At 39.6% G+C, this 270,873-nt stretch overlaps 3 protein-coding genes across 14 annotated transcripts; all 3 read right to left on the bottom strand.

The window, feature by feature from the left end:
- Nucleotides 1-4,522: 4,522 nt before the first annotated feature.
- On the bottom strand, nt 4,523-123,077 carry MARCHF8 (membrane associated ring-CH-type finger 8). 2 transcript variants are annotated; one of them, XM_082673016.1, is made up of 8 exons: nt 122,952-123,077; nt 66,460-66,639; nt 28,131-28,181; nt 13,527-13,609; nt 12,450-13,295; nt 10,848-11,028; nt 8,728-8,875; nt 4,523-8,312 (listed from the first exon to the last, which is right to left on the bottom strand). In XM_082673016.1, the coding sequence occupies exons 2-8, from the start codon at nt 66,559-66,561 to the stop codon at nt 8,008-8,010; spliced, it is 1,716 nt and encodes a 571-aa protein (XP_082529142.1). In that variant the 5' UTR covers nt 66,562-66,639; nt 122,952-123,077; the 3' UTR covers nt 4,523-8,007. The 2 variants fall into 2 exon arrangements, with proteins under 2 accessions (XP_082529142.1, XP_082529143.1); XM_082673017.1 differs by lacking the exons at nt 12,450-13,295; nt 122,952-123,077 and adding an exon at nt 121,799-121,871.
- Nucleotides 123,078-134,015: 10,938 nt separating this feature from the next.
- ZFAND4 (zinc finger AN1-type containing 4) lies at nt 134,016-206,096 on the bottom strand. The gene is made up of 10 exons (XM_082673239.1): nt 206,021-206,096; nt 191,865-192,165; nt 167,124-167,199; nt 166,131-166,198; nt 161,744-161,930; nt 153,428-153,575; nt 141,973-143,148; nt 141,402-141,456; nt 136,025-136,142; nt 134,016-134,905 (listed from the first exon to the last, which is right to left on the bottom strand). The coding sequence occupies exons 2-10, from the start codon at nt 192,124-192,126 to the stop codon at nt 134,770-134,772; spliced, it is 2,226 nt and encodes a 741-aa protein (XP_082529365.1). The 5' UTR covers nt 192,127-192,165; nt 206,021-206,096; the 3' UTR covers nt 134,016-134,769.
- Nucleotides 206,097-208,965: 2,869 nt separating this feature from the next.
- LOC309834468 (WASH complex subunit 2-like) lies at nt 208,966-265,415 on the bottom strand. Of its 11 annotated transcripts, none has more exons than XM_082673307.1 (31): nt 265,324-265,415; nt 265,116-265,238; nt 264,170-264,334; nt 257,796-257,858; nt 255,855-256,028; nt 253,060-253,153; nt 251,597-251,658; nt 250,322-250,369; nt 248,193-248,303; nt 247,550-247,637; nt 246,843-246,914; nt 245,991-246,109; nt 245,460-245,520; nt 243,692-243,751; nt 243,122-243,295; nt 240,356-240,483; nt 239,232-239,318; nt 235,640-235,741; nt 233,957-234,088; nt 230,659-230,825; nt 225,788-225,890; nt 220,974-221,129; nt 219,079-219,261; nt 217,097-217,225; nt 216,888-216,968; nt 216,220-216,339; nt 215,176-215,238; nt 214,610-214,822; nt 212,372-212,989; nt 211,375-211,552; nt 208,966-209,653 (listed from the first exon to the last, which is right to left on the bottom strand). In XM_082673307.1, exons 1-31 carry the CDS (start codon nt 265,324-265,326, stop codon nt 209,514-209,516), a joined length of 4,017 nt encoding a protein of 1,338 aa, XP_082529433.1. In that variant the 5' UTR covers nt 265,327-265,415; the 3' UTR covers nt 208,966-209,513. The 11 variants fall into 11 exon arrangements, with proteins under 11 accessions (XP_082529433.1, XP_082529439.1, XP_082529436.1 ...); XM_082673313.1 differs by having other exon boundaries at nt 216,220-216,288; XM_082673310.1 differs by having other exon boundaries at nt 245,460-245,517.
- Nucleotides 265,416-270,873: the final 5,458 nt, after the last annotated feature.

Genomic DNA, 270,873 nt, shown 5'->3' with positions numbered 1-270,873 from the left:
CCCACGTGGTCTCACACTTGGAACTAGAGCCCCTGGAGGATAGGGGACCCGCCGTATTTATTTCTGTGCCCTAATGGTGGCCTAGGGCTGGCATAAGTCACCGCCGTGCTGCTCCCATACTTTCCTCCCAGCTGGGCACCTACCCTACAGATTCCAGGCATCGTCTTGGGGGCTGGGGGCTGTTTTCTCCTATGGCAGAGAAAGCAACATGCCTTTTTAAAAAATGCATTTTCTTTCCTCAGGCCCAAGAAGCAGAGCCAGCCCTGAGCTTGGGGATGACAGTCCTCTGTCTCCTCCTACACACACACCCAGCCCCAGCCCCCAGCCCTTGGCTTCAGAATTGGGTCAGTGGAATCCACAGGGTTTCAGGAAAGTGTACACCTGATGTGCTAGGCCAGCCACCCTAGGCCATCTGGTCGGCTCTATTTTAGCCCAGGGGTCATCCTCCCCCCACCAGCCTGACACCCCAAGTAGTGAGGAGCAGTGTGTCCGTAGGATCCCTGGGTCCGAAGTACCCTCTTACCTCCATGTGCACTGGTACAGCCTGGGGCAAGGAACATTGGGTGGACTTTTTTTTTTAAGTTTATTGAAGTAGAGTTGATTTACAATGTTCTGTGAACTTCTGTTGTATAGCAAAATGATTCAGTTATACATACATATATATATATATATATATATACACACAAATTTTTTCATATTCTTTTCCATTATGGTTTATTATAGGATATTGAGTATAGCTCCCTGTGCTCTACAGCCGGACCTTGCTGTTTATCCATTCCATATATAATGGTTTGCATCTGCTAATCCCAAACTCGCAATCCATCCCTCTCCCGCCCCCCACCCTTGGCAACCACAAGTCCATTCTCTACGTCTCTGAGTCTGTTTCTGTTTCATAGATAAGTTCGTGTCATTTTTTAGATTCCATATAAAAGTGACATCATGTGGTATTTGTCTTTCTGACTTACTTCACTTAGTGTGATAATCTCTAAGTCCACCATGTTGCTGCAAATGGCAAGATTTCATTCTTTTTTATGGCTGAGTAATATTGCATTATATACACACACACACACACACACCATTTATGCTGTGAACATAGGGATGCATGTATGTATCTTTTCACATTAGAGGGCGTTTTCTTGGTTTTTTGTTTTTATTTATTTTTGGCTGCATTGGGTCTTCGTTGCTGTGCGTGGGCTTTCTCTAGTTGCAGCGAGCGGGGGCTACTCTTTGTTGTGGCGCACGGGCTTCACATTGCGGTGGCTTCTCTTGTTGCAGAGCACGGGCTCTAGGCACACGGGCTTCAGCAGTTGTGTGGTTCGCGGGCTCTAGAGCGCAGGCTCAGTAGTTGTGGCGCACAGGCTTAGCTGCTCCGCGGCATGTGGGATCTTCCTGGACCAGGGCTCAAACCTGTGTCCCCTGCATTGGCAGGCGGATTCTTATCCACTGCATCACCAGGGAAGCCCCACATTAGAGTTTTATCTGGGTACACGCCCAGGAGTGGGATTACTCGATCATATGGCAACTCTGTTTTTAGTTTTCTGAGGAAATTCCACACTGTTTTCCATAGTGGCTGCACCAATTTACATTCCTGGGTGGACCCTTCAAAAAGGGAAATGTGGGGACTCATGAGCACTGCCTTGACTTCTAAAGCTCGCCTTGAAGGGGCTTGGTGGGGAGCGTCAGCCCCAGTCCACATGTGAGGAAACTGAAGCTCAGCGAAGAGAAGGAACCCTTGAGAGGCCACCAGCTGGAGGAGAGCTGGGCCCACCAGGGCCTTGCACGTCATCTGCTGTGATGCCTCTGGGTGATCTCGCACCAGAGTACCTTTCATCTCCAACATTTTAAGAATTTACAAGTGCTTCTGAAGCAGTGAAGCCTTTGCCAGCAGGCCTCTGGGGGGCAGGACTCCAACAGGCAGAAGTCGGCCAGGCAGATGCTAATTCAACCCAGCGGGCAGCCCTGCTCCCAGGAGCTTCACGTCTGCCCTCGCTTCCTCCATCATAAATGGTGGGATGAGCCCAGAGAGTCCAACTCTGTCTCTTGGGCCTGGGCCTCCACAGGGTGGAATCAGATGGGGTGGGGGAATTGGAAATTGGCTGCATTTCTTCCCAGACACCCCAGAAACTGGCTGAGATCTGGAGGGTGGGGTGGGAGGAGAGCCCTGAGTCAGAGGGGTCTCCGTGACTCAGAGCAATGCCCTCCCTGGGCCTCAGTTTCCCTGCTATACATGGGGGTCAGACTGGAGTACCTGTTCTTAGTGTTGGGTGAGGGACGTTCCTGTGGAGGGGAAGCACAGACCACTTTGAAAATCGGATAAAAGCTATGGGCATCCCCCCAGGAGTGTGACACAGGCACTTATACAATCCTCAGGGAACCACACACCTCCTATGGCTGAGCAAAGAGTCCCGGGACCAGGGTTCCCAGGTGACTGGATTTTATGGGACAGAAAAGTTCTGCAAGAAAAATCTGGAGGGACATTTGTGTTACCAAGTTTTTGTTGGTATGAACCAACCAATCCATAAAAAGCACCCCTGCCAAGTGCTACCAGCGACTCTTATCACTGCTTCATAATAGGGCATTTTAACAACAGAAGCGCAGGAGAATAAGGATAACAAGGCTACTCTTTCTCACAACCACCTGTGTTGCCTTTTCCCATCTCCCCCTGGTCCCCCTGCAGACTGTGCCACAGCAGTGCCGGGAAGCACGGCCGGGCTAGCTCCCCTCTGCCGAGCGCCTGGCACTGTGTGTCTCCAGTGAAAGGGTGGAAGCTGGACAAGGGGAACAAAGTGGAGCCCAGCTTGGCTCCTTGGACCCCTGGACCTCCAGACGCCTACCTAATGCGGAGGGGACGCTGAGATCGTGCCCGCAGAGCCTGGACTGCGCTCCTCTCACTTCAGCTCCGGGGGAGGCAGCCTGGCGAGGCAGGGCCGATGAGGCTTCTCTGACGGCCCAGAGGCTGGGCCTGCCAGCCCAGAGGAACTGGCTCATCCCTGTCCCTCTCTCCCCCCTGAATTACCCTTCTCAGCTCTTTCCTGACCCAACGTGCAGTGGGACTCCTGCTCTCTGTTGCACTTCTGAGGCTGGGAGAAAAGACAGGCCCTAGAGAGGGTCGTCTATGCCGCTCACACCATGTAGGCTGTGCAACAACTCTAGGGGGCGCTGATCACACGGGCCAAGTGTTGGCAAACTTTTTCTGTAAAGGGGCATGTAAATATTGTAGGCTTTGCAGGCCATACGATCTGCCATTGTAGCAGGAAATAAGCTGAATACAGTGTCAATGAAGGGCAAGGCTGTACGTCTACAAGTACATTTATGAAACAGGAGGCTGGTCTGCGAGCAGTGGTGGGCCACCCCCCCCCCCCCCGACCTAGAGGATTCAAACCGCCCCTAGCGGTTTGTGCCATCAGCGGCCCCAACCCGTCATTTTTTGGCTGGTGTCAAAGGGAAGAGAGGCCTGGGGGTGGCACTGTTTCAAGCCCGCCGGCAACAGGACCTTACTGGGCGTCTCTTCAGCCAAACGCAAACTCATCGGGTCCCCAAAGCGTAGAGGCTCCTCATGGGCAGTCCCCACTTCGCATTCTTACAGAAGGTTCCTCTTTCAGCTCCATGCTCCTCGCCACTCCCTCCAACTGAACGCTTGAGCTCAAGGGAGCTCTCGGGGGAGGGCTGGGGCACACGCTGGCCTCTGTCCCTCCCGCGAGCCCACACCCGAGCAGATGCACCTCTTCCTCTAAGGGCCTCAACAGCTCCACTCAGTTCTGGAGACCTCTTCTCCCAAGTCAGGCAAGGAGGACACTTGGCAAGGCACCCTCCTGCTTCTTAGCTCCCCAGTCTCCCTGCACTCGTGGACGGACTCTCCCGGCTCACCAAGGGCAGTATGCTGGGGCGACCTTGGCCTCCCTCCTTTCACCTGGTGTACAAAGGTGAAGCCAGGTGCCCGTCCTCGGCACTCCCAGACCCGGGAGTGGTTTGCAGTCCCGAGACTGGAGGATCAACGGCACTGTCATTACTCAGGGAAGCCCCGCCAGGAGCCAGGAGATGCAGCCAGGCTAAGCTATCGACAGCAGCCCCGTCGGCCCTGCCCCGTTCCCTCACTCAGCTGGGCTGTGCTTCAGTATATGTTTCAGCAGATAAGGCCAGTTAAGCAATGTACCATTCCAATGGTCGTGCTGCCGTACACACCCTGAACTTGAGTCTGGCTTCTCTCAAGTTGAGAGAACTTGAGTGTGGTGAGTCCAAGTTGTTTGAGCCTGGATGTCTGAGACAAGCACACCTATGAGAACGACTTCAGCTTTCACTCCCACGCCCACACATCCTCCAGAACCCACTGCCAGTGATCCTTCCTCACAGGGACAGACCAAATCTGCACGCGAGTCTGCATGACTTACTTTCCTGATATGCAAGCCAGAGGAACCCGGAAAGGGGTCCAGACCACTGGAGTGCTTGCCAGTGTTCCCAGCCTCCTTGCAGGAAAACACTGTCATGGAAAAACTCCTTTTTAAAGAAAAGCTTTATTGCTACAATTAGATACTCCCGTGTATAGTACAACCACCCCCCGCAATACAGAGAATTATTCAAGCAGTAATGCCGAAGAACAGTGAACATACACAAAGGGATACAAAACTAGACATTTAGATAACTTGAAATTCTCTAAGTTAAGAAAAAGTTCAAATGTGAAGTGCCTTTTAGAAACTACACCACACATGCCAGTGTAAATTTGGTCTTTATTAGCAATCAACCTCCTACAAACACCGCATCTAAACAGGTGATGAGTTGCACAATTACTTCCAAAACAAAGACAAATGCTTTTACTTCCCTATGTTTCAGTCTCTCCTTGGACTAGAGATGGAAGCTGCATATTTCAGATCAGATCCAAGAGGGAGAGTACCTCAAACGTGTATCTGCATCAGGCCACATCCACACCGTCGTGGACCTGTGCACCCTGCCATGCCCAGTGCTCCTCCAGCTCTGCAGCCGACCACCAGGCAGCGGGGGCAGCTCGGACCCGTGCAGGCCTCAGCGGAGGCTCTTGAACGGGCCCAGCTGCCTGGGGTCCGTATGTCTGTAGCCAGGAAGGGCACACCCGCAGGTTTTGTAACTGGACCCATAAGATTGAAAAGAGTGGATGGAAGTAAAAAAGGAAGTGACATTAGGGGCCTGTGGTAGGAAGAGGTCTTTCACAATTTTCAGGAAAATCTCAAAATAAACCCAAGCACAAAAGCCCTTCAGCTGAACTATAATTTGAGGGGAAATAGAGGCCAAATCAGAGATGGCTGGCTGGTGACACCCCTGAGGCTGCTTCCCTCTCCCCCTCACCTGGCCTACAAATATCGGCCCCCCTGACCCTGAGACCTGCAAGCGCATTCAACGTTTCTACATAGTTCATCCAAGTGTCATCTTCTCACTAAAGCCAGGTGCAGAATGATCAGGAAATGGGGAGTAATTAAGCCCCCAAAAGAACCTAGAGAGCAAGCTGACACTAAAGGAATGCCTGGAAGATCCACAGCTCCCACTAGATGGTAGCACAGCCCAACCTTGGCAGGGCTTCGCACTCACCCTTAGTCCCTTCGGGGAAGAGATTAGCCCTGGGACTCAGTAGGGGGGCAGAGGTGCTCAACAGGACCTGCGAGGAAAGAGAAAGGCAACGGGGTAGCTGTGTGCCACCCCAGGGGAGAAAAGAAGGACATGGAGCTGACTGTCCACAGGCAGAGGCTTTCAGGAGCTTGGCTGGAGGTGACGAGATGGTGTTTAGGCCCTTCCTAAAAAGAAGTGACAGGGCTTCCCGTGACAGTCCAGTTGGGCATGGGAGCAACACAACAGTCATGGCTATAAAGGCACCTCTGCCGCAGAGGGCGCCAGGCACTCTGGGTGGGCTGCCCTGGGGCTATCCCCACCTAAGCACACTCTCCTCTCTACAGAAAGTCTCAGTGCTTTTCAAGTCCAGCATAAGGGGTTCCACCGGGGGGAAAGGGAAAGATTCCCACTTAAAAAGCTATCCCAGTCTTCCCTTGACCACTCATCCGCCGTTAGAGGGACAAGGGGCCTTGCCCAGGCAGTTCCTAAGGGGCACAGGCAGGGCTGACCTGGGAGTCTCCTGAGTGGACAGTCTGTAGCTGCCTGGTGTCCCCAGGCTGAGAAGGGGTGTAGGTAATTGCACTTTGGGGCACAGTGAGCACAGGCACGGGCTGGACGTGCCCTGGGAGACAGAGAGGGCCGGCTGCCCTATTTCCAGGGATGGGCTACAACTGGACAGCAGCTGCCAGACCAGAGCAGCCACGGCAGGGCAAAGTCCTCCTCCAGAGCTTAAGGATCCTTCCGCCTCCTCCCGGCTTTCAAAACAAACCACGGGGCTTCTACTCTGAAATGGAAAGGAATCATCTTCTGTTTGCTTCCTCCTCTTAACAGCTGGATGAAGCAACTAAGGCTCAGAGGATGGAGGGCAGGACCCCCAGGCATCTCCCCCCAGATGCTCATCTGCGGCGCTTCCTGGAGAGTAAGCATCCCGGCAGACCTAACTTACACTGCAGACTCCCCTGGCCTGTTTTCCTGGAGTTGACTCTTATTTGCCTGGCATGATGAAACTGGTCTTCAGAAACAGAATTTTAAGCAGACCTTTTTAAAAGGACAAAGGCCATTTGATGGTAGTAATTTTGGTTTTGTTTTATGAAAAATGGTACAGGAGATAATCCCTGATGACAGAATGGACTGATAGCAGGGCCAGGGGCCCCTAAAGGATCCTCTCTGTTCAGTCCAGTTAAGGCGACAAATGGGCAGGGGAGTGGCTGGGAGCAGGGACAGTGGACCAGGGCAGTTTGCCGCTCACTCCTGGCCCTCACCCCAGAGCCAGCCTGTCTGCATCTCTGCCCTGGGCAGTGGTCCACAGAATGTGCCAGGAGCAGGGGCTGGCTGAGTGGCAGGCACCCAGGGGCACCTGCAGCGTGCATGCCCCAGACCAGGGCGGCGCAATGCCTACTCCATCAGTGTGAAGCCGGCACAAACTGGAGAGGTTTGTCTTTAAAGGAGTAGTTTTTAAATATTCAGTTTTGTTCTAATTACTCGCTTCTTTTCATTTAGACCTCATGAACCCTTCTTCCGGGCTGACCAAAAAAAAAGAAACATTCAGGGCAGCCCTATGACATGAAGACTTGTCACAAAACAGGCTCAAAACCACAGAAATTATGCTCGAATTGCCATTTAGCATCCATTAATTCCCACAAGGTGTTATGAAAAAGCCTCAGACCTGTTTGTCCTGCTTTAGAGTCACAAGTCCCTTTTATGGACTTGTGTCCAGAGTAGACGTCACATTTCTTAGCATATATAAGGCAAAAAGGGTTTTAGATCTATTATAATGTGAAAGAGATAATCAGGGTCATGAAGGGAAGGTTTCTAAATGAGACGTCCTTTTAAATGTCAATCCCACAGGACACACATATTACAAAATACAGATTCTCTTTTTGTAAAGTGCTTTGCTTTGCTTAGTGAATCACTCACCACCACGCACAGAGCACCACGGCCCGTCTGCTCAGGAACTGTCAGTGGCGGCCTCCCCGCGCTCTGCTTGGTGAGGGGGAAGCCTCTCCTCATGGCTAGATGTTCCCAACACTCCACTCCAGAGGGTCGGTGGGGGGACCTGCCAACTGGAAGAGGCGCATCAGGACCCAGGCGCTACCAGCTCCTGCTCTAACCTCAGGTTTGGCATCTTATTCTTTCATTCTGCTCAAGACTACAGGCCAGAACCCAGCCAGCGCCCCATCACGGTGTTACGGGCTCTTCCAACTTCCCTTCCTGTAGACACGCTGGCGGAAGCAGAACCCAGCCGTGCACAGCTGACGTGAGGATTTTCCAGGGGAGTCACTAAGGAGGGTTTAGAAAAAGAGAAGCCATTAAAAATAGTCACCTGCCCGGTCTATGCTATTAAACGACATAAGAAAATGTACACAATTGGCAGTAAACAATTTCCTTCAGCTGTTCGCAGATGTCCAGGAGAACTACACACCCTCCACATCATCAGATGTGAACGATCTCTGCTCCAGTGTCTTCAGGTTCTGTGCAACAAGAAGAGTTTGTGTCGGAATGACAGATTCCACGTCCATCTTTATTTTCAAAGTTGGGCTCTGTTAGTGCAGATTTTTCAAAAATATTCTTTTTGCTTGTATCTGGACAGTTTTGGACATAGATTACTCTGTTATAAGCCTTGAGTCTCTTCCATAATTGTACATACACTTTGCACTGAACGTACATAAAAAGAAGTCCACCAGTAAAGCCGATGGCCACAACCACCAATTTAGTCCAAAAGGGCCACTCTAGGATTCCTGGAAGGGAAAAAACCCAGTTAGCCTATCAGCCGACCTTATTTAAGATGTGAAGTAAATAAAACACAATTTCTGAACTTCCCATAACCATGGACTCTTAACTTATCGAATCTTGCTTCGCTGGAGGAGGAGTGGAAGAGCATGTCCACTCCCTTTTATCCTGCTCCTCCAGGGGGCACTCATGGAGATTCTCTCTCTCCATGATTCGATCTCTCCTGACTGGGTTTTAAAAACTACCACCACAGCAAAAGAAACATCCAAAAAGGATGCGTAGTGCCTCATGATTGATGCCTCCTTCCAGAAGCCCAGACATTTGAGGTCTGACTTGAAAATCAACCTGGAATAACACCCCAATCCTAAGACCCACTGTGCCATCCAGGATCTCCTGGGTGCACCTTTCGTTCTGAGCACATACCTGTTGCCTGCCCCTGCTTGATCTCCTCAGCAGTGCGGTCGATGAGCACGTACAAGGACCAGACCACACAGGTGATGGCAATGATGTGGAACGTCACGGAGCACATGATCTTCCTGCGCTCGCTGGCTGTCATCTGCAGCTTCTCCCACTGGAAAGACAACGCACAGAGCGTGAGGCTCAGGCTCATGGGCGTAAAGCGCTACGATGGGGTGAGAGCTTTGTTGATGGTTAAGACTGGCTTCCCTCCTCCCTCCCCCTTTCCCAAGCTAGATGAATTTCCCCAAACACTCAGAGTCGCTCCCTTTAAACCATGTGGCGTCAACCAGGTACCAGGCACTGGTGTTCTGTCCACATCCAACTTTCTAGGCGATGAAGAGAAGCTGGGATCGAGATGAGCCATGACCCACCACCAGCAATCCCCTGGCTGCTTATTCTGGCGAAGCAGGCATTCAGTGGCTTTGATACAAGACTTTATGGTTTTGGTCCTGATGAAAACAGCACATTGGCCCAAGACCCAGGTGGCACACTTTAAGTTTCCGTGACTTGCTGACTGGCATGAGTGAGGGGAAGAAGGGGGTTGATGACACCACAACACACTAGCAGATGGGTCACACTATGTCGTGAAGGTGATGGTGGAGGGCGCTCACTCTTTGATCCTCTGCTACATTGGCAGCAACACTGTGAAATCGATGCTAAGAGTTCCTGGTACAAGCAGTCTGTGCCAGTCCCATCTCCTCTAGGAGCTCATTAATTTACTCCAAATAGCCAGATTTTCTTTTTCATTTACTGGTTTCCGAATCAGAAGAAAACACATAGAGGTAGAGAAAAAGAACAAGTGTAAACACTGCATATCCTCTGCCAGCCCTGCTCACAACCTTTCCAGGTGGTTCTATGCAGGATAAACTGAAAGTAGAGCCTTCATGGACTATCTATATTGGTCAAAGTGCCATAAGACTCACTTGAAGAGTCAGCATAGAGCAGGCACCCAAAAAACAATGAGGCTTTTATGGGACAAAACAGTTTTTAAGTAGTTTGCGCCTGCCTTCCCTAGCATCCAGATTTCTTTCTGCTATGGTGTGACACAGTATCTTCATCTGGCTTCCCTCCTAAAATGTCCCCCTGATTTTCTAAGACACATTCAGTTCAAGCCTTTCACACTCCCCTGAAATGCTCACCCTACCTTTGCGGTGGCTGCTTTTCTCCAGAGACAATCTGACCTCTCTAGAGCCCTTTCACTTCCCCTCTAAATCCTACTGATTTTCCAAGAACTGCTTCAACACCAAACATTCTATGATGCTACCACCACTCTGCTTCCCCAGAGCTCCGACCCACAATGAATACTTCCTTCTCTGAATATCTGATATGAGCGATCACCATAGAAGTTAGCATTGAATCGGCATGTTGGTGCTGTTACCTGATTATGTAATTCCCCTTGCAATTTATGAGTTTTGAGATAAGAACAAACCTTTTATTCTTCCAAACAAAGCCTCTCCATATTCTGGGCACACAGACACATGGAACGGCCAGTGTTTACACAGGAGGGGAGCACCGGATGAGGCTCCTTTCAGAGGAAGCACGGACATGGGACCTGAAGAGAGCTGTGTTGCATGTAATGCCTGTGGTTCCTTTCTTTTCCCATCTGCCCCCACTTCCCATCTAGGAAACACCTGTCACAGGTATACAGAAATAAATTTACCATGTTATGCTGTTCTTTGTGCTGGAGAGAGATACTAATCTCCACTATATGGACCTAATTAGAGGCAAAGCCTAAAGAGTTAATACATACAAAGTTTAATGCTGACTAAGATGTCACAAAACAGTCTGTGGTCAAGGGCCAAATGACTGATACAGACAAGCAGGCAGTCTTAGTTTTAAGGAAAAAGAAAACATCATATGACTGAATGGACAGAAAGAGCTTCTTCCTGAGAGGAGGGACTTGGAAAACAGTACCAAAAACATGAATGTACACACCAGCCCCAACTTCTTAAAGGAGTGAACTCAAGCCAACTGTGGCTCCACCCAGTCCCAGTCCCTGGGCTCCACCCAGTCCCAGGTGCTAACTCTTCTGGGCGCTCGTCTCAGTGAAGCTAAAGTACTTCCGAGGGTGGCCTCGCACATACTTTTCTCAGAGGCTTCAGCTTGGTCTCCATGATGAACTCGTACTTGCACAGCTCACAGCAGCGTGTGTCGGAGCTCTTGATCCACTGCTGCAGGCAGGTCTGGTGCACAAAGTGGAGGCTCCCTGTGCAGTGGCAGGGTGTGATCAGAGGGCTCTCGTCATCCCCTTCACAGTGACAGATCCTGTGGCAGAAGGAAGGCCAGTCATTACAAGGAGGGCCACACAACAGGGAAGATGACGCTTCAGTGGAAGGTCAGTCCCCCCAAGGAAAACGTTCCGAAACAAACATCACAAAATGACTATAAGCACGAAAACATACGAACACAAATGAAAACAATTACTACAAACTAAAAATTTCTAGCTTACCGCACCAACATGGAAAGTCTGGGTGGCTTTTGGCAACAGAGAGGAAAAAATGATACAAGAAAATGACAAAGCAGTCATTTTGGGTAAGACTTAAGAACTTCACTAAAAAGACGAATTTAAGGAAACATCTTCCAGAACTTACATGACATTAAAATAATCAGAGGTAAAATTTCTGTGTAAAACAAAACCAGCACTCTACCTTTCAAAAATACCAGTGACTTGAAAAGATGATGAACTTTGCTTGCTAGCTATAATCACTGACCTCACCTTCACACACCACAACTACATATTTCTGTCCTCTCTTAGAGAGGTAACAGAGAAATCACAGTGCTTCTCCTGGACCTGAAAAACCATTATAAGATGCTGCAATTTCATTTCTTTTTTCAGGATCACTCATAGCAATAAGTGAGAAATTTAAATCATTCATTATTTCTAAGGGTGCATGCAACAGGACGTAGCTACTAACCTCAAGGAACTTAACAGACTTTTGAGAAACAAAAAGGTCTTTTCCAGCAGCTGGAGAGCAGGTAGGGACACCTGGCCTGAAAGGAACTGGGTTCTGGCCCAGGCCAGGCTCTCGGCTGTTTGTTTCTGTGAGAGGGGTTTCTGATCCAATTGTTAAAAGAAATGATAAGAGCTGATCCTGAGGAGGGGCCACTGGGGAAAGGTTAGAATGGGGAAGGCCTAAGAGTAGCGGCAAAAGTGAATTCTGAAAGCTTTTGGAGGCCTGACAAGGATGCTGCACCCGGGAAGATAAAAGTGGAGTTAGGACCTGGGCAGAGGTGGCTGCATCCAAGTTAAAAGGAAGGAAGGAGCTGCTGAAGAGCAGCCCTTCCCCATGCACATCGTGTCGCAGGTGGAGCGAGGGGTAATAATGAGGTCGAGAGGGGAAGCCAATGCTTAATATCTAGACCATCAAGCTGGAAGACTGGAGATACTATTTTTTCTTCCGCTTTCCTTAAATAAAGCTACTTATTTTTAGTTGAGAAGAGTCAGCTTGGCCTTTAATATGTGTAGCTTCTTCCTCTTTTATCATCTATGAAACTATCTTGGGACCCATGTCATAAAAATTGGTTTTTCAAATGATACCAATAATCTATTCTGGAGAAAACTATTAATCCATAATTGTGTACAACTGCCTATTCATTTTCCTGAAACTTCACATATTAAAGCAAGATGAGGCCACGGAGGTGTGGGGAGCAGAGAGGGCCAGAATGGTGGTTCTTGGCAAACCAACCTGCAGACATCCCCTGACGTGGACACGGGAGAGATGGGGGGGCCCTTTTCAGAGAGAGGGGAAGGACCATCCAGGTCACTGTCCTTTTCCACCGAGCAGAGGGGCGCCCGCAGGACCCTGCTCTTCGGTTTTGTGGATGTGCTGTCCTCAAAGACGTCATCATCTCCCGTTTCGTCGGAGAAGAAGCCCGCGCTCCCAGCCAGCCCGCTGGAGGACTTGGCAGGGTGCGGGCCGGCAGTGCAGCTCTCCAGCTCGTGGAACCAGTGCAGGCTGCTGGTGCTCAAGCCGTGTGACAGCGAGAACAGGTACCGGAGCAGCCGCCGGCTTCTGGACACGGCCTCGCCATCTGCCTTCTCGTCCAGAAGCAGGACGTGCGTGCCCCCCTTGCCGGCTCCCACCTCTGAGGCCGCTGAACGATTGGCGGAAAGGGATGAAACACAAGAATGTTTGGAACTGCCAAGAGGTTTGCGATTCAGTGTTCTTTTTTCTTTCTGGTGGAGCCTGTTAATACTGAGACACGGGTCTTGAGGGAGTATCAGTTTCCCTTCAGAGCAAGTCCTCTCCGCATAATCAAAACTTTCCAAAGCATCCAGGGCCTTCTCACCCACATCATTCAGGGATTTTGAGAACTTCAGTGTTCTTCTGGCTTTGGTATTCTTAGCAGGCTTCAAGGCCTGGACCCACTCTGAGCCATGGGAATTTCTCTTTGATGCCTGCACTGTGTCTTGACAGACAACTGTCACAGTGAGCCCTTGTGTCAGAGAACTCTGGCAGGGAGGAGCTTTCAAGACAACAGCAGACTGCACGGGACTGTGGTGACAACACTCAGAAAACACTGCACTGGAACTGCATGCAGAGAACAGTGGAATAAAAGCACAGAAAGTAAAAACAATTTTAAAAGAAAATAGGCATCAAAGTGAAGAAATGAGACTTGCGTGGTACCTGGCGAGCAAACAGCACATAAAACCAGGTTGATTGTTTAGAGCAGAGGCATATGGAGAATCAAGAACCTGCAGACATGAACGCTCATTCCTGAGATGCACATGAACCACTGTAGCATGTGAAGCAGAGCATTACCTGCAGATGTCCTGATTGGAGGGCGTGACAGAAGTGCGAGAGAAGGCGGACACTGGAGCGGATGCCACTGAAGAGCCCCCAGCCTGCAACAACACACCTCCAGTCAGTTTTCAGGAAAAGCCAGGGGACTGCAAACACCACCTCCTTGTGAATGGCAATGGGTCTGCCACTGCCCATTGCTCAGTGAATAGCACGTACTAGGTCCCTACGAGCCAAGGGAAGAACAAACCAAGCAGCACTCTTCATCCCTCAGATGAAGGTAAAGTGTAGCCAAGAAATATTTGAGACTCTGGAACAGCACCATCAACCTTCTGTATATTTCGTGGTCATTTATCTTCTAAGCATCTAAACTTAATTAGTCCATACGTAAGTCAAGAAACCAAGCACCGTAAGGTACACGCAAATGCAAAAGAAACATGAGGCACCTTCCCTGCTAGCTCTGCTTCCCCCACCCAGCACTCTTTAACCTGGTACCTGGGATCATCCTCGTTGAGGCTGGCAGAATGTGAGAGCCACTCCTCCCTCACCGCCTGGCAGTTGGTCCACGAACCTTCACTACCCTGCCAGCGCTCTTTATACAAAAGGGAGACTACCTGAGCACAGGGCCACCAACCCAGAGCTCAACCCCAGGCCCAGGAGGGGGCTGAGCACAGAATGCTCCCGAGTCCTAATCTTGGGATTGTGTATGGAGAAAATTATCAAGAACATGTAAATGTGGAAGAAAGTATAGCAAGAGGTCATGAGATAGAGCAGGGGCTCTGAGGGGTCGTGAACAAGCCAAAATTAGAGAAAAGTCTGGGAGGGTGAGGAAGTACCACGATGGGAAGAGAAGTGGAGGAGAGAAATAGGATCAGGGAGCACAGCTGGGCTGAGGATGCATGACCACTACTAGAGGGTCCCCCAGCCTCGCACTCCAGCCTCTGTGGGGCCCTTGCCAGGCCTCATCAAGACTGACTCCTGAGATTCCACGGCCCTCACAGCACCCTGTGTGTTCTTCCCCGCTTAGGACAGTTATCCTGAGGGACAACTCAAGGGCCACGGAAAGACAGTACTGTGGATCTGTTATCAAGAGCAAGCTGACATCTCCTCCCTGCCCTCCCCAGGCCCACTCCAGTGGCCCTCAGCCCTGCTTCTTGATTCTGGAGAGCCCACCTGGCTCCACGCTTGCTCAGTGCCAACCCCAGGATGTACTCTCATCCTGGCACTCCAGCTGTGGGACCACGGACTTGCATCAGCCACCAGGACAGCTCTCCCCACCTTGCCGCCTCTCCAGCGAATACACCAGCCTGGGAAGAGCCAGACAGAACTGGCACTCTGACTGAGATGTCCACTCGACGGCTACTCTTGCTGCCCAGCATGGGGACGATACATCACTGTAAACCCAGCTCAACCTAAAGAAGCTCGATCCAAGAAGCTACATGCTATCATGCTACATGTATATGCTAAAATTATGCAGCATTACTCAATGAGCGCATCTTCTGAGTCATCAAAGAATCCACATTTACTTTCTAGCTGAATGTGCACGTGAACATTGCGTATATTCTCCATAAAAGCATTGCTGGTCCAATTTCTTAAGAATCTAAAGTTTATTTGGAGCCACGAAAATGACATCCCTCCAATAACCTTGCACTACTTGGTCACGATTCTTTCTAAAACAAATTGTGTGTGGGGGGGGGCGGCGGTCTCAATATTATGCTGCTATGTTCCCACTGCACGAGCTACCTCTGCTTTCTCCTGTGCCCTCCTCCAGGCAGCCACCACGGGCTCCTCTGTCTATTCTCCTGAGGTGAGCACACAGGGCCTTTACTGTTAGTCGCTGCACGGAGGCAGGCTGAGGAGAGCCACACTAATGTCCCCAGCTCCTACAGTCAGCCTGCTCTCTGATGTTCAGCCCTAGCCCCACTCTGAGATGGGGAGCCTTCTTGAACTTCTTGCTCCCTTCTTTAACTTGTGAGGGTGACCAGCAGCTCTGTTCAGCACCTGTAGGCAAGGCCACAAGCTGGTCATGGTGTAGAAAAGTAAGCGTCGTCACCACGCCTCCCCAAGTAGACCTGGGAGGAAGGGGGGACAGGAATGTAGGTTCACGTCCTTGTCCCTCACTGCTAAGAGGTCAGCTCTCCGTCCTCTAGGTTGCTGGGTCAAGCTTAGTCGCTTGGACTGAGGTACAGAAGGAAGCGCCCTCCCCACGTGAGCAAGGGAAAAGTACACTGCTCACCAAGAAGACGGGGGCGATACCTAGTTATCTCCCTCCCTGTTACGTTCTAAGGACAGGAGCCTCTTGAAACCACGCGTACTTTCCTGTATTCTGAAGTGAAGGCAAACCCTGTGAAAGGAAAGTAGGGTCGTATCTGGAGAATGAGGCCCTCCCAGGATCAGTGTCTTTGAAAGGAGGCAGGTCTCAGATGGGAAGCTGAAACCGAGACAAAATGGCCTCTCACTCCCGTTCTGAACCTCAAGTAATTCATGTGAAAACGGGAAGTCCAGGGTAACGATCACATTAGCACACACCTGTGCTGGCAAGGCTCAGTGGTAGGAGGGAGAGCCTTGGAGCAGAACAAAACCTGCACCGAGGAAGCAGCCGGACTATCCACACACTTGACATCGGTGATCCCTTCCCCATGAGTTTCCTGTCTCAGGTGTGTCACGGGGACTCACACAGAGTCGTGTCTGTACTTGCAGCAGACTGGCAGGCCTGCAGGATGGCGGCAGCCCCAAGCCCCTGCTCTGTTTGGGAAACAGGAACAGCCTCGGCATCCTCTAGCTGTGCTCCTGCCCTCACTTCATCCTCTCTGATCCCACAAAGAACATCACGAGACACTTTCAGCAGGTAATATCCAAGCCTCAACAGGCCTCCCAATAACAGAGCAAAAGTCTCCCTTCTTCTTAGATCATGAGGTTACAAGGAAAATTTTAAAATCTACTTACTGTTGTTTTACATACGTATAAACCAACAAATGCCTTATCCCGGCTCTTTCTCCGTAAGAGCGAGAAAATGAGCAAGATTCATGGGGCCATCACAGTCCCCGTAGAGGTTCCTTCTGTCACCAGCTAAAGAGGAGCGCATGCTGAGAGTTCAGGACCAGTCCCCACGCAGAATGATCATCAAAGCACAGCGACAGCAACTTTAAAGAGCTTAACTTGTTGCTGGTATCAGGCCGAGTAAAATCTGTCAACCTACCAAGGAGGATTTAAAAGACTGGCCTGATCAACAATGGCAACAACAAAATGAAGCCAAGAGCTGCAAACACAGTTCCAGGGTCCAACCAGGGAGGTCAAGACAAGTCAAGGGGCTGGCAGTCCCCTCTCAGCGGCTCGGGCCAACAGCTCCCCAGCTCCTCCTGAGAGCAGGGGGCAGGGTGACATTCAGGAGGCTGTGCTGGCTCAAGGGAAAAGGAGACTGACTCTATGCCCCCCGCACAAAGCCAGAGAACACCCTCTCCCCTCCACGAGGATCAGACCACACAGGACTCCACAGTTACTGACAAAAGGAGTAAATGTTCATAACGAGAAAATTCATATGTGTTGAGAAAACTTAAGCCCTCTGTTCCTGAAGTTCTTTGTTGGTTCTCAAACAAGAGACCTTCCTCCGGTCATGAAAAAGAATGTAAAGCAATCTCATTACAAAAAAATTTTCATAAAAATCCCCTCTTTTTAAGATGTTGTCATCAATTATGTCAAAACAAACCTCTGGATTCTGTCTAGGCCTAAATTCCAGTTGCTTTTATTTCTTAGGAATGACATGTTTGTTCTGCTGTCCTCAAGTCACTTAATGGTTGCCTTTCCTATCAACCCACTGTTTTAAATGATTTTATCAAGACTGCCAAAAACATATAAGGAATAGAAAACTTTCCATGTATCCCTGGTAGAAGCTGGCATGCTCCCACCTCTGTTTCCCTTTAAGAGAACTTACTGCCATTGGGAGGCCTGCCATAACAGACTCACCAAGCAGAGTTCTCAGTCTGTGGCAGGAACTTACCAATTTGACACTGGAGGGGACTTCCTCCCTGCAGGACACCAGCTGTACCTTCCATAACCCTACCCTTCCCCGCCTGCTTTTTGCTTCACTTCCTTCCCTTGCTCCCTCCACTACGTTACTTTCCAACCTCCCTCTCAGCCACTTCCTCCTCCTCCTCTATTGCGAAACCCCACTGGGCCCTTTTTCATTTACCAGCAAAGCTACATTTAAAACATTTTGCTCCCTAACAAGAGTGAATCAGCCCATCTGATCTTCATCAACACGTATGGGGCCACAAGAAATGGTCTGGTTGGGCTTGTTTGCTTTTAAGCCAGAAGGAACTTGAGGAAGGACTAGAGAAGGAGGGCAAGATGCAAAGAGGGCTCGTGTTTACAACGGACTTCAAATTAGATTTATCAAATCAATGACTTAATCAAAAAATGGGAAAGGAAATACAGATGGCTCTTAAAGCATCAGAAGATGCTTGACCTCTCTCACAACAAGAAATACAAATTAAAGCTCCAATGAGAAATACCATCATCATCAACAACAAAGCATCTAAAAAAAATCAAACACCCATGTTGGCAAAAGTATGGGGTAACAAGCATGCTTACACATCGCTGGTGGGAAAGCAACCTGGTAAACCTCCCTCCTAAGATGGCAATTTTGCTGAGAATTACAAATGCACGTGCACTTTGTCCCAGCAACTCTTTTAAGAATTCATCCTCACACATATGCAGGATATCCCATATCCCATATCCCATATCCCATATCCCATATCCCACACATATCCCATATGTTTGTGGGAGCAAAGGGTTGGCATAACTTCATTGCCCGTGGGCTCGTATCTGATTGAGTTAATACTGGTACAATGATAGAAAGGAACGTGGGCAATCATTAGCAGAAGGGAAAGCTCATTATGTGCAGTAAGGGGTATATGGAGGGAGCAGGCAGAGAGTAGAGCCACACCATGCATGCTGGCACGTGCAGACTATCTGTCAGTAGCTCCCAAGAGTGGTTTCCTGTGAAACACAGAAGGAGAGCAGGGACCCCGGGCAGGAGGGACACAGACTTTTCATGAAGACCCTTTCCAACCTTATACCACTTAACCAAGAACAGGTATTTCCTAAATACAAATTTATTTTTAAAGTAACATGAGACTGAAAGTCTAAGAAGTACAATAAAACTGCACAACCAACTGTAATGATTTTCCAATTCTGGAAAAACTGGTAAAGAAATTGATTTCATGGGTCATGACCTACATTTTTAACAATGAAATAAAATAGATGTCAAAGTGCATCTGACATGATGATTAAGTCTTTGGGGGAATTTTTTCTTTCAGTTGTGTGTGTCAATGAGCTGAGTTTCAATGTAAACACTATTTCTTACAAAGGATTATGGTCAACATAATTTGAAAGTCATTGCACTACTGTATTTCTACCAAAAAAACGTAACAAACAAAAATATCAAAATAAGTAAAAGAAAAAGAAGATGGCTAAATCAAGAAAGCATGTTAGGGACTTCCCTGGTGGTCCAGTGGTTAAGACTTCTCCTCCAATGCAGGGGTTGAGGGTTCGATCCCTGGCCAGGGAGCTAAGATTCCACATGCCTCGCCACCAAAAAAATCCCAAAACATAAAACAGAAGCAATATTGTAACAAATTCAATAAAGACTTTAAAAATAGTCCACATCAAAAAAAAATCTTAAAAAAAAAGAAAGCATGTTACATTGTCAGCACAGAGATTTTGAAAGTGAAGGGCTCTGACAGCTATCAAGAGAGAGGTTTTTCCTCTATAAAGATGGCATTTGCCACCTGTATTAGATTTTTATTACCATGTTAACGAATTACCACAAACTTAGTGGCTCAAAACCACAAATGTATCATGCGACAGACAGCGTGATAGGACCCTCTGCTCAGGGTCTCCCTTCTTTGTGGAGGCTCTGTGGAAGAATGCACTTCCACGTTCATTCAGGTTGCTGGCAGAAGGCAGTTCCTAGCAGGTTTAGGACTGAGGACCTGTTTACTTGCTGGTTGTCAGCCAGGGGATGCCTGCATTCCCCATCCATCCCTCCCCACCTTCAAGTCCACTCTTGCTTCCAATCTCTGCCACCAGCCAGAGAAAGCTCTCTGTCTTTAAAAGCTCATGTGATTCCATTAATACAATGATCTCATCAGCAATGTCTCATCATAGTGACAGGCTCTGGGCATCAGGGTGGGACATCTTTGGGGGGCCATTTTAGAAATTCTGCTTACCTTTACTTTCTGCTCAGGAGGTTACTAAATGCTACCGCTCCTGTCCCCAAACCAAGAGAGAGTGATTGGGTCCTTACTGCTGCTCAGCAGGCCTGACTTCATATAATAAAGCCAAATAGAGTCTCACTTGGTGTTTAGACACTGCAATGTACAGACTGAGACTGCGTTTCAGCAAACCTTCTGCTTAGTGCAGAATTTCCTCTGTGAAAAGAAATGCTTCATTAAGAGAGAATCTGATTTCTAAAAATAAACACCCAGTTGTATTCATCTTCCAAAATGATCTACAATTAAAGAGGAGAGGCCAGTTCTGTGGCTGCTCTGATACACACATGTTGACTCCTGATGAAGGGCTGGGCCAAGAACAAGCTTTCACAATAGCAAATAATTGAAACTGACCGCTAAAAAAGTCAATATAAAATACGTACAATACAGAATTCATGGAGGAGAGTGTACAATAAAAACTACTGAATTCTAAAATGATTTCCATTATAAATGACTCTCAGCTTTGTCTAGCAAGTAGCACTAACACTGAATTCTTTTCTTCGGTGCCCTTTTAGAGAGAGTTGGAATTATGTGAATAATAATATGCCCCCAGCATAAGGAGGGGCCTATGTCATAGCACTGCTACAGGGAAGACAACAGCTGAAGGGACTTTCTCATGGCTCATCTTACAAAGCAGGTCTTTAAGCTACTGTTGGGAATATTGCAAACATAACTTGTTTTCAATAAATTACATTGAAGACAATGATTTCTGAGCAAAGATGGCTTCACATTCCCAGAAACTATAAGTGTAACCATATAAAGGCCCCCAAACCACCAGAAATACCATGGTGAAAGGGCTGGGTTTCTGAGTTATTTAGTAATCAAAAGGACCCTTTTACTGCTACAGACTTCTTTTAAATATTTAATTTTTTTAAATAAATTTTTTTTAATAAATTTATGTTATTTATTTCTTGGTTGCATTGGGTCTTCATTGCTGCGTGCAGGCTTTCTCTACTTGCGGCGAGCGGGGGCTACTCTTCGCTGCGTTGCATGGGCTTCTCATTGCGGTGGCTTCTCTTGTTGCGGAGCGCAGGCTCTAGGTACACAGGCTCAGTAGTTGTGGCGCATGGGCTTAGCTGCTCCGTGGCATGTGGGATTCTCCCGGACCAGGGCTCGAACCCGTGTCCCCTGTATGGGCAGGTGGATTCTTAACTACTGCGCCACCAGGGAAGTCCCTAAATATTTAACTTTTCAAATATAACTGAAATGCCTTTTTTTTTTTTTTTTGTGGTACGCGGGCCTCTCACTGTTGTGGCCTCTCTCATTGCAGAGCACAGGCTCCAGATGCGCAGGCTCAGCGGCCATGGTTCACGGGTCCAGCCGCTCCGCGGCATGTGGGATCCTCCCAGACCAGGGCACGAACCCGTGTCCCCTGCATCGGCAGGCGGACTCTCAACCACTGCGCCACCAGGGAAGCCCTGAAATGCATTTTTATTTCCAATCATTCTTTGAGAAAATTCTGAGGTGGTAGCAAAAGCACTGTTTTTGACTCCAAAGTCCTCAGTCTGTGTGTGTTCCTGGGTCACTCCACTAAGCACACCACCTCCCAAGAGCACACCACTTGGAGCAGGAATTTAATCATTTAAAAATCAGGTCAATAATCCACAGGGCTACTATGAGGAGCAAATAAAGTCAGAGATGCAGAAATGTGACACACACCATTCTTGGAATGTGTCCACTGCGTAGAAGGCTTCCAGGTGGACTACTACTGCTTGATGGTCTACAGAGTAAACTTGCAGGTATATCTGTGATGAAATGCCCCCATTCCAACAGAGGCAACCACTGTCCACTCACTGGGATGAGAAAAGCTTCTGCCCAGGCTACTCACCTGGCGGGTGAACCTTTGGCCTGGGAGAATGCGACTGACAAGGAACACAGGAGACAAGAAAGATGACCCCAAACTTAATGTTAAGGCTCTTCCTCTAAAGCCAAATGTGTTAGGTGACAAATGAAATCAGTTCTCTCTTTAAGCACACGCCCTCCCCGACCCACAATCTAAAAGAATATTCATGGACCTGCTTGAAACCCCTTTGCTGGCCCCAACGCCCCAAGCCCAGCCTCCCTCTCTGCTCTGCGACTCGGCATTGGTCACCGAGCACTCCACAACCTCTTGCTCCTCCTGGGGATGCTGCCACACCCCACCCAGCACAACTGGCTGTTCCTCAGGTTTCTCCTCAAAAAGGGCTTTTCACCCCTATTATTCATTGTCCTTGTACTCCGTTCATTTCTTTCCTGGCACTTGTCAAGGTTTATAAAAAGATGTTACTGGAACAATATGTTCACCAAAAAGCTGCTGCTGTTCAGCCTTGCACAGTGCCTAGCACACAGGAGGTGTTCAATGAACACTTGGTGACTAAATAAAACAAGGACACTCTGGAGTAACTGTGTCTCTTTTAATATGTCTAAAACAGAGGTTCTCAAATTTGTTGGTCTCAGGACCCCTTAACACGCTAAAAAAACGGAGGCCCCCAAAGAGCTTCATTCTTATGTTTATGTGGGTTACATCAACCAAATATTAGAAGTTTTTAAAACACAAGACCACCAGCACACATTCCATTAGTGTCAGAGAGAAGATGCCATCTTGCATGCCACTCAGTCTCTGGAAATTCCACTGTACACCTGTGAGAGAATGAGAGTAATAAAAGCAAATAATGTCTTCGTATTATTATGAAACTGGGTTTAACCTTCTCCCTCTCCCTGCCAGGAGATCCAAAAGCAAACTGAAAACTGCTGGTCTAGAGTTTCAGCCAAAAATTAAACTGTAACCAGTCAGAAGGCTAAAAAAAAAGAAAAGAAAATACGGTCAATCAATCTTTATAAGAGGGGAGCCAAACAGCAAGACACTGACCATGGAGCTCCATCAGGACCCAGAGTGAAGCTATGTGGTGCTCATGACACACGTGAAGCAGGCTGTTACCACTTGATGCCATTCAACTCCACCAATTCATTCTCCTTGTTTCTACTGCATGAAAATAAGTATCTTGTCTTTGGGATAGTTGTTTTCTTCAGTATAAATTAAGAAAGGCACATTCGCCTTATACTTAACCCATAGGTCTGAGTAACCTAAGTCTGTCACTGGTTAACTCTGTATTCAGAAACAGAGAGAAGCAGGCCTTGGTCTTGACAATCACACCAAGGTGTGTGGCCAGCAAGCCACCATCCTAAGGCTGTATTTACATCTGACATGTGACATTCTGCTGTATCTCATTCCTACCTAACGGCAACATTAACTAGAAAATATTCAAGAGCTCCAGGAGAGTCAATGCTCAAATTCATTGAGATTTGCTTGCCAAACAACAGAACAGCAATAATTTTAAGTGCTCGTTAAACATGTCCAATCTGACTTCTACCCAGGAATACTTGATTAACCAGAGGCAGGCACATAATGTTCATGGTATCTGAATAAAATTATGCAGAGCTCTAAAATATTCTGCCAGGTACCAGTCTTCAGCAACTGCTGGAGCTTAGTGAACCTGCTTGGCTGCAGGGAGGAGGGCACCCATGCTCCAGGCTTCATGATGGATGTCTAGCCTGCCACTGCCATCTCCCTGTGGTAAGTGCTGCCAATCATGAACTTGTTCAAGAAATTGTGTCACCTGGACCAAATCCAATTCCCCGGGTTGAATAAGAATGCTTCCCTCAGCATTCTCAGTAAACTAACGCCATGTCTGTGTGCTGCCCTTTCCCGTACATAAGGCTCCCTTGAGAGGTATCAGCAGAGGCTCAAGAAAGCCCAGCCCCCTCAGTGAACCTGGCCTAGGCCAATTCCTTTTATCTTAAAAAATTCTATTCGGACAGAGTGAGTTTAAGCCGCCTCAGGGAATTCTAACCTTCCTCTAAAGGGTTTTAGGTCAAAGTACAGTGGTCCTCACTGGAATGGTCCCAACCAACACAGCCCCAGGGTTTACAGGTACCTTGCAACTGGGTGGCCATGACAGCCATCACTCCCAGTGACCAAGGCTGCAAATACCTGCCTTTCATCTTTACCTAAAGAACTGGATTTCCCAAGAAGGTGACAAACCAGTTTTCTACTACAGTTTAACCCCATTCTGGCCAGCTCCTTTTTACCTTTTATGTCCTGCTTTAAGTATCCCCTCCTCAGCCATATCTTCTCCGAGCAGCCCTTTTAACTTCGGTCCCTCATAATTCTGTACCTTAGCCCCTTTTCTTTCACCTTCATAATAATTCTGTCTGCGGGTATTTTATGGCACTCTACTTATTCCTCTCTTCTCTGTTTAGTTCAGCATTCAAAGCATAATGTCTTGCACACAGTTAAGTGTTGGACAAAATCTGAACTCATGCAATACTCCTAAACGCTGCACTGGGCCTCCTTGTATACGTTACAACTGAGGATACTTTATGCCGAGCGATGAGACAGCTTGCAGCTGGTGGGCAGTGGTGGTACAACACCCCTGGACAGGGAGTCACGTCATCTCACCCTAACATGGCAGGCCTTCCAGGAGCAGCCTCCGTGATCACCCAAGTCCCCCGAAGGCTGTGTCAGTATCTCGCTGCATTCCCCCCACCAGCCCGTGTTCCAAGTCACCCTGGGAGTGAAGGCCACCTGTCAGCCAGGGGCTGAACATCACTCCTACAGCAGAGACCCTACCTCTAGCCCTTCCCCTCTCTGCACCACACAGCCTCCCAAATCCCCTTGTCTGTCAGAGCTCTAGTTCACAAAGGGCAGAATCAGGACCAGTGGTGGGTGATAGAATAAGAGTTTAGGCAACACATCGAAAGAACATTTTGTACTAGTTTTTTAACAGGAGCATAATGCAGACTGCAGGTGACTGACTAATGTGAGCACAAACTAGCCTGAAATCCAGCTAGAGGCTGAGCTGGCAGGAAAAGTCTCTTGACAAGACAGCAGAGATCTCAGGTAGCATAAAACATGTCCATGGTCTGAACTTTCTTTGTATCTTCCATCTCAAGGGTATGAAGCATCTGCTTAAGTATGTTTGCTACACTGAAGATAAGAGTTTTACATATCTTGGCCTAAAAGTAGCTTCAAACAACAGGTCCATTTTATAAATACAAGGAAGAACTGCATTCTCAAAAACTAGTTATCTTGGGCTTCCCTGGTGGCGCAGTGGTTGAGAGTCCGCCTGCCGCTGCAGGGGACACGGGTTTGTGCCCCGGTCCAGGAAGATCCCACATGCCGCGAAGCGGCTGGGCCCGTGAGCCATGGCCGCTGAGGCTGCGCGTCTGGAGCCTGTGCTCCGCAACGGGAGAGGCCACAACAGTGAGAGGACCGCGTACCGCAAAACAAAACAAAAAAAACTAGTTATCTTGCACAGCAGTCCTGCCCTCTGTTCTGCAGCCCCATTTAACTGGTTCATGCCTAACATACTTAATTAAGGAGGCTCCCATTTTACAACAAAATTTCATGCTGAGGGGATCACTGGGAAGTTAGTGGTGTGAGCACACAAGACTCCCCACTCCTGAGGTTTTCTTTTGATCCCAGTTAAGTGTGCAGGAACTCCTGCTGTGGAAATGCAATAGACCCAAATCTTCTTTCTGCTCTGAAAGCTTTGAGGCTTTCACAGTACCCCTGTTTCTAAGAGTGTGGAAGTGTGGAGCTAAAACTTCTTTTTCAGAAAATTCCAACCCTGCCTACAGGAAAGCTCCATGTCAGCGGCCTTGTTTGTTTTGCTCATCATTTTATGCTAGCACCTAGAGCTCAGTGCCTGGCACAGAGAACACACAATAAAAATGTGTGCAAGAAGGAAAAAAGGAAAAAAGCCAGAGTTTTGATTAGACTTCTTAATTTTCACCCCCAGGTGATATTTATCTTAAAGCATATACAGGCATACTTCAGAGATATTGTGAGTTCAGTTCCAGAGCATTGCAATAAAGCAAGTATCGCAATAAAGCCAGTCACACAAATTTTCTGGTTTCCCAGTGCACATAAAAGTTATGTTTACACTATACTGTACTCCATTAACTTTGAAGTAACATTATAACTAAAAAAGAAAGTACATACCTTAATTTAAAAATACTGTTAAAAAATGCTGACCATCATCTGAGGCTTCAGCAAGTCGTATAGTACCATCAAAGATCACTGATCACAGATCACCATAACAAATATAATAATACTAATGAAAAAGTTTGAAATATTTAGTGAATTACCAAAACATGACACAGTGACAAGAAGAGAGCAAATGCTGTTGGAAAAATGGTGCCGACAGGCTTGCTCAATGCAAGGTTGCCACAAACCTTCAGTTTGTAAAAAGCGCAATATTTGAAAAGTACAATAAAGTGAAATGCAATGAAACGAAGTCTGCCTATGGTTCTGTCTTTGATCAGGAACGACATAATAATAGCTACCATCAAGGACTATCCTGACCCAATCAACCTAAGATCACCAGGGTTCAACCAAGTTTGACAAGAGTCAGTTTACTGACTCATTGCAATGAGGAAGCTGTCCCATGGCTCCTTGCCAACATTATCCCTAAGTCTCAGAGCAAGCCTGAAGGTTGTATAATTACCCTAATTTTACTCATCAAGAAATTAAAGTTCAGAGGAGTAGCCTTCCTCAAAGTCACATGGCTAGAAACCCTTGTCCACCTAACCCTCTAACACCCTCACAGAGCAACTCAGAAGGCCCATGCTCCAGGCCTGTGACAAGCCCAACAAATGTTCCTCTAGACATTGTAAGCCATGAGTTTACAAACTTTTTTAACTATAGTAGGAAACTTTCCTTCAAATAAAATCTTACTAAAACCATAAACAAACAAGAAACATGTTATCTGAGGCACAGGATAATAACATCTTTCAGAACTGCTCTTAGCCATTGGAGCAAGGCAATGAGTGCTACTGTGTGCTTTTAAAATGTTTAATTCAACTTAACCAGACAGGCCATTTAGATCTATGCCTTCTTACTTTTCTCTATGCTTATATGTTGGACAGCTCCTTCAAAAAGTAGTAGGGCAAAACTGGCCATTTTACTCAGACAGTAATGATCTACCACTACACAGTTCTATAGCTCCAGCATTCCTGGCTGAAGGAACAGCAAAAGAAAAGAAAAGGAGGTTGGAACAGCAGACAGTATTTGGTGAAAGGTAGTTATATGAAGTGGCTGAAGCTACCCTCCACTGGTCTGGGGGAAGGTCAGGTCAGCAATGAACCAAGAAGCACTCTGTAAATGGCCTTTAGGCACACTAAGCACTGTGGACTTTTCTTTTCATGCAAAATTCAGTGGCAGAATGACATGATTAGATCACAAGTATGCCTAAGAACAGATGATTAATGTCTTAAAGGATTTTCTACATTCTACTTTTAATTCAAAAGTATACTATAGAGTGATATGAATAAAAAACATTTGGCATATAATGTCACTGTTTATTTTAGAGAAATTAAGAGGCCTGAGACAGCAGAATAGGTTTTGCCACACTATTCAGATCTTCCTGTCAGGATCTGACACAGACATGATGCGAGAGAAAATCCATCTTTGCAAGGAACCTTCATAGACACACCTGTATGGACAACGGGTTGGCTAGAGCCCGTGTCTAGGCTGAGAGATGAGCAGTGCATGGGAGCAAGCTCACGGCATGGGAGACACCGTCTGCTGGCTCCGGGGTCACCCCTAGCATCTGATGTGCTCCCGGCAGGCTCCTCAAGTGACTACCCCACAGGTGTATCAGGTGCTGTTGGCTGCCGATTCACCCCTCTGCCCTCCTTTTCCTAGCCACGTTCCAGCTGGCGGGGGTCTTATGATCCAGTTCTGGCCAGTGAGATGTAAGCAGAAGTCAGGCAGCTGAGGGGCGCTTCTGGGAAAGCTTTTGCCTTCCTGTTGAAAAGGGTCACTCTCAGCTGACAGACCACAGCCAGGGTGCCTGGAGGTCCAGCTCCCACCTTGAGATCAAACATGAGGATGACAACGTGCCAAGGAAGGTGGCACAAAGAAAGCAGAAGGAGCCTAGATCCCCGGCAACATCTGTGAGCACTGCGTCAGCCCTGAACCATCCACCTCCAGACATCTTGTCATCAGAACAACAGAAATCTATAGTTATTTAAGTCAGTAGAGTTGGTTTTTTATTACCATCAGGCAAATGCATTCCTAATTGAGGTGACAGATTCTCTGGTGACTCTCTGAGATTTCTTTTACCTGAAAGTAAACAATTTCTACTGGAAGAAATGGGGTTTTCTCCTATCAGTCACTCCCCCCAACACAAATCTAGAATTGCCTCACTAGAAAAATATAACTGCTATATACCTCACATGGTCCCAGAGCGGATTAAAGTAATGAACTGATAACTTTATGTCTTTAAAAGAGAAAAGTGTAAACACATGCCAGGTATAAGAATATAAAAACCCCAAGCTACAAAAATAACATATTTCAGTAGCACTCTACCTTAGAAATGTTACTTGAATGACTCATGGAATGTCCCAAAGTCTTCTCATGCTGCAAAAAACCAAACAGGTGTTAAGTATCAAGCTTTGATTAAAATGGGCAAACAAGTAATTGAACATAACAATCCTACTAACAAATCATTCCCTCAACTACAATTTGCTGTGCACAAACTATTATGCACCAGGCCAGCTATGAGATACTGGAGAATTTGGCAAAGATGAATAAAACAATAGTCCTTGCCCTAAAGGAATTTATTAACAAGAAAAGAACAGGAATTTGGAACTAACTGTAAAAATAAGACGGCAGTAGTAAGTATCTTAAGAAGCATTCAAGTGTAGGTTCAGAAGCAAGAAGCTGCGTGTTCAGTTGTATACCACGTGGTCCATGCGATGAGGAGCTGCTATAAGATGTGGAAGGGGAAAGCAGGACAGATGACCCCACCCAGGCTGTCTGGCTGCAAAGTGCTGGGTACTCTGCAGGGATACTGCACAGCTCACACCTACTCCCTCAAGCCTGTTTGTCCTCCTGGGTTAGAGAAATCTGAGAGTCCTGCTAGCCTCCTCCGTCTCACACTCCTCCACCTTCAAGTCACAAAGTCTTAAAAACAAATTCTTCCTCCCTAATGTCTCTCAATCTCAAATCCCATCTCCATTTCTATTGTCAATGCCTTCATTTATGTTCTCTTCATTTCTTCCTGTAATTCTACCTGTTCTTTCTGCTTTTAAATTGACCTCCCTGATACACAATTGTTACAGACTGAATTGTTAACCTCCCATCCCCAATTTATATGTTGAAGTCCTAACTCCCATTACTTACAATGCCACTACATTTGGAGGTGGGAATCTTTAACATTGTAACTATGTTACAATGAGGCCATTAAAGCTGGGCCCTAATCCAATATGAATGGTGTCCTTAGAAGAAGAGGAAATTAGGACACAGATATACACAGAAGATGCAGGGAGAAGATACCACCTATCTACACATTAAGCAAAAGGGTCCACAGGAAAAACCTGCTGACACCTTGTTCTTGGACTTCTAGCCTCTAGAACTGTGAGGAAATAAATTCCTGTTGTTTAAACCACCCAGTCTGTGTCTGTGGTACTTCGCTATGGTAGCCCTAGCAAACGAATACAATAATATTCCACACTATAAACTTCTAAAAAAAGCAAATGTTCCAAATGTAAATCTGATTTTTAAAAATAATAAAGTAACCTTCCCTGAATCCACTCAGCCTTGCTCTAAATCAAATGAGTTAAATAAAAAAACTATTACAAATGGAAGAGATGATCTTAACGTGTATTTTTTAAATTATCTATTCTCGTTTTCAGTTCACACGCCATGCAATAACCATGGTGAAGATCAGAGAAGGCTGAGATGTAGGTAAAATTCTTTGATCAGAAGGAAGTACAAAGGAACTGGTGGCTCATTTAAAAGCTCCTTTGAGGAACAGCTGATTCCATTCCACCAAGGCTCTCCTTAAAGAAAGCTGGCCACCAAGAAAATTTTGACTTTCTCCTTCCTCTCAATCCACCAAATCACAGACTGCCTTGACTTCTGTACACTTGGCTCCTGAACACTTGATATGACTAAAATGATGATGAAGAAGTGTTTCAAGACCTCCCAAGTAGCCTGCAGTCAGCACGTGTTTCGGCAATGTTGTCTTTATAGCAATGTGTTTGTGTAATTTTGGGAATAATTTTATTAAATTCTCCCTTACTTTATAAATCTGAGCAGGAATAGGAGTTCAAGTCTCTTAAATGTAATACAGTACAGACAGTGCTATTAAGTGTTTAGTCTCACAGAATGTTTCTTGGTCTTTCTTAAGTTCGTCAATTAGATAGTTATAAAGGAAAAGAAATAAGTATAAAGTGTGTTCAAGGTGTTGGCAATATATCACCAAAATCTACCTCTCTGGGAAATGAGTCCCTCTGTCCACAGAAAAAGTAAATTTATAATCATTCAAGTTTCATTCATGAGTCAAGAACGTACTAGGGACAAACATAGGCACTGCTGGGAATCCAACTTAAAGGCTCATCTGTTGGTGATTTACTAGTAAATTTTAATTTAGTCTACTAAATTAAAACAAAGATACCATATGCTTTGGATGATTTGTACAGAAAACCAATTATAATCACTATCAAATTACCTGCTACCTTACAAGAAATGGCCATAACACGGTCTGGAAATCTACAGAAAAGTTCTGAGCAGCAATAATTCACGTCCTAGACCTTCTGACATTCATTATTCCGTAAAGAATGGTACTGAGTTAGGGAGAAGCCTAGCTGTTAAGCTAGGTAACATTATAAATCCAGACTGAGATCTAAAGGTTGCTCTTTACTTTATGAACTTGAGAAATAAATTTAATGATGTAAAGCCTTTATTCTGTCTTCCTTGTTAGAATAATTCAATATTTTACCTGGTAAAATCAAACAGCCAGCCCCAGAAGATACAGATGTTTTAAAGGCTGAAAGCTGTCAATATTTGGTATTGCTTCTCCACTACTTGGTAGGAAAGTAACAATTCAGTTTCAAAAGATCATATTTTTGGGTTTTTTTTCCTTAAACACTGCTACACTTATTTGGACTTACTGAAAGGAAGCAAATCCCAGGACTCATTCAAGTCAGTTTCTCATTCATTCCATACTTATTTACTATGCAATTGCCATATACAAACAACTGTTATCAGTCACAGAATACCGACAAAAATAAATCTAATTCCTAGGCCTGTGCCAATGTTAACATTACCACAGAAGTGCCTTGAAACAGTGTTTCAATGAGGAATGTACATCTAGGGAAAAGGTGAATGACATAAAAAAAGCACATACGTAAATTACATCAGGTAGAGTGGGTGACACCATTCTCTCCTACAGTCAGAATGTCAAGTTTCCCAATGAGAAGAAGGAAAGTTTGCCAAACATCAATGTTGAGAACTGGAACGAGGCATAACAAAGAGAAAAAGAGTTCCAATCCAGTTCAAGCTGAAATTAAGCTTCAATGCCTAAGTGATAAAAACCCTGGCAAATTATCTTCACACAGTCTCTAATACGTTCCGTCACTGCTCAGTGGGTCCCACCATCCTGTAACCCTGGGAGAGACGAGAGCCTCACTGCACCCTCCCTTCCTCAGAGGGCATGGAGATGTCACACTGCTATACCATACACCTCCCTCCCTGTCTGGCTCTCATCTCCACATCTCTTTATGGACTCTTTTTGTCTACATTAAACAAGAAGCCTCCTCAGAACACAGCTCCATGCCCTCTTCTCACTTGTTGTCTCCCTTAGACCAGTCCTTCTGAAAATTTGTGCACTTGAATTACTTACGGACTTGCTAAAATGCAGATTGTTAGGTCTGAGGAAGGTTGAGATTCTGTGTTTCTTATAAGCTCCCAGGTAACTCCCATGCTGCTGGTCCCCAGGCCACACTTTAAGATGCAAGTCTGATTCTAAATCCCAGGCCAGAATAATCCATAAAGGCTATGACTCATTTTTTATAAAGCAAATCATGACTACTGAAAAGGTAAATTTCTGTGCAAAAGATGGCAGTGAGCTCACAATTGAGTTAATACAAATAAGTCAGTCAGGGAACAGATTGATAAATAGATTGGAAAAAACTGAGTTAAGGTGTGAGAAAGGAAAGTTTTGTTAATGTAAAAAGTTACCAAATCACAAAGATAAAGAGAAGCTCTGTTGAAAAATATGGGACATTTCACAATTTAATCAGTCCTGTAAATGATTTTGCAAGTCCATATGTGACTCCAATAAAATGTACCTTGCGGGTAGAGCCAAGATGCAGAGCCTACTGAGACCAAACGTGCCCTGGAAAAAGCCAAGAATTAACAAGAAGACAATGAGGTGAGGTGTCTAAGCAAGTTTTGGGGACTCTGTATAAAGTAGTCAAACAAAAGAACTTCATGTGGGAGTCTCCCTGAAACTCTGAACATGACCAGTCATTACACACACACACACACACCAACTTATGTGTAACAGACATGGGTAACTGTCTACTCAATATCCATCACCACCAACAGAACTCCAACTTTATTCTGAGCAGCAGCAGACCCAACCAAAAGTTCTCACTTTCTCACACTATTTTGCAACGAAGGGTAAATATCTAAGAAAGTTCTCTCTAAAGATATTACCCTTGAGGGTTTCTGGGAAAACATTTTCCTTTCCTGAAACTGCTATTCCTTTCTCCAGCATTCCTCCTGCCCTCAGCCACCCTGGAATATATATGCCATGCCAGGAGGAACAGCAGTACCTTTGGTCTCAGGACTCCTTCACAACATAAAAAATTACCGAGGACTCCAAAAACCTTTTGTTTATGTGAGTTATATCTATTGATATTTACCATATTAGAAATTAAAATGGACAATTTAAAAAATATGAATCTCTTAATTTATTTAGAATTAACAATAAACCAAATTAAAATAAATAACATTTCTATGAAAAACTATTTTTCCAAACAAACAACTAAAGTGAGCAGAGTAGCATGTTTTTACATCTTTATGAATCTTGTTATTGTCTAATTAATAGAAGACAGCTGGATTCTCATATCTGCTTGTGCATTCAATCTCCTCTGATATGCTGTTTTGACTGAAGTAAATGAAGACTATTTGGCTTTATACAGTTACGTAGTTGGAAAAGGAATATGTATTTTAATAACCATGAAACAATTTTGGATATTATTCTTTGTACTACACAAAAACTCAACAGTTACCTGGCATTTAGATTCTGAAATGATATTAATGAACTTTTTTTTGTGTGTGTGTGGTATGCGGGCCTCTCACTGTTGTGGTCTCTCCCGTTGCTGAGCACAGGCTCCGGACGTGCAGGCTCGGCGGCCATGGCTCACGGGCCCAGCCGCTCCGCGGCATGTGGGATCTTCCCGGATCGGGGCACGAACCCGTGTCCCCTGCATCGGCAGGCAGACTCTCAACCACTGCGCCACCAGGGAAGCCCAATGAACTTTTAATACTCCATTAAAATCAACTGCCCCATCTTTCTTTGAAACAATCTCTTAACCATGCCTGACTTTATAACATCACACCTTGGCCATTTAGAGATTATTGGCTCACTGAATTATGCAAATCTCCAAGACTGACATATTTTATTATGCAATATCAAAAACCCACACACTCATTAATATGACCATCAATTGCATCAGAAGAATCTTTAATTATTGAAAAGCTACTAAGCTCACAGTGATGGATACAAGTTTTCTGATATTCTAATTTTTGCTTAGAAACCTCAAATTTGGCAACGAAAACTGTTGCTTGCTTTCCTTAAAGTGAAAGACTGGCTCATTAATTCAATTTAGAGAAAATGTTTGCCAAATACCCAAGTCAAAATAACTATAGTTTGACTGTTATTCTTTCAAGTAAAAATTATATTCCATTAAAAAATGTAACTAGTTCAGGCAGCAACTCAATCATACAAGTGCTTTGCTCTGCACTTTGGTATGCAGTAGAAATTATTTATACCAGAGATGCAAAGAAGGAATCACACATGACCTCTAATGAGGAGAATAGTCAATTAAAACTGGTACACATGTTAGAATCAGCAGAAAAGGACATCAAAATACTATTATAACTGTTTTCCAAATGTTCAAAAAGTTAAAGAGATTTAAGATATAAAAAACAATCAAATCAAAACTTCCAAAGATAAGCAAACACTGAAAATGCTATACAAAGATATATAGTTATTAACACCATAGATAAAACAAAAAGGAATTCTTAGAAAGCATTTGATAGGAGGAAAAAGAGAAGAAAGAGGGAGTGGGGTAAGAATACATGATTTCTCTATCATTTTTTACAACTATTTATGAATGTACAGTTATAATATAAAAGTTTAGCTATATACACATACAGGTGTATGTATTTATGTGTGTGTATGTGAACTGTACAGTTTAAACACCCTAATTAAAAGTCAGAGATTTTCAGACTGAATAAAAAAGCAAGACATAACTACATGCTGCCTACAAGAAAAACACTGTAAATACGTAAATACAAACAGGTTAAAAATAAAGGATGGGACACCAGTAACAAGATGACACTAATAACAAGATGATAGAGGTGCTGAGATCTGATGGAGACTTTAAGCAGCCATTATAAATATACTCAAACGAGCAATCACAACACTCTTGAAGTAAAATGGACTCAATAGCAGAGAGATGACAGAATAAAAGAATCAAGAACTTGATAGAAAAAGTATTCAATTTAATCAACAGAGAGGAAAAAAGATTTTTTAAAAAATATGAACAGATCTCAGGGATCTGTGAAGCAAAACAGTCTAACAGTCCTATCAGTAGAATCCAAAAAGTAAAGAAGAATTACAGTGCTGAAAAATATTTGGAGAAATACTTGCTACAATTTTCCCAAGTTTGGAGAAAGACATACACCTACAGATTAAAGAAGGTGAATGAACTCAAAAAAGGATAAACTAAAAGAAATCCATGCCCATGATATCATAATCAAATTGCTCAATTTGGGAAATAAAAGTACAAGAAAATCTAAAGTTTAATATTTTACTTTTCTGCAAAAGGGGAATATTAGAAAGTCCTAATATTTGCTTTCAACTAGACACCTTTGCCCTGATTTTCCCAGCCTTGCCCTTCAGTAGGATTGGTTCCCACTCCCAGCTCTAGGAGTGGGTGCTGACTGGCCTAAAACAATCACTGTTGACAAGAGATTGCCTATCTTTCACCACTTAAATCCATTTGGTCAATTTCCACATTAGGGTCTGTTACTTGCAACTCTCCAGGTCCTGGTGCCAAATTCTGTTACAGTTAAGTTGCTATCCATTTATTTGTTTCTCATCAAAGGCATAGGCTGGTAACTAATGCCAGTCTTTTGGTCTAGCCACTGTCTGAGCTAGGAGGGAATTTCTGTTTCCTAGCAACATTCTGCCCCTACTCCTTGCCACAGTGAATGGCTGAAGGCCAGGATAACATTAATTCCTTTAGGACAGTCAGAGCCATCTCTTAGAGCTATCCTATTCACACCACATGATCCTATCCTATTCAAATATCCTGGGAGGGAAAACTGGGATCTGCTTGGAATGGAGAGAACTTTGGCTCTCTACTATATTTGCCTTGATTTGTTTACCTCTGATAAATTATTTTCCATTGGGAATTTGGTTTTATGGTCTCATCATCTTTATAACCTCTGTATTTCTATAAATGGGTTAATGGGTAAGACTATAGATAATCTGATTTGTTAGTTTTTTTCTGTTTGTCTATTTGTCTGTTCAGAGCTCAAGTCAATTAAGAACTCATAGCCACAGGAAAGAAAACAGCTCTTTGATACAGACCAATGAATTTTGTAATTTTATGTTTACTCTTGACCCATGGCTGAAATTTTGGAATTGAAGCTATAAGCTTTGTGTCTGCATGTCTATGTGTCTGTCATTCAGAAAGGTCTTTAACTTTCATTGTGTGAAGATGTAATAATTTTCAACCTAGGAATGGTATTAAATTAGATTATAAATCTTATTAGATTATAAAATCTCTGATATTAAGGGAATCTAGAACCAGAAGCTGACTTATATAGGTAAGTACTTGTATAAATAGAGTATTCCTAAAATTCCTAGAAAGTAGGGAAGGTGAAATTCTAATACTTTCAGTGTGCTAGATTATAAAAACATCCCTACAGAAACCAATTCAGAAATGTCTTAAGAAATCAGATTAACATAATTTAGGCAAACTTTTGGCAAATGAGACTGGCTTCATATTTATAGTTTAATAAACATAGCTATGTCTTTTCTGATTTATCAGTGTTAAGTATAAGCATAGATTTTTATTCTATCTGGGTATTTTCCCCAAACTTATAAGTTTTCTTTTTTTTTTTTTTTTTGCGGTACGCGGCCCTCTCACTGTTGTGGCCTCTCCCGTTGCGGAGCACAGGCTCCGGACGCGCAGGCTCAGCGGTCACGGCTCACGGGCCCAGCCGCTCCGCGGCATGCGGGATCCTCCCGGACCGGGGCACGAACCTGTGTCCCCTGCATCGGCAGGCGGACTCTTAACCGCTGCGCCACCAGGGAAGCCCCCAAACTTATAAGTTTTCTGATTGAAAAAACTACCATTACCTCTACCTAATGTTTAAGATTATGAAAAATGTAAATCTGTGTTTAACCAAATTCAATCATTATTCTGATGAACTTATATTTGGATGCCTAGAATATGTGTAAGTGAGAATACTGAAACATTTATTAGTAAGCATAATTTTAAATTTACATACTTTTGCTTCATATTTCTATGTGCTACAAAGAGACTGCATCTTTGAATCTGTTAATCTGTTAAACGTGTTCAATTTTTGTCTCTACAAGACTTGTATAAGAATATGTGTAGCTATAAAAAGTTGTATTAACGCTGGATGTTAGCCCTGCTAGTCTGCTAAAATGATAATGTGTGACAGCTCACAATTATCCACCCTCTAGTTTCCTCTGTGTAACAGAAGTTGTTTTGGTTAAAAGTCAAAACTAACACATGTGAATGAGACCACTAGAAGCAATGGTGAACAAGAGGTGCAACTTTATGTGTTCAGTAATGAGATGGGTTTTTGGTTTATTAAGGGGAAAAAATAGTTTTGTCCTAAAATAAAAGGGCTGGTTATTCCAGAATGAGAAAGAACTTGTGAAGAACAAAACAAGAAAGTTGTAGGTTTGAGGAAAGGGAATTTTATTTGCCCTAGCCCAAGCTGGCTCATCCTTGATGGGTTAATTAATGAGATTTCATAAAAGAGCTTGTAATTCCTTTAGTATCAAATATTATGCTGATGCAAAACTAGAATTTTATTTTAACTGTTAAAATTATAAATTTTCTTGATAATTGGTCTTCTCTCAGTAAGAGGTTATTCTTTAACCTCTTTATTCTCAGTAGAGTTATTCTTTACCTTCTCTACAATATCCCTAGGTAACAGACTCTGTGTTTTATCAGATTAATTTTCTGTGCTTTTTATGTTAACTTTATTATGTCCTTGATTTAAGGAGAAAACAAAGGTTCCTCACTTATGAAAGAGTTAAATTCTTTACAATAATGTTACCTTCTATGCTTATTTTTCAAATGTTTATTGTCACTTTAAAATGAGTAGTCACTGGGCTTCCCTGGTGGCTCAGTGGTTAAGAATCCAATGCCTGCCAATGCAGGGGACATGGGTTCGAGCCCTGGTCCAGGAAGATCCCACATGCCGCGGAGCACCTAAGCCCATGCGCCACAACTACTGAGCCTGTGCTCTAGAGCCCTCGAGCCACACCTACTGAGCCCGCGAGCCACAACTACTGAAGCCTGCATGCCTAGAGTCCGTGCTCAGCAACAAGAGAAGCCACCTTAATGAAAGGCCTGCGCACCACAAGGAAAAGTAGCCCTTGCTCGCCGCAACCAAAAAAAAAAAAAAAAGAAAGCCCATGTGCAGTAACGAAGACCCAACGCAGCCAAAAATAAATTTATATATAAAAAAAAGCTAGAGTAAATATTAAAATGAGTAGTCATTGTTTCTCAAGTACCCATGATCCAATTTCTCTTTTAAATGTTCAAATCTCCTGAAAACTTTTGGTTTCTTGTCTTCACAAAATCAAATCCTAAATGTAAAATAAAATGAAATCAAAATTTCATGATATCTTTTGCTCCTAAACCTGTCTTTGAGATTTCCCAGGGGAGCCCTGAAAAATCACAAAGGTTTATCTTTTCATCCTATAAAAGGAAAGGTAGTGAGACTAACTAGGTTTTCTTGATTTGTTACTATTGATGAACTGCATGGGAAGAGTTAGGAAATGAGAAGAGATCTGTCAGTACTGCACTGTCATGATACATTTCTATTTATCAGAGTCCTGATGCTGCTCTGTACTCTGTAGCTGTTATCAGACATGATTTCTGTTATTTTTTTTAAATGTTAACGTGGTCACTACTTTAAATATTTGAATCTAGCATCTTTTGGCCAATGGTTTTCAGTTGGGGATTCCCATCACCTACTATGGAGTTTCATTAATATACAGAAAGTTTAGGACCTATTTCAGACTTACTGAATCTCTTTACTTGACAGTCCTGATATATTTGTGTTGTATTCATGGTACATTAATGTCTAAGGATTATTATATCTGAAGATTTTTTTCTCTGTAAAGTTTATGCTCATTCATTTTTTATAAATCAGATGTACTGTTCATTGCATTCCTTAAATATAGAGTTTATTACGTTTATAATTATTTTGTCTAAAATTTGGGGGGGACAGACTTAATTATCTTGTTTTGCATGCCGAAGAAATAGCCAAATTTCCCTGCCAGTTACATGTTTCTTGAAATAAACACTCTCATAAGACATTTCATTTTTAAAATTATCACTAATAGAGTAAGCACAGCCATTTTAAGTCTTCTGCCATCTACAGATATTTTCTGTTTGTTTATTTTAGTCTGATGTTTCCTTGAAAGCTCTTGCAATCAGCTACAGGCTAGAGGGCTGTGTCAGAGGCCCATGGAAAAGGACTATACCAGGTACTTTTGCGTACAGGCTTCTGATGGCATCATTTAAACAACTCTGAGACCATACCAGTGAACTAAGTCATGATTTCCAGAACTCTTACCAAGATTCAGTGCAATAAGAACTAATCGAACAAGGTTAAATGAATTGATGAGGGAATATTGTTAGTTTTTTTTTTAAACATTCTTGATACTATTTCCTAAATATATAAGGAAACTCTTTCTCTTTCCTTTAACTCACAATAATTTAGTAGACTCTGCTTTTATAAACTGAAATGAAACCCGTCAATGATATCTTATTCTCCCTGCCTGAGCCCTCCAGAATTCATAACTCTTATTGCATATTCTTATCTTCATAGCAATAAAGTTACCTGCATAGGTTCAATAAGAATCTGTCCTCTTTCTTACTAGGACATAATTGGAAACTCTGATTTTGCAGCTAAGCTCACATTTAAGGATGGTGCTCATTCAATCAGATACGACCAGGCACATTTAAGGAACTCAGGTTGTATTTTTCAGAGCCCTTCTTGGAAAAACTGGCTTACAAGGTTCCCAGCCTTACAGACAAGTAAGGAAAGCCACTTCCTGGCAGGCCTAGGAAACAGAGTATTGGGGGGACCTCAAGAAATTAGGAAAATTTATAGGTGCTATAAGTGAAATTTGATAGCAAGTTCTTGGTTTGGCTTCCTAATGTTAGGACCACAAATAATGAGGCTTTAAAAAATCCACTCTGATGTTCCTTAAAAAAACTTCCAGCAAAGCAACTCAAGAAGGCCCATAAGGGAAATTAACACTCTTGCTGTCCCTATATAAATAATCAGGCCAAATCCAATAGGATCTTAATTTTGATCAAGAATAATTTTTCTACGAGATTTTTAGCAAAAGAGGGGTGACTATAGGGGGAAAATGTTGAGTTTCAATGGAAAACTATGAGCTATGTTCAATTCTTTGTACAATGTAGGTACTTAATAAGTAAGTGATGTCCTATTTGAGAGTGACTTTTGACTTCCACCCCCCTCCCATGGAAAAATCAGTTTTGTCTCCATTTGCAGTTCTCAATATTTCCTTCATATAAATTGGTGCTCTTCTGACTTTTCCTTTGAACTGGTTAAACATCTGCTAGTTCTTTCATATCACATGAGTATAATAAATTCCTTAATATATGTTCATGAGAATCATGATTTTACCTTTTCCTGAAAAAATACTTTTCTGGTTGTAAGCTCATCTTTTTTGTTTTTTCTTGTGGTAAAACACACAGAAAACTTACCATTTCAACCATTTTAAAGTGCACAATCAGTGACATTAGTATACTTAAAATGTTCAGCAACCATCATCCCTCTCTAGTTCCAGAACATTTTCACTAGCCTAAAACAAAACCCCATTCCCCTCTTCCAAGCCCCTAGCAACCACTCATCTGTTTTCTATCTCTGTCTTTCATACAAACGGAGTCAGACAAAATATGGCCATTTGTGTCTGGTTTCTTTCACTTAACATGTTTTCAAGGTTTGCTGATGCTGCAGTATGTATCAATAATTCATTCCTTTTCACAGCTAAGTAACATTCTATTGTATGGATTTACCACAGTTTGCTTATCCCTTTGAGATGGGAGAGAGATACCTCTCTGTCTCCACACATGTAAGGTTTTATTAAGGCAACCCAAGCAGACTAATATAGTCGGTAAAAAGAACTCAGAAAAATTATGCAACAATCTACATCTATCTGAAAAATAAAAGCAAAACCCAGATAGTTTTAAGGAGTAACAAAAATAGAACAAAATATCATTTGATAAAAAAGTCCAAATTTGAAATAAAATTTAGGGCACATTTAGCCATTACAATTTTAACTCAGGAAAAAAAATACATCACAAAACGGTGAAAAGTCTACAATTTATAAAACTGTATTTCAACAAATAAACTAATACAATTTATTTAAAGTAATGCAAGATGCACTAATAGTTGTCTTCAGTAAAATAATACAGTCCAAATTTATAATAGTGTGATTATCTGCTTCATTTTTTTAAGCTTTAATGTGGCAATAATAAAGTAACAAGCAACTAAAAAATTTGAGATGGTCAAGTGTAAAACCATAACAGCTAACCATTTGTTCTTGGGCCATTCGTCTATGTTCTCTGGATTTCAGTTTTGTCCTTTATAAAGTGGGCTTTTGTGGGAGCGGGGAGGAGAGAGAAGTCAACAGAGATGACCCCTTTTGGTTCCACTGAGCTCTCAAATGTGATATTATCTATGGGGAATATGTTGCCCTGCTTAGCTCCACTCAGCTCCAAACATACTGCAGTCTTAAACTTACCCTAGAAGTTATGAATAAATGGGTTTACAGTTTTAAAAGCCTTCTGACATAGAATGATAAATGCTTTTTAAAATGTTACATGTAACATAGCATGATTAGAATGATAATATTCCTAGTAAGGTATTGATGAATACAGTCTTTTCCAAATACATTTTCCATTAAGTAATTTTCATTTTTTGAACATGAAATAAAGTTACACCAAAAAATGAAAGGTCTTTGTATTCACTGTTGATTTTTTTAAAAACCTTAATTTAAAATGAATGTTAAGGTTTAACATTCATTTAAAATGAATGTTTTAACCTGTTAAGGTTAAAAGATTTAAAATGAATTTAAATGAACTTAATTTAAAATGAATGTTTTAACCTGTTAAGGTTAAAAAACCTTAACAGTAAAATGAATGGATTTTAATTTCTCTTGCTTTAAAACTCTTTATATATCCAAGAAATACATAATTCCTTGAAGTTACCTGAAAAATGTTTACCAATACAATTCAGAATACATTTGTTGTAAAAGTTTTCATAGAAACTGCAACACTGTAAATACTATAACCTTTGCAGGAAGACTGTTTTCTTTAGTACAGAACATTCTCATTCAGGGAACATATTTATTAACCACCTACTATGTGCCCAGTACTGTTCTAGGCCCTTGGGAATGATGAGTGAACAAAGATCCCTTTCTCTTGTGGAGCTTAAGAAAATGATGCAGAAGGAGACTGCTGATCTTCACTGGTTGTCTCAGAGCTCAGAGTGTATGTGTTCAAGGGATGTTTGTTTACTTAAGAGTTTCAAAACTATAAATGGTATTTCATGATGAAATATGTATATCCGATTTGGCCCAGATTCCTTGAGGCTGACTCTTTTCATCTTTACTACTTTTGTCCCTCCAGCTCAAGAGCAACTCATAGCCTCAGCAAAGTTAACAGAGAGAGCATCCATACAAAATAAGACAGACATGCAAATGGCAACATTAGAATGTCCCTGCCAAATGAAATTACATGTCTGGCTTACTGAGAAAGATAGAGAAAGAGAGAGTGCGCGTGCGCGTGTACACACAGTAAATAATACCAACAAACAGAACAAAGACCCTTTGTTACTGTTCCATCTTTTATGCATTTCCCATCTGATGAGAAGCTAAAAGATCTTCCCAAAATGAATGCTCCAGCAGAAAGAACCAAGGTGCCTTTCCTCTAGAAAATACAATGGAGTCTGCAGCTGTGCTCATGCAAATTATAAACTAAGTTGTCTCTCTCATAATTCCATGATTTTAAATTATATGACCAATATTATGTCAATAAAAAAGATATTTTTTACACCAAGGGTAGGAGATATCATTAAAACATATGCTATAATTTATAGACTTAAATGTTTATTTGGCACAAGAATACTTTTCACAATTTCAAGGAACGGTTTTGTTAGAAACAAAGTACACCCTTGAAAATGGAAATAAACTGCTAAGCTTCTTTGGCTGGCAACCTCACTAGTGAGGCACCCTTGAGCAACTCCAGTTCTATGCAGATTTGTTCCATAAGGCCTAATGGCATCCCTAAGATCCATGAGAAATCCGGCCACGCTAACAGGGCACTTCTCCTACCTGAAGCTTCATTTTCTGGCAAGAAGCATCAGGGAGTCCTCAGTGCAGCTCTCCCCCAGCAGCATGTTCCTTGGTTCCGCCTGCAATGCACGGCAGCTGCTGCCCTACAGCAGCCAGCAGAAGCACATCGTGGCTGCTGCTGGACTTGTAAGGGCTTGCTAGAGCCCTTAGCATACCACTCCTGTGATCAAACTGGACTAACTACTTCCTCCAGCTGATTTCCTAGGAACTAGGTAGTGAATGAATAATTCATGACAAGCCCATTCCAGCAACCCAATTTCTGCTCTATGATCTACTCCCCACAGCAATTTACAACGTAAAGATTCTAAACCATACTTGGTGACATGCAAGGAATGAAAGTTCAGTTTTCTAGTCAACTAAAGTAAACATTAGTGGATTTGTTTGCTCTTCTTTCATGCTAACCTATCACCCAGACTTACTTGAGAGACTTTCTTTTAATGTAGAAAATGTCAATGATTAACCATAAATGTCTGACAGAAGAAAAAAATTTTTTTTCTCCATAGAACCTGTCCTACAAAGTGGGTTCTGGTTATAGGAAAAGCAGCTTGCCCTGAGATCAGCAGGTCAGTATTTACATTTAACAAAAGACCAGGTCCTGCAAAGCACAGAAAATCATCATGTGGTGGGGGAAGGGAGCTTTTAGTATCACTGCCAGGAAACAAATTGCTTCAAAGGGGAATTTTCCTGGTATCTCAGGCTATAAATAAATCTTTCATCTCATTGGTATTCTTCTAGGAAGAACATGAACATTCATTTTCACCATTTGTCAATGCTTACACATTTCCAAATGAGTGCTGTCTAAAGTGGTCAATTCTCTGCAACCAAAAACCTAATTCCAAGAGGAACTTGAACAAAAAACTGAAGGCCCATACTTCTTGCTCAGCTCCGCCTCCAGGAAGTCCAATACCACACCTATCATTTTCACTTGTTTCAATCTTTGTTTCTTTTTCTTCTGCACTCACTGAATATCTCAAGACTGTGCTCTGTCAGTAATTTTTCAGCCATGACTATTCCGTTCCTAGCTGCTTCTGATTTGTTTATTCTGCAAATTGGTTCTCTATGAGTCTCCTTGGCCCCATATTTTCCCCTTTCCGCCTCATTCTGTTATTTTATTATTTTATTATTATCATCATTTCTGAGCCAATGTTCTATGACACTCAGTTTCTTAATAGCTCGTGCAGGACTCTTCTGTTTTGAAGGGAAATTATTATTTCTTCCAGAACAGACTGCATCTTTTTTCTGCAGGCACTGTGCCTTCCTCTCCACCTTGCTGTGAGTGCACAGGCCTGGCCGTGTCTTCTCAGTGGCTCAGGATATTCTGCGGAGCACTTCTGTCAGTGTTACAGTGTAGTCTAGGGGAAACTTTCCCCTCCCAGCCACATCCTCAGCTGGTGCTGCATTCTAGCAGCTTTGTGCAGGTGTGTTGGGGGAAGGGAGGTTCAGGAGTGTGATAAAAGGAAAAGGGATCCAGCTCAACAGGGGCTAGGGTTACAAGCAGCCTCTTCTCCCAGGGATATATTCTGCTCCTCCCTAACATTCTGTAATTCCCTCAAACCTTGTGATATTTCATTTCCATCAGAAAGAGTCAGCCCAGGTTGTTCCTTTGTAATCATTCCGTTTCCTTCAAATCCTGACTATCCAATGCACACCCCTACCTAGTCCATGAAAGAGATAAGGTAGCCCTGTCACCCCGGGTTCACTATGTGCTGCTTCTTCCACTTACTGTTCACCAGAGACTCCCTTTATCAAGGTTGCCTTCTGTCAGGTGTTTTGCTAACTTCCAGTTTACTGATGAAGATAATCAGCTCCAGGGTTTACTGTCATTCTGCCTTTCTTCTCTACTTCTTTCCCAGCTGGGATGTACCAAAATAACGATCTCTAGTATGCTTTTCTTTGTCACATGAGAGAAACATTCAGGGAAGGGTTTCCAGTCACCTGGAATTCCCAGTGCTCCTACAGCACAGCACTGCCTGTATTCACCCACTCTTCTGCCACACCCATTAAGGATTTTGCAGTATTTGCTCACTATCCTTTTCTCTCACAGAGCCTCTGCATAGTGACAGGTGAAGAACGACTCTGAGCCAAACCCTCTGAATTCTTGGAAACTTTCATTTCTCTTACTGACCATCAGCTGTGTCCTTTGAATTTGCTGTTGGTATATTTCTGCTAACTTTTATCCATTTGCTGTTCATATCTTCAAGTCTAAAAGGATGGATATTTTGAAATTTGGCTTCACTCTGCCATCTTAAAAGAGAAATCACACTACTCAGAAAAAAAGAAAGACATCTCATATGGCCACATAAAAAATAGTTCTAACTCAAAAACCTTATGGCATAACAGACATCAAAAGAGTAGCATTAAAACAAAATGACTAGGGGGAATATTGCTGGTTGCTTCCCCTTCTTCCTCCTCAACAGAGCCCCAATTCTCTTCATTATTCCTCTCTCCCCAGAGTTACCATGCATCTCAGGATGCTCACCTCACCCTTTTTTCCTGGAGTAGGTCGACTGGCAAGAGCCCACTTCTGGCTCATGAGGTGAGATCTGCTGGAGGCATCTGGGAAATTACCTTCTCACCCGTAGAGAGAGCAACAAGCTTCTCTTCTTCTCTTCCTCCCATGCACAAGGTCATGCACAGACAGGAATGCTGACAACTATCTACAACCTCAGTGGAAATCTGCCTTGAGATGAAGTAAACCCCATGAATGGTAGAGGAGACAGACAGAAAGAACCCAGGTCTTTGAACAGGCCTCTGATATGCTGGATCAACCACCTCTGAAGCCCATCCTGCCCTTTTACACAGACCTCCTTTTATATGAGCTGGTAAAGCTTACCATTGTTTAATCCAGGTTGGGTTGGTTGTTCTGTTACTTGCAGCTGAAAGCATCCTAACTGATGGCATTTGGACTATCTAGTTACAGTATTAAATGCTTTTATGTTAGCATGTGTGTTTTTAAAGTCAACATAGAATTTCAGAGCCTGTGCCAAGTGCCCACAATGGAGACAAGACAGGCTCTTCAATAAGCGGTGCTGGGAAAACTGGACAGCTACATGTAAAAGAATGAAATTAGAACACTCCCTAACACCATACACGAAAATAAACTCAAAATGGATTAGAGACCTAAATGTAAGACCGGACACTATAGAACTCTTAGAGGAAAACACAGGAAGAACACTCTTTGACATAAATCACAGCAAGATCTTTTTTGATCCACCTCCTAGAGTAATGGAAATAAAAACAAAAATAAACAAATGGGACCTAATGAAACTTCAAAGCTTTTGCAAAGCAAAGGAAACTACAAACAAGACGAAAAGACAACCCTCAGAATGGGAGAAAATATTTGCAAACGAATCAACGGACAAAGGATTAATCTCCAAAATATATAAACAGCTCAGGCAGCTCAATATCAAAAAAACAAACAACCCAATCAAAAAATGGGCAAAGACCTAAGTAGACATTCCTCCAAAGAGGACATACAGATGGCAAAGAAGCACATGAAAAGTTGCTCAACATCACTGATTATTAGAGAAATGCAAATCAAAACTACAATGAGGCATCACCTCACACCAGCTAGAATGGGCATCATCAGAAAATCTACAAACAACAAATGCTGGAGAAAAGGGAACCCTCTTGCACTGTTGGTGGGAATGTAAATTGATACAGCCACTATGGAGAACAGTATGGAGGTTCCTTAAAAAACTAAAAATAGAATTACCATACGACCCAGCAATCCCACTACTGGGCATATACCCAGAGAAAACCATAATTCAAAAAGACACATGCCCCGCAATGTTCACTGCTGCGCTATTTACAATAGCCAGGTCATGGAAGCAACCTAAATGCCCATCGACAGACGAATGGGTAAAGAAGATGTGGTTCATATATGCAATGGAATATTACTCAGCCATAAAAAGGAATGAAATTGGGTCATTTGTAGATACATGGATGAATCCAGAGACTGTCATACAGAGTGAAGTAAGTCAGAAAGAGAAAAACAAATATCGTATATTAACGCATATATGTGGAACCTAGAAAAATGGTACAGATGAACCGGTTTGCAGGGCAGAAATAGAGACACAGATGTACAGAACAAACGTATGGACACCAAGGGGGAAAGCAGTGGGGGATGGGGGGGTAGTGTGATGAACTGGGAGATTGGGATTGACATGTATACACTGATGTGTATAAAATGGATGACTAATAAGAACCTGCTGTATAAAAAAAAAAAAGAAAGAAACCTTCTGTGACCCAAGATTCTAAAGACATTGCCTATATTTTCTTCAAGCAGTTTAAAAGATTTGGTTTTTTACACTTGGAGCTTTCTTTAATCTATTTGAAACTTGCTTTTGTGTTTTGTGTGAAGTAGGGATCTTAATTTTCTGCATGGAAAGTGAGTTGTTCCAACCTTATTTATTAACTCATCCATCCTTTCACCCCTGATTTAAATATCACTTCTGTTATAGATAAATATCTTTTAAAGGCCAAAAAAATGTATCTTGATTACTGTAAGCCTCATTGTTTGCCCTGAGGTGTCTATGGGACTATCGGACTTTAGGAACAAATTAAAAGGAGGGCAAACTGTTTCTCACAATGAACAAGGCACACCAGGGACACCAATTTTCCCTAGAGTATCAGTCAGTTGGCAGCAGAATTATGAATCCTTAGCATTTAACCAGGTTATCAAAACTCCTTCTTATGTATCGTACACATGTTCAATTCTACCCTGTGTTTTAGAGCCTTCTTGTACTCCCTACTCCAAGAATGATAATATGTATGTAGTCATCGGTATCCATGGGGGGCGGGGGTGGTTCCAGGACCCCCACAGATACCAAAATCCACAGATGCTCAAGTTCCTTATATAAAATGCGTTAGCATATAGTCTACGCACATCTTCCCATATACCTTAAATCATCTCTAGATTACTTATAATACCCAGTACAATGTAAGTGCTATGTAAATAGTTGCAACAAATTCAAGTTCTGCTTTGGGGAACCTTCCAGAATTTTTTTCTCGAATATTTTTGATCCGAAGCTGCTTGAATTAGCAGATGTGGAACCTACGGATACGGAGGATGGAGTGTATACTGTAAAAAGAGAACTTCTGGAAGAAGGGCCTGTAACTGTTGTAAGAAACTAACACTTTACAAGGGAAGATTTTGGAACATAGTGTCGCTCACATTTTCCTGTATTTTCCATGTTCTCCATAGTAGGCTAAGGCCTGGATGAACACATTTTAAATATATAAAACAGGCAAGGGTTTTCAACATTTTCTCCATGACAAACAATCAAAGAAGCACAAGGAGTTGTCAGGTAATACATTAATTCTATGTGATAAACTAATTCTTCAATTTTAAGATAATCATCACCTTGGGCATCAGTCTACTGTTTCTCATATATTTTAAACTATAACGTAAAATTTTTGAGTTATCATTTTGTTTGTTCTTATTGTCTCTCAACTACTGTCATCTCTTCCTTGACTCATATCCTCTTTTCAAGTACCTCTCTGCCCTGAGTTTAAAATTCCCACTGACAGAACCACCCTTGAAGACCTTAAAACCTACATGTGTACAGGTAAAGGTATTTCTCCAAAGAGTAGCCTCCCTGGCATTTAATACAACAGTGATGGACTCACACATATTCCAAGTGTCTCATAAAGAATTCTGATTCCTTTTGGGTGTATGAGGTGGAAGCCTTGATTATGGAGGGCCAAGCTTTCTTAAGAATTCTGAAATAGGGCAAGGCAATGGTTGTCAAGTTAAGTCCTTCCAATTTTCATAAAAACTCTGCATCAAAGTTGGGACTGTCCCAGAGTACTTTTGATTCTATGATCACAGTGCCACACGAAATGCAGAAAAGAGAGACCCAAGTGAGACAGAATATAGAGTCTGCACTTGATGACGTGTCTACTTTCCCCACTACTGACATTTCAACCAAGACCTTCAAACTCTTAAGACAGCTGTAATGACATATCCCTAAAGCTGCAGGAGGAAAGTATCAATAACCCTGCCTGCAGCCAACACCCATTCATGGATGGGTGAATTCTCTGCCATTGCTCTGAAGACCCTTGACCTGATGAACTCCTGCTTCCCAGAATCTTGAAACTTGCTCCCTCAAATGTTGCCCTATACTCTGGATGAGATATCCAGTTTGCTCTGACCTTTACTGTAAGCTTATCTGGGCATTTCAGGAGGACTGGACTTCCTCAGCTACTAACAGGTTGCCTAAGGGAACACCCTGTGAGAACCTTTCCACATTATCTCATTAATAATGCCAGGCCTGGCCTGGCCTGCTGATCCCAGCTCAGCCGCAAACCATGCCCTCAGACACTGGCATAGTTTTCTACCTAGAGCCCTCTTCTTCCTTATATGCCACATTCAAGAGCATTCTTGAAGCTATCAGTATCATATCACTGCTCTAGACGACAATGCTTCTAGTTAAAACGACTTAGCTTTCAAACCACTGAACTTGTCAGAGACCTGGGGACTGTGCCAGTTTTATAACAGAAGCATTGAGAATTCCACAGCTGTGGAAGCGCTAACAGTTATACTGGCAGGAAGTTTACACAAGAAAATATTTACCAGATTTTTCCAACTACCATCTTATACTTTTTTGACCTGCACTGAAAATGAAAATATTTGCATAAAAATTACAATTATCATTCATGAAAGATTGAGAATGTCTTCATTCAAACATGGATAGCACCATCCTATAAGCTACAAGGGAGTTCTGTTGATGAAGAAAATATCATCCCTACCAGTAAGGAATTGATAGTCTATTATGGGATATAAACAGGTAAACCAACCAGCAGGTAAAAACTACATGGTAGAATTTTTTAAATGCCACATCAGAGACAGAGATGCTAGCTTCTCTTTCTCTTTTTTACATATCCACCCACTAACACCCATCCATGGAGGAAGAGAATGGAGAATGGAGAGGATTATTGGACATATACATCAGAGAGAGAGTTTATAAATACCTTATGTGGACCTACTTAAATATAGGAAAAACACAGTTTCACAATAATAACATTTTTAAACATTTAAGCAATCCTTGAACACCTGACACAGTATACTGTATATTTAATCTAAATTATAGCAGATAAAGTTCCCTCGATGCTGGAAACATCAATGCTGAAGTAGTGCTGGCCAGGATAAAAAGTACGAATGAAGATATGTGTGGTTTGGGCAAAGCAAAGTCAGACTTAAGATTCAGAAAAGGACTAGGGTCTAAATTAGGTGTCAAGTAAGATTCAGGCCTGGGCCAATCACCAGGCTTCCAAGGGAACTCAATCATGTACTTTTGTTATGATCTAAAAACTTATGTAGGCTATGAATTCCATTCTACCACACAAGAGAGGATGTGGAGCAAATACCAAGGTGAAATTCCTAAAAACCTACTGTAATTACTACACTGCTAAAAACAAATCAGTCTGGCAGCAAGAATATAATTTCATTTTTTATTAACAGGTGGTAGAAAATATAAAGTATTTTATGAGGATTAAGTGTAACTGGAATAAATATTTCATAATATGATTCAATATTACCTGCTTTGTTGAATGACATACATTTTATTGGAAAGAGATCAAAAAAAATTTTATCCTCATATTTTACCTGGAATATCTTGAAAAACTGTATAGTCCAAGAAAATATTCCAGTCACACAGAAAACAACTGGCTTCACTAACAAGTTCTGCTTCAGCTGTCCAAATGTGCATTACTCTATGGCTGGTGACCCATCCTAGCAACTAAGAACTGAGAATAGCTAAAAACTCAGCTTATTGTTAAATAAGTTACATTTTCTTTTAAAGCCATTTTTGTCACTTGAAGCTTACTTTGCTTTGCTCTCAAAGGTTTCTCCCTTAAAAGCTCTTCACTGCAGAACGGCATTTTGGGGGATGGAAGAGGTGAAGTCACTTTCATCAATCTATATCTATGGTGTATCTGAGTTCATAACATGTAATCATAGGCCAACATACCCTACTTCTGAAGCATCAGAAATACAGTTTGTATAAGACAAGAAAAGATAAACTAACCAGGCAGGTATACAGTAATTTGATTATTTATTAAAAGGAGAATTCCCAAAACCAGTAATTCCAATTGTCCCTTTGATGGCCTGAGATTTTTATTTCCTAGGACAATGCTACAGAGTAAAATTAAGGGGTATGTCTTTCTTCTTCCGAGTAGAAGAAGAGATGCAGGTGGAAAACTCATAGGAGTAGTTTTAGGCTCAAGTATATGTAGAAAGAGAGGATCTGAAAACAAATCCCCTTCAGCCCACCCATGCTTGTGTGCCCTTTGGGAAGTCTGCACAGGCCTCCCAGCCTTGGACACACCAGTTTGAAGACTCTTCTTTTAATATATCACAGAAGAAAGGTCAACAAGAGACAGAGTGAGCCACACATCTGAGAACACCTAAAGTACAGATATTTGACAGCATGAAAACCTAAACAAAGGAAGTAAATCTCCTAAAATACAACACAGAGAAAACCTAATCTAGTCACAGGTTCCATTTTGAATATTCTGCTAATGTGATGGATGAGAAACATCAATGATCAGCAATAACCACAATTTAAAAAGAGAACTCTTTATTTCAACAACTGGGCATAAATATCAACCAATGACTGCATACTCCTAAAGTATCATAAAAAGTTTGGAATCAGATTTTAAAATAGCTGAATACCTATGAAGCATCTCATTAAATAATTCATCCACTGGCCTTTTAATTGTCTATCACTGTTTACTATTTATCATTGTTTACTGCAACCCTGGCTTTATCTCATTGTTTACTGCAACCCTGGCTTTATCTCATGTTAGAAAATGGCATATTCTTTTATTTCCCAAAATTTTTATTTTGAAAATTTAAAAATCTACAGAAAATTTGTAAGAACAGTATAATGAATACCCTATATCCTTCAACAAGATGCATCAACTGTTATAAAATTTGCCACATTTGCTTTCTTCCTCTCTTTCTCTGATACACACACACACACATTTTTTTTTCTTTTCCTTGTTATTTTTCTTTTTCTGGCTGAACCACCTGAAAGTAAGTTGCAGACATTACACGTTATCCCTACATATTTCTGAATGCATGTTCTAAGAACAAGAACATTCTCCTATATAGCCACAGTGTCATTTTCACGTCTAAGAAAATTAGCCATAATTCTACAATTATCATTTAATATATAGACAATATTCAGATTTCCCAGTTGTCTCAAAAAAGACAGTTTATAGCTGCCTATTTTTCCTAGCAGGTTCCATCAAGGTTTACATATTATATTTGGTTGTTATGCCTCTTTAGTTTCTTTAAAACTAAAGTAGTCCCCCCACAATTTTTCTGTTTTTCATAATAAATAATTTTTTAAAGTAAGGGGCTCGAAGTTCAAATTTTCTTCAAAAAACTCTCAGTATTACCTTGAACTTAATGGAATAATTTTTTCAAAGGCAGTTTCAAAGTTCACTTGATAAAAGATTCTAGTCTCTTTACCCGTGAGTTAGATTTAGGATGACAACTGCCATCAGTGGGTTGGTATGGGAGGGCCACTGAGACCCAGAAAAGAGAATGGTGACGCTCACTGAGTGGCCACAAGAACCGTGCTGGTAAGCAGAGGCTCACACAGTTAATTTGAAGAGAAATTTGATATTTCTCTTCAAATATCCTTTGCTCTCAGGGAACAGATACTGATGAACCTTAGGGAACAGTATGAATAACCTGAGCGTGTCTTTCACAATTTGGATGGTGACTCTGCTTATAAATGCTAATTACACAGCTAGTAATATACAAGCATTATACTTCATCAGCCTAAGCCTAATTCAAAAACCAAAGCCCTGAGGCAAAAGATATTATTAGGACTTTCTTGTAACTGCAACCACTACTAGTTATTCACATATAACCTGATGCTGTGAATCTAAAAGTAGTCTCGGGCTTCCCTGGTGGCGCAGTGGTTGAGAGTCTGCCTGCCAATGCAGGAGACACAGGTTCGAGCCCTGGTCTGGGAAGATCCCACATGCTGCAGAGCAACAAAGCCCGTGAGCCACAACTACTGAGCCTGCGCATCTGGAGCCTGTGCTCCGCAACAAGAGAGGCCACAACAGTGAGAGGCCCGCGCACTGCGATGAAGAGTGGCCCCTGCTCACCACAACTAGAGAAAGCCCGCGCACAGAAATGAAGACCCAACACAGCCAAAATTAAATAAATTAATTAATTTAAAAAAAAATCAGATTTATATTAAAAAATAAATTAATTAAAAAATAAATAAAAGTAGTCTCCTGATGTTTATTTATTTTTAATTAATTTTTATTGGAGTATAGTTGCTTTACAATGTTGTGTTAGTTTCTACTGTACAGCAAAATGAATCAGCTATACATATGCATATATCCCCTCCTTTTTGGATTTCCTTCCCATTTAGGTCACCACAGTGTACTAAGTAGAATTCCCCATGCAATACAGTATGTTCTCATTAGTTATCTATTTTATACATACTATCAATAGTGTATGTGTGTCAACCCGAGTCTCCCAATTCCTCTCACCACCACTCCCCACGACCCCAGACCCCCGACCCCGTCTCGTGATGTTTAAAAAAGACAGGCTTCTGAAATGTGGTAAATTGAGTTCATAAGCAAACACAAAAAATGCACAAACACAGCACAAGGACAAGTGAATGAAAAACTTTTTCGCCTATGCAAAAGTGACATGGAAGAAAGATATAACATATTCTGAAATACAGCAAGCACCAAAGGTACCTATCAGCACAAGGTGTCTGTGAGACAGTGACTCGACATGGTGGCTCTGCTTCCATGGTGTCCTATCACACACCCTTACTTCTCCTCAGGCTATTCATTCCAACTGAAAATTTTACCTCTTCCTAGGGCATCCTTTACTGTGTATATGTCACCAACTCTAAAATTTCTATCTCTAGCTTCAATAGATTTTCCTACAGAGATTCAAACACGACTGAATTCTGGATATTTGCAGCTGGACCCCCCACAAGTACCTCATACTTGCACATCTGCCACCAAACTCACCATCTTTCCCCTAAACTGCCATCTCACCTCTGTCAAAGTGAATGATGTCAACCTTTAGTCTAGGCCAGACCTCACCTAGCCGACCACCACAATCCCTCAGCCACCAGCACTGTCGTTGTTCCTACCTCCTGCTCATCTTGCTTGCAATCTGCTCACTTCTCTCGTCCCCAGCACCACCTCCTTAGTTCAGACCATCATCACCCAGCCTATTCCAATAGCTTTCTAAATCCCCTCACCAAACTGCACAGTCACCTAACTAAAACAGCTTCAACTGTGTAACTCCAGCTCTACACCTGCACTGACATCTCAGCGCTCTTAGCACCAATGTGGCCGCTCCGGACTCACCTCGCTGCCAGCGGCACATTTCAAGTTCCACCAGCATAGTGAGTTTTTCTCAGTACCTCAAACATGCCATGTGTTCTTCTCTTCCCTAGGAGTTTTGGCCTTGTACCTTTCTCTCTGCCCTGAACACTGTTCACCTCTATCTCCATCTAACTCTTACTTCTTAAGGACTCACCTTTGACATCTCTTCTTCCAGAAAACCTTCCCTGCCACCACGAGACTGAATCAGGGGCACTTCTCTGGACTATGGCACTTAGCACACTGAACTGTGTACTGTCGTCTTCTCCACCAGCAGTGCCCAGAGCAGGCAGAGACAGGCTGAAGCACGGAGACCAGTATGTCGGCTGCTGCACCAGTAGAAATGGTGAGGTCCTGGACTACAGCTGCGGCATGGGGACTTACAGAAGCACACGGTTTGGAAGAGATTTAGGCAGCACACAGGGTGTCTCTGTGTTAATGCCACATTTATGCTCAATGCGTGACATGGCACCCACCATGTAACGGGTGATTAATACACACTTGTTTGAAGAATGAATAAATTAATGAAGACACAAGATTTAGACATAGGAAGCAAACAGAAGAACACCTGAAATCGGCTCAGTATAGACTTATTAAGTGCTTCAAGAATGTAGACACAAAGGGAGTGGAGCTGGGTGAGGTTCATTAAGAGGGACATGTGGCTTGAAAAGATAGTGGCTGGCTGAGTGGCATGCAAAGAACAAGTGAGTTAAGAGCATGGATGTGGAGGCTGGTCTGAATACCAATTCCACCACAGGCCAACTCCCAACGAGGGAACCTTGGGCAACTCATCCCATTTTTCTGTGCCTCACCTATAAAAGGAGAGTGACAATGACAGTACCTACTTCATAGTGCTCATATGAGGATCAAATGAATTAATATTTGTAAAGCCCTGAGAAGAACAGTGCCTTGAACAGAATAAACATGATATAAGTATATGCTATGTTAAATTAAACAAATCCTTAGTGGTAGCTTCACCTATTTAGATGCTGTAAAAATGGCCATATGTGAAGGGAATAATTAATTAGTGGACAACTGCACACCTCCACTTATTAGAGGGTGATGTATCGAGCATATTTACTGCAAACTATGAAGAATTTTCACATCTAGAGTTTTAGGTAATATTTACTACAACAGAATTGTTTTTATACATAAGCACACAATTCATAGTACACTGGGGAAACTAAGGGAAAGAAACTTGAATTGTATGTTCACAGAGATAAATGAAAAATAAAAAACATAATGCAAACACAGGAAATTGTGGAAAAAGTGTATGAAATAAAAACATGTAGACATTAAACTCTCTCAATGGCAGATCTAGACTTGGCTGAGGAGAGCGTTAGTGAATAGAAACAGAACACTGAAGAAATCAACCCAGAGTGCAGTGCACAGAGGCAGACAGGACGCACGGCAGAAGACACAGTGACCTTTATTCCCAGAAAGAGAATGAAGAGAATGGGAGAGAGGCAATATGTGAGGAAATAATGGGTGGAAAATTTTCAAAAGTGAAGAAAGGCCTGGGTCCTCAGATTCAAAAACTGAAAAAGCACACCTAAGTCCCAAGCAAAAATGAGATAAACAAAAGCAATATCTAGTCACATCATAGATCAAAAAAGTTCCCGTTACAATACACTGGGGAGGCTGCCATCAGAGCATTCACTGCATTCTGTGACACAGCTCTTTCCTGTCTCCCTGCTGGATTATAGGCTCCTTCAGGGCAGGATTCTTTCCAGTATGTAATACAGTGTTAATACCTGCTTGATGTATAAATGAGTGAAAGAATAAATGTGTGGAGTATATTTATATTCGTGTGAAAGAATTTTTAAGGAGGAAACAGAATAACACAGAAAAAATATACAAATTCAAGTGTCCACGGGCAGGGCATTTCTGTTTGGGCCTGTTTCTCCATTTGTGTAAAATAAAGGAGTCAGCTCCATGATGTCAAATATAGAAGTCACTAACAACTATTATAGGATGCTATGGCTATATTATTTTTTGAAACCTCTGCATTTAAAAACCAATTTGGGTGGCTCTCTTATTTTCAACAGGCTTACTGACAGGAAATCTGAAAAATTATCTGCCTCCCAGTTATTTAACTCACAGGACAGCTGTAAGAGAAGAGTGGCAACAAACCATAATCACTGAGTTCTGCAGTGGTACCAAGACAAACATATTCATGTGCCATTTTCACTCGATTTATACACAACACACTGAAGCCAACTGCCAGCACTTCACTCCGTATATCGAAACTAGACTCCTCGTTTGACTTACATGATGTGGACTCTTACCTAGCAAACTCTCCCCAAACCAACATCACAGAGGTCAGCTACAGTCAATATGCACATCCTTCCATTTTCATGCCCTAAATAAGTAAACAGCAAATCGTTACCAGTCCAAGACTTACGTGAGAATTGGCTGGGAAAGGTAAGCTGCTAATATATAAAATAGCCAGAACCAATACTGCTGGCTTTTGACTAAGAATATTTAAAATGGCAGGACCTCAAAGGTGTATATAATTTTATCTACATTTAAGCTTTAAAATCTATGTGTGCACAAGAAAATGTAACAGTTCAACCTGACCAACTTGTATTTAATGTTTGATAAGAGCACACTCTTTTTTTTTATCATTAGAAAAACATCTAATCTTATTTCTTCATTCTCAAAGAAAACAAGCCTTACCAGGTAGAAAACAACCATTTAGAAAAGAATTACTCACATTTGGTTCTTAAACTACAAGCACACTGTAACTTCCTATGTGTACTTGAGCAAACTAGAGTAGCTCCCAGCACGTTACAGTGACAGATTTGATTACTGGACAGGGAAAATATACTTGGAAGCAGGTTTGAAAAAACCACTTCAGGGGTCAAGAAAAGGTAAACAGATGACAAAAGAAATCCTGACTTCTAGGTATGAGATTAATCTCATGGGGCTTTTGCAGGTAAAGCACACAGATGATTCAAGAAGCCATACAAATGATCTCATGGAGGGTGATGCCCAATCAAAGGCAATAATTTGGGACAGGTATATTTTAAAGATGTATATTCATCTCTTCATTTAAGCATACTTCCAGGAAGAAACTAGGCATGGTCTAAAAGAGAACAACCAGAATGTTGAGAGACTGAACTTTGTAATACATGAAACAATGGATTTTTATGCCGCAGAATGTAAGACTGCCAGTTACTAGAAGAAAAAAAGTAGGGCTGTCAAAAAGAGAAAGCTACAGAGAGTTAGTTCTTATACTGGATCTCAAATCTCTGGTAACCCCAAAAAGTACAGACTGCCTTTGGAAGTGGTGGGTCAATACCATGAGAGATGCCCTAAAGGGGCCAAGAACAGGCGAGCCATGATGACCCAGAGAAGTTCAAGCATTAAAATGGGGGTTAGGCTAGATGGCGCTGGAGATTCCGAGTTGTTAAAACACAGATTGTTTCCTCCAAGTTCCTTATATTAGGTTTGTATGATTTAAAGGGGAATAATTTATCTAGTAGAGAAAAGAGAATTATTATTAAGAGGTAAAAGTATGGTGAGTGTGCCTCAAAATACTGTTATCACTTGAACAATTGTGAAGCCATCTTTTAGATGTCAGGTAAAGATGAGTACAGTATTGGTTGCCAACATTCGTATCTTTTCATAGCAAATATAATAGTGTGTTCAGATGATCATCATCCTGATGCTATACGGTAAAATCCCTTGTTGACCTCAGAAGCAAGATGGTGAGCCCAACAGGGCCAGAAACAGAACTGTTTATAAATACATGAAAGAAAATACCACTTTCATTTCCTACAGAGTGTACTGTTTAAATGTAAGCTAATCACTGAATTACCTTTTTGTTTTTTATCCTCTTCGAGAGATACTGTGATGTGGACCAAATATTTCAGTTTCCACACCAATTTCATTTTAAAGGGGTATAGGGCAGAAAGTTTAAAAATGTATTTCCTGGACAATCTTGCAGTTTGGGTTCCAGACATAATTAGGAATTATGCGCTAATCCAATTAATCCATAATTAGGTTGTACTCACACTCAAGGCCTTGATTTGGAGTTGGGACATAGGGAGAAAAGCAGAAGACAGAGCATCCACTTCGCTTGCTGAGATCACGGCACAAATGATGCGGTTCTAGAGCTAGCAGCCTCTTCCTAATTCAGCAAAGTCTGTAGCAGCAGTGGTAGCTTTCAAACCATGGTAAAGACAGTGACCTTTTTTTCACCAGAAGTATCAACAGCAACTTTCTGATGTGTCAGCTCCTGACCTCAACAGAGTAGTCCAGGAGTGCTGGGACTTGGCTGTTCCTGGAAACCTAGTGAAGGCCTACTCCTCCAGCCCTTCAAATACTTTGTAGGCATCTACTTCCCTGTATTAAACCTCTCTCCTTAAACTAATTAAAAATCATGCCGTTGCTTACAGTGGGCCTGGAGCCCTGTTAATAACAGGGTAAAATGGACACTCTTCTGAGATGCAAAGTAATTTACAAATACTATCAAATGAAATGTGCATTTCTAAACACCTATTTGATGGCCAGATACAAAACTGTCTTTTAGACTTTTAAAAATACATGTTAATAATCCTATATAGTGCACAGAAGCACATTTTCAAATAGACCTAGGGATAAGAAAAGACATCAAATAATGGGGTAATGGGACAGAAGAATAAGAAAAACACGGACTTTATATTCAAGATACTACAACTATGCTAACTTTTTTTAAATTAAAAAAAATACTACAAAGATACCCATCACTTGGTATCTTAAGTCAGTTTTATTTTAAAATAAATTTTTAGAAGTTCAATTTGGATCTTATGATCAAAAAGTTGAATAGAGACATGGAAGATATAAGAAAGGATCCAAACTGAAGTTGTAGAGATTAAAACTATACCATGTCTGAGATGAAAAACACACTAAGTGGAGTTAACGACAGATCAGACACTGAAAAACAAAAGATTAATGAACTTAAAAACACAGCAATTAGAATTATCCAAAATAAAACACAGAAAGAAAAAAAAATTAAAAACATAATATCAGAAAACTTCAAGCCAGTTAATGTGTGTAATAGAGTCCCCAAATAAGGGAGAGGACAGAAAAAATATCTGAAAAATATTTCAAATTCAATGAAAATTGTAAACCCACGGATCCCACAAAGCTCAACAAACCCCAGACGTAAGAAATGAAGAAAAAAAAAAAAGCTGAAAGAAGTCATTACCAGCCAACTCACAATAGAAGAAACGTTAAAGAAAGTCCTTCACATGGAAGGAAAATGACAGATGGAAATACAGCTCTACTCAAAGATATAAAGAACACCAGAAATGGTAGTTACATTACATAAGTGTAAACAGATATTTTTCTTATTAATCTCCTTAAAAATAAAAGTGTTTAAAAATAACATCATATTCTAGGGTTTATAACATATATATAATAAAATGTATGACAACGGTAGCAGAAAGACTGGGGTGTAGGCGGGAAGAAATGAAAGTAAGGTTCTTATAGTATTTTTGAAGTAGTAAAGTATCACTTGAAGGCAGACTGTGACAAGTTAAAGATATATAATATAAACCCTAAAAAAATAAAATAAATAAAATCTAAAAACACTGAAATAAAGTTTCAGCTTATAAACCAACGAAGAAGAAAATTAAATCTTAAAAAACACTCAATGTTTTAAAGAGCAGAAAAGGGATGAAAAGGAAAACAAAGAACAGATAGGATGAACAGAAAACAAACAGGAAGACTTAACCTAACCATATCCATAATCTCATTAGATATAAATGGTCTAAACATCCAGATAAAGAGAGAGATTTTCAGACTGGATAAAATCACTCAACCGTATATGTTGCTTACATGAAAAGCACTTTAAATAAAGACACAAATAGGTTAAAAGTGGAAAGATGGAAAAGGTGATACCATACTAATACTAATCAAAAGAAAGTGCCTGTATTATCACATTATTGACCAGAGATGTATTAATACGTCTTTTGTTACCCCAACGTTACTGATGGGAGACGAATCAATATCAGTTAACATAACAAATCACTGGCTGCAGGCGTTAGTTTCTGCAAAAAATCCCCCAGTCAATAATGAGTTATTATCAAAGTAGAATTCAGAGCAAAGAATGTCATTACCAGGGATAAAGATAATTATTTCTTAATAATAAGGGGGTTAACTTATCAAGAAGACCAAACAATCCTAAATGTTTATGCACCTAATAACAGAGCATCAACTACATGTAGCAAAACTGGTATAATTCCAAGGAGAAATAGACAAATCCACAATTATAGTCAGCAATTTAATTACCACTCTTTCTAGTAACAGAACAACTAGACTGTGAGGGTTTAGCAGACTTGAAAACCATTATCAATCAACTTGATGTGACTGACATTTATAGAACACTCCATCCAACAACAGTGGGATACACATTCTTCTAAAGTGTACACAGAACATTTACCAAAAGAGACCATATTCTGGACTATGAAACAAGTCTTGGTAAATTTAAAAGGATTTAAGTTATTCAAAATATGTTTTCAGACCAAAATGGAATTAAATTAGAAATAAATAAAAGCAAGATCTCTGGAAAGTCCAGAAATTTTGGAAATTAAATAACACACTTAAAAATAACCCATGGATCTAAGAAGAAATGAAAAGGGAGATTAGAAAGTATTTTGAACTGAATGAAAATGGAACTCAACACAGCAGAATTTGTGGAATGCCATGAAAGCAGAACTTGGGAAATTTATAATCACTAAATCCTGTGATAGAAAATAAGAAAGATAAATAAATAACCTTGACTTCTACCTTAAAAAGCTAGAAAAAGAGGAGCAAATTAAACTCAAAGGAAGCAGAGGAAAGGAAATATCAGAGCAGAAATGAAACAAATAGAAAACAGAATGACAACAGAGAAAATCTATGAAACCAAAAGAATTCTTTGAGAAGATCAATAAAATTGATAAACCTCTGGCTAGATCAGGAAAAAAAATAGTGAAGACGCAAGTTACCAGTATCAAAACTGAACAAAACTCTCAGTAAACTAGAAACAGTAGGGAACCTCCTCAACATGTTGAAGAGTATCTACAAAACACATATAGCTAATATCATACTTAGTGTATAAAGAATGAATGCTTTCCCCCTAAGGTCACAAACACAAGGATGTGTGCTCTCACCACTTCTATTCAGGATAGTACTGGAGGTTTTCACTAGAGCAAGAAAGAGGGAGGGAGGCATCCAAATAGAAAAAGGCAACGTAAAACTATCTTCATTTACAGATGACGTGACTGCCTATGCAGAAAATTCAATGGACTCTACAAAAAAGCTACTAGTGACTTTGGCAAAATTGCAAGATACAAGATCAATACATAAAAATCAATTTTATTTCTCTGTACTAGCAATGAACAAGAGGAAATTAAAATTTAAAAACAATATCATTTACAACAGCATCAAAAATAAAAAGTACTTAGGGATAAATCAGACAAAAGGTGTGTAAAGACCTATACACTAAAATCTATAAAACACTGCTGAGAGAAATTAAATAAGACTTAAAGAGGAGACATACCTTGTTCATGGGTCAAGATTCAATATTGTTAAAATGTCAGTTCTCCCCCAAATTGAACTACAGATTCAACAATCTGAACAAAAATCCCAGTAGACATTTTTGTACAGAAATTGACAATCTGATTCTTAAATTCATGTGGACATGCAAAAAACCTAAAATAGGCAAAACAAGTTCGCCGAAGTCTGATTTTCAAGACTCATTATAAAGCTAGAATGTACATGACAGTGGGGTATTAATTGTAAAGATGGGCAAGTCGATCAATGGAACAGAAGACAGACTCCAAAAATAAGCACACACCTATATGAGCAACAGAGTTAAGGTAATGCAGTAAAGACAATCTATTTAACAAATGTTACTGGCACAACTGGATATTCATACAACAGAAAATGATGCTGGATATGTATTTCACACAATCTATAAAAATTAATTCAAAACAGATCATAGATGTTCATGTAAAACTAAGATTATAAAACTTCTAGGAAAAAAACATAGAAGATATTATTTGTAACCTTGGGTTAGGCCAAGATTTCTTAACAGAATGCCAAAAGTACAATGCATACAAGAAAAAAATGGATAAATTTGACTTCAAAATGAAAAAGTTTTCATCTTTAAAAGACACCAGCAGAAGCATGAAAAGACAATCCAAACCTTTGGAGTAAACACTTGTAAAGCATATATCTGATAAAGGACTTGTGTCTAGACTATACAGGGAATGCTCAAAACTCAACAATAATAAAACAAATTGGTGGTTTTTTTAAATGGACAAAAGATTTGAACAGACAGTCCAACACAGAAAAAAGACATATAGACAATAAATAAGCACATGAAAAGATGCTCAATGTCATTACTCATGAGGGAAATGCAAATTAAAACCACAATGAGATACTAGAATAACCTATTAGATGGCTAAAATTAAAAAGACTGCCCATACCAAGGGTTGGTGGAGATCTAGAAGAATTGGAACCCTCATACTCCTGGTAGGAATGTAAAACAGAATCACTTTGGAAAACAGTTTGGCAGTTTCTATCTTAAAAAGCTGAACATATGGTCCCACTCCTAGGTATTTACCCAAGGGAAAGGAAATATATGTCCATACAAGGGCTTGTTGTTGTGTGAACACAGCAACCTTGTCTGTAACAGCCAAAAACTGTAAACAATCCAAATGTCCATCAACACGAGAATGGATAAACAAATTGAGTAGGTCCATACAATGGGTACTACTCAGCAAGAAAAGGAACAAACTATTGATACACACAATGTGGATGAATTGCAAAAGAACTAAGCTATGAAAAAAGCGAGACAAAAAAGAGTACATAATATATGTACATCCATCTTTATAAAACTCTAGAAAATGCAAACCAATCTATAGTGAAAGAAAACAGAGCAATGATTCCCTGAGGAAAGGGTTGGAAAGGGGTGGGAGGGAGGGATTACAAGGAACATGAGGAAACTTTTGGGAGTGATGGATATGTTCACAATCTTGATTGTGGAGATAGTTTCATGTGTATATATATATTTCACAACTTATCAAAGTGTATACTTTACATATGTATTGTTTACTGTATGTCAATTATTCCATAATAAACCTATTTAAAAACAAACTAAAACATAATAAAAACATCTCAAAAAATGTAAAGAGATGTATCAAACCACAAAACAGAATAAATCCAGATAAGAAATTAATCAAAATGCAATCAGATAGCAACAGATCAATTAAGAACCTTCTTGGACAGAGAAAGAAGCAAAAATCAGCAGTGCTGAGTCAGCAAAATAGGGCAATTTGGAAAAGGTCAATTCCAAAGGACCACAGTACAGAACTAAGAGGAATGAATCTGAGAATACACAATAGCCAAGAGAATATGGAAATTTAACCTGTAGCAGCAATCCTTGAGAGAATCAGAATTTAGAGTTCATGATTAAAGGTAGAAGAAAAGGTTTCAGAATTGAAAGAAGATTTAAAGGCTCAAAAATCCCCCACAAGAACCAAAGAAAGCCATCAAGAACAGCAAGACTTAACCAAATAACTCCTCACACTATAAGAAGAAAGTATTCTGCAAAAAGCTATAAAAAATATGTTTCTTTTGAAAGAATGCAAACAACCACAACATCAGGTTTCTAAATGCAGACCAGAGTGTAACGGCAATGGAGCAATACTTATAAAACGCTAAAAAAAAAAAATATTCAAGAAACATTTACCCAGTTCATAAGCAACAGCAGAAGAAATCCTTTTATGGATTGCAAAACATTCCTCTCACCTCCACAGCAGTCCCCATATCATTAAAACTGAACTCATTCATTTATTCATCAAGTGTACTGACTACTGTGTAAAAGTCATTAACTCTTAGACTTGTAGATACGGGCTTGGGCAATGGGTGCTACAGAGAGAATCTCACATCTGATAAACAGGTAAAACTGTGTCCACGTTAACAGTTACATTATTTGATTCTGTGTAAACTGCGATGTTCCTCTCTTCTCACAAGATTCAGAAGGAATAAAATTGTTATTGATGTAATGGACTGTCTCAGGTTGCCAGCTTTCAGGTTCTGAGAACAGTGGATGATGGGATGGAAGGAAGGGGTGCCTTTGCATAGCTTCTCTTTCCCTCCTCTCCTCCTCTCCCAAGCACAAGAGGATCAGAAATTGTACCAAAGGATTTTGTTTTGAACTCACTGCACCTGGGAAACTGGATAAAGGAAAAAAGCCTTCACTGGACAAAAATTTACTTTCCAAACCCATCCTGATACCACATTTCAGACTCTAGAAACCTACAAAATCATTTTTCAGAGGCTGTGCCAGCTGCTGCCAAAGCTCTTCTGGGGGCTCTTCAAGCTCCTGTCTCAGTGGCTCTTCCACTACCTGCCACCTCACCTTGGCACAATGATTCCCAGAACTGTCACACTTGCCATCGTGTATTCAAACTATTCCCCCTATGAAGGTGGGGCAGGATGGTTCTTCTTCCCAATACCAATCAAAATCCCAATTCCATGAAACAGCTGGTTAATGCTACTTATTTAAACCTTAAAAATGGCATCAAATAGATCATATCATTCAATAAGTATTTACTGAATACCCACCTACAACAAATCTGTAACAGAGTTTTAGAACAAAAGAGATCTCTCTTCCTTGCTAAAATGTTGGACATCTTCCTGTATCTATTCCAAACAAATATGTATAGCTTCCTCATATATATACCAAGAAATTCCCACCGTCTGATAACCAAACTCGACACTACAATGAATAAGGAACTCACAGCCTCAACTTAATACAGGCAAGCACCCTAGACCAAGGAAATGTTCTACTTGTGGTATTTAAAAATCCATTTGGGCTAAGAAGGATTATAAGAAAAGACTATTAATTTAACTGAAACTTAAATGAAGACTAACAAATGAAAATTGATAGAACATGGGAAAGATATTTAGGGATATTTTCCCGTCCCCAGCATGTTGAAAAAAACTAAAATACTGAAAATATGACATTCTGAAACCATCTACCCCACCACTACTCCTAGTGAGACAATGCTGGCCACACTTCTAAGAGCTCAGAAAATGGAAAGGGTGCAGACTGACAATACAAGCAATGAAAAAAAACTCCACAAACTAAGAATACAGTTTAAGAATACAGAGACCTTTTCAATTTACCTGGCACCTTTTCATTTTCTATAGTCCATGTACTTTAAGAAATACGATAGATTCTTTCTTTATTCTATACGTAATAATGGAAAGAATGGTGTCCCATCACCTATAATGAGTCAACTTCACACAAGACATCAATTCTTGATTTAACAAGGATTCTTTAGAGTCGTGGGCAAAGATTAACTATAAAATAGGAATGCTCTAAGAACTAAGGAGCAAATGTTTGTAAAGCACACTGTAAAGGCAAGAAGACAGGGGTCATCTCTGATTCCTCCCTGTCCCTCCCCACATTCAATCATCAAGCCCACTGGATTAATAATGTAAATCTCTATCCCCACTAAGCCTATCCTAGACAAAGTCACCATCAACTTTTCCCTAGGCCAAATATCAGCAAACTACAGCCTACAGGTGAAATCTGACTTGTCTCCTGTTTTTGTAAATAAAGTTTTACTGGAACACAGTCATGTCCATTCATTTATATATTGTCTTTGGCCATTTTCATGCTACAATGGCAGAGTTGAAGAGATGTGACTGTCTGACCCACAATGTCTAAAATATTCATTATCTGGCCTTTCACAGAAAAAGTTTGTCAAACCTGGCCTAAGTAGGCTATTAAATAATTCTCTGACTGGTCTCCCTGCCACCCATTCAATTCATCCTCCAAATTGCAGGCTGGATGAAAGATTTAAAAACATAAATCTGATCATTCATTCTTTTGCAAAAGTAATCGAAACTCCTTAAGGTAACTCCTATAACTTTTCCAACCTCCTATCTTTCCACTACCCATTCAATCTTTATATTCCAGTTATTCTATTTTAGTATCTTCAAATCCACCTTGCTCTAACCTCTGGCCTTTCAGCATGTCCCAGGAACACTCTTTCTCCTAGCTAATTCCAGGTTCGGGGTCTCCATGTAAATGTCATTTTTTCAAGGAAGCCATTCCTGGTGCCTTGGGCTGGGATTAGGTGGTCCTGAACTTCCTCCACCACTGACCTTATTAGATTCTAATGCATATTTAATTGTCAGGCCCAATCAAAAGCCATATGAGAGCAGAGGTAGACTCTGATGTTAACTATGACAACCTTGCAGCAGGCATATGTTTTTGCTCAAATAAATTCATCCTTTGCATCATATTCTGAGAATCCAAAGAACTTTTTCTCAGTGATTTAGCAGAAATATTTAACCAATGAAGATAAATAAGTCATGATATAATCATGGCAGAATAAGTTGATTGCAAAATCTGAAAACCTAGAAACCTACAAAAAGACAACTTCTGAGCAAAACTGTTCACACCATGTGCTTTTTAAATTTATTATTAGAGAAAACTTGATCGTCAGAGCTTATTCTAGACTGTATTTAATGAAAAGAACAAAAATAATGAAACTAAGAAAGGTATTTCCCCAATACCTGCTCTTCCCTCTCCTTTTCTTTGGTTTTACTTCTGTAGACTCTAGCAGAGGTGGCATCCTGGGATGGAATGGCAGAGATCTGATGCAGTGGCATGCTCATCCCAGCCTCCTGTGTGGTCTTCCTCTTTACGGAAGAAAGTCTCCAGTGGTAGAGTCATTTTGGGCCATGGACTTCAAGCTGAGAGAGAGAAAGGAAGACAAGACGTAACTGAGCTAAAACACTTTAAAAATTTCCAACAGTGAGATTAGCATTTTATATTTATATTCATATTTAATTAAATAAGTTACAATGTCTAACATAAATACTTCATCTTCAGAAATGATAGAAGATGAATGCCTATGGTGGGAACTGTAACATTTTTCTCATGTAATAAGATGGGAGCACCTGAAAGAGGCTGGTGTAACAGGTACATGTATAATCAGATATTAATTTTCCAATGGCTACTTAGGTTTTAAACATAGCAGTGTCATCCTTTATTTTACAAATATTTTTGAAGTTACACATTTTTTTTTGAACAAGCATTCATCCTGATATAAGTAGTGATCCTTCCTTAAGATCACTGCCCTTGAGTCCACATAATGGTAATATTAAAAGTTAAAGAAGTCTGAAGTAAGTTTAAGATATCTATGATCCATGCTTAACCTTCTAAAAGTCTAGACTCTCTAGACAAGTTTATTGGCAAACTTTTCCCGTAAAGAGCCAGAATATTTTATACATTGTGGGCCATATTTGTTACAACTACTCAATTTTGCCAATGTAACAAGAAAGTAGGCACAATGAGTTTGTAAACGAATAAGAATGGTTATGTTCCAATAAAACTTCACTTACAAAAACAGGTGGCAGACTAGATTTGGCCCACGGGCCTGGAGTTTCCTAACCCTGCTCTAAGAATATTCCAAGGAAGATGAGGGTCATCACAGACATTCCTGGGGCCATAAAAGGCTGCCCTTAGGTAAAATAATACTGTCCGAATAAGCTATATTCATGATTCCAGGCAGCCCTTGCTTTTTTTCTGGTTTTCTCCTACATTCCTCTAAAGTACCTAGTAATTGAATTGTGTGTTCTCTATCTCTCTGCCCCCACTGAAATCTATCAAACTCTGTATACAAAACCAATTAAATTATAAATTACCCAAACTATCCATACTGTTTAACAAGGTAACAGTTCATGCTGTTTGAATTTTAACACAGGATGGAAGCCTTAATCCAAAAGAATGAAGCTCTAATTTGGGGATTTTCATTTATTAAGCATGTATTGGAGGTGGGGCAGTAGACAAGGAGGGTGAACAACAGGGCCTCACAACCCTAAGTACACATCTGTCGAGCAGCCATTTGTTCCACCTCTCCTCTAACTGTGCTCTGGACCAAAGATAGGTGTTTGTGTGGCTGATCCCACCTCTGACAGTGTTACTAACCAAACTGAAGAGCAACAGGACTCATAAAACCAATTTCTTCCACAGGACTCTGATCAACAAGCAACAGGGAGGAACAAGAAACCGGAAAGGATCAACACACAGGAGAAAATAAGCTAAAAGAATATCCTGTTTTTAAAAAGTCTAGTTTTATAATAGTTGGGTGATCATTCATAAGTAATAAAACAGGAAAACAAGAGTAGGTAATATTAGTATCTAGACATTATATCCAATAATAAATAAAATATTAATGTATAGATATTATATATCACCTATTCTATTTCAAGCCTTTGATGAGGCTGACACAAGATGGAACACTGTACCCAAACAAATGGTCTGAATATATGTGTTTAAATAAGACAAGAGGCACTCACTTAGTGCTGCATTGTCTTACACTCTCTGGAAGATCACAAGCCAGTAGTGAGCCGTTTTTCATCACTAATGCATTAAGTCCTCTGTCAGAGATGACAAACTCCATGGGGCCTCTTAGAATACTTAGTCAAACTAACCATGCCTAGAGCCCCACCACATAGCATGCCAATAGCTGCCTTTGGTGCTTCTGGTACAATCATCATTACATCATTGGTACTTGACCATGACAAGCCTGGAAAAGACTATTTATGCCATAGAAACACAAATGTGAGAGGGTTTTAAATTTTATCGCAAAGTTTTGAAGGACCTCCCTCATTACAGCTATGTAAGCTACTCTTCTGATATGCACCCCTATCTCCAGGTACTAGACCTGAAAGTGCCTGAAGCAATCCCTCTCCTATGTCAGACATATTTAGGATAAAAATGATAATTTAAAAAACCAAACTACAAAACAAACCATACCACTTTGTATGTGAAGGTTCATATGAAAATCATAAAGCAGGTATTACTCATGCTAGTTTCTTCACATTATTTCCAAGTATCATTTTCTATCAATTCAAGTCATGTTTAATTAAGAGCAATAGTTAAACCTCTGCACTATGCCTGACAATCCAGTCAGGAGGACTTCAATTCCACTAATGCTACTTTGCAAAATACAACACACTTAATATGAACATCCATATCTAGAAGAACTGGACTGACAAAACTGGTTGTTTAAGAGTATGGAAATGAATATAACATGTTCATGGATCAGAAGCCTTACTACTGTTAAGATGGCAATTCTCCCCAAATTGATCTACAGATAAAGGAATCCCTATCAAAAACCTTCTGACTTCTTTGCAGAAATTGGAGAAGCTGATCCTAAAATTCATATGGACCCAGAACACCCAAAACAATCTTGAAAATGAACAAAGTTGGAGAACTCACACTTCCTGATTTAAAAACTTACTACAAAGGAATGGTAAGAAAACTGGGTTTAAGATGGTGGCATAGGAAGATCCTGAACTCACCTCCTCCCACAGACACAACAAATATACAGCTACACAGGGAACAAATCCTTCTGAAAAGAACCTGAGAACTGCCAAAACACCTGCTCCACCACAAAGGATACAAGGGCCTCGTCGAGACAGGTAGGAAAGGCATGCTCTCACCAAAAACCCCACTCCCAATATGGTGACCCACAATTGAAAGAAATCTTAATAAAATCAATCAACAAATCAAGCAATAGACAAACAAATAAACGGAGCTTCTCCCCGAGGAGTAAGGGGTTTATACCCACACCAGGCACCACAACCTTTGGGTCTTGCAACAGAGAGAAGAGCCCCCAAAACGTCTGGCTTTGAAAACCAACAGCGCTTATGTTCAGGAGTAACTCAGGATGGCAGGGAATGAAGACTCTGCTCTTAAATAGCATGTGTAAAGAACCATTTGCCCCAGGACCCCGCACAAAGAGCAGCAGTTTGTAAAGAGCTTAGACCATCTGTGAGGGAAATTCACTTAGTAATCTTACAGCAACTGCCAAAGGGGCAGAAGTCTGCTGGGGCTCTCCAGGGATGGAATGCTGACAGATGGCATCTTTACAGGCTCCCTCTACCTTGCTGGCACTGGCAGACACCATTTTTGCCCTCTCATTCTAACCTGCTAAAAGCAGTGTGTGAACAGCCCTGCTCGAGCCACAGCACCAAGAGATGCAGCTCTTGAGCAGCCACACACCTCCATTCCACTCGCACAACCCCACCAAAGCCAACAGGCATTCACAGCCCGCACAGGGGACATCCACTGAGCGCCAGGCCCAGGCTGACAGGAGGACTGTGTTTCTGGACCCCACAGACTGAAACAAGTGGAAAGAGAGTTCAAGAGACAACGAAGAACCAGGGCAAGGTTAAACAATAAGGTTCATTTCCCACATAGGGCCATCCCTCCAAGACAGGGTAAGAGAGCTGCTTCACATGATACACAGAAACACAGAGAGTCAAGCAAAATGAGGAAATGGAGGAACACATTCTAAATGAAGGAACGAGATAAAACCCCAGAAAAAAAACTTTAATGCAATGGAGATAAGTAATTTACTTGATAAAGAGTTCAAAGTAATGGTCATAAAATGCTCACTGAACTTGGGAGAACAAGGGAGGAAGACAGTGAGAAATTCCACAAAGAGATAGAAAATATAAGAAAGTTCCAAACAGGACTCACAGAGCTGAAGAATACAACAACTGAACTGAAAAACACACTAGTGGGAATCAACAACAGCAGGCTAAGTGATACAGAAGAACAGATGAGTGACCTGGAGGACACGGTAGTGGAAATCTCCAAACAGAACTGCAAAAAGAAAAAAAGAATTTTTTAAAATGAGGATAGTTTAAGGGACCTGTAGGACAACAGCAAATGCTCTAACATCCACATTATATGGGTCCCAGAAGAAAAGGGACAGAAAACATATTTGAGGAAATAATGACTAAAAACTTCCCTAACCTGGGGAAGGAAACAGACATTCAGGTCCACAAAGCAAAGAGTGTCCCAAACAAGATGAACCCAAGAGATCCACACCAAGACAGATTATAATTAAAATGTCGAAAGTTAAAGAGAGAATCTTAAAAGCAGCAAGAGAAAAATAACTAGTTATGTACAAGGGAACCCTCATAGGACTATCAGCTGATTTTTCAGCAGAAACTTTGCTGAAAAGAAATGAAATACGGGTACATGCTACAACATAGATAAAACCTGAAAACAGAAAATGAAAGAAGGACCACATATTGTATGATTTTGTGTGAAATGTCCAGAGTAGATAAATCTATAGAGACAAAAAGTTGATTAGTGATTGCCAAGGGCTGGGGTGGGGATTGGGGGGAGGGGGGCAGTGATAGCTAAAAGGGTTTCTTTTTAGGGCAATGAATATATTCTAAAATTTATAATGGTGATGGCTACATAACTCTTAAGTATACTAAAAGCCATAGAATTGTACCCTTTAATGAGTGGATTGTAATGGATGTGAATTATATCTCAATAAAGCTGTTTTTAAAATATAAAAATAATTAATATGGATTAAGATAGGTAAATTTTTATTTTTCCTTTGTGCTATCCCTAATGTAATTTACCTGATGACATGGAGATTGGCCACTGTTAGCCTATCATTCTTCCAGTTTTGAGAAAGGTAACATGAAGTACATAAAATTGGCAATCAGAAACCTAAGTTCAAGTCATGACTCTATTAAATACTAACTATGTGATGTTGGGCAAACTGATGAATTTCAAAGGCTCTGTTTCTTCATCTGTGAAACAGAAAGGTAATAATCTCTACTCAGTTCACAGGGTTATTGTGAAGCCAAATAAGATTATGTCCATGTACACAAATATCAGGGTTCTTAGCATCAGCACATTTTCCAGCCTGCTTTTTCAAGCATCTGCAATGATGCCTCTCACTGCTTCACAAAGGCCAGTTTGTTGGCTTTGTCTTTCCAGTACTATTTTCTGTCCTTCTCTACCTCAGTCTGACACAAGATATATACAACTGGGACCTCAAATCCTTTCTGACATTTACTTAGGACCTCTAGCAGCATGACTCTGCTAGAGGGGATACAAGGCTGACAATGCTATCCCTCTAAGGGGAGAGGTAGGAAAGCCCTATCCAGAAGACCATCCCAGTAGCTTAACAATCAAGCTGTTCTATGTGCTTTCCAGATGGTCAAGATAAGCAAAGGATTCTGCCCATTCCAACAATGCTTGGGACAAATACAGACGACAAAGAGGCAGCCAGTAGAAGACACAAGATGCCAGTGGCAGCCCCCCCTGAGAGACGGCCACCCTGGGTCTGCATGCCTCCCTGCATCCTTGCACACAGGGTACCAGGCTCCAGCAGAGCCCTCCTCCTCCCCATTGTGAGCTGTTGAATTGCAGTATCCTGACTGGCACTCTAAATAAACAACTTTAAGTTAAGCTTGTTTTTATCAGAAGAACATTCCACATAGGAAATGAGAAGCCTACGAACAGCAGCTAGCAGACACAAAAAGAAAAAAAGCAGTACAAGTGAGGAGACCAGCTGTAATACACAGCACTGAATGCCCAAGGCCAGACCTAGAACAGTGAACTTGGAGGGAGAAGAGAGACCACTTGAAAAGGAGGACTGACATAATCTGGTGAGGGATCTAAACCGTCCTCTGGTTTCTAGCATTCACAAGACCAGAATGCAGAGAGGACTGCGAGATGCAGGAGGGGTTGGCCATGGGCACACTGAGCTTGATATGCCGGTGGGAAACCCAACATATGTACACAGTGCACACTGGGAGTCACCAGCATACTGTGACACCTGAATACACAGGAATAGAATCTGGTTTCCAAGAAAAACCTGCAGAATCAAGCATTTATGTCATTAGGTGCTATAATCAAATGATAAAACCTAACACCAATACAGGATTTTAAAACCTTTTAGGAAAAAGCAAAGGAAAATCCCTAACTATCATATTAAAAAAAAAAACCTATCTCAACCAAAACTTAACATTATACTCACAGAGCAAAACTCTTAGAGGCATTCTATTTAAATCAGAAAGCAAAATAAGCATATTACCACTGCCATTATTTAATACATAGTTAGATACTAGGAGAGAGATTCATAAAAAATGTTAACAGCAGGTTAATGATGTGGCAATACAAATGACTTTTCATTTCTCTATTTCCTAAACTTTTAGTAACACCACTTTTATAGTTTAAATATATATTTTTAAAGAGTTAAAGTTAAAAGCTCAAGTCATTCCACATAGGTTGGTTAACAGTCAGAAAGTTATCAATGAATACATGTACAACCATAAAAGGGCTCATTTTCTGTGAGGAATACATTTCTGAAGACCTCACAGAAATCAAGCTTAATTTTCCTACAGGAATAAAGTAGGAGGATGCATTCTCAGGACGCTGATGTTTTCAACCACTATAGTGTTTGTTTTATGCTCCTTTTAAATTTTTTTCAGGAATTCCTCTAATATTTTTGCAGAGTGCTTTTCCTTAAAAAACAGCATACTGTATCATGGGAATAGTTTGCCTTTCTTCATGGTGTTTTATTACATCTGACTTTCATTCCAAAGTGACTGATTTTGGAGACTTCATTATTTCATATTTTATGCATAGTAAGCCTTATTAATTATTTCCATGTCACACTACTTCCAGTTTGCATACTTCCCACAAAATGCAACTGCAATGGGATGGCCTTTACACATCCATAGAAATGGAGGATAAGAACATGCAGTGCTAGGAATATAGCGTTATAACATGGCAGATAAGGGGAGGTTAGTACTTGACCACGGTCAATAAATCTGAGCATCTGCCCAGCGTTAAGAAGACTATCTGTTGTTTACACTGCTTTTTTCCAGTGTATGTCTGTCCCTGTTGCTATGGCAAAAACATATCTGTATCAAGAACCATCATCCTTCACAAAACTCAGAAAAGAATAATAAACATGGGCTATTAGCAAATGGTTTTTTTCTTCTAATGATGGTTATAAAAGAAACCTCTTGTTCCAAAAGTGAAAAAGCCTTCTTTCCAGCAGAGGAGAATAGACTGTTCTCTCTTAACAACAGATTTCCTGTGTGAAGGAAGCCCCTGTGGATCTGACCATGAGATCAGGCACTTTTGCTGTTTACATGATATTTATTATAAAAGTCCCTCAATTTCCTATCACCAATCATATAAACTTGTCCACTGCCCCCAACCCTTTCATGTATTAAATAAATTGTATTATGCAGTTCAAAGGAAGAGGCGGCCTCAGCCCTGGGAATGTACCTGGGCTCTTTGCCATCCTCCTCACCTGACAATTCAGGGGCCTCACTCTATCAGCCACCCTCCTACCCCATATTTTCATCCCATCCTTTCTAAAGGCTCCTCCACATCAACAAAGGAATAGAAACAGTTTTCCAAGAAAATGCATAGCATAAGTAGTCTATGTCACTAGTTGCTATAAAAAATTATAAAAGTTCACACTGATACAGAATTTCAACGTCCATTATGGTTCTCCCATATTTAAAAACAAAAGTAAATTTTGATTTGCATTTCTCTAATGATTAGTGATGTTGAACATCCTTTCATGTGTTTGTTGGCAATCTGTATATCTTCTCTGGAGAAATGTCTATTTAGGTCTTCTGCCCATTTTTGGATTGGGTTGTTTGTTTTTTTGATATTGAGCTGCATGAGCTGCTTGTACATTTTGGCGATTAATCCTTTGTCAGTTGCTTTGTTTGCAAATATTTTCTCCCATTCTGAGGGTTGTCTTTTCATCTTGTTTATGGTTTCCTCTGCTATGCAAAAGCTTTTAAGTTTCATTAGGTCCCATTTGCTTATTTTTGTTTTTATTTCCATTTCTCTAGGAGGTGAGTCAAAAAGGATCTTGCTGTGATTTATGTCATACAGTGTCCTGCCTATGTTTTCCTCTAAGAGTTTTATAGTGTCTGGCCTTACATTTAGGTCTTTAATCCATTTTGAGTTTATTTTTGTGTATGGTGTTAGGGAGTGTTCTAATTTCATTCTTTTACATGTAGCTGTCCAGTTTTCCCAGCACCACTTATTGAAGAGGCTGTTTTTACTGTATATTCTTGCCTCCTTTATCAAAGATAAGGTGATCATATGTGCTTGGGTTTATCTCTGGGCCTTCTATCCTGTTCCATTGATCTATATTTCTGTTTTTGTGCCAGTACCATACTGTCGTGATTACAACCCTCAGAATGGGAGAAAATATTTGCAAATGAGGCAACTGACAAAGGATTAATCTCCAAAATATACAAGCATCTCATGCAGCTCAATATCAAAAAAACAAACAACCCAATCCAAAAATGGGCAGAAGACCTGAATAGACATTTCTCCAATGGAGATATACAGATTGCCAACAAACACATGAAAGGATGCTCAACATCACTAATCATTAGAGAAATGCAAACAAAACGACAATGAGGTATCACCTCTCACCAGTCAGAATGGCCACCATCAAAAAATCTACAAACAATAAATGCTGGAGAAGGTGTGGAGAAAAGGGAACCCTCTTGCACTGCTGGTGAGAATGTAAATTGATACAGCCACTATGGAGAACAGTATGGAGGTTCCTTAAAAAATAAAAATAGAACTACCATAAGACCCAGCAATACCACCACTGGGCATATACCCTGAGAAAACCATAATTCAAAAAGAATCATGTACCACAGTGTTCATTGCAGCACTATTTACAATAGCCAGGACATGGAACCAACCTAAATGCCCAACGACAGATGAATGGATAAAGAAGAGGTGGCACATGTATACAATGGAATATTACTCAGCCATAAAAAGAAACGAAACTGAGTTATTTGTAGTGAGGTGGATGGACCTAGAGTCTGTCGTACAGAGTGAAGTAAGTCAGAAAGAAAAAAACAAATACCATATGCTAACACATAGCTATGGAATCTAGAAACAAAAAATGGCTCTGAAGAACCTAGGGGCAGGACAGGAATAAAGACGCAGACATAGGGAATGGACTTGAGGACACGGGTAGGGGGATGGGTAAGCTGGGACGAAGCGAGAGAGTAGCACTGACATATATACACTACTAACTGTAAAATAGATAGCTAGTGGGAAGCAGCCACATAGCACAGGGAGATCAGCTGGGTGCTTTTTGACCACCTAGAGGGGTGGGATAGGGAGGGTGGGTGCGAGACGCAAGAGGGAGGAGATATGCGGATACACGTACACATATAGCTGATTCATTTTGTCATACAGCAGCAACTAACACAACAATGTAAAGCAATTATACTCCAATAAAGATGTTAAAAAAAAGTAAAAATTTTTTCAATGCTCCTATTCTCTTTCCCTCTATAACCAAACTTTCTAAATTATATCTACAATGCTCTTCACTTTCTTGCTTCCACAACTCAGTTCAATGCAATCCAACCTCTGCTCCCCCATTCCACAAACTGTTCTTGGCCTTTCTCATTTACTGATCAAACTTAGGAGAAGAGCTCCAAATGAAAAAAGTATAGTAACACATACATACATACATAAACACATACATACATACATAAACACATACATACAAAAAGAAAAAAACGTAGGGGAGATAAAGATAACTTTCTAAAGTTTAAAAAAATCCTTTTAAACAAGTCAATCAACATCCTCTTAGATGTACAGCCAGAAAATTAATTTCCCATGCACCCTTCTAAAGGAAATTCTTGGAAGATGTACTCTATCAAAATAAAGGACTAAATCAAGGAAGAGAAAAACACAGAATACACAAAACCATCATTATAACTTAGGAGAGGCACAAAGTGCAAGTTCCAGGATTGTACCTGCACAGCAGGCCTAAAGACTACTGGTACAAAGTGGAGCAGACATATGGAACACTTCCAGGGGCAGGTCTCCAGAACACAAGAAGTCTCAACAGGGAAGATGGAGTGACAGATAATATCATGGACACCTTAGAAGAATTAAGGATAAGTATAATAATGATCATACAAGTAAAAACATAAAGTAACAACAACAAAACTATAGTAGAAAGAAAATATAATCATTTGTATCTAAAATGAACAATATTTCAATACTGATAATGGTGTAAACATTTTAACGATATAAACAACTTCGTGGAAACAACTTTGTGACATAACCAAATCTGAAGGATGGAGAGAAGAGAGATGGGGTATAAAAGGAAGTCAAGAAATAATGTCTAATATTTGTAAGTCAAGAAATAGTATAAGCATATTATCTGAAAACATGGAGCAACAATCAGAAGATACAAATATGGCATATACTTAGCTGCCTCTGTGGAACAGGACAAGGGCTGTGAAGGAGTGGAGCAAAGGACTACTGGTTTTCATTACAGGACTTTGGGTACTACCATCTCCTACCCACAGTTCTAAAATTCAGAAAAATACCAAAACAAAGCAAAACAAAACCCTAACTTTTCTTTACTTACATTTAACATTAAGAGCTAATCTTAGGGCTTCCCTGGTGGCGCAGTGGTTGGGAGTCCGCCTGCCAATGCAGGGGACACGGGTTCTTGCCCCGGTCCAGGAAGATCCCACATGCTGCGGAGCGGCTAGGTCTGTGAGCCAGGGCCGCTGAGACTGCACTCCGCAAGGGGAGAGGCCACAGCAGTGGGAGGCCCGTGTACCAAAAAAAAAAAAAAAAAGATCTAATCTTATATAAACTCTCTGGGGGCCAAAACCTGACCTGAACTGACAGGAAGCTATTTATAGTCTCTACTTATGCAACTCAGTATAAATATTATGCTTCAATGAAGAAATATGAATGTGTTTTACAGGTATTACCCCAAGAAGAGTACTCACTAATAAATACTATATATAGACTACCTTTCTAAAATCTGAAAATTTCTGAAGTCTAAAATATTTCTGACCTAAGAATTTTAGATGAGAGAGTTTGGGCCTCCATTTCACTTTTCAAAAAGCTATGTGCATTTATTACTTTTTTCATTTTGAAAATATTCAGAAGAAATAAATGGAGAGACTTCCGGGAAGATGGCGGAAGAGTAAGACGCGGAGATCACCTTCCTCCCGACAGATACACCAGAAATACATCTACGCGTGGAACAACTCCTACGGAGCACCTACTGAACGCTGGCAGAAGACCTCAGACCTCCCAAAAGGCAAGGAACCCCCCACGTACCTGGTTAGGGCAAAAGAAAAAACTAAACAGAGACAAAAGGATAGGGACGGGTCCTGCACCAGCGGGAGAGAGCTGTGAAGGAGGAAAAGTGTCCACACACTAGGAAGCCCCTTCGCGGGTGGAGACTTCGGGAGGCGGAGTGGGGGAGCTTGGGAGCTGCGGAGGACAGCACAGCAACAGGGGTGCGGAGGGCAAAGCGGAGAGATTCCAGCGCAGAGGATCAGGCCGACCGGCACTCACCAGCCGAGAGGCCTGTCTGCTCGCCCGCCGGGGCGGGCGGGGCTGGGAGCTGAGGCTCCGGCTTTTGTCGGAGCGCCGGGAGAGGACTGAGGTTGGCGGCGTGAACACAGCCTGCAGGGCGTTAGTGCACCGCGGCTAGCCGGGAGAGAGTCCGGGGAAAAGTCTGGACCTGCCGAAGAGGCAAGAGACTTTTACGTCCCTCTTTGTTTCCTGGTGCGCGAGGAGAGGGGATTAAGAACGCTGCTTGAGAGAGCTCCAGGGACGGGCGCGAGCCGCGGCTAAAAGTGCGGAGCCCAGAGACGCTAAGGCCGCTGCTGCCGCCACCAGGAGGCCTGTGTGCGAACACAGGTCACTAGCCACACGCCCTTCCGGGGAGCCTGTGCAGCCCGCCACTGCCAGAGTCCCGGGATCCAGGGACAACTCCCCCGGGAGAACGCACGGCGCGCCTCAGGCTGCAACGTCACGCCGGCCTCTGCCGCCGCAGGCCTGCCCCACACTCCGTGACCCTCCCTACCCCCCGGCCTGAGTGAGCCAGAGCCTCCGAATCAGCGGCTCCTTTAACCCCGTCCTGTCTGAGCAAAGAACAGACGCCCTCCGGCGACCTACACGCACAGGCGGGGCCAAATCCAAAGCTGAGCCCCTGGGAACTGTGAGAACAAGGAAGAGAAAGGGAAATCTCTCCCAGCAGCCTCAGAAGCAGCGGATTAAAGCTCCACAATCAACTTGATATACCCTGCATCTGTGGAATACCTGAATAGACAACTGAATCATCCCAAATTAAGGAGCCCTGTGGATGAAAGGCTCTTGGGGCTGCAGCCAGGAGTCAGTGCTGTGCCTCTGAGGTGGGAGAGCCAACTTCAGGACACTGGTCCACAAGAGGCCTCCCAGCTGCACATAATATCAAACAGCAAAAATCTCCGAGAGATCTCCATCTCAACGCCAGCACCCAGCTTCACTCAACGACCAGCAAGCTACAGTACTGGACATCCAATGCCAAACAACTAGCAAGACAGGAACACAACCCCACCCATTAGCAGAGAGGCTGCCCAAAATCATAATAAGTCTACAGACACCCCAAAACACACCACCAGACGTGGACCTGCCCACCAGAAAGACAAGATCCAGCCTCATCCACCAGAACACAGGCACTAGTACCCTCCACCAGGAAGCCTACACAACCCACTGAACCAACCTTAGCCACTGGGGACAGACACAAAAAACAACAGGAACTACGAACCTTCAGCCTGCAAAAAAGGAGACCTCAAACACAGTAAGATAAGCAAAATGAAAAGACAGAAAAACACACTGCAGATGAAGGAGCAAGATAAAAACCCACCAGACCTAACAAATGAAGAGGAAATAGGCAGTCTACCTGAAAAAGAATTCAGAATAATGATAGTAAGGTTGATCCGAAATCTTGGAGATAGAATGGACAATAGAATGGACAAAATGCAAGAATCAGTTAACAAGGACCTAGAAGAACTAAAGATGAAACAAGCAACGATGAACAACACAATAAATGAAATTAAAAGTACTCTAGATGGGATCAATAGCAGAATAACTGAGGCAGAAGAACGGATAAGTGACCTGGAAGATAAAATAGTGGAAATAACTACTGCAGAGCAGAATAAAGAAAAAAGAATGAAAAGAACTGAGGACAGTCTCAGAGACCTCTGGGACAACATTAAACGCACCAACATTCGAATTATAGGGGTTCCAGAAGAAGAAGAGAAAAAGAAAGGGACTGAGAAAATATTTGAAGAGATTATAGTTGAAAACTTCCCTAATATGGGAAAGGAAATAGTTAATCAAGTCCAGGAAGCACAGAGAGTCCCATACAGGATAAATCCAAGGAGAAATACGCCAAGACACATATTAATCAAACTGTCAAAAATTAAATACAAAGAAAACATATTAAAAGCAGCAGGGGAAAAACAACAAATAACACACAAGGGAATCCTCATAAGGTTAACAGCTGATCTTTCAGCAGAAACTCTGCAAGCCAGAAGGAAGTGGCAGGACATATTGAAAGTGTTGAAGGAGAAAAACCTGCAACCAAGATTACTCTACCCAGCAAGGATCTCATTCAGATTTGATGGAGAAATTAAAACCTTTACAGACAAGCAAAAGCTGAGAGAGTTCAGCACCACCAAACCAGCTCTACAACAACTGCTAAAGGAACTTCTCTAGGCAAGAAACACAAAAGAAGGAAAAGACCTACAATAACAAACCCAAAACAATTAAGAAAATGGGAATGGGAACACACATATCGATAATTACCTTAAATGTAAATGGACTAAATGCCCCCACCAAAAGACACAGATTGGCTGAATGGATACAAAAACAAGACGCATATATTTGCTGTCTACAAGAGACCCACTTCAGACCTAGAGACACATACAGACTGAAAGTAAGGGGATGGAAAAAGGTATTTCATGCAAATGGAAACCAAAAGAAAGCTGGAGTAGCAATTCTCATATCAGACAAAATAGACTTTAAAACAAAGACTATTAGAAGAGACAGAGAAGGACACTACATAATGATCAAGGGATCGATCCAAGAGGAAGATATAACAATTGTAAATATTTATGCACCCAACATAGGTGCACCTCAATACATAAGGCAAATACTGACAACCATAAAAGGGGAAATCGACAGTAACACATTCATAGTAGGGGACTTTAACACCCCACTTTCACCAATGGACAGATCATCCAAAATGAAAATAAATAAGGAAACACAAGCTTTAAATGATACATTAAACGAGATGGAGTTAATTGATATTTATAGGACATTCCATCCAAAAACAACAGAATACACATTTTTCTCAAGTGCTCATGGAACATTCTCCATGATAGATCATATCTTGGGTCACAAATCAAGCCTTGGTAAATTTAAGAAAATTGAAATTGTATCAAGTATCTTTTCCGACCACAACGCTATGAGACTCGATATCAATTACAGGAGAAGATCTGTAAAAAATACAAACACATGGAGGCTAAACAATACACTACTTAATAACGAAGTGATCACTGAAGAAATCAAAGGGGAAATCAAAAAATACCTAGAAACAAATGACAATGGAGACACGACGACTCAAAATCTATGGGATGCAGCAAAAGCAGTTCTAAGAGGGAAGTTTATAGCAATACAATCTTACCTTAAGAAACAGGAAACATCTCGAATAAACAACCTAACCTTGCACCTAAAGCAATTAGAGAAAGAAGAACAAAAAAACCCCAAAGTTAGCAGGAGGAAAGAAATCATAAAAATCAGATCAGAAATAAATGAAAAAGAAATGAAGGAAACGATAGCAAAGATCAATAAAACTAAAAGCTGGTTCTTTGAAAGGATAAACAAAATTGATAAACCATTAGCCAGACTCATCAAGAAAAAAAGGGAGAAGACTCAAATCAATAGAATTAGAAATGAAAAAGGAGAAGTAACAACTGATACTGCAGAAATACAAAAGATCATGAGAGATTACTACAAGCAACTCTATGCCAATAAAATGGACAACCTGGAAGAAATGGACAAATTCTTAGAAAGGCACAACCTGCCAAGACTGAATCAGGAAGAAATAGAAAATATGAACAGACCAATCACAAGCACTGAAATTGAAACTGTGATTAAAAATCTTCCAACAAGCAAAAGCCCAGGACCAGATGGCTTCACAGGTGAATTCTATCAAACATTTAGAGAAGAGCTATCACCTATCCTTCTCAGACTCTTCCAAAATATAGCAGAGGGAGGAACACTCCCCAACTCATTCTACGAGGCCACCATCACCCTGATACCAAAACCAGACAAGGATGTCACAAAGAAAGAAAACTACAGGCCAATATCACAGATGAACATAGATGCAAAGATCCTCAACAAAATACTAGCAAACAGAATCCAACAGCACGTTAAACGGATCATACACCATGATCAAGTGGGGTTTATTCCAGGAATGCAAGGATTCTTCAATATACGCAAATCAATCAACGTGATACACCATATTAACAAATTGAAGGAGAAAAACCATATGATCTTCTTGATAGATGCAGAGAAAGCTTTTGACAAAATTCAACACCCATTTATGATAAAAACCCTGCAGAAAGTAGGCATAGAGGGAACTTTCCTCAACATAATAAAGGCCATATATGACAAACCCACAGCCAACATCATCCTCAATGGTGAAAAACTGAAAGCATTTCCACTAAGATCAGGAACAAGACAAGGTTGCCCACTCTCACCACTATTATTCAACATAGTTTTGGAAGTTTTAGCCACAGCAATCAGAGAAGAAAAGGAAATAAAAGGAATCCAAATTGGAAAAGACGAAGTAAAGCTGTCACTGTTTGCAGATGACATGATACTATACATACAGAATCCTAAAGATGCTACCAGAAAACTACTAGAGCTAATCAATGAATTTGGTAAAGTAGCAGGATACAAAATTAATGCACAGAAATCTCTGGCATTCCTATACACTAAGGATGAAAAATCTGAAAGTGAAATCAAGAAAACACTCCCATTTACCGTTGCAACAAAAAGAATAAAATACCTAGGAATAAACCTACATAAGGAGACAAAAGACCTGTATGCAGAAAATTATAAGACACTGATGAAAGAAATTAAAAATGATACAAATAGATGGAGAGATATACCATGTTCTTGGATTGGAAGAATCAACATTGTGAAAATGACTCTACTACCCAAAGCAATCTACAGATTCAATGCAATCCCTATGAAACTACCACTGGCATTTTTCACAGAACTAGAACAAAAAATTTCACAATTTGTATGGAAACACAAAAGACCCCGAATAGCCAAAGCAATCTTGAGAACGAAAAATGGAGCTGGAGGAATCAGGCTTCCTGACTTCAGACTATACTACAAAGCTACAGTAATCAAGACAGTATGGTACTGGCACAAAAATAGAAATATAGATCAATGGAACAGGATAGAAAGCCCAGAGATAAACCCACGCACATATGGTCACCTTATCTTTGACAAAGGAGGCAGAAATGTACAGTGGAGAAAGGACAGCCTATTCAATAAGTGGTGCTGGGAAAACTGGACAGCTACATGTAAAAGTATGAGATTAGATCACTCCCTAACACCATACACAAAAATAAGCTCAAAATGGATTAAAGACCTAAATGTAAGGCCAGAAACTATCAAACTCTTAGAGGAAAACATAGGCAGAACACTCTATGACATAAATCACAGCAAGGTCCTTTTTGACCCACCTCCTAGAGAAATGGAAATAAAAACAAAAGTAAACAAATGGGACCTAATGAAACTTAAAAGCTTTTGCGCAGCAAAGGAAACCATAAAGAAGACCAAAAGACAACCCTCAGAATGGGAGAAAATATTTGCAAATGAAGCAACTGACAAAGGATTAATCTCCAAAATTTATAAGCAGCTTATGCAGCTTAATAACAAAAAAACAAACAACCCAATCCAAAAATGGGCAGAAGACCTAAATAGACATTTCTCCAAAGAAGATATACAGACTGCCAACAAACACATGAAAGAATGCTCAACATCACTAATCATTAGAGAAATGCAAATCAAAACTACAATGAGATATCATCTCACACCAGTCAGAATGGCCATCATCAAAAAATCTAGAAACAATAAATGCTGGAGAGGGTGTGGAGAAAAGGGAACCCTCTTACACTGTTGGTGGGAATGTAAATTGATACAGCCACTGTGGAGAACAGTATGGAGGTTCCTTAAAAAGCTACAAATAGAACTACCATATGACCCAGCAATCCCACTACTGGGCATATTCCCTGAGAAAACCATAATTCAAAAAGAGTCATGTACCAAAATGTTCATTGCAGCTCTATTTACAATAGCCCAGAGATGGAAACAACCTAAGTGTCCATCATCGGATGAATGGATAAAGAAGATGTGGCACATATATACAATGGAATATTACTCAGCCATAAAAAGAGACGAAATTGAGCTATTTGTAATGAGGTGGATAGATCTAGAGTCTGTCATACAGAGTGAAGTCAGAAAGAGAGAGACAAATACCGTATGCTAACACATATATATGGAATTTAAGAAAAAAAAATGTCATGAAAAACCTAGGGGTGAAACAGGAATAAAGATACAGACTTACTACAGAATGGACTTGAGGCTATGGGGAGGGGGAAGGGTAAACGGTGACAAAGCGATAAAGAGGCATGGACATATATACACTACCAAACGTAAGGTAGATAGCTAGTGGGAAGCAGCGGCATAGCACAGGGAGATCAGCTCGGTGCTTTGTGACCGCCTGGAGGGGTGGGATAGGGAGGGTGGGAGGGAGGGAGACGCAAGCGGGAAGAGATATGGGAACATATGTATATATATAACTGATTCATTTTGTTGTGAAGCTGAAACTAACATACCATTGTAAAGCAATTATACTCCAATAAAGATGTTAAAAAAAAAAAAAAAGAAAGAAATGGAGAGAAAGTATAAAGAGAAAACAGGCAGGGAACTCATGTGACCTTAAATGGAGCAATACCTATACCACATATTTTCCAAATGTAGCATTATACCTGGGTCACTATTTAGGTGCTGAATAAGGAAATTCCCTCTCTCATCGAAAATTTTAAAGAGGAAAAAGAATCAGAGAAAACTTCATTTGATTCATCATTCAACTCCTGGGATAACCGCATCTATCCTGCTTTTCTAGAGCAAGACAGAGCTCTTCTTCCGTACCCTCGAGCTCTTCTACACTCACCTTCAACATTTCTTTACCTCCCACGGACGTTTCATCTCATTGCAATCTGGCTTCAGTATAGTAAGGTTAACAGCACGCTCCATGGCTGTTAAGCCTAAAGGACATTTTCTGGGCCCATGTAATTTGACTTGAAATATTTACTCATTCGCACAACAGTAAATATTAGGATTCCTCAAAGCTCCAGTTTACCCTCTCCTCTTCTCATTCTGTGTTCCCTTTTCCTGAGTTATCTAATCCACATCTTTGGCTTCAGTGACCACCTTTGCGCATTTTTACTCAAGAAGAAAATACTGATAAATCAGACTTGATCAAATTTAAGACTTTTGTGCTTTTAAAAGGCACCATTAAGAAAACTGAAAAGATGGACTGGGGAAAAAAATGTGACAATCATCTGTCTGATAAAAGACTTGTATCCATAATATCTAAAGAACTCCTACAACTCAAGAAGACAACCCAATTTAAAGATGGGCAAGGGCTTCCCTGGTGGCGCAGTGGTTCAGAGTCCGCCTGCCGATACAGGGGACGCGGGTTCATGCCCCGGTCCGGGAAGATCCCACATGCCGCGGAGCAGCTGGGCCCGTGAGCCATGGCCGCTGAGCCTGCACGTCCGGAGCCTGTGCTCCACAACGGGAGAGGCCACAACAATGAGAGGCCCGCAAACCGCAAAAAAAAAAAAAAAAAAAAAAGATGGGCAAAAGTTTTTAATAGCCATTTCACCAGAGAGGATAAATGAATAGCTAGTAAGCTCATGAAATGATCTGCAAATTAAAACCACAATGAGATAATACTATATCCCCCCTAGAAGAGCTATAATCAAAAAGACAGTCAATATCAACTATAGGATGTAGAGAAACTGGAGCCCTCATATACTGCCCTTGAGAATGTGAAGTGGTATGGAAACCTTGGAAAACAGTTTGGCAGTTTCTTAGTAAGTCAAGCATAAACTTATCATACAACCCAGCAATTCCACTCCTGGGAACTGACTCAAGAGACATAAAGACATATGTCCTCTGTGGATGTATTGTATATGAATGTTCACAGTAGCATTATTCATAACAGCCAAAAACTGGAAACGTTCCAAATGTCCATCAATATATAGACAAAATGTGGCATCTCCACACAATGGAATACTACTTAGCAATTAAAAAGAACAAAACAATGATAAATGTTACAATATGGATCAACTTCAAAAACCTTATGTAAAGTGAAAGGAGTCAGACACAAAAGACTACAAACTGTATGATTCTATTTTCATGATGTTTCTTGAAAAGGCAAATTCATAGGGACAGAAAGCAGATCAGTGGGTTAGGGCAGGAATAGGCATCAACTGCAAACATGCACGAGGGAACTTCTGGGGGCAATCAAATGGATGCACAACTCTAAATTCACTAACCTCACTGAGGGTGTACTTACAATGAGTGAATTATACTGTATCTAAATTATTCCTCAAGATGCTCATCCTACACAGCCTAAGAGGCCCTATGTGGTTTGACCCCTATTTATCTGTCCAACCCCATTTTGTACCACCCTCTCCCACTACAGTCTAGCAACAGTGGCCTTCTTTCAGTCTCCTAAGACTTTGCAGCTCCTTCTACCACAGGGCCTTCATGTATGCTGTTCCCTACCTACAATGCTCTTCCTGCCCCTCATGATCTAATTAACATCTGACCATCCTCAGGAAATCCCACATTTATTGGTCTTTACAGCATCAAGAACCTCTACTTCATTAACAATTATCACAATTGGAATTTTACACTTATTGAATTCTTTAATTAATGATGTTCTCATTAATTAAATTAATTCTTTAATTAATGACGTTTACGCTGTAAGCTCCCTAAAGGCAGAGATCCTATCTCATTTTGCTCACCCTGTATCAGCACTCTCTAGCCCAATGCAATCACATAAAATCCATTCAGTAAATACTGACTGAACCAATCTTTCTCAGACAGGAGCCAGAACTAGCTGGGAATTTCACTTGTAACTCAAACTATAACCAATACTGTTCACTGTCTCAAATGCTGATTAAGTAGCATAGTGGAAATTTAGACAACACAAACAAAAATTCGGTATTTTTCATCCCTTTACAATTCATCTCAAATGGGAAGAAACAACTGATCTTTAAATATCTGCAGCAGATTGACCACATCAGACTAAGTCCAAAATTGTAATGAAATTCAAAATGCAATCCAAGTATTTTTAAGAATAATTCTAAAAGGCCACAATTATAAGTTGTTAAGAATTGCTGATAAAAGCTCTTTTAAGACAGAGGAAAACTTAAGTGTCATAAGTTACAGATAAGTAACTTCAATCTTTAAGTCAAAAATCCAATGAAGAAAAAAAAAATCCAATGAAGAACAAGTAGCAAGATAATAAGGACATATCTACAGAGTCAAAGAAGGGCATAAAACATGCTATCACACTAACGGTATCACCTCATAGCCTTTTCCCTTCACTCAACCAGGGAAGAAAGCTCTCTCACAAGCAACTCACATCTGGCCACTGTCTTGCCCTCACTAGACCAATAGGTATCAAGGCACAAACCTTAAAGTATCAAACTTACCCTACTGCCACTCTTTACTGAAATTAAGACCAAAATTAAAGTTCAGAGTTCTGAGAATTTTAGGGAAGATGGTAGAGTAACACCACAAGGTCTCCATATGCCACCCACTAAAAAACAGTCTGAGACAAAGCTTTGTTTGACTTGGTCTATTAACACTATGAGCTACAAGAACAATGAGCTTATTAAAAAAATATCAAAATGAATTTAAAAATTTAAATGCAACAGAATAAAGCAGTAACTACCAGAATATGTGTGTGCAATTACCAAAAGTGAAGAAAAAAATCATAAAATACACAAACATATCCCAAAGACTAAACAAATTTACTCAGAAACAGAAAAAAGATTCTGTTAGTTTTAAAATCCCCTAGGATACTTTAGAGTATGACTAGCGGTAATAAAGAGTAAGATCAATGTTACATAAAAAATAACAAATAAGCAACGCTGAGGATAACTAGAAAATGAAATCCAAAGTATAAACAGTTTAAAAGTGATAAAGCAAGAGAAACAAACTGAGAAGTACAGAAATACCATCTCTGAATAGTAATGCTGGAGGAAAAACACAACAGATGAAAGCATCTGAAAATCGTGTTTTACATGCATTATCTCATTTGATTCTCACAGCAGTACCAGAGGGTACAGGAACTGTCTTATCTCCAATTCACACATGGCTTAGAGAAGTTAAGCAACTTGCCTAAGGTTTCTTAGCCATATTTTACTAAATATATAGTAGCCTGTGGTGACTTACAAGGTGAATCTAAAATATGTAGGTTTTTTTTTCATTTCACTGTAGCATAGCTGTTGGAAAGAAAAAGATAAATCCTGGTGTGTTGCTTGCTGGCTTTGTTATGGTAAAGATTTATTATGATCACCATGGATATAAACAATAACACGAAATCCGCATTTGAAGTATTAAATAGTAACATGCTTTCTGCTGCAATTTTGTCTACATGGAGGGACATTTGACCAAATGGGTATACATGCTAAAAATTTGACAAAAATAATAATTTTAGATATTTCAAGGCAGTAAGGTGTGCCTGAAATAGCTCGGTCCAACTTATACCAAATATTTAACTTTATCATTTCGAGTTGACTTGCAAATTTATATCACAAGCCACAGAAAAATATTGCATTTTAAAATTATAGTCCATATTCTTAAACTATTATATATTATAAATTACATATATAATAACATAACCTTAAACTATTATAACTATATAAAACTAAAGCTGTGTCTTTAAACTACTCCAGTAGATTATTCAAGGTAATTTTCTAACCTGCAGCCTCAAAGGCTGGAGCCAAGAAGAGAGACAGAGTGGACTCCAGGTATGTCCAACAATGCTGCCCAGTGGGAGAATGGGCCACTAAGGAAAACTGAGGGAGCCTGGTGCTGGAAGTCCTAAGCCAAATGTAAGTGCTTGGCCAGGAGAGAGGAGAGTGCTGCAGACTGAAGGCTGCTGTGTGCAATTGAGAATCTCAAGGAGCAGAGTAAGAGAGGAGCAGGCCAAGGCTGAGAGCGAGTGAGTAAGAAGATAACGTGGGGCAGGCGGGACTCAGCTCCAGACAGTGTGTGTCATCTGTGACTTCGCCATTGACTCAGGGAGACCTCAGCAGAACCACTCCACTATGTGTGTGAATTAGGTGAACCAGGGATGATTACAAGGAAAAGGGCCTATGATGTCTTAATCTTCCAGAAGATTCTGAACCTGAAGAAAGTTAAGGAGGAATACCCACGGGCATTCTTCAGGACAAATACAAGAATACTGAAAACACTAGTAGTTAACAAAAGGAAAAGAGGAGATTTGTTGGGGTTCTTTCAGCATTTCACTTTTGAGAAAGGGAAGTGCGAGTCTCATGAACCTAAGAGATGGAAAATACCTTCAATGAAGTACAGAACTAGTCTACTTCCTCCAGTTCCTCCACGTGCCCTTTAATGCTTGTCTTGCAGAGAAAAATCTGATCTTTACAGATGAGGAAAGGGGGATGGAGGAAAAGTCAAGGCTGCAGCAGCCCAGACTCCCCTCCTGGACATTCACCACACCGTAATGGAGTGACCTGCTTACATTTTTGCCTCCTTCACTGGACTGTGGGATCCTTGAGGGTTCAGTAATGAAGCCAGAATTAGAATTACAGGGATAAATCCCTGCCATTAGTCACAGGATGTTTCTGTTTGCCACTGCTGGGTAACAAACTATCCCAAACTTTGCTGCTTAAGCAGCAACAATTTCCTATTTCTCACAGTTCCATGGGTTGACTGGGCAGCTCTTCTGCTGCTCTTACCTGACTTACTCGTGCTGCTGCACTGGGCCCAGGTCAGCTGGGGATTGGGCTCGGTGAGGAAGGCTGGGCCTCCCTTTCCACGTGGCCTTCCTCACAGCCTTCTTCACATAATGGAAGCAGCATACCAAGAGAGCTGGCCCACTACACATGGTGCTTCTGCCTGCATCATGTCTGCTGATGCCCCACTAGCCAGTTCAAGCCACATGGCAAAGCCCAGTACCGAGGGTATGGAAACAGACTCTACCATTTGATGGGAGGAACAAGCAGACCCACATTGCAAAGGGGCAGAGACATGGGGAGGTGGTTCACTGGGGGCTACTATGTACCAATTTACCATAAATTGTTTGTGCTATTTTTCTCTCTGATAATAATTATTTTTATTAGTAGAATTTTTATTATAAAGTGTTTTTACATCTATTACAACTAAAAATAATGTTCTCTTTTTAAATACATTTATTTATTATCTTTTTATTTATTTTTGGCTGCATTGGGTCTTCATTGCTGCACACGGGCTTTCTCTAGTCGCAGTGAGCAGAGGCTACTCTTTGTTGCGGTGTGCGGGCTTCTCACTGCGGTGGCTTCTCTTGTTGCAGAGCACAGGCTCTGGGCGCGTGGGCTTCAGTAGTTGTGGCACACAGGCTCAGTAGTTGTGGCTCGCGGGCTCTAGAGCACAGGCTCAGTAGTTGTGGCACACAGGCTTAGTCGCTCCGTGGCATGTGAGACCTTCCCAGACCAGGGCTCGAACTTGTGTCTCCTGCACTGGCAGGCGGATTCTCAACCACTGCGCCACCAGGGAAGTCCCAATTATGTTCTTTAATTTGAAATGTGGAGGGAAAAGTTACTGGGCTATATTTCTACTTCAAAATAATGGATCCAAAAATATTTCAAGGCTTAAAGACTAGAATTACTACTGGCAGCAATTCACATCATTTGAAGATCTCATGTTTCTTCACAAACATATGAAACATATAGATCTTTTGAAGCAAATTCATTAAATTGACAGAAGAAAGAATTCTGACCATATTTTATAACAGAAAAACCTAAGGCAGCTATATTTTATTTGAAATGTTTCCTGCAAGAATTCTCATCATATCACACTCTATAACGTAGCACACAATGCTGGTGGTACAGACAGCCCTGCACCAGCCAGCTGTCATCCCAGGCTGGAGCAAGCATCTTCTCTACTTAATGCAGTAAAGTAGAGAAACCAGAGAGGGGCTTGCCTCACCATCCAAGAAGTATCTGTCCAGTCAGGACAAATCTTCCCGAAGACCCCTGCCCATGCCACGGTCAACTCTACCCTTGTTCATTCTGATCCACCCCCTCTTGGGATGCTGTTCACACTCTGCACACCAGGGCAAAAACTCCCTGGCCTTCAGAGCACATCCCAAAGCTTATCTCCTCTGTGAGCAAAGAAACACCAAAACAAGCTCCCCCACCCCTACCTTACCACCCACAACACATACCCAATATTCTTTACAGTTTGACATTTAATTATACACAAAACGGTCCTTCAGTATATGTGTTGGCTAATTTTATGTGTCAACTTGAATAGGCCACAGTACCCAGATACTTGGTCAAACATTATTCTAGAGGTTTCTGTGACGGTATATTTTTAGATATGATTAACAATTAAATCAGCAGACTTTGTGTAAAGGAGATTACCCTCCATAATGTGGGTAGGCCTCATCTAATCATCTGAAGGCCTTAACAAAACAAACAAACAACAAAAAAAACCTTGACCTCCCCTGGAAGAAGAGGGTGTCTGCCAGCAGACCTGTGGTCTCAAACTCCAGATTCAACTCTTCTCTGGGTCCCCAGCCTGCCAGCCTACCCTGCAGGTTTTGGACTTAGCAGTCTCTACAATTGCATGAGCCAACTTCTTAAAATCAATCAATAAAAATCTCTCTCTATCCATCTGCCTATGTATATACTATTGCTTCTGTTTCTTTGGAGAACCCTAACACAAAATACTATCTAGTTATAGATTATTCCCTACAGTGTATAAAGCTTGGCCTACTTAAAAGGCTGAATTCTCTCTGGACCATTACATATTTTTTAGCATTCCTTATAGTGTTCTGGATTATAATATATTTCTTTAGTATTCCCTACAATGTTTTGTATAGAGCAGGGGTGAAATACTTCTAAAATGTTAACTGGTGGTTTTTTTAATATATAATTAATTTATTTATTAATTTATTTATTTTTGGTTGCAATGGGTCTTCGATGCTGCGCGCGGGCCTTCTCCAGTTGCAGCGAGCAGGGGCTACTCTTCGTTGCGGTGGCTTCTCTTGTTGCAGAGCACAGGCTCTAGGCGCACGGGCTTCAGTAGTTGTGGCACGTGGGCTCAGTAGTTGTGGCTCGTGGGCTCAGTAGTTGTGGCTCACGGGCTCTAGAGCACAGGCTCAGTAGTTGTGGCGCACAGGCTTAGCTGCTCCGCAGCATGTGGGATCTTCCGGGACCAGGGATCGAATCTGTGTCCCCTGCAATGGCAGGCAGATTCTTAACCACTGTGCCACCAGGGAAGCCCTAACTGGTGTTTCTTTATGACTAAACCTTGAATCCTTCCAGTTTCCTAACCTTTCGGCCCCAATTACTGTGATTTGCATGGTAATGCATAACAACCCATAAGTTGAAAGAAAGAAAGCAACATTGGCCCCAGAGGAAAATGGTCCCAGAGCCAAGTCTGCAGAACAAGGCACAATCAGAAAGTCTAGCTTTGATCCTTGCCCCCTCCAGTCTATGCCTCTCTCTCCCACACTCCATTTAAAATATATAAGCAAGTGTGTGCACGAATGCACACATGTACACATTTGTTTCTGCCTCCCAACACCATCTTAGATGAATGGCAGCACATTGTATATGATTTTCTTTCCTTGCTTTTTACTCTTCCTGTTGCTTCCTGGAGATCATTCACCCCAAGTATATAGAGACATTCTTTATGCCTTTTTGCAGCTATATCATATTCCACTGTGTGAATGTGCTGTAGTTTATTCAACCAGTCCCATATTAATAGACATTTTGGTTGTCTTTAGTCTCTTGTTATTACAGATAGTACTGTATCTAATACCTGGTATGTATGTTTGTTTGTTTGTTTTAATTTTGCCACCCTATGGGGGATTTCAATTTTAAGTAGAATAACTTGCATTCAGGAAGCATTCAGATGCAAAATTACTGCTGCTGATGGATTATTCTGCTGGTAGTGGGGAATTCAGGAGACCAGTCTTTTGACCAAAGTTTGGAGTCTTTTCTTTGAGTATGGGTCCACTGACTGGAGTTCTAGATCATTGTTCTTGTATTAGCTATATCCATACAGTAACTTCTGTATTTTCCAGTTTCAATTTCTTTAAAGTAGATTGAGACTTCGGAAACTTTTGAAGCAAGCTGAGCACAGAATTATAGTCTTTTAGAGTGTTTTTTCCTGGTCTTTTGTAATTGTTTTACTTATAACCAATCTGTCAAAAATTTTTAAGGAAAATAATATGCCTGTATGGATAATTTCCAAAGTATTCAACTTATTTTTTATAGAAATATTAACTTCTTATTTTTGCAGCCACATTTTCGCTCATTTGTGATTAGTTTACATAGTGTTAAATTAAATTATACAATTGCAATAACAAGTACAGCCAACATAAACAGGTTTGGGTATGTTAAAAGAAAAATTTCCACAGACAATTTACTGATCTATTAGGCTTTCATTCAATGATTCACAAATTGGGCAGCACCTCGTCTAGCAGAAAGGAGCTCCGATGAACTAAGCGAGAGACTTTTATAAACCAAAGTGAGCAGGAACAAGGAAGTTATACTGGGCATTTGCTGATTGGTTAAAGCAGGTTACTTCCCTTATGTGGAGCAAAGGGAAGCCTTGGAGCCAGGTAGGGTAACTTGTGTTGAGCAGGCAATGCTGATTGGTTGCCCTAGGCCTTCCTTTTCTGGGAGAGTCAAGTGCAGAAATTTAGTGAAGTTTTGGTTTCCTGACATGGGGTTTAGCATGAGCGACTCCATCTTGGGCCTAATCTGGTTACTTTAGCAGGTATAAACAGATTTTTTATATGCTCATAACTCAGCTGGTGGGAGCAGACATGTACATATTGCTGAGAGTAGCTTACTAAATGAGACCATTCTGTATGTTCTGAGCATTAGCTAATATATTTTAGGAAGGGAATGGATAGCATCAGTCCACTTCTAAAATTTCCTGTTTCCCTGTAGGGGCCTGGTATTTATAGGTGCTCAGAAAACATTAGATGAGCTATTTCAGTGTCTGCAGGTCATGCTGGCTTTCTTATCCCTATGAAAATAGATGCCTGTCCATTTCTTTGGTTCAGATATGTTACGTGTCTTCTCAAAGAGAAGGGATTTATAATGAGGTAAAAATCTCTGAGAAGCGACAGTTAACTTCAAAAACAACTGTTTCCTGATTTACACTTATATCACTTTTAAATTAGGTCTTGGGTTACTATTTTGATGACTGACTGAAACATGTTTTTCTAACTATAGTTTTTGTCACTGGAAAGTGCTACCTAGAGGAAGAAAACTAAAAAGAATAGATTTCAGGATCACAGAACAAACAGTAAACCTAAAATTTTTACATGCTACCACCTGTATGCAAATTAATATAATATTAAAATTGAAATCCTCCTACAGGGTGGCAAAATTAAAAAAAATACAGACGTACCAGGTATTAAATACAGTACTATCTGTAATAGCAAGAGATTAAAGACAACCAAAATGTCTATTAATATGGGACTGGTTGAATAAACTACAGCACATTCACACAGTGGAATATGATATAGCTGCAAAAAGGCATAAAGAATGTCTCTACATACTTGTGGTGAGTGAGCTCCAGGAAACAGCAGAAGGAGTAAAAAGCAAGGAAAGAAAATCATATACAGTGTGCTGCCATTCATCTAAGACGGTGTTGGGAGGCAAAAACAAATGTGTACATGTGTGCATTCGTGCACACACACTTGCTTATATATTTCAAATGGAGTGTGGGAGAGAGAGGCATAGACCGGAGGGGACAAGGATCGAAGCTAGACGTTTTGATTCTGCCTTGTTCTGCAGACTTGGCTCTGGGACCATCTACGTGTTTTCCATAATTATTAACAACAACAACAAAATCAAAAAAAAATTTTAATCCCTGAAATTCAAAAGCGAATGAAACAAAGCTAAATATTTATTGAACTGCTGGTGTAACCAAGCAAAAAGGAATTATTTCAAATAATGTAAAACACAATTTCACAGTACATCCCTAGAAGAAACTATCCTAAGAATAAAAAGGATGGGAGAAAATGTTTTTGAATTCTTAAATGGTTTTCAGTAATCATATTGTTAGTATAATACTGATAAATAAGTACCATTACTTATTATCAATAAGTATCAATATTATTATGGACCAAGATTTTCAGCAAATATGAAATCAAATAAGTTCAGTAGAATCCTCTATTTCTAAATTTAAGTTTGAAAAATCAGTATGAAACTCATGAAGTACTTTCTCTGAAAGCCTAGAAGCAACAACTGACCTGTGGTATCCAAACTGCAGTCTCTAAATACAACTTCCCATTAAAAGGAACCACAGCTCATTGAAGAAAGGGCTTATTCCAGAGCTACAGCTGGAAATATACAAGTTGATGAGCATGGACATCTTGTCACACCAGGAAGCAAGAAGCTATCAAAGGCATTCATATCAAAAGGACCCAGGAGCCAACCTGAAGGTGCTCTCACTGGCCAAAGAAGGGACAACTTGATCATCCATAAGAAAACAACTTGAGGGACTTCCCTGGTAGTGCAGTGGTTGAGAATCTGCCTGCCAATGCAGGGGACACAGGTTTGAGCCCTGGTCCAGGAAGATCCCACATGCCGCGGAGCAACTAAGCCCATGCACCACAACTACTGAGCCTGCGCTCTAGAGCCCGTGAGCCACAACTACAGAGCCCGCGTGCCACAACTTCTGAAGCCTGCGCACCTAGAGCCCAAGCTCTGCAACAAGAGAAGCCACGCAATGAAAAAAAATAACCCACGCACCACAATGAAGAGTAGCCCCCGCTCACCGCAATTGGAGAAAGCCCGTGCGCAGCAACTAAGACCCAACAACAAAGACCAAATGCAGCCAAAAATAAATAAATACATAAATTTATTTTTAAAAAATTTTTGATTATTAAAAAATAATCAAATGTGTAAAATTCATGTGTTCCTAACAATATTTTTAAAAATAAAGAAAAAAATCATTTGGCCATCTTTGGAGATATTAAGGTCCTTCCAAGAGTTATAAACAAAGGAAAAGAATCAGTCATTTAACCTGTTTTCCCTGTATGAACTGTACCTCCAGGTAACCAAATAGTTGATAAAGAGAAACTTCTCTATGGAAGTAAACTAAAAGCTAATAAATGAAGAGGGAATGATGAAACTAGAACAGCAACATCGTGCAAACCCCAATTAAATAATGCAAATTATAAGTGGCCACTGATATCACAAAGAAAAAACAACAATCAGACATTATGTGCTGTTGGAAACCACTGTTTATGAAACATACTTGCAAAAAAGAAAAAAAGAACTTAAATCTCTAAAACTAACGGTGGGGTAGGAGGATGAACATGTTAAATGACACCACTGGGATGCATTCAGCAAAGTTCACAGTATGGGCAGTTCTACAAGATAAATGACAAGATTTATTCAGCAGACACATTTCAAGAACAAAGAAGATAAATAAGGGGAAGCTATAGATTAAAAGATAATTTTAAGAAAACACATCAACTGAATGTAATGTATGGATGGACTATGATCAGATCCTGATTCAAACAAATCAACTGAAAAAAAAATAGTATGAAATAACTTTGGAGTGACAGCAGTTCTATGGTCAATTCTAAGAAAACAGCCCTTACCTTTCAGTGAAAGTACTGAAATATTTAGATAAAATTATATGATAACTAGAATTTGCTTGAAATATGCAGTGGGAGAAGGAATACAAGGAAACAAAAGAGGCTGTCCAGCTGGGGGATGGACAAACAGTAGCTCATCATATTATTCCTCTACTTTTGTATATAACTGAAATATTCCATAGTTAGGTTTTGAAAATTTGATGAATGACTGTATATCTATATGCTTTAAGTTACTGACAAAATGTTCATGGTATGCATAACTTTCCCCTTCTACAATTCTTTCAGCATAAGTGGCAATACTTGTACTCTTTCACTTGTCTCTCCTCTGCGGCACATACCCCTTACTTCTCTGAACTATAAACTAAAAGCACAGAGCCTGCTACATAGGAGCTGCTCAATAAATGTTAAATGAATAAATTTCAGTTTGCTGTACATCTCCTCTGCTCTAGTAAACCCTCCAATAACTCTAATCTGTTAATTCAAGTTGTGGTAAAGGATGAGAAAATAGAACCAAGTACAAATAAATAAGGTAAAAAAATCCAAAACCCTGCCCTTAACCTTTTAAATGTATATCCCACAAAAGATGCTCACTTTTTTAATTGTAGTAAAAAACACGTAACAAAATTTATCAAATTAGCCATTTTTAGATGTACAGTTCAGTAGTGTTAAATATATTCACATTGTTGGGAAAAGATCTCCAGAGCGTTTTCAATTTGCAAAACTGAAACTCTATATCCATTAAACAAAAAATGCAGTAAATTTACCAAACTTACTGTAGTAATCATTTCACGATGTATGTAGGTCAATCATTTTGCTGTACACCTTAAACTTATACAGTGCTGTATGTCAATCATATCTCAATAAAACTGGAAGAAAAAAATAAGTCAATAGCAAATAAAAGATGCTTATTCTTAACACTTCCTACCCATTGCCTATTTTACCCTATATGTGTCTCTAGCTACCACAACAGCTTTTAAAGTATAATTCTTTTCACAATAAACTTTATGGATCACCAGCACAATAACAGCAGATTAAAAAAAAAAAGTCCTTAAAGGAAATGAGAGAGGTCAGAAGTATGACTATGAACAGAAAATCCATATGAGCCTCTGTGCAGAGGACAGGGCTGGAATGTGGCTTCACAGTCACTCTGAATGGGAGTGAGGGGCCAGAAGAGGCAGGCCCACAGCTAAAGGAGGTCAAATGAGGCAGCACCAACTACGGAAGCAGTAGTCCTTTTGTGGCTGCAGTCATTAGGGGCTTACCACTCCTCTGGCCACCCCATAATAATGATGGCAAGACCGCTGGTAAGTACACAGTGCCAATCTAACAGATGCCTTAGATCAGGTAGTTAGGAAAGCACGGTGCCAAGCCTCATTCCACAGACTTTTAGTTAAATATGCCAATTCAGGCCTACAAAATAATAATAATAATAATGATTTAGCAATAAATCTAGTAAGAATAACCATAGTATACGTGTTTAACAAATAAGAGAAAGTATCACTGATACTTTTCTGCCTGTTACTATAGTTTCAATTAACTTTGGTGGTTTTATTTTAGAAAGATGAACCCTGAGTAAATCACTACTTTGAAAATCACTCACATACAACATTATTCTTCCTAAGCATGACTCCCAGCTGAGCCTGCACTGGGACCACTCCAGGAAAGAAAGATAAGAGAGATTTTGCACATGACTGGGGTTACGGGCAGGGTCAGTCCTGCTAAAGGCCAGTTTACAAAAAAGTCTGGGAACTCTCAAAAAGGTGGGGGGACAGGGGGAAGGGCACGATTCATTCTAAAGCAACAGCCTGAGTTTAATCCAAAGAAAGCCATAGAGCATGAGAACACAATGTGGCTTGGAGAACATGGTATCTGTCATTCACACTACACTGCATAAAACAAGGGAGTTGTAAATAGAGTTAAAGACACTTCTCAAAAAGACTCTGTAGCACAATGAAAGTTCAAGGATTTGGAAGCACAGGAAGCCAGCTGTTAGTCACAAAACTGAGAGTGGCATGGGTGATAATGACACTGTAGAACTCCTGCAAAAGGCTGAGGAATTGACAACATTGGATAGCTCCAGAAGGACTGAGGAGTGAAGGTAAAGTTAGAACCAGGAGGATAACAGATAAGCCAATCAAGAAATTACTAGAACCCCTTTCCCCTCACAAGGCCAGGTGAATAAAATGTGCCTGTAATGAGTACTTAAGTACTGGTACTCTGAAAAGTGGATAATGTTATCCAGGACAAAAGTGCACCCTATTTCCTGGCAGAATTCATATTCAAATGGCCTCATGAGGAAACCATCTTCAACTGAGGTCCTGTGGACTCTCACAGATTAAGTCTGAAAAAAAAAAAACAAAGCTCAGATCAAAATTTACCATATACACGAAGAAACATATCTCTAAGAGTGACAATCAGCAGAAATAACCAATAACAGAAACAATATTTGAAGAGATAAGAGCTGAGAATTTTCAAAAATGGACAAAAAATTTGGATCAAGATTCAAGAAACACAATGTATACCAACTAGTATAAACAAAAAGAACTGAACACCTAGACGCATTGTAGTAAACTGCAAAATAAAGCCAAAGAAAAGATTTCAAAACAGCCAAAGAGAAAAAGAACAGATTACAATTAGATTTGACTAGAGAATTCTCACCAGTAACAACAAAAGCCAGAAGACAGTAGAATATTATCTTCAAAATACAGAGAAAATGTAGCTGTCATCTAGTATTGTATGTCCAGCAAAACTATACTTTAAGAATGAAGATGAAATAAAGAATAAAAAGTAGCAGAGAGAGTTTATTGCCAGCATTCTTTCAATAAAGACACTCTGAAAAATTATGTCACAGAAAAGTAAAAAAATCTCAAAAATGAGATCTGAGATGACAGAAGAAATGATATACAAGTACTGGTAAACATGGAAGTAAATAAATGTAAACAAACAATTCTCATGCTAAAAATAATATTAGCTTGCAATTCGTGGGTTTAAACAAGAAAAAAATTGAAATCTGAAAAACCAAAATGTTTAAGTGAGGGAGGAGTGGTCACTAGAGTTAAAATATTTTTAAGTATTTGTATTTCTTGGAGGGCAATTAAGATATTGATAACTTTCAGTTTTGTTAACTTAAAAGTCTATGGTATATGACCCAGCAATCCCATTACTGGGCATATACCCAGAGAAAACCATAATTCAAAAAGACACATGCACCCCAATATTCACTGTAGCACTATTTACAATAGCCAGGTCATGGAAGCAACCTAAATGTCCATCGACAGACGAATGGATAAAGAAGATGTGGTACATATATACAACGGAATATTACTCAGCCATAAAAAGGAACAAAATTGGATCATTTGTAGAGACGTGGATGGACCTAGAGACTGTCATACAGAGTGAAGAAAGTCAGAAAGAGAAAAACAAATATCGTATATTAATTCATATATGTGGAATCTAGAAAAATGGTACAGATGAACCAGTTTGCAAGGCAGAAACAGAGACACAGATGTAGAGAACAAATGTATGGACACCAAGGGGGGAAGTGGGGGGTGGGGAGTGGGGTGGGGGGGGTGGGATGAATTGGGAGATTGGGATTGACATCTATACACTAATATGTATAAAATAGATAACTAATAAGAACCTGCTGTATAAAAAAAAACTCAGTAAAATTAAAAAAATAATAATTAAAAAAGAAGTCTATGGTAGTATTTCAAGAATAAACCATGAAAAAACTCCCAAATTAATACAGAGGAAATGCATCATAAGAAAAAAATAACTGCAAAAACCTTATTTTCTTTAAAGGAGAACAAACAAGAAAAGAGAAAAAAGGGGCACAGAAAAGTACAAACAGAAAATACAAAGAAAATGAACAGGCATCACTGCAAATACATCAATAATCATAATATACATAAATTAATTAAAATTGCCAAGTAAAAGACAGATTATAAGATTATTTTATAAAATATAAACAGCTCCAGTTATATACTGCTTAAGACATATGCAATGAATAATAACACAAAAAGTTGAAAATGAAAGGATTAAAAATATTAAGTATTAATCAAAAGAAAACAGGAATAGCTCTAATAATAATAAATAGGCCCATTTCATCTGTTACCCACTGTGAGACAAAGTTGAGAAAACATGGTCTTAATGAATGGAAATCTCAACTGAGGAATGAAAATTATGAAACAGAACTAAACAGAAATCCTAGAACTGAAAAGAATGAAAACTTAATGGATGATCTTAATAGTAGATTGGAGATGATGAAAGAGTTAGAGAACTGGAAAACAGACCAATATAAATTATCCAGGCTGAAAAACAGAGGAAAAAAAAGATTGTAGAAGAATGAACACACTCTCACAAACCTGTGAGATAATACCAAGCAGTGTAACATATATATAATTGGAGATATAGATGGGGAAGAGAGTGAAATTGGAGCAGAAAAAGTATTTGAAGGTACAATAGCCAAAAACCTCCCAAATCTGATGAAAAACACTGACTTATAAATCCAAGAAACTCAGTGAACCGTAAGTAGGATCAATATAAACAGAACTGCACCTGAGCATCATAAACTGCGGAAAACCAAAATTGAAGAGAGAAATCTTGAAAGCACCTAGAAATAATAACAATGACAACAATAACAGTAACAACAATATGAATGACCACTTTCTGTCCGAAAAAAGAAGCCAAAAAGCAATGAAATGACATCTATAATGCTGAAAGAATTCCATATGCAGCAAAAATATTCTCCAAAAATTAAGCAAAATAAAGATGTCCAGATAAACAAAAACTAAGGAAATTCATTCCCAGCAAATGACACCTGATAAAAACTAGAATCTACAAAAAGAAATGAAGGGTACCAGAGATGGAAAATATGCGGGTAAAAGAAGAACTATCATTTTCTCAATTTCTTTAGAAGGTGCCGGCTGTTTAATGCAGGAAGTGTAACATTAGGGTACAATGAAGGGTTATGTAAAATATATGAAAACAATAGCACAATGAACGTGATGGGAATGGAATTATATTGTTGCAAGGTGCTTCTTTTTTAAAAGAATCGGTAAAATATTAACTCTAAGAGTAGGAAAGACTGGAAATAAGTTAAGGATGCATGCTGCAATTGCAAATGCAACCACTAAAAAAAAGTTATTAAATGGAACACGATAAAAGTCAATAGAGTAATGGAATAAAAGAGTAACATAAAGAAAAAAAGAAAGATCTAAACCTAACTACAGCCAGTTCTCAATGTGCACAGTTATGTTCTATAAAGTTGCCACGAGCGTGGAATTAGTGAATACAGAACCATTGCTCCTAGGGGAAATAAAAGGTTAGGTTCCTGGGAGCCTCTGGTCACAACACTTTAGTCAACCATCAATACATACCGTTGTTTTATGTTTGTTTCTGTTTAAAGACACCTTATTTAGCAAATATATTTTGTCCATCCATTAACACTGAACTCATGACCAACAGCACTTTAACTCCTGCCTGAAGGAGGTTTATCTAATAACATGCCTATTTTCTATGTAAGGCACATTACAGCCTTCTTTACTTAGGAACACTAGACAGCACCTCAGCACTATGCTTAGGGGTAGTTTTAAACAGTGATATAATACACAAAAAAGCACAAAAATGTGAAAAACATGGCACTGAATAGATCACAAAAAGGACACATGTTTACAGTATGAGAAATGAAACGAGAAGGCAGAGTTTGACTTTTCAACCTCAGTTGGGAGCCTGCATACTAGATGACTCAAAATCTCACTGTTCTGTGCATGTCCATGAATGACCTTAAGAGCATTGTGAGCACTGACATTAGGATCAGAATTAAGTTTTAGTGAGTAGGCAAATTTGCAGATATATAATCCATGAATAATGAGAATCAACTGTGTATCAGTAAGTATTCAATATATTACATATAAAAGGACTAAATATTCCAATTAAAAAGTAGAGCTTGTCAGAATGGGGAGAAAGAAAAACAAAAAACACAAAAACCAAGACCCAACCATACCCTACAAGAGATACACTTTGAATATAAAGACACAGGTCTAAAGTAAAGAGAATGGAAAAAGAGAAACACAACTTTCCACAACTGACACAAGTTGAAATTTAAAAAACCTGAATAGCCATATATCTATTAAACAAATTGAACTGGTTAGTATACCCATCTGGGAAAAGAAAACTCAAAGCTCAGATGGTTTCACTGGTGAATTCTATCAAACAATAAGGAAGAGAACAATTCCCAGCTCATTTTAGATGCTCTGCATAAACCTATAAACAAAATCAAAAAAAATTACAAAAAACTACAAATCATGAACATAGTTCATGAACCCAGATGAAAACATCGTTGGCGAACTAACAGAAAAACTGGCAACTTAAAAAAGAGTAATATATCATGACCAAGTGGGGTTTATCCCAGGAATATAAAGTTGGATTAACATCTCAAAGTCAGTGTCATGTAACATAATAACAGATACAACAAAAGCACTTGCCAAAAATCAACATCCATTCTGAGCCTAAAAAATAAAAACCCTCAGCACACTAGAAACAGAGAAATTTCCTCAATCATACAAATCTACAGCAAATAACATACTTAATAGTGAAATCTTGAGGCCCTCCCCACTTGATTGGCAGCAAGACAAGAATGCCCACTCTTACCACTCGTATTCAACAACTGGACAGAAGGTCCTAGCCAGTGTAATATTGCAAGGAAAAGAAACATAAGGCCTAAAAATTGGAAAGGAAGGTATAAAACTGTTTCTTTTCACAGAGTACATAATTACTAACATAGAAATTTCTAGGAAATCTAAATTAGTCTAGCCAGATTAATCTAAGTCAATTTAGCAAGGCTGCAGGATGCAAGGTCATTTCACAAAATCCAAATGTATTTCTACATAATAGCAACAAAATGAAAGTGAAATTTTAAAAATTTATCTTAATGTCAAAGAGAAGATTAATTATGAATAATCTTAATGAAAGACACGCATATCTCATATACTGAAACCTACAAAACACTGCTGAGAGAAATTAAATATCTAACTGCACAGAGACATACACCTTGTTTGTAATTTGGAAAATTCTCTACTATAAAGATGTTGATTCTGCCCAAATGAGAATTCTATTCATATTCCTACCAGATGTTTTTGCAGAAATTGGCCATTTGATTCTAAAATGTGTAGGAAAATGCAAAGGATCTAAAACAGCCAAAACAATTTTCAAAAAAAATAAGTTGAAGGACTTACACTTCAAGACTTATTATAAAGCCACAGTAATCATCAAAGTATGGTCCTGGCCTAAGGACAGACAAACATATCACAACAGAGAGTCCAGGAATAGACTCACATTTACATGGTCAACCGACTTTCAAAAGAGGCACCAAAGCAATTCAATGAGGAATGGAAATCCTTTTCAACAAATAGTGCTAGAGCAACTGGATATCCATGTAGAAAAAAAGATAAACTTTAACCCCTAATCTGACATCATGAACAAAAAATAATTTGAGATGGATCATAGATCTTTTTTTAAATTTTCTGATGCATTTATTTTGAAGAACAGTCTTCTGACTTCAAAACAGAAAAAGTTCCATGCTCTGACTTTTATTTTTAATATGTTATTTTTCCAAGCCAGTTTCAAAGCAGCAAATTTTCATGAGACAGTAAGCTTCAAAAGTTTAGTTCAGTACACACATCTATTTTTTCCTTCCAGTCTTATTGAGATATAATTGACATACAGCACTGTGTAAGTTTAAGGTGTACAACATAATGATTTGACTTACATACATCATAAAATGATGACCACAATAAGTTTAGTGAACATCCACCATCTCACACAGATAACAACATTAAAGAAATAGAAAAATATATTTTTCCCGTGTGATGAGAACTCTTAGGATTTACTCTCTTAACAACTTTCATATATAACACAGAGGAGTGTTAATTGTATTTATCATGTTGTACATCACATCCCTAGTACTTATTTATCTTATACATGAGTGTTTGTACCTTTTGACTATCTTCATCCAATTTCCCCCCGTCCCCGCCTCCAATAGCAACAAATCTCATCTCTTTTTCTATGAGTTTGTTTTCTATGACTTTTTCTATGACCTTGTTTTTGAAGTATAATTGACCTACAACCCTATGTTGGTTCCTGGTACCCAACATAGTGATTCAATATTTCTATACATTTCAAAATGATCACCATGATAAGTGTAGCTGTCATCTGTCACCACACAAAGATATTATATAATTATTGATTATATTCCCCACACTGTATATTTCATACCTGTGAGTCATTTATTTCGCAATTGAAAGTTTGTACCTCTTAATTTTAACCTAAAAGCCAAAACTATAAAACTCCTAGAAATAAACATAGGAGAATACCTTTACACCCTGTGTGTAAGCAAGATGCAAAAGCACATGACAAAATTCAACATAAGGAGGGACACCAGAATGTCTCCCCGTGGTGTTGGATTAACATTAGTAGTATCAATACAAAATCACAGTTTTTAAAATATATAAGTAAAAAATGCAGATATATCTGTACATGTGCATATGTGTCTTACATACACACACAAACATATCTTAGCTCTGTCCACAGAAAGGGAGTAGAAGTAATGACACGCTAGTTGTACCCAACATGCACCCAGATCTTGTTCCCCACTAACAGGAACAAGGCTCCCTGGAGAAAAGCTGATTTGAGGGCTGAGGCACATAAAATGAGCCCAGAGCACCTTGTTGCACCAGAAAGCAAAAAAATGTTCAAAGAATTATGGTGACATATAAAAAGGAGACAGAAGCCAGCTTGAAAGGATTCACACTGACTAAGTCTGGGACAATTATCAAAATAATTAGAGTAATGAATCATAGGCCACTAAATAAGAACAGATCTATGAATAATTCAAATAAATAATTAAATAAATAAACGGGTGTGGAGCTCTTCTTTACAGCAGAACACCAACTAATAAATACAGAAGGAAGTATGGAGTTGGAAAATCATCACTGGATGCTAAAACGTGTGGGTGAATATTCGATGAGGAACAGGATATTTATATAGTGTTAATAGTTATTAACTTCAAAGGGAAAATCTGTATCTTGGCAGTAGAGAAATCTGGCAAATATCAACTTCTCCAAGGGTCCAAAGTTATCACCAATACTGGAACAAACTAACGTCAAGTGGCTCTAAACTGTCTTGCACTGAGAACAATAAAAATCACTTTTGTGTTATTCCATCTACAATGTATAACCTGACTCTAACCATGCGGAAACTTCAGACAAATGCAAATTGAGGGACATTCTAGGAAAAAAACCCAAAAAAACTGGTCTACAGTCTTCAAAAATGTTAATATCAAGAATGACAAAGACAGGTTGAGGAACTATTCCAAATCAAAAGAGACTAAATAAACATGACAACCAAATTCAGCATGATTCTGGATTGGACACTGGACAGAGAAAACACAAGAGCAATAAAGGACATTATAGGGACAACTGTTGAAAATGCAATATGAACTGTGAGTTAGACAACAGTACTGTATTATTAAATTTTACTATGCTCATATAGCAGAATGCCCCAGGTCTTAGGGTATACACAACGTAGACTCAAATGAATCAGAAAAAAATGCATTTATATATGCATAGAGAGAGAGTGATAAAGCTAATGGGGTAAATTTATAACAATTGGTGAATCTTAGTAAAGGATATATGGTAACTCTTTGTACTCTTACACTCCTTCTCTAAATTTGAAATCATATCAAAATTAAAAGTCACACATAAAGCAAAAGACGTAATCATAAAATTGGAACAGTGTTTCGCCAAACACGACAGAAAAGGTCACTTCCTTCAACATATAAATAAATTTTATAAAGGAATCAGAAGAAAAGGAGTAACACCCCAAAAGATTAATGGGAAAACAACATGTACAGCCAATTCGCAAAAGAGGCTAATGTACTTTTAAAGGAAAAAGAAAAACAGTAAAAACAAAAAATAAACTTCATTAATAATTTAAACAGGCAAAGGAAGATAACAATGAGATGTCTTCCACCTGTTAAGTCAGTTATTTTCTTTTTTAAAACACTCAACATTGGCAAGAATGCCCTAAAATGGCCACTCAACACCCTGCTAGTGGGAATGTTAATTAGGAACTTTCAGCAATGCAGTTCACCAATATAAGCCAAGAGCTTTAAAAATATCCATACCACTTCACCCAGGTTCATGACACTGTCCTAAAGAAATCATCTGGGGCTTCCCTGGTGGCACAGTGGTTGGGAGTCCGCCTGCCGATGCAGGGGACACGGGTTCGTGCTCCGGTCCGGGAAGATCCCACGTGCCTCGGAGCAGCTGGGCCCGTGAGCCATGGCCGCTGAGCCTGCACATCCGGAGCCTGTGCTCCGCAACGGGAGAGGCCACAACAGTGAGAGGCCCGTGTACCGCAAGGAAAAAAAAAAAAAAAAAGAAATCATCTGAACTGTGGATTCAAACGTATGCCCAAAGTTACTCATCAAAGGATATTTACAGTAGCAAAGTTCTTTAAAATAAGCTATATGTTAAGCAACAGGGAAATGGTTAAATAAATTGGGATATAACCATAACATGCAGTCCTTAAGAGTTGCTAAAAATGGAAAATGTCATGCAATGAATGTTAAGAGAATAAAACTTATAAAAATGGGCATTCAGGATGACCTTGATTAGATAAAAAACAATCAGTAAAGCCTAGAAAAAAGCACTAATAATGAAAATTGATTGTTTGAAAATGAATAAAACAAGGACTGTGAACACCTGTTCCAGTCTCGAGTTTATCTATGAGATCTCTCCTTGCCCACCCCTCACCACCTGCCCCCACCCAAGACAGAGCCACCATTCCTTACATGGTGGTATCACTTGCAATTACCTTGTCTCACTCCCTCAGCACTCTGAGCATTTCTTGAGGTCGTGGCACCATCCCCAGATGCACTCATTAAACACTTGATGCTTCATATTTACAAATTCCTCCACCTCATTTCGTACACGTAAAAAAATTATTGACTCTAGCTACTAAAGTCACCTCAAAAATGAAATCTAAATTGAATAAGGAAGTTCACCAAGATGCAGTTTCTCTTTTCTTTGCTTCTTTCAAATAAAAACATTGAGGAGAAAAGAGCTTTCTTTTGAAACTCCAGACTCCCAAGGCAGGCTTCAGACAACATGAAGACATCACATACCTGATTAGTGTTGTACGCTAGGACCACCGGTGTCATTGTCAGCTCAGTTTCATGTCAAAGAACATTTGTTTTTAAGTCTAATCATTAGCTGCCACCAAAAAACACACCCATCTGCATGTTGCAGTGCTCAGCCACTACCCAGGGCCACACCTGACTCCAGCCCTAGTCCCCACTGATTCCACCTTCCACTTGGCAACTTTCCACCTAATTACCTGAGCAGAGCACAATTAGGAGGAAGAGGCTGTGACCAAGGCTGGCAACATGGAGAAACCACATGGGAGTAGGATGGCCACAACTGTGGCAGGGGGCTGGCTGAGAGGCATTCGTAAGTCAGTGGTTTTCAACCAGGGTGATTTTGCCCCCCAGGGGACTTTTGGCAATGTCTTAGAGGTATTTCTCGTTGCCAGAACTGTCGGGAGGCTACTGGCATCTAGTGTGAAGAGGCCAAGAAAGCTGCTAAACATTCTAAACTGCACCAGACAGCTCCCACGACAAACTACCCACACACAAATGTCAGCAGCGCTACAGACCAGGACACAGAGTGCGTAAAGGAGACCTGAGGTATTTTAGGAAATAAACACACACACACACACACACACACACACACACACACACACACACACACACACACACACACACACACACACACACACACACACACACACACACACACACACACACACACACACACACACACACACACACCCTCCTCAACCAGATGCTAAGGCAGGATGAGATAGTTGTTCCTTTGGACCAAAATTCTACCGCAGGAGCTGGGAACAAGAACATTATAATTTAATAAAAGTAATAAGAATACCTTTTTCTCCCCAACGGCTTGCTCTGCCACATATCATATATTTCTTCAAAGACTGCCTCACAGCAGAAACTGTAAGAAGATAATACTATCAAAATTGCCCAGACTGGTAAACATCTCCAGAGAAGTTGGCAATGCACCCACATAGTTGATGACAAATTTAGCTGCATATCTCAAGGACCTAAGAACCCAAACTCACAGTTCCCAGCTTAGCTTAAAAGAAAAGTGGCAAGCATTCAAATACCGTATGCTAACACATATATATGGAATCTAAAAATAAAAATGGTTCTGAAGATCCTAGGGGCAGGACAGGAATAAAGATGCAGACGTAGATAATGGACTTGAGGACACGGGGAGGGGGAAGGGTAAGCTGGGATGAAGTGAGAGAGTGGCGCGGACATATATACACTACCAAATGTAAAACAGATAGCTAGTGGGAAACAGCTGCGTAGCACAGGGAGATCAGCTCTGTGCTTTGTGACCACCTAGAGGGGTGGGATAGGGAGGGTGGGAGGCAGACACAGGAGGAAGAGATGTGGGGATACATGTATATGTATAGCTGATTCACTCTGTTATACAGCAGAAACTAACACAACATTGTAAAGCAATTATACTCCAACAAAGACATTAAAAAAAATCAAAGGTCATTCAAAAAGAAGAAAGTAATAGTGCTCCTTTCCCCACATGAATCATCAAAAACCACGTAAGAGTTAAGAGAAGCAACATTTTCAAAACTGAGAACAAAATGTACTCAGTCTGCACTTCAACCAAAAACAAACTGCAAATAAAAAGGAATTTATTATATGAATTGTCATTATTATAATTCAGTTAAAGTTAGTGACCTCTGTGCCACATTACAATATGTTTTTTCTTGATTATTTTAACAACTTCTTCATGTCATGATTTCTACCCATGGGAGGCCAGAAAGTTAGAGAAGTCATCCAGCACCATCCCTGGCTGAGAATTAAATAACCTCGACCTGACTCTATCATTTGTCAGTCTGACCTTGATTTTTGTCCTTTCAGTGTTAGGAAGCATCCAGCACTTAAGGTGGCCCATTTCGATGAGCCACCTTATCCTGTTCCTCATCGAACATTCACCCACACGTTTTAGCATCCAGTGATGATTTTCCAAGAGCGCCACCCTTCCATCCACAGGCATTAGTTTTGCCCTCGATTAGAATTGCGTGAAACAAACTTAATTATTCTCAATATATCAGCACTTAAAAGTTTCTGTAAAATTATCCTGCCCTCCCCACCCGAATCCTTTTTCTTCTCCTGGTTGTAAAATGTGTTCTCCTCATGAACTGTGTTATAACTAGCTCAATTATGATTCAGTGAGACAAAAAATGAATGGAAGAAAGAGAAGGAATCTTAGAGATCAACCAGTTCAAACTCAACCGTACTTTTATAAATGAGTAAAATAAGGCAGAAAGGGATGAAGCAAGGCTGCTTGGCAAAAGTCAAGCAGCTATTCAGGAAAGCTGGGGGTGGAACTCAGGTTTCCTAACTCTTAAGTCTAATCTCAAGTTGTATTAGATGCTGTTACTAATAGAATTGACATTTTTAAAGTTTTATGATAACATAGAAAAATATTTTTAGTTTTAATAAGTTAAAAACAACTCACATCATCACAATCACTTTATGAAGTAGTGTAACTGTGATCATCCACACTTTATGGATGAAGAAACCCAGCCCAAGGTCATCATTAAGCACTGAAGCTGGCTCCAGAGCCATATCCTTAACTGCTATGCAATCTGGGTAAGCACTAGAACATTCCTAACACTATCACAACTGAATTAACAAACTTAAGACTTTCAGTGATTCTTTAAATTTTTAATGCTTTGATATAATCTAATATAAAGATATCTTTCCTGAGAACATATTTAAATTAATTTTTAACAAATCAAGTTAAATTTAAAGATTTACAGTATGTAGCCTCCTGGCATAAAATAAAAGGTCATTTAAACTTAAAAATTAGCTTACAGTATTAAAGTATCATCTTCTACATCAACTACCCTAAAGAAATTCACCAAGAAGCAAACTAATCTTTCTGGGAGCAACACAGAAGGAACTGATTATGGCTTGGAGCTTTTTGAGAAACCTTAGCCAAGCAAAGCTTCATGCTCTCAATTATTTCCAAAGGCTCTTCCACGTGATTGTGTGCCATGAACAATACAAGCACTGAGCAAATAACATATTCAATCTGCCTAATTCATACAAATGAAATAAAATATTAAGAAGTAATAAAGGTGTGGACTGAATACTTAGGTTTAGTTCCTCTTCCACCAAGACTCTATTAAAATGATAATAAAAGGATTTTTTAGAAAGAGGAAGCTTACACTTCTGGGAAGTTAATGTACTTTTCCCTATTTTTCCACTAAGGACAAGTAAAAACTCTGCACATTGTAAGTAAAAATAATACAAGACTCTGAAAGGCAGAAAGGAGGAGGCATACCAGCTAGGGACCTCAGGATTCAAGGAAAGACATGGTGTTCAATTTCCTGGGTTTTCTTTTTGCCTCATATAATCCAAACTTGGTGCTGAAGAATTGGTAAATCCAGAAACACCAAGAAGTGTAAACAAACAAACAAAAAAGCCCCAAGAAAAGCCTGCTCTTTCTAATAACCAAAGGAGTAGGAAAGGGTCAGCCTAGAAAGACAAAAAAAAAAAAAAAGTAGGCAACAATCACCCTACTCCAGCCAAATACCACAGAAAAAAACCTGTGGCCACACCCCTACCCATGCCAGCAAAGACCAAGGGTAGACTAGACATCTTCTCTCACCAAGATGTAACAAAGCATCCCAACATCCCCATCAGGACGCTATCAAAGGAGGCTGAGTAGGTATCTGGGACTTTCATCCCCACCACTGCTGTGTCTTGGTTAAAAAAAAAAAAAGTCTCGGGGCTTCCCTGGTGGTGCAGTGGTTGAGAGTCCGCCTGCTGATGCAGGGGACACGGATTCGTGCCCCGGTCCGGGAAGATCCCACATGCCACGGAGCGGCTGGGCCCGTGAGCCATGGCCACTGAGCCTGCTCCGCAACAGGAGAGGCCACAACAGTGAGAGGCCCGCGTAACGCAAAAAAAAAAAAAAAAAAAAAAAGTCTCGTCAAAGGTATAAAGAAGAGCTAAAAGGAAATTTCAGAACTGAAAAATACAATTACCAAAATACAAAAACCAAGAGATGGGCTCACCAGAATGGTGGGGACAGAAAAAAATGGTGAACCAGAAGACAGACCAATAGAAACTACCCAATCTGAATGTCAAAGAGAAAAATAAACTGAAAAAGAAAAATGAACAGAGCCTCAGGCACGTGTGGGTCTATAACTAAAGATTTAACATTCATGTCATCGGAGAGAGCTGAGCTGAAAAAGTACTTGAAATAATGGCTGAAGATTCCCAAATTTGGCAAAAGATGTATTTACAGACTCAAGATTCTGAGCAAACCTCAAACACGATAAACTCAAAGAAATCCTCAGCAAGATATGGAACAGTCAAACTTCTGAAAACTAAAGAAAAACATATATATCTTGAAAGCAGTGAGAGAGAAGTAACACCTTACCTACAGGGGAAACATCATTTAAATGGCAGCAAATATTTCATGAAAAATCAGGGAGGCCAGAAGGAAAGACACAACACCTTTCAAGGACTGAAAGAAAAGAAATGTCAACTCAGAACCTTATATCCAAAAAAAAGAATGCTTCAAAAAGGAAGGGGAAATCAAGACATTTGAGACAAAAGTAAACTAAGAGACTGTGTACCAGTAGATGTACCCCCAAAGGGTGAAACGGCTACAGGAAGTTCTCTAAACAGAAAAAAGAATCCTTAAAATATTAGCAAACAGAATTCAGCAAATATAAAAGGAATTATAAACCATGACCAAGTGAGGCTTATTCCAAGGATATAAGATTATTTTCAATTTTTGAAAATTAATCAGGGGGAGGGATAAATTGGGAGATTGGGACTGACATATACACACTATAATATATAAAATAAATAACTAATAAGGACCTACTGTATATCACAGGGAACTCTACTCAGTACTCTGTAATGACCTATATGGACAAAGAATCTAAAAAAGAGTGGATATATGTATATGTATAACTGACTCACTTTGCTGTACAGCAGAAAGTAACACAACATTGTAAATCAACTATACTCCAATAAAATTTTTTTTAAAAAAGGAAAGTAATCAATGTAATCTACTATGTTGAGACTAATGAATAAAATCATATGATTCCAATGAACAAAGAAAAAGCGTATGACAGAATTCAACACCCATTCACGATTTAAGAAAAAAAACTCTCAGAAAAATAGGAATAAAAAAGAACATCCTTAACTTGAAAAACAGCACCTACAAAAAAAAAACCCTACACCTAATATTATACTTAATGATAAGAAAACAATTGCTTTGCCCCTAAGACTGGGAAAAAGGCAACTCTTATTTACAACATAGTGCTGGAAGTTCTAGCCAATGCAGTAAGGCAAGAAAAGAAACAAAAGGCATGCAGCTTAGAAAGAAAGAAAACTGTACCTATTTTCAGATGACACAGAAAGTCCCAAGGAATCTACAAAAAATACTCGCAGAATAAGTGAATTCAGCAAAGTTGTAGTATACAAGATAAACATACAAAAATTAGTCATACTTCTAATACAAACAATGAAAACAAGGACACGGAAATTAAAAATACAACACCATTTACAATCATGAAAAAATACGGCATACTTAGGTGTAAATGTAACAAAGACCTTTTATGCTGAAAACTATAAAATGCTCATGAAAGAAATTAGAGAATAAACTAATAAATTAAGATGCATACCTGCATTCATGGACTGGAAGAGTCAACAAAGTAAAAATGTCTATTATTCCCTAATTAATACACAAGCTTAACAAGATTCTTGTCAAGGGCTTCCCTGGTGGCGCAGTGGTTGGGAGTCCGCCTGCCGATGCAGGGTACGCGGGTTCGTGCCCCGGTCCGGGAAGATCCCACATGCCACGGAGCGGCTGGGCCCGTGAGCCATGGCCACTGAGCCTGCGTGTCCGGAGCCTGTGCTCCGCAACGGGAGAGGCCACGGCAGTGAGAGGCCCACGTACCACAAAAAAAAAAAAAGTGTTTTAGCTTTTTCTCTTTGCATATGCATTTAAAAATAATCTTGTCTATGTCTACAAAAGTCTTTAAAAGATTTTGACAAGAACCTTTTTTTTTTTTTTTTTTTTTTGCGGTACGCGGGCCTCTCACTGCCGTGGCCTCTCCCGTTGCGGAGCACAGGCTCCGGACACGCAGGCTCAGTGGCCATGGCTCACGGGCCCAGCCGCTCCGTGGCATGTGGGATCTTCCCGGACCGGGGCACGAACCCGCGTACCCTGCATCGGCAGGCGGACTCCCAACCACTGCGCCACCAGGGAAGCCCCTAAAACACTCGAAAGAGAAGAGAATGGGAAGAATCACTCTACTGATTTCAAGACTTACTATAGAGCTACTATCAAGACTGCGTGATACTGGCAGAGAGACAGACATATAATTCAGTGGAAAAGAACAGAGAACCCATGAATAGACCCACACAAATATGCCAAAATGACTTTTAATTAAGCAATTCAGTGAAGGAAAGAGAACTTTTAAACAAATGGTGCCAGAGCAATAAGGGGAAAAGAATGAACCTCAAATAAAGTTTCAACACCTTACACAAAAATTAACTTAAAATAGTTCATGAACTTAAATGTATAACCTAAAAGCTTTTAGGGGAGAAAAAGCATTAAAAAAAAAAGCTTTAGGATTTAGAGTTAGACAGAGTTCTTAAACTTGACACCAAAGCCTTGATTCCCAATTGGAAAACTTTATAAATTGAACTTCATAAATATAAAAAACTTTTGTTCTTCAAAGGGTAAAAAGATCAGCCACAGAGTGGGAGAAAATATTTGCAAACCACATATCTGACAAAGGACTAGTATCTAAAATATATAAAGAACTCTTAGAAGTCAACAACAACAAAAATCCAATTAGTAAATGGGCAAAAGACATGAAGAGACTTTTGCTGAGAGAATATACAAGTGGCTAATAAACACATGAAAATATGTTCAACCTTACTAGCCATTAGGGAAATGCAAATTAAAATCACAATGAAGTTATCACTACATATCTACTAGAATGACTAAAATTAAAAATGGTGCCAACAGCAAAATGTGGGCAAGGATAAGGAGAAATTGAACCATCCTTTCCATATTGGTAGGAATGTAAAATGGTACTCTGGAAAACACTTGGGCAATTTCCTAAAACATATCATGTGACTATCATACAGCCCAGCAACTCCAGGAGTTTTATAACCAGAGAAATGAAGTCATATGGTTACAGGAAAACATGCACACAAATGTTTGTAATAGCTTTATTCAACTAGATGTCCTTCGGCAGGTAAGTGATTAAACAAATTATGGTACATTCATACCATAGAATACTATTCAGCAATGTAAAAGGAATAAAAAAAGAACTATTAGGACATGAAACAACAATGATGAATCTCCAGAGAATTATGCTCAGTGAGAAAAGCCAATCCAAAAAGATCACATAATGTATAATTCCATTTATATAATATCCTTGAAAAGACAAAATTATAGAAATGGGAGAACAGATTAGCGGTTGCCAGGGGTTAAGAAGGCAGTGGGAGCAGGGAGAAGTGGGGGTAGTTATAAAAGAACAACATGAGGGGGACTTCCCTGGTGGCGCAATGGTTAAGAATCCGCCTGCCAAAATGCAGGGGACATGGGTTTGAGCCCTGGCCCAGGAAGATCCCACATGCCGCGGAGCAACTAAGCCCGTGCGCCACAACTACTGAGCCTGCACTCTGGAGCCCACGAGCCACAACTACTGAGCCCGCATGCCACAACTACTGAAGTCTAGAGCCCTTGCTCCGCAACAAGAGAAGCCACTGCAATGAGAAGCCCGTGCACCGTAACGAAGAGTAGCTCCCATTCGCCGCAACTAGAGAAAGCCCGCGCGCAGCAACAAAGACCCAACGCAGCCCAAAATTAATTAATTAATTATTTTAAAAAACAACATGAGGGAACCTTGTGGTGACAGACATATTCTGCATCTTAACTATAAAGATGTCAATATCCTAGTTGTGATATTGTACTAAAATTTTGCAAGCTGTTAACTTTGGAGAAAACTGTATAAAGGTTAAATGGGATCCCTCTACATTATTTCTTACAACTGCATATGAACGTACAGTTATCTCAAAATGAAAAATTAAATTTAAGAAAAAGGAAAAAAAAAGACATAAATCACAAGGCCACAAATGAGGAGAGACGGCACCCAAGCAGACAAAAAAGATTTCAACTGTTTTTTAAAGACAGAAAATATGGGAATACTAATTAATTTAGCAAAGTGGAGAAAGCCACAATAAAAAGTATGTGAAATAATAAATATACAAAATGAGCTAATTTGCCTATAGGATGCCAAAGAGCTCAGGTCTCAGGTTTTGAGTACTAGTAAAATACTAGCTAAAAATAGAAACTTCTACAAATAAAACAACTAGTTCCTTGGCCACCTCTCCAACAGAAACCGCTACCAGAAGTGGGATGCTATCATAACAAAACCCTCAACAAGTTGCATTTTTCTTAGTCACCACTCTGTACGTAATGAGGAATTTCATATCAGAGAAGGAAAAGATGATGATCCACTTTATGCAGTAGAAAAATGGTTACAAAACCTGTTGATGGCTGTAACTCAGAAGGCAAATCACACACATGATGACTTTAAAACTGTATGGGGAAAAACTGGAAAATGAAACTTTACAGTGTAGGCTGATTATTATTGGCTGTTTCTAGCAAAAATCAAAAATTTATTTGGTTATTGGTACTCTGAATTGACTGGAAGCAAATGGATTAAGAGTCTGCTAAGTTTCTGTAGGAAATGTATTGGCAGAAAAACAACAGGTCCAGATTTAGAATGTCTGTTCAAGACTTAAAAACAACCTCTGGGGGCTTCCCTGGTGGTGCAGTGGTTGAGAGTCCGCCTGCCGATGCAGGGGACACGGGTTCGTGCCCCGGTCCGGGAAGATCCCACATGCCGCGGAGCGGCTGGGCCCATGAGCCATGGCCGCTGAGCCTGCGCGTCCGGAGCCTGTGCTCTGCAACGGGAGAGGCCACAACAGTGAGAGGCCCGTGTACCGCAAAAAAAAAAAAAAAAAAAAAAAAAAAAAAAAAAAAAACAACCTCTGGGAGTCCAACCTTCTACAAACAGGCAAACTGCATGATACCCAGGACAGCATGCTTCCAGCATCAATTCTGGACACAGGGTGTGAGCAAACAAAATAATGGAAAAAGAAGAACCTAAGGATGTTCCCTGGAGCCATGGAGAAAAAAGGATGTGAGTGTTTCTCCCAGGGAACAAAATCAAAGTCCAATCAAGAAACATCCTTCCCTTCCAGGGAAGGGAACCTTCCTTTATATCTGTCCATAAACATTAAAGAACTGCTACAGAAGAGTAAATACTGTGTGTCTATGCTTCACCTTCCAAATGCTACTGTTTACTAGTCATGTTGTGCCCTTATTATAATACTTTGGTGAGGAGAGTAATAAATAATGTGTTTTCTTAATTCATTTGAACAAGAAAGGCTTATCTGGACCTGATAAGATAGCCTGGCACCACTCAAAGATCCCATACAGGCATACCTCATTTTATTGTTCTTCATTTTACTGGGACTTAGCAGATATTGCATTTTTTACGAATTAAAGGTTTGTGGCAACCCTGCATTGAGCAAGTCTATCGGCGCCATTTTTCCAACAGCATTTGCTCACTCTGTGTCCTCTGTGTGTCTGTGTCACACTTTGGTAATTCTTAAAATAGTTCAAACTTTTTCACTATTCTTGTATTTTTATGGTGATCTGTGATCAGTGTAATCTCTGATGTTACTATTTTAATTGTTTTAGATGCCATGAACCATGCCCATGTGAGATGGCAAACTTAATCAATAAAAGTTGTGTATGTTCTGACTGCTCTACAAACCAGCTGTTCCTGTCTCTCTCCCTCTCTTCAAGCCCCCCTATTCCCTGAGACACACAATAGTGAAAGTAGTCCAGTTAATAATCCTCAAGAGAAGGGATGGTTTAAATGAAACAAAGAGTCCTCTCACTTTAAATCAAAAGCTAGAAATGATTAAGCTTAAGAAGGAAGGCATGTTGAAAGCCAAGACTGGCTGAAAACTAGGCCTCTTGCACCAGTTAGCCAAGTTATGAACGCAAAGGAAAAGTTCTTGAAGAATATTAAAAATGCCGCTCCAGTGAACACATGAATGATAAGTGAAATATCCTTATTGCCGATATGGAGAAAGTTTTAGTGGTCTAGATAGAAGATCAAACCAGTCACAACATTTTCTTAAGCCAAAGCCTAATCCAGAGGAAGGCCCTAACTCTCTTCAATTTGATAAAGGCTGAGAAAGATCAGGAAGCTGTAGAAGAAAAGTCTGAATCTAGCAGAGGCTGGTTCATGAGGTTTAAGGAAAGAAGATATCTCCATAACATCAAAGTGCAAGAGGAAGCAGCAAGTGCTGATGTAGAAGCTGCAGCAAGTTACCCAAAAGATCTAGCTAAAATGATTAATGAGGTTGTTATACTAAACAACAGACTTTCTATGAAGATGAAACTGTGTTATATCGGAAGAAGATATCACCTAGGACTTTCATAGCTAGAGAGAAGTCAATGCCTGGTTTCAAAACTTCAAAGGACAGGCTCACTCTCTTATTAGGGACTAATGCAGCTGGTGACTTTAAGTTGAAGCCAATGGTCATTTACGAAATTCCTAGGGTCTCTAAGAATTATGCTAAGTCTACTCTGCCTGCACTCTATAAATGGACCAACAAAGCCTGGGTGACAGCATATCTTTTCACAACATGTCACTAAATATTTTAAGCCCACTGTTGAGACCCAATGCCCAGAAAAGAAGATTCCTTTCAAAATATTACTGCTCACTGAAAATGCACTTGGTTACCCAAGAGCACTGAGTGAGATATACAATGAGATTATTGTATGGGTGTTTTCATGACCATTAACACATCCATTCTGCAGCTCATGGATCAAGGAGTAATTTTGACTTTCAAGTCTTATTATTTAAGAAATACATCTCAGAAGGCTGTAGCTGCCATAGATAGTGATTCCTCTGATACAGCTGGGTAAAACTGAAAACCTTCTGGAAAGGATCTCATCATTCTAGATATCACTAAGAACATTCATGATTCATGGGAAGAGTTCCAAATATCAAAATTAAGTGTAGTTTGGAAGTTGATTCCAACCTTATGGATGAGTTCTTAAGGGGTTCAAGACTTCAGTGGAAGAAGTAACTGCAGATGTGGTGGAAACAGCAAAAGAACAAGAATTAGAAGTAGAGCCTGAAGATGTGATTGAATTGCTGAAATCTCTTGATAAAACTTTAGTGGATGAGTTGCTTTTACAGATGAGCAAAGAAAGTGGTTTCTTGAGATGCAATCTACTCCTGATGAAGATGCTGTTGAAGACTGCTGAAATGACAACAAAGGATTTAAAATGTTACATACACTTAGTTGATGAAGCAGTGGCAAGGTTTGAGAGGCCTGACTCCAACTTTGAAAGAAGTTCTACTGTGCATGAAATTTATCAAACTGCACTGCATGCTACAGAGAAATGGCTCATGGAAGGAAGAATCAATCAATATGGCAAACTTCACTGCTGGTTTACTTTAAGAAATTCCAACAGCCACCCCAACCTTCACCCCACCCTGATCAGTTAGCAGCCATCAACATCAAGGCAAGACCCTCCATCAGGAAAAAGATGAGGACTCACTGAGGGCTCAGATGATGATAAGCACATTTTAACGGTAGAGTATTTTTAAATTAAGGTATGTACATTGTCTTTTTTAGACATAGTGTTACTGCACACTTACCAGATTACAGTATAGCATAAACATAACTTTTATGTGCACTGGGAAACCACAAAAAAGTTGTGACTTGCTTTATCGCAATATTTGCTTTATTGCGTTGGTCTAGAACTGAACCCGCAATATCTCCAAGGTATGCCTGTACTTTGAACTGAAGGCAATGGCTGGTTGTACAGGGGGTCAGCATGCCCTACATGTGGGAGGGAGAATGAAACAGTCTGGGGACCAGAATGGCCAACTGAAGCAGAGTCAATGCTACTTATCCACTACACTGGTCCCTGTTCCTGGGCAAATTAGAAGAATACATTTTCCAGCCTCCTTTGCAATTATGTTAGAGGTAAGGTGACTAATTCCTTACCAATATAATATGGTGAGAGTAATGTTAGCCACTTCCAGGCCTGGCCTTTAAAACCATTCATTGAGATCCTCCAGCTCTTCCACTGCCATCTTGGAAGCCAGATGGCATAGCTACAGATGGAGGAGTTACATCCAACTTGTGTTAGACTTTTCATGACAAAAATATTTTGTTGTTGCTATTGTGCTGTTGCCATAGCACAGCACGGTCCAGTGCTTTCAAAATTTCTTGTGCACATAAATCATCTTGTTCTGAGGCACACCTGGGATGTGGCCTGAGATTCTACATCTCTAACAAGCACCAAGATGATACCAACGTGAACAGTCTACGGAATACACCTTGAAAAGCAAGATTAATACACAGGGGGAGAACAGATGATTCTCTGGAGAAACCGAATGGCCCAGAGAAAAGGTCTCCTGTAGGAACTGAGCAGCAAGACTAGAGAATTCAGGCTAGCATTCACAGTGAATCAAAAACTACATGTAAACAATATTGTCAACTATTTTCAATCCAACGAAGTGTATGCTTTGTAGAACTGAGAAGATGGCTTCCCCTGCCCTTTCCTGCATCTTCCCGCCTGTCTTTAAGCCTGTCTTCCTAACCCCACCTTAAACCCCATGACCTGGATTAAATACCACCCCCTCTGTGAAGTTCTGCCATTCCATCTAATGACCAGATGGGCACTAATCCTCCTGTCAGTTTCCGTAGCACTTCTATCACTTCAAGACCCTCAACACATTATTCCCTGATTGCATGTGATTTAACTCCTCTATCAGAATAAGCACCTGAAAAACTACAACACTGATCACATCAGCCTGGCTCAAAGGCAGTGCTCAGGTTTTTTGTTTTTGTTGACTGTTAAATGAATCCATGAATTAGAAAATTCAGGGATTTCAGAGTGAGTTGAGCAAAGAAACTAAATCAGGCCTAATTTTTTAAAAAAATCCTCAAAAATGAAGAATTAAAAATTACACTGCCCGAAAAAAATTTCAACATTGAAAATCTTCAAAATATAGCAAAGACAAAACTGATAAATAGTTAAAACTAAATGTTTATAGTGCATACACTGGTCATTTCCATACTCACAGGTGGCCAAAGCAAAAGGCCTAAGATCTTCCTGTAGGATTATTTACCATCAGAACAGTCCACTGCTTTAGAAAATGTCTTGAGTCAATCAGATAACTAAAGAATAAGTAGGATTGTGAAGTATCTTTTCTAGAAAAAAAAATAGTATATTCCATTTCATGACTCAAATTTGGTACTTTTAGAAATTTTGGCAACTTTTTTTTCTTTCAGTTATTTAAATTGTTTACCACCAAGAGTATAAACCTAAACATTATGTGATTATAGCAAAAAAGATCTGCTACATGGAGGGGGGGCAGGAGGGACCAAAGTGAAACAGAGCTGTTCTTCAAGAACTAGACACTGCTACTGATAACAAACACAGGGTCTTGACTGGTTTAATGAATTCACTCCCATCTATGCATCTATAGTATCTTCCTGGAACTAATTTAAAGAAGACAAAAATGTTGGAGCTAGGGTTGCCAGATTTAGCAAATAAAAATGCAGTCGGCCCAGTTAAATTTCGGATAAACAATGACTTTTTTTTGTTTGTTTTGTTTTGTTTGCAGTACGCAGGCCTCTCGCTGTTGTGGCCTCTCCCGTTGCGGAGCACAGGCTCAGCGGCCATGGCTCACGGGCCCAGCCGCTCCGCCACATGTAGGATCTTCCCGGACCGGGGCACGAACCCGTGTTCCCTGCATCGGCAGGTGGACTCTCAACCACTGCGCCACCAGGGAAGCCCAACAATGACTTTTTAGTAAAGCATGCCCTACGCTTTATACTAAAAACTTATTCACTGTTTACTAAAATTCAAATTTAACTGGGTGTCCTGTATTTTATCTGGCAACCCTAAGGGAAGCCCAAATCAATCCAATTTCCTCACTTTGTAGCAGAAACTGTGACCCCAAGAAGGGAAGTGACTTACCTAAACCAAACATCAAGGAAGTCAGTTTGCTTTCAAAAGAGAAAACATATTTCACTAGGTCACCTTGGGTTCCACTCATGGTCCATTCGACCTCTGATTTTCACACACCTCACAGAAGCACCAAGCAGACAAGCTGTCAAAGGATATGGTTTTCCTCTTTTAACATCAAACTGTGAGTTCTAGTAAACTTACCAACTCTAGTCTTCAAAAACAACAAATGAGGAAACTATGTATTTCTCTTAACTTAAAAAAAAAAATCCTCCTGATAATCTTTTTGCCTACACACCATCACCTCAGATTCTGTTTATGTTCACTCACTACATAAAACAGGACCTCCTTTTCTCCCAAACCTAGTTCTCTCAGGGGTATGGGAGCCGGGGAGGGGGGAGGAAGACAGTATAGCAGATAAAGATTCTGATTTTGACAAATTCGGCTTCCAAACAAGGTTTTAAGAAAAAAGGTTCCGTTGCATTTTTAAAAGCCTGGGGGGAGAAAAAAAAGTAACATAAATCATTATGACTTTCTCTAAGTTTTCTATTAAAAACTTCACCTAGTGAACAAGAATCCAAATCGTGTCAGGTGAAAAACTGAAAGTCAAACAGAAACTCAGCAATTAAAAGACGAAATATCTACCTATGCTTTCCCTCTGGCAGCTTCCAATGTATACAGGCCTCTCTCGAGATCACACACGTCGGAAGAGTAAGATCCTCAGAAATCACCTAGTCCATCCTTTCATTTTACAGATGTGGAAACTCAGGCCAAGGGGAGGGCTGACTTGCCCAAGGTCTCACAGCCCGTCGGGGGCAGGACTTCAACTGGGACTCCACGCTGGCAGCCCCGGGCCCTCAGCGCCCGATGGCTCCTGCGGCCCCCGGCTCAGCCCGGCCCAAGGGCAGCCTCGAAAACCGGGGCGGAAGAGCCCACGGCCCGGGGTCGCTGCCGCCTTTCGGCCGGATAGGCGCCTGGGCCCCGGCCCAGGGCGGTGCGAGACCCGGTCCTCGACGGCCGCCCCCGACCCGCCCACCTGTCGCGGACCGCACAACGGGCAGCCACACCCCCTGCCAGGGCCGGGGGCTCGGCCGGCCTCGACAGCGGCCAGCAGCGGCGGCTCCGCGCGGCGCGGGTACGCCGGACCCGAGGCCGCAGGAGTTACCTCAGGTGGGCGCTGAGCTCGCGGCGGGGAAACCCCCGCCCGCCTCGGGCATGCCGGAGACGCGGACGCAGCAGGGCTGCAGCTCGGCCACCGCTAAGCCTGTTTACAACCCTCCGCGGGAGGACGCCGACTGGTCTGTCACGTGATGCACACGTCACGTGCTCGACCGGGGTGGGGCAGAGGCGTTGCCCAGCGACGACGGTGATCTGGGGGCGGGCGTCGGCGTCGGCGCGGTCTTTCTGCTCTCCCAGCTCATGGGCTGCTGCGCAGAGTCGACAGCCGGCGCGCCCTGATCAACCCGAGCGAGGAAGAGGAAAGACCCACCACTGGCTTCGTCCTTTAGTGACCCCTGAGCCTAACCGCATGTATCATTCTTGTTTTGGAAGGGGGAGGGAATTCGGTCCGGCATTATGATGTTGAACTTGAAAAGAAAAATGGAAAATACTTCTTTACCCAAAGCTAGAAAACAAAGGGAGAGCAGAGGAATAAGCAATAATGGTTTGATTTGCCTTAATGAACACTTTTGTTTACTTTTGCTCCCTAATGTGAATGAAGGTCCACAGCCTACCATCCCCCCATCATAGAAAGGCTGTGAAGAGGGCTTATGGGACTTCCAATTTTTATTTTAAATTATATTTTATTATCATTTCCATGATTAGTCTTTGTATATGTAAATACAAACATATCTAAGTAAATATTTGATTTGGCATTAAGCTTTTGTCCACATCAAACTTTCCTGGTTATAGCTCTGTCACTTTGTTTGTAGTGACTACTTCTACCAAGTGTAGTTTTCCTAGATCAAACTTTGTAGAAAGTCAGCCACTGACAATTTCTCCCATAATATTCATTATAAGCTGTGTAATAAATAATTTGTATTATTTCTTACTAAATTCATGAGTGAATTGGGAGCAAATACCTGCAGATATGCCAGTTGTTAGGTTGTCCTGGTGTGATCTATTGGGTAATCACATTCCACCATACATTTCCGATCACTTTGCATACTTAGCTATCTATGAGCACATTGACAGGGTCAAAACAGTGGACTCAAAATATCCTCCAGGTCAATAGGACAAGGTCAAATATCCTCTTCATTTCTATAACACACCTGGAATGCAGCACTACAAAGAGTACAAAATATAGTGATGGATCTTCGGCAATATTCATCTTGTACTATGGAAAATAGGTTACAAGGCCAGTTGCCACAACCTGGTTGACCTTTTCTGCTGCCTCTGGCAACAGATGTTCCACGAAGTCAGGAACAGTATCCTCCATTGGTGTTCCTTATCTGGGAAGCAAAGAAAGTTGGCTGATCCGTGCATGTGGAATCCTGCCATCCTTCAGTAGGAAGTGGCAAAGAACTTTTGTAGATCCAGAAGGATCTGTGGGTTAGGCAGTACTCTGGAGGCAATGCTAGGGTGAGCCAGGACTCACTGGAATTCTGGGGAGACATACAGAGATAAAAATTGATTGGTCAGTGGTCAGTGGATTAAAAGCCACAGGATTGGATGAGCTCACACAGAGCACTAACTCTGATACCTTCTGACCTCAACCCAGAATACAAAATACATTTTCCATACTGACTGTATTTACATGTATTGATCAATATATAGCTTAAAAGTTTCAAGAAGCAAATTTACCTTCCCTTTCTCTTCCACTTTATTCTGTTCAGTTTTTTAAAACTTCTGCTCCCAACTCAACTGATTTTTTTAACTGAATACTGGTTCTGTCCTACAGTTTGAAAATCACTGAAAGTCTCTGACCTAGGACATTAATTGCACAATTGCTGGGGAATAAAAGAGAGATCCAAAGGCTAGTCATATGGAGATTAGACTTCAGAGATTAGAAGATAAGCAAAGGAAATTTAGGAGCAGCCAGAGGTAAGAGGAGAAACAAAACAGAGGAGTCCTAAAGACGAGAGGAAGAAAATGTTTCAGGGAGAAGAAAATGCCTGTGTCATTGGTCCTGAGAAGTTGAGTAAAATGAAAATTGACCTTTGGATTTGGCAGTTTACAGATCATTGAGAGCTTGAGAACAGAGCAATTAAGACAAAGTGGTGGGGATACAAGCTTGATTTTTTTTATTTTTTTCAAGCTTGATTTTAGAGATAGTAAATGGTGACAGCAAATAGATGTATTTCTTTTTGCTGTAAAGAGGAGCAGGGGAATGGGACAACAGCAGGTAAGAGATGTGGGCGTTAAGGTTCTCTGTTTAAATATTTATACGCTAATAGAAATGGGTGAACAAGGATTGCGAGCAGGCAGATACCGATAGCTTGGTAGACTTGTTTGATGCAGGTGGAATTTCTTTTCCAGTTATTCATAGTTTAATAAAATAAGCGGAGAGTGAGGAGGGGGAGAGATGTTGCTGGTGGTTTTGCGGGGGGGGGGGGGGTGGTGGTGGTGAAAATCATCCAAGAGAGTGCAACATCCCAGCCCAGTTCCAGCCCCAGCCCGGTGATTCCCCACATGGACGACTGCTACACCTTTCTGTTTCCTGACTTCCATCCTGCCTCCTACAGTCTTTTTTCTATGCGATCACCAGCATGATTTTTCAAAACTTAAATCCCATTATAGAAACCCCCAATATTTTCCCAGTTCAGAATAAAGTCCAAAGTTCTTGCCTATAAAGTCCTCCATGACATAGCCCTTTATTTCCTGTCATCTCCCTCACTTGCTTTGCTCCAGCCAGCAGGCTTCTCTGCTATTTCTTCATTACCTCAGGCAAAGAACACTTTCCCCCATTTCTTCACTGCCTTTGTGACTTTACTTAAATGTTAACTTTCTCATAGTGGCTGTATTTGACCACCCTTTTTAAAACAACACTCGTATCTGTCACCCTACTCTGCTTGGTTTTTGTTATAGCACTTATTACCAGCTGTGGCAGAGACATTTACAGCTCATGAAATGTCCATTCCCCACCCCAATAACTCTTGCAATTAGGTAGGGCCATATGCCCAGCTCTGACCAATGGGTTGTGAGCAGAAGGGTGCTTCTACACTTCTAGGCAAGAGCATATTGGAGCCACCATGCAACCCTCCAGCTCTCTCTTCCCCTGATGCAGCAATCTCACAGACCACACGTGGCACTGGCAAACCACACAACAGAAACAGACTGAATCACTGAGTTACCTTATCAGGCAGTTGCCCTGAAAAGTTGCCTGGCTCACTGAATTTTGCAAGGGTGAAGAATAAACTTCGTGTTAAACCACTGAGCTTTGGGGGTTAATGTGTTACCACATTGTAACATAACATCTGTTATAGTCTGAATTATGTCTCTTTAAAATTTATATGTTTAAGTCCTAAGTCCCAGTACCTCAGAATGTGACTGTATTGAAGATAGGCCCTTTAAAAAGGTAGTTAAGGTAAAATAAGGTCATTCAGGTGGGCCCTAATCCATTATGACCAGTGTCCTCATAAGGAGAGATTAGGACACAGATACCCATAGAGGGAAGATCATGTGAAGACACAGGGAGAAGGCAGCTCTCTGCAAGCCAAGGAGAGAGGCCTCAGAGGAAACCAACCTGCCAACTCCTTGATCTCAGACTTCTAGCTTTCTAGAACTGTTAGAAAATAAACTTGTTTAAGCCACCCAGTCTATGGTACTTTGTTATGGCAGCCCTAGTAAACGAATACATCCTAACACCAATACTCCATCTGGCATATTTATTTTTATTGTTTCCCTTCTCTAGAATATAAGCACATAATGAAAGCAGGGATAGTTAGTTCAACACTATGTCCACAGCATTTAGAATAGTGCCTGACACCTAGTAGACGCTCAGTTAATACTTATTGAATGACTGAATACTGTATTTAAATGAAATTTTTTCCAAGAAAATCTCTGGGGCTCTACTCATTTTGCTAACTTTCCATAATATTTTTTAGATTCTTCTGAATTAAACTTCCCTTTTCATTTCTAATTTTACTAATTTACTTTTCTTTCTTAAGGTAATGTTGATATAAATTTGGCTGAAATATTGTGGAATAAGTGCAATTTTATTCAATTTCCAGTATTCACTTTCTTTTCTTTTCCTGATTTCCATTTTCTCTTTTCCTTTGGTTCCCTCAGTTCTTTTCCCAAGTTTTAGATCAGTTATAGTTTTTCTCTTTCTTTGTAACATAGACATTTCTACCTTATTTCTGGAATAAAGAATATAGCACTATTTTCTGGTAAGTTACAGCTTTGACTGTGTTGTGCAAATTTTAATAAGTACTATTTATGAAAGTTGGTGTATAAAATAATACTTTCTAGGATTTTTAAATATGTGTGAAGAATTTTTTAGTTTTCCATTATTGTTAAACACTTTAATGACAGCATTTTACAACAGAATACTTCTATGAATGTACTGTTTAAAATGTTTACTTTTTATATTTTACATGGATTTTCTTGCCCCCAAAGGAATCAAATACTTGAGAAAACATATATTCTCTATTTGTCCCATTTTATTGTCTACAAAAATGTTAAATTCATCTTGTTTTTCACTGTTGACTTGTCCTGTTATATCCACAATGGATGTTAAGGCACATACTAGCTAGTCTAGTCCACTTCTTTTTGGACATATTTTTTTTAAGTTTTTTTAATAAACTATTTTTTAGAATAGTTTGATTTACATAAAATTTTCAAGAGTTCCCATATATCCCACACCCAATTTCCCCTGTTAATACTTTATATTAGTATGGTATATTAAAGTCTATGCTTGATTCAAATTTCCTTAGTTTTTTTTCTTTTTTTTAATTTTTGGCCACAGTGTGTGGCATGTGGGATCTTAGTCCCCCAACCAGGGATCAAATCCGTGCCCCCTGCATCGGAAGGCGAAGTCTTAACCACTAGACTGCCAGGGAAGTCCCAGGGGCTGTGGGTTTTTGACAGGAAGATCACAGAGGTAAAGTGCCATTCTCACTACATCTAATCAAGGGTTCATTCTATCAACATGATGCATCATTGTTGATGTTTGACCTTGATCACCTGGCTGATGTAGTGTTTGTCAGGTTTCTCCATTGTAAAGTCACTCTTTCCCCCTTTCCACACTGTACGCATTGGAAGGAAGTCACTAAGCACAGTTCACAGTTACAGAATGGGGAGTTATACCCACTTTCTTGAGGGAGGACTATCTACAGAATTCTTCTGAATGGGAGATATGTCTCTTCTCAATCATTTTAAAATTTACTGTTTATGTAAGTGTAGACTCATGGATACTTGTACTTCGAATTATAATCCAATACTACTTTATTTTATTGCTCAGTGTTCCAGGTTTGGCTACTGGGAGCTCTTTCAGTTGACTACTGTGTCCCTTTGATATACCCCATCATTATTGTAGGTTTTTGGTGTGGGCTTTCTTTTTTCAGCACTCCCTTTCTTTCTGGCACTACAAGAAGTCATATTTCCTGTTCCAGTCCTAGAATCAGCCATTTCTCTAAGGAAGTATGGTATTGTCCTTTATTAGACAATTGGTATTAGAAACCAAGATCTGGGTGCTAGGTGTACTCTTTGCTACTAGGATGTTATTGCTTCTAGACCCTCTCAGCTGACACAGCAATGAAAGATATCCAGACAATTAATTTTTTTTTTTTGGCCATGCCACGCAGCGCATGGGATCTTAGTTCCCCGACCAGAGATCAAAGCCGCGCCCCCCTGCAGTGCAAGCACTGAGTCTTAACCACTGGACAGCCAGGGACGTCCTGAATTAAATATTATTAAGCAATAAGAAGAAATGAGCTAAAAGTTAAAAAGTAAACTAAAATTTGCCTGTATCTTTCTACTTCAGGTATTTCCTTTACAGCAAGGTGTTGGACTTTATTTTTTTATCTTACCTGTAACTTTTTCTTTTTATGACTTAAGTCTATTAGCACTCCTTCCATCCTTTATGAACTTTTCTTCCCTTAATGTCTTTGTTTTAAATGTCTACTTTAAGTATTTCTATTGGTAAACATTGGTTTTTGAAAAATAAGACTGAATATGTTTATATATTAAGGATGTGATTATAACAAAGAAATACTATATAGACTAAAATCTCAACCTTATTCTTTTTTCTTTTTCTTTGTATATAATAAAATGTTTGATTCTCTTCTTGAGCAGATTGGATATAAGCTTTGGGGCTGATCTAGTGTCCCTGAATTCTTTTCATTAGGATTTTGTCCTTTATATTTTGCTGCTACCCCCAGCAAACCTTAAATTCTCATCCCTTTTGGAATCTAATCATTCTTTTGTAACAGAAACCGTAGGTAGCTGACCCAGTCTCCATTTCCAGTCTCTTTCTTCCTTGCTTGAAACTGCTATAATGGAAAAGCTAAAACTTTGATCTCCTAGGTGCCCTTATAATAGTGTTCTGGTCAATTACATATAGGATAAAGTCTCTGATCAGGGCATCCCTTCCTGAATAAAGGGGTAAAGCCCAACTAGGAAAAAAGTCTTTATGAGTTTTTTTTTTTCTTTTCTTTTCTCCTAGGTCTCTCCCTCATCATTAACCCCTTTTCCTAGCTAATTATCACTTGTTACTCTTTGAGAGGTTTCAACTTAAAGAGTACTGGACTAGATCAGATGCTTCTGTTGCATATTTGCATATGTCCACATTTTTTCCTTTATAATATTTATCAAAATTATAATTAAATAATGACATGGTTAGTTGTTTAAAGTCTGTCTGTATTGCAATGTAAACTCTACCTGTCAAGTTCACCTATTTTCCAAACAACTAATTATAATTACTTGCACGTGGGAGGCACTCAATAAATATTTGAATGAAGGAGTTTCCAAAAGAGGATTACCTGACAAGCACAATCACCAAGCACACGTAAATTAAGCAATACTTCCACTTTTATCCTTGGCCCCTACCCACACTAAGCAGTCACATTCTTCATAGCCATGTACAAAATCATCAAGTATTTGAAAAAGATCAGTAACACAAAAGAAAGAGATTAACACTGCGAAATAATCCAAGAAAATGAATCGAAAAAATTCAACTAAAAGTTTCAGTTTCCAGAAATAAAGCTGACTAGGTTATTTGAGCCACTCCTCCGGCTGAAACTGCTGGACAAAAATTTTAAATGTATATATTCTTAAAGAATCAAAGAACCGGCAAGAGTCTTGAGAATCAGTCTTGAGGGCTGAAATCTAGGTGAAAGCATGCATCCAAAGAGGTAGGCAGAGCACTGAAATCCTGTCTATACTAAGTGTATACGCCAAACCATGACTCACAGGGCCAGGGAGACAGAAGTCAAGGCTCAATATCATTCAAGGGAGACCCTCTCCCCTCCAAAGCTGGGATCGTACTCCACCCCTCACCCCTAAAGCTGTAAAGAAAGGTAACTTGGAGCTGGTGGGGAGGCTGGCTGACACAAGCAGGAACATGTGAGAAGTAAACAAAAACCAATCACTGGAATGACTAGAGATCGTAAGTACTGGTAAGGATGTGAAACAGAGGACTCTCAAACTGCTATGAGTAGAGATAAGCTGGTAAAATCCATTTTGGAAAATTCATTGATATCATCTAATAGGTTGAACGAACACAATAATCATCCATGATCCAGCAATTATGCTCTTAGGTGTAGACTCAAAAGAAATGTGTATACATGTGCTCCAGGAGACATGTGCACAAATGTTCATAGCAGCATTGTATATAATACTCAAGGCTAGAAACAACCCAAATGTGCATCAGCGGTAAATGGAAACATAAATTGTGGCACAGTCATATAGAAGAACACTTCGATAAAAATTAGGTACAACTACATGCGACACAAATAAGTCTCATAATCAACACTGAATGAAAAAAGCCAGAAAAAGAATACATGCCATACAATTTCACTAGGTAAAGGTTTTTGTTTTTGTAAAGCAAAACTGCAGGGATACATGCTTAGATGGTAAAACCATTAAAAAATGCAAGAAAATGACTATCACAGTATGGAAGGATGGTGGTAGTGACTGGGAAAGGGTAGGAGGCAGGAATGAGTTCTGGGGTACTGACAGTGTTTCTTATTTCTTAACGTGGGCAATAGTTACACAGAGGTTTGCTTCCTTCAGGAAGTAAAGATGGAGTTGGCATCCGAATAAAGAGTGGGTGTTAACAAGGGAAAACAGGCTGGGAAAAGTAAAAGTGTGGGCAAATCCCAGAAAGCATGGATTAACAGTACAATATGAGGCTGGAGAAGTAGATGGGGACCAGACCACAGGAGCCTTATTAGTAAGAAGGGTTAAGGATTTGGGTCTTTATTCTAAGAACACAAGAAGTCACTGATACACTGTGAGCATCGATGTGCTCAATTTTTTGGTTCTGCAAGCACACTACAGTTAAGAGTAGACAATGGGTTATGAAGGACATAGAACTAATTTAAGCAGCCCAGTTAGGAAGCTATTGCAATAGCTCAAGTGAAAGCTATGGTAACATGGACTAGGGTAACTGCAGAGGAGTGAGTGAATTTGAAATAACTACTGTAACTAAAAATAACATAATTTTGGACTAAATATGTGTCTCCTCCAAATTCATATGTTGAAGCCCTAACCCCCAGCATGGCTATATTTGGAGTAAGGAAGTAATTAAGGTTAAAAGAGGTCATTAGAGAGAGGTCCTGATCCCATGGTATTAATGTCTTTGTAAGAAGAGACATCAAAGTTCCGTGTGTGCACACTGAGGAAAGACCATGTGAGGACAGAAAGAGAGCAGCTCTCTGAAAGCCAGTAAGAAAGATCTTACCAGAAATCCACCCTGCTGGATCCCTTGAACTGGGACTTCAAGCCTCCAGAACTGTGAGAAAATTAATTTCTGTTGTTTAATTTCTGTTCTCACAGTTTTCTCTGTTTAAGCCACCCAGTCTGTGGTATTTTGTGTTATGGCAGCATGAGCAGACTAACGCACTAAAAAATTGGGAAGTACAGTCTTGAAGTAATGAGTTATCATGCTAAATTCCTTACCTGTAATAATGGGGCATCAAAAAATAATGTTTATATTGGCTACTGTTATGACGGTAACTACCAGAAAAACTAAAATAGAAATTATTAAAAGAGATTGGGGGAGGTATACGGTGACCTTTTTACTTTCATTTTTCATCTTTATATAGTTTTTCTAAAACTATGTAATTTACTTTCATCAATCACTTTGAAAGTTTAACATAATTTTCAAAGAAAAATGAGAACATCATACCTTCTTTCCTAAATTTCAGTCATTCACGTCAACTTTTATGATATTTGTTGTATGTACCCTTGCTTGGCAATTTTCAATCAGTTTTTTTTAACCTATATCAATTTATTTTATTTTCAACTTAAGTTACTTAGAGTTACATTTTTTTTCTGATACAATATATAATTATTAAAAAATGTTGGGCTTCCCTGGTGGCGCAGTGGTTGAGAGTCCGCCTGCCGATGCAGGGGACGCGGGTTCGTGCCCCGGTCTGAGAGGATCCCACATGCCGCGGAGTGGCTGGGCCTGTGAGCCATGGCTGCTGAGGCTGTGCGTCTGGAGCCTGTGCTCCACAACGGGAGAGACCACAGCAGTGAGAGGCCTGCGTACCGCAAAAAAAAAAAAAAAAATGTTCATCCATGTATCACTTAAAATCATCTCATGTTCCAGTAGTGGTATAGCGGTCATAATTTGGGAAACACTGCTACATACAGGACTGAATTATCTATCATGATGGCATAAAACCATATGAAACATATATCAGAAAATTAATTCCCTTCTTCTTTTTAAAATTAAATACCTCCACAAGTTAACAACACTGATAAAATTTTAAAACATCTTAGTATTTAAAGTTCCCATATTAGAATGATTAAAGTTCACTAAACTTGAAAATATTTCATGTAGGTAAAAGTTAAAATTTTTCAGACTTTTAGTGTTGCTAAAACCAAATGCTTACTGTTTAAAAAAATCCAGAAACTAGATTTTATTATATAAAGTTAGTTTAGTTATATAAAACAATATAAATGCCTTAATTTTTTTGTCATGGTAAGCTGTCCAATAAAATTAATTCATTTAACTAATGTTTAACCAGTGCCTATAGGCAAGGCATTCTGCTAATTATTAGCAATGCAAGGATAGATCTGAAGTCTCTAAAAATTATGATCACTTCCCCGTAAGAATTTAAGGCATAAAGAAATGGCTCCCAGGGGATATATGTATGTATATAGCTGATTCCCTTTGTTATACAGCAGAAACTAACACACCATTGTAAAGCAATTACACTCCAATAAAGATGTTTAAATATATATATATATATATATATATAATTTCTTGAATTAAACTGGTTTATTTCTCAGTGACTTAGAAATTAGAAAAAAAAGACTCAACTTTGACCAAAATCTTTGGTAAACTTAAAACAAGACTTCTTTCTACATGGTCTTGGTTTATAAAGCATAGTGCACTAAGCATATACCAAACATGTCCTAAGCATCCACATTTATCTATAGAATAAATACGTCTTGGCCCACTTTTCAGCAGCCTATCCGTGTAATAGAGTAAAAGCTGAACTGCTCAACACAGATGGAAATATTTTTCATTAGCCTATATAGCCCCCCTTAAAAAGTATGCTATCAACCCCTAATTGCATCACTACTCCACTAATTTCTCACCTTTCCCTTTTGTAAATGTATTTCCTTCTTGCTCTGAAGTAATTTTTCTCCACTCAACATTTAATCTCTTCTAGGAAGCAGAGGAAGGGTAACGGAACTCTTCATTTCATTCAGCCTTGCATGGAGAAAGAGGCCCTGTGGCCCTGTGGAGCACCTAAATTAGCCTTCTGGTACCAGTGCAGATCCCACTTGGGTTGGACTAGAGTTGCAGAGTCTACTTGGGTTGCCTGCCAGCTATTTACCGGGGTTCAGCATCAGATTCAACTAAGCTTCCATAAAGCAAGTGGCCTCCCAAAAGCTGGTATATTAGCTACATCTGGGGAGCAGGGCCCTTACACCTTAAAAGCGTTCTTTTATACTGACAGTCATTTTTTTCCAAGTAGAATAAATTACTGATTTATTTAATTAAACTGTTTTATTTTAAAGTATTTATAAAAGAAAAATTATTGTGAATAATCAAAATCATAATGAAATTGAATATTTATTTGAATTTCTCCTGGTAATAGCACTCAACATAAGAAAAACAAACCAAGCTGTGAGATTTTGTTTTCTGTATAGCCACTTTTCAAAAAGTGAAAAGTTGGGTTCTGTATTTAATGGCAACAAGTGGGACATCATCTATTTTAAAACTACCATTCAAAAAGTAGTATTTTAAGAAATATATACTATGATTAACATGATGTGTTTTATAGAATGGATACATATCTGAATGTCAGTCTGAATATGGAAGAAATATATGTGTTAAAACCACACTGGAAAACCAAATGTTCTTTTTTTACAAAAAGCTTGAAATAAAAAGGAACTTGCCAGTAAACTCAATAAACTTTCACGTATGGGATATTTGTTTTAAATCCCCACCCACCACACCCCCACAAAAAAAATTGTAGATTTGAGTAGAGCCATTACATGAAGGCTTATTTCTGTACAACATGGAAGCTGGTTACATAGTCAATGTTAACTTCCTAAAGTGCATCTTTTGAAGACTTGTCTAGTAAAATTGCAGTATCAAATATAAAATACTTAACACATGACATGCAATAACAAAGCTAAACCATTATAGTTTAAAGTTTTTAAAACTACTTTTAAAACTTTTGATTCACCAAAGAATGAAGATGTCAAATACAGTAGCATTCTCATTCTCCAACAGTATGCATTATATGCTTTGGCAAATCTTTTGGAGTCGAACAAAAATAATGCAGTCTAAACAACATTTCTTCTGTCATTGTAATACGATTCCTCGGGCAGAACATTTAGGTGCAGAGCAAGAGTTAGATTTTTGGAAGTTTTGGTGCATTAACCACAGGATTTGCCTCCTGTAAGTATCTCCTCCCTGCACTCTTGTAATCATAGGTGCAGCTGTGAGTTTCTGCATAGCGATGAGATGCACAGAAGTTGTTTCCACATCTAAAGCACAAAAAAAGTTTATGTGAATAGTCACATTTCTACAAGAACCTCATCTCTCTGGGAGATCAAAGCTTGATTTCACGTAGTCCAGCAGGAGCCCTTTAGTCCTCTTTAGAATTGCAGGGCTGACATTTCCCTTCTACTCATAAACAAGCACAAGCACCCCCAAAAAAGAACCGGTTAATTGTCTATGAATATGGGACTTTATAATAAAGAATCTCTTCTGGAGTGAAACAGGCTGTTGACCTCTAGGAAGTAGTAAAACTGCAAAAAGCAATAAATATATCTACCACTTCCTCTTATATCTAGTAAACCCGGGAGAACTCTGAATTTCTGAGAAATTCAGTCTCATAAGAAAATTAAATTATGTAAAACCTAACTATGCCATGAAAGGATTTTAAAGTACTTCTAGCAACAAGATAAGCTGTTTCCATTTGAACAGAATACACTCTAAAAAGCAGCAGCTTTGTTTAATGCCTGGCCTCAACCTAAGGGCAGACACCATCCTCGGAGCATATTAGCAATGCTAATGAAAGAAATAATTATGAGTAGGAAAAAATTAATTATTTTTATAAACATATTATTCATCTGTTTTGAAAAGTGTACCATATACTCATAATTTATAGTACATTAATGTTAAATTTAGTCCTTTTTTGTTTAATTTAAAATAGAATCGAGAATTCCCTGGTGGTCCAGTGGTTAGAACTCCACGCTTCCACTGCAGGGGGCAAGGGTTCAATCCCTGGTTGGGGAATTAAGATCCTGCATCCTGCATGCCACTCAGAGTGGCCAAATAAATAAATAAAATAAAATAGAATCTTGGAGGAGGGGTTCTTCCAAGCCACAGTCAAAGAGAAACCATCTATCATAAGACAAAGAAAGTACACTTCCATTGGTTTATATGTCCTACTTTAAAGGGCAGGGGAGGATCTCATGACTTTGGAAACACATAAGCTATCTACTTGCTCTTTACTTCAGCCAATAAGGAGTTCAGCTGGGTCTATTTGAACATCATCTTAATGATGTTATGAATAGGCAATTTAAAGAACATTTTGTATTGTATCCCCACACTGGGTCACCACAAAAAAAGCATCCCAGCTTTTCAGCTAGCCAACCTGCCTGCATTCGTAGCTAGTAGCCAGTCCAGTTTTCTTTCCACAAAGAAAACAATGCTTTGTTGTTTTCTTCTTTGTTTGAATAGGGGCTTTCACGGGTGGGAGGTGATGAGTACATTCTCCTGTTAGAGAAAGCACACCTTGATTAATACAGACATAAAATTCTAGATGTGAAATACTATTAAAACATTAAACACATTCCTGCCACAGCAAACCTCTAAGCCATAAAAAATTAATTAGTGCTTTTTTTATATCTAAAATTATTTACAGAGTTGCAAGTAAAGATGCACTAGAACTGTTATATTTTTTAAGATGTGGTAGGTTTCTACTGACTAAGACATATTTTTAGGACTTATATTTTTTACATACCAACACCTTTCTAATTATTTCTGAGGACACTCAGTATATTTAAAGTATACTGAACTTTGGCAGAGAATCAAGAAGAATATCTGGTTCAAAATCATATTTATGAGGCTTCTGAGGAACAATATAATATGTATTATAATCACCCTGTCCTTTCACACCAAGAAGGAGCACAAGAATATCATGAAACTGGTCTTTTAGACCTAATTATACCATAGAAACTAAATTCATCAAACCACAAGCAAGTTATTCTTTCAAAACTTCAATTTGTTCATTTTTATGATAACAGGACATGTATTTTTCTCCCTAAGTTTCTAAGTGTTTAAAGGTCAACTCAGTTCTCACATACAAAAAGCATTCTGAAAAATTTAAATGTTATATTTATATAAAATATCATATTATCAATAGTGACTCAGGGTACACTGCTCGATTTCACAGTACTACCACCTTTTCAGAAAATATTTACTAAATTCTGGGCTATTGTAACAACTTGATTTTTTACCTTAAAAATAAGAGCACACCTGCTATTATATGAGAAAGAATTAAATCAATTTCTTTAAATACTAAGTGAAACGCTTTTAGAACTGAGTAGAATTCCAACAAACCCCACTCATAAGCAGAGAGACTCAATGTCACTATCCATACTTGTTACACTAACAGTATAAGTACACAGTGCGTGGTGGCACCCAAAGGCCAAGAAACAAGAGGCAAACAAAGAAAGCAAAAACAAAGGGAAGAAGTGAGAAGAAAAATGGTAGAGTGTCAATAGAGATGATACCTATTCTCTATTACTGAAAAAGGTTTGAGAGGTCTGGGCTTAAGGTTTATCTGGCAGCTAAAAGTCTCTGAAAATCCTTCAAGGGTTCGAAAAGTTGGAATTACAATTAATTGACACTATGCCTTTTCCCACAACCCAAACTGGGTGCTGGATATACAAGCCCAATAAAATTAAGTATGCTTTATTACTAGGCTAAAATACAGTCCAAGATCTCGCCCAAAACTGGAAAAAAAAATTGCCTAAAACTGGAAACTAACTTATGACTCCTAATGGTGGCCAGGCACCAACTCAAGTTAATAAGCACTTTCTTCTTCAAGTGCACTTAGAGTTATCAAGAACATTTCACAAAGGTGATGGGATACTTTCCTCTTCTTAAATAATAAAAATAAGACAAGCATTTGCACAGGACACAGAGGAAAGGCATATACTACCAGATATCCTCTGAAGCTCATCTAATTGCAATTATCTTTGAAATTCAGGCTTAGGATATTCTTCCTTAAACAACAGTAGAAGAAAAATCTGTTGACGAAAATTTAGTTCAGTGTAGTCATATTTTCATGTTTTTCTTTGCTTGGGGGTGCTTAATTCAATGTTTCGCAAGCTTTTTTTTTTTTATTCAAGAACTCTTGTGAATGTGCAGAAACAGAGAACATAGTAGTGACTGAAATAAGGTGGCACAGAAACATAACCACAGTCTTCTCCTATGAGAATGGTTTCCATATATCCTTCTACCAACCAGAGAAAAATAAAATTATTAGTCATATACTCCATGCTAGGAACTAGCCCTAATATATAGGTTCCCTACTACCAACAGGAAAAATTCAACTTCCATGGATTGACATTCAAGGTCACATGTCCAATATGATACCTTTCTAACTTTCCAGAGTCATTTTCTGTCATTTGCCACATCATACCCACCCTGAATGATGCGCCAGACCCATTCACATGTGCAATCTCTTCTTCTAAAATGCTCCAGTAACCTTGTCAACCTAGTAAAACTCTACTCATCCTGTAAGAAGATATCATCAATCACCAGCTCCTCTCTGAAGCCTTCTCTCAAATGTGTAATGAACATATGAATAAAGAAAAAGTCAATAAAATAATGCCACTGCGAACAGTTGCTTTTCAGAACGAGAGTAAAGATATTTGGATTAACTCACTTGTTTGGCATTTCCTAAATATTGGTCTAATTGGTCTAATTAGACCAATATTTAGGAAATATGATCTAATATTTGATCTAACACAATAATCTATAAAAATTCACCCAACAGAATAAGGCAGCAAACAAAGTATTAAATGGTGTTCAAGATGCAAGTTTGGTAATCATCTGCCTAAAAATGATAACTAAAGCTATGAAGATGGATAAGATTTCCAAGGGAGACCCTACAGTGAAAAGCAAAGAGGACCAATGGAGGAACTCGATTAAGTCAATTAAACAAAACTTATGCCAAAACTTTCACAGACTCTTCTAGGTAATTCAGAATGATACAGTTATTAATGAAAGAAAACAGCAGCAAGTTACATAGCTGTAGTTTGGAGAATCATCACTGCAGGTAGCAGTTGATGACCTGACCTAAATGATGACTGACCTAAATGAAATCAATCAAAAGAGTATACACCTGGGGACAAGCAGAGGGACTGGTAAAACAAGTTAAAAAGAAAACTGAGGCTTAAAAAAACCAAAAACAAACAAAACCAAAAATCTACAAAAATGTAATAGCCCAGAATAAAAAAAGAAATAAAAAGGGAGAAAGATAGGAAAAGAAAAAAAAAACTATTTCAAGAAGAAGGCCATAACAATCAAGTAAGATAAGGATACAGAAGTATCCACTGGATTTGAAATTATGTAGATCTTTGGTGACCTCAGCAATGGCAGTTTCAGAGGAGCAGCGAGAAGAGAAGAAAGCACTGTAGGCTGAATTAGAGTTGAGAGAGATGCGACAAGTACAACACAAACTTCCAAGAGGCTGAGCTGTGGGTTAGGACTGGACAGACTTAAATAGGTGTCAAAGAAAAATAATTATAACATTAAAAGTAGATACATTATAATAATCAAAACTGTGGCACTGGCATAAAGACAGACATACAGATCAATGGAATACAATTCAGAACCCAGAAATAAACCCTCACATATATAATCAAATGATTTTGACAAGGGTGCCAAGACCATTTGATGGGGAAAAGGACAGTCTTTTTAACAAATGGTGCCTCGAAAACTGGATATCCACATGGAAAAGAATAACGTTGGGCCCTTACATTACACCATATATAAACATTAATTCAAATGTATGCAAGACCTAATGTAAGGCCTAAAACTATAAAACTCCTGAAATAAAATATATGGGAAAAGCTTCATGTCACTGGATATGGCAACAATTTATTGAACACAACACCAGACACAGGCAACAAAGGAAAAAATAGACAAATTGAACTTCATGAAAATTAAAAACTATTGTGCATCAAGACATTATCAACAAAGTAAAAAGGCAACCTACAGAATGGGATAAAATATTTGTGAATCATATATAAGGAATTAACATCCAATATATAGAGTCACCTAAAACTCAACAACAAAAAACAATCAAATTCAAAAATGGGCAAGTGATTTGAACACATATTTCTCCAAAGAAGATATGCAAATGGTTAAGCACATTAAGAGATACTCAACTTCACTAATCATCAGGGAAATGCAAATCAAAACCACAATAAGATACTACCTCACACCTGTTAGGATGCCCACTATCAAACAAAACAAAACAAAACAGAAAATACCAAGTATTGGTGAGAATGTAGAAAAATTGGAAACCTTGTACACTGCTGGTGGGAATGTGACATGGTACAGCTACTATGGAAAACAGTATGGCAGTTCCTCAAAAAATTAAAAATAGAATTACCATATGAACCAGCAATTCCACTTCTGGGTATATACCCAAAAGAATTGTAATCAGAGTCTCAAAGAGATATTTGTATACTCGTGTCTGTAATAACATTATTCACAACAGGTAAAATGTGGAAGCAACACAAGTCTCCATTCATAGATGCAGAGGTATGCAGAGTGTTGTATATACATACAATGGAATATTATTCAGCTTTAAAAAGTATGGGAATTTTGACACATGCTAAAACATAGATGAACCTTGAGAACACTATGCTAAGTAAGCCAGGCATGAAAAGACAAACACTGAATGATTTCACTTATATGAGGTACTTAGAGTAGTTAAAATTATAGAGACAGAAAATAGAACAGTGGTTGCCAAGGCCTGGGGAGAGGGAGGCATGAGGAGTTAATGTTTAATGGGTACAGAGTTTCTGTTTTTCAAGATGAAAAGAGTTCTGGAGATGTATGGTGGTGTTGGTTGGCCAAAAATGTTAATTACTTAATGTCATTCAATTGTACACTTAAAAATGGTTAAGATATTAAATTTTGTTATGTGGGTTTTATCACAATAAAAAAATTTAAAAATGGATACATTAAGACTTTAGAACCTTGGGCCTTATACCTTTAGAACCTTGGGTAGTGGAAACAAACCCTAGGTATCTCTTTAAAGATATGAAAGTAACATGGCAACCATAATATATAATGTATTCTTTAGAACTTCGGGGCTACAAAGGTGGTACATCTTTGGTAGAGTTTCCATCTCTAGTCTGGGTATTAAAACACAAAAAATGATGATAGTAATGGCTTCTTAGGAAATTATGGCTGGCCAGTGCACCTTTAAGGTGTTATTGGTATAAGTGAGTGCTAAGAATATAGTCATTTCTGCTACTATGCCTTGGAAAGGCTTAGTCAAAGAGACTGTCCCTTTCTTTCATCCAGAAAAAAACGGTTCATCAAATGGAGCTCTTACTACTGTCCTTGATATTGGACCATGACTTTAAGAAACACCTTTCTAGGGTATTTCCTCAAAACCCATCCAGCACCCAGCATGGCTCTAGAGTGGCCAGGGACTGGGAGGGTTGCGAACTACATGTTAATTTTTCATGCAACTTATCTTTTCGCATAGACCGTATCTTTTCCCAGACAACAGAGACCTCAATTTCAATTTTTGTTTGATTCTTCAAATATGTCCTACAGTCAGTTCTCATAATCATTTTCTTAAGTGGAACAAAGTTTAGGGAAAGTTTACTCTGTACACACCACAGAGAATGTTCTCATTTCTCTTTGAAAATTCAAATTCATAGTATGCATAATGCTATGATTATTAGCCTTATATTGTTTTCAAAATTATCTGTTGCTTACCTACTCTTTTCCCTGCTGTTGTATTATTTCCATTCATTCCAATACCACGGGCAGACTACAATTAAAACACAAAACATCTATAGAGGTGAGTTAATGGAAAATAGAAGGGAAGATCACCAAACATGAAATAATTATATTTTATTGTAAAAATGCTGCTGAGCTTTCATTTAAAATTATTTAATCTATTTTTAATTAAATTTACTTGGAACCTGATTGTCCCATCCATCAATATTGTACTTACTCTTTATCTATAAGAAAGTAAAATTCGATGGCTCAAATAAAAGTTCTTATTGAGGAAAAACATTAATAAAAATATTTAGTATTTAAAAATACATGATAAACTGTTTACACAAAGCTACTTTCAAATTACAGTTCTCAATTTAGGACCAAAACATTATTTAAAATTCAACTGTCAAAAAAATTTTCTACAAACTAGATAAACATTTTAAGAGAAAGTTATGAAAAGAATTCAACCTTAGGCCTCTTTATTTAATGTGTAAACAAAAAACAAACTATATGTTGAATCACTACATGGATAACTAGTAGAACATATTGAAAGGCAAATACTTACTAAAAAAAATTCTGTAGGTTCTAACTGGGGAGAACTTTTCCTAAGGCTTTCTTCCTGAAAATGCTGGAGGTTTGTAAACAGCCCAATTCCAGAGGTTCGAAGCCTGCCTGCCCCATGTGTGCTCTGCAAGCTGTCTCTGCTTGCGCTCTGGGCCAGCGAAGCAAGAAAACCTATATTATTTACACAACCAACAGGCTCTTTGGATGCCTTGTTAGCCATTTCTGTGATATCCCGAGCCTCAACTTTAGAAATAATATCAGATCTTTTCCCAGGTGAATCGACTTTAACAGCTCGAAAGCAAGTAGTCCTAGAGAAAGAAGAATCAGTTATATTTCGAATGTCCAGCGACCGAAGCACATTTTGTGAAGCAGAAGACTGGAGGTTCCCAGACTCAAAACATTTGGACTGTCTCTGTGGTTTCACCAGAGAGTTATGTAGTGACATTGGTGCAGAACAGTGAAGAGGTGATAAGAGTCTATTCTTGTGAGGACTTAATTCACGGTGGTCGAGAACTGCCGTTTCTACTGATTCACCACTCAACACTCTTGCAACATGTTTAAGATGCTGCTCTGTAGCTTTCAACCCTTTATCACCATTAGTGAGTGAGAATTCTGGATTTACCTTCTGTGTGCCTTCTAAGCCACTGCTCTTTTCATCAGCATTTCCTTCGGTAAAGGAAGCAAACGAACCCACTTCAGGTAGAAGCGATTCTTCAGTTACACACTCTTCTGAAGTTGGAAATAAAACAGTGTCATCCTCATTATTAGATGGCAAATTTCCTGAAAAGTTTTTTGTCTGCCTAGGTAGGGATGATCCAAGATGGAGAACAGAATCAGCAAGCTCTTTGTCATTTTCAAACTCCATAGGTGGTACCTGAGGTGGTAGTTTGAAGCCACTATTGGAATGAGACTGTGTGTTACTCTCCCAGTTATTGTCTTCCTTAATAAAATCACTAGCGATAGATGATATGGATATATCAGCAGGGGGCAGAGCTGGCAAACTTGAAATGGCATTGCTGGCTGAGTCAGGCAGATATGTGTTCCCAGAAGAAGGTAAACAAGACTGCCCAATGTGGGGGAGAACCCTTAACAATCTGTGGCGAGCAGCTGCCGTGGAACTACTGGAAGGTCGAGGAACCACAGGTGGACGAGGTTTTACCTTGACAGGTTTCTTAGGCTAAAAGAAAAGAGGGAATATATAATTCTTTACACGGTCATTTTCTCTGCCCATAACAAAAATTAACGAAGGAAGAAAAGGTTACTTCTGTTAACATACTGGCATTTGGATTACCTCAATCTAAAATGTTTAAAAAGATTAAAATCTGGGGCTTCCCTGGTGGCGCAGTGGTTGAGAGTCCGCCTGCCGATGCAGGGGACACGGGTTCGTGCCCCGGTCCGGGAAGATTCCACATGCCGCGGAGCGGTTAGGCCCATGAGTTGTGGCCGCTGAGCCTGCGCGTCTGGAGCTTGTGCTCCGCAGCGGGAGAGGCCGCAACAGTGAGAGGCCCGCGTACCACAAAAAAAAAAAAAAGAAGCAGCAGCAGCAGCATCAGCACGGGTAAACTTCAGTAAAAAGACTGATAGTAAGCATGTAATATATTTAATTAAAGACCTAAAACTAAGAGTGGGGACAAGATTAGAAAAATGATTTGTAAATGTTATACTATCTTAAAAAGCAGAAATAATGCAAATATTAAAAATGGAAGAAGAAAGATGAGAGAAAGTAAAATAAGTTCATTGATTATAACTTAATAAGTAGGAGTCAAAAGATATCTTTTAAAAATAAAAGAGAAGACAATTAAGTATGGAAAAGGCAGAATAAGGACATGATAAAAGATATTACTATAAAGTTAAACAATAGAACAAAAAATAAAAGCCTTCTGAAGTACCAAAAAGCACACACTCACATACCCATACACACACAAAACAGGCCATAAAGAAACTGTAAATATAACAAAATAATAAGACATTAAGGACCAAATATAGGGACGTCCCTGGTGGCTCAGTGGTTAAGAATCTGCCTGCCAATGCAGGGGACATGGGTTCAAGTCCTGGCCCGGGAAGATCCCACATGCCTCAGAGCAGCGAAGCCCGTGAGCCACAACTACTGAGCCTGTGCTCTACAGCCCACGTGCCACAACTACTGAGCCCACGTGCCACAACTACTGAAGCCCACACACCTAGAGCCTGTGCTCCACAACAAGAGAAGCCACCGCAATGAGAAGCCCGCACACCACAATGAGAAGCCCGCGCACCGCAACGAAGAGTAGCACCCACTTGCCACAACTAGAGGAAGCCCACACGCAGTAACGAAGACCCGACACAGCCATAAGTAAATAAATAAATAAATAAATTTATTTTTTAAAAAAAGACCAAATATAAAAGTCATACCAATAAATGTGAATGTGATTAAGTAGTATATTTTTTTTAATTTCAAATTGGTTCACAAAGCAAAAAACAACTCTATGCTGTATATAAAACATCTTCCTAAAACAAAGTAAATCAAAAGTTAATAAAAAAAAGACACGAGAAAGAGTACACAAAGCAAATTAAAACAATAAGATATCAAGGATTATGGGCCTGATATCAGGCAAGGAAAATTCAAGCTGAAGGTCAGAGATGAAACATTTTATAACATCTAGAATTAGCAGTATAATGAAAATACAACAGTTATTAATATTTATGCACTAAATCACACAACCACCTTCTTAAAGCAAAAACTATGGGAGATGAAAAGAAAAATACACAGAAACCCACTAATAATTACAGACTTTCACATATCACTATTCTCATTCTAAGAGAGAGCAAGCTGAAAAAAAAATAAGGAAATAGAGGACGATTTAATAATGTCAAATCTTTCAGACAGATATCAAACTTTTACCCTGATAACAGAGAATGAGCCATTTTCTTAAGTATACACACGACAGTCATAAAGAGTGATATTAGATCACAAATAATCAAATTCTATTAAGCAGATATGGAAATAACATTCTCTGATTTCTATGCAATAAAAAGAGAAATTTTAAAAAATTAAAAAGCTTCTCTCGCCAGGAGTTTTTCAAACCCAAACTACTCTTGGATAAACTATCAACTAAAAATGCAAAATTTCTTTTAAAAATTAATGAAAATACTACAAATTGACATTAAGTTCTCCCTGATAAGCTGAACTGAAAAGAATATGTCATCTACACAATATCCTGCCAAAAATGTTTGACCTGCATCTAATCATGATGAAGCAATAAGACAAACTCAAACTGAGGATATTCTACAAAATTGGCCTATACCTCAAAAATATCTGACGTGAATGTCCAAAAAAGGCTAAGAAATAGTTCTGTATAAAAGCAGACCAAGAAAACATTACAACTAAATACAACAATGCATGATTCTTGATTGGATTCCAGATTGAAAACAGAAAGAAAAATCAAAATAAAACAAAATGCTATCAAATACATTATTGAGACATGGAGAAATGTGAATATGGATGAAGTAATGTGTATCAGTGATAAATTATGTGTGTGATAACTACATTGTGGTTATGTAGGAGAAGGCTCTGTTCTTAGGAGTTATATACTGAATTAAATATTTACGGGGAAATGTTACTATATCTGCAACTAACTCCCAAATGGATCAGGTAAAAGAACAGGGAAAGAAAACAAATGTGGAAAAATGCTAACTGGTGAATCTAGGTAAAATTTTCATGGTTGTTCACAGGTATAACATTTCTGAAGGACTGAACATTTTTCAAAGTAAAAAAGGTAAAATAAGTGTTCAGACAAAATCTAAGAGACTTAATTGCCAGGAGACCTAAATTAAAAGAAATACTAAAAGATTCAGATGGGAGGTAAATAATCTTTAAAGGAAGCAAGTAATTGCAGGAAAGAATAAAGAGCAACAGAAAAGGTAAATATATGGGTAAATATAAATAATATTAGCAATATAAAACAATTTGAGGGGCTCAAAATATATGTGAAATTAAAATGCATGACAATGACACAAAAGGTGTTTGGATGTATAAATGGAGTTAGTGTTCTAAGATTCTGGCATTAAAAGCAAAGTGGTAAAAATCATTTTTATTAGACTATAAGTAGTCAAGAATGTACAAATAATCTCTAGAGTAATCACTTGACAAAGCTAGTATAATAGTAAATTGCTAACAAAGTAGTAGAGGATAAAAACTGAATAACAGGGCTTCCCTGATGGCGCAGTGGTTGAGAGTCCGCCTGCCAATGCACGGGACACGGGTTCGTGCCCCAGTCCAGGAAGATTCCACATGCCACGGAGCGGCTGGGCCCGTGAGCCATGGCCGCTGAGCCTGCTCATCCAGAGCCTGTGCTCCGCAACGGGAGAGGCCACAGCATTGAGAGGCCCGCGTACCGCAAAAAAAAAAAAAAAAACAACTGAATAACAAAAAATAGACTAATCTAAAAAAGGACAAAAAAGGAGAGAAAAAGAAACATAAAACAGGTGGTTAAATAGAAAATAGTAAGATGATAAAAATCCACATGTATCGGTAATTATACTAAATGTAATAGATGAAAATCTTAAGCTTGTCAGTTTAGATTAAAAAATAATAAAACTAACCATGTACTGACTACAAGAGACAATTCTTAAATATAGGAACATAGAGTGAAAGTAACAGAGTGGAAATATAATAGAAACATAAACCAAAATAAAGCTAGCTCAGCTATACTAATAACAAAGTAGCTTATACTAATAAGACAAGTGCATTACAAGGCATAAATAAAAACGTTTTTATAATGATAATAAATAATAATTTTTATAATAATATAAACTACAAGAAAGATATCACAATTCCTTGGATATCATAAAATCTGTACTAGATCATTTGATCTAGTTTGACAGAGTTTCAAAATACATAAAGCAAAAATAAACTTCTTAAAAGGAGAAACACACAAATCCACTACCAGAAAGGGAGATATTTAATACACTTTTCTGAATAACTGATGGAAAACAGACACACACAAAAATTAGAAAACCAGAACAACACAAATAACTTATCTAATTGATATATACAGAACACTATATATATGGACAGATTACACAGTCTTTCCAAGTGTGTAAGTGGCATTTATTAATATGCTTAGTCACAAGTCAAACCTCAACTAATTTCAAAGGCTTGAAATCATTTAGAGTATGTTCCCTGACCACAGTGATATTAAACTACAAATCAGTAATAAAAAGGTACATAATGGGACTTCCTTGGTGGCGCAGTGGTTAAGAATCTGCCTGCCAATGCCGGGGACACAGGTTCAAGCCCTGGTCTGGGAAGATCCCACATGCCGTGGAACAACTAAGCCCATGCACCCCAACTACTGAGCCTGTGCTATAGAGCCCGAGAGCTATAACTACCGAGCCTACGTGCCACAACTACTGAAGCCCTCAAGTCTAGAGCCCGTGCTCTGCAACAAGAGAAGCCACCGCAATAAGAAGACCGCGTGGTGCAGCGAAGAGTAACCCCCGCTCGCCGCAACTAGAGAAAGCCTGCAGGCAGCAATGAAGACCGAACACAGCCAAAAATAAATAAATAAAGAAATTTATATCTTAAAAAAAGGTACCTAATATTCCACGTTTGTAAACTAGAGGTTTGCTTCTAAGTAAGCCATGAGTCACACTGATATAAAGATTTAATGTAATCCCTGTGAAAATCCCAATAGCATTTTTGAAGAAATAGAATAATCCATCCTAAAATTCGTAAGTGATCTCAAGGGACCCCAAATACTCAAAATAATATTGACACATAAGAACAAAGTTGCAGGTCTCACACTTCCTGATTTCAAAACTTACTGCAAAGCTAAAACTTATTGCAAAGCTTATTACAAAGCTGTTGGTGTGGTACTGTCTTTATGTCAGTACCACACTAATCAAAATAGTGTGGTACTGACATAAAGACAAACATATTGACCAATGGACTACAACAGAGAGCCCAGAAATAAACCCTCACATATATGGTCAAATGACTTTCAACAAGATGCCAAGACTACTCAATGGGGAATGAACAATTTCTTCAACAAATGGAGTTGGGAAAATTGGATATCTTCATACAAAAGAACGAAGTTGGACCCTTACCTTGCACCATATACAAAAATTAACTTAAAAATGTATCAAAGACCTAAAACTATAAAATTCTTAGACGAAAACAGGAGGAAAAGCTTCATGACATTGGATTTGGCAATGGTTTCTTGGATATGACATCAAAAGCAGGGGGAACAAAAGAGAAAACAGATAAACTGGACTACGTCAAAATTTAAAGCTTCTGTGTATCAAAGGATACTACCATCAGAGTAAAAAGGCAACACACAGAATAAGAGAAAATACTTGAAAATCATATATATCATAAAGGGCTAATATCCAGAATATATAAAGAATTCTTAAACCTCAACAACAAAAACAATAACCTGATTCAAAAATGGGTAAAGCACTTGAATGGATATTTCTCCAAAGAAGATATACAAATGGCCAACTAGAACATGAAAAGATGCTCAACAACATTAATTATTAGGAAACTGTAAATCAAAAGTACAACTATGACCTCATGTCCATTAGGATGACTACTATTAAAAAAAAAAAACAGGGGCTTCCCTGGTGGCACAGTGGTTGAGAGTCCGCCTGCCAATGCAGGGGACACGGGTTCGTGCCCCAGTCTGGGAAGATCCCACATGCCGCAGAGTGGCTGGGCCCGTAAGCCATGGCCGCTGAGCCTGCGTGTCCGGAGCCTGTGCTCCGCAACGGGAGAGGCCACAACGGTGAGAGGCCCGCGTACCGCAAAAAAAACAACAAAAAAATACAAGTATTGGTGAGGATATGAAGAAATTGGAAGCTATGGAAAACAGTATGGCAGTTCCCCCGAAAATTAAAAATAGAATTACCATATGATCTTAAAATTCTGGGTAAATTTCCGAAAGAATTTAAAGTGGGGTCTCAAAGAGATATTTGCATACCCTTGTTCATAACAGCATTATTCACAATAGCTAAAAGGTGTAAGCAACACATGTCTCCATTGACAGATGCACGGTTAAGTAAAATGTTGTATATACATATTTACTCAACCTTAAAAAGTATTGAAATTGTGACATAAGCTACAACATGGATGAACCTTGAGGACATTGCTAAGTGAAATAAGTCACAAAAAGACAAATACTGTAGGATTTCACTCATATGAGGTTCAAGAAAGTCAAATGCATAGAAAACAGAGAGTAGAATTGTGGTTGCCAGGGGCCGGGGGAGTAGAGAAATAGGGAATTGTTTAATGAGTATAGAGTTTCCATTTGCAAGATGAAAAAGTCTGGAGATTGGTTGCTCAACAGTGTGAATGTACTTAACACTACTGAACTGTATGTACACTTAAAAATTATTAAGATGGTAAATTTTGTTATATTTATTTTACTATAATTAAAAATTTAGTAATGTTAATTATAGAATCTAGGTGGTGGATAAACAGGTGTTCACTGTAAAATTCTTTCAACCTTGCTGTATGTTGGAAAAGAAAGGAAAATTAAAGACCAATTTCTCTGATGAACAAAAATCCTAAATAAAATATTAGGAAATTTAATTAAAGACATAAAAAGTAAAATTCACCACAACCAAAAATGGTTCATTCTAAGACTGATTTCATATTTAAAAAAAATAAATTCACCACATTATTAGAATAATTTTATTCAGTGTAAAATACTTTTTAATTTCCCTTTGGATTTCTTCTTCGACCCATCAGTTACTTAGAAGTGTGTTATTTCCAAAATATTAGATTTTCCAGATATCTTTGTTGACTCCTAATTTTATCCATTGTAGTAAGAGAGCATTTCCCCCCCCCACACACACACACACTGTATTTTATTTTTACAAGAGATAAATAAACTGACACCAAGCATTGTAAATGGATGACCACAACAAAAGCAACAATGATTGCAATTACCAAACACGAAACACACTCATACTATGAAGAGAGCATTTTTTGTATTATTTGAGTCTTTTAAAACTTATTGGGACTTGATTGATAGCATATGATACACTTTATCTTAGTAAATGCTCTGGGTGCACTTAAAAAGAATGTGTATTCTGCTGTTGTTAGGTGGAGCTTTCTTTAAACGTCAATAGGGACAAATAGGTTTACAGTTGTTCAAGTCTTCTTATATCCTTTCTGATTTTCTATCTTTCCTATCAATTTTTGACAATGCGAGTTATATTAGAAATCTAATATAACTATGAATTTATCTATCTCTCTTTGTAGCTTTTTTTTTTTTTTTTTTTTCGGTACGTGGGCCCCTCACTGTTTGGGCCTCTCCCGTTGCGGAGCACAGGCTCCGGACGCGCAGGCTCAGCGGCCATGGCTCACGGGCCCAGCCGCTCCGCGGCATGTGGGATCTTCCTGGACTGGGGCACGAACCCGTGTTCCCTGAATCGGCAGGCGGACTCTCAACCACTGCGCCCCCAGGGAAGCCCCTCTTTGTAGCTTTTGCTTCATGCATTTTGATGTTCTGTTATTAGGTACATAAACATTTAAGATTGTGGGGAAAGGATTTTATTTTTAATAGAGTTAGGTCAACTGTACTCCATCTGGAAAAAACTTGTCTTCATCCTACTTTACATTATACATGTTTTTTAAAGTTGTGAGGTTTTTTTTTTTCAGATGGATTGTAAATCTAAATGAGAAAGAAAAATCGTACGGCTTTTGGATAAAAAACACAGGAGCGTGTCTTCAAAACCGTGTGGTAGGAAAAAACTTCATTAAAAGTTTATAAAAACTAGTAATCATAAAAGGAATACTATTAAGTTAAAATACATTAAAATAAAGAATATTTATTCATTAAAAAAATAAGAAAGTGAAATAGCAGCTGCTAGAATATCTATAAATCATGTATCTGTCAAAGAACTTGTATCCATAGTATATAAAAATTCCTTCAAATCAGTAAGCAAAAGGCAGACAACCCAATTTAAAAAATGAGCAAAATATTTGAACAAGCACTAGACAAAGTCAGTATCTTAAAAAAAAAAACGGATGTATTTAGACAGTGTGATTCACATGATATAAAGACTGTTGGTACAAAAGTCAATATCTTAATGGCGAATAAGCATATGAAAAGCTTAACATTATTCTCCATCAGAGAAATGTAAATTAAAACCACTACACATCCACCAGAATCGATAAAATAAAAAAGACGCACAATGTCAAGTGTTGGTGAGGATGTGACACAAACGGGAACTCTCCTGTTTCTGATGCGAGTGTAAACTGGTTCAGACACTTCACAAAACTGTTTAGCAAAACAATTAAAGCTACACATATACCTACCCTATGACTCTACAAGTCTATTCCTAGCTATATGCCCCAAAGAAAAGAGTGCATGGGTCCACCAAAGTCATGTATAAGAATGTTCAAAGCAGCTTTGTTGATGAAAGCCAAAAACTAGAAACAACCTAAATGTCAAAAGAAGAAGGAAGAAAGGAAGTACAGGCATACCTCATTTTATTGCACTTTGCAGATAACCGCATTTTTTACAAATTGAAAGTTTGTTGCAACCCTGTGTTGAGCAAGTCTATATTGATGCCATTTTTCCAACAGCATTTGCTCACTTTGGGTCTCTGGGTCACATGCTGGTAATTCTTGCAATACTTCAGACTTTTTCATTATTATTTTATTTGTATGGTGATCCGTGATCAGTGATCTTTGATGTTACTACTACAACTCATGGAAGGCTCAGATTATGGTTAACATTTTTTAGCAATAAAGCATTTTTAATTAAGGTATGCATATTGTTTTTTAGACATAATGCTATTGCACACTTAATGGACTACAGTATAGTGTAAACATAAATTTTATATGCACTGGGAAACCAAAAAAATTTGTGTGACTCACTTTATTGCGATATTCGCTTTACTGTGGTGGTCTGGAACTGAATCTGCAATATCTCCGAGGTATGCCTGTATAGTCATACAATGGATTAGTACACAGCAGTAAAAGAGAATGAAATGATACATGCAACAACATGGATGAACTGCAAAAGTATTATGCTGAGCAAAAGAAACCAGACCAAAAAAAGGTATATTATATATGATATAATTTATACAAAGCTCAAGAACAGTAAAAACTAATTCATGGTGACACATGTAAGAATAGTAGTTATTTCTGGGAGTAGGAAAAGGCAGGTATTGATGGGAAAGGTTATAAGGAAATCTGGAGAGAAATTTTAATTTTGAGTTATACCTATTTTAATTTGAGTTACACCTACATGACTGTATAGAAATGTAAAAATTCATCAAGCTCTATTAAAGACTTGTGAATTTTATTTTATGTACATATTACATTTCAATAACGAAAAAGTTATTAATGGAGTGAAAAGCAAAATAATAGAGTGGTGATACATATATATGACAAAAAACATATCCAGAATATTAAAGATCTCCAAAAATGTCAATAAGCAAAACACATACAGCCCAATTTTAAAAATGGGCCAAAGATCTGAACAGGCATTTTACAAAAAAGGATATCCAAATACCCAATAAATACATGAAAGGTGCTCAACTTCATTGATCAGAGAAATGCAAATTAAAGCCATAATGTAGGGCTTCCCTGGTGGCGCAGTGGTTAAGAATCTGCCTGCCAACGCAGGGGACACGGGTTGGAGCCCTGGTCCAGGAAGATCCCACATGCCGCAGAGCAACTAAGCCCGTGCGCCACAACTACTGAGCCTGTGCTCTAGAGCCCACGAGCCACAACTACTGAGCCTGCATGTCACAACTACTGAAGCCTGCACGCCTAGAGCCCGTGCTCCGCAGCAAGAGAAGACACGCAACAAGAAGCCCGCACACCTCAATGACGAGTAGCCCCTGCTCGCCACAACTAGAGAAAGCCCGCGTGCAACAACGAAGACCCAAACCCAACGCAGCCAAAAATAAATAAATTTATTTATTTATTTATTAAGAAAATAAAACATAATGTAATGCCACTACACACCAACCAGAACGACAAAAATAAAAAAGAAGGACCATATCAAATACTGGTAAGAATGCATGAAAACTGCAACTCTCATTCACTATTGGACAGAATTCATTCAATTACTTTGGAAAACTGACAGTATCTAGTAAAGCTAAACATTCCTTATCAACATCCAGGTAGTGGAGATATCCATAATAAGTAAATATTAACAGCATTTTAAAAAGTAACTATTGCAAAATTAAGGTTAGGCTATCTTTTATTATCTTTCTTAGCTCTAGAACTATGAAATTTTTTTAAATCATGAATTATTTTGAGTGCAGTATTATCACATTAAATACATTGCTGGCCTAAAAAAATCAATTCACTACATTTAATATCTCAATAAATAACTGAGGCCAGAAACTTGAAATGAATAATAGTTTATAAATCTTTTTTCCACAATTACCAACAGACTCAATGCTGTGAGCCCTGCAAGGATATACTAGAGAAAGACCTGGCCAAGCTTCACCTTTTTGCTGAGATTCATGTTCTCCATCTTAGCCTTCAGCAGTTTCATCTTATTCATAGTTATTGAATTTTCAATTATCTGTTGCCCAGAAGGAGAAGGCTCAATTTCCTCATCTTCATCAGTATGCAAATTATACACAGAACCACCACTGCAAAGAAAATAATAATTACTATTGAAATGTACCGTATACCTGCCCAATGACTAAAAATATTTTAAATGCAGTATAAACTATAGATGTTGCTAATGATAAAATGATAAATCCATCTTGTCAATGTAAATTCAAGGCAAATGTATTTCAAAAATATATTTCTTATGAGAAAAAAAGTAAATGGGATAAATATCATGATCTAGCATTACTGAGAATCTAGTACAGCTGAGCTTTTCTGAAGTCAGTATACCATAAGTGAAGATCTTTTATGTTTGGAAATGTAACCAGACAGAATAGCACAGATTTTAAAATGAAAAAAGACACCTTGGTCAAGTCATGACACAAATTATTAAACATGTAAAACATTCCAATTACTGATCAATCACAGTAACATTTATTCATAACTTAACATTTATTATTTGGAGCCCCTTCTCTTTGACTACATAATGCCACAATATAATGCCATAATATAATGGCACTATCATACTATCCTCATATTTATTCTTATACGTCTATCTTTCCCCCTTATTCCCCCATATGTAAGCAAGTTGAAAGCAGATATTAATATTAGGCCTGGGACTTCCCTGATGGCTCAGTGGTTAAGAATCCGCCTGCCAATGCAGGGGACACAGGTTCGATCCCCGATCTGGGAAGATCCCACATGCTGCGGAGCAACTAAGCCTGTGCACCACAACTACTGAGGCTGCGTGCCACAACTACTGAAGCCCATGCTCCTAGAGCCCGTGCTCCACAAAAAGATAAGCCACCGCAATGAGAAGCCTGTGCACCGCAGTGAAGAGTAGCCCCTGCTCACCACAACTAGAGAAAGCCCGCAGGCAGCAGTGAAGACCTAACACAGCCAAAATTAAATTTAAAAAATATATATTAGGCTGTGTTCATCTTCCTAGTCTTAGCACCTGGCACAATGCTTGGCACACATTTAACAAACGTTTGCTGAACTGAACACAAACATAATTAAAATTTCATTCAGCTTTTTCAGTAATGGGAAAATTAAAATCGTACACAACCTCAGCATATTTGAAGAATGACTGAAATTTTCAATTGAGCATAAGAAACATGTGCACTGGTCACCGTGCCCAATTTACTGTATCTATGCTAAAGTAGTATGAGAATTAGTAAGATTTCCTGTTCTATATGGTTGTAAGAAATGGAAACAATTTAAGGTAACCTTAATAGGGCATATTTCATAACACTTCTGAAGGACATACTACTACCACACAAAGGTAAAGTAGAGAGTGGATAGCCCCATTCCTAAACTTTACATGGTGAAACTGGTGACATTCTGAAATCATGGGTTAATTACATTGCACAGCAGCCACAGGTATCAGGAGGAAGAATGGCGGAAATTGGTCTCCATAGCCAATTCAGTCCCTAGTGTTTGACTCGTGACTATCATTTCGATCTATTATAGATTCCCAGTATAATATGAAAATTGACACAATGGACACAACACTAAATTGACACTGCTACCATTTACTGAATGCCTACTCTGCCAGGCACTTTCCGCATATTATTTCTAATCCTCACAAAAACTACATAAGATGATATTATATCCCATTTTATAAATGAAGAACCTGCAGTTGGGAGAGGTTAAATGATTTTGTTCAAGACCAGAGAGCTAGTAAATGGTGCACCTAAGATTCAAATCCTCTGTCTGGTTCCAAAATCTATTCTTTATACTACTTCCTGTTGCTTCCCCAGGCACCAAACAGTAGACCTTACTGAGTCATACTTATGTATCCAAATTAATTAACAGAATTTATAGTATGTGAAGGCTCTCATCTTGAACTTAACTATACCTGAAAAGGAAGGTTGAGGTGAAGATTTTTGCCAGTTCACCCTTGGAGTTGGAAGGAATGACTCAAGTATATTCTATTCTTGGTCACCTTATAATACTTTAACTTCAACTACTTCTCTGTTATGTCCCGTGGAATTTTAAATTTATCCATATTGAATACTAAAAGAGGTTTCTGACTTAACCTTCCTGTCATAAAAAACTGGTCCTTTACTATTTTCCCATAGAGACCTGTGTGTGTGTGTGTGTGTGTGTGTGTGTGTGTGTATTTGTACGTTAAAAAGTACAATCATGATAAATATTTCATGGGCTGCATTTTAGAGGATAAAAAAACATTTTTAAATTCACCTAATTTGGGGACTTCCCTGGTGGCACAGTGGTTAAGACTCTGCGCTCCCAATGCAGGGGGCCCAGGTTCAATCCCTGGTCAGGGAACTAAATCCCACATGCATGCCACAACTAAGAGTTCCCATGCCGCAACTAAGACTCAGTGCAACCAAATAAATAAATAAATAAACATTAAAAATATATATGTTTAAAAAAAATTCACCTAATTTTTTCAAAATACCACATTATTCTGTTTCCTCTCACAAAGCATAGATTCATGGGATCAGTTAGAAGCCAATCCCAATTTTTTTCTAAATGGAAAAATGTAACTAGACCAGGATAACACAGTAATTTATAAACTTAATCCAAGAATACCTTTCTTTATTTTTAAATATTCTAAATATTTTCTTGAATGCTATATTTAACTTTTCCTAAATCTTTTAACCTAATAATAGGATTAAAGAATAAGAGGTGTGGGGCTTCCCTGGTGGTGCAGTGGTTGAGAGTCCACCTGCCGATGCAGGGGACACGGGTTTGTGCCCCGGTCCGGGAAGATCCCACATACCGCGAAGTGGCTAGGCCCGTGAGCCACGGCCACTGAGCCTGCGTGTCCAGAGCCTGTGCTCCACAATGGGAGAGGCCACACAGTGAGAGGCCCGAGTACCGCAAAAAAAAAAAAAAAGAATAAGAGATGGGCAAATGTAATATTTATTCCAACAAGAATATTATTCACCCTGAAGCCAACTCCTTATGTGACTTTCACAGATTAAGTTACCATTTAATTAAGTGTTGCAATGCTTCTTTTTATTTCTTCCCACTTAAAAAAGCAGTAAGGTAGCACAATTAACTAAAAAGATTTGAGACTAAAAATGATGACTGATACTAGATTTTGTATCAGAATGAATCAAATAATTCTGTTTTTTCTTAGAGCAAGAGTCAGCAAACTATGACCAAGGTCAAATTCAGTCCATCACTTTTTTTTCTTAATAAATTTATTTATTTTATTTATTTATTTTTGGCTGAGTAGGGTCTTTGTTGCTGTGCACAGGCTTTCTCTAGTTGTAGCGAGCGGGGGCTACTCTTCGTTGTGGTGCGCAGGCTTCTCATTGTGGTGGCTTCTCTTGTTGCAGAGCACGGGCTCTGGGCATGCACGCTTCAGTAGTTGTGGCTCACGGGCTCAGTAGTTGTGGTTCGTGGGCTCTAGAGCGCAGGCTCAGTAGTTGTGGCGCATGGGCTTAGTTGCTCCACAGCATGTGGAATCTTCCCGGACCAGGGCTCAAACCCGTGTCCCCTGCATTGGCAGGCGGGTTCTTAACCACTGTGCCACCAGGGAAGCCCCCACCACTTATTTTTGATTGGCCACAAGCTAAGAATGGTTTTTAGATAGTTGAAAAAATCAAAATAATAATATTTCATAATGTGAAAATTATGTGAAATTCACATTTGTGTCCAATAAAGTTTTGCTGGAACACAGCCACACTCACTTGATCACATATTGCATGCACTGCATACTGCTCTTACACTACAATGGCAGAGTTGAATAGATGCATAAGAAATTGTATGTGGCTCTCTCATTGCTTCGTACTGTGGTTTAGCACACTGTAAATCACAGTGGCACAGTCATAATCAACAACACTTCGATTACCATGTGTATCACTGTACAATGACATTTTATTACCAGTATGTACCCAACATGACAAAATGAAGAGAAGAGTGGACTTCAAATGCTGCAGTTTTAAAACACAGTAGAGAGTGGATCATTTTGCTATCAACTAAATAGCAAAATATGATGTTTATTATACAATGACACTATAGCTATGCTAAAGAAAAACAACATATTTGGACATTATCAGACTAAGCACTCATCACAACATTCCCAACTTGCAGGAAAGCAATGGTCAGAAAAATCAGAAAATTTAAAATGGAATATCTCATCACAGTATAATTTCTTCACAAAAGTAAATGAAAATGAGAGTGCAACCAAAAGAAGTTTCCGAGTGGCTTATTTACTAGCCAAACAAGGAAATGTTTACCAATTGTGAATTAATTAAGCCATTTTTGATCACAGCAGTTGAAAAAATGTATCCAAAGAAAATAAACTTGTTTAAAGACTACTTCTTTGGCAAGAACAATTTCTAGAAAAGTTGAAAACACTGGAAGCAACATCAAGTTAATTTAAAAATCAGGCAAATGATTTGGAGTCATTTTCCTTGGCTTTTGACAAGTCAAGACAAGCTAGATACTATTCAGTTGTTTTTGCTTATTCAGGGTATCAAAACCAAATTTGAAGTGACTGAAGAACTAGCCCCCATGTATTGTCTGCATGAAACAACTACATTTAAGAATATTTTCAAAGAAATTGCTAAAACACTAACAGTACAACTTGAAGCAAAATCTACAAGTGGGGGGCTTCCCTGGTGGCGCAGTCGTTGAGAGTCCGCCTGCCGATGCAGGGGACACGGGTTCGTGCCCCGGTCCGGGAGGATCTCACATGCCGCGAAGCGGCTGGGCCTGTGAGCCATGGCCGCTGAGCCTGCGCGTCCGGAGCCTGTGCTCCGCAGCGGGAGAGGCCACAACAGTGAGAGGCCCGCGTAACGCAAAAAAAAAAAAAAATCTACACGTGATGAAGCAAAAATATGTGTGGAACAGAAAAAACAAGATTTTTAGGACAAATTTACAAAGCTAATGAAATGTAAGGTGTTTAAAACCTATGGTTACTCATCGTGTTATTCATCAGCAGGTAATCCTGCAGTAAATATTTCAATCTATCATGTGTTACTGAACTAACAGTGTCAATGGTAGACTTCATTTGTCTCATGGACTTAACCGTTAGTTCAATGGCTTGGCAGTAGCAGCTTTATTGTGATTTTTTTCAGCTCAGGGCTGACACTGAATTTTTCTGAATGAGAAGAACCACTCGCAACCGCAAACATCCAATGCAGAATGCCTTTGGAAATTAGTTTGTGCTGTGTACTTGATAATGTTCCTTAGTGAATTCCACCTAAAATTACAAGCCAAAACAGTACTTACATGAGAAACTTACACTGCAGTAATGTCATACTGACAACTAGCATTACTTGGAACCACATGTAATATCATGCTTTCAAAAGTTAAAAACAAAGCAAGATCTCCATTCCCACACAAATTTGCAGCAGTCATACTTTCCAAACTCAAATTACACTCCCAGCAGCGTTTTCATACCTCACTGCAAGTTAAATGAAATCTGTGTATTTCAAAATCTATTTAAATGTGCAATTGAGAAGCTCCACCTATGTTCAATTGGAAGTGACTGATCTGCAACATAATGAAATGCTAAAGGCAAACAGCAAGGGAAGACTCTAACAGAATTCTATAAATGCCTTCCAAGTGATGAATATGCTCAATTAAAATCATATGCTCATGGACTGCTCTCATTATTTGGCAAGTACCTATCTGTGTGAAATGAAATTTTCAAAGATAACGTACATAAAATCTCATTCCAGATCAATATTAACAAGTGAACTTTTACAACCGATTCTGCAAATTTGATAGGCAACACTAGCTTTCAACACCTTAACTAAACTATTACTCCCACACAAAAGAATTCCATTCTTCTCGTCAGTAGACCTGAATTACACACACACACACACACACACACACTATTCTTCTTATATTTTGAATTTTGTCTGTAAAAATTTTGTGAAAATTTGTTTCCTCTTGTTATATAAGTACTTACATGGTATCCCTAGTTGTATCTCTTGGCCTGGAAACCCTAAAATAGTTACTATCTGGCCCTTTACAGAAAAAGTTTGCTGCCCTCTATTGTGGAGTGAGAAAGCCTCTCCTAGAATAGGCAGGATAAGGTACGACCAGAAAAGGTTTTCTGCTCTGCTTCCTCATCCACCCTATCCCTTCTGGTAAGTGAATAGAAAGGAAAAGAAAAATAAAAAATAGCTTAAGAGGAACAATAATAATACAATTTTAACTGAAATCCATAACAACATTTGGATTATGTCTTAAACACAAATAGAAGTTGACTGGGGAAAAACTGAGGTAAAAGGAGTAAATGATGTTTTAAGCAAAGGAAAAAAGATGTAAAAATACATGGCATAATTAAAGAGACCTGTAAAAATGATGATAACAGGTTTTGAAGGGCCTTCCATGCTAAGCTACGGAGCTTAGATTTTCTCCCTTAGGAAAGGAGAGCCAAAAGAGGATTTCCTAAGGAAGAAAACCAAAACAACAGCTAACTAGCACATGGAGAGACTGGTATAAAGAAATTCTACTCATGGTCTAAGTGAGAGACCCTGGATTAAAGCTGCAGCCCTCACTGGTCCCTCTTCTCTACTTTTAGCCCATATGTTTAAGGCATGTTAGCAATGCTAACCAGAGCCTGACACGTAGAGTCAACAGTCAACGTCCATTTGTGACATCTGCTCTCTGGCCCCAAAGAATGAGTATAATCTCTCTTCCACATAACACTCTGAGGTGAGGCATAATCCTAAAGGAATCCCCAGGATTCCCAATTCCTGGAGCTCACTCCCTGTATACTCTCCTAGCCTTGAGTTTGGGCATGACCTATGACTTGCTTCTATCCAACAGAATATGGCAAAAGTAAAGGGATTTTCAGATGTAAATTAGGCCCCAAATCAGTTGATTTTGAGTTAATCAAAAGAGAACTGAGGGAAGCTTCTACCCAACAGCCAGTAAAAGAACCAGGGCCCTCAGTCATATGACTGTCAGGAAATGAATTATGCCAGCAAAGTGAATGAGCTTAAAAGTAGATTCTCTTCCCCAATCAAGCCTCCAGGCAAGAGTACAACTTTGCCAACACCTTGACTGCAGCTTTGTGGGAACCTGAGCAGAGCACCTGGCTAAACCGTGCCTAGACTCCCAACGCATAGAAACTGATTTCCAGACTACAAGTTACTTTTTGTATGAACGGTATTGCAACTAGGTTTTTATGCTGTGGAATTAAATTTAGTTATCTGTAATACCTTTCCTTCCTTTGTCTGCCTGTCCTACTCCTCTTTTAAGGTCACTTTTTCTCAGAGGTTGTCCCTAACTCCCCACCTTTCAGGCAAAATGAAGGCCTTCTTATCTGCTTTTCCAGAGATGTTGATGTCTTTTTATAACAACTGCCAAAATTATATTATAGATACTATTTATAGCAGATTGCATGCTCCATGAAGGGAAGGAATATAATCTTTATAACCTAGTGCCTAGTGTAAAGACTGACTATAAAAGTTCAGTAAATTTTTAGTAAATGTTTTAAAGTGAAAGGAGGTAAAGAATCATAGTAAGGCAGAGTGCACAGAAACTTGAAGGTTACCTTTTCCAATTTACTAAGTGTTCTATTGCCTAGCTAAGTACCTTTAAGTTGTTTCCTTCTGACTTTAGAATATAACAACTCCTCTTCCTCTTTTCTTTTAAGGATTATATGTCTTGTTATTTTTTATTTATTTATTTGGGGGGGGCCCTCACTGTGCAGCTTGTGGGATCTTAGTTTCTCGACCAGGGACTGAATCCAGCCCCTTGGCAGTGAGAGCGCGGAGTCCTAACCACTGGACCGCCAGGGAATTTCCCCTCCTCCTTTTATACAGTAGGAAAACAAGACTAGAGAAGTAAAGAGATTTATCCATCTTTAAGCAGCTGAGTTAAATTTTGGAAAAAAAGAGCAACTTTAGGCTTAACACTTTCTATTATGCCACAGTTGTATAATAACACACTATTGTAACAAGACTCTATAATCTAGTAGGCATCTTAGACTTTCATAAAGTGACAGAAATAAATATTTTTTACAAAAAATCCTACTCCATAAAGAAATTTCAGTTTTAGAAATTACTCGTATCAATCATACGAAGGACAATTTCAGAATTATATAATTGAGGTGGGGTGGTGGAAAAGAGGAGAATGAATAAAATTTAGTCAGTCTTGTGAATATCATAAGACTATTTTGACAACACAAGGTAAACATAAGGTTTATGGGTGTATCATACAATGTTCTCCTTTTCTAAGTGAGACATGCAAATGAAAACCTATTTACCTTAAAGATTCAGATAATGGTGTTAAAGTGCCATCTCCCCTGTCTACTACACGAAAGAAATTCAACTGATCTCCTTCTCGGTATACCAGAAATGTAACTTGTTTGTTGCAGGAGGTCTTCTCCCAGACCTCATCTCGACTGGAATCCATGTACTCAGCCATCTCCCTAAGTGGATCTTCCATAGGAACTACAAATGGAAAAATTGATAAACAAGCTTTCAATTTATATCAAGTTTAATGCATCTTGGTACACTGTCAGGATATAAGGTGCTGAATTTGAACAACAATCCTATGCATACAATACATATATATTACATTCTTCAGATAAGTTTCTGGTCTTTTTAGTTAATACAGCATTTTCTATGTTGTATTAATATGAAAGAAATGAAATGATTATGTTGTTATGTACAAAGGCAGGGTTTAACCAAATACATGAGGTTTTTCCTGTGTCACTGGAGAGTATATTTGTTGACTGTATGACATAATTATCTATAACTATTTTCACTTTACACCTTCCACTCCCTATATTTTCCAATATTGGTTCTAACAATCAATAATTAAAAAGCAATGTAAATTCCACTTACTTTAGATTAAAAAAACAAACACACACACAATTGGGGAACATATGTTAGAAATTAGAAGTGAATCCCTTTTTTTCTTTCTGGTTTTATATAAAGGCTGATTCTTCTTAGAATTGTTTCTTGACGTGAAGATAGGCAATTAAAAGTACACGGTAGGGCTTCCCTGGTGGCGCAGTAGTTGAGAGTCCGCCTGCTGATGCAGGGGACATGGGTTCGTGCCCCGGTCTGGGAAGATCACACATGCCGCGGAGCGGCTGGGCCCGTGAGCCATGGCCGCTGAGCCTGCGCGTCCGGAGCCTGTGCTCCGCAACGGGAGAGGCCACAACAGTGAGAGGCCCGCATACAGCAAAAAAAAAAAAAGTACACGGTAACCCAGGACACAAGGGGGTCCCTTAGTGTGCTAAAACTGCTAGGTCTGTAATGATCAGTATGTTGTTTCTTGAAAGCATCCTCCCAGGACCCCACTTGTCCTGGTATGTATCTATGTGTCTAGTCAGAGCACGTGGCTCTAGCGGCCTGGCGCTGTCGTCAGGTTTGAATGACACTGCACAGCCATCACCTCAACCCACTCTCATCCATAGCAGCCATAGACAGATTCCGCTCCTGTGGTGGGGACAAGCCTCAAGAGACTGCTAGCTCACAGCCTGAATGTTCTAAACGCCCCTGAACCTCAGATCAGGGAGTCTAAGCAATGGCTGAGGGAAAAAAAGTTCGCTCCCAAAGACGTTTTCATGTCAAGCTGCAGAAACATTTGTTCTTTCTTAAAAGAGGCAACAATTTCTCAGACTCTATAACTTTCATTCAAGTAGCTTACTTATTAACAGAATAACAGTGCTGAACTGTTATCTGAACCTGTCAAAAAGTTACAGCAATAATAAATGTTAAACTCTGAAAGTAATGAGGTAAAAACACTGAAGATGTTCCCATATCCTAAATTCAATTCCATCAGTACTAAAACACAAAAACTTCAGAAACATAATAAGATTTACCTTGTTTTACAAAAATAGTTGGATGTTTTGATAGGCTCTTTCATAGGCACAAGATGTGTAAATATTAAAGGACATTTTTAAAACAGGTCCTTGCCATTTTAAGTTTATGCTACATTTTCCAAATTACATTAATAAGAAACAAAAACTATGCTACCAGCATTACTAAAACCACATGAAAGTCTTGTTTAAACCAAGAGAGTGTGCCTTACTTAGGGAGGCACTGGCATTGAATATATGTATGCACCTATGTGTATGTATGCAACACCCCTTTTCATAATAGAACAATCATTTAGATTTCATCAGGTATAAAGCATTATGTATATAGTTTAGGATAAAATTTAATTTTAGAAAGGAAAGCTTTTTTTTTTTTCTTTTTGGCCATGCCACACAGCTTGCGGGATCTTAGTTCCCTGGCCAGGGATGGAACTTGTGCCTGATGCAGTCGAAGTGCAGAGTCCTAAACACTGGACCACCAGGGAATTCCCAGGAAAGTATTTTCCATGTTGTTCTGATAATGGTTAATTCAAAAACAATTTTAAAAGCTAAATATTACTGGAGTTCACACAATAAAGATATTTTCTAAACCATAATTTTCAAGTAAGACTAAATATTGGGTTGGCCAAAAAGTTCGTTCGGATTTTTCTGTGAAACGAACTTTTAGGCCAACCCAATAGCTAAAAAATAAGGTTTCTGAAATACATTATGGAGAATTTCTAGATCTGGGTACAGTTTTTCTTTTTCACAAAGTTTTCATTGATGTAAGGTAGACAACAGCTACATTTTCATTTTAAAAGTTGATTCAATAAAGGCATAATTATTAAGAACTTAGTCTAAAATATAAAAAAAGACAAGTTCTAGGTACTGATTCTTCAATTTACAAACGAGGCACAAGAAGTTGTAGGGAAAAAAGTATTACAAAGCTTCAACTACCGAAGGGTAATGATGCCTTCCACTTTCATTTTGTTTTAAGTTAAAAAAATACATGTATTTTTAACTCAGAATCTGTGTACTTATCCTCATAAACATATTTTTAGTCCTAGTAAGAAAAGTAGTGCCTGATAAAACATTCTGTTTAAAGACAATACTATACACAAATAACAAACTTTGAAAACTATAATACAATGGAATTCACATGTCATTAAATTAGCGTCTTATAACGGCTCAGTAAACACACTAGGGTTCTTCTACTACCCTCAGAATGGCTACTATAAACATCATTTAATGTTATGTGGGGCAATTTCATAGGTCCAACTAATAGAAAGTCCCGAATCTAGTTAATCAGCTCTAACATTATTATCTTTGTTTTTTTCTAACTTATCCAAAACAGTTCAACAGCCAAAGTACCATATCTCACAAAATCCTCTTGAAATAGCTAGGAAATAGATGGTGATAACCCTATTTTCTAATCAAAATTATGAAGCATGGAGATGAAATCTGACTTGTGGAAGAAGTATAAGCCATGAGTGGAATCAGTACTCAACATTCAATTTTCTGGTTAGTGAAGGATCAAACAAATACAAAGGCCTTCCCCAGACGAGGCCCACAGAGCAGGACTACTCTGAGAAATCTAAGCATGCCTCTGCTCTGTGGGGATCCATCTGATATACCTGAATCAGGGACAAACGTGAACATGCCCAGTTCTTCCCATGCTTAGAACTTCCTTGTTAATCAAGTCTCTGTTCACATCATCATCTCCAAGGGCTCTTCCACAATTGTCCTCCTACTACCCTACTTCCACGGACACTGTCATGCTACCCTATTCCCTCCAGCACTTACAGCTGCTTGAAGTAACATCAATTCTTCACATGTTTATTGTGGACACTGTGATGAAGCAGGAACTTCTTCTCCCATGAAATACTGCACTGAACATCTAGTAGATGTTCAAAATGCGTTTGCTGAATGTCTCTCTCAGAGACCACCCACATTCTGAAAAAAAGGCTTCAACAGGACTATGATAATATCTATAAAACCCAAATGCATCACAAACCAGGCTAAGAGGTATCTTTGGAATTTCCTACAGCAATCATTACCCCAGGAGTTGAAGACGCAGTGGATTAAAAAAGCAACAAGACCAGTAAAATGAACCTAAACACAATGATAACAACGTAATACTTGTACTATGCCATCCCACTGCCCTTCCCTATACTGGTGAGGTTTATATTTAAATTTCTTTGGACTGAATCAGGAATCATGAGATTTTTCTGGAATATGAGCTCCTGCCCCTCATTTAGGCTTTAAAAAACAATGCTAGGGCTCCCCTGGTGGCACAGTGGTTGAGAGTCCGCCTGCCGATGCAGGGGACACGGGTTCGTGCCCCGGTCCGGGAAGATCCCACATGCCGCGGAGCGGCTGGGCCCATGAGCCACGGCCGTTGAGGCTGCGCGTCCGGAACCTGTGCTCCGCAATGGGAGAGGCCACAACAGTGAGAGGCCCGCGTATCGCAAAAACAAACAAACAAAAAATGCAGGAGGACCTACTATATAGCACAGGGAACTATACTCAATATTTTGTAATAACCTATAAGGGAAAAGAATCTGAAATAAATATATATATTCATATATATGTATAACTGAATCACTTTGCTGTAAACCTGAAACTAACACAACATTGTAAATCAACTATACTTCAATAAAAATAAAATAAAAATTTAAAAAATAAAATAAGAAAAGAACAATGCTGAGAGAAACAACGAGGTTCTTCTAAGACCTAATAGCAGAAAGAGAACCTGGATAAAACCTGAGGCTATAAAAACACCACCTGGCTTGAAGATTATTATTGTCAAATTGCTTTAATATACATAATTTTAACATATGCCTACCTCTTCTAGTATTTATAGGTCCACCACGCATAGCCAAAACCAGCTTCAAGGTACAACCTTCTGAAATGCTGTGGATAATTAACACAAAAATAAACCACAATCATCAAAATACATTCAGTGTTAAATATACACATAATTATGTGCTGGTTTATCACAGTGCCTACTCTCTAAAAGATAATAAAAATGATATAGCAATGTGCATAAATATAAAATGTTAACTTATTTACTTGCATAAATAATGAAAACATGAAGAAGTTCTCATAAGCCTTAAATATGACATGAATAAAAGTATGAAAAGGACCTCTGTGGTTTAGCCTCTTCATTTCACATGTCAGGCCCTAAGAAGAAAAGAAGCTTGTTCAAGACCCAAAGTGTTAGAAATATCAGATCTATTTAATAAAATAAAACAATAGAAGAATAACAAATCTACAAGATCTCCCAACTCCCAGTGTGCTCCCAGCTATTCCACATGGCCTCTGACCCTTTTTTTTAAGGAAAGAATGAAGAACTATGTGAGAGAAGGGAGAAAGACAAAAGGTCTGATGGTGTATCTACAATCACTGATGCACACAGTGTCACTTAGTATCGCATTAGGAGGGCCTAAGAAAAATGAAAGACTTGGTGAAGAGCAATACTCTCTTACCCAGTACTCTCGTGAAAATGGAAAGAAAAGGAAGGTAGCCAGATGGAAATGAGTCGATATTCAAAGAAAGGAGCCAAGAAGGCAAGATAAGAAGAGGAAGTCTAAAAAGGCAGGGGTAAGTAGCTTGGTGTGAATAATGAAAAGGTAAAACAAAGAATCAGAGGACAAAGATCAGGTAGCATGGGTACTGAGCCAGCACATCTTAAAGTTCAGGATTTACACTAAAATCTAGGGATAAAAACTATTCAGAAGAAGAAGAGACATGATTCAAGGATTCAGAAGAAAAACACTGGTATATGGAGTCATAATTCTGAGCGTCTATAAGATATCTGATACGCAGTTACACTCACTTGTAATCATTCAAGCAATAATCATCTTCAAGTTCCATATTATTCCAAATTAAGTGCTGCTGACAGATGGGAATACCTTAGGGGAAGGTTATAAAAAAAATGGTTAAAAATTCAATAGTATCTTGGAAAGAGTATGATACAAATCAATTTTATCAAAGAAATAATAATAAATTAAACACAATTCTAAATTGAATGCTAGATGTTTAACTATACAGAATCATAGGTAAGAGGCATGGCTAAAAGTAGATATGATCCAATCCACTCACTAGAAAAGAACAGTATGTTTCAGTAACTCTCTGGCCTTGAAACAAAGTATAAAATTAGGCAGCCCTTTAAAAAGATACCTTGAAATGAGCCCTGAAGAGTTTAAGATCTAACACCTAGAAGACAGTTCTCAATACTGCAAAGTACAGCCTTCATTCAGTTATATTCAGCATTAAAAGTGTATTATGAGTGGAGGGTGAGCAAAATGGGTGCAAGGGGTTAAAAATGTACAAACTCCCAGCTATAAAGTAAGCAAGTCATGGGGATATAATGTACAACATGGAGACTATAGTTAATAATATTGTGTTGTATATCTGAAAGTTGCTAAAAGAGTAGATCTTAAAAGTTTTCATCATAAGAAAACAAAATTTTGTAACTATGTATGGTGATGGATGTTGACTATTAACTAGACTTACTGCATTGATCATTTTGCAATACAGTAGTCCCTTGGTATCCGAGGGGTATTGGTTCCAGGTCCCCTGCAAATACCAAAATCCATGGATGCTCAAGTACCTTATACAAAATGACATAGTATTTATTTGCACATAACCTATACTCACCCTCCTGTATACTTTAAATCATCTCTAGATTACTTGTAATACTTAATACAAAGTAAACACTATGTAAATATTTGCCAGCGTGATGCAAATTCAAGTTTTGCTTTTTGGAACTTTCTGGACTTTTTTTCCCCAACAATTTCGATCTACAGTTGGTTAAATCCTCAGATGCAGAACCAGAGGATACATAGGGCCAACTTTATATACAAATATCAAATCATTATGTTGTACCCCAGAACTAATATGTCAATTAAATCTAAGTTTTAAAATATATGGAACATTTAATTTAGCTTATTTGCCCCTAAAATTTTGTATTCTAAAAGTCTGTTCCCAGAATAACATGTCCACAGGGAATAATGATTGTTTATATGTGAGTTTATTTAGTGATTCAGATAGCATCTTTCATATTCTTCCAAATGGAAAGGTCAATAATCCTGAAACAGGGCACAGAATATAATTTCCCATAAAACATTAATATATTAGAAAATTCCTCCCACCCTAAAGTTTGAATGTGATTATAGTCCATAACTGCATATTGACATACTTTTTTGCAGAGTCTGAACACAAAAGAATAATTCAATCTTTAATAAAAAGTATATTATGGGCAATTTTCAATACTGAAAATTATGGTCTACAAGACAGTTTCTTTGCATTTCTGTGATGTTAAAGGAATGTTAAGGCAGATTCCATACTGCAGCATAAACTTTTTTTTTTTTTTTTTTGCAAACTGCACATTTGAATGCCCAAAGACTACTAGCCAGAGAGTGAGCATTATCTACTCAATAGAACATTTAATGGCTACAGATACTGATGTTGATGAATATCTTTTTCAAATACCTCACATACTGCCTTCTCAAATTACTTTTGCTTGTGATACTATAAAACAAGTTGACTAGAATAATAGCAGTAAGTGCTATATGTGTTAGTGTTTATTATTTTAAGCCAGGCACTGTTATAAATGCTTGACCTGTATTACCATAATTTAACTGCAACAACAATAATCTTGTGAAGCAGGCATTACCATTATGCTTATTTCACAGATGATAAAACTGAAGCACTGAGAGATTAAGTGACACCCAGAGAGTATGTGGATTAGAAATGTAAAGCCCCAGCAGGCTAACTCCAGAGACTGCACTCAACCTTTATGCTAATCAGTCTCTAGAAAATCAGTCTCCATAAGGCAAAAGTAGCTGTCTAGGTGTATGTTTAAGTAGTGTTGCCTGTTAGTAGACCTGAATGTCTACTAAACGTTCACCAAATGTTCCAAAAGATCATCATGGAATACAGCCCACATGGGCTGAGGAGGTGGATATACATATATCTCCCAAATGGGAACAGTTCACTTTTTTTGCTTCCAGTTAAAAAAGAATGCCAGTAAGGAAAGGCTTTTAACCTAGAAATTATTTCACATTAAAAGTATTTTAATATTAAAAAATTTTAATATGCTCTGGTCATATTTTCAATCAAAATTACAGGATTTCACCAGGATAACTAAATAAAGCAATTTGGGTAGGTAATACCATTATTTACATTCAACCAACATTGTACAGTCTTATTGCATTAAAAAAAAAACCTTTAGAACTGGATTAAAGACAACATAACAACACTGCTTAGATTAACTCCTGTAATCACTTTTAATAGACTTAGCGATCAGTTAGCAGGCTAAAACAACAGAAGGTTGACAGGCAAAACAGGGTGGCAAGAATCATCCAAGACTGAGCTGTGGTCCTGATGCCCACCTGAGTTGCTGGATGACCTTAAGGAAGTCATCACCTCTGTGAGCCTTAGCATCCTCACTTGCACAATAAAAAAGACTAGGGTTCTTTCTACCAAGAATACTTTTGGAATCTCAAATATACAAAGCAAATCAACTTTCCTTTAAGATAGGGTTGCCAGATTTAGCAAATAGAAATCTGGCAACCCTATTTAAGAGTGGTCCTTTGCCTTTAAACCTCAATGCTTATTTCTTACAACTACATCCAGAAAAATTAATTCCTATTAAACAAACATGTCTTCCCAAAGGATATATTACATACATACAGATTTTTCTATTCAGTGTTTTTAAAACTTTTTACAAATTCAAATATTTATTATAAAAATAGCAACTTATGAAAAAAGACAACACAGAAATATACAAAAGAAAATTAAAACTACATGTAATCCTAAGTCCAGTAAAATCTATTTTCAATATTTGGGGTACACTTCCTTTAAAAACTTATTTTTTTAATAAAATGGGAACATACTTTAAGCTGTTTTATAAACTGTTTCACTTAATATATTGTATACATCTTTCACATCAATAAATGAAAATATACATTGTATGCAATGACTGAACAGTGCTCCAATATATGTTTCTGTCATAATTTATTTACCCAGTCCCCTACTAAGATATATTTTCAGCTATCCAATTTTTTACTACTACAAACAAAGCCGTGATAAGCGATATATGAGTGTACGTGTATTTGCGAATATACGTGTGTGTGTGTGTGTGTGTGTGTTGTCGGTGTATCTTAGTCTGCCTGGGCTGCCATAACAGAAACACCACAGATTGGGTGGCTTAAACAACAGAAATTTATTTTTTTCACAGTTCTGGAGGCTGGTAAATCCAAGATCAAAGCACCAGTTTCATTCTGAGACCTCTTCTCTTAGCTTATAGATGACCAACATTTTCCTGTGTGCTCACATGATTTTTTCTTTATGAGTGTGCAGAGAAAAAAGAAGAATTCCCGGGTGTCTCTTCTTCAAAGGGCACTTACAACCTCATCTAACCCTAATAATGACTCAAACATGTTTCCTGTGTCTTTTTTTAGAATTTTCACACAGATACATGTATGTTTGAGACCATGTTCATATCTACATTTAGAAAATAAAACAGAATCGACAGGACTGATGGATAATTAAAGACAATGGTGGGCCATAGCTCCCATCTCCCAATATTTCCTCCCAAAACAATACAGAACAGTAAGAAGGGAAATGAATCTACACAGAAACTATGCCCTCAGCCCTCATAACTTGAAGACAGAGAATGTCTAAACTTCAAAAGAACTGGAAATAAAAAGGGGCAATTGCTCTATCCTAGCGTGGGAAATCTCATGCTCCTGTCCCTGCAGGGCTGATCAAGAAAAACTCTGGAGAAGTTTGGAGAGGGAAGGTAGTGCAGTATACAAGTTCAATATAAAACCATCACAAGGAAGAAGGCAATTCTAAGTCTCAAAAGTCTACAGAAAGAACTCAGACCAGAATACTGACTACAAGTAATGGACTTTAAAGCCAAGCAATTTGAAGGAACTTCTGTAGGAGGCAAAAAGCGAAAGATGAAGAGCATCCATAGTAATTCAGTGTTCAGGGGGAAAAGGAACAAGGAGTAAAAACTTAAGAGTCCTGCAAGACAAAAGATAACAAAATTGGAGGAATCACGACTGCCCCACTCCCCACCATCACCACAAAACAGACAGAAAACATATGTGAAAATATCTGGACATTACTAAACTGGCATAGCACCATTAAACAGAATCCGTAAAACACCCGAACACCACAAAAATCAACAGGAGGAAAACAATAACAAACCCATAGAGAGTTAATAGTAAAAATTAAAAAACAAAATCCCACACCTATCAACCAAGGCAAATTTTACCCAGAAAAATAACCATGAAGCAAAAGAAAACTATAAGGTCACACCCTAAACAGAGTTAAACATACTCAAGCATTTGAAGTATTCAACAGTCTGAATCAGAAATTCAAAAATTAAGAACAGAAAAAGTCCAAAAAGGTGGGGGAGGATGAAAAAGACTGCTGACTGAACTCAGAAAAGAAATGGAGGAAAAAGAAAAAATTACCACAAAAATAAAGAATAAACTGCAAGATACCAAGAGATAATATACTCAACCACATACTCAGTAAAGGACAAGCCAGGAAAACAAGCAAGAGTATGAAAATGACATAAAGAAAGAAGTAAGAAGGGTTAGAGTGAAAGTAGCGGAAATGGAAGACAGGCCAAGAATAATATTCATATTATCAAAGCCCCTAAAAAATAAAATAGTGGAACAGAACTAATACTTAGAAATATAATCCTGGAAAACTTCCAGAAATCGAAGACCTGAATCTATACATTGAAAGGACCCGCTAGGTACCTGGGAAAATTAACCCAGAACTATTGTGCCCAAGACATATCTGAGTAATAAAACTATTTTATTTCAATGACAAAGATAAAATCCCCAACAGTTACCTGAAAAAAAAAATCAAATAACTTATAAGGCAAAATAATTAGACCAGACTCAACAAAAAGAAAACAAATAATCTGATTTTTAAATGTCTTTTGAATAGACATTTCTCCAACGAAGACATACAGATGACCAATAAGAATATGAAAAGATGGTCAACATGACTAATCATCAGGGAAATACAAATCAAAACCACCATAAGATACCACACCCAAGAGGTTGTCCACTATCAAACTCAGAAAATAACAAGTGCTGGTGAGGATGTAGAGCAACTGGAACACTGTGCCCTATTGGTGGGAATATAAAACTGTGCAGCCAAAATGGAAAACAGCATGAAGTCTCCTCAAAACATTAAAAATAGAATTACCATATGATCCAGTAATTCTACTTCCGGGTGTTTATTCAAAAGAAATCAGGATCTGGAAGAGATATCTGCATGTTCATGTTCATTACAGCTTTATTCATAATAGCCAAGAAATTGAAGTAACCTAAAATATTTATTGACAGATGAATGGATAAAGAAAATGTGTCATAAACATATAATGGAGTATTATTCAACCTTAAAAAAGAAGGAAATCCTGCCACATGCTACAACATGAATGAACCTTGAAGACGCTATGCTAAGTGAAATAAACCAGAAAAGGAGGGAGTGTGGCGATCCTGATTACCAAAGGAGAATTCACAACCCAAAGCATCAAATGTGACAATGAGGGATATTTTTCAATGTTAAAGTTCATAATGAAGATGTAACAGTTATGGATATTCTTATGTATCAAATAACACAAGTAACCACCTTTATAAAACAAAAACTATAGAAGATGCAGAGGGACATAAAGAAAAACACAATAATAAGAGACGTTAATATACCTTTTAGTACAAGACAGATCAAGCATGAAAAAACACATAAAGATAAGCCAACTGAACAAAATAATCAGTGAGACATGTTTATTGTTCCTAGATGATAATAATACACATACTCAAGGGTCCACGGCACATACACAAAAACTGATCATATATTAGGTCAAAAAGAAAACAATGCTTTCCATAAAATGGAAATATTACAAACACCACTCTTTGCAATGCAATAAAACTAAAGACTACTAAAAAATCAAAAAAACCCATAAAGGCAATTAATAAATCAAAATCCTAGTTTTTAAAAAATGTTGACAAAGTAGACAAACTACAAGCTAAACGTATTAAAAGGAAAAAAAGGGAAGGGAATCACAAATATACAAAAATAAGAAATAGCAAGGGGATAACTTCCTAAGGAACAACAGATTAACAAAATTGATGCCATGAAAGTTAGAAAGCTTGAACAGATCAATTTCCGTAGAAGAACTAGAGAATGCTGTTCAGGAATCCCCCACCACACACACACACAATAAAAAGCACCAAGCCAAATGGATTTACAGGAATTTATGAAACCTTTAAAGGCAAAATAAACCCTATGATCTACATATTTTTCCAGAGCACTGAAAGGAATAAAAACATCCTAATTTCTTAAAATAAATGAAAATATGCTAATTTCTTTTAAGAAGTAAGGATAGGACTTCCCTGGTGGCGCAGTGGTTAAGAATCTGCCTGCCAACGCAGGGGACACGGGTTTGAGCCCTGGTCCGGGTAGAGCCCACATGCCACAGAGCAACTAAGCCCGTGCACCACAACTACTGAGCCTGCAACCTAGAGCCCACGTGCCACAACTACTGAAGCCCGCACACCTACAGCCCGTGCTCCGCAACAAGAGAAGCCACCGCAATAAGAAGCCCACGCACCGCAACTAGAGAAATCCTGCACACAGCAACGAACACCCAATGCAGCCAAAAATAAATAAATTTTTTTTAAAAAGAAGTAAGGATAGCATCAACTCCTAAACCTAATAAAGACATTACAAAAAACGAAAACTACAGACCAATATCATTCACTCAAACTGATATAAAAGTCTAAATACAGGCAAACAGAATCCTCTAGTACACCAAGAACAGAATTTGCTGTAACCAAGAGGAATGTATTCCAGGATTGTAGATTGGTTCAATACTAAGAAATCTATTATTAGTAGTATTTAGTAGTATTATTATCCAACACATTAACAGCTCTAAGGAAAAAAAAATCTCCATAGGTGCTAAGAAAATCTTTGACAAAATTCAACATCTATTCATGATATTTTAAAAGTCTCAAGAAAATAGGAATTGAGAGATATTCTCTTAATATGTTAAAATACTACTAGTCTTAAAGACACTATCTTATTTAATGAGGAAATACTAGAAACATTATCCAGTAAGATCAGGAACAAGGCAAGATGTCCACCAACTCTGCCACTATTTGACATAGTAAGAGAGGTATTAGTCAATTTAATTAGACAAGAGAAATCAATTAAAGGCCAAAGAATGGTTAAAGAAGTAGTAAAACTATCTCTGTTGCAGATGATATGACAAATATACCTGAAAAACCCTGGAGAATTTATGAGAAGACCAAAAGAAAGACAATGGAGTAAATTATAAGTATATAAAATTAACATACAAATACCCATAGCCTTCAAATAAGCAAGCAATAAACCATTATAGGATATACCAGTAGAGAAAACGTCTTTTATAATAACAATAAATATTTAAATATTATTAACTACTGTACTTAGAAATATACTTAACAAGGAAGGTGCAAACCTCTACAAAGAAAATTTTAAAACACTCCTAAAAGCTGTAAAAGTGGATAAACAAAACCAAAAAACAACTCTGTTTTTGGATAGAATGATTCAACCTTATAAGATGTTTGTTCTACTTATGTTAATTTATAAATTCAATGCAATCACTCTAAAAATACTAATCTTTTTAAAAGAGTGAGACAAGGCAATAAAGTTAAATCAAATATGCAAAAATAGCTAGAAAAACACCAAAAAAGAGAATTGATGAGTACTAGCCCTACCAGACATGAAAAACATACTATTAAAGCCTCTATAATTAAAAGTGTGATACTGACATATAAAAAGTCCAGAAATAGACAGATGATAAAGGTGGGATCTCAAACTACTGAGCCAAAAATGGACTTTAAAAATAAACAGTGCAGGAATAAATGGGTAGTCACTTGGGAAAAGATAAAATTAGATTCATACCTAGTGCCATACATAAGAATAAACTCCAAATGGATTAAAGATCTAAATGCGAAAAAATGAAGCTAAGTACTAAAAGAAAACATGGATGAGTTCATCTTTAACTCTGGTGCAAAAAATGGCTTATTCTAACTATGACTCAAAATGCAGAGACAGTAAAATTGATAAATTTCTTTTAAAAAAACTTTTTTACATGAGAAAAAAATTTTAATTGCATAAGAAAGAAACCACTATGGACAAAGTCAAAAGACAACCAGGAGAAAATACATGTAACATATACCAGAGACAAAAGACTAATGTCCCTAACGTATAATGACCTATTAAAAATTGAGACAAAGACCAAAAACCCAATAGAAAAATAAGCAAAAGACAGGAACAAGCATTCCAAAAGAAAGATGGAAAAATAGCCCTTAAACAAATGAATAAAATGTTCCAATTCACTCGTAATAAAATAGCAAATTAAAACAACACATTAGGACTTCCCTGGTGGCACAGTGGTTAAGAATCCGCCTGCCAATGCAGGGGACACGGGTTCAATCCCTGGTCCGGGACGATCCCACATGCTGCAGAGCAACTAAGCCCGTGCACCACAACTACTGAGCCTGTGCTCCAGAGCCTGCAAGCCACAACTACTGAGCCAAGTGCCACAACTACTGAGGTCCTCACGCCTACAGCCTGTGCTCCACAACAAGAGAAGCCACTGCAATGAGAAGCCCTCGCACCACATGGAAGAGTAGCCCCTGCTCGCTGCAGCTAGAGAAAGCTCGTGCACAGCAACGAAGACCCAATGCACCCAAATAAATAAATACATTAAAAAAACCATATTATATTGGCAAAAATTTTAAAGTATTACAACACTTTTGTTGGGAGGTCATGGGTGTACGTATGTTGCAGTGGGAATACGAACTAGTTCAACCAACTGAAGTGAAATTTGATGGTACCTAACAAAACTACATATGCACTTAAACCTTTTGGACCAGCAATCACAATTTTAGTACTCCACCTTGAAGATATGTCTACAACATACAAAAATATATATGCACAAGGTTATCTACTGTTGCACCATGTAAATATGCAAAATACTGGAAACAACCTAAGTGCCATATACAAAAAAGTGGTTGAGTAAACTGATATATTTTTTTCACACAATGGAATACTATAAAAATGAAAAGAAAAAAATATGAAAACTGCATGAGAAAGTTCTCTATGAACTGATTTAGAGTGACATCCAGGATATATTATTAAGTATAAAAAGCACAATACAGAAGACTATATAGTATGCTACTATTCATATTAGAAACAAGAGGATATATGAAAATATACATGTATCTGCCCATTTGGGCAAAATAAAAACAGGGAGGATAAATCAGAAACTAATGAGGGTTTCCCTGGTGGCGCAGTGGTTAAGAATCCACCTGCCAATGCAGGGGACACGGGTTCGAGTCCTGGTCTGGGAAGATCCCACGTGCTGTGGAGCAAATAAACCTGTGGGCCACAATTACTGAGCCTGAGCTTTAGAGCCAGCAAGCCACAACTACTGAGCCCACGTGCCAAAACCACTGAAGCCCGTGTGCCTAGAGCCCATGCTCCACAACAAAGAGAAGCCACCACAATGAGAAGCCTGAGCACCGCAACAAAGAGTAGTCCCCATTCGCCGCAACTAGAGAAAGCCCACACGCAGCAACGAAGACCCAATGCAGCCAAAAATAAATAAATAATAAATAAATTTAAAAAAATTAACTAATGAGATTGGTTACCCAACAGGGGATGGGTTGGATGGTGTAGAAAGAATGTGGGAAAGGGAACAAGTAGTAGGAATGAAGGGTAGCAACTTCTAAAATGTTTATATAGCTCTGACATTGGGAATCACGTTGATGTTTCACATCAACTCACGTCCCCTACCACCAAATGAACAAATCATTCAGGATGTGGGGAAACTTCAAAATAGAATATAAAGACTAACACATAAATATAATTATATTACAAATGAAGGTGTGGGGAAGAAAAAACTAGGTAACTTTAGAAAACAGTATTTTGCCTATACGATAGGCAAAGAACAAAAAGAAATGCACACAAATATTATACTCTAGTTAGTACATTTGTTTCTTAGAGATCCATGGGTTAGTGATTCTAAATTAATTTATGTATATAGTTTATGTATATGTATAAGTTTGAGCAAATAAGTAGATATGCTATGGATAATGTGAACTAAGTTTCTCACTGTGTGAGAAAATGGGAAAATAGGGAAAGGAAAAGGCTAAAATGAGCACTGTAATGATAAATTGGAATTGGAGATATCTGTTTGAATTCATGCTTTTTAACATATATCAATTTATATGAAGTGTGGGTATATGAGTGTAAATACACATATTCCCTATCTCTGCCCATTATGAAGCCTAGAAGCAATGACACCCCAAAAGCAAGGAGTACACTTAGCACCTGGATCTTGGTTTCTAAATACCACGGCAATAAAAGTAACCTTAGAGAAACAGCTGATGTGAACACTGTGGCAGGGAAAGTACAAGATGAACCTGGAATATCTTGTGGTGCCAGGGAAGGCAAAAATATGCCTAAAAAATGATGGTGGCATTTCAAAAGGAAATATGAACCAATTTGAAGGTACTCCTGATAGTCAAATTTGGGACAATCTCAGCAATACAATACAATAGTAATAGATTATAACCCATAGAATAAATATTCATGAGTCCATTCTGATATGAATAATTAGGAAAAGGGATAATGAGAAATAAATGACAGTACTTCCTTATAGTAAAGTGCCAATAAATGCAGACAGAATATAAAAGAAACAGAAAAATCATCATTGGTCAAATACTATGGTAACAACTGTTACTGACAAGCCTATCAACGGGTGCTAAAATTACTGACCAAAATGATAAGAAAAAATAGGATGTTTGCATAGTGTCAAGGTAGCTCCTCACATCACAAGATATTAATTACAAAGATAAAAATAGTAACTTTACAGTGTAGAAATCTGGCTGATACCAACTTAGTCATGCAGTCAAAGTCACCAATTAATTCCATTTGCTAAATCCAATGGCCAATTCTCAATTCTTTTCCTACGCAGCCTACCCAGCATCTGATCACTTCCTCCTCCTGGAATACATTTTATTCACAAGATGACTAACACATTCTCTTGGTTTTGTTATTACCTCTTTGGCCACTCCCCCTAAACCTCCTTGGCTGGTCGGTCTCAACTTCCTGGCCTCTTAATTTTGGAGCACCCTTGGATCTCTTCTCTCCAAACCTGGTTCTGCTCCAGAAGTAGCCATCACAATTAACAGCAACTCCATTCATCCAAGTTGCTCAGGTCAAATACCAAGGAGTTACCCCCAACACCTCTCTTTCTCTCACACCCTACCATTCAATCTGTCAGCAAGTCTTGCTGGCTCTAAGATATCCAAACATCCAAATAGAAATATTTATCTTTCCAACTACAATTCTATAGTCCAACACAGCACATTTCTCACCTGTGTTTGTGTAACAGCCTCTACCTCTGCTTCCCCTTTCTCTGACTATCCTCAGCACACCAGGCAAGAATGACCCTCTTAAAATATAGTCAAAACTTCTGATCTCCAGGTAAGCATGTAAGGAGCTTGGAAGTCACCACTGAATCCTAACAAGTAAAACCTGAACAAACTAAAAAGTCAACAACTCTTCTTGAATCCATCAAAGAAATGAGGTCACAGGGCAAATCACTACCCCCAATATTGGAGAGACAGACAAGTCTACCCCCAATATTGGAGAGACAGACAAGTGAATATAGAAAATCACAACAAACCAGAGCAGAAACCTCTACCTGGAACCAGTGGGTAGGAAAACCTAACCTATAATTGATGAACTACAGGAGTCTCAGTATGGACAAATCTGAGAGCTAAAAATTCCAGGGAACCTACTCATTCGGCCCCACACACACACTTTGTGAATTTTACCTCCAGGAGTTTGCCCACCTTCTCACAGTGAATATCAGAGAAAAACCCCCTAGTGTTTCCAGCAGAGGGAGGGGGGGAAGTAATGAGTTTGAAATATACTAGAGCATTCTGTTCTTAACAAGGCCTGCCCTCAAGAGAAACTATTTTACCAGCACCTAGTCTGCTGGGGTTTTATCAGAGCCTAGCTCACCTGAGGGAAAGGAAATATCTAAGTCCAATCCACTCTAGCCCCATGAGGGAAGGGAAATACTCAACTCCCGCTAATTCTAGCATTCCACATGGAGAAAAGGTAATATGCAATACTTAACTTCAGCTCTCTCCAGCCATCCTGTGCTACCTAAGAGTAAGGAAAGGGGAGGGAAAGGATGAGAAGCACTGATGAAGTTCTCAGACCAGGGACACAGGCTCAATAGAAGACTGAGACCTCACCTAATTTTCAGGCTGTAGAAAGCTTCCCCATCCTCCACCTTACTCTACACCTCACCACCACATTACTAAAGGCCTAGTAACAGCAGTTCCTTTTACCAAGTACATCATGTCTGTCTATCAAGAAAGAATAACAAGGCATACTACGAGGCAAAAAACAGTTTGAAGAGACACAGCAAGCATCAGAACCAGACTCATATAGGGCAGCAAAGTTGGAATTACCAGACCAGGAATGTAAAACAACAAATCTATGATTAGTCGATTAATATGCTAAGGGCTCTAATGGATAAAGGAGACAGCATGCAAGAACAGATGGGCAATGTAAGCAGAGAGATGGAATTCTAAGAAAGAAGTAAAAGGAAATGCTAGAAAGATTAATAATACTGTAACAGAAAGGAAGAATGCCTTTAGTGGGCTCATTAGTAGGCTGAACACAGCTAAGAAAAGAATCTCTGAGCTTGAGTATAATAAAGGAATACTATGAACAATCCTATGCCCACAAATTTGATAATCTAGATGAAATGAACCAATTCCTTAAAGACACAAGCTGCCACAACTCACACAAGAAACAGACAATCTGAATAGGGTTTTATCTATTAAAGAAATTGAATCAATAATTTATAACCTTCCAAAACAAAAAGCACTGTGGCCAAATTGTTTCACTGGGGAATTCTACCAAATATTTAAGAAAGAAATTACACCAGTTTTCTATAATTGATTCCTGAAGACAAAAGCAGAGGAATACTTCCTAACTCATTCTGTGAGGCCAACATTACCCTAATACCAAAACCAGACAAAGACACTACAAGAAAACTACAGACCAATATGTCTCATGAACACAGATGAAAAAATTCTCAATAAAATATTAGCAAATAAAATCCAACAACATGAATAAAAAGAATTATACACCATGACCAAGTTAGATTTATCCCAAGTATGCAAGGCAATGTAGTCCGTCACGTCATCAGGTTAAAAAAGAAAAATCACATGATCACATCAATAGATGCAAAAAAAGTATTTGATGAAATCTAACATTCATTCTTCATAAAAGTTCCCAGCAAATTAGGAATAGAGGGGAACTTCCTCAATTTGACCAAAAAAAAACCAAAACCAAAACAAAAACCCTACATACTTAATTGTTCGAAATTCAAAGATTTCCTGCTAAGATCAGTAACAAGGCAAGGATGTCTCCCCTCACTACTGCTTTTGAATATTGTACTGGAAGTCCTAGCTAATGCAATAAAACAAGAAAAGGAAATGAAAAGTATACAGATTGGGAAGAAGTTACAAAACTGTCTTTGTTTGCATATGACATGATTGTCTATGTAGAAAAATCCAAAAAGAGTCAACAAAAAAACTCCTGGAACTGATAAGCAATTAGATTATAGCAAGGTCGCAGGATACCAGATTAATATACTAAAGTCTATCACTTTTTTATATACCAGCAATGGTCAAGTGGAATTTGAAATTGAAAATACATTATCATTTATGTTAGCACCAAATATAATTTTAAAACTTAGGTATGAATCTAATAAATATGTATGAGAGCTATATGAGGAAAACTATAAAATAGTAATGAAAGATATCAAATAATAACCAAATAACTAGAGAGAGATTCCACATTCATGGACTGGAAGACTCAATATTGTCAAGATGTCAGTTCTTCCCATCTTGATCTGTAGATACAACACAATCCCATCAAGATCTTAGCATGTTTTGTGGCTATCAATAAACTTATTGTAAAGTTTATATGGAAAGGCAAAAGACCCAGAATAGTGATTCCAATACTGAAGAACAGAGTTTGAAGACTGACACTATGCAACTTCAAGACTTACTATAAAGTTACAGCAATCAAGACAGCGTGGTAATGATGAAAGAATAAACAAATATAATCAATAGAATAGAGAGCACAGAAATACACCCACAAAAATATAGTCAAGTGATCTTTGACAAGAGAGTGAAGGTAATATAATGGAGCAAAGATAGTCTTTTCCACAAATAGTGCTGGAACAACTGGACATCCACATGCAAAAAAAATTAAAAATAATCTGGTCTCAGACCTTATATGCTTCACAGAAATAAACTCAAAATGGATCAGAGTCCTAAATGTAAAATGCAAAACTATAAAACTCCTAGATGATAACAAGCAGAAAAACCTAGATGACCTTGGGTATGGTGATGACTTTTTAGATACAACACCAAAAGCATGATACATGAAAGAAATAATCGATAAGCTAGACTTCATTAAAATTATACACTACTGCTCTGCAAAAGACAATGTCAAGAGAATGAGAAGACATGCCACAGACTGGGAGAAAACAAACAACAATAAGAAAAGAAACAACTTAAAATTTAAAAATGGGTTAAAGACCTGAACAGACACTTTACCCAAGAAGATATACAGATAACAAGTAAGCATTTGAAAAGATGTTCAACATCATATGTCATTAGTGAAATGCAAATTAAAATGACAATGAAATACCACTACACACCTATTAGAATGGCCAAAATCCAGAACACTGACATCATCAAATGCTGGCAAGGATGTACAGCAATAGGAACCCTCATTCAACGCTGGTGGGAATGCAAAATGGTACAGTCACCTTGGCAGTTTTGTACAAAACTAAACATACTCTTACCATACAATCCAGCAATCACACTCCTTGGTATTTTCCTAAAAGAGCTGAAAACTTATGCCCACACAAAAACCTGCACATGGATGTTTATAGCATCTTTATTCATAATCGCCAAAACTTGAAGCAACCAAGATGTCCTTCAGTAGATGAATGGGTAATTAAACTGGGGTACATGAAGACAATGGGAGTGTTATAAAGATCTAAGCAGTGTTCAGTGTTATAAAGAAATAAACTATCAAGCCATTAGAAGGCATGGAGGAAACATAAATGCATATTGCTAATGGGAAGAAGCCAATCTGAAAAGGCTACATACTCTATGATTTCAACTATATGACATTCTGGAAAATACAAAACTATGGGATAGACAGTAAAAAGAATATGGCTTCCAGGGGTTGAGAAGAGGGAGGAATGAATAGGGACAGCACAGAGAACTTTTAGGGCAATGAAATTATCTTCTATAGTACTATAATGGTAAATATATCATTATGTAAACTATGTAATGTAAACTATGGACTTTAGGTGAAAATGGTATGCCAATGTAGGTTCATCAACTATAACAAATGCCTCACTCTAGTGTGAGATGTTGATAGTGGGAGAGGTTGTACAAGGGAGGGTGGAGGGCATGCAGTCTACAGGAAATCTCTAGTTTTTGTTCAGTTTTATTGTGATCTGAAAATTGCTCTAACAAAATTCATTAATTTTTAAAATGCTTATCTAAAAGAAAGAAATTGAGAAAACCAATAAACTGAAAATTATTTCCATTCCTGGTTTCTTATTAAACTGAATACATATATTTCTACTCAACATTGCCAATTTCCACTTTAATTCTTAAGATTAACATTATGTGGTAAGTACATGTAGTACATACATACTGTCAAAACAAAGACGTTAAAGTACTTTTGAAAACGTTGTAGGGTTGTAGTCACTTCAGAAAATGCAAAAAGTAATGGTAGAAAGAGCTTTATGAGAATAAACTAGAGAAGGAATGGCATATACAAAGAGATTACATATTTTAATGTCTCAAATGGAAAAATAATCTATACTAGATGACCATATTTCAGTTAGATACAGTTAAGAACTATTAAACATCACTCTGGACTTCCTTCACTCAAATATTTGAATGCTTATTCTATGTCAGACATTAGTCTCTGGGTTAAAAATACACTGGTGAATAAGAAAAAGACCACGACCTCATGATGCTTAGATTTTACTTAAAAATAATACTACTAATAAATCCAACCATTCATCCATACATTCACCTATAATATAATGCCAGGTTATTCAATGTAATGAAAACCAGTACAGCAGGGTAAAGATAAAGAGCGACTGGCACATGTAGGAGTGGGAAGTATATTTTTAATAAGAGTGGTTAAGAAAGGCATGAGGAAATGACATGTGAGAATTTTTTTTGGCCATGCCACACAGCTTGTGGGATCTTTAGTTCCCTGACCAGGGATTGAACCCAGGCCCTCTGCAGTAACAGTACACAGTCCTAACCACCAGAACACCAGGGAATTCCCTTTGAGAATTTTAATAAAGTGAGAGAATGAACAATAACTGTATCTGGAGGAGGAGATACCTTCAAGCAGGAAGATGCTGGTCTTATTGAAGAAAGAGTAAAAAGGTGGTGTGCCTCAAGTAGAATTACTAAAATGGAAAGTAATAAAACAGGGTTAAAGATATATGTAGGGGGCTTCCCTGGTGGCGCAGTGGTTGAGAGTCCGCCTGTCGATGCAGGGGACGCGGGTTCGTGCCCCGGTACGGGAGTATCCCACATGACGTGGAGCGGCTGGGCCCGTGAGCCATGGCCACTGAGCCTGCGCGTCCGGAGCCTGTGCTCCGCAACAGGAGAGGCCACAACAGTGAGAGGCCTGCGTACCGCAAAAAAAAAAAAAAAAGATACATGTAAGAAAAACTTTAAATGCAACAGTAGTGCATTTGGATTTTACTTTGATTGTGATGGGAAGCCACTGGAAGGTTTTGAACAGGGGACTGACAAACAGAGACAAAGAGAGAATCTTGAAAGCAGCAAGAGAAGAGTTACTTTTCAAACAAAGGCATGGTCAATAAGATTAACAGCTGATTCCTAATCGGAAACCATGGAAGACAGAAGGCAAAAAGATGACATATTCAAAGTGCCAAAAGAAAAAAAAACCTGTCAACCAATAATTCTATATATAATGAAATTAACCTTCAAAAATGGACAAGAATTAAGACAATTCAGACAAACAAAAATTGAAAGAGTTTGTCACTAGCAGCCTGTCATACAAAAAATGTTAAAAGGAGTCCTTCAGGCTACAATGAAGGAACACTAGAGGCTACCTTGAATCCACACAAAGAAATAAAGAACATTGGTAAAAAAAAAATACATAGGTAAATACAAAAGACAATATTAATATATTTATAATTTATAGCTATAAACACCTACATTAAAGAAGAAAAGATCTCAAATCAATAATTTAAACTTCCACCTTAAGAAACTAAAACAGAACACCAAACTAAACTCAAAGCAAGGAGGAGAAAGAAATAATAAAGTAGAGTAAACAAAATAAACAATAGAGAAAACTAAGGAAATCAGTAATTTCAAAAAAGTAACAAAATTGACAAAACTTTAGCTAGACTAAGAAAAGGGAGACTCAAATCACAAAAATCAGGAATGAAAGTGGACACATTGCTACTGACCTTACAAAAATTAAACAAGCTGCCTGAAATGGAATAATTCCTAGAAACTCACAAACTATGAAAACTGAATCAAGAAGAAACAGAATATCTGAATAAACCTAAAAAGTAGAGATTGAGTCAGTAATCAAAGAACATCCAACAAAAAGAGCTCAGGACCAGACATTAATGCTAAATTCTGCCAAACATTTAATTTAAAGCATTGGTCCCCAACCTTTTTGGCACCAGGGATGGGTTTCATGGAAGACAATTCTTCCACGGATGGGGGGCGGTGGGCGGGGAGATGGTTCAGGTGGTAATGCGAGCTATCGGAAGCAGCAGATGAAGCTTTTTTTTTTTTTTTTACATCTTTATTGGGGTATAATTGCTTTACAATGGTGTGTTAGTTTCTGCTTTATATCAAAGTGAATCAGTTATACATATACATATGTTCCCATATCTCTTCCCTCTTGCGTCTCCCTCCCTCCCACCCTCCCTATCCCACCCCTCCAGGTGGTCCACAAAGATGAAGCTTTGTTCGCTCACTCACCTGCTGCTCACCTCTTGCTGTGCGGCCTGGTTCCTAACAGGCTGCGGACTGGTATCAGTCTGCAGCCCGTGGGATGGGGACCCCTGATTTAAAGGATTAACATAATCTTTCACAAACTCTCACAAAAAGTAAAAGAGGACAGAAAACTTACCAACTCCTTCTGTCAGGGCAGTATTACTGGGTTACTAGTAAACACCAAAGATATTACAGGAAAATAAAACAACAGACTAATATCCCTTGTGAATATAGTTGCAAATATCCTCAACAAAATACTAGCAAACAGAATCTAGCTGCACATCAGAAGGATTATCTACCACGACCAAGTGGGATTCATCCCAGGAGTGCACACAAACCACATGATCATCTCAATAGATACAGAAAGTGCATGTGACAAAATCCAATTATTTCATGAGAAAACATTGAACAAATAGGAATTGAAGGAAATTTCCTCAAGCTCGTATACAGTCTCTATAAAACAACAATCAGTAACCACCATATCTAACCGTAAAAGGATGAAAGCTGTCCCCCTAAGATAAGAAATAAGACACGGATGTTCACTTTCACCATTTCTATTTAACATTTTACTGACGGTTCTAGTCAGGACAATTAGGCAAGAAACAAAAATAAAAAGTATTGAGATTGGAAAGGAAGAAGTAAAACTATATTCACTGATGACATGATCTAAGAACATGGAAAACCCTATAGAATCCACCAAAAAAACCCAATCTCAGGGCTTCCCTGGTGGCGCAGTGGTTGAGAGTCTGCCTGCCGATGCAGGGGACACGGGTTCGTTCCCCGGTCCGGGAAGATCCCACATGCCGCAGAGCAGCTGGGCCTGTGAGCCATGGCCGCTGAGCCTGCGCGTCCGGAGCCTGTGCTCCGCAACGGGAGAGGCCACAACAGTGAGAGGCCCGCGTACCGCAAAAAAAAACCAACCAAAACTGTACATGAAAGTTAAAATGGCCTTATTCAAAATCACCAAAAACTGAAGTGTCCTCAACTTGGGAATGAGTAAGTATAGTATATCCATACAATGGAAAACTACTCAACCATAAATGGAATGAACTATTGATATATGGAACAATATGAATAAATCTCAAATGCATGTGTATTACATATAAGCAAAAGGAAGCTCAATAAAGCTGGGGAAAAAAGAAGTAAAGGGATGGAAAAAGATATGCCTTTGACAGGCTCACTCATCAGCAGACTGGGTAAGGCAAGGAAAGAATCAGTGAACTGAAAGAAATGTCAACAGGAACTTCTCAAATCAAAATGTAAAGAGAAAAAAGAATTTTTAAAAAAAGGAACATCAAAGAACTATTGAAATTTTTCAAAACGTGTAACTGGAATACTAGAAGAAAGAGAAAATTGGAACAGAAGAAATAGTTTAAGTAATAATGACCCAGAATTTTCCAAAATTAATGAGATACACCAAAGCACAGATTAGGAAGCTCAGAGAACACCATATAGGATAGCTGCACATCAGAAGGATTGTGATGGATAAATAGGATAAATAGGATAAAAATTTTTAAATCTACACCTAGGCATGTTATATCAAACTGCAGAAAAGCAAAGACAAAGAGAAAGTCTTCAAAGAAGACAGAGGAAAAATCATATGGATAATAATTACAGGAACCTTCTTATCCAAAATCCTATAAGCAAGAAGAGAGTGGAGTAAAATATTTAAAATGTTGAAAGAAAAAGACCACCAACCTAGAATTCTGTACCCTATGAAATTATCCTTCAAAAGTGAAGGAGAAATAGAGTTTCTCAGATAAAAAAAATTTGAGATAATTTGTTGCTAGTACAACTGCCTTGCAGGAAATGAAGTTCTTCAGAGAAAAGGAAAATGATATAGATCTACATAAAGAAAGAAAGAGCATTAAAGAAGGAACAAAGAATAAGGGCAATGAGTAGAAAATAGAAACAGATATGGTAGTTATTAATTCAACTATATCAGTAATCATTTTAAACATCAATTGCCTCAATAAACCAATTAAAAGAGATTGTCAGAGTGGATCAAAAAACAAGACCCAACTACATGTTGTCTATAAGAAATCCACTTTAAATATAAAGATATATATAGATTAAAAGTAGAGGGATATATATATGTCCATGCCACTCTCTCACTTTGTCCCAGCTTACCCTTCCCCCTCTCCATGTCCTCAAGTCTATTCTCTAGTAGGTCTGCGTCTTTATTCCCGTCCTGTCTTTATTCCCATCCTGTCGCTACGTTCTTCATGACCATTTTTTTTTTTTGGATTCCATATATATGTGTTAGCATACGGTATTTGCTTTTCTCTTTCTGACTTACTTCACTCTGTATGACAGACTCTAGGTCCATCCACCTCACTACAAATAACTCAATTTCGTTTCTTTTTATGGCTGAGTAATATTCCATTGTATGTATGTGCCACATCGGATATATATATAATACCAAATGTAAAACCAATAGCTAGTGGGAAGCAGCCGCATAGCACAGGGAGATCAGCTCGGTGCTTTGTGACCACCTAGAGGGGTGGGATAGGGAGGGTGGGAGGGAGGGAGATGCAAGAGGGACGAGATATGGGGATATATGTATATGTATAGCTGATTCACTTTGTTATAAAGCAGAAACTAACACACCATTGTAAAGCAATTATACTGCAATAAAGATGTTAAAAAAATTAAATAAATAGTAATATAGCTGGATATAAAAAAAGTACAGGGATGGATACAATTTTATTTGTCAATTATACCTCAATAAAACTGAGGGAAAAAGAAGTAAAGGGATGGAAAACGATATATTATGCTAATGCTAATCAAAAAAAAAAGCTAGAGTAGCTATATTAATTGCAGACAGAACAGGCTACAGAGCAAGGAAAAATATCCGAGATAAAGAGGGGCATTACCTAGTGATAAAGGGGTCAGTTCTCCGAGACGACATAATCCTTAATATGTATGGATACAATCAGCTATCAAAACTTATAAATTGTATTACAATAAGTAAGATAGTATAATTTTGGCACGGGGGGACACATCAGGTGATTAAAGAGTTGTGTGCATATAAAAATGTAAAACATGACAGGTATGAAATTACTTTAGTGAGAAAAGACTAGACTAATTCAATAAGTGGTATTTACATAGCCAATTATTTATAAAGTGAAAAAAATGGATCCCTAGTTGATACTGTATCAGGCAAAATAAAGTAGGTTATATTGAACTTACCCCAAACCATCCCCAAAACGTCAATGGCTTAAGACAAAGATTTATTTTTTGCTCAAGTTACATGTCTAATGCATGTCAGGAGGGCTCTGCTCACTATAGTCACTCAGGGACCCAGGCTGATGGAGACTTCCATTCATAGCTCACTGGCCAGAACTATTAACATGGTCCCACCAACTCATAAAGTTGGCCAGGGAAACAATCCTATCCCATGTACGGAAGAGAAATCTTTATTAGGGAGCGGTAATGCCAATGATTTGATGGCAAGTACAGGGAATCCACTGCCCACGGCAATAAAAAACCAGCTGACAATAATCCCTTACATTTCTTGGAACATTTTTTTCTTTCCAAATTCCTATCCTCTGAGTACCATGTACTCTTCTTTGCAGAACACTACTTTAGGTAATGATAAGCTCCAAAGAATTTTCCTTCTCTGGAAACTCAAGAGAACTAAATTACATCTCCTCCCAAGGGCATGGCTCTTATATCCTTTGGTACATATTGCACTATCTCCACAGACTAACCATTTTCCCCTCATAAAGAGCACAGATGCTCTGCTAAATGCTTTTCATTGAATTCATTTAATCCTGAGGACAACTCTGAACTAGGTACTATTATTAGTCCCATTTTAAATTAGCACAACTGAGGTAAAGAGAAGTTAAGTAATTTACTCAGTTGGTAATCTGAAATCAGGCAGTCTGGCTTCAGTTGCTCCTGTCCCTTCAAGACCCATTTAAAGTCCCCTTGTAGGTACTACAGCCTCATCATTCCTAATCCAGCACACTCCTTCAACCCTTTCTCTGCAGTCCCCTCCATCTACCCTCCTATCTCCCACTATGCTCTAGTTCCCAGCTTCCCAAAAGTTGCCCAAAAGGAAAAGCAGTCTGGCAGGGCAACCATTTCCCTGAAGGATTAAACTGAACAGTGTCACCTCTGCCTTCCTATCCTACCTACTCCATATCCTTTTATCTTGGAGAGTCTTACCCACCATGTTATCCTCAAATGTCATCCTGGGTAGAAATAGAAATATCACCTAGACAAGGATTAAAATTAATTTTACATGAAGGATGCCCTCTTAAAGCCTCCTGAAGAGCAGAGTGACTATCCCTGCCCACGGGCTGCAAGAAGTTACAAAAGTTTAGAGAATAGGAGGGAAAGAAGGGGTGAGGGCTAGAAGGATGGGGAATGGGAACAGGAATTAAGATCTATTGGCCACTAGTGGTAAGTGCTATGGACTGAACTGTATCCCCCCAAAATTTATATCTTGAAGTCCTAACCCTCAAAGTGATGGTATTCGGAGATGGGGCCTTTGGGAGATAATTAGGTTTAGATGAGGTCATGAGGGTAAGGCCCTTATGGTTGGATCCAAGCCCTTACAAGAAGAGATGCCCATGTGAGGACACAGTGAAAACAAACCTGTCTACAAGTCAGGAAGAAAGCCTCACCAGAATCTAATCATGCTGGTACCCTGATCTCAGAATTTCAGGCTCTGGAACTGTGAGAAAATAAATTTCTGTTGTTTAAGCCTCCCAGTCTATGCTATTTTATTGTGACAGCCCAAGCAGACAAAGACTGTAGAGATTTTACATATTACCTCATTTAATCTCCCAATAAGTATATTCGTTTTATAAATGTCTAAACTAGGTTTCAACTGTCTAATAACTACAAAGTCATTGCTCTTACCCTATGTCTCCTCCTACAGGGGACAAGTAGCCTATATCTTGGCTCTGGTCCAACTCTGTCAGTAAATATTTCCCTGGGATGAGCCCCTAATCTTTCCTAAGCCCAAATCTACTCTTCTGCCATTAAGAGAACTAAACAGGATGCCCTCTAGAATGCTTCTGCTGCACGGAGATTATTCAAAATGCCTGAAAGCAGGAAAAAATGCAGAGATTACTTAGAACACAAGAGGGTTTTTTTTAAATCTTACCGCTCCTAAAAAGATATCATTACACCATCATATAAATAAAAGAGCAGGAAAAGTCAAAATAAACTATTCTGACTCTGTATTTCACCAAATCATTTGGGGACAGAAAAGCTTCATGTGCCATTAATGGGTGTACTGATGTGGTCATTGGACTCAGCTGGTCACTAACTTCAATAGAACTTAGTTACTAGAGGAATACCAAATTTCAGAAACTCAGATACCAGGATCCCTGACTTTACAAAGATAAAAAATTCCAATCCTCCTCATCCTTCTATAATTCTGAACTTAAACTGAGCTGGAGGGCATGCTAGTTTCTACCTTTATATTACAAGCAAGTTCCAGCTGGCTCAAAAAGCAAAGATCCATTTAGTGTTATATGGAAAATTTTCTAGTCTTTACTGGATTTTAACAACTATAAATGGCAAATACCACTTATTTCAGAAATCTGCCAAGTACAAAGAAAAAGACTAATTTTAACACAAAGTAATTTATAACACTTTTCACAAATACGCTAACCACAAAAGAGACATTATACAATATTCAGTATCCCTGCTATACTGAGGAAACTTCAAATCTATGTAAATGTAAACCAAAAACTCTTCCCAGAAAATCTCCACATTAAAAAAAGAAAAAGTAGGGCTTCCCTGGTGGCGCAGTGGTTGGGAGTCCGCCTGTCGTTGCAGGGGACGCGGGTTCGTGCCCCAGTCCGGGAAGATCCCACATGCCGTGGAGCGGCTGGGCCCGTGAGTCGTAGCCGCTGAGCCTGCGCGTCCGGAGCCTGTGCTCCGCAACGGGAGAGGCCATAACAGTGAAAGGCCCGCGTACCGCAAAAAAAAAAAAAAAAAAAGAATTCACAAAGCACTCTAAAAAAGTAAACAGGGTCAATAAAAGGGAATTCAATTATCACTGTAAGGTAGTTATTGCAGAATCTTCACATCATCATAACCTGTTGAAAAACTATTTTAAAATATTATTTCACACCATTAACATAATGCCAGGGATTTGCTTTGATTCAAAAGAATCTGGTAGAAAGGGAACAGAGTGGGGGAAATGCAGGAATGGAAAAAACAGTTCATGAATTGATAACCGTTGAAGCTGAGTAGGACGTATATAAGGATTCATTCTCCATTTCTTTCTAATTCCATGTATGTTTGACATTTCTCCATAACAAAAGCTAAAAAGTTATTATACACTCTTGAAGAACAAATTTAATCCTCATATCCTACAAAACAAGAAAGACTAGTACCTTCCAATCTTCGAATTTTTGCTTTCACAGAAATAACAGCTTCAAAGCGTGAAACTCTCAGCTCAAAACATGTTCCAGTCAGTGTTTCAATGAAGAGCTCCATGGTATCATAGAAAGGAAGTCTGTAGTAAAATGGTCCCATGTTATCTTCATTGAAGAATGGAGGATCTTTTCTGTTATCCATTACTTTGACTTTTCTAATTCCTCTGGAATATGTTGTAGGCAACTGTATTCCAGTTCTAACCAAATCAGCTTTGAACATTGGTAATATATATCGTTGTTCATGTTTTGAGTTTTGTACCTAAAAAACAAGAATAATGTTTTTTTAACAAGCCTATGTGAAAGTCTCATTCCTCCACAAAGATTTTCTCAACTCTGGCCCATATCAGCCTTCCAGAGAGCCCGGAATTCATTTTAGTGCTTACTAGGCCTAATCCTGAACTTTACACAATTGTCTTTGAACTCATTCTCCCAATTAGAGTGTAAGATTATTAAGAACAGGTATATTTGCTACACTTCATCTTACTAGAGCTCAGCAGTTACTTACACTACATGCTCAACAAATATGTTTTTTTGTTAATGATATTTAAACCAATGAACTCCACATGTAGGTATATATTTGCAAGACTTCGAATAACTTATGCACATCCTTTCCTAAAACACGTAAGTTACATTTTATAACCCATACAAAATATGTTATAGCCATTGTACATCTGAATCACACTGAATAAAAGGAATAGTAACCATCTTAAAAGTAGGATTCACTAAATAATCAATAAGAATTTGGGTTTCCAGAGGTTGTCCACCAGTATAGCACTGAGATGAGGTTAATACTGGTAACAGACATTAGACATAATCTCTACACACAAACATACAATGGCTAATGAATATGAAAGGCAAACACAACCAACAGAAATACTAAAATAAATTATAAGTGTATAATTAGGAGAATAGGAATAATCAAATTGATAAATTGCTATTAATCAGTGAAAACTTTGAAAAGGCGGAGGGGGCTTGAACTTAAACTAAAAGGACAAATGATACATATTCTTTCTGGAGAAGTAGGTAAACCTTTTCAGTACCTTTATGGTGATATAATTTATATACCATAAAATTCACCCATTTAAAGCCTAAAATTTACTGGGCTTTAGTATGGTTACAAAATTGTACAACCATCACCATAATCATTTTTAGAACATTCTCATCAACCGTAAAAGGAACCTCTTATTCTTTAGACACACTCCTAAATTCTGTCTCTCTCAGCCCTAGGCAATCACTAATCTACTTTGTTTTTAAAATTTTGCCTATTCTGGACATTTCACATAAATAGAATCATACAATATGTAAACTTTTGTGACCAGCTTCTTTCACTTAGCATAATGTTTTCAAAGTTCATCCATGTTCTAAGATGTATCAGTACTTCATTCTTTTTTATTTCTGAATAATAGTCCATTATAAGGATGTACCACGTTACTTATCCAGCCATCAGTTGATGGGCATTCTGGGTTGTTTCCAATTTTTGCCTATTATGAATAATGCTATGAGAACACTCAATTACAAGTCTGTGATAGACATGTTTTTTCCTTTCTCTTCCATATATATCTAGAAGTGGAACTGATGGGTTGTGTGGTAACCCTGTGTTTAGCAATTTGTGGGACTACCATACTGTTTTCAAAAGTGGTCTAAACCATTTTACATTCCCACCAACAATGAACAAGGGTTTGGATTTCTTCACATCCTTGCCAATACATTTTATTGTCTTTTGATTAAAGCCATCGTAGTGTGTATGAAGTAGTGTCTCACTGTGGTTGTGATTTGCCTTAATGACTAATGATGTTAAGAATCTTTTTATGTGCTTAGTACCCATTTGCACATATTCTTTACAGAAATGTCTATTCAGAAAGTCCATACAGATCCTGTCCATTGAGTTATTTATGTCTAACACTTTCCAGATACAAGCTGTTTAACGGATATATGATTCACAAATATTTTCTCCAATTTCATGGGTTGTCTTTTAACTTTCTTGATAGTTTCCTTTGAAGCACAAAAGTTTTTAATTTTAATGAAGCCCAATTTTACTATTTTTCTTCTGTTGCTTATACTTTGGGTGTCATATTTTAAAAGCTTTGCCTAATGCAAGGTAATAACAATTGACCAGTACATATTTTTCTAAGAATTGTATAGTGTAGCCCTTACATTTAGGTCTATAGTCCATTTTGAATTTATTTTTGTGGTTGTTGTACAATAGGGGTACAGATCTATTCTTTTGCAGACAAATAACCAGTTGTCTCAGCACCATTTGTTAGAAAGACTATTCTAAATTCATTGAATTGTCTTGGCACCCTTGTTGAAAACCAGCTGACCATAACCTCAATTCTGTTCCATTGATCTATATGTCTATCCTTATGCCAGTAGCATACTGTCTTTGTAGCTTTGTAGTAAGTTTTGAGATCGGGAAGTGTGAGTCTTCTAACTTGTTCTTCTCTTTCAAGATTGTTGGCTATTCTGGGTCATCTGAATTTCCATAGGAATTATAGGATCAGCTTGTGTATTTTGCAGAAACACCAGTTGGGATTTTGATAAGGACTGTGTTCAGTCTACAGATTAATTTGGATAGTATTACCATCTTAACAATATTAAGTCTTATAATCCATCAACATGCAATATCTTTCAGTTTATTTATAACTTCTTTAATTGCTTTCAACAATGTTTTATAGCTTTCAGATTATACGTTTTGTATTTTAAAAACGTGTTTCTAAGAATTTTGTTCTTTTTGATGTCACTATCAATGAAATTGTTCTTAGTTCCATTGTCAGATTGCTCATTGCTAGTGTATAAAAATACAATTGATTTTAATATATTGGTCTTGTTCACTGCAACCTTGCTGAACTCAGTAGTTCTAGTATTTTTCTAAGTGGATTCCTTAGGATTTTCTACATACAAGATAATGTCAACTACAAACAGAAATTTTAACTTCTTCCTTTCCCATCTAGATGACCTTTATTTCCTTTTCTTACCTAATTGCCCTGCCTGGAATCTCCAATACAGGTTGAATAGAAGTGGTTAGAGCAAACATTCTTGTCTTTTTCCTGTTGTAGGGAAAATCATTCAGCCTCTCACCACGAGTTATGATTTTAGCTGTGGGGTTTTCATAGGTAATCTTTATCAGATGGAGAACGTTCCCTTCTATTCCTACTTAGTTTAGGTGTCAGTTGTCTTTTTTAAATCACAGTGTTAGATTTTGTCAAATACTTTTCTTTAGTGTCTCAGATGATCATGTGGTTTTTGTCTCATATTCTATTAATATGGTGTATTACATTGACTGCTTTTTGATATATTGAACCAACCTTGAATCAGTGGGATAAATCCATTTGTATATGGTCTGTAATCATTTATGTATGTTACTAGATTTAGTTTGTTAGTATTTTTTGAAGATTTTTGTGTCTATATCCATACAAGTTATTGATCTAGTGTCTGGTTTGATATCAAGGTAATACTGCCCTCATAAAATAAGTTGAGAAGTATTCCCTAAAGGTAGGTAGACTCTTGAATGTATTTCAGAATGGGTAAAGCCTCAGAGTGGGGGAAGAATATCTGTAAGACTAGGTGAACAGAATGTGAACACCAGGGCAGTGCAGGAATGAAGAAGAAAAATGGGTGATAAATTTTTTACTTTTTTTTGCCAAAGGATATATCACTGAAGTCACCGCAATTTTCATAACAATGTGATTAAGGAGAAGTTATTTTTTAAAACTTGTGGTTTGATTAATAACCTACATCTCCATTCTATAGACATGATTTTCACAGGTATCTAAAATCTGGATACTAGGAACTTCCCTGGTGGTCCAGTGGTTAAGAATCCACCTTCCAGGGGACTTCCCTCGTGGCGTAGTGGTTAAGAATCCACCTGCCAATGCAGGGGACACGGGTTCAAGCCCTGGCCCAGGAAGATCCCACATGCCGCAGAACAACTAAGCCCGTGCGCCACAACTACTGAGCCTGCGCTCTAGAGCCCGTGAGCCACAACTACTGAGCCCGCATGCCACAACTACTGAAGTCCACACGCCTAGAGCCCGTGCTCCACAGCAAGAGAAGCCACCAGAGTGAGAAGCCGGTGCACTGCAACGAAGAGTAGCCCCCACTCGCCACAACTAGAGAAAGCCTGTGCACAGCAACGAAGACCCAACACAGCCAAAAATAAATAAATAAATAAATAAATTTATTTAAAAAAAAAAAGAATCCACCTTCCAATGCAGGGGACACCGGTTTAATTCCTGGTTGGGGAACTAAGATCCCACATACCACGGGGCAACTAAGCCCACATGCTCTAGAGCCCGCGTGCCACAACTAGAAAGCCCATGTGCCGCAACTACTGAGCCCGCACACTCTGGAACCCACACGCCACAACTAGAGAGAAGCCTACACGCCACAACAAAGAGCTCACGTGCCACAACCAAGACCTGATGCAGCCACATAAATAAATAAATAAACATTTAAAAAAAAATAAAAATAGGTACTTGCCTGGTGGTCCAGTGGTAAAGAATCTGCCTTACAAAGCATGGGACGTGGGTTCGATCCCTGGTCAGGGGACTAAGATCCCGCATGCCATGGGGCAACTAAGCCCGCACACCACAACTCCTGAGCTCACGCACCTCAGCTACAGCCCACGTGCTGCAAACTACAGAGCCTATGTACCCTGGAGCCTGCACGCCACAACTGGAGAGGAGAAAACCCGCATGCCACAACTAGAGAGAAGCCCGTGCACCACAACAAAAGATCCCACATGCCTCAACGAAGATCCCAAGTGCCACAACTAAGACCTGATGCAGCCAAAAATAAACAAAATAAATAAATAATAAATAAATCTTTAAAATCAAGTAAAATCTGGATACAAGACAGACACCTGAAATCCAACACGTCCAAAACTAATCATCTTTCCTACAAACCTCCTTCTTGTCCTACAGTCTCCATCTTGGTAAAGGGTACCACCATTAACCTAATCACTTAAGCCAGAAAGCTAGGAATCATTTTAGATTTTTCTGCTAGCCTCAAGGTATCTAATCCTAACAGTACAACTTAACATTTCTATAATCTGTGACCTTCTCCAGCCACACTGATTAGGACTTAGTTCAGGTCTTCATTAGCTCTTAACTGAGCAACTTTGATAGCCTAGCTATAATCCTTGACACCTGCCCTTCACTCTTCTGATCCATTCTCTAGGATGTCAACAGTTATCTTTTTTAAAAAAAGAAAGTTTAATAAAAACTGGATTAGGGTATCACATCACATAGTTCAGAAATTACTTTACTTTTAATTATCTATAGATAATAGGGGGAAAGGTCACTCAAAGTTCTAAAATTTTTTAATATTTGACTTTAGAATGCACTGGGGTGAAACCATCAATTCAGACTAAATGAGGGAAATGAATCTAAGTTAGCCTAAAGCCTGAATTTTTTTTCCTTTTAAATAAACTATTGTTTAGAGCAGTTTTAGGTTCGCTGCAAAATTAGGCAGAAGTACAGACAGTTCCCACACACTCCCTGCCCCCACACATGCACAGCCTCTCCCACCATCAACAACCTACACCAGAGTGGTGTATTTGTTACAACAGATGAACCTACATTGACACATCATTATCACTCAAAGGCCATAGTTCACATTAGGGTTCATTCTTGGTGTTGCAAATTCTATTGATTTCCACAAATGTATAGTAATGTACCCATCATTATAGTATCACACAGAATAGTTTATGAGTAAAGCCACTATAAACATCCATGTGCAGGTTTTTGTGTAGACGTATAAGTTTTCAACTTACCGGGGTAAACACCAGTGAGTACAACTGCTAGATCTTACAGTAAGGGTATGTTTAGTTTTGTAAGAAACTGCCGAAGTGTCTTCAAAAGTGGCTGTTCTATATTGCGTTCCCACCAGGAAGGAATAAGAGCTCCTACTGCTCCACATCCTCACCAGCATTTGATGTTGTCAGTGTTCTGGATTTTGACCATTCTAATAGGCATATAATAGTATCTCATTGTTTTAATTTGCATTTCCCTAATGACATATGATGTGAAGCACAGTTATCTTTTTAAAATGTAGAATTGATCATGTTATTTCTTAGCTCAAGGTCCCACGATGGCTTCCCACTGTCTACAGAATTCAGACTCCTTAGAAAGGCTCCTAAGATCATGCATCTCACCTTCCAGCCCTATTTTATTTATACACATACCTCATCCCATCCTGCAATATATCTGGTACTTCTATCCTCTAATCATTTGTAACTGCGGCTTCAGAAAACACTGGTCTCTATATCGTTGCTCCTGCTTTCCTCTACTTACCACCATTCCCACACTTGGCTACCTGACAAGCACCTGTGATCTTTCAAGACTCAAGTCGAATAGAAACTATTCCACAAAGCCGTTTACAGTTCCTCCCCTTCACACCCTGATCTCCATCATATATGGCACCCATTACAATCAATTTCATTTTTTACATGACTTTCTTATTCTACTAAATTGCAGGCTCCTTAAGGGAAGGGCATCTGATTTACCACCCCATCACCTAGCACAGTGTTTTGTACATATTGGTACTCATTAAAGGTTTGTTCAATGAAAGAGTAAATAAATATTCATCCTCTCAACTGAGTTTTAGAGCAAACCTGTAATATAGGTAAGGTATTATCCCTGCTTTAGACATGAAGAAGTGTTTGGTTATGCTATAAAAGTTTGTTTGGAGAAATGTTGGTTTCCCATAGGAATCATTACTCATTCCAAACTAACTCCACCAATATTTACGCAACTCATAACGTACAGAGATTTCTGCTACAGTGAATTTTTATAACTCAATATAGTTAATTATATTAATTATACTGAGTTATAAAAATTCACCATAGCTCAATATATAAAACCAATATATAAAATTCATCAATTAACTAGGGAGTATATTTAATATAATTAAGCATAATGAATATAATTAATTAAATAGGGAACCTGAATTGCATTGTGCAGACTGCTAATGTTCCTGAAGATACGGCACCATAGGAAGAAAAGCTATTGCTGGCAGCACAGCTGCTCTGAGTGCTGTTATACTTTTTATCAAAATAATGAGTAATAAATATAATAACACAAAGTAATATGCTAATAATACTGCTGGTGAATTAGAACAAAAAATTTTACAGTTCGTATAGAAACACAAAAGACCCTGAATAGCCAAAGCAATCTTGAGAAAGGAAAATGAGGTTGGAGGAAACAGGCTCCCTGACTTCAAACTAAACTACAAAGCTACAGTAATCAAGACAGTATGGTACTGGCACAAAAACAGAAATATAGATCAATGGTACAGGATAGAATGCCAAGAGATAAACACACTCACATATGGTCACCAAATTCACGACAAAGGAGGTAAGAACACACAATGGAGAAAAGACAGCCTCTTTAATAAGTGGTGCTGGGAAAACTGGACAGCTACATGTAAAAGAATGAAATTAGAACACCACCTAACACTATACACAAAAATAAACTCCAAATGGATTAGAGACCTAAATATAAGACCAGACACTATAAAACTCTTACAGGAGAACATAGGAAAAATACTCTTTGACATAAACCACAGCAAGATATTTTTTGACCCACCTTCTAGAGTAATGGAAATAAAAACAAACAAATGGGACTTAATTAAACTTAAAAGCTTTTGCACAGCAAAGGAAACCATAAACAAGACAAAAAGACAACCCTCAGAATGAGAGAAAATATTTGCAAATGAAACAACAGACAAAGGATTAATCTCCAAAATATACAAACAACCCATGGAGCTCAATATCAAAAAAACAAACAATCCAATTAAAAGATGGACAGAAGACCTAAACAGACATTTCACCAAGGAAGACATACAGATGGCCAAGAGGCACATGAAAAGATTCTCAATGACACTAATTATTAGAGAAATGCAAATCAAAACTACAATGACCTCATGCTGGTCAGAATGGCCATCATCAAAAAATCTAGAAACAATAAATGCTGGAAAGGGTGTGGTTAAAAGGGAACCCTCCCACACTGTTGGTGTGTATCCCGCATAGTGGTTGTATACAACCACTATGGAAAACAATATGGAGCTTCCTTAAAAAACTAAAAATAGAACTACCATATGACCCAGCAATCCCACTACTGGGCATATACTCTGAGAAAACCATAATTCAAAAAGAGACATGGGGCTTCCCTGGTGGCGCAGTGGTTGAGAGTCTGCCTGCCGATGCAGGGGACACGGGTTTGTGCCCTGGTCCGGGAAGATCCCACATGCCGTGGAGCAGCTAGGCACGTGAGCCATGGCCATTGAGCCTGCGCGTCCAGAGCCTGTGCTCCGCAACGGGAGAGGCCACAACAGTGAGAGGCCCGTGTACCGCAAAAAAAGAGACATGTACCACAATGTTCACTGCAGCACTATTTACAATAGCCAGGACATGGAACCAACCTAAATGTCCATCAACAGATGAATGGATAAAGAAGATGTGGCACATATATACAATGGAATATTATTCAGCCATAAAAAAGTGAAACTGAGTTATTTGTTGTAAAGTGGATGGACTTAGAGTCTGTCATAGAGTGAAGTAAATCAGAAAGAGAAAAACAAATACCGTATGCTAATGCATATATATGGAATCTAAAAAAAGAAAACAATTGGTACTGATGAACCTAGTTGCAGGGCAGAAATAAAGATGTAGAAATAGAGAATGGACTTAAGGACATGGGGTGGGAGGGGGAAGCTGGGGCGAAGTGAGAGTAGCATTGACATATATACACTACCGAATGTAAAATAGTTAGCTAGTGGGAAGCAGCAGCATAGCACAGGGATATCAGCTCGTTGCTTTGCAATGACCAGGGAGGGTGGGAGGGAGGCTCAAGAGGGAGGGGATGTGGGGACATATGCATGCATATGGCTGATTCACTTTGGTGTACAGCAGAAACTAACATAGTATTGTGAAGCAATTATACTCCGATAAAGATCTATTAAATAATAATAATAATAATGCTGGTGACAGTGGTAAAAGACCACTACTTTCAAGTAAAAGCCAAATAAGTGGCTGTATTGCTCAGGCTGTGTCTCTTATATCCTTAATACATTGACATGTCTGTAGGAATAATGACGGAACCTAACCCCTTTTCCTACCTCACTGAAATGACTGCTTTTATAATACAATTTTGGATAATATGTGGATTCTTAAGAACATACTTATCATCCTATATCAAATAAGAATGTACTACAGAATTATCAGTGTCCATTCCCCCAAAGCCAAGAGCACTCCTATCTACATAGTAAAAGATCTAGCAACAGAGGTCAGGGGTCAGGAATGCCGAACTGAATATTACAGAAATAAAGACATGGGTGACCAGTGCCTGTCCAAGGAATTTAGAGACATAAGATATAAAGATCATTTTTTTCACCACAGTAGTCTTCCACAACAATACCCCAAATATAATAAACAAATGGTGGGAGAAGGTAACATAAAGACAGATTTGGAAGTCCTTCATCTGCAACAAGAATGTACAGAGTAATTATGGGCGAAAAGAAAACTTGCAACCTAGAACAGCACTAATTGCACTGGAACACCACCACAAATTTGGGCCCTAATCAATGCAGTAATTTCCAAAATCCAAAAAGAAGCAAGATTGGTAACCAAATTCAAAGCTGAAATGTGTGCCTCTAGGAAATAATTATACTTCTCCTCAGCAGTAGAAATCACTGTAACAGAGAGCAAAGTAAGTCTAGGAAATCTAGTTAAGCCAGACTGGAGGACTAGATGATAGCAGAGGGGCAAACGGAAGCTCCAGTAGGCCAAAGACCTAGCCAGTACTAAGGGCGGGGTCCGTGGACACTTTTTTTTTTTTTTTTTTAAACATATCACTTTACACTTGGATGAACTCACTGATGTGGCAAGTCTGAATCAGCCCTGGGCTTTTTTTTTTTTAAATAAATTTATTTATTTTATTTTATTTATTTTTGGCTGTGTTTGGTCTTCGTTGCTGCGTGCGGGTTTTTCTCTAGTTGCGGAAAGCTGGGGCTACTCTTCGTTGTGGTGCGCGGGTTTCTCACTGCGGTGGCTTCTCTTGTTGCAGAGCACGGGCTCTAGGCGCACAGGCTTCAGTAGTTGTGCCTCATGGGCTCTAGAGTGCAGGCTCAGTAGCTGTGGCGCACAGGCTTAGCTGCCCCACAGCATGTGGGATCTTCCTGGACCAGGGCTCGACCCGTGTCCCCTGCATTGGCAGGTAGATTCTTAACCACTGTGCCACCAAGGAAGCCCCATGGACAACTTATGAAAGTTGTGTTAGAGCATGCTTGACTGAGCAGATTATGGAACCCTATGATGTTGGTAAATGAGGGGCAATGGAGACTCAAAAACAGGATGGAAAATGATACAAGGACAGCTAAAAAATAGAAGAGGAAGAGGAAAGAAGAAGGCAGAGAAAAAAGTACGTCAGAATTTTTACCAATAATTTAAAAAACATGCTTAGCTATTAAGAGTAATGGAGTCAAAAGAATGAAAAGAATTGAGAACAGTCTCAGAGATCTCTGGGACAACATTAAATGCAACAACATTCAAATTATAGGGGTTTCAGAAGAAGAAGAGAAAAAGAAAGGGACTGAGAAAATATTTGAAGAGATTATAGTTGAAAACTTCCCTAATACGGGAAAGGAATAGTCAATCAAGTCCAGGAAGCACAGAGAGTCCCATACAGGATAAATCCAAGGAGAAACACACTAAGACACATATTAATCAAACTATCAAAAATTAAATACAAAAAAAATATTAAAAGCAGCAAGGGAAAAACAACAAATAATATACAAGGGAATCCCCATAAGGTTAACAGCTGATCTTTCAGCAGAAACTGCAAGCACAGAAGGGAGTGGCAGAACATATTTAAAGTGATGAAAGGGAAAAACCTACAACCAAGATTACTCTACCCAGTAAGAATCTCATTCAGATTCGACAGAGAAATTAAAACCTTTACAGACAAGCAAAAGCTAAGAGAATTCAGCACCACCAAACGAGCTTTACAACAAATGCTAAAGGAACTTCTCTAGGCAGGAAACACAAGAGAAGGAAAAGACCCACAATAACAAACCCAAAACAATTTAAAAAATGGTAATAGGAACATACATATCGATAACTACCTTAAATGTAAATGTATTAAATGCGCCAACCAAAGGACACAGACTGGCTGAATGGATACAAAAACAAGACCTCTATATATGCTGTCTACAAGTGACCCACTTCAGACCTAGGGACACATACAGACTGAAAGTGAGCGGATGGAAAAAGATATTCCATGAAAATGGAAATCAAAAGAAAGCTGGAGGGGCTTCCCTGGTGGTGCAGTGGTTGAGAGTCCGCCTGCCGATGCAGGGGATACAGGTTTGTGCCCCGGTCTGGGAGGATTCCACATGCTGCGGAGTGGCTTGGCCCGTGAGCCATGGCCGCTGAGCCTGCGCGTCCGGAGCCTGTGCTCCGCAACGGGAGAGGCCACAATGGTGAGAGGCCCTGCATACCGCAAAAAAAAAAAAAAAGAAAGCTGGAGTAGCAATTCTCATATCAGACAAAATAGACTGTAAAATAAAGACTATTACAAGAGACAAAGAAGGACACTGCATAATGATCAAGGAATCAATCCAAGAAGAAGATATAACAATTGTAAATATTTATGCACCCAACATAGATGAGGAGCACCCCAATACATAAGGCAAATGTTAATTGCCATAAAAGGGGAAATCAACAGCAACACAATCATAGTAGGGGACTTTAACACCCCACTTCCACCACTGGACAGATCATCCAAAATGAAAATAAATAAGGAAACACAAGCTTTAAATGATACATTATACAAGATGGACTTAATTGATACTTATAGGACATTCCATCCAAAAACAACAGAATACACTTTCTTCTCAAGTGCTCATGGAACATTCTCCAGGATAGATCATATCTTGGGTCACAAATCAAGCCTTGGTAAATTTAAGAAAATTGAAATCGTATCAAGTATCTTTTCTGACCACAATGCTATAAGACTAGATATCTACTACAGGAAAAAAACTAAAAAATACAAACATATGGAGGCTAAACAATACACTGTTAAATAACCAAGAGATCACTGAAGAACACCATACACAAAAATAAACTCAAAATGGATTAAAGACCTAAATGTAAGACTAGACACTATAAAACTCTTAGAGGAAAACATAGGCAGAACACTCTATGACATAAATCACAGCAAGATCCTTTTTGACCCACCTCCTAGAGGAATGGAAATAAAAACAAAAATAAACATGTGGGACCTAATGAAACTTAAAAGCTTTTGCACAGCAAAGGAAACCATAAACAAGACGAAAAGACAACCCTCAGAATGGAAGAAGATATTTGCAAATGAAGCAACAGACAAAGGATTAATCTCCAAAATTTCCAAGCAGCTCATGCAGCTCAATATCAAAATAGAAACAACCCAATCCAAAACTGGTCAGAAGACCTAAGTACACATTTCTCCAAAGAAGATATACAGATAGCCAACAAACACATGAAAGGATGCTCAACATCACTAATCATTAGAGAAATGCAAATCAAAACTACAATGAGGGGCTTCCCTGGTGGCGCAGTGGTTGAGAGTCCGCCTGCCGATGCAGGGGACACAGGTTCGTGTCCCGGTGGGGGAAGATCCCACATGCCGCGGAGCGGCTGGGCCCGGAGCCATGGCCGCTGAGCCTGCGCGTCCGGAGCCTGTGCTCCGCCAACAGGAGAGGCCACAACCGTGAGAGGCCCGCGTACCGCAAAAAAAAGAAAAAAAAAAAAAACTACAATGAGGTATCACCTCACACCAGTCAGAATGGCCACCACCAAAAAATCTACAAACAATAAATGTTGGAGAGGGTGTGGAGAAAAGGGAACCCTCTTGCACTGTTGGTGGGAATGTAAATTGATACAGCCACTATGGAGAACAGTACGGAGGTTACTTAAAAAAACTAAAAACAGAGCTACCATACAACCCAGCAATCCCACTACTGGGCATATACCCTGAGAAAACCATAATTCAAAAAGTCATGTACCACAATGTTCATTGCAGCTCTATTTACAATAGCCAGGACATGGAAGCAACCTAAGTGTCCATCAACAGATGAATGGATAAAGAAGATGTGGCACATATATACAATGGAATATTACTCAGCCATAAAAAGAAACAATATTGAGTTATTTGTAGTGAGGTGGATGGACCTAGAGACTGTCATACAGAGTGAAGTCAGAAAGAAAAACAAATACCGTATGCTAAACATATATATGGAATTTAAAAAAAAAAAGGTTCTGAAGATCCTAGGGGCAGGACAGGAATAAAGACGCAGACGTAGAGAATGGACTTGAGGACACGGAGAGGGGGTAGGGGAAGCTGGGACGAAGTGAGAGAGTGGCATGGATATATATACGCTACCAAATGTAAAACAGATAGCTAGTGGGAAGCAGCTGCATAGCACAGGGAGATCAGCTCGGTGCTTTGTGACCACCTAGAGGGGTGGGATAGGGAGGGTGGGAGGGAGACGCAAGAGGGAGGGGATATGGGGATATATGTATATGTATAGCTGATTCACTTTGTTATAAAGCAGAAACTAACACACCATTGTAAAGCAATTATACTCCAATAAAGATGTTAAAAAAAATCATGGGAAAAAAGTAATGGCATCAAAAGACGTTTCTAAATCAATTTCCAAAACATTTCTCTCCTCCCTTCTGAAAAAGTTCTTAAAACACAACCATCAAAGATGAAAGGGAAGTTAAAGAAGGTAATGCGATAACAGTGCTGAATAACTAATTTCAGTAACTCGGAATCAGCTTTATCGATAAACTCTGTTGTAAAGAACAGCCATATAAGAGCATTTCTTTTAAACTCTTCCTCCGACATAAAGGGAGCCAGCATGTTATGCAGTCCTTAAAAATACCGACTCTTAATGAACCGTTTTTACTAAAGCCTGGAAATATACCTAAGTTTTAAATACAAGCTTCAGAATTATATCCACCACATCATGTACCCTAAACTCTGAAATCAATTTCCTAGCGGGACTGTGAAATCCTTCAAAGCCAACGCCTCCTCGAGCCTTCAGTGTTAGGCACTTGAAGAGAACGGAGTCACCTGCGCAGCCCGTGCTCCTCCAGGATAAACTCCGACTACCCAGACGCATGGGCCAGATCAGGAGGGCAGCGGTTAGGCTCCGCGTCAGAATCCGCGACTCGGAGGGCAGCACCTGTCGGACGGGGCGGGGCACCCCGCGTCGCGCTCGCGGAAGGACGGAAAAGTGGAGGCTGTCTCCTCCGCGAAGGCGGCCCACCGCGCCGGTATCGGGGCAGCGGCGGCGACGGAGGGGGCGAGGCCAGGAGGCCAGCGACGGCAGCGCGGCCCGGCTCAGCGGCCCGCGGCCCTGGGCGCCCTCCCCATCCGGCCCGCTTGCCCTCACCGGCTCTCGTCCACTCCCTCGCCCACCCGCAGGCCAGTAAGGAGGTGCGGCCCCGCGAGCGCCGCCGCGGCAAGAACCGAAAAGCAACGCTCAGTGGTCGCCGCGCCCCCGCCCCTTTGTGACACCGCGTACCAATCGCTCGCCGGTGCTCGCGTCGCCCTCCAATCAGCGGGGGCAGGGGCGGGACCTGTCCGCCGGACGCCTGCGGGTGCTCGGGAGCCGGTGCTTCTTTTGCGTTCGGTGGTGGTTGTTGGTTAGGAGAGGCCCGGATGTTAATCCTATATTACTAACAGTGGCCTGCTGACTCCGGCCGAAGCGGGCGGGCTGGAGACCAGTCGCACAGGCTTCTGGGAACGGTGGGGTTGGCCTGTGGCCTAAGGAGAGTATGGACAACACCCTCCCTGACACCAAATTAAGGCGCTCTTAGAGGTGCCCGACGTGCTGCGGGGATAGTCCCCGTCGATGGCCTTCCCAGAGCCTGTGCACTTCCAGTGCGGTCCAGGCCGGCCTGGCTTAAACAAATCACCCTTCCTGCGCTTTACTGACCTCTAACGTTTCTGGTCTCACGTACCTCATCTGAAACATGGGGACATTGCCATGCCTGGTTGAAAGCAAGGGCGAAAGCAAACAAGCTCTGTAGATCTTATCCATTTATTCCTCACCCAATTTACTGAGAATTGTAGAGTTGAAATTGAGTGGGTACCTTGGGTTGTCAAATCGCAGCGTCGGCTATGCCCAGCCACCCTTTTTTTTCCCTCCAGTTCTAATTCCCAAGCTGTTGAGCTCAGGTGCACAACATAACAGACAACACAAACCTTCCAGCCTGACATGGACCCCCACTGCTTCTTTTTATCTTCATTTCCTGTAGGTATTCTAAATCCAAGGTTTACAGATTTTCCAGCCCTCCTGGCCTACTATTTTACTAGGTGGATTACTCAACTGACAATAAACAGTAATCTCCCTCTCACTGCAGCTTCACTTATCATCTTGTGACTCGGAGGAACCAGTCTAAAATGAACCCCAATGCCTAATCTCCATTGCCTGTCCCTTCTTACTCTCCTCTGAGACCCCACCCACCAAATTATCTCCATCATTCAACAAACCATTGAGTATACATTGAGGTATATGTATGATAAGGGACTGTGCTTTCACTCATCTTCAGGCTCTCTTGCCACTGGTTCCTTCTTAAACTCTAATACTGAGTTGACTGGAGCCCCGTGAGGACAGAGATATGATTATTATCTTTGTATTCTAAATTCTTAAATGAGTGCCTGTGATGAAATGAATCTTACTGAAGCAAAACCTTAGTTTCTAAAACCTGCCACCCCTCTCAGTCAGGGAGAACTGTGAGAAGGAGCTTTGGAGTCAGGTGGATGAGCTTAAAGCCTTGGGTTCCAACACTGGAAGCTCTTGGCCAGTTCATTCATTCTCACCATCATCATCTACCATGTTTCAAGTGCCAGATAGTTAACAAGGATCTTTGCATATTCTGTCCCATCACAATCCTGCAAGGTGGGTACTGAAACCCCTACTTGACAAAGAAGGAAACAGAAGCTAAGAAAGGTGAAACAATTTGCCTATACTCAAACAGCTCTAAGTGGCAGATTTAAATCTAGGTCTCAATAAAAAAATCCAAACTTGTTCCGCTGGTCCACTCTGCTTCCAGATTTTAGCCTCATCTGTGAAATGAGGACAACACCTATCTGGTAGAGTTAAGGAGACTGACATGAAAAGTGCCTACCATTGGACCAGTGAGTGTTAAGTTCCCTCCCGCTTTCAACCCTCTCAAAATAGCAATTTGCCTATTTTCCAACTCTATTGTCTCCTGAATTCCCTGGAATCAATCCTAATGATGGGTCAGCAGATTTGATCATTCCAAAAGAAAAACATGTTTAACAAATGCTTACTGAGTCAGATCCCACATTGGGCTCAGAGCAGGAAACTGTACACAAGTAACCTAAGGGACAGAAGGAAGATGCGCTAAAGGGATAGGGAAAAGGAATAGGCAGCTAGTGTGTGCCCTCTTCTGCTGCTGGGTCATTCTCGCAGCAGAGCTGGACAAACAGTTGATGTGTGAGAGCTATACGAAATCTCTGACTATGAGCAATTCCCAATTCAACCTTAAAAGTAACCAAGGAAGAAGTTACTGGCTTCAGAATTGGTGAAGCCAACTGGGTCTGCTTACAAGATTGTGCCACGGTTACAGATTGAATACTCATGAGCAAGATGGCACAGCACAGGAAAACAGACTAGAAGGGCGGGGGGTGAGGTTGGGGGGTGGTCAGCCATCCACAATGGACAACACAGTTGTAGAACATTCCCATCAGTGCAGAGTTCTATGAAACAGTGGTGCTCTAGAAGCTGACATTTCCATCCTCAGCACTTCTTCCTACCATTATCTGGGTTCATTCTGCCCTTTCAAAAAATAATGCAAAGCTCCAAGGAATGGAAATGGATGCCTTAGAGCAAGGGTCAGCAAATTGTTTCTGTAAAGGGCCACAAAGAAAATATCTTAGACTCTGTAGGCCATCCAGTCTCTGACACAACTACTCAACTCTGGCATTGGAGGTAGGGTGAAAACCGCCATAGACAATACATAAATGAATGGGTATGGTTCTTTCCAATAAAACTTTATTTACAAAAACAGACAGTAGAGGACTACAGTTTGCCAAACCTTGCTTTAGTGGACCTATAGAGGCATCTTCAGAATTCAGTGGAATGAGAGAAAACCTCCTCTCCTATTACAAAGACTCATGAAGTTTATAATCTCTCATCCTCTTCCTCTATCAAGTGCCTTGGTTCTAAGTTAGGGCTCCCATACATGTAGGGAAGACTCCTGGTCATCTGTCTGGCATTTGCTACCTCTGGGAGTCCCTGCCCACCCATGAAAGGCACAAATAGGTTTCTTTTCTAATGACCCTAAACCATGGCCCCACCAAGGCTAATCAAAATATGGTTAAAAAAGCAAAAACAATAACGAAACAGTGAAACATTTATTTCTGTTTGGCAGTATTAAGCATGATTAAAACCAGTACAGAAAAATACTAAGTACGTTGGGTAAGAAGTGAGCTAGCTGTTTCAGTATATGCTTTTTATAATTCAGTTAAGACAGTGAGCACAGAAGACAGCATCATTAACTCAAGGATGTAGCTGAAGGATACCCGGTACACTCTACTGGCCTCCAAAGGCGTTCAAGGGATCATCAAATATGTTGGACACCTTCTGTTCAGATCTTGATTCAGGCACTGTCTGTGAAGATCGACTTTTTGGTTTGGTTGTCTTAGCCTGGATACCAGAGGAGAAGATATCATCTTTAAAAAGGAAAAAAAGAAAAAGAAAAAAAGAGTTGCTGAATAGGCAAGAAAATGGGTGCCTTTAAGACACATCTACACAAACAACCAAAGACTCAAGTCTGACAACAGTATGGGATACCAAAAAACACTAAGATAGAGCCAAGCCTCTTAGATTCTGGTCCTGGTTCTGCTACTAAGTTTTATGATCACATACAAGTCACATTTTCTCTCTGAGCATAATTTTCTCAGCTACAAAGCTGTGTGTGTGCACATGCAGGAGAGGAAAAGTGGAAAGATAACTGAATCTCCAATCCAGCCCCTGACTTTACCATCTATGCATTATACTTATTTCTACATTCTTTTCCCACTGGATTTTGAAAGGAAAAGGCACTAAAAATAAGCAAAGGGAAATCCAACACAGGTCACCCTCTTTCAGAATAAATGCATCTGTTTGCAGCACCTAAATGCTAAGCGTGTAAGTCTTTATGACTACACTTGTGTTTAATGTTTCACTGACTCTAATGCTCCATGACTCATTTTACTCAGTAATGATAGTAACCCAGTAATGTTACTGCTAGGATTCTATTCTACTGAGATTTTAGCATGTGTACATAAAGATATGTATGTACAAATGTTAAAGATTATGGTATCAGTTGTAACAGAGAAAATGGAGAAACAATCTAGATCACTCTCAATAGGCTAATGGCTAAATATAAAGCAACAGTACACAACTACTAAAAACAAGGAAGTAGATCTCTATGTACTGACATGGGAAAACACTGAAAAAATAAGTATACGTTTATATGTATACAAACCTATATTACTGTCACCATATCTGAAAGGGGACACACCAAACTCTCAATAATAGTTACCTCTAGGGCTAGCTTTTTACTTTTTACATTTTACAAATAGTATTAATCTATTATAACATGTATTACTTTTTTTGTAATAAAGTCTCTTCTGTACCTTGTAGTGGGAAGCAGGTAGAGACAGAGCACACTTGCTTGGGGAGTCGAAAAAGTGTGGCTTTGCAGTACCAGCTTTCTCCCAGTTAACCCCAAGGTCCAGACTGGGAGAGAGGAGGTGGGGGAGTAGGAAGTGTATATGGCCTCAGCCTGAGTCCTATGCACTAACACAGGACATATCAGAAGTCCTACATTTCGGGTTATGGGGCATTTGGCTTGCCCAGTAATAAAGTAGACATTACACTATGGAGAGAAAATGAATATGTTTACAAACACAGAAGATCTTTGGTGAGAGGTAAAGTCTGAGTTACAGCCTGCTTTCCTATACAGTCCTCTCCTCCTGCACTGCCCCTCCATCCTCCGAACCACTAACGCTCACTCTCCAGCTAGAACTGCATCACACCCGAGGCAGCCACCTCAGCCTATTTTAGCATGTGGGGTAGTTTCTGATCCTCCTTTCATGACATCAGTGTTCAGATTTGTCATAGATGATTGGCAGGGGGCACACTAAGAAAAAAGCAAAATTATACTTGAAAGTCAAACTCTGGGCTCCTTCAAACTCCTTCATATCCATCATAACAAAACACTGTTTCACCAAAATGACTAGGCCATTTACTTATCCACCCTCAGTCTATCTCAGGAGTATATAGCAAGTCAAAGGAAACCCACTGGGGAACATTTTCCAGGAAAGGGTCAAGACAAAGGTAGCAGGAGAAATATAAAGTCGCTGAACAGTAATGACTCTCTCCGTCATATGCAGAAAACTAAACTTACCCATATCATCGTCAAATATAGACTTAGCTTCCACTTTCTTTTTGGACTTTTCTTTTGGTTTTACAGTTAGATCAGCAAAGATATCAATGTTATCATCAAACAAGTTGGAGTCAAACGTTCTTTCCTTCTCTCTTGTTTTTTGTGAGGCTTTCATTGCTTCTGTAGCAAATATATCATCCTTGTAAGCCAAAAAACAAGCAAAACAATTTTAAATCAAGTTTTTACTTTACGACATACACTAATTTCAACAAGTTGTAGAAATGCAAACTGCCACAGGGTTCTGGAACAGCCATGTGAGCTGCCCCTCTATCGGGAATTGCTACTCCAGATCTCTGCCTGGCATGGTCCTTCTCTTTCTTCTAGTCCCAGCTAAACCTCGAGCCGTACAGAGAACCCTTCTCTATCAGTCCTACCTGAAGGAGCACCTCCCACCCCAACCCATCACTCTGCCCCACTGCCCTGGGTTGTTTCCTTTAAGACCCTTAACATTACCTGAAAACGTTATTTATATGCGGCTCTGTCTATATCCAATTCCCCTCCCTGAGAGCTCTGGGGAGCAGAGCACTGGTCCTAGTTCACCTTGTGCTTCCACTTCCCAGATGCTCAATAAACATCTGCCCGAAGAGTGTCACTGAAGGCCTTACCGCTTGCGTTAAATCATCAGCTCCAGCCACAGCCTGTTTCCCCAAGAACCAGAGGTTACACACTCAAGCTGTAGGGATGCTACTTTATCTATGCTGACTGCAGCAATAGCTAGATAAAAACTATAAAAATCAAGACTTGCATCAATGGTTATGGCCAGAAACAAAATAGAAAACCACTTCTGAATAAGTTTCAGAGTTACTAATAAAAGAACCTAATTATAATTACTAAGCAAGTAGATACAGGGCAGCAACCAAACAGGTTTAATACAATCTGTGGCTCAAATGACCCAATCAGGTATTTTCCTTAACAAAGAACCCTGCACAAAAATGTATTGTTATGTCCTATTACCTACCTCAAAAATATCTTGTGCTTTTGTGATAACATCCTGCTGACTGTTGGATTTTGACTCATTCTTCTTGCCTTTCTGGTCTGTAAAGAGATCGTCCTCATCTTCCAGGAGAGGGAAAGGATTTGTTTTCTTTGCTGGTTTTGGTTTAACAGACTGAAAGAGATCATCATCACTGACTGCCTCACTGAGAGCAGGAAACATGGGGCTTTTTTCTTTACTTCCCCCTGCCGGGTTGGCCAGGCTGTCTGCTGCCTTCACCTTGGCTTTTCTTCTCCCCGTGGACTGAGATGCAATGCCCTTGGAAAAGATATCTCCAGAATCAAAAAGGTCATCCTCAAGAGGTTGACCCAGAGATTTCACAAAGGGGTTTCTGTCTGTCCCAAGCACAGGACCACCTGCCCAAGTTGGAATGGCAGCTGCCACGGCCTCCTCAGAGCTGTCTTCTCCACCAGCTGCCCTGGGCTGTGGCTGATGACCATCTGGTGAAATGACGCCATCTGCCAATTGTGCAACAAATCCCCTGGGGATACTCATGTCCTCAGCCTCACTGGACTCCTGGGCAGCCAACCGCCGAGCTGCGCGTGTCTGTGGTCTGCGCTTCCCTCTCACTTTGACCCGGCTCTGCAATGGCAAAAACCACATGCTGACCTGATGGTTTTTTAAAAGGTGCTCAAAACTAACATAGCAAATCATCAGCAACTCAAAATACTGTTAGGTTGTCAGGTTCCCCTCAATCGAGATATTATCTAAGACAGAAGAGGTTATTTCTTAAAGATTTCCAAAGGCGTTTAATAGCTCCTAGTACTCTAAGACTCATTCTTAATCCTTCACTGTCCCCCATTTTTGAGTCTTTTGAGGGCAATTTCTGTTCAATTTGATACAAAAGGCTTCATCTGCCACTGGAAGCCACACTGCTTGTGCCACACTGTCTTGTGTCCCACAGCACTCCCTGGACCCTTCCTTCTCTGCCCTAAGTTTATATGTGGGTATCTTTCAAAACGAGAAAGAATCAGTGGGATTCTGGCAATAAGCTTTACTGGGGGATAGCCTAAAATCAGGCTCCAGAAACAGGGAGATAAGATGATAAAGACAGAAAGGTAATCTCAGATGCTCTTTTCTTCAAGTCAACAAACACTAAATCCAAATTTTAAATATTTCATGTAAAAAAATGCGGCTTAGGAATCAGAACTTTCAATATAACCTCAAAATATGAGTCACTTATTAGCAATAATGCAGTATTTGTAACATTTTCCAACATATACCATCAAGTAGTTTTAAGAAGGCACAAGCTACTTTGGGCAAAGTACTTAACTGTACTTTGCCTATGTCGAAATTTCACGAATTATTTCAGGAACAATTTAAACTTAACAACAACAAAATAAGCTAACAGAAAAAAAAGAAAGGAGGGATGTTTTATTTTTCATAAGTAAAACAGGTTTGGAAACACTTGAAATGAATGTATTTGCAGGGTCATCCTCGGTACTGTTGATTACTCAGATAACAGCTAAGATTTGAGAAGGAAGACCGGATATAAGAAAAGAGAACCAATTGAAATAAAAGTAAAACCTCAAAGAGGTCATGGTCCATCCAGCACAAGTCCACAGTCCTATGCAACAGTGTGACAGGACCGTAATTGCCACGGGATCTCAGAGAGGGAGCCCAGGACAGGGGCAGGAGGGGAAATGTCACAGAAACTGTGAAGTCTGTGCAGAGCTGTCGATGAGGAAGAGCATTCCTGACAGAGGAAGCAGCACGAGCTGATGGCAGCAGCACGTTGGGGCATGTGTGTTTGGGGAATGGTTCCTGGTGACTGGACTTAGGCTGACAGTGTGGGGCGACTGGTGGGAAAGCTGGAAGCTTTGGATAGCACAGACTGTAAATGGCTTTAATACCAAACCAAGGAGCTTGAACGTCCTCCTTTGAGCAGTAAGGAGACAGCAGAGGAAGCAAACAGTAAGGACATGATCTGCTCAGTGTTCAGAAGGCCTCCAGGTGGCAGCCAGGAGTTAGTGAGCTAGCTACTGAGCAGAATGTAAATGTAACAAAGGCAGGCAGTGGAAGAGTGGACACAGAACTAGGGAGGTGGAAGGAGGGCGGAGAGGCTCAAGGAAAGATGAGACGCCTCCTTCAAATGAGGAATCGGGGTCAGCCTATCGTGTGCAACTGATGAACTCGGAAGAAACATATAAACTGTTCTGGTTTTAAAAAAAGCAGGCAAGCAAGCAAAGGTGGTTTCATCACCTTGTTCACACTGTGTAAGGTGTCTGCCTGAGCTGGAAGGTCAAAACTCACGCCGGCCTCCCCACTCCCGGGAAGAGTGGGCATACTTTCCAGACTGTGGATTCTCCCAGGTTCAGACGAAGGAACGCCCAATTCTGGCAAAACAGACTTCATTCCAGAGATCTGGGGAGCCGCTGTAGGCAGCAAGGCTGCTGGGTTAATGGCTAAATTTGCCTAAAGAAGAAAAATGAAACTTACTCTGTATGTTTTCTTAAACACAGCAGTCTACTCTTATTACTGTGACACATGACGAAAGACTTGGTGTATGTAATATATAGTACGAGAGGAGAAAGAGAAAGGCAGGGAAGTCTCCTGATCTAGCCTTAGAATTAAATCAGAGGGCTATACCCCTGTGCCCACCACAGGACCAAAGAAGAGATGTTACAGACACAGCACACAGGAAGCAACAACCAGAGGGTGGGGAAGAGATGAGAAAACGCCTGGCAGCAGCTGACAAAAGGAAAACCCAAGAAACTTTACAGATGCCACAAGGCCGGCAATGAAGGTTCCAGACACGTTATAATTACTTGAATTTTCCAGATCCAAGGGGATGGCTCTTTGGTTTTAAATGGAGCGGGACCTGGTGAGTCCTGTGTGAAATTACATTCAGTTAAAAATCCATTGGGGAAATAGAAAAGTGTCTCTTGGATTACACATATGTCTGAAAATAAATCTGTGATGGAACAAAGATGTTGGTTTCTATAATTCTATAATGGGAAAGGCATTCAAATCTCTCCTGGGGCCTCAACACATTTCACTAACATTACTTCATTTGTGCTTCCTTATCCGTTGTGTAAGTGGAAGGCTGTAAGACCACACATGGAGGAAAGGGAGACAAAGATCATGAATAAGATTCATAAGAATTATAGTGTGTCAGAGCTCCAAAACTGGACCAGCTGGAAACATGACCATGCTGGTTATCTCACACAGCAAATATTACAGAGCACACAGAAATTCACCCAAGCCTAATGCACTAGTTCTAGAAGCAAAAGAAGCTGAGACTTGAGTCGCTGGAGATGTGTGAGTCCTAGTGCCTCATTTTCACAGCTCAGAACACTGAGGCCTCAATGAGACATCCAGGGACAGCTGTAAGCCAGGACCATAACTCACTGTCTAGCCCTGCTCTGCCCTCAGGAGGAGCGCCACAGAGAAGACTGCTGAGGATGGAGGCCTAATAGCAATGATCTCATGAGACATAACACAGAGAGGGAATCAAGAAAGTGGATATAATTCATATTTAATTCTAATGGAACCCTACTCCAAGGTAGCCCAAAGGGAGAAATGTTGCTCTAGTGGGAAGATCTTAATCCTGCCTTAACTCTATCTTGGAATTGAATTTGCAGGTACTCCACAAGTAATAATGATAAGTATAGATTCATGGAACCAGTGTGGAGTGAGAGAGGAGAAATGAGCAGGGGTTTAAAAAAAAAGTAAACAAAGGGAGGTAGTCCTAGTTGCTATTTTCTCCTTAATTAAGAGACCTCTGAATGACCCCGGGGTCTGCATGATGCAATTAAACTATACAACAATGCAAACAAGAGCTGAAAGTCCTTAAAGAGATCAGTTCTAACCTGAGGTGTTTCCGATTTCCATATGCCTTTTTCTTTGATACCTGGAGTGGATTCAGGATGTTTCTGGTTCTTGAAAGAGGAAACAGAGTGCTCTTTTTTCACTACCTTCTTTTCTGGGATCTTCAAAAGCAAAGAATACCCCAAGTCTGTCAAATATCTTAGAAATTTTAAGGAAAAGTCACAATGCAAAAAGAGAAAATAGCTTCTGACTTTAAAAGTCATTTCACAAATGAGGGTTGAACAAATTTAAAGGCAGCATTTCAGAAATAGAGTTCTAAAGACCAGGCGTCCTCTCAGTGATAAAGAGAAAATAGAGAGTACTTAAAAATCTACTGGGGAAGGGAGGGAAATGACACACATGGCCTAACACTCAGATTTACAGCTTTGCACCTGAAAGGCATGAATATTTTGTCACCGTATCATATGTACTGGTCTTTCAATGAACAACTTAAAAATCAAACAGATTTGTAATACGGTAAGACAGCCTGGGTTAGTTAATAGTTTAACGTTAGGAAACATAAGATGGAGACAACCTGAACACCATCATGAGCACATTATTTGCTGTTCATTTACTAGTGAGCATTTTCCTTAGTCACATAAGGGGACATTCATTTCCTTTCCCAGAAGCCTTCCCACACACCGCAGTATTGAGAACAAAAGTCTGATACCAAAGGATGCGACTTGGCAGAGCTGAAAAGATCATCATCTTCATCATCCCCAAACAGGCTCCCAACACTTGGCTCTAACAACTAGAATAGAAAAAACTTAAATTCAATATCCAAAACAAAAACAATTTACAAAGAGAGTCAGGTGAGCTACAGAGACAATATTTAACATAATAACAAAGCTATGACATGGAGAACCATTTGGAACTGACCCTGGTTTTTTTGGTGCCGGAGAAAAGGTCAACGTCTGGGTCATTGTCCTTCTGAAGCTTGTGACTAAAAAGGAGCTCTTCATCCTGAAAGACACCTGTGCTCTTGGGGCAGGCATCAGGATCAGGACTCTAGGAAAAAAGAGGGAAGTTCACGTATTTTATAGACTCCTAGGGCTTTACCTCAAGGAAATAATACACAGCTACAAAGATGAAACAACAAAGATATTCCTTGTGGCTCTGTTTATAGTGGCTAAAGGTTGGACACAGCCTGAGTGCCCATCAGAAGGGGAATGACACAGTCACACAATGGAATACTTTGGAGATACTAAAAACAGTGGAGAATATATTTACAAAAACAGATAACATATACATAATCTGGAAAGATCATCTTTCAACCTTTGTGTAGTATTTGAATCTGAACTGTTTATTTAAAAAACAATCCTTAGTTCCATACTGAGAAACATTTTAGGGGTGAAAACACATAAAGTTAAACAAGTTCTCTCCATCTCATGCCCAAAGGGAAGAATGAGACAGCAGCTGATTTAATACAAGAAATTACACAGAGTGGTCAAGCACATATCCCTAACTTCTACATACCAGCATCTTAGGCCAAAGAGCTGGCACGGGTGTGATCAGCCAACCTTCTCCTATGCCCATCCACCTTCCACCCCACTACCTTCAGATTCCAAACAAGTTCTTTCTGTTTCCTAGGGTATCTGACATTTGAAAGTTACTATCACATTACTTGGTTTGATACTATAATGCCCCAGACTTGACATTCTAAAATTCTTCCCTTTCTTTAGTATCACAACCACAGACAGAAACAAACAAAAAAACTCACTTCTGACAAAATGTGTCACATTAAAAATTAACTAATAATTATTATTGATTATCTATAAAAATTACTGTAACATAGCAACTAAGGTTCAAAGTTTTACAACCATGAAAATCATATACAAAATCAAACACAGTAAGAGACTGGAAGAAAATACAGCAAATTATTCATATTCACTGTGTGTAGCTCTCATTTATAAATGGGGCTATCCTACTGGTATAATAAGAAAATTCATAAAACATTTGTTGCAAATATCAACATGGACTATATCCTCAGTTTGATTTACAAAAAATTATTGGCAATCTATGGCCCATCGCCTGTTTTCTCTTTCTTTAATACTTCTATTGAGATAAAATTCACCTATTTAAAGTGTGTAATTCAATGGTTTATAATATATTCACAAAGCTGTGTAAATACCACCACAATCTAAATTTAGAACATTCTCATCATCCCATAAAGAACCTCCAAACCTACTAGCAGTCACTCTCCATTCCTGTCCGCCTCTTTCCCCAGACCCAGGCAACCACTGATCTACTTTCTCTCTCCATGGATTTGCCTGTTCAAGACATTTCAAATAAATGAATTCATACATAATGTGTTTGTCACTAGCTTCTTTCATTCAGCATGTTTTCAAGGTTCATCTATGTTGTACCATGTATCAGTAATTCACTTTTTATTGCCAAATAATATTCCATTGTATGGCTAAAACACATTGTGTTTATCCATTCATCAGCTGATAGACATTTGAGTTGTTTCCATCTTTTGGCTATTATGAATAATACCTGTTGGGAACATCACATTCAAGTTTTTGTGTGAACTTATGTTTTAATTTCTCTTGGTTATATACCTAGGTGCGGAATTGCTAGGTCATGTGGTAACTCTTATATTTAAGAATCTGAGGAAGCACCGAATGGATTTCTGAAGTGGCAGCACCATCCTACATTTCTAACAGCAATGAAGGAGGGCTCCAGTTTCTCAACATCTTCACCAACACTTGGCCATTATCAAAAAAGTCAACAAGTGATGGTAAGAATGTGAGGAAGCTGGAACCCTCCATTCTTCAGCAACTCACATCACACAACTGACACCGCGAAATGAGACTTTTTTATCCTTCTAAAGATTTGAACCTTTACAGCTTTTTGCTCACCTTTCCTACTTCTTCCTTCGGAGCCTGGAAGCTGTTTTGATCTTCTGTTTTATCCTCTTCCTCATCAAATAAGCTAAGAACAGTTTTGGTTCTAGTTTTAGCTCCTCTATCCAATGGGGATGATGCAGAAAATAAATCAGAATGCTTGGCTGCTTCCTGAGTAGATACATTCAGAGATCCTTCCTGAAAATGGAAATAGTAAGGAAGAAAAATGAGTAACACCTGGAAACAAAAATTCTATTGTGGGGCCTCCCAAGCTCCTCATTAATTCAGTAACTGTCACACCTGCATGTTTCAGGGCATGACAGCTAATCACACCTACTCCCAGGTAACAAAACACTCAGGCCAATTCTTGATCGGCCACTCCAATGGAGAGTCTAGTACAGATAATTCATAATCAAAGATGATTTTTTCCAATCAGTTTAAAGCCTATATTTATAACTCCTTCCAAACAAGATACATACATATCAGTTATAACCCTGAGCCACATAGGTTGCTCATGAGCTATAAATAACTTTGAAGTCACAGGTATGACACAAATGCCAATCACTGGAAACGGATCATATATTTCCTAGTATTTAACTAAGACATAACTCCAAGGGAGAGGCCTAATTGACAGAATTGGACACAACTTGTAGAAGGCTTATACTGTATTATGCAATTAGAAGAATCTCTAAAATAATCATAAAATGCAACATTTACTCATTCAACAAGCACCACCTTTCAGGCAAGATACCATTGACTGTAAGAATCACTGTTCCTGTATGAACTGCTGAGAAAAAAAAAAAAAACAAACTCCCAATTAAACATGCCATCGATTGTGAGGTGCATCCTAATTTCAAAGTGGTTAAACTATGAAGGAAATATATACTTCTTTAAAAAAATATGTAATTTTGAAAGTGCCTACTATGTGCGAGGTAATAAGCTAAGCACCACAGATGCAACGGAGAGCAAAATGAACATGGCCCCAATCCTCAAAAAGCTTATCCTCAAGCAAGGGAGACAGCAGTACAACAAGCAGCTAGAGTTCAAGGGGAAAATGGGCTACAGCAACACAGGAAAGGTCACATTGAAACAACAGGAAGAGAATGTCACACAGTGATTCAGGTATAGGTAAAATGTTTGCATCACTGTAGCCCCAAGAAGCCTCAACAGGAAAAGTATATGCAACATTCTTCACACAGGCCCTAGAAGAGACAGTAAACCTAGATAGCTGAACACACACAAGTACGAGAGTAAGAGAAAAGTTAGAAAAAAAGAAAAAGGAGACAGAGACTGAAAGAACTGCTGATTCCCAGATGCAGCCAGCCGCCTTATCCATAGGCCTCCTGCAGGAGAGGACAGCCTGCCCAGGAGAAGAAAGTTAATGCTTTAGAAGAAAGCCAAATTTCACTTCACTCTGTAATTCACAGCCAACATCAACTAAATGTAAAAGATTGGTAAACTAAAATCTTCTTAAAGCTGTCATTGTAATTTAAGTACAGGTGGGACTAGAAGAGAGCAAGGGGAAACAGACTACGGAGAAGAGAGCCAGTCAGAAAGAACAGACGTGCAGAGAGAAAACCGAAAGGAAAAATGAGATGAGACAGAGAAAGGCAAAATGGACACTGACACAATGACTATAATAATGTAAAACGGGAAAAATGCACATCATTGTGTGCGCACATATGCCTAGAAAAGAGATGGAGAGGCAAGAGCAATGTTGAAGGTCTCCCTGAATGGCAGGATCACAGATTTTCTTCTTCATACTTTTCAGTGTTTTCAAAATTTTCAACAAATGAGCCGTTTGTTTTCTGTCGTAGAAAAATGTAAGGGTATGTGTGTGCGTGTGTGGGTTTTACAAGAACACGTGAGAGACAAAAATATCAGATTATACAAGAAAAAAAGAAGTCCACCTTTCCTGACTCCTCAGCCACACTAGTTCTCCCAAATTCTGACGACTCTTTGGCGCTCTCAGCCTTCTTAGCCACCGGTTTCACTCCCAACCGTGCCTCCTTCTCTTCTTCATCACCGAACAGCAGAGGTGGTACGTCAGGGACAGTCTCTTTTTTCTATCAGAAGAAGAATAAATGACATCCTCAAAAACAAACAAACAAAACGTGTGCCTGACGAGCATGGCAATGTACTGAACACCCAGAAGCACAGTCCTCTTTAAGGCATTAGCTAAACTTTGGGGTCGGGAGAGACAGGACAGGACAGTGAAGGGCGCACAAACAGGGAGAAGCAATACCACCACCACCTCAGACTTGCAGACAGTTTCTGCCATCACAAGGTCTGAACCTGTCTCCTTCCATCTGTTAACTCCTTGTGTGCACCATGGCTTAGGTCCTAACCCTCTGCCACCCAATCATTAGTCTCTCCTCTCTGCCTCCCGCCCCTTACCTTTCAGCTGTATGACATCATCCAGAGATGTCTTGCTAAAATAAAACACCCACCAGATTACTTTATCTCCCACCCCAAACCTGCGCTGTGTGCATTAAGCAAATGTTAAATGTGACAATCAACTGGCCCCTCTTTATGACCCTCATCCACCTGCACCTCATCAATCCTCACTATTCCTTAAACCTATTGTAAACGTCCACACTTCCACGCTTGATCTACACTGTCTGGAGAAACAAATCTTCCTCATCTTTCAAGCAAGGCCCAGCTCAGATGTCACCCACGAAGGTTTTCCTGTTCTCTTCAGTAAGTATCAGGTGCTTCGTTGATAAGAATATTTATGTCTATACCTAGCCCTTAACTATACTTTCCTCCTAATTTACATTAATAGCTATCGTACATCTCTTTGCCCACTCATTTGAAAGGATCATGCAGTATATTTCCACAGCCAGTCACGGTGTTTTATATCAAGCGGGGGCTCAGCACAAGTTTGTGAGCACTTTGCCCCATCTCTCATCTGTTCCTTACCTGGGAGGCAGGGATTTCAGAGATTAGGGAACTGAGGTCACGTGACTTGCCCAGAGTTATTGGCATCCTTGGGGCAAGTGACTTATCAAAAATGCTTGAGGGGGCTTCCCTGGTGGTGCAGTGGTTGAGAGTTCACCTGCCAATGCAGGGGACACGGGTTCGTGCCCTGGTCTGGGAAGATCCCACATGCCGCGGAGCGGCTGGGCCCATGAGCCATGGCCGCTGAACCTGCGCGTCCGGAGCCTGTGCTCCGCAACAGAAGAGGCCACAACAGTGAGAGGCCCACGTACCACAAAAAAAAAAAATGCTTGAGAGAAAAGCAGTAACTCTATCCTACTAACTAGACTAGATGATATGAGGAAGTAAACTTTGAAGCAATATCTAAATCGAGTTAGGTAGACAAGTTTGGGAAACTAAAGAAGAACATGACTGACTATGATAGAAAAAACTATGAATAAATAAGAAGAATAAGGTAAGCAAATTTTTAGTTATTGTTAGAAAACGGTCCGTGCATCATCATTAGAACTTGAAATAAAAGACTGGAAACCCACAAAAGAGTTTCAGAAGAAATAAACGAAGCCAAAGTGATCAAAGGAAAAAATTTTTGTGGGATGTGCTGGACTCACTGAAAACTATATGTAATGTCGATGCAAGTGGATCAAGGTAAAAAACGAGACTGATGTACAGTGGACCAAATTCTCCCTTCATATAACTATGGTCCTTAAACCAAGGAAAATGCCACCCAAACTACTGATTTTAAATCTTCCTAAAGATAAGCTGACTCTTCATCTTCATTCTGAAATTAATTTCTTGATAGGTTTACAGTTGAGTTATATTTAACTTACTTTAAAATATTCTAGGATCTCTAAACAAAAAATATATTTTATATGTTGCCTAAAGGCGATCAAATTTCACAAATAGTAAAACTCAGGTGTGCAGGTTGTTCTGTTACTTAAGATGCATACCTTTGACCTTTTGTCTTATTTAACAATCATAATTACTACAGTTTCAAAGAAGTTTTACATTTCCAGAACCTTCAAAATTCATTAGATTACTGCTCATTTATCCAGGGTAGAAGTTATTATTTATAATTTACAAAGAAAAGCCACTCAGATCTTCTGACTCTCTTAACCATGAAGCCACTTTAGGGAGATGCAAGTACAGGTAATTCAAAGAAAAGCTTATGAGCACTCAGAAGCAGCGGCAATGCTGCAAGCTTCTACTACAAGCTGTGCACTTAATGGGACCGTGGTGAGGAAACAGTCCCTAAATCAGTAACTGGCATGGGCCTGGTCTGGGAATAGGACAAGTTAACACCTTTACTGGGTCTGAAAATATGAAGAATATTTCCAGAAAAAAGAGACAACAACTTCCTCTGGAATATTTTGGGACAGCATGAGTCACCAAGAGTGCATGGCGAGTTAAGGTGGAAAAGCTGAGTCTACTTTGAATGAAATTACAGGTGGCGTGGTAGGTTCAGCTACAGGCTCAGCTTGACAAAGGGATGACAGGACCGGGTGGTCTTTGAGAAGATAACTTGGGCAGCGGCAAGGAGAGATGAAGAGAAGGAGCATTCACAGGCCAGTTAAGAAATTATCTCAATAGTCAAGGCTAAAGATGACAAGACTGTAGGGACGGGAAGAAACATTCCTAACAAACTGGCAGGAAACAGTGATGACCACCCCATCAAAGGAGAAATATTCACACATGTCCTGGTGTAGTTATTCAGTGGAATACTATATAGTGATCAAAAAATAACAAAAAACAAGATGGAGTTTATGGAAATGAAAAACATGCTGCAGGATTTTTTTAAAAAAAGATGCATAAAACTGTAAAACATGATCTCATTTAAATGAAAAAAAGACAAGAATGCCTAGAAACAGGCATGAAAAAAGCACTGACAACACATTGTTACCAATGATTACACTAGGGAGGAGTATGGAATGGGGACTTCGAATTCTCTACGCATGTTTTTTCATTTGTTTGTATTTGTTTTTCACCTTGACTAGCTTTTTTTGCTTTCTTCCTTTTTGGGGGCATGAGGGGGCCGCACCATGCAGTTTGCAGGATCTTAGTTCCCTGACCTGGGATTGAACCCGGGGTCATGGCAATGAAATCGCCAAGTCCTAACCACTGGACTGCCAAGGAACTCCCTCTATGCATGTTTTAACCCCTTTTTAAGAAGGCATCCATGTATTACTGTATAATTTAAAATAAACTTTAAACAAAAAATATTTAGGAGATATGGAAGAAGAGCCAGGTATGGGTCTCTAGAAAAGAGGAAGTTCTAGGCTCCTTAACTGCCATTTCCCTCCTTCACTGTACCCCGTAGGGTACAATGTCCCTTGGGATGTGCAGGCATCTGGGACTGCACACGGTCACCCATGACCACAGTGGGAAGGAGAGAGTCTTCCTCATCAAGCAAGGGTGGAGGAGCTGCCTTTTTAGATTCTGTGGCTGCTCCCACATGGGGGGAATCTCGGGGGGTACATCCCTCCTTCCCTGTCTTACATGTCTTTCTGTCTCTAACACATGCCAATTAGAGTGGTCTGAAGTTGGGGTTGAAGGCCCTCAACAGCGGGCTATGACTTTGCTTGATTCTTGGCCTTTGAGGCTAACCCAGCTCAGGTAAAGGAGGTCTCCATGGGGTCTAGCCTGAGAAGCTCTCAAGTTTCCTTTGGGGCTGTTGGCAATTGCCAGTTGGCAATAAAATGCTGCTTGGCCTCACTTTGTTCTGTGTGCGCACACTTACATATACCCACATAGGGAATGTGTTGGGGAGGGATGAATGACAGGCCAAAGACAGGATTCCAGTATCCCTAGGTTCCCAGGACAAATATTATCATAATGCCACCTTCCTCTCATTTCTTAATACTCCTTTTGATATAAAATACATGAAGACTTGTTAAATCTTTTAGCTTAGGCGATCATGGTTAGTGATGCCATTTAGATGTAATTGCTGGAAGACTATTTAGACTAGATAGGCACTGATGGACTTTTTTCTCATCACATACTTTTAATTTTTAAAAAAAACTTTGTCATAAAAAACACAACATTTACTATCTTAACCATTTCTAAGTATAGAGTTCAGTAGTAGTAAGTATATCCACGTTACTGTACAACCAATCTCCAGAATTTTTTCATCTTGCAAAACTGAAACTCTGTACCCATTAAACAACTCTCCATCCCCCAGCACCCCCCTCAGCCCCTGGTGATCACAGTTCTACTGTTTCTATGAATTTGACTACCCTAGGTACCTCGTGCAAGTAGAGTCATACAGTATTTGTCTTTTTGTTGCTGGCTTATTTCACTCAGCATTATGTCCTCAGGCTTCATCCATGTCGTAGCCTGTGTCAGAACTTCCTTTCTTTTTACTGATTCACTATTAATATAAACCAGGACCAAAGCGTTAGTACTGGAAACTTGCTCCTGTAAGGAATAACCTGTACATTAACTGGCCTGGTCTAATGTTAGAATTCCATGCCACCGGGGCTGGCTGAGCCCCGCAGTTCCTCCAGAAGGAGTGCAACAGCGCTGTCCCCTGCTCTTCCCTGAGACTCAGACGCCTACAACTGACACTGAAGGGGCTGCGTGATGTGGAATCCTTTTCTCCAGCCTTTGCACGTGTGCTTCGTCTGTAAAATACCACTAACCAGAAGATGTCTATCTAAAACCAGGTAAACGAGTTTTTCCATAAGACTCAGTCTCCAAGGTCAGGTTTTAGGACCTGATTGAGGGAAGCATCAGTATTCACGGAACATCACCTCAGGGTTACTTCCTGGGTCTAAGAGGTTAAGAATACCGTTGTTGCAGGAGGAGCAGATGCGGGAGGAGAGCCAAACAGAGAGCTTCCACTGTCACAATCATCTTCAAACAGGAGAGATGCTCTCTGGGTCTTCTTTTGGCTACACAAACAAAGAGTCAAATTAAAGGCAAATGTGATTTACAAAATACAATATTCTTTCTAGGCCACACCTACAGGAACCCACCTACCACCAAAACGCCCGAGTCATCCATTGACCTTACACAGTTGCAGCAAGAAAAACCTTTGAAGTAGGTGCAATTTGTGTCTAGCAAGTCATCACCCGCTGTCTGGCATTCTTGTGTAAAAGCCCAGGGCCCTCCTCATCTTGTCCCTTTGTCAGTTACTTTTGGCTCAAGGTAGGTGCACTAGCTGTTGGCTTTGCCAACGCACACAGCACACTTAGCATTCACAAACGTAGCATTCTCTCTCACCATTTCCTATGGCAGAGGAAGAACCAGGGAGCACCAATGCCTATTTCCAGCGTGGTCAGGAAGGCGGCTGTCAAGAGATCTCAGGGCCAGAACCTGGTTCAGGCTGTGACCTGTGGCCTGGTGCCACCTCAGCCACTTAACCATGTCTTTCCAAGCGCCTCTGTGGGCTTCTGTGCCTTCCCTTCAAACCCTAAACCCATCCCATTCTATCCCCTCCACACAAAGTCTCTAAGAAGCTGGGAAAGCTCATCTTCACTGTTCACCACAGCAATATTCACCCATCTCTACCCCATGTTTGGCAACCACAGCTGAAATCCAGCCACAGCTCTCCTCACCACCTTCCTCTCATCTGTCTTCACCTACCTCCCACCTAGGCTTCCACACCAGCCCCTAGGGGCAGTCGATAAATGTCTGCCAGAATAAATATTGATCAGGACCTTTTAAGGAACAGAATCATAAAAGTAAAGAAACACAGGGAGGCCTAGTACTGGACATGGGCAGTCCCAAATAGAATGTGTTCTAATTACAGAAGGGTCATGTTCTAGTCTCTATACTATGTGATAAGGAACCACCCAACTAGCAGCATACTAGAGAATTATCAAAGGAATGAAAATTCCAAATTCAATGTTAGCTAGATAAAAATAATACTAGTCATTTCAGTATCCATCTACTTACACTAAAAATAATTAGCATATATACCCATAAGAATATGTATCATAATCTTTTCTCTAAGTTTAATTATTAACAAAGCATAATATAAGGTTATTCATTAGTTTAACATTGGATGTCTGCCTACATCTTAAAATTGCCTAAGGATCACACTGACTAGGGAACACAACTAACCAAACAGTTGAGTATACTTACACTGGACACTTACACTAAAGGACAGTAAAAAATTAGGTCTACACCCTGAAGAAATTATAAAAACAAAGAGCCATACACAGTCAGGTAAAATCTAATATGCCTTTAAGGATATACACTGATAAAAATGTACACAAATTATAACCAAAATATATGACTACTAAGTGATGATCACAAATATTACAAAAATAACTACAACAGATACCTAAAAAGCAAAAACCTTATTAAGCTGCTACAGCAGAAGAAAAATCTTATGCGTGATTTTCTGAACAATTTCTAAAAATCAAAACCAAAACCAAGCTACCCACAGAAAAGAATCTGATGCCAGATTCTGAAGTTCTAAGCTAGAGGAAAGCTAGTTAGCTTTCTGGACATAGTTACAATAGATAACGACAGTGAGTCCTTAACCTTGGATCTCATTCCACACCCTCCGGTACCTGCTGGTTAAATGTGGACATCCCGTGGCGATCTGTCCTCAGAAGAAAAATATGCAGCTCAGTGAACTGGAGTATTTCTCATTATAAATAATGGGATAGTAAGTATTTTGATTCATTAAAAGGGACAGATGTCAAAACACATTAAGATGACTATAGAGTTTATGGCCTACACCAGGACACTTTTGAGACTGAAAGGGAAAATTATTAACCACCAGGCTGAAATGACAGGCACAAAGGAGGCCTCTCCAGACAAGCAAGGATGTCTGAGTGCCCTACTTACAAGGCAGTATTTCGCAACTTTGTTAGGGTCACAAAGCTTCTGTTTCTTTTTTTAGAATGGGTTTGAGTTACAATTTACATACTATAAGATTTATCCTTTAGTAGTGTACAGTTCAGTGACTGTTAGTATATTCACAGAGTTGTGCAACTATCACCATAATCTGAATGCACAATATTTCCATCAACCTAAAGTGAAAGCCCATACCTGTTCACAGTCACTGCCAATTCTCCTTTCCGCTCAGCCCCAGACAAACACTCATCTACTTTCTGTCTCTATGGATTTATCTCTTCCGCACATTACACACAAATAGAATCATACATGTTGTTTTCTGTGACTGGCTTCTCTCAATTATCACAATATTTTCAGGGTTCATCTATATTGAAGCATGTATCTGTACTTTATTCCTTCTAATTGCTGAGTAAGAGTCCATTGTGTGGATATAACACATTTTATTTATCCGTTCTACAGTGGATGAACTTTTGAGTTGTTTCCGCTTTTTGGCTATTATGAATAACGCTATGATAAACATTCACGTGCAAGTTTTTGGGTGGACATTTCTCTCACGCATGTTCCTAAAAACTGAAATTGAGTCATGTGGCAACTCCATGTTTAACTTTTCATGGAACTGCTAGGCTGTGTTCCCAAGTGGCTGCACCATTTTACGTTCCCACCAGCAATGTGTGAGGGCTCCAATTCCTCCACAACCTCTCCTCAACTTGTTGTCTGTAAAAGATTTTTTCGAGAATCTGATGAAAGCTAGCATTGCTGAAAGCTGGATATTGTGTGTAATTGGTACTGGGACATACACATGAAACATGTTTCCTGATCTCTAGACCTGTGACGATATGTGTGTGGTGGGGGCAAAGGGAGGGGCTGCACACGTAAATAGGTAATTTCTATACAGTGTAGAAAATGCTCAAGTGAAACAGAGCTGGGGGCGGGGGGGTTAAAGATGGAGCCATTTTTGCTTTAGACTCTAATCCTATTTCTTATCTTTCTCAGCTGTTTGGGTTAAGGAAGGCTTCTCAAAAGAGAGGGCTTAAACTGAGTCTTAAAAGAAGCTGGCCAGGGGCTTCCCTGGTGGTGCAGTGGTTAGGAATCCACCTGCCAATGCAGGGGACACGGGTTTGAGCCCTGGTCCGGGAAGATCCCACATGCTGAGGAGCAACTAAGCCCCATGTGCCACAACTACTGAGCCTGCGCTCTAGAGCCCGCGAGCCACAACTACTGAGCCCACGAGCCACAACTACTGAAGCCCACACGCCTAGAGCCCGTGCTCCGCCACAAGAGAAGCCACTGCAATGAGAAGCCCGTGCACTGCAACAAAGAGTAGCCCCCGCTTGCCGCAGCTAGAGAAAGCCCGGGCGCAGCAATGAAGACCCAACGCAGCCAAAAATAATAATAATAATAAATAAGTAAATAAACAAAATGCACAACATTTAAAAAAAAAAGAAGAAGAAGCTGGCCAGGGAAGAAAGGAAGGAGAGAGTCCCAGCAGAGAGAGAGAGCAACAAAAATAAAGGAATGAAATGCTATTTCCCCTACACTCATGACAGTAAATTACATTTCCGTGCTTACAATGTACCAGCTATTGCGCTAAGCGTTTCATATTGGGATTTCATTTAATCCTCTCAATGATCCTGTGAGAGAAGCACTATTATCATTTTTGTTTAACAGATGAGAAAACTCAGGCTCAGAGAGGTTAGGTAACTTGTCCAAGGCTATTCAGAGAGCAACTGGCAGGGCCAGAATTTAGTATCAGGTATTGGGATTCCAGAGCTTACATTCTTAACCAGAGGCCCAATATACACCCAGGGGTGAAGTCATGGAGCCCAAAGTAGAAATGGCGACAGCTGAAGAGATAATAGTCAGAGACAGAAATATGAGACATTTTTGAATCTATCAATTCAGTATTAAAGCTTAACCACACCAATGCATAGGGTTTACATGTCCAATCAATTGCCTCTTTATGTTACTACCATTCAGTTAAATTTCAAAGTAATCATTTAAGGATCTCAAGAGAAAAAGAAAAAAATACATATATTTTCAAGGGAGTTATTCTGAATACACAGCTAATATGCAGCATATTACAATACCAACCACAGCCCACGCTCACTCTATATCAGGGGTCCCCACCCCCAGGCCGCAGACCGGTACCAGTCCTGGGCCTGTTAGGAACCAGGCCGCACAGCAGGAGGTGAGTGGCAGGCGAGCGAGCGAAGCTACATCTGTGGCTCCCCAACGCTCGCATTACAGCCTGAACCATCCCCCACCATCCCTGGTCCGTGGAAAAATTGTCTTCCACAAAACCGGTCCCTGGTGCCAAAAAGGTTGGGGACCACTGCTCTACATAACCTGCCACCCTTTAGTCCAAGCATTAACGTGCAGGAGAACCTAAGACCAGCTAGGGGTTACCAGCAACTGGTGTGATACAGCACAGCTCTGCAGAGAACCATCTTACTAAACAGGATGTTTCTCAATGCTGAGCAGATTTCTATCCAAATGACAAACTTAAGTAACTTGGACAAAACTTTACATTCTTTAGGGTATCCCAGGGAAAAAACAAAAAAGACAACAAACTGTACTTAAACCCCTAACAAACTAAGAAAAATAGTATTTTAAGGTTAAAAAAAAAAAAGATAAGTAGAAGAAATTAGGTAAGGATCCATGAAGAAAAACATTTCCCAGTACCAGGGGAGAATAACTTGCAAGTGAAAATCAAAGACATTCTCGTTTATATGATTACCAGGTGATGAACGATCGGCATGTCACCCCCAGTAGCTGACATCTTGCACATCAAATACCTTCACCTATTACCATAGACACTGATGAAATGATTTCTTACAATGATTGTCTCACCTGTCCTTAGCAATAGCAAACAGATCATCCTCATTGTCCTCCTCAAAGAGGCCGGCCTTTTTCACGACCTTAATCTCCTGGTGTTGGGTGGTCCCAGAGTCCCTAAGTTCTCCTTTAGACTTGTCAGATGCCGAGTTGGTCTGTGAGTCAGTAATATTCCACTGGTCCTTAAAAGATAAAATATATGTTAAAATCCTCTGGCCATTTAGATTAAGAAACCTGAGGAGTAAAATAAAATTCACATTTGTTAAACTAACTTGTATTTAAACTAAGCGTATCACTTTCGAGGGAAGCTTATGTCCAAGGCTTTTCACTGAACTCAAATCTAGACAGCTGGGTTCTTTGACCTCCCCAGACCTTATGGTGTTTCCCTCCATCACTACCTGCCACAGTGTTTCTCTCTCTATGGTCCTGTTCTGTGTTAGGACAAGGAAACTTCTCTACTTTAGAGATCAAAATTAGTTATACAGGGGAATGAGAAGATACAGGAATGTTTAAAAAAAAAAAAAAGTCGAGAACTCTCAACTTTGGAGGAATATGATATTTAAATTAAAAAATCCCAAAGCAAGCTGGGGAAAAAAATGTATAAAAAGCTCATGCGATGTAAACAAGACACAATGAAAGCTGCTAGCAACCCTTTTACCACAAAGTTCTGAATCTGGACTTTAGAAAGCAATTAAGGAAACCCCACCTGGCTATGCTCACCTCTTCAAATCAAGGATCTCCTGAGCACTTGCTAAGTGGTCCTGGAGTCTAGAGCTTTGCAAATCAAAGTGGGTTCCACAAGCAGCAGCTTCTATTATACAGAATTTCTACCCCTCTTTCTGAATCAGAACCTGCATTTGACACAGTATGTCCAGGTGATTTCTTCACACGTTATAGTTTGAGAAGTGCTCCCCTAGAGCAGGGGTGCTCAACGGCGACCACATGCTAGAATCCCCAAAAGAGCCTTAGAAACCTCCAGTAACAGGCCATACCACAAATCAATTAATTCAGAACCTCCAGTGGTGGAAGCCGGTATCAGTACTCTCTAAAGTTCTCTAAGCGATCCCGCTGGGCAGTCAAAGCCGAGTCACTGTTCTAGAACCCTGGTTATCTTTACTCTGCAAGTACTTTTGCTCCCTGCTTTAGCTAATATTTTTATTTTCCCTGAACCACAGTAATACTACAGAAGAAAAAATTCAACTGATGGTTGGCCATTACTAGAGGGAGAACAACCCACTAAGAATGCTAGAAAGAAAAAAAAAAGGAAAATCCATTATAAATTCACAGACTTCAGTAGAAAAAGCAAATTATGTTGTGTCATTTTAAGTTGCTTTCAATTAAAAAGAATGAACACATCTATCATTTATCTGCCTACATCATACCCTCATAACTTACCTATAATGTTAAAACAGAGTATTATAAAATAGGAAGATTTTTAATACTCACAGCTTTTAATATCATTATATTTAGTCTTTTTCTGTACAGCTAAATTTGAACAGCTGCTAAACTATATTCTCAATTGGCTCTGTTAATATATATCTGAATAGCAAATGGAAACACTGTTAAGACTCTTATAAAAAAGGAATTAAACGAGCATAGACCACTCCTACCTTGTCTAGCTACCGTTCTTGGTTAACGAAGCACAGCAATCATTTAACAAAATAAAGTACTGGGAAAATTGGGCAGCTACATGTAAAAGAATGAAATTAGAACACTCCCTAACACCATACACAAAAATAAACTCAAAATAGATTAAAGACCTAAATGTAAGGCCAGACACTATAAAACTCTTAGAGGAAAACATAGGCAGAACACTCCATGACATAAATCACAGCAAGATCCTTTTTGACCCACCTCCTAGAGAAATGGAAATAAAAACAAAAATAAACAAATGGGACCTAATGAACCTTCAAAGCTTTTGCACAGCAAAGGAAACCATAAACAAGACGAAAAGACAACCCTCAGAATGGGAGAAAATATTTGCAAACGAAGCAACTGACAAAGGATTAATCTCCAAAATTTACAAGCAGCTCATGCAGCTCAATATTAAAAAAACAAGCAACTCAATCCAAAAATGGGCAGAAGACCTAAACAGACATTTCTCCAATGGAGATATACAGATTGCCAACAAACATGAAAGGATGCTCAACATCACTAATCATTAGAGAAATGCAAATCAAAACTAAAATGAGGTATCACCTCACACCAGGCAGAGTGGCCATCAACAAAAAAATCTACAAACAATAAATGCTGGAGAGGGTGTGGAGAAAAGGGAACCTTCTTGCCCTGTTGGTGGGAATGTATATTGATATAGCCACTATGGAGAACAGTATGGAGGTTCCTTAAAAAACTAAAAACAGAGCTACCATACAACCCAGCAATCCCACTACTGGGCATATACCCTGAGAAAACTATAATTCAAAAAGATACATGTACCACAGTGTTCATTACAGCTCTATTTACAATAGCCAGGACATGGAAGCAACCTAAGTGTCCATCGACAGATGAATGAATAAAGAAGATGTGGCAAATATATACAATGGAATACTATTCAGCCATAAAAAGGAATGAAATTGAGTTATTTGCTGTGAAGTGGATGGACCTAGAGACTGTTATACAGAGTGAAGTAAGTCAGAAAGAGAAAAACAAATACCGTATGTTAACACATATATATGGAATCTAAAAAAATATTTTGGTTCTGAAGAACCTAGGGGCAGGACAGGAATAAAGATGCAGATGTAGAGAATGGACTTGAGGACATGGGGAGGGGGAAGGGTAAGCTGGGATGAAGTGAGAGAGTGGCATGGACATATATACACTACCAAATGTAAAATAGATAGCTAGTGGGAAGCAGCCACATGGCACAGGGAGATCAGCTCGGTGCTTTGTGTCCACCTAGAGGGGTGGGAGGGTGGGAGGGAGATGCAAGAGGGAGGGGATATGGGGATATATGTATACATACAGCTGATTCACTTTGTTGTACAGTAGAAACTAACACACCATCGTAAAGCAATTATACTCCAATAATGATGTTAAAAAAAAAGTAAAGGCCTAACTCATTTGAATTAGCATGTATTATAATTTGAGGGTGATACTTATTTTATTCTTAAGCATTTTGAAAAGATTAATCTTTAATATACTACAATAAATATCTTTCTTCAAGAATAGAAAGACAGTCTTGTGAACATAGTTTTTGGTGACCGAACTTCACTAGATCTAAATAGGCAGAAAAAGAAAAGGTTTAGGACAGCTGTAACTCTTAAATTCATCAAGCCATCTCCTACTCTTCTCTAGAAAATAACTTTCAACCCACCTCCTCATCACTGCTGAACAATAAGGCAGATGCTTTCTTTTTGGAAAGCTCAGAGGGCTTTGTTTTCTCTTGGCTCTGAGTTAGTAGAGATGATGACTGCTTCTTAGCAGCTGTAGCCCCAAAAAGATTATCCTAGGAAAACAAATGGCAGAAGAGTATGACAACTTTGAACACATAAAACAAAAAACTGAAGACATTCTCTCATGTCAAATTAGTAGAGAATAAGTCTCCAGTCAAGTGAAGAAGATATATCACACCTTTTGGGGGGAAAAAAAATCACACAATACTAGTAAATGCCACTTCTCACTTATGTATGAATCCTACAACAACAGCCTACAATCTTCTCTAACTATATTCATCCATAGAAGGGAAACGGATACCATAAAATTCAAAGGCGGAACACCTGGGAGGAAGCAGGAAAGGGAATAATGTGAGGACAAAGTCATAGAAATAGGAAGGAACCTGGCCCCGCCCAGTCCTCCTGTGGGCGGGCCCGCTATGCTCATTAGGGAGGGTCCAGAGCCTGCAATTAGCCTGAGAGCAGTACAGCCCCCTGTGGCAGCCAGCAGCCTGCACCTTTCTTTCTATGAATTAGAAGCCAGACCAATGCATAAAGAGAAAGATACAGGGAGGTTTCTCTACTCTTTCACATTTATGGAAGACATACACCTGGGACAGAGGGAAGGAATGACTTGTGTTTCTGATTAATTTCAAAGGGACAATACAAACTTAAGAAATAATTTACTAAATAAAATCACTGGCCTAGTAAGAGCTGATTCTTATAGGTTCAACGGCATTCCCAAAGTACCTATTAAGGTACTTTTATTTAGGTAAAGGGAACAAAACCATAGAACTTGGTCTGAGCCCAAGTTAAACAGAAAAACACTCTTAACAACATACTACAGCAGGTGAACAGTCCTATAGTGTAAAGACTGGATAAAGGGAGTCTTTAAGGAAAGTGTGGGAAGGTAGGAAAGGCTGTGAGACTAATGAACTGGCACTCACTGGGGATATGAATGACAGAGCTCACATTTACTACGCACTTACTATGTGCCAGGCACTGTGCCAATGGCTGTGCATTAGTTGTTTTAGCTGTCACAATGACCCTATATACTACTAAGCGAGATGAGATTCAGAAAGGTTAAGTTACTTGCCCAAGGTCCCTGATTTGCATGTGGTGGAGCTAGGATATGAACACAGGGCTCTGATGCCAAAGCCCATGAGCTCAGCCACCGCACAATACTGCATAAGAGCAAAGGTTTGGCTTGTCTTCCCTCTCATTTCTTTCTCCCACTTTGCTCTCATCCAGCGTGGGAAAGAGAAGCAAGGTGAGGACATGGTTGCCTTCTCCCCTCCACTCCCACTTTATCCAAGACGTTCTTGTAGACCATTGGGTTCCATCCCCTAAAAAGTATTTCTTAAAGGAAGATTTTAAAAGTGAAACCTACAAAGCCTTGCATAGAGCTGGGTCAAGAAATCTAAGGCCCTGCCCATTGTGCAGTTAAGAGAACTTAAGAAAGGAAATAAAAACTGAAATGTTTTTGTTATATAAGCCTCAGAAAGCTTGACTGCTTCCCTATCACCTTGTTCTACTGTATGAGCCTCTGGTTATAAAGCTACATCAGCAACAGTTTTCTACTAATGGAAAACTTGATTATCTTGTGTTGCAGTAACAAGGTTTACCTCTTCATCTTCGTCATCGAAAAGCGAGACCGAGGTGGGGAGTTTGCTAGGCAGGAGAGATGCATCTTTCGACTTACTCACACTTTGAGAAGAAAACAAATCCTGTTGGATCAAGATTAAAGTTCCTGGTTTATAAAATATACCAGCTTTTAAAGTATCAGATATAAAACACTAAAGTTTACGACATGATGGCTGCCGTGCATCCAGGTCTCTTTGTCAAAGAGGGAAGCTCGGTGACACAGTCCTCGAGGAACACGCATCAGTCCATCCTCACTGCGTGCAGGTGAGAAGGAAGAGACCCACATGTAACTCCATGTGGCGTCACTGGAACCCAGAGGTTTTTATACTCTCACCTGGATGATTAAGGCAGGGGAAATTTTTCCAATCAACTTCCTACCACGCTTAAAAAAATAACTTCCTTTTTCTGTCCAGAGAATCAGAGAGATTAAACAGATTTAATAATGGAAATAGAAGCTAGATTAACAAATTATTGGATCTACGACTCTGTTTTATTTAGTTATATCCTCTTTCCTATAATAAGAGTATGATATGATTTCTTTTAAATAAATACAAATTAAATTTTAACTTTAAACTATTTGGCGTTCTTGAACGGCAGCTAGGAAATGTTGCAAATTAGAGAAAGATCTGGTAGATTCTGAAGAAATTTCCAAAATGTTATAAAATGTCAGCCTATAATGCAAAGAAAGATCTGCAAACTGAGTTGCATGAATCAGAAACATGAAATAGGATAACTATTCCCTCAGGATGAGAAACTTCAATACATAAGAGACAGGCAAATAGGACAAGAACATAGTTTCTAAGACCTCTGGATAATTTTTTTTTAATCATGTAATCAATGTCTACTCAGATATGGAGCTAATTACTTCATTAACTGAGAAAAGCTCCACTCAGCCCAGTGGCTTTTGCCTAGGCCCCATGGAGTCCCCATGGGTCTGTTTGGGTAGAAGGGGCCACACAGGGGCAGTCCCAGGCTTCCCATGCCTCTCCTGCATTTTAAGCATTGGCAACATTTCACTTAAAGAAAGTGCTGTGTTTAAAAAAAAAAAAAGTAGTAGTAAACCAAAACAAAGAACAAAAACAAATTTCAACATCACTGTTTTTGGACCCTTAACTAATATCTTCCTTGGTGTTAGGGGAAAGAAAAGGCTTTCCATTACCTTAAACACCTCCCCAAAATGATTCCACAAGGTAAACTTTAGCTCCACACTTGAGATATAAAGGGAGGAGTAAATATTCAATCCTTTTGGTCCAAAGCTCTTCCTAGACTGCATCGTTTTACTTCTCCTTGCCTATAAACCTCGACAATATCCAATAAAAACAATCTGTGATGGTACACATGGGACAAAACCTGTGGTGGTGGATTTAAACCTGTCTGCAAATTCATTTACACTCCTACCATCAGGAAGTGGAGTTGATGTCCCCTGCCCTTGAATTTGGGCGGGCCTTTGTACTGCCTCAACCAACAGAATGTGGTAGAAGTGACAACGCTGACTTCTGAGGCTAGGTTACAAAAAACAGTACAGACATACCTCATTTTATGGTGCTTCACTTTATTGTGCTTCACAGATATTGCATTTTCCACAGATTCAAAGTTTGTGGCAACCCTGTCTCAAGCAAGTCTGTCAATGACATTTTTCCTACAGCATTTGCTCACTTTGTTTCTCTGTCAAATTTTGGTAATTCTTGCACTATTTCAAATCCTCCACCAGCAAAGATTATGACTTGCTGAAGGCTCAGATGATGGTTAGCATTTTTTAGCAATAAAGTATTTTTTAATTAAGGTATATACATTTTTTTTAGACATAATGCTATTGCACACTTAATAGACTACAGTATAGTATAAACGTAACTTTTATATGCACTGGGAAACCAAAACATTCATGTGACTCACTTTACTGAGATATTCGTTTTATTATGGTGTCTGGAACCAAACCCGCAGTATCTCCCAGGTACACCTGTACAGCCTCTGTGCAGCTCTCTTGGGAATCTCACTTTGAAGCCTTGAGGCAACACCCTAAGAAGTCCAGCTTCCCTGAAGCTGCCATGCTGGGAGACCACACAGAGACAGAGAGGGACCTCCCAAGAGCCCCAGCTGTTCGAGTCTTTCCCACCCAGGCACCAGACACATGAGTGAGATGACTCTCAGCCTGGCCACCTTCAGACTGGAACCACATGAGAGACCCTAAGTGAAAAATGCCTGGCTGAGCCCAGTCAACTTCTACAACCATAAGAGGTAATAAAACTTATTGATGTTTTAAGCCACAAAGTTTTGGAGTGATCTGTTTCATAGTAATAAATAATGAGAACACCTGTTGAGTCACTGAAATTGCTCACGTTTGGTTTTTTCACTTAGTCAACAACTCCCTGACAGCTTACCAAATACCAAGCACTAGTCTAGGCGTTAAGGACACAGGCAGGAAACACACCGTCCTGCCCTCATGGAGCTTGCTCTAGATGGGACATAGACAGTGAACAAGCAGACATGAAGTGTCACATGGCAATACATACTGTGGGGACAATTAAACAGAAGAGGGGCTAAGGAGCACAGTGTGATGTGTGCTGGCGGGCCTGCTATTGTGCAAAGGGCTGTCACAGGAGACCTTGCAGGGACCTGGAAAAAGTGAGGAAGTGGGCTATCCGATTCTGGGAAGAGCACTCCCAGAGGGGCAAAAGCCAGCCCAAAGATCTCCAAGTGCCTCTGTGTGTGATGATGAAGAAGCGGAGAGTGCAGGATAAGACCAGAGTGTGAGGCCCCATCATGCTCTACTTATGTGTCAGGAGTTTGGCTTAACTGGACTTCACTTAATTCCTATCTTCTGCACACTGGCCACCAATGAAATATATGCCTCAAGATTTTATTTCCATCAACAGTGATCCCTCTACCTCCAAAGAGTTGTATGCTCATCCTGGCTATAAGTGCAAAATAACCACAAGAGCTTAACCCAGAGTTCCTAATTTCTTGAAATTACATATAAATTTCTGCCATGTTCCCATCTTTCTCTGTGAAGGGGATTGATTACTGCCCATTACACATTCTCAGATAGGTCTCCGATCCCTTAAAACCCTGGCCTAAAGTTAGCTCTAAAAGGATCAAGGCCTGTGGAAGTCAGAAAAAGCACTAACGCTTCTGAGAGTTGTCCCTGCGTCACTGGAAAGGTGCTTCTAGGCAGGGCCCTGGAGGACTGAGGCTGTCTGCAAGGCAGTGCCAGCCCACAAACTGTTAACAGTCTATGCCCACTGTTTAGTGAGACTACTGAAAGAGGAAGCAGTGTGTTGATTTCTGTTCTCGTACAAGCACCTCATTACATTATGGATCAATTAATAGCCTAAAATATGAGTATCCTGAATTTTCCTCCCAGGAGATTCACTGGATTCAAACCCAACAGTGAAAGTATTGTATACATGTTGCTTTCTATAGACCATGTGTTCTCAAAACATTATTTTCAATGAAAGAACTAAAGTACTTAATAAGCCTTATAACTCTACTGAGAACACCCTGAATCAGAAATACTTTCCAATGTCATATCCATGAACTATTTCCCAGAACTAAGAAAAAGAATGAATTCCTTACCTCAGAGTCATCCTCATCTGAAAATAAACCTTTGTGAGTTTTTGTTTCTGACAACGGCTTGAGATTTTTGCTGGAAGGGAGGGTAACCTTTGTTGGGAAAAAAAAAAAATTGAGAGTTAACAAGCCAGACACCTGAAAATGAGGGTTCATTCACTCATTCATTCAAAAGATGTCCTGAATCTCTGCTAGGATAAGGTCCCAGGCCATGCAGCAGGGGAATAAAAACATCATGGACCTTGGACATGTATCAAGTGCATATAAAGAATTAATGCAAAAAGAGAAGTACCATGAGAAAGAATTTTAAAATTGGTATATGTTAGGAATGAAAGAAGAAACAGTCCTTGTAAAGTAAATTTCTCAGGACAGACAGGACCTGGACATGGGAGATGGTACAAGCAAGAACACTCCAGGCAGAGGGAACTGTGAGAAAAGAGAAAAACAAGACAAAGCAGAGGGCACATCTGGGGGATCGGGGTAGGACAGACTGCCTGCCTCATACAGTGCACAAGTGGGACATGTACCTAAGCTGGAACCTAAGGTGGGCATCCTAGGAGGCTGCTGGGTTCTGAATGCTGGCACCTAGGTGGTCAGAGGCAGAGAGGGTCAGGGTTTCAAGCTGTGCAGGATAGCAAGGGAAGGGACAGCAGCCAGAAGAGCTTAAAGAGTGACGGAGATGCAGCCTATTGGCCAAATACAGGTCAATTTGAATTACGATGTTAATGGATCATAACATGTCAAATAGCGAATCTATGATCCTATAGTGATACTAAAAAAGCAGGAAAGAAGGAGGAGAGAAAGCTCTTCTGTTCAGAAGGATGCCAGCTAATTAACAAAGAAGAAATGGTAGAAGTAGAACCACATTCTTCTGTTTTCCCCGCCACCCAACATGATAACTGGTTCAGGAAAAGATCACCAGTGGATGTTAAGACCACCGAGGAAGGCAAAATGCCACAACTGCTGAATCTAGGTGCTAGTTATTTGGGTGTTTGTTGTATTCTTTCAACTCTCTGTACATTTGAAGTGTGCTATACACTTGAAAGGAACAATACTTCCCTCTGGGTTCCAGTGAATTAACAAGATGCCCCAAATCTACACTCCCGTGTTTAGTCTTCCCTCCTGCTTACCTTTTTTTCTGCTCTTTCTTTATTTTCATCTGTCTGACTTACAGTAGCCTCTGGCAAAGCTGCCGCTTTTTCTTTGAACAGATCTCCTTCCTCATCGTCAAAGATACTGGCAGTGGATTTGACTTTGTCTTTAGAAAGAGACCACAGCATAAAATTACACGGAGGTCAAAAATCCCATCACGAAATTCACAGATTAAAAATTCTTCTCTCCCAGGGCTTCCCTGGTGGCACAGTGGTTGAGAGTCTGCCTGCCGATGCAGGGGACATGGGTTCGTGCCCCGGTCCGGGAAGATCCCACATGCCGTGGAGCGGCTAGGCCCGTGAGCCGTGGCCGCTGAGCCTGCGCGTCGGAGCCTGTGCTCCGCAACGGGAGAGGCCACAGCAGTGAGAGGCCCACATACCGCAAAAAAAAAAAAAAAAAAAAATTCTTCCTTCTCAAAGAATAAACAGAAAAAGTATGTTATTGCTTGATTAGTTACAAAGAAATATTAAGTGGACTAGATTGGAATTTTTCAAAGAACACAACAGATACTCCAATGAAACGCAGGACAGACAGTTTAACCATCTGGCTTACACCCTTATCCAAGAAGCAGTACCTTATGCTTGGAGTAGTTTGGACTAGCATAAAGGGTAAAAAGAGACCTACAGAAAGAAAGATCATTTAAGAGTCAACTGCTCTAGGAATCTGAGAAGTGACAGTTGGCTCCTGCTTTTAAAAAGTTAAACTGGGACTTCCCTGGTGGTCCAGTGGTAAAGAATCCGCCTTACAATGCAGGGGACACAGGTTCGATCCCTGATCAGGGAACTAAGATCCTACATGCTGCGAGGCAACTAAGCCTGCGTGCCACAACTATTGAGCTCACGCACCTCAACAAGAGAGTTGCAAATTACAGAGCCAACGCGCCCTGGAGCCCACGCGCCACAACTACAGAGCCCACGTGCCCTGGAGCCTGCGTGCCACAACTAGAGAAGAGAAAACCTGCATGCCACAACTACAGAGAAGCCCGCGCACCGCAACAAAAGATCCCGCATGCCTCAACGAAGATCCCACGTGCTGCAACTAAGACCCAACGCAGCCAAAAAATAATAAATAATAAAAATAATAAATCTTTTTTAAAAATTAAAAAAGAAGTCAAACTATACAGAGGCATATAAAAACAAAAACTGAAACCTCCCACATAATCCCACCTGCCCACCCAAACAAGGCCAGCAGGAACAGTTTGATATACATGCTTCTAATTTCCACAAAAGATATACTAACATGTTAACTCTAGTTATTCGCAAATACGGCTAAATAATAAATAACACAATTTGAAGAATGTGTCTTATGATTTGCATTTTTCACTCAATGTACCTAGGGTATCTTCCCATGTCAACACACAAAAAACTCATTCTTTCTCACAGCTTCACAAAATTCCACTAAATGGAAGGACCATAATTTACCCTACTGATGAATATTTGGGGGGATTCCAACCTTTCGCTACCACAAGCATTGCTGCTCTGAATGAGGTGTGTGTCACTGAAATAGGGCACTGACTCACGCATGTCCCAGGAGAACAGCAGCTGTCAATGAAAGTGGCACCAACTTACTTGTGATTCCAAATCAGTTAATCCCACCAAGTGAGAGCCCTTCCAAGCCACGAGAGGCACTTACTCCTTTATTCACTGTCATTTCAGTCGGCCTAGATGTGAGCGTAGTATGTGTCCAGTTTGCACTCTTTCTAAAACCCGGCTATTACTTCCCTCACATTTCTGCTGCTGTCCTTACTTTCACACCTACTGCTGGAAAAGGAGCTAAGTCCAGAGACCCTGCTTCTCGATGCTTTCTGGTCCATCTAGTCCTTAGGAGAAAAAGCCCTTTGTTGCTCAAGTTGCTAGAAGTTGTGTGCACCTCAGTGGTCTACCCTTCTTTTCTAGAAAGACAACCAATAAACCCAATCCTTTGCAACCCATGGACAAGCAATCTCTATCCACCAGGGAGCCTGTCAAAAATGCAGAATCGCAGGCCCCACCCTAAACCCAGTGAATCAGAATCTGCATTTTGACAAGAGTCCAGGGAGAGACATCTGCCATTAAATAACCACTGATTCATAGGAGTGAGTTCATGAACAAGCTGGCTGAAATTTGAGGGGAGAAGAAAGGAGAGTGCCGAAGTGGCCAAGGAGCTAAAAACCCTGTTACAGAAGGGAAAGTCAAGGTCACCTGGGCTTTCTGGTACAGAGCGGAGAAGCTGGGAACTAAACAGCTAGCATGAACGTTCTGCTCATGCTCGTGTATTTTCCTAAGGACTCTGGAAGAAAGTGTGATTAAAACTTTCTCTCTAACTGAAAAGGTCAAAACTAGCATCTTGGGCAGATATTAGAGGGGAACAGATTTCTCTCTAAATAAGAAAGATAATTCTAGTAATTAGTTTCCAAAGCAGGAAAAATTGGTCCATAAAATACAGACCTCCAAGGCACCATAACTATCTAAGTAGAGATGAGACAACTCTGACAGGAATGCTCGAGGAGGGATTCTGGCACTGCAAGAGATAAGGAACTAGATGAACTTCATGCCTTTTTAGGTCAACATTTTTTTTTCTTTTCTTTTTTTTTTTTTCTTTGTCTGCACCACACGGCTTGTAGGATCTCAGTTCCCTGACCAGGGATTGAACCCGGGCCACAGCAATGAAAGCCTGGAATCCCAACCACTAAACCACCAGGGAACTCCCCTAGGTCAACATTCTTTATTTGGCTAAATTTCCAGAAACAGAGGATGGAGCAGTACCTGTCTTGGGAGGTTTGCTACGGGATGCTGCAAAAAAGTCATCATCATCGTCGTCATCATCAAAGAGGCCAGCAGGCGCTGGGAGGTACGAGCTTTTCCCTGGAGTGGGCTGCTCGGGCTTCTGGGCCTCCTTCAGTGACGGAGCACGGGTGGCACCAAACACATCAGTGTCCCCTGTGGGTGGAGGGACAGGACAAACCAGCTGTGAGCCAGGGTGGGTGCACTTCCTGACTTTACAGGAGGGGAAAAAAAGCAACAGTACCACCACCAAGAACTTGTACTTCCAGTTCATCCACAAAACACATTAACAGGACCCAACAACCTCCAACCTTTACTGATATAGAATGTCCCACAATGCAGAATCAACTGATCACTCAGACCGAAAAAAGTCCAAGGCCACTGATTTCTAAGGTAATATGAGCTAACACAGGTTAAGTCAGCTCTCACTCTTAGATGCCCTCCGAAGTTCTTCATACTCTCCTCCCCAGTCAGTCCTTTGAAGATGACAATCTTAAAAATGACAAAACAACAGGTATATAGTTTTTAAAAACAAACTCTAAGTTATGATACCTAAAAATACAGAAACAGCTCCTGCTGGGATTTTCTTTCCAGGTTTGGAGGATGAAGACGCTAAAATGAGAAACAAAGAGATAACATTTCAACAGAGAAAACAACTTTCCTTGTTAAATGCACCTTCCTAAAATATGTGCAATACAGTACACAGCTAATAGGAGAATTTTAAAACTAATTTTTCCTAAAAACAAATATCATGTATTAACGCACATATGTGGAATCTAGAAAAATGGTACAGATGAACCCGTTTGCAAGGCAGAAATAGACACACAGACATAGAGAACAAACGTATGGACACCAAGGGGGGAAAGGCAGGGGTGGGATGAATTGGGAGATTGGGACTGACGTATATACACTAATATGCATAAAATAGATAACTAATGAGAACCTGCTGTATAGCACAGGGAAACCCACTTCGCTGTACAGTAGAAACTAACACAACACTGTAAAACAACTATACCCCAATTAAAAAAAATTTTTTTTAACTAATTTTCCTAAAAGAGCCATTTTAAAATTCCTTAGTATCATCTTCTCTACCAATGTCATGACTTTTTTTCTTGGTATTAAATCAATCTAGGCTGTGACTCCCATGGAAGATCACTGACTCTGGGCAGGCTATAACACTGGGGTTGGCTGGGGAGGCCAAGAAAGATGTAGAGTACAAATGGGGGAGGCAAGGGACAGAGCAAGCAGGGCTCAACAGTTCTGACTCCATCCAGTCCAGTTGGATGAGAATAAGCAAGTAAAAAAGAACAGCAATGGGCTTCCCTGGTGGCGCAGTGGTTAAGACTCTGCCTGCCAACGCAGGGGACACGGGTTTGAGCCCTGGTCCGGGAAGATCCCATATGCCGTGGAGCAACTAAGCCTGTGTGCCACAACTACTGAGCCTGTGCTCTAGAGCCTGCGAGCCACCACTACAGAAGCCCACGTGCCTACAGCCTGTGCTCCGCAACAAGAGAAGCCATTGAAATGAGAAGCCTGTGCACCACAACGAAGAGTAGCCCCCGCTAGCCGCAACTAGAGAAAGCCCGTGCACAGCAACGAAGACCCAATGCAGCCATAAATAAATAAATAAAATCTATTAAAAAAAAAAAAAGGACAGCAAAATATCGGAGACGTCAGTGACAGAAATGAAGACAAAAACAGGAAAGCAAGAAACTAGGCAAGTCACAGATGCCAAAAAGTGGAGAGCAGGAACCTCAAGACAATCAGGTCAGCCAGCATCATAATAAGTCTAAAATCTGACAACTTGTGGCCTGGGGAGACCAAGTCGCTTAAAATAACTCATTCCCAATTCCCAAGAACTACCACAGACCTAATGGAAAAAATTTTTAAGTTTTTAAATAGCTTATGGATGCTTTTTAAAAATTCCACAAATTATTCTAATGCACACTGGGCTGAGGAATTACTGATTTCCAACTTATGTGCAGAATTTCAGAAATGTTTCTTTGAACTTTGAACTAAATTTGATTAAATTAAAATATCCTCAACACTGCTGGAGTGCTTTCGCTGGTTCACTTTGAATTCTCTAAGAAAGAGACAAAATTGTGATGTGGGTTTACAGATGGTACTTTTTGTTTTTTCCAAGACATGAATTCGTGTAAAGGAACAGCTTTTAACTAGACCAAGGTGAACACAACAGCTTCCTGCCTAACAGAGAAACAAGGTTTGGGAACAACTTTAGGGGTTCCATCTCCTGATGGGAAGTAACCAGTTCTGGAAATCTGTGCATGAAGAAGCACAGGCAGCATCAATCCACGCTCACCTTCATTAACAGAGGCTCGAGCTCCCCGATCCTGAGGGGCGTCCATGAAGAGGTCACTCTGCTTGTAATAAAGTAGACAACACAGTTCAAAATAGCAGAGGAAAATGGAGCTGCAGTAAAGATGTCTAAAGAAAAGTGCCTTGTAAAGTTTAAAGCTACATATTTACTGTTCTGTCAGAAAATCAGTTCCATAGTGAAGACTATGACAGAATCAGACCCTGGAATAATTTAGGTCTGCCCAGGAATTAAATACAAACGTGGAAAAAGACAAAAGACAAGGTAAGAAACAATCACTTAACCAAGTAAATTTTCCACTATTAACACTCACATCCTCTCCCTATTTAACAAAGGGCATCAGGATACAGTATTTCCTCATTTTGTGATTCTTAGTTCAAAATCTCCTAAAATATGAAAGTAGAAGCAACTTCCAAATAAGAAGCCATCCTTTCCTTACTAAAGGAACTAACTGTATTTCTTCCTTGGGGACACATGACACAGCTCTGGAGAGCTTCGCTATTCCCGCCGACTTACCTCCTCATCCTCATCATCAAAAAGTCCCTTCCCTCCGCTGAACAGGCCACCTCGAGAGCCAAATGGTGAGAAGTCTTCATCTGTCAGCTTGGGGGGTGCGAATAAGTTATCTTCTTCATCTAGCAAACAGAAAGAAATGTTTTGCAGGGAGAATTAAAGATGGGCTTAGAACCCCAGTTCTGGGGATTAACCTTTATAACACCCCAAAACTGGCATAGAGTTTATCTAACCATATGTAACAAGGACTACTTGAATGTTGGCCGTCTCAGGACCTTCAGACAAAAACTCATTAAACAGTTCACTGAATCCCTTAAAATGCTCTTTGGTTTCCCACTCACAAGTCTGTAAATGTCTGGGGCAAGGTAAACTCTGCAGGCAATTACTTCCATCTAAATTTCTTCTGAAGCAAGTCTATGCTTCGATTGCCATCCAAGACCTACTCCACCAGAATCTGAGGGACAGAGAGGTAGACTGAAGAGAGAGCTGCAGATTGACACAGTCCCAGGTGGAAACATAATGGACATTACCACTGAATGTTAAAGGGTCTGATATAATATTCCTTATTGAAAACAAATGCTAGAGCTCCCTAGTTTCTAAACGTCTACAGAAGTCTAGAAAGACAGCTAATAGATACCTATAAAATCTAGTAATTCAAATCTTTAAAGCATTTTAACTCCACACTCACTTCTCCCCACACCCCAAAAGCATGCTCTTAAATGCTTTCAAAAAGTGTACAGAGACAGACCTCATTTGTCAGCACTTAAAAAGGCACTTTTACAGATCACATAAGCAATATTCCCATTCCCGAGTCAAGAGCCTCCTAAAACAAGAGAATTGAGGGGAAAGGCTTACCATCTGAGGGAGTTTTCCTTTCCTTCTTCTCTTTCAATGTCTTCCGAGGTTTTGCTTCCCCTGGGGATAAGCCTTGAAGAATATTTCACAGTTTGAACAATACTCAGTCCACCCTTAGTATTTACTTACTGACTCTTCACACACATCTGCCATTCTCACAACTCCTAAGCTAAGAGCAAGACATTCAACTTTGTATCTCAGCTCCACCTGAGCACCCCTCTCAGTGCCTTACCCAGAGCAGACACTCAAAAAGTGCCTCTTTTTAAGGCAGAAAGCTTCAGCTACCATACCAGGGTCACGTGCATGAGAGGACTGCACTTGCTGAAAGACTTCTGACATCTTTCCACTCTGTTAAATCACTAGAATATAGTGTATGGTACATTTTTATCTGGTCAAAATAAAATATAGGAGTAAATATTAAGCCAAGGATTCTTCATCTGGGGCCCATGGTTCTCTGTGGTACCCATTAATCCCATGAAACTGCATATATAGATGCACATACGTGCATTATTTGGGAGATGGGCTGGGGGTGGGGGTCCACAGTGTTCAGTTATCGAAGAGTCTATAAGCCAAAAAAGATAAGAACTACAATTTAAGCCTCTTGCGCCTTAGTAATTAAACAAGGAAATCTACACTCAGTGAAGCCCAGCAGAGGGTCCTACACTTCCCCACTGCCCCTTTAGCTCATCTCGGTGGCAGTGACATACTTGTTTGCTCCTCTTCCACCCGGCTTGCAGCATCCCCTTTGATCCGAGCTGCCAGCTCATCGGCAAATGACGTGGGTCTACTTTTTTTCTACAGGCAGAGAAGACCAAAAGAATCACTTTTTTGTAACAAACTAGTACAGTTTACTTTTGGACACCTAACGAAACTATGTAAACAATGGCAAAGAAATTGAACTGGTGAGAAATTAAGGTTTAACTAAATAAATGTAAACACATGCACCCTATACAGATCACCTGAGAAAGAAGACTCAGTGTTCCTTCAAAGGGAGATCTCTTTATTTCCTTATTTTTTTTATACTTCACTTTAATACATGGTGGTTTTCTTATCTAGATCTAGATAAGAAAACTACCATGAAGTGCTTGGGGGGGGGAGTATTAGGATCTTAAAACTCTGAAACTGAATATATTTTGAATGATCTAACTTGTAAAATCTTAACATTTGGAGAAGAAAGTGGTACTTGTAAGGCAACTTGGGATGCTCAACCATTATTTCCAAAAGTGTAAATGAAATTACAAATAGGATGCAAAATGAGACGGTTACAAATATAAATGACAATAAAAGGAATGAGTACTAGGTACCATTTCTAAAACCTTGCCAAGCAATAACAACTATAGTCTTTCTTACAGGTCTGGAATTTTCTTCAGTGTCCTCAGTATCTTCCTCCTCCTTCTCAGAGTCAGCGAAAATGTCACAACCATCATCATCCTCTTCTTCATCACTCATTTGTGCAGTGTGCTAAAAGTATAAACCACCAGATTAAAACTATTAGATGCGGTCATCAAGCTGAAAAAGGGATACTGCCACTTAGCCTTCAGACTTCTCCTTCAAATTGGGAACAACAAATAATGCACCAAAAGTTATGAAGCAGTAAATGTGCTAGAACAAATAACACACGAGATTTCTTTTCAGTGCAATAGCAAAAGATTGAAATAATAAAAATGTCCACCACTAGAGAAATGAATAAACTAAATAAGTGTAGCCTTATCTTAATAAAAATACTAACAGTCAAAAGGAATAAGCTGTAACAATTGGAGAGACATCCAAGACCAATCAAGTGACAAAATAGTGAATGATAAACCCCGAATGATATCCTGACCACACCCTGATACATATACAACACCACTTCTATGAACACAGACATTATTTGTGAACGCAAAGAACAGCACTTGGAATATGCACTCCCAGATGATAACACCAGTTATTTCTGGAGACTGTGAGGAGATGAGGATTAGATGACTCAAACTTAGTCTTATGTGTTAAGTTCTAACTTTTTACAAAGGCAGCCACTGGTACGTAAAAATTGTATAATTAAAAAAAAATTTTTTTAACATGGAAATCAATAAACTGTGCCAGGCACTACGCTAAAAGCACTTTTTAAACTAATTTAATCCTTAGAACTCTGAGGTTAGCAGTGGCACACACAACAAATCTATCTTTAACAATACAAACAAATGGTTCCAACAATGCTTTTAATCACCATACTGTATTATTTGAAAAACTGTCCAGGGACTTCCCTGGTGGTCCAGTGGGTAAAACTCTGTGCTCCCAATGCAGGGGACCCAGGTTCAATCCCTAATCAGGGAACTAGATCCCACATGCATGCTGCAACTAAGAAGCTCGCATGCCGCAACTAAACATGCTGCATCGAAGATCCTGTGTGCTGCAACTAAGACCCGGTGCAACCAAAATTAATTAATTTTTTAAAAACTGTCCGAATTTACAGATCTAATAGTAAATTCCATAGAAATAAATACACTGTACAGAAGGATTATTAAAATTATAAAGATGAGCCACATTTGTGAACACAACTGAAAAAAATACAAGTAACAACCAAAAAGTGCTAAATCTTTCACTTGATAATTGGAAATTTTTGTGAAAAAATATTTCCGAATTAGGAAAGTGAAATGCAAATTGGGATCATCTCAATATACCACCGTACATATACTATGGTAGCAAAAATCATAATCCCAGTGCTGATGAGATCCTGGGAAAATCATTATGCATGATCTGTTAATCTGAATGTCCATTAGACAGTAGTATCAAGTAACTCTACACCACCTAATTCCTAAGGAAAGAGTTCACAGAAGGAAAGGATTTTTATGTATGAAAACACTGAATGCAGCATTATGTCAAAAATTAAAATTTACAAGTAAACTATTTCCCATACACGTTTAAAGACTACAACAGTATTACATATGTATGTTAAAAAAATATAGAAATTTACAAAGCAAATTACAAAGACTATTTAAAATGTCAAGGAAACACCTGTGACATGTTAATATAAAATAACAGAAAATAAACTATGCATGTTATGAAAAGAACATGTCCTTAGAAGGATATACAAAAATTAAGACAACAGTGCTAAGACAGTAGGATAATAAGATTTCCATTTTTGGAGTGTTCCTTAGCCTTACTGCTATATTGTCTCAAATTTTAAAACAGGAAAGGTGTGTTCATGTGAAAAATTCAGTTTGGGTAATCAGGCCTTGTTTTATAGGCTCCGTTTCTCAATTTCGTTTTTTACTTCTTTGTTGTCTAAGAAAAATGAAGATAAAATATAAAGCAAATGAGAAAAAATATACAAGAGGGTAGTTAGCCTAAAAACATGAAACATTTGAAGGAAACATGAATAGTTGTAAACATGAATAAATCCTCACTTTCCTCTAAGTCATTCAAAAGTAATTTTAGCATAGATTTAGTATAAATGCTATGCTTCAGTTAAAATTTAAGTCACTTCAACATATGCATCTTACCCGGTTTTGATCATTGTCACTATGATTGGCAAAATCTTCATCTGACTCCTATAGGAGAAAAAAAAAGAGGCTTTTTTGTTAACACAGGCTTTACTTGGAAGCACAAAAATGATCTCGGGTCTAAGTCTCTGGGGTAGCCAACACTGGGTCTCTCTGTACCGACTACTAGTCACCTGACGTATCAAGGTGCAGATAAGGTGGAGAGTTGGCAATGTCGCCAAGGACTATTCCAGTTAACATGTCATTTTTGTGATTCATTTAAACCTATCTATTTGTTCATATTGATCTGCCCTATCATCTCTAACCTTTGGATTTAAAGTAAGAGTTGCACATTTAATTAACTAAATTATCAAAAGTTGGTTTGCATTATTTTACATTTTGGACTACGTTTTCTATTTTCCCTCTAAGTAGGACAATTAATTCTTCAGGCCCAAGAAGGGAACATGAGTACTTAATATGAGCAATGAGGTAAAGAGTTGCTTCAATGGCTAAAAGCAAAGGATTTAGCTAAAGATAATCAGTTATACAGCAAGGTTATTTTAGAAAAGTTTATTTCCTACTATTAGGTTTTTTTTGTTGGGAGGGCTGGAGGGAGGAGGACAGGAAACGGAGACTGTGGAAACAGAGGAGAAGAGGGGAGCACACATACAAAGCTGTCTCCGTTTATAAATCAACACTCAGGGACTAACCTTCAAAGGGTTTCTGCCCTTTGCAATAATGAGTATTCCATTTAAAGGAACAACCCCAGATACAACAGTGGCCAAGGCCCACAGACCCTGAGACCGTAGAGCAGGGAGTCAGATCATGCTCTGTGGGTATGAAGATGCCAGAGGCAGCAGCAAAGCTAACATGTAAGTGGATGCTTTCAGGATCCTTCTGGTCTAGAAAGTCTTTATAGTAAAAGAAAGTTTTAAATGTGGACTTTTTCCCTAGAATTACTCAAAGACAGAACTTACTCAAAGACTGTATCTCAAGCAGAGATTCCACTGAAACATCTAAGCTGCCACCCTCAAAATATATTGGCAAGAAGAGAATTTGGTGGGGAGGTGAGAGGGTAATGGTAAAAGAGATTAAAGCAGTTTTCCTTGGTTTTTGTATACACGACAAAAAGGAACTCCCACTCCAAGGGGAAAAGCTTCAGAATATGGTTTCTGTCACTATTAAAAGATTTATATAAACAAATTGCTAATTCACAAATACGTTATTTATTTAGCCCACTAAACACACCCTAAGTTTCCTGCCCACCATGACCAGGACACACCAGAAAGCCCTTACCTCTTCTTCATTCTCTTCTTCACTGTCCGCAATACTACCACGATCGCTGCCTACTGAACCTTCTGGTGAGAAGAAAGATAAAGGTTATCACCAATATTCATAAGAAAAGATCCTTAGTTCCCTTCCAAGATCACAAACCACCATACATCAGCATCTAAAGATTTTGATAAAACCATCTATACCCATTAACTGGAATTAAAAGTATCTTCACTATAGTGAGGAATGGAACATTTACATAGCCTCAAAGTATCACCCCACAAGATACTTATCAGTTACAAAAAATATATATTAGTTACAAAGAAAAAAACTGGTTTGCACTCCTCGAAGATGTTGAGGTTGTAAAAAGCAAAAAAAGGCTGAGAAATGGTATCAGACTGAAAGAAGACTAGAGAGATTTGACAACTAAATGCAGTGAGTGGATTGGATTCTGAAACAGAGAAAAAGAGAGACTATAAAGAACATTATTGGGACAACTGGCAAAATTTGAATATGACTGAGGATTAGCTAGTACTACATCCAGTTAAAATTTCCTAACTTTGATAATTATAGTTTTTGCTGCTGTTGTCGGAGAACAGTCAATTGGTGCCTTTATTTCATATAAAAGTTACATCTAAAGAAGAGGTTGAAAAGTCAAGTGTACTTGATTTGTACATACTTGCCAAGTCTCACAGAATTCAACCACTTTGATAATTTTTCTATTAATAAACAAGACATATTAAAAGCCTCACATCAAAGCCCAATAGACATGTCCAACCAAGATGACAGATGTGCAAATGAATATGCAGAATATGCAGCTATAAGAGAAAGTTCTTATTCTTAGAAAACACACACAGAAATACAGTTGTCCCTCGAGGGATTGGTTCCAGGACCCCCTTTACACACACACACACACACACACACACACACACACACACAGAGATACCAAGATGGCATAGTCTGCATACAAACTACACGCACACCTTCCCACATCTTTCTCCTGTATACAGCCTTAAATCATCTCCAGATTACTTATAATACCTCATACTACGTAAATGATACATAAATAGTTGTAAATACAATGTAAATAAACGTTCTGTAAATAGTTGTCTGTGCGTGGCAAATTTAAATTTTGCTTTTGGAACTTCCTGGAATTTTTTATTCCCAAATATTTTCAGTCCAGGTTGGTTGAATACATAGACGCAAAAACCCATGGACACAGACTGCCAACTGTACGGAGAAGTAAGAGGGCAGGACGTCTGCATGATGTCTCCCAAACAGGTTCAGAAAAAAATATTATGTATATAGGAAAAGAATGATAAAACAAATGTGGTGAAATGTTCACAAGTGGTAAACCTGGGTAAACAGTATGTGGGAGCTCTCTCTACTAGTCTTCCAACTTTAATGTACAGTTTGAAATTATTTTAAAATAAAAAGTTAAGATATAAATGTTAAAAGCAACAAAACTATTTGGTGCAAAAGAGTACCTTCACTAGATAGCTCTCCAAGACCTACATCTTCCTGCTCCATGAACAGCTTTGACCCAATTAAATAAGGTAAAGGACGGTCAATGTATAGATCCTGTAAACAATGAAAGGGAATAAGCCATTAAATATTTAGGTTGAAAATAAAATTAGGTATTCCATTTGACATCTTGTTCCATCTGACTACCGCCCAAAAGTTACATAATGAAAGTGGAGAATAAGAAACACAGCAGGATTTTTTTTTTAAATCACTGATTAAAAAAAAAGTTAAATCCTAGGTAAAGATGGCAAAGTAAAGCTGAATTACATAGAATCTCCCTTCTCAAGTGCCTTATTAACAAAAATGGCAAAGGCTTGCAAAAAGTTTACTAGCAGTAACCAAACAAGGAAAGGGGCACAACTTCATAGTAATATGCCCAAAAGGAGGAGGACCAAGGAAAGAAACCAGAAATTCTGGCAACCTTTGATGATGGTAACCTATCTTCCTCCCCTAAAATTCAACTCTGGTGAGCAAAAATCAACCAATCAATCAATCTCAGGAACCAAGTCCTAAATTTGGAGAAGCACACTGAGTAAATAACCCAAATGGTTTTATGACTTGAGAAGGCAGGTGGGTAGGGGGACATGTGTACAAACAGGACACAAGTAAGGCACAAAGGAAGGGAATGGAGGAGGACTCCTTCACACTTCATCAGGGCAGAGACGCAGGAACACAGAACATAAAGCGTGGGCTAGATGAAAAGAAACAGAGTGGCAACTAGGCAAATATTCACAGTCAACGTAATTAACTAAAGGAATGTCTCCAACAGACTGATGAGAACCTACCCAGCAGAAAAAAATAACCCAAAGAAGAGAATAATAATATGCCCCAGAGGTTCACACTGTAGAATTTAGAGAAATGAAATTGGTAAAATAAGACCAGATGAAAAAACAACAAAACAAAATGAAGGATACTGTCTACAGAATAGTACACGTTGGAGATCCTTCCACTGCAGGCCATCACACACATCAAAAATTTAGAGTTAAGAAAGCACTCCAAAAGAAGAAGTAAAGGGCTTTCCTGGTGGCACGGTGGTTGAGAAACCGGCTGCCAATGCAGGGGACACAGGTTTAAGCCCTGGTCCGGGAAGATCGCACATGCCGCGAAGCAACTAAGCCCATGTGCCACAACTACTGAGTCTGTGCTCTAGAGCCTGCGAGCCACAACTACTGAGTCTGCATGCCATAACTACTGAAGCCCACATGCCTAGAGCCCGTGCTCCACAGCAAGAGAAGCCACCACAATGGGAAGCCCGTGCACAGCAACGAAGAGTAGCCCCCGCTCGCCACAATTAGAGAAAGCCTATGCGCAGCAACAAAGACCCAACACAGCCAAAAATAAATAAATAAAATTAATTAATTTTAAAAAAAGGAAGAAGTAAAACTGTCACTGTTTGCAGATGACATGATACCATACATAGATAATCCTAAAGATGCCACCAGAAAACTACTAGTGCTAATCAATGAACTTGGTAAAGTTGCAGGATACAAAATTAATGCACAGAAATCTCTTGCATTCCTATACACTAACAACGAAAGATCAGAAAATTAAGGAAACAATCCCATTCACCATGGCAACAAAAAGAATAAAATATGTAGGAATAAACATACCTAAGGAGGTAAAAGACCTGAAAAAAAAAAAAAAAAGAAAAGAAAAGAAAGCTCTCCACCCTGGGGCAACCTCCCATCTTCACAGTGAGGCATGGCCCTTTGGCCTTAATATCTCCTCCCTATAGAAAAGAACCTGGTGCAGGGAAAAACAATTCTGATGCTTCACCAATGACAGAAAGCTTGGGAAGGTTAGTGTAAAAGATACAACAGCAACCAATTTACTGCAAAGAAATGGAAGTGCTAATTGAGCTAACTGTTCACTGACTTAGGAGGCTTGTTTCCAAAGTCCTCCTGTAACAGAGAAAGTGGTGTGTGACTTGGAAGTAGCAAGTGTGGCCCAGGCAATACATTTCGCAGGGTCTGCTGCTGACTTCTAAATCCCTATAGTGAAAAAGCAAGCCAGCGAGCATATCATGGTTAAAGGATCAGCCCCAATTTGGCACTATAAGCTCAAATCGGAAGAGAAATGTGCAGTGAAATGAAGGACTAGAAGAGACTGATTTTGCAGCATGTTTCCATTCACAAGGCACTTATGTGTCACAAGGATTCTCAAAATCAGTAAGGCAACCTCCTGTGTTTACTACTGAGCCTGAGAGAAAGTAACAGTAAAACAATAAACATCTGCTAATAGTTTCTTCGTGAACACTCATAGCAGCTTTATTCATATTGGCCAAAACCTGGGAACAACCCACATGTCTTTCAACACTTTGGAGGTTCCCTCTTAGTGCAAGCTGCAGAATGTCAGGTTCCCAACAATCCCTACCTCTCACGAGCCTCCTCATCCTTCAAAATCCAGTTCAAGTCTCATCTTCCTCCTAATTTCCCCAGCTAGAAGTCAGAGCACTTATGATGGTGACTCTTGTAAAGCCTCCTCTCTCCCACCATCTGGTACTGCTGTAATAAGCATCCTGAGAGTAGGAACCATGTTCTGCATCTTTGTACTCCCCCAACTTGGCATGCTAGTACCTAGTAAGTGCTCAATCGATGCTTGTGTACAGCAAATCTTTCTGATCGATGGAGTCAGTATGAGACTGTTAAGTGACATCCTCACTTCCTGGAAGTGAAGTCCATGTCTTACCAATTCTGTGCCCAAGTAAAACCAAAACCCAACAGGTGCGACAATAAACATTTCAACTGAATGTCTTTACCTTTGGCTCAAGGATCAATTCCACCCGCTCATTAGCATCATCTTCTTCAGAGTCTGAGTTTCCTGCTTTTATATCTAGTTGCTCAAATGCACTGTCCAACACTTGTAAACCGTAGTTCACAGCCTCCTGGACTTTAGGAATCAGATCTACTTCTTTCTGTTCCCGGGTCTTCTCCTAGGAAAAAATACTGTTCAGTAAGATCTCCAGTATATTGATACCACCCTAATAAAACACTGGGAATGTTTGCTAAAGCCTAGACTCATGCTCCAAAAAACCCCCCAAATTTTAATTAAAAATGTTAAATTCTTAACAATTTAAAATGTTAAACAATTAAAAACATTAAAAGTCAGATTCTGCTGAATGCCTCAACACAGACTTTGGAGTGGTAAATCCCAAGTTTGTCTATGCGTTGAACACACACCGAACTACGTAAGGTCCTGGAGCTTCAGGTTCATCATCTACAAAAACAAAAGCACAACTATGGTGTGGTGGTTCAGCTTTTATAGGCTATGTAAAAGAATCTTAATAATGAATGGCACACCACAAGACATCCAGGGGCACTTCACCTCCCTGCTACTGGAGGAACGAAGGGCCTAGACTTTCAGCTTTGCCATGGTTGTATCCCACTGATCTTGCTTAATGATCCTTTGGACAATTTTAGGAGTTAAGACTTAGAAGAAAATACCCCAGCCAGAGATGTCATTTTTCAATTACAGCTAAAAAAAAATAACTGGACAATTATGATTATTCTATAAACTTGTTTCAAACCAAGGGAGGGTCAGTTTCATCTCTAATCTATCCTGTACATCACCCGAGAACAATGCCCCCGACCCCGACAAAACTCTGTACACATCACCAACCTGCTGAAAATATTCCACAGGTCTCCACTTCCTATAACAGCAGCTCTCATACACTCAACTGTGTCATCAGTTGTAAGAAATATTGCAAAATATCTTTAGTGTCATTTCCCTTCCTCACAAATACTCTAGAAGTTGATACATAATTACAGAAAGAACCAAACCATAGTGTTGTTTTGACAGCCAAAGGGGAAAATCTGAAGAGTAGTTTATACTACCTCAAGTGTGGAAGTCTTTCTGATTTAGCTTTTTTGTTTTGGCTGCATCTTTTCTGCACTCTGGTATGCTTGATTCTGAGTTAAATAGCTAACGTTGTACTAAGTGTGTGAAAACATGCCTGTGAAATAAATATATAATGGATGTTTTAAAAATAATTCACTAAATAGCTGTCACCTTAAAATTGTCCCCTGACTTGGTATAACCAGATACTATTGCACTTAAATGGTTAGCAAATCCCTGAGTACTATTAAAAATAAAGATTTAAAAAAAATTTTTTTAAGGCTAGAAATAGGCAGAACTGTAGCTGGTTTCTAACATCCTTTCTTAGTCTAACATCTTCATATGTTACAAGCAATATGGCTTTCATCTTACTTTCATTTTTAAACTGGTAGGAATAAGAATCAAAGCAGCCACGAAAGGATAGGGAAGCACAATCTTCAAAGAACTCACAAACTACAGCCCAGCATGGCCTACATTTTTTATAGCCCTCACGGTAAGAAAGGTTTTTACATTTTTAACGGAGGAGGGGGAAGGGGAGGAGGAAGAGAAGAAAAAGAAGCGAAGAGACGTAGGTCAATGTGGCCAGCAAACAAAATATTTATTATCTGGTCCTTTACAGAAAATCTCTGCATACCTCTGCTCTATTCTTAAGCCAGAATTCAGGAACTTAATCTATACATTTCTTAATACACTAAATTTCACAAACAAACTAAAGAGTTCAATTGTTGGGCTGTCAGGAGCAGCTTTTCCCATTTCCCCCCGTGTCCATCTCCCTGCCCACAATCCCTCCACCAGCCACATCACAAATCTCCACCACTTTTCTTCTCGAAAGGAGCCCAACAGAAGAGTGATTTAATGCAAGTACCTGTTCTGGTTTTTCTGCCTCAGGCTTGAGCACCGGCTCCTCCACTTCTTCATCATATACACGCTAAATACGGAAGCAAATTCAGTTTGGAATGGTCAAAACAGCATTTGGAATCAATCACAACGTAAGAATTCAATACACAATTTAGAAAAGACAAAGATGGGGAAGAAATGATTATTCAACAAATCGCTGAGGCCGCTGGTCAAGGGCAAAAAGCAAAGAACAGTAGTCAACTCTCCCAAAATTAAGTTTAAAAAAACAGACACAAATGACTAGGAAACATGAGAAAAAACCTTCAATCTCATTGTTGACCACAGTCACAAAAACAATAATAAACTGGTGTTCACACTTTCTTGTTTAATCTAATACTTAATGCTGACAGAGCAATGTTACAGGTACTTAAATGTGAGGCTATGAGAATACCAAGTGGTAGAACCTACCTACTAGGTAACAAGAGCTTTAACATTTTGCACAGTGGAAACGGTAAAGGTAAGTTATATTAATCCTGTTGCTTAAAATGGTTGCTAAATTTTTATTATCCCATTTATAAGAAAATAGATAGGCCAAGCCCACCAATGATTTGCCAGAAGGCCAGGCATGGGACTGACCCATACAGCTGGAACAGGCAGCCTCTCTTTTCCAAAATAGATCACTCTGGCAACTCATTGTAATTTCCTTTTTTAACTATATATTGTTGTTTAAACTTCCAAAGTAAAACATTCTCATTATAAGTAGTGCAACGATGAAAATGTTCTGGAATTAGATATTGGTGATGGTTACAAAACTTTGTGAATACACTAACACTTATTGACTTGTACACTTTTTAAAAGGGTGAACTTTATGGTATGTGAATTATAAGTCAATTAAAAATTAAAAAGTCAATATAAAGATATAAGTGAAAGAGATGTGTTTAAAAATTGTTCCATCCTTGCCTCCAACCAAACCCTCAGAATAAGCAGTTTAAGCTTGGTGTGTGCTCCTCTATGCTTCCCACATAGAAACATACACAAATATATACAGACATATGCACATATTCAGAGTTCTCCCACTCTTCCTGCTTCTAAATAAAAATGCACTTATACTATACAAATTCCTCTGCCCCACTTTTTCACTCGATATTTACATAAACCACTTTCTAGGTCAATGCAAATAGATTTGATTCAATCCTTTTTATATCTGCACAATATTCTATAGTGTGAACTTGACTATGATTAATTCAATAATTCTCTATTAGGGAACATTAAGGAGATTTCCAGTTTTTGCTGTTGTAAATAAACTGCTGTAAACATATGCACATATACTAAATTCTTAGGCCCTGGATCTTTTATTTCTATAGGCTTCCCCAAAATAGGATTGCTAAGTCACAGGACAAAACTGTTTTTTAGGCTTAATAGCTACCTCCAGATTTCTGGCCACAAATGTGGAGCAACTCACACTGTCCCCACAACATATTCAAGTGCCCACTTTCCAGACCTTTGCCAGCAGTGGAACCATGTTACCTACCTTTTAAAAATATCTGCCAATCTGATTAGACAATGTTACTTTTATTTTATTTATTTATTTATTTATTTTGCGGTACGCAGGCCTCTCACTGTTGTGGCCTCTCCCGTTGCAGAGCACAGGCTCTGGACGCGCAGGCTCAGCGGCCATGGCTCATGGGCCTAGCTGCTCCGCGGCATGTGGGATCTTCCCGGTCCAGGGCACGAACCCGTGTCCCCTGCATCGGCAGGTGGACTCTCAACCACTGCGCCACCAGGTAAGCCCAACAATGTTATTTTTAAATGTTCGTATCTTCTAAGCCAAGAATTCTACTTCTTGAAATTTAGTTCCAAGAAAAATAAATACAAACAATAAGATGCTCATGGCATCAGATTTATACTGCAAAGTCACAAACACCAAATCTGTAATTCTATGCAATTCCAATCAAAGTGCTAACAGAATTTTCTGGGTAATTTAGCAAGATAATCCTCAAATTCACAGAGGAAAGAAAAAAGCCAAGGATAACCATGATAATTCTGAATAAAAAGAAGTCACAGGGATTTGCGCTATTAGAACTTACTAGAAATCTCTGGTATTTAAGATTGTGACACTGACTACAGCAGATAAACATAATAAAAGACAGAGGCAAGAGACAGACCACAATTACATGTAAGCTTGATTTTATATTCACAAAAACACACATTCATACATATAAGTCACTGAGGAAAAGAACTACACAATAAAAGTTATCCATATGGGAAAAAAATATGCATGCATTCATACACAGAAGTCAGTGAGGAAAAGAACTACACAATAGGGCTTCCCTGATGGCGCAGTGGTTAAGAATCCGCCTGCCAGTGCAGGGGACACGGGTTCGAGCCCTGGTCCGGGAAGATCCCACATGCCATGGAACAACTAAGCCCGGGCGCAGCAACTACTGAGCCTGCGCTCTAGAGCCTGCGAGCCACAACTATTGAAGCCCGCGCGCCTAGAGCCCACGCTCCGCCACAAGAGAAGCCACTGCAATGAAAAGCCCGTGCACCGCAACGAAGAGTAGCCCCTGCTCGCCGCAACTAGAGAAAACCCTTGTGCAGCAACGAAGACCCAATACAGCCGAAAGATAAATTAATTAATTATTTTTTAAAAAGAACTACACAATAAAAGTTACTCATATGGAAATGAACCAAATGAAATCCCTACCTCATATTACATATACCTGCACCGATATACATCCACACAGATATACTCTCCAAGTAAGAAGAAGAGTAAAAAGGCAGAGATACAAAGGAGCTCACACCCAAAATATTTAGAGTTAAGGGAAAAAATGGGAGTTGGTGCCTTTTAAGCAAATATGTCAAAATAGTAAAATCTGTTAATGCAAGGTAGTGTATATTATTAGCATTTGTGGTTATTATCTGTTCTTTTCTAGACACATGAAATATTTTATTTAAAAAAATTGATGTCGGGAGATTGCTAAATGATAGGCACATAATGAAATAAAAACAATAAAAATTAAGTTCACAAGATCTTACAGATGTGTTAAAATGCTTACAAAATAATACACTAACATTAAGAAAAATGCAGGCTGCCAATATATAGAAAAGGTTAAAGTTATATACATACATATATACTCTTAGAAAGAAATATGCCAAAATGTTCAGTGGCTGGTTAATTTGGGGTGGTGGAATTATAGTTGATTTCTGTAGTTTTAATTTTTTCACACTTTAATACTTTTTATATATGCCAATCTCTCCTACAGTGAGTGTTCATTACTTTTATAACAAGAAAGGAAAACACTTAAAGCCCAATGTCTGCATGGAAAATGGACTTGGAATATACATGTCAAAATGTTAAGAGGCTCTCCTTTAACATCTGAAATTTCAGATGATGCTTCTTTTTCCATACTTAAAAAAAAATTGTTCTATAAAGCCCAGAAATTTGGGGAGCAATTTTCAAAGGCAGGAAGAAATAAAGTAAATAAATCTTAAAATGGAGACTTTAAGACAAGGCAGCTACCAAGGTCACTTCAGACTTTAAATAGTGAGACCACTTAACCTAAAAGGTTGAGCTTCATGCTGAGGTCTCAACAGCATTAACACCCTACTTTTTCTACTGCTTGTCATTAAAAACTACCTCACAAGAGATCAGCACCCTGTGGAAAGCCAAACATGACATCTAAGAAACCAACCAGCAAATACATAAAACCCATGGGATCTTTCGAGGCTGGCCAGGACCATGCATCTCAAGTACTCAGTACACAGCAGGAAATCAATGCTAACTTCCTTACCAGTTTCACCCAACTCACAGCTTCATGGGTTTTTTGATCATTTTAAAATCAGGTAGCCATTCCCAGAACTGTTAAATATCTTTGATATTTCCCCTCAAAGCATCTTTTCCTCATTTGGGGAGATGAGGTAAGAGGTGAAGGTGGGGAATTAGAGAGAACGCTGACGAGGGGCTGAGATTTCTTAACATGTTATAAACAGCCCTGGTTCTTTTCACTTTTGTGATCTCTCATTAATTCATTCAAATATTCACTGAGTCCCTATGTATCAGGCTCATGCTGAGCCCAAGGAATACAACATTTAGCAAAAATATGGGGGTTGATTTAGTAGCGGAGTTCAACACATCGAATCATATCAATAAATGCACTTCATGGGAAGTGCTACTAAAGAAGTCATTAACTAGGTCACTTAATGTTTCAGGACAAAATTCCTAAATTAACAGATTAATGAAGCTTCAAGAATTGTACTCCCTCCAAATAACACACTGATGCACTGGCCACTGTTAATCAGCATTTATCCTCCTTCAGAGTCCCCTCTTGAGCCTTTACTAAAGGCACTAATTTCTCTTGCCCTGGAAAGTCCTGATTGCTCTTCAGTTTCACTAACTGTAATGCAGTTTGCAATCTACTGGCTACCTCTAGGTCAATTACTAAAACCCAGAAACCTATGACTGTGCGTATCTTTCCAATAAACTACCATGAAACCAAATGGCACCGTCATTTAAGCCAGAATTGTAATACATGAGTACTGGCCAGGGTTTGAAGAAAACACATGCAAAGTCAAATCACTGCCAAGTGTATTATCAACAGGTAGTTTATTTCAGAGTTTTATTAAGCATTAGCCATACTCAACATCATCATGCTCTACCACAAATGGAAAAACACGTAACACGTGGCATTATAGGGAGGTCTGGGAAGCAGTTTGATTTGGCAGTGGCAACAGGCACATCTAAAGGGGAATTTGGCTGCAGAATGGCAGGGGAAGAGGCATAAGGACCAAGGGGATGGAGAGATGGATGGAAAGTAGGGAATCCAAGAAGTGAACAGAAATAAAGAACTATTACTAAAAAATAATCAACAAAAACAAACAAAAAAACCACCCACAAAAACTAGATTATAGGAAACTCAGAAGCTAAGAAAACTTGGCCAGAAAAGAAGAGCTAGAGAAAAGAAAAAGAACTGAAGGTTATGATTCAGAAAAAGAAGCTTATGATGCCCCTCACCCCCAAAGTATCAGTCGGGTACCAATCCAATACCAATGTGGTACAGGCACATCAGGTACAAAAGAAGCCTCCCAATTCTATTCCTTGCCCAGTCTAGGGCTGCAACACTGACTGCAGAGAAGAGCTAAGCAACTGATCCAGCAAGAAAGGTACAGAATGAGAACAACAGGTATATTCAAAAGGACACGGAATTCAGCATGATGAAAAAGTGATGGGGCTGCATACACCAGTAAAGTACAGATGAGAGTCCTGTAAACTGCCTCTTCTAATAGGAAAGATGCTCAGGACCAAGCATGGACATTCTGTATAGACAACCAGAAAATGACTACAGAGTTGACGAGAATATTTGTTACATTTTAAACCTACTGGTAAAGAGATATTTAAGATATATCTTAAATAAGATATTTATTAAGATCTTTATTTTACACACAGCTTCCCCAAAAAGCCTAGTAGTGGCATTTCAACCTGAACTACTAAAAATGTACAAACATGCTGCATAAGATACCTGCGTGACAATATTTAGTCTCTTCTTAACAATCCTAAATCGTGGGCTTTGTCTAATCTTGCAATTTTTGAAATCTTTTTTTTATTACTTTGTATCTAACAATCTCAGGAGATAGCCTACTTTACTAATTCTCTTTTCACAGATTAATTAACACTGATACTGAGAAAGTTAGCCGCCCTATGAGAAATACAGACCAGCTTAACTAAGCTTCCTCTCCATCCTCTGTTATCAATCTCCCTTACAGTCACTGGGCTCCAGCCACACTTGCTTCCTTTTTATTCTGGAATTATACTATTATGGAAGATTGTTATTTTCTCTAAGGAGGGGCTCTGTCTAATTTACCTATGTATTCCTAGAACCTAGCACCTAGAAATTCGATAAATACATAGACAAAATAGCACTTGAGTTAAAGCTCAATAATCTTTTAGCAATAATCTATGGCATAGGTTCAGCCATCATAACAAAACGTTACTTGAGAATATTCCAAGTAGACACAAACATGCCTTTAATGTAACTTATCAGGATGTAATGGATACAATCAATAACCTGATGGTGTCCAGAGGATCAGACCAGGTGTATGGCTTTCCTTACAGAGCATGCTCATAACAAAACTTGTTGGAGTGCCATGTAATTCAGCAGTCTACACCAAACCTAAAAATCAATGAAAACACTGGAATATGAAGAAGTTTTATCGTTAGGTTTTTTTCAAAGGCTTGAAAAAAAATAAACTTTAGTAATAAAAAGGGGGGACATCAATCACCAAGAACTACTACTTCACCAAAATTTTAGAGAACCTAATAATGGGTCACTTAGTATCACAGTGACTCTTGCTCCTTCTAACAGTATTATTTTTTTATAAGTCTGATGTAACTAAGTAACTCACGTTCTCAATGAACTGGGTATTAGACAGCATAAGGAAGTCATTGAAGACATTATGTAGTCGACAATCTGTGGCTTTAGTTTCCCGAATTAGTCCATCCACTTGTTTCTTGATTTCATGGGTCCTAGAGATAGTCTGTTGTGAGAATTCCTGTAGAAACTGTAGTAACTATTTAAAAAACAAACATACAGTAGTATCAATATTATATGCACCTATTCTGCGTGTCAAAACAGAAAAGAACTCGTTTCCTTTCGCCTGTGTGTGTGCGCCCGTGTGCTGGAATGTAAAAGGGATGCTGCTTTTGACAGTACAAAGACCAAGTAGCATCAAAAAACATTAAGAAAGCTCATCAGAACAGTGTCAATGAGTCAATGGATATTTGCTATATCGTTTCTGGAGGAATTTAAAAGTCCTTTTTCGTTGTCATTCTTCAGGGATCAGAGACAAAGGGAAAAATAACAAACCACTACTCTTACCCAAAAATCCTATTCAAATGGAACTTTGGAATCACAGTTCTGAGCTTATTGGGCACCCGGCCTAAAGAGTTCCACTCAAGGATATCCATATACTGGTTTGTCTACCGCTCCACTCAGTCCAGGTCCCAACATGGAATAGCCTAACTAGTACCATGTAAGCCTGCGAGGGGGCGGAAGCCGATCCCCGCTCAGGGTGGAGTTGGGCGCCTGGCTAGAAAACCCAAACAAGGAAGGGCCGCAGTCCAAGTGGGAGCACTGAGAGGGCTAAGATCAACCAGCCCGCCTCCGCCCAAGTGCCTGGGGACTACCACCCGGGAGTTTTCGAGGACGAGAAGGGGCGTTATTGAGTCAATGAGAGGCAACAGGATCGACTGGGTGGAGGGGGACTGGGGGCTCCCGGAGTCCTGCTCGCAGGCCGCGCATCACGCCAGAAGGCCCGCCCTCCCCTCCGGTCCCTGGGGCCCGCCTCTCACGCCGGCGTCGGCTGCCAGCGACCAGCTCTGGCTGCTCCTGCGGATCTCCTCCACCGACCAGGGCCGCTCCCACACGGGCTCGGACACCGGAGGCCGCTCCTGGTCGGGGGTGGTCCCGTTCATCTGCAGCGGGAAGGACAAGAAGAGGGGCTGAGCTCCGGGGAGGCGGCGGTCAGGGCCAAACCCGAACCCGAACCCCCGCCCTCACCATCCTGGCTGTGCAGTTCGGTGGGCTCAGGGAGCCGCAGGACCGCACCCGCTAAGCCCCGAAAGTCTCCGGAAGCTAGCGGTGCGGGGCCTGGCACGTGACCGGCCTCACGTGACCAGAGAGCAGGTGACCTGCGCCTCATGTGACCGGATGCGGGGCGCTGCGGAAGGAGGCCGGGCAGCTCTCTGAGGTACGCGAGTTAGAAGAGCCCTGCAGTCCCATGGGTGGACTTACGGATTATCATACTAAGTGAAGTAAGTCAGAAGGCAAATATCATATGATATCACATATTTGGAATCTAAAATATGACACAAATGAACTGTGAAACAGACTAACAGATACAGAGAACAGACTTGTGGTTGCCAAGGGGAAGGGAGGGTGGAGGAGGGATGGATTGGGAGTTTGGGGTTAGCAGATGCAAACTATTACATACAGAATGGATGAATAAGGTCCTACTGTATAGTACAGTATATTCAATATCCTGTGGTAAGTCATAATGGAAAAGAATATGAGAAAAAGTTTATATATGTATAATTGAGTCACTTTGCTATACAGAAGAAATTAAAACAACGTTGTAAATCAACTATACTTCAATAAAATACATTTTAAAAAAATTATTTCACTAAAAAAAAAGAGAGCAAGGGTGAAGACGCCAGGGAGCGCTGAAGGGGTGGGTCGGCCGGGTCGCGCTTCAGCTGGAGGGCGCAGGAGGAGGCGCGTGGTTAGCTCCGGAAGCACGCAGGCAGCCAGGTGTGTTTAGAGAGAGGAGCCAAAAGGAGGTGTGGGAGAAGAAGCCGAGGGGCTTTAAACAACCGGCGATGTGGAGGGAGGAAGAGCTCGCCGCCACTCCTCTTCCTTGCTGAGTCTCCTCTGCCTGTCTGGGGGTCAGCCCAGATTTTCTGGAGATTGATGTATCTGGCTGTCATCGTACTTTAACGACATGCTCGGTTTCAGGTCACTGTGTAGGGCCTCCTTAAACATCCTTTACTCCCTCTGCATTGCTCTCAGACTCAAGTCCAAACTTCTCATATGACAGGCAAAAACCATTTATAATCTGATCCCTGCATGTGAATCCATCCTCAACATTCCCAGCTTCCCATGAGCGCTCAGTGATCTACCTATTCCACCTCACACTTCGTTGAAGACCCCTCAGCAGAGTTCTTCTTCTTCCACACCAACTTGCTTTTTAAAATGAAGATTCCAATTTAGGCTAGTTAGGCTATTAGTTAGGCTAGTTAGGCACTAGTTAGGCTATCCCATGTTGGGACCTGGACTGAGTGGAGCGGTAGACAAACCAGTATATGGATATCCTTGAGTGGGACTCTTTAAGCCGGGGGCCCAATAAGCTCAGAACTGTGATTCCAAAGTTCCATTTGAATAGGATTTTTGGGTAAGGGTAGTGGTTTGTTATTTTTCCCTTTGTATTAGATACCCTTTGTATGCTGTCTAATACCCTTTCCATTCCTGTGTGCCCAAGTTATTTAATCCCTGTGAGTTTTCCTCAGTGAAAGGAAGTTACATGTCTTGCAGGGATGTGGTGTTAAATGTGATAATATTTGTAAAATAGCACGGTGCCTGTCATACTGTGAGCATTGAACATAGATCCTACCACTTCCCCTATGCCCTTTGTTTATCAAACTCTTGGACTTTGTTTTGTTTTTGCTTCTGTCTCTTTACTGAAGACTTCCCTGGTTATCCCAAGGATAGTTTTAAGTGTCCCCCCCTCGGTTATTTTCTACATGCTTGTACAAATATTCATCATAGAGTATCACATTATAGTTTATTTATAATGTCTCCTCTTTAATAAAAATACCTAACATTTATGAAGTGCTCAGCATTTACCACTTTATACGTGTTAATTCATTTAATTCTCACAATGACTTTGTGAGGCGGGTAGTCTTATGCTCATTTTATAGTTGAGGAAACTGAGGCACAGGGAGGATAAGTAACTTACTCAGGGTTAGACAGCCAGTAAAGGAGCAGAGCCAGGAACCCACACCATTAGCCATTATGTTACTCTATAGCTAGTAGTTTCTTGAAGGAACTTCAGTTTTAAATTGCAGTCTACCAACCTCCTGGCCATTCCCATACATTCATTTAAAATATTTTTAAATAAAACCACTTAAGAACTTGGTTGGTAAAATTGAGGTGAGCCAGTTACCAAACTTACATCTTATATAACATCATCATGGTCAACTTCAGTGACCATGTGGTTGACCCTGGCCTCAATGTGCCCTAATAACCTTAATCTACATTCCAATTCTCAAAGTCCGTGGATTACCCACACCCTGGACCTTAGCAGCTGAAACATTCTGACTTTTAAATCTGGACTGCAGTAGAGCAGCCTCTTAAACTTCCAAGTCTCTCTCTTATTCCCTGGTCTGTTCTCAACTAACCCAAGCCTCAGTCTCTCAGTGCCCCTCCTCCCCATTTCGCCGTCTTAGCTTCATTTCCTAGCTTGTCCTGCCTGCAGCCCATGATATTAGCTTTTAACTTCTCTTGACAGCCCTTTAATATCCCCACCTTATGTTTCTGACACGTGGTCTCTGCTAACTCCTAGCTTTGAATCAGTCCAACTATGCCCTTTCTCCTTTCCTACACCTAGGTTACTCAAGGAAATCACTGCGATTTCATATTCTGCAAACTTAGCTGGCCCCTCAGCACTGACTGGCAGTCCTTTTACTTATACTTTCTCTATGTACTTATCCTTGATTAGATCCCTTCCATAACTTTACCATGTGGTTCAAAGTATCCATCCTATTTGCCTCTGCCAGAGAAAATGGACTTCTCACCTCAACTTAAAATGTTTCTATGTCTACACCTTCTGTATCTCATACAGTTCTTTCTTTGCACACAACATAATTTGACTGGCAAACTCAAACAAACCAGAATTTGGGGGAAAGATATTGCAAAGCTCACAGAACTTAAGGAAAGCAAGCAGGCACTGGTCTTGGGAAGAGCATAAAGCAGAGGAACCTAGGGCAGTCTCCTCTGAGCCCCTGCCACTAGAAGAACTCAGTTCCAGTCACTTCTCTTCTTGGTTTTCTCCTCTGAATTTCACATTCCTGAGGTAAATAGAATCTCATTAGCTTCCCTTGGGTCGTATTCCCACTCCCCTAATTGGCTTTTCTACCAAGACCACATAGAATGGACAGAAATGGTCCCCAAACAAAAAGTTGGGACTGTTACCAAAAGCAGGAAGAAGGGATGCTAGGCAAACAAAAACAGCAGGCTACATGCTGCCTCCGCTCCTTTCTTTCAGTCTCTGGAAGAGTCATCCCCCCTTTCGCCCAAGGCCAGTGACCACTATGTTCTTGATTGAGCCTTTCCTGCTTCTCCTGGAATGGTGCTGTTTTGAACTCCCCTTCCTGTGTGTTCAATCTTACTCTCTTTACTAGTATTCCTTCAAATGTTTTTGAGTCATGCTTTGTATTGAATTTGTTCATGTTAAAGAGATCTTGCACTGCAATAACCATGCCTGAGAATTCAGATACATCTACCTGTCATACTGGTCATTCTCTTGCTATACTTACATGATTAAAACTGTCAACCAGTGAAAATCCTAGAGGACTTTCCTGCCATGGTATTTGTGAAGTCAACTGTATCAGGGGAGATCCCAGGCCTAGAGCCTTAATCTGAGCTTCTCTGAGCTTAATCTTAGTTTCTGTGCCCAGGTGTCTGCCAGGGATCTTGTTAAAAAGCAGATTCTAAATAAATAGGTCTGAGATGAGGCCTGAGACACTGCATTTCTGACAAGCTCCCAGGTGATGCCCAGGCTCCTGAAATTAAAGAATGTAGGGATAAAGAGCCAGGCTGTGTTCCCTGGTGAGCAGTGCAGCTGCATGGTGCCAACCTTGACAGCCAGTGTGTCTCTTTGTCATATGGAAAATGACTTAAGAAAGAGCTGTCATAGTGGAGAGAGGCCAGGACTTGCTTCTGGAGGCCCCCACGGAGGCAGGGAACTGGGCCCCACAAATTATGTAGTGGATCCTTGCCGGGAGCGGGGTGTATTGGGGCCAAACTCCTTGGGTGGTAATGGAAGAAAAGTGCTTAGGCTTAGAAACTGAAGTAGCCCTCTCTTGGACTGTTGGCTTTAGGGAGGCTCAGACTCATCAGGACTCCCCACAGTTTCCTTGCAACATCCTGGGCTAATGGACCACAGGGGAGAAGATGAGAGTCTGCCCAGACATTGTCCCAGACACCTAGCCAACGCTAGCTCAGGGAACCAAGCATTAATGATGATTATACACCGGCTACTTCCAGATTCTACTCAATCAAGTAACCAATCAACCACTGCATTAGGAACTTCAAAGGAGAGAAATAGAAAGATAGAAGGAACCAGTGGTACAATATGATTGGCAATACTATAGGAATTCAATATTGTAAATTCCAAATGGATCCTGCAGATTATAACTTACTACTGGGGTTTCAGAGTATGGAGAAAGTTCTGAGGGCCATGGGGGTCAGAGAGGAAGAGAGGAAACACACTGGACTTTGCAGTGTGGAATTTGGAGAACCAGAAAGAATTGTTGTTTTTTTACTTCTACAACAACATCATCATAGAAGAACTCTAATTAAATATTTCCACGTTGCCAAATGGAAAGATTCATAAGCAGTTGGTTTGAAATAAGGGAGAAATTTAAAATAGCAAAATGCATAAGCCTGAGACTGATCAGTGACATGAAGAGTTGTTCTGGCTGTTTTTCCAACTTCTCATTGCCAAAGAGGAGAAGGTTCCTCCTTTTCTCGATGTTACACGTTAGAGCTCAGAAAGTGGATAGCTCAAGGGAGGTCACAAAAAAGCTTTAATAGTTTAGAAGCTGTAGGGTTCATTGTGTCCCTGAAACCTTACCTGAAGTATAATTTTTCCAGCGTACTTACATAAAAGACGACTTCCCAGCACACACGCGCGCATACACACACACACAAACACACAGCTTCACTTAGCGGGGTGCTGGTAACCTTCTTATTCAAGAGTGGGTGCTACCATCCTTAGTCCACAGCTGGATATAGCAGCCCCGTTTCCTTCCTTAAGATTCCAGCATCTGGGGTGTACTGTGGGGTAGAAGGGAGGGAGAAGAGAGGTCATAAATCCTGTTGTGCAAGGGTTGGTAAACCACTTGTGCCTACTCAGCCCGTTCCCTGAATGCCTAGATAGCCTAGGTTAGCAAATCTGCCATTTGTGCAAAGGCAGGCACATCCAGAGGAAAAAAAAAACTAATCAAACTCATTCAACAAATAATACACAAATATTTCTTTGAAAGTAAAATCAGACTTTACAAAGAAGACTAAAGACCTTGCATCTACCCCACCCCAACTCTCCCCACAAGCCAACACATAACACTCACTCCACTCTTCATCTCATCTCATCCACTCAGAGGAGATCTTAACTCTGAGTCTGATGTTTAAGCCTTCAGAGCTTTTTCTAGGTGTTTATGTACATGTGTCTGTCTGTTTGTCTATCTACACACACAGTATTTAGTTATGTGCTTTTACATGTATAAACTAATTCTGTACCTTTCATTCTGTGTATTTTTAAATATTCACAAT

The sequence above is a fragment of the Grampus griseus genome (genome assembly GCF_964374135.1).
Source record: "Grampus griseus genome assembly, chromosome: 16".
NCBI classification, from domain to species: domain Eukaryota; kingdom Metazoa; phylum Chordata; class Mammalia; order Artiodactyla; family Delphinidae; genus Grampus; species Grampus griseus.
This window is presented reverse-complemented; position numbering and strand designations above follow the sequence as displayed.

Excerpts from the sequence above, each read along its gene's own strand:
- ZFAND4 (XM_082673239.1), bottom strand. The coding sequence starts at position 192,126 with ATGTTCAAAGCTGATTTGGTTAGAACTGGAATACAGTTGCCTACAACA. Across the intron at positions 153,576-161,743 it reads CCATTATCTGAATCTTTAAG|TGGTGGTTCTGTGTATAATT; the intron begins GTAAATAGGTTT and ends TTTTCTTTGCAG. Across the intron at positions 136,143-141,401 it reads AACAGCAGGGAAAAGAGTAG|GAGAATGTACTCATCACCTC; the intron begins GTAAGCAACAGA and ends TTTCTCTAACAG.
- MARCHF8 (XM_082673016.1), bottom strand. The coding sequence starts at position 66,561 with ATGAGCATGCCACTGCATCAGATCTCTGCCATTCCATCCCAGGATGCC. Across the intron at positions 28,182-66,459 it reads AAAAGGAGAGGGAAGAGCAG|CATGAGAAGACTTTGGGACA; the intron begins GTATTGGGGAAA and ends GGTTTTTTGCAG. Across the intron at positions 8,313-8,727 it reads CAAGCAGGGGCAGGCAACAG|GAATCCTAGAGTGGCCCTTT; the intron begins GTATGTGCTCAG and ends TTTCCCTTCCAG.
- LOC309834468 (XM_082673307.1), bottom strand. Across the intron at positions 239,319-240,355 it reads AAGAAAGAGCAGAAAAAAAG|GTTACCCTCCCTTCCAGCAA; the intron begins GTAAGCAGGAGG and ends TTCCCAACAAAG. Across the intron at positions 219,262-220,973 it reads TGGCTGAGGAGTCAGGAAAG|GAAGGATCTCTGAATGTATC; the intron begins GTGGACTTCTTT and ends TTCCATTTTCAG.